We start from the raw sequence: 288358 nt of genomic DNA, 5'->3' as shown, positions 1-288358 counted from the left end.
GTCATTAATGTTTTCTAGGAGTAGATTATATGTTCAGTAAAGACAGAAAATTTTACTTCTTTTTTTCCTGTTGGATCCCTTTTATTTCTTTTTCTTGCCTAATTGCTCTGGCTAGGACTTACAGTACTATGTTGAATAAAAGCAGTGAGAGTGGGCATCCTTGGTTTGTTCCTGTTCTTCAAAGGAAATCTTCTAGCTTTTGCCCATTCCATCTGATATTGACTATGGGTTTGTCATAGATAACTCTTATTATTTTGAGGTATGTTCTTTTGATGCCTGGTTTGTTAAGGATATTTGTCACGAAGGGATTTGGGTTTTATTGAAAGTTTTTTTGGGTGTCTATTGAGATAATCATATGGTTTTTGTTTTTGATTCTACTTATATGGTGAATCACATTTGTTGATTTGCATATGTTGAACCAACCTTGCATCCCAGGAATAAAGCCTATTTGATTATATGAATTAACTTTTTGATATGCTGCTGGATTTAATTTGCTATTACTTTGTTGAGGATTTTTGTGCCTATGTTCATCAGGAATATTGGCCTGAAGTCTTCTTTTCTTGTATCTTTGCCAGGTTTTGGTATCAGAATGATGCAATGATGCTGGCTTCATAGAATGAGTGAGGGAAGATTGCCACTTCCTTGACATTTTGAAATGGTTTTGGTAGAATTTGTACCAGCTATACTTTGTACATCTGGTAGAGTTCCACTATGAATCCATCTGGTCAGGGGCATTCTTTGGTGAGTAGGAATTTTTTATTACTAATTCAATTGTAGAACTCGATATTGCTCTTTTCAGGGTTTCAATTTGTTCCTGATTCAATCTTTGGAGGTCGTATGTTTCCAGGAATTTAACCATTTTTTCTAGATTTTCTAGTTTGTGTAATAAAGGTGTTCACAATAGTGCCTGAGAACCTTTTGTACTTCCGTGAGATCAGTTGTAATGTTACCTTTGTTGTTTCTGATTGTGTTTATTTGGATCTTCTCTTTTTTCCTTTTGTTGTGTGTTGTTGTTGTTGTTGTTGTTGTTGTTAAGACACAGTCTCACTCTGCTATCCAGGCTGGAGTGCAGTGATGCAATCTTGGCTCACTGCAAACTCTGCCTACCAGGTTCAAGTGATTCTTGTGCCTCAGCCTCCAGAGTAGCTGCAACTACAGGTGCATGCCCCATTTTTAGTAGAGATGGGGTTTCACCATGTTGTCCAGGCTGGTCTTGAACTCCTGACTTAAGTGATCTGTCAGCCTCTGGCTCCCAAAGTGCTGGGATTCCAGGCGTGAGCCAACGCACCCAGCCTTTTTTCTTTGTTAATCTAGGTAGTGGTCTATCAACCTTGTTTATCCTTTTAATACCAACTTTTGGTTTTGTTGACTTTTTGTATGGATTTTTTGGTTTCAATTTCATTCTGTTCTGTTCTGATTTTAGCTATTTCTTTTCTTCTTCTAGCTTTAGGGTTAGTTCTTGTTTTTCTAGTTCCTGTTGGTGTGATGTTAGATTGTTAATTTGAGAGCTTTCTAATTTTTTCATGTAGGTGTTTAATGCTATACACTTTCCTCTTAACCCTACTCTTGCTCCATCCCAGAGATTTTGGTATGTCGCGTCTCTGTTTTTAATTATTTCAAAGGTTTTTTTTTCTGCCTTTATTGTTTATCCAAAAGTGAATCAGGAGCCAGTTGTTTAATTTTCATGTAATTGTTTGGTTTTGAGACATCTTTTTGGCATTGATTTCCATTTTTATTCCACTGTGGTCTGACAGTACAGTTCGTATGATTTCAATTTTTCTGAATTTATTGAGGCTTGCTTAATGGCTGAGCATGTGGTCAATCTTAGAGTATGTTCCAAGTGCAGATGAGATGAATATATATTCTGTGGTTGCTGGGTGCAGTATTCCATAGATGTCTATTAAGTACAATTGGTCAGGTGTTGAATTTAAGCCCATAATTTCTTTGTCAGTTTTCTGCCTTGGTGATCTAATGCTTTTAGAGGGGTGTTGAAATCCCCCACTATTATTGTGACTGTCTAAGTCTTTTCATAGGTCTAAAAGTAGGTCTTTTATGAATGTGGGTGCTCCAATGTTGGGTGCATATATATTTAGGATCATTAAGTCTTCTTATTGAATTGAACCCTTTATCATTATTTAATGCCCTTCTTTGTCCTTTTTGACTCTTGTTGGTCTGATATAAAAGCGACCTCTGTTCTTGTTTGTTTTCTATTTGCATGACAGATCTTTCTAGAATGTATAGGTTTAAGGGCAGAAGGCCAAGAATTTTTGGCAGCCAAAAATGAGGATATGATACAGTCAAAGATCCATCCATTTGTTCATTGAACAAATATTTATTGAATATCTCTTATGTAGATCAGAAAGTTGCTGGATAAATAAGTAACTGAATAAATTTTGGGCCTGGAAGCGAATAACCAACTCTGGCTTCACGAGCACAATTCATATGTGAAGACCAGGAAGAGATGACCTCAGAATTTCATGAGTGGCATCCTCAAACTGACCAGGAAAATCCCAAGCAGCTAGTGTTCTGCTGCTTCCCCTTCTGCTGCACCTGTCTACTGCAATGCCTACTGTTTTGGTGGCATCTAGGGGATATCAAACCCTATCTGATAAGGATTTTAGAGAAGTCCAGGGAGTTGAAGTCTGGAGGATGCATTGAAGAAGTTTGGAGAATAGATGTGGCTTAGACCATCAAGAACTGTGGACTGTGAGTTAACCATCAGCCACTGCCCAACTTTTGTAACACTTGCCTTAACACGACAGTCTCGTTCTTGTTGCAAATGATAAGATCCATCACCATCATCACCCCCAAAACACACACTTAGACTCCAGTTCTAGATTTTAAGAAAAATAAGAATTACAAGGACAGCCATCTATTTGTGAAAAATGTTGACAAATTTTTCTCCAGGAAGGTCAAACAATTTACGTTCATATTAGCAATATACAAGAATATCTGTTTCTCTGGATCCCCATCAACATATATCCAGCTTTTTATTCATGTTAATCTGGGAGTCAAATAAAATGTATCTTACTATATTTTAGCTTGTATTTAACTTATATTTCAGTGAAAATACCAAGAGACAATATAGAGAAGTGGTGGTGTCTATGGTCAAGCTGCCTGAATTTGAATCCTCATCACACCACCAGCTGAATGTATTTGAGAAAACTTAACCTCTCCATGCTTCAGTTTCCTCACCTATAAAATGAAGATAAGAAGAGGGCCTACTTCAACAAAAGATTGTTGTGGGAATGTAAAGCACCAACCCAGGCACATATGACGTGCTTAATAAATACTACCTACTACGAGTGAAATTCATCATTTTTTAAATTTGTTTAAGGGCCATCTAATTTCCTTTTCTGTTAATTCATTTAAATTTACTCATTTTCTTCTGGGGCTATTGGCATCTTAATATGTTTAAGAAATTAGCCGTTTGTATACACTATGAATTGCAAATACATTTTCCTAGCTTGTAATCAATTTGACTTGTTTGAGTGGGTTTATTTTATGTCCTCTGGTTTTTAATTATAGTTTGAAAGTCCTACTACACTCTGAGATTATAACAAGAAATACCGTGTATTTTTCATCAGATGCATGATGATACTTGACATTCTATACTCTTTGTCTCTTCCTTTTCTTTTCTATATCCTCATCTCTGCTTGCTGCATCATGGGTCATTTTTTTTCAAAGAGCACTTCCATTAATTCTCTTTATTCATTCTTTGGAGTATGGTTTGTTCTAGTTTTTCTAGTTCCTTAAGATGCATTGTTAGGTTATTTATTTAAAATATTTCTACTTTTTTGATGTAGTTGTTTATTGCCCTCTTAATACTTAACTTCTCTCTTAATATTGCTTTTGGTATATCCCATAGGTTTTGATATAGTGTGTTTATATTATCAATGGTTTCAATCAATTTTTAAATTTTCTTCTTAATTTCTTCATTGGCTCATCAGCCATTCAGGAGCATCTTGTTTAATTTCCAGGTGTTCGTGCAGTTTTGAAATTTCCTCTTGTTATTGATTTCTGGTTTTATTCCGTTGTGCTGAGAAAAGAAACTTGATATGATTTCAATTCTTTTAAATTTGTTGAGATTTGTTTTATGACCTAACATATGGTCGATCCTGGAGAACGTTCCATGTGTTAAAGAAAAAATGTGTATTCTTCAGCTGTTGGATAAAATATTCTGTAAATGTCTGTTAGATTCATTTGGTCTCAAGTGCAGTTTAAATCCAATGTTTCATTACGGATTTTCTGTGTAGACGATCTGTTCAGTGCTGAGAGTGGAGTATTGAAGTCCCCAACTGTTACTGTACTAGATTCTATCTCTTCCTTTCAGATCTAATATTATTTGTTTTATATATTTAGGTGTCCCGGTGTTGCATGCATATATACTTATAATTGTTATATCATCTTGCTGAATTCATCCCTTTATCATTATTAATGATTTTGTTTCTTTTTACAGTTTTGGACAGTTTTAGAGTCTGTTTTATCTACTGTCTTGCTCACTTTTGCTTTCTGTTTACAGAGAATATCTTTTTCCATCATTTTACTCTCAGTCTTTATGTGTCTTAACAGATGAAGTATTATGTTGTAGGAGCATATACTAGATTGTTTTCAAAAATCCATTCAGCCAGTCTGTTTTTTCTAAGTGGGGAGTTTAAGCCATTTATATATTTAAGGTTATAACTGATTGGTAAGACCTACTGTCATTTTGTTAATTGTTTTCTAGTTGTTTTGTATATCTGTTGTCCCTTTCTTCCTCTCTTATTGTTTAATCATTGCAGTTTGGTAGTTTTCTGTAGTAATAAGGCCTATTTCTTCTCTGTTTTTCTTTTTTCTTTTCTTTTTTTTTTTTTGAGATGGAGTCTTGCTCTGTCGTCCAGGCTGGAGTGCAGTGGTGCAATCTCGGCTCACTGCAAGCTCCACCTCCCGGGTTCACACCATTCTCCTGCCTCAGCCTCTCCGAGTAGCTGGGACTGCAGGCGCCCGCCACCACACCCAGCTAATTTTTTGTATTTTTAGTAGAGATGGGGTTTCACCGTGGTCTCGATCTCCTGAACTTGTGATCCACCCGCCTCAGCCTCCCAAAGTGCTGGGATTACAAGCGTGAGCCACTGCGCCCGGCCTCTTCTCTGTTTTTCATTTGTGTGTCTATTAGTGATTTTATACTTTTGCATGTCTTCGTAATGATGATTATCATTTTTCACTTCCAGATATAGGAGTCCCTTGAGTATGACTCACAAGATCAGTCTGGTGGTAATGAATTTCCTTTGTTTTTGCTTGTCTGGGAAAGACTTTATTTCTTTTTCCCTTTTTTTCTTTTTTTGAGATGAGGTCTCGCTATGTTGTTTAGGCTGATCTGAACGCCTAGGCTCACACAATCTTCCCGACTCAGCCTCCTGAGTAGTTGGGACTGCAAGCATGTGTCACCAAACCTGGCTCTCCCTTATTTCTGAAGAATAGCTTTACTGGGTATAGTATTCTTGGCTGCCTTTTTTTCTTCTTTCAGTACTTTGAATATGTCATTCCATTCTCTCCTGGCCTGTAAGGTTTCTGAGGATAAATCTGCTGTTAGTCTAATGGGGATTCTTTATACGTGACTTGATGTTTTCTTTCGTTATTTTTAGAATTCTTTCTTTGTGGGTGCTTGAAGTCCTCCTACTTTCAATTTTCCAACAGAGTCTCATGAACTTATTGTGGCACCTGGGTCTTGAGGTGCAGGTTCACTGTTTATGGCAGGGTTGGACGTAATTTGCCTGCAGAGCCAGGATCTCTCACTCTGAGGAAACCCTAGAAGCTTGGACCCAGAGAGTTTGGTTTTAGCTGTGATTCTACCCCTGTGTGGAGGGTATATCCAACTCCAGGGAAGAAAAGGAGCTCTGGAGTTTAGGGTACAGAGAGCAAGGTATATCTGCAATTTGGGAACCTGGTCCAATAGAGCTCACTGGAAACTTGGGTCCCTGGGGATGAGAAAACATGTAGTGGTGGCTCCGGGATGGCGGACTCAGTAGTATCCCAGCCTCTGTGAGGCTAGGTGCAGCAGCAAGTTTTCATAGTGGCCAGGCACATCTGTCGTTTGGGCCCTGGAGGTCAGGGGAGCAGCACAGTGAAGATTGCACTCCCTGGTGAGAGGGCTTTCTTGGCAGCTCAGACTCCAAGAGACTAGTCTAATGCCAGGAAAGCAAGGTATTAGAGTAGTTTAGCCTGTAGGGTAGAGTGTCTCAGCTCAGCCACTGCCACGTTTCCCTGGAACATGCGGTACTACATCAGCTCAGCTCTGAGCTGCTCAGGTTCCAGGGCACCAATTCCCCAGGGGTTTGTGTGCCACTTCAGCTCAGGCTCAGACATAGAGGGTGGCTGTTCTGGGCTGCCAGGCACTATTTCCCCGAGATGTGGGGCTCTGCCAAGGCACTGTTTCCTCAAGAGGCAGTACATAGTTTCATTTCAGGACCTTAGCGGCAGGGCACAGCCATAACTGAGAGAAGTAGATGGGGCTATTCTGCTAAAGCACTGTTTTCTCAGGAGGAAGTGTGCAGCTTCAGCTCCAGCTGAAGGGGGAGAGAGGAGGTGTAGGTGGTGCTGTTCGGTGGTTTAGCCTCAGGGATGGGCAAGAGCCATGGCTACTCTTCCTTGGAGCAAGACACTCCAGCAGTAGTTCCAGTTCCGAAATGGGGTAAGACAGTAGCTGTGCAGGCCACAGAGGGTGGGGCCTAGTGGCAGCTCCTTCTCTGGGGGGAACACAAATTTGCAGACTCCAGGCAGCTCCCTCAGCTGGACTTAGTGCATGTGAGGACTTCAGGGGGACCCCAGTGATGAGAAGTGTAGGTGTCCAGAGAGTTGATGGCGATTACTGGGATCCTCTTGTCTACCTTTGCACCATAAAAAGAGGTTCCTCCTGGTTTCTAGCTGATTCTGGTTGGGAGGTGGGGTGGTGAAGACCAGGTGTTTCCTTTTGCTCTCTGTGTGGTCAACCTCAGTTTCCGTGTTCACCGGGGTTTCCATGACTCCTTTGCCATACTCAGCCACTCTCCTTTAGTTATTTTTATTAAAACGTGATTGTTTATGTGTTATTTGGCTATCTTTATTGGAAAAATGAGCACTAGAAGCTTTTAGTTGGCCATCCTGCTGACATCATTCTCCTCCAGTTCTCTCTTGATCAGTCTACAAACCCATCTATTAAATTCTAAATTCAATTAGCCATATTTTTCATTTCTAAAATTTAGATTTGTTTCTTTTTCGATTTACTGACTCCTTTCCTACAATGTCCTCCTCTTGCTTTGTGAAGTTACCCTTCTCTTTCTCTTTGAGCTTATCTAACTTAAAGACTCTCCTTTTTTATTTTCTACTAACTGCAGCTGTTTGTGTGCGCACTCTACCACTCCCTCTCTAATCAGTTTGTTTCCTTATGTGACTTGCAATATTTTTAAATCATGAGCTCCTCTTGAAAGAGAGTTGTTTTCCATGGAAGACCCTCAGGTCCTGGTACCTGGGAACAATCTTGTGGGGCAGTTTCAAATTCCTTCTCTGTGATTCTGTGAATTTCACTGGTTGCAGAGGAGTTTTGTAATATATCTTGACTCTAGATTTCTATACTCATGTGGTGTGCAATTTAGAGATCATGTATGCTGAACCAGCTTGAGGGGTTAATTTCCTTGCATTAATTTTTTCTATCTTCTCATGAGCCTATCAAGCTGCCTTGTGGTATCTCTGAGCTGTGAAACAGAGGCATTTCATTGCTTCCTTCATAAACCGGTAACTTCCAACTGTATATGGCTGGTTCATTTCCAGCTCCTTAACAGGCAAAGGCCCTGGGTCTCATCAATCATCTCTCTGTTGCCATTAAAATCTCATTACCCTGACACTGAGTACCCTGAATGTACTCAGCTTTGGCTCTATGCTCCCTTCTTAAGTTTTGTAATCCTTCTTTATTTCTGGCACCTGGGAATGTTGCCTTCTTTCTTTACACAAGGCTCATATTTTAGGTAAAATTTTATTTTTAATTACTTTATCTGTTTTGTGAAAAGGAAATTATACATGTCAATGCAAATCACTCTGTTGTACACAAATTCCAGAAATACCTTTACAAAATGCAAAACTTATCATATTGTTCTCCTACTTAACATTCTCAATGTTGTTTCATTGGCCTTAAGATAAAGTCCAGGCCGGGCGCGGTGGCTCACGCTTGTAATCCCAGCACTTTGGGAGGCCGAGGCGGGCGGATCACAAGGTCAGGAGATCGAGACCACGGTGAGACCACGGTGAAACCCCGTCTCTACTAAAAATACAAAAAAAATTATCCGGGCGTGGTGGCGGGCGCCTGTAGTCCCAGCTACTCGGAGAGGCTGAGGCAGGAGAATGGCGTGAACCCGGGAGGCGGAGCTTGCAGTGAGCCGAGATCGCGCCACTGCACTCCATCCTGGGTGACAGAACGAGACTCTGTCTTAAAAAAAAAAAAAAAAAAAAAAAAAAAGATAAAGTCCAAAGTCCCTTACCTAGGAAGTAGTAGAGCAGAGCAGCTTAGAGCATGGCTTCAAGAGTTAGAATGATCTCAGTTTGTATCCATGTATGATTTCTCAACTATGTGACTTTGGACCAGTTAACATCTTAGCCAGTTTTGTCATCTGTAAAACAGAGATAATTCTAGCACCTACTTCATACAATCACTGTAAACTCTAAATGAGACAAGGTTGTGATCAGTCTGCAAGAGTGGAATGAACTTCCACTCCAAATTTGGTTCAGATTGATGATGCCAAACATGCACCAAAGGGTACAAAATGGTCCATGACTCATATAATAAGGCTTTCTGGGGAGAGCAGAGCAGGTCCAAGCAGGCCCAAAAATGGCTTGAGAAAGCAGGAAAAAGATACGTGGCTTGGCTTTATTGTGGTTTGGTGTGAGGGTACAGACTTGTAATTAAAGACAACACACGTAAAACACACAGCATGGTGCCCACCATCATAGGCAATAAATGTTGGTTATCACAATAATATTGTTATCATGATTTGGAAGAATTTTCATGACCTTTGTAATGTCATTTTTCCCTATTACCCTCCTCATTCTACCCTCCAGCCATACTTCAGTTTTCTTGGATTCTTAAAGATAACATGGTCTCAGTGTATATCATCTTGGTTTCTTTATCTGCAAGAACTTCCATTCCACCCTTTTACTTAGCTAGTTCTCAATCTCTCTTTAGGTTTTAACTTAAGTAGAATTTCTTTCAAGAGGTCTTTCCTGACTCCTCAACAAGTTTACACTCCCACCTCTGCTCTTACACACACACACATACACACACACACACATTGTAATTCATTTATTTGTACTTTTTCCAACTGTTTTGAAGGCTTTATGGTGACTGAATCTCTCAAACCTGGCACAGTGTCCAGCACATAGTAGATGCTCAATAAACATTTGTTGACTGATGCAGTATCTCATTTAATCCTCTTAATGCTGTAAGTCAGGCATTATTCACTTTGCCAATGGAAAAATATAAGCTCAGAGAAGTTAAATAATAACTGAGTTGCACATAGATATTAAATAATATATCAAAACTTAAAGCCCAGATTTTCTAACCCTTCCCTTCATTAAACAGCATGCTTTCCATCTCTCTTTGTTGTTACTGTTGTTTGCCTGGTTTGTTTATTTGTTTGTTTGTTTTGAGACTGGGTCTTACTCTGTCACCCACACTGGAGTGCAGTGGCATGATCACAACTCTCTGCAGCCTCAGCCTCCCAGGCATAAGCTATTCTCCCACCTTAGCCTCCTGAGTAGCTGGGACTATAGGTGCATGTCACCTAGCCCAGCCAATTTTTTAAATTTTTTGTAGAGATGGGGTCTCTCTTCTGTCTCTTACTGGATCCATTATAATTAAGGTAGATGAAGTAGAAATAAAGTGGATTCCCACCTAAATAGTAGGATTTGAGAGATACAGGAAGCTTTCTTATCAACTTGCTCCCTCATCAAGAACTGATACCAACATTTTAGCTTACAAGTTTATCTGTTAGTTTACATTAACCTACATGAATGACCCTTGGTAAGGAGAATACAAAGATTACGCCCAATTTTCAAAGCTTCCAAATTTTATTTATTCACCTGTTCAGATTGACTCCCCAAACCCTGCACACTCTTGCTCCAACCCACCTGTTCAGTTGTCCCCAGCCAGTCTACCCCTTGTCCTGCATTGCTCACTGCCCCTTCACACTTCTGTGCATTTGTCCTTACCCATCACTCTGCCTAGTGGGTTTTTTTATTTTTATTTTTTTGATGGAGTCTCACTCTGTCACACCAGGCTGGCATGATCTCAGCTCACTGCAACCTCCGCCTCCCAGGTTCAAGCTATTCTTATGTCTCAGTCTCCCAAGTAACTGGGACTACAGGCACAAGCCACCACACCTGGCTAATATTTTTGTATTTTTAGTGGAGGCGGGGTTTCGCCATGTTGGCCAGGCTGGTCTCAAACTCCTGACCTCAGGTGATCCACCCACTTCAGCCTCCCAAAGTGCTGGGATTACAGGTGTGAGCCACTGTGCCTGGCTTTGCCTGGTATTTTTTTCTGCTTTCTTCATCTGGATAAGTGACTCATGATTCAAGAAGACAGCCTCTATTTAACCTCTATTAAATCGCCACAAAAATAATGCATCCCCATGAACCTGAGACCTCTACAAAACAAGGCAATGACACTCAGCATCATGGTTACTGCCCAGTTAGGGCTGCTCCTTTCAAAACCATGGATGGATTCCACCACTTACTTTGTAGCCTGAATTTAACAACCAAAAAACCCCAGAACTCCCCGTCCCAGGCTCTGAATCTCTTACACAGCCAGTTTCCTTTCCTCTGTGTCACCTAGAAGAATATCTTAGCCATTCACAGAGAAGGCAGCAATGAATGGACACACCAAGGCAATAATAAAAATGGACTTGTAACCAACACAGTTTTCTTCCTGGAGAATCATCCTCATCGTGTGTCACAGCTGGATAACTTGTGCTTAGGAAGGGGTTCTTCCCTGGAAAAAGGAAGAAGTTGCAAATCCTAAGAGCAACTGGGATCCCATCTTTGTGTTGATCACCAGTCTTTCACTCTCAGGTTTTTACCTGTGATGATCAAAAGGGAAAAGCTCCTGCACTTCCCTGTATACACCACATGAGGGCCACAGAGTCAAATCAGACCAAGAAGCAGCAGCAGGGAAAAGGAGGCAAGAGATGAAGGTGAACCCTGCTTGAGGCTGGTAGTTCTGTAGTCTCATTCACATTGCTCTATTCTTTCCTTATCTTCCAGGACTTGGGCAATGTGTCCTCCGCACTGAGTCTGGGCTAGAAATACACCTCTCCAGGTTGAGATTTTCCCATAAAATAATGAGGTATTGTCTAGCTGCTCCTACAAGGTTTTCTAGGAGAAAAGCAGAAAAGGCCTAACTTCCCTCTAAAATTGTCTAGAGTAATAGGTCTAGATATGTGTATGCTCTCCAGTCTCCTTTCTGACTCTAACAAAGGCTCTGGCAGCATGGCAGAGTAGTCAGGAGCCCAGGTCAGGAGCCGGATACCCTGGGTTCAAATTCCAGCTCTGACCTTGGGAGAGTTACTTAACCCATCTATGCCTCAGTTTCTTCTGCGAAGTGGCTGTGATAGTAGTACTTACCTCATAAGGGAGCTCTGAGGTCTAAAGGCACTCAGCTCAATAGTTGGTAAGGACACAAAAGTTGTCTGCATGATTATGACTTTCTCCCCCCAAAAAGTACTTCAAATATCAGAATCCTATCAATGGTCCCTTGGTGGAGAACTGCTGGTCCAGGACAGGCATCCTGAGGATTTTTTTTATTCCTCTTCTCTTATTCCTTCTCTTCCTTCTGACCCAGAAAAAAGCCATAACATGGAGGTTAAGAAACTGGACATTGAAGACAAGCACACATTATCTGAAGTAAAATACTTGTTCCATTCTCGGTGTGACCTGGAAAAGCAATTTAATCTTTAGTGCCTCAATTTCTTTGTCTGTGAAATGGGGAGAGTATGGTAACAATTACGCCTCATAGGTATATTGTGACTATTACATAAGATAGTGCATGGAAAGCTCTGATAAGAGTGCTTGGCATATTGTAATTGCTCATTAAATGTTAGCTATTATTGCTATTCATCCTACATTCCACAAGCATTTACTATGCACCAACCAAGCACGAAGCACTCTTAGACACTGGTCACTATTAAAACAATCCCTATTCTTAAGGAGGTTAAGAGCTTCCAAGTTAAGATTTGCCAAGCCTTCATTCACCTTGTGGAAGCCACAGTTACTATGACCTTGTTTGGAGAGACAGGCACTCAGACAGGCCCATCTCAGACGATCCTTTCCTTGCAGAATCTGTTTCAGAAAGGCCACTCCGCCTTGGACCTCTTCCTTTGTGGGATCCAGGAATCCTATGGTTTCCTCAGGCAGTTCTGGCCTCTAACTCTAATTACGTCTCTGCACTCAGGCTCTCTGACTCTACTGATCTACTATTTTGTGTCAGGAAAAATAGTAGAAACAGGATAGGAGAGTAGTTTTGAGATGTTCTAGCCAAACGCTAGATCTTCTGCTTCTATCTGAAAAGCTATTTAACCTCTCTGAGCCTGTTTCCTCATCAGTAAAATGGAGTAGAACATTACCTACCTCACAAGGCCACTGTAAGCATTAAATGAGTAAGCACATGACAGTAGGTTAGAGTATTGCCTGGCATGAAGAAAGCACACAGAAGAATTTGCTATTATGGATACATTTTTTCAATTGACTAGTAAAAATTATATATATTTGTTATGTGCAATGTATCTTGATATATGAATACATTGTGTAATGGCTAAATCAAGCCATTTAACATGTCCATTGTCTCACATACTTATTTTTATGCAATGAAAACACTTCAAATCTACTCTCTCAGCAATTTTTAAGTATACAAAATATTATTATTAACTTCGGTCACTGTGATGTACAATAGATCTCTTAAACTTGTTCCTTCTAACTACAGCTTTGTGTTTGTTGACCAAAATCTCCTGTAATAATAGTTATGGTTATTAACTTCAAAGCGAGTCAACATAGCGTGGACTCTACCTAACCTACCTGCAGAAGTCCTCCCACAAGTGTGGCTAATGATCCTGTTCTTTCAATTCACCAGTACTCTTCTCTGACACAGTTTGACAAGGCCTAGTCCTAGGGGACAGCAGAAGAGAAATATCGAGGACCAAGGGGCTGGAGGAAGGTAGAAAGAAGTGGCCACATAAACTCCATTAGCAGAAACATTCACCTCTCTCCAGCCCTGTGGGACCTCAGGAGCTAGATGGAACCATTTCTTTAGGGAAAGCTGGCAGTTGTTTATACAACCGCAAGCTGAGCGTCCAGGTGACCAGTCCAGCGTTTTCTCCCCACCACCTCCGTGCACACTTCTGTTTTTCCTCTTTGCAGAAGTCAGTGGGAACAAGACCCTTTCCTAGAGGATTTCAAGAGCCCAGCTCAGGTTTGGGACTTACGTCTCTGATGCTCTTGGAACCAGGCCAAGAAGACGTGGTCATTTCTACCTCCTACCACTAGAGGGCAGCGCTTCACCACAGAGACCCTTGAGCAGCCAAACACCTCACCGTGTGCGTGGAGAATCCTCCCCAAGGCCTGGACGCAGTTCTTCCAATTCCGTTTCCTCAAGGTTTGGCCTAGGATCTTGGACAGCACTTTATAATTACAGACATTCTGCCTGCTCAGGCCTCTCACCCCAGGCTGTGCCCCCGCAGGTATTCAGACATTTCTGTTGCCTGATGAGGAGAAAATGGGCTGAGGGAAGGGGGCAGAGGGACAGCGCCATCGGCCTGGCAGGACCCAGGATGGACTCACTCCCGTCGCCCCTGCGAATTGGGCGTGAGCATTTGATACAAAGGACGGGAAAGGAAAGCGACCCAAGGTGAGGGGCTGCTCCTCTCTGCAGCGCTAGAGCTTCACGTTTTAGACTTCCTCAAACCCTGTGCTCAAGCTGAGGGCCTGCTTCACAGAGGATTTCGTTGTAGAGTTTGGGGCAGTCCTTCATTCGCTGGCATAAAGTGGCATAATTCCTAAAATCGCATCCCCATGTCCCCAGTCCTCCTCATGTAGTGTAGCTTTTAAGTCATGTTGAACATGGGAACAAAGATCAGAGTGGAGTTTGGGATGGAAGGTCAAGGAGTCTTTGTATTCCAGGGCCTCTGAAGGGGTTTCCTAGGTGGGGTTGTCTATGGCGGTGCAGAAAAGGCCCAGAGTGGTCCCCGCACAGCTGACATCACTTTCTGGCCTCATCACTGTTACTACAGACCTTGTAAGACAACACCATTACCCCGGCAGGTGCAGGGTGAAGAGTGTCGGGCTAGGACACAGGAGCCTAGGTTCTAGCTCCAGAGCTGCCCTTGCCTGGCAGCGCTATTCTGGGGACCTTACAAAGCTAGTCTGGGCTTTGGTTTCTCAGATTCGAAAATAATGGCTCCTGTCAAACGGCAGCCCCTAATGGGAAGGGTTTAAAAAAAAACAAAAAACCTGGAATTTGTACCATTTCTAAATGCTAGCTGCTCAAGCCTTAGGAAGGTATATGAATGAAGAGTGGGGAACAGAGATTGGCTGAAGGGAAGCCATCTGCCAAGGTCATGGAAAGAGTGTGAAATGTCAGATTAGTCCGACTCTGCTCTCCGCTCTCAGACACACACACACTTCCCATTCACAGAGTTTAATTAATTTCTTCTGGCACAGAAATGTAGCACATCTGGAATGTTGTAGACTGCTCTGCAGATACTGTGCGTTTAGTATATTATTAACCTGCTATGCAACCACTCTTGTGATCACCTTCAGCAAGGTAGGAAATCTCTGGCAGCCACTCTCAAGGGCAGTGACTTCAACACATTCATGCATACCCCACCCTCAACACATTTTTGGGTCATTTGTTTCCCCACACGGCCATGGGCAAATCTCTTACCCTCTGTGGCCATCATGTGTAAAGATTTTTTTTTTTTTTTAGACAGAGTCTTGCTCTGTCACCCAGGCTGGAGTGCAGTGGTGTGATCTTAGCTCACTGCAACCTCTGCCTCCTGGGCTCAAACAATTCTGCCTCAGCCTCCCAAGTAGCTGGGACTACAGGCACCCGCCACCACTCCCAGCTAATTTTTGTATTTTTAGTAGAGATGGGGTTTCACCGTTTTGGCCAGGCTGGTCTTGAGCTCCTGACCTTGTGATCCGCCCCCCTCGGCCTCCCAAAGTGCTGGGATTACAGGCGTGAGGCACCGCACCCAGCCTGTTTAAAGCATTTTTACATTGGGAACTGGAATAAAGTTCTGTTCTTCTCCCTTATATTCAGGGAGCACTTCTCCCTTGCTTCTTCTCTTGCTACTCTCTCCCTTCTCCTTTTTCCTTCGTTCCACATCCCCAGAAGCATGATTCTATACTCCAGCCATTCTGAACTTCTTGTTTTCCCTAGCATAGCCAGTCTTCCTTGCCCTCAGTACATACAGTACCCTCTGCTTTGAATTCCTTTTCTTAAAACCTGTATTTTCCAACTAACTCCTACTCATCTTTCAGGACTCAGCTCTGACATCACCTTCTCTAGGAGGCTTCCCTTCCCTCTCTCAACCTTACTTCCCAGTTGTGATATTTCTTCTCAGTGCACCCAAAGCAACTGTACTTCTCTATCATAGACTGTGATGGTCTAACCAAGTTCTCTCTCTCTTTGGACCGTCGGCCTTTTATTCATTTGTGCACCTCCAGTGCCAAGCACAGGGCTCTGGTCTCCATCACACTGTCTTTCCTGCTGGGTTCGTGTTTTAGTATCGAATTACATGCTCCTCACCCAAAGCTTGCTCTTGATGTCAAGTAGAAAGTCATGGCTGTGCTCTTAGATACCCCAGCTTCTGTGGCAAGACTATGCTCCTGAGAAGCAAGGTTTTTAGTCTCCATCCCAAAAGCTGGAGGTATTTGTAAATCAGTTCTGTGAGCACCAGAAATTTCCCAAGAAGAGGAAAACCACATCCATGTTATAGGACTAGATAGTGTACAGGGAGATTTCCTGTGCCCTTTAACACACCAGACTAGCCTCAGATAAGATTATCTTTATTGATAGATTAGGAAATTGAGGCCCTGAGAGGGACTGACTCAGGGTTTCAGAGACAAGAAGTAGCAAAACTGTGACTAGAAATCAGGCAGCTTTGGTTCCTGGCCTTCAAGCCAGGGAGAATATTGCTTTCTCACTTTCCCCCCCACCTCCTGCCTACCTCTCCAGATGACAGTGTCCACGTTGTGCCTACTGAAGCCCCAGGAAGAGTCACAAAGCAGACAGCTCTGCAAGGGCCTGCCCTCCGTGGACTCAGGGAAGAACACTGTGTACTCTTCCCCTCTCCATCTCAGCAATGCATCAACCCCAGACTTGGAAAAATCAATGTTGGCGAGGACAGGAGAAAGATATGCTCAGATACATTTGTCATTTGAGGTGCCTTCAGACATACTCACCCAGCAGCAGCCCTTCAGCCTCTGTTCCCCATCAGAGCCACGTACTCAAACCAGAGCAACTGCTATGAGCAGGGCTGAATGTGGACATTGGAATGGTAGAATGCCAGGGTCAGAGGGATCTTAGAGGATCCATCCAACTCTCCACTGCACAGTTGAGGAGTCTGAGGCCAGGAGGTGAGTAACCTGCTCAAGATTACACAGCTGGGTGGTGACAGGGCCAGAACATGAATTCAGGTCATGGGATGCCATTCCCATCCCCTCAACTCTGGCTCACATTATGCAGGTATAACTCAGTGCCAGGAGGACTCCTTTCTTTCCCCTACACCATCGTGCCCAGCACACCTCTATCAGAGTTCAGTGCTTTCAGGGAAGAAGTGAAGAATAGTGGTTTAGAACACACGCTTAGGGTCAGGTGGATCTGAAAGTGTGAACTGTTCTTACAAGAAAATTCCTTGTCTGTTTGCAGTTTATCTGTAAAAAATCACACCATGTGCCAAGGACTGTTTTAATTACATGCATTAACATCTAAAATCATTAAAACTCATGCCACTGGTGCTATTGCCTATAGTTACTTTAGGCACAGAGAGATTCAGAAACTCGCCCAAGGTCACACACTCAGGAAGGGGCAGCAGTGGGCAGTGAACCCAGGTGATGCAGCTCTAGAGCCCGTGCTTTAACTACTGTGCTGTTGTGTGCACACCAAGATCCCTGCACTCCTACTTACCCAATCTGGCAAACACAAGTGCCTGCTTGCAGATGACAACACACCCAGATCATCATGTCTACTCAGCTGCTTGCCAGACAGTTGGTCAGGGTCTCCCACTGCTGGTCAGTGGGTAGAGAGAAAAGGAAAGCCATGAGTCAACTTGGCTTCTTTAAGGTGCCACAGACTGTGTTGCTGTGTTCCTCCATAAATGTAAATTTACAACACATCCTTTTATCACAGTCTGGTTTGCTTTAGGCTGCCTTATTTCTGAAGCTGAAGGACACAGTGGTATTTGGACACATCCAGGAAAAGCCTGGCAAATGGTGACTGCTTTTGACCCCAAAGAATCCCACAGTAATTTGGCTCCACAGTGGAAAGAGGCCCAGGCTGGGTACTCTCAAATGTCCCTCCCCCCAGCATATTAATTATTCATAATGTCCTTAAATACTCTTCTGTGATGAAATGTTAAGTGACACATTAAATATTCATCATGATGCATCTAACACAGGGCCAAGGGTAGAATTAAGCAGAACAAATGTGATTTCTGATTATATCTCTTTAATTCTAGGCACTGAACACCCCCAGGCAGCTAGGACTTCCATCCTATTCTGAAAGGAAGCCAAGAAAGTAGATTCCACAACATCCCTTTATGTGCTACCAAACTGTCTTTAAAATCTTGGCAAGAAGTCCTTTTCTTTATTTTTTTAGCTTTTAAAAATTAAAGTATAATTTATATGCATATACATATGCACCCACATAACCAACACCTAGATCAAGATATAGAACATTTCTAGCAGCCCAGAAGTTTCCCTCATGCTTCTTCGCAGTCAATACCCACCTCCCTGCGTGCACACGCGCGTGCACACACACACACATCACTATTTGACAGGAAGTTGCTTTTAAATCTAACTTAGATCCTTCCTTGTGATTGCTGTTCACTTCCTATCATTTTAACTTTGAAGGCAAAGGCCAGGTAGGCCACTGATTTGAAGCTTACTAAAGTGGAAGGATGGAGTATAGGGATGGAGTATAGGGATGGAGTATAGGAGGCTTTTGGAGGAGTCCAGGGAGTCCAGGGAGAGACGATGGCTTGGTCTGGAGCCACTGGGGTGAAGCTGAAAAGAAGGAGAGACTTGTTGGGGATGTATTTGAGAGGTAGAGGTAACAGGATTCAAAATGTGACATGAGGGGATGTATTTGAGAGGTAGAGGTAACAGGATTCAAAATGTGACATGGAGGAAAGGATGGAATCAGGCATGACCTGTAGGTTTTAACTTGAATGTCTTGATGTAAGGCTTGCCATTTGTTGGGAAAGGGAAGATGGTGGAGGAGCAGGTTTGAAGGCAGGGTGAGATCAAGAGTTATGTTCGGACTTGTGGACTTGAAATAACTGCTAGGCATCCAAGTGTAGAGTCTAAGTCATGCAGAGATCAAGGAGATAGCAGGCCTGGTGAGAGATGTATATTTGGGAATCATCTGCCTATAGATGGATTTTAACGCCTGGAAATGGCATGGAATCTCCCAGGACATACAGAGCAGAGAACAAGATCCAAGACAGTCCTGTGCAGACCCACTGCTGAAGCAGTCTGCCTCAATCCTCAAGCCAAAGGGGTAATTCCACAATCAAACTAGAGGCAGGTGCCTAGGGTAAGAATTGAAGCCATGCTTTCAACATTTTAAAAGTCTTGTTTTGTTAATAAAAACAATCAAGCAGACATGTGGATATTTTACTCTAGCTGGAGTTAGCTACCTATATAATTTTTAAATATCTGTACATGCATCTCCGTTTTTCTTCTATTTTCTTTCAAATATTTTGGTGTTTACAACCAGGCCCACTTTCTCATCTCAACATGGATTATGGCAGGTGCTTGAGAAGTTTCCGGAGGAGATGTCCAACACAGAAATGAGTTTCATTTTTTTTTTTTTTTTTGAGACAGAGTCTCACTCTTTGGCCCAGGCTGGAGTGCAGTGGTGGGATCTCGGCTCATTGCAAGCTCCACCTCCCGCGTTCACGCCATTGTCCTGCCTCAGCCTCCCGAGTAGCTGGGACTACAGGCGCCCGCCACCGCGCCCGGCTAATTTTTGTATTTTTTAGTAGAGACGGGGTTTCACTGTGTTAGCCAGGATGGTCTCAATCTCCTGACCTCGTGATCCACCCGCCTTGGCCTCCCAAAGTGATGGGATTACAGGCGTGAGCCACCGCGCCGGCGGAGTTTCATTTTTATAGAATTAGTAGAAACATAAGATACGGAAAATTGTGCTGTTCACAGAATTTGATTGGAATGGCTATCTGATCGAGGGCAATTTACTTAACTCTCTAAGCCATCGTGGCCCAATAGAGCTTTCTGAAAATGTTCTAGATCTGCACTGTCCAATGTGGCAGCCAGTAGTCATGAGTCTATTGATAACTTGAAATGTGACTGTGACTCAGAAATTTTTTTTATTTATTTTTTATTTTTATTTATTTAATTTTTTTGAGATGGAGCCTTGCTCTGTCACCGAGGCTGGAGTGCAATGGCGCAATCTCGGCTCACTGCAACCTCCACCTCCCAGGTTCAAGCGATTCTTCTGCCTCAACCTCCCTAGTAGCTGGGATTACAGGTACCCGCCACAGTTTCCGGCTAATTTTTGTGTTTTTTAGTAGAGATGTAGTTTCACCATGTTGGTCAGGCTGGTCTGGAACTCCTGACCTCAGGTGATCCACCCACCTCTGCCTCCCAAAGTGCTGGGATTACAGGCATGAGCCACCACACCTGGCCACTTTTTAATTTTAATTAAATCAAATTTAAATAGCAGCATGTGGCCAGTAGCTATTGTATTGAATAGAGCAATTCTAGGTCTTTATGCTCAACTATAAAATAAAGTGTTTATGCTAGAATCAATCTCTAAGCTTCCTGACATAGTTCCCAGCACATTGGCACATATTTGGCACTCAATAAATATTTGTTGAATAGATGTTTGTAGAATGAAAGTTAGCCAAATGAATAAAGATACGAACAAATGATTAATGTGTCGTCAGGGAATATCATAAATAGAATTAATTTAAGATAACTTCTTGGAAAACCAAGAGTTTTGGAGGCTGAAAAGAAACTCTGGCACTGGCTGCAAGTGGGTGGGGAACTCTTGGCAGTCATTCATGTGGGAACAGAACCAGGTAGAATCCAGATCACACTTGCCTTTCCACTTCCTCTATACTTGGAAAAGCAGCTTCCTCTTTGGGAGTATTTTCATAACCCAAGTCTCCCAGTGAGAAGGACTCTCAGTGCTGGAACTACAGGCTGGAAAGAATTTCAGGAAAGAGGGAACAATTATTAGGAAGCCATAGTGATGGCTGCCAACACTTGCATTCCTATGTGCAGGAAAGACTTCCTTCAGACACAGCTCAAAATAGCCACTGCCCCCAAATTTGCTGGTTAAAATAAGTAGGTAAGTCACAACCACCCATCTTGGCTTTGACTCTCTCTTCATTTCTGTCCTGAGGAGTCTCTCCCTTGTCAACGTGGATTGTGGCAGGTGCCTGAAAAGTTTCCAGAGGGGTTGACCAACACAGGAGGCAGGGTCCCTGTAACTAGAAGACCGAGCTGAAAATTTTGCCTTCGACAGAAACATGAACATGATAGGCGGGTGAGAGTAGGGTCATCGTGTATTGGTCTCTGCCTCCTCCATGAAGGAGCACTGCATCTCCACCACACACTGTTCTGCTCAGAACCAAAGCTGGCAAGCTTAGCTAGGCTTTCTCTCTCTCTCTCTCTCTCTCTCTCCTCTCTCCTCTCTCTCTCTCTCTCTCCTCTCTCTCCTCTGTCTCCTCTCTCCTCTCTCTCCTCTCTCCTCTCTCTCCTCTCTCCTCTCTCTCCTCTCTCTCCTCTCTCCTCTCTCTCTCTTCTCTCTCCTCTCTCTCTTCTCTCTCACCTCTCTCTCTTCTCTCCTCTCTCTCTCTCTCTTCCTCTAATCTATGAACTTTTGGCTTTTTTTGGTGGGGGGGTGATTCTTTATTGTGGTAAAGTGTACATAGCAAAATTTACCATTTTAATAATTTTTGAGGGTACAATTCCATAGCATTACCTACATTTACAATGTTGTACAAGCATCACCACTATCCATCTCCAGAACTTTTTCATGGTTCCAAGCTGAAACTGTGTACACATGAAACACTAACTCACCGTTGCCCACTCCCCCAGCCCCTGGTAACCACCATTCTATTTTCTGTCTCTGTAAATTTCATTAGTCTAGGTACCTCATATACATGGAATCATAAAATACTTGTCTTTTTATGACTGGCTTATTTCACTTAGCGTGATGTCTCTAAGCATCATCCATGTTGTAGCATATGTCAGAATTTTCTTCATTTTAAGGCTGAATAATATATTCTATTGTATGTATATGCCACATTTTGCTTATCCACATTTGGGTTGCTTCCACTTTTTAGCTATTGTGAATAATGCTGCCATGAACATGGGTGTACAAGTATCTGTTTGAGTTCCTGCTTTTAATTCTTTGGGGTATAGGCATAGAAGTGAAATTGCTGGATCATATGGTAATTCTATGTTTAACCATTTGAGGGAATGCTTTTATTTTTAAAGCCATTCCTAAATTCGTTTTTTATCCTTTAGTTCTTGAATTTTATTTGTAATTCTCAACTCCTATCTATGTGTATGTTTTCAGCATTTCATATCCTAGGTCTTACCTTGTCATCTAAAAGCTCAATTTCTTATTTCTTTTTACTTTTTAAAACAACTAATGGGTACTAGGCTTAATACCTGGGTGATGAAATAATCTGTACAACAAACCCCCATGACGCAAGCTTACCTCTGTAACAAACATGAACTTGTACCCCTGAACTTAAAATAGAAGTTAAAAAAAAAACTGTAGCTGCTAGTCTTTTATTTTAAAACTCATCTATATTACCTAATCTCATATGTGTTTCTTTAATCTATAAGCTTTTTGCTTCATTTTTAAACCATCTCCAACTAGTCCTTTTTATTTCAGTAGTTTATTTTTTTAACCTAGACATTGACATAGTTGGCTTCTTGTATCTGTGATGTGTCTCCCACAAATCTGTCACATTTCTGAGAGTTATAAATGTTTCTCTTCCAGAGTGCTGTATAAGGGGCGTTGGGAAGGTTATACTGAATGGAGGAGGAGGAAGACAGCGTGATGGGGGTTTGTCATGGATCAGGTTCCCTGGGAAACAGACTCTGAGACAGATTTGCATTCAGAAGGTTTTTGGGGGAGGGCACTCAGAACACTTGCAAGGAAGTGAGAGAAGCAGGACAGGGTGGAGGGAGAAGTCAACTGGGATGCAGTTGAAACAAAAGCCTAGTCCCCCAGGGAGCTCTGAAACTGGGATGGCCTTTCAGAGATATCCCAAATTGAGGCTGGGGGCTGGGCCTTTATTCATTAGGAACTTACATGTACCAGGCAGCTTAATCTTGGGTAAGGAAGTTCCTTCCCTGCAGGGCAATGCTGGGGATGGACTCTGTGTACACTGTCACCAGGTGAAGCTTCTCGGGTGGAGCTGGGCGAGCTTAGGGAGCACCACAGAATCCACTGCAGGTTCTCAAAAGAAAACTTTTGCTGTATTCCAGGGAGGTAGGGTCCCATACTCCAACTCAGTGAGGGCCCATCAGTCTGGGGGAGTGTATTAAAATTATCTAGGGAGAAAATTTGGTAAGGCCTCTCCCTGCCAAGTGTGCATAGTTTGAAGAAGTAAATCTGATCTTTCTACCCCAGCACCCTTTCCCAAAGTGGAGAACCACTAGCCTGGGCCAAAATGACAATACCTCAACTTCTTACAAATGGCTTCTGCAAGGGTTGAGTCTGTTTACAGGCTTGGCCCCACTCCTTTGGCCCAAGGTACAGTATGTCCACCCAGTTCCTGGAAATGGGATCTCTTCAGAGTAGCCACGTGAGGAAATACGGCCAACTGAAGTACTGCCAAAAAAAAAAAAAAGTGCTTTTTCCCTATGACAAGTCCCATGTAGGAGTGCATCCAGGTTTTGAAAGGCCTCAAGATGTAGAAGACCCTTTAATAAAAATAATACAAAATTATGAATATGAAATTGGCAGGCATTGCCCAGGGCCTTGGAAGGAGCCTGTGCAAGAGAAGGTCCTCACAGTCTCAGGGATGGACATTTGGCTGGGAGGGAGAATTTGACCTGGAGCTTACAATCACCATCTGTTAAACTACCCTCTCATTTCAGAGTCTAAGGAATTCTTCCTTGGCTAAGTCACCAGTAAGTCTTGCCTCAAGGCAGGTGACCTCACCTGGACACTGTACAGATACCTCATTTCCAGAAACTGGTTGGACATACTCTACTTAGACCAAAAGAATGAGGCCAGGCAGGTCTGGGACATGATTTCTAACTGGGTGCAAGGGATAAGTTATATAATGATAAAATTAGTAATAATAATAATAGGTAACAATTATTAAACATTTAGCATGCACCAGCCTGGGTTCCGAGCACTTTATATGAATGGCCACATGCAATCCTCATAAGCACACGTCAGTATAATGATAATTTTATTGCCATTTTACAGATGAGGGAATTAGGGTACAGATAATTTAAATAACCTGCCTGGAGTGTCACAACTACGAAGCAGGGAAGGCAAGATGCAAACACAGGCTCTGACTCCAGAGTGTTTGCCCTGTGAATCCCTGTGTTATGCAGCTCTACCTGAAGGCCAGGGCAATGTTTGTCCTCACTTGAAACAGGGCCAACTGAGGCTCTACAAGAGGGATGTTATCATTAGATTTTCTGAGGGTTTTAAGGTTCATTGCTGAAGGATTTTAAATGCTCAAGTCAAGAAAAGCAACTGAAACCACTCAAGGGCTACTTAAAAAGGCAGAATCTGTACTGTTAGTGTATGAACTCCTCCAGTTGGATCTAGAATATAATCTAAAGCATGCTTAAAAATAAAGAGTTGAAAAGGTCAGCCTGTTGTTCTTCTCAGACTAACATGCCTGTGGACACCCTTCACTTTAGAACTTTCTTTTTTTATTTTATTTTATTATTATTATACTTTAAGTTTTAGGCTACATGTGCACAACGTGCAGGTTTGTTACATATGTATACATGTGCCCTGTTGGTGTGCTGTTAGAACTTTCTTTTATCACAGGTTTAGACCATTTATTTTTTGGCTGTCAAGAAAAAAAAAAATGTATTAACAGTGGATGAGCCCCCCTTATCTCAGCCGGCTTCTGCTCACAGCATGGGGAACTGTTCTTCTGGCCTTGACTGATTTTCCTGACAGCATGAAGACTCTGTTTCACCATTCACACTACTCTCTCTGCTCAGGAACACAAGGTTTGATGACAATCAGGATTTATTTTCCAGGTTCAAATAACATCGCTGGAGATCTAAACGCTAGGATTGGCAGGAATTCCATGAGCTCTTGTTTCAAGCTTTTAGAGAATGAGTGGATTCCCATAGACAATTCTTTCAGAGATAGATTGATTAACCTAAATGGAAAAGAAGATATTGCCAGCCTTACTTTCCTCAGAATACAGGGGTAATAAACAACAGTACATGAAATAAATCTCAGGAGAACTTGACTTGCGTTTCTACCTAAATTGTCTACTTTATACTCTGGTTAGCCACTTTTGCCATGGTCTGAGCAAAAAGTTTACATTTTCTCCATTACTTATCTTTGCATAGCTTCTCTGGAGCCCTTTTGGCCTTATGATTATGCTGAGGAAGTTAAGGGACTGATAACAAATATGCCAGTTTTTCTTTTTTTAGCTCTATTTGAGCTGTTACTATCAAAGATCCTTTGAAACCTTGAATGCCTCAAAGGACAGGTTTGTCCTCTTATCTCCTCTGAATGAATTGCCATTACCTTAAAATGATTTTATTCACACGCTGTTCTAGCAAATATAGGATTTACCCTTCTGGTGCCTTGCTTGACAGGAAGAAACGTGTAAAGCAGAAACAAGAAGAGGCCATGCAGGAATTTTCAAATGCATTTATCACAGACTTCTGATTGCCGCCCCCCCACCACACACACACACACACAAAACCTCTGAAAGCCATAGGAGAGAATCAAGTGTGCCTGTGTATACTCTATGGATAGGAATTGGTGATGAGGAAAGTTATATAATCTTGATATTGACCTCGATTGTTGATGCTTGTGCAGAACACATCTTTGACCAAAGAATTGAGAAGCTGGAATGTAATTTTGACGATTCTGTTAGCACAATCCAAGTCAGGCAAGATAAACAGGGATGTGTTTAGAACTTTATTAAAAATTGTAAATGACTTGACAACCCCGGTGTAACACACACATTCCCATTACAACAATGAGCATGCAAAGCATTCTCTTATGTTTAAATGGTGAAAAGATGCTCAACATCACTAATCATTACAAAAATGCAAATCAAAGCCACAATGAGATACCACATCACAACCACTGGGATAGTTACTATCAAAATTAAAACAAAGCAGAAAATAACAAGTGTCGACGAGGATGGGAAGAAGTTGGAACCCTTGTTCTCTGTTGGTGGGAATGTAAAATGGTGAGTGTTCTATGGAAAACAGTATGACGGTTCCTCAAAATATAAAAAATAGAAATACCTATGATCCAGCAATTCCACTTCTGTGTATATATATCTAGAAGCATCAAAATCAGAGACCCAAACAGAAATGCGTACATCCAGGTTCACAGCAATGTTATACACAGTTGTCAAAAGGTGGAAGCAATCCAAGTGTCCATTGATGGATGAATGAATAAACAAAATGTAGTATATAGCTACAATGGAATATTATTCAGCTTTAAAAAGGAAGAAAATCCTGACATATGCTACAACATGGATGAATGTTGAAGACATGCTAAGTGAAATAAGGCAGTCACAAAAAGACAAAAGCTGTATGATTCCACTTATATGAGGTACTTCAACTTATATGAGGTACTTATAGTCAAGTTCACAGAGACAAAAAGTAGAAAAATAGTTGCCGGGGGTAGGAGAAATGGGAATTGAGAGTTATTGCTGAATGGGCACAGAGTTTCAGTTTTGCAAGATGGAGAGTTCTGAAGAGGGTGATGATTGCACAACAATGTGAATGTACTTAATACTCCTAAACTATACACTTAAAGATGCTTAAGATTGTAAATTTTGTGTTACATGTATTTTACCACAAGTGACAATTTTTAAATGGCATTACTGTCCTGAATTAGAAATAGCCTTAAAAGATTATCGTTCCCATTATCTAATTATAGATATAATTATAGACTTACAAAAGAGATGTAGCTCACCTGTTCTGTAACAAAAGTCACTGGTTTTGACAGAAATCCTCTAACATTTAACTGCATCTGATTAACCATATGTGGCAAGTTAATTCTTCCATTACTGATGCATATATGCAATAATCAGTTAACCCTGAAGGACGCACCAAAAAAGGGTCAATTGCTCAAGGTTAAGTGTTGTGTGAATGTCCTACTGAGAATTGTTAGGGCTGAGGTTAGAGTTTTACCTGCTTTGTTTTTCTCCTGCTAAATTTATTGTGGCCACGCTCAATGGCATTGAGTCTTTGATCGCCAATCAGTGGTCCAATTGGAACCCTAACTGCTTCTTGTTAGGAGTGTGGGGGTGCTGTGGCTATCCCACAAATGTTCCCTTGGCTCATTTTCTAGCTAATGTAGAGCAGCCTTCTTTTGACATACACATCTGGGAAGGCTACTCACTTTCACGATAAGATGCCACTGCTGCCTCCAGCATGGTTTACTGTCTAACTGGTCCAGAAGACACTTCTCAGAGAAAGTGATATTTAAGCTGAACCTTGAAGAAAGGACAGAAGTTTGCCAAGAAAACCAAAGGAAAAGGGCACTTCAGGCAAAAAGGAAGAAATTGACAGAAGACATTGAATGTTGAAAGTGCTTCAAATCTTTAAAAAGACCAAGTGATCCACTGTGGTTGAACAAAAAAAAGAGGTCAGTTTGGCCATTACAGATTCAGTCTGTATAAAAGTTCTTGAGGAGTACACCATCCCTAAGAGCTTCACTCTGCTTCATTCCTTCACTGGCCCCTATGTACCTCCCTTAGTCTGAGAGAGAGAGAGATTGTGTATATGGACTTCTGAGGGCTGGAAGGCTTTTAGAGAGAAATGTCATGGTCTTCAGGTGATATATAAAGAAAGCGATCCTTACTCCATCCAGGTCTGTCCACAGACATGGGCGGAAGTGAACATAGAAAGCCTGCTGTTCTATTTTTAGTCCAGATGGGACTCCAAAGATCACCTAGTCCACCAACTCCTTACTCAAGCATTAAGCTCCCTGGGGTCTGGGTGAAATAGAACTGAGAGGGCTGGGCTCAAGCAAGTGGGTAGGTGCAGGTGTGGTATGACATGTTTGATCCTGAAATGCTCCCTTTCCCAAAAAACCCTATCCTCAGCCTGCCAGAGCATATGCCACTCTTTTTGGCATATGAGAAGCTCATTGTAGCAGGCACTCCCGGAATGTGGTAAGAATAGTGGAGGTGATGTTCGGCATCATAAAGAACTCTGAAAGCCAAGGTAAGAAGTCTGGATACTCTCTCTATGCTAAAATTTGGTGGAACTAACTGCAGGTTTTTGAGGAGGGGAGAAACTTCTACCTCTCAGATGGATGCTGAGGATCTTAAAGACATGGTAGAGATGCCAGTGTTCAGGGACCTCCTTTAATGTTTGGACTATCTCTAATATTAGCAAGTTGTTTAGCCCCTTTGGGCCTCATTTTTCTCATCTGCACAAAAGTTAACATAAGTAAAGTGCTAAGAACAGTACCTGGCACATAGTACGCTCTGTAAAATGGTCATTCTTGTCATTACTGTTAAACCGATGCTGGGAGATATCAGAACAAAGGCAACTCAACAGCCCTCATGGTTTTATGGGGACTTGTCACTGTACGGAGACCTCTTCCTTTAGCGAGAAGAGGACAGGGATTTTGGTGGCGTTGGAACAGCACTCTACTCCAGATTTTTTCTCCTCTCAGAGACTCTTCAGTTTTTTTCTTGGGCTCAGGCTCTAGGTTAGATGCCTCTGGGCTTAAGATCCAGTGTGTCTTCTCTGAAAGTCAGGCCTGGGCTGAGTTGAGACAGCATCACTTTAATGTCTCTGTTATGTGTCCACTCACTGGAGAAGGGAAGCTCATCTTGCAGCGTGAGTCCTGTGGCAGGAAAGAGATTATTTCACCTATCCAGCAAGAGGCAGATATTTCTCAAGGAAAAAGAATTTCCATGGGATTCTCCAAGAGCCTCCAGAATCTCAACTGCACCCCTCTGTTTCAAGGAACTGAAGCCTAATCTCAGCCAAATTAAAAAGAGAAAACATCTTTCCCAGGATCTTGGAAGTAAGTTATATAATTTTGATAATAAAATGAATTTTCAGTAACATAACCCTTTCCCTAAACAATACTTAGTTTGAGGAAAGTATAGTCAAGATGCAAAACTGGGTGCTGAAAAGAATGTCTTACTGTGGCAACTTGGTCACTCTTTCATCTCATAAAAGCAGCAATAAAAGGGCATTGTGAAGTTGATATCATTACACCATTGTTTAGATGAGGAAACAACAGTTCAGCGTGGTGGAGATGAGATCCAGTGCCTGAATAATTTCCGACTTACCAGCATGTGGCGCTGTTGCCATTACCTCCTTCTGGAAGATCTCTTTTTTACTTCTATGATACTTTCTCCGTTTTTCGTTTTTGTTTTTGTTTTTGTTGTTTTTCTCTTCTCAAATTAACTGATTATTCTCAGCTCTCTGCATTGTCTTGTTTTCAACTGCCGAATCCCAAGGGGTCTATCTCAGATGTCTAAAATTCATCTTCTCCCTTTTCTACTTTAGATTTTTAAAAAATCAAACACACAATTTTAAAAGACAAATAGTGCTATAATGTTTACAACTGAATAGAGCCGTCCCAGTCTCACATCAACCTGTCCCAACACTAGTCCTTGCCCCCAAGAGGCAGAGCTGCTGTGTAAGGCTAGGCAGGTTGTGCAAAGCTCAACTTTGGTTGGGGAGGCACCATTCAAATACTCTATAATGAGAATACTGCCCTGTGGGGTTGTGCATTGCACAACCCTCACCATCATATTTAGTAACCTAGCCAAGTTGTCACCACTTTCAATTATCTTCTCTATTTGGTCTAGTATTTATCTTCATGATTCTAAATAATAAGCTTGTGCAGCTTTCTCTTGATTCCCCGATATCAGTTAGGTATTGACTTCCTAATGGATGATTACTTAGCTCTCTCAAACTCGCTCCAATCCCTTCTTGTGACTTCTCTTTTATCCTCTCTAAATAGTAATATCACAATTTTGTTTGATCAATACTTAAAGTTTACTTTATTAAGACCATGTAGACACTATTTATTGCTGAATCAAGTAGTATGCTATTTTTTAATATGTTGTCTATTTTATTTCTCCCATCCCTATATCTTTTTTTATTTGTACAAATTTAGTGGGTACAGTGCAGTTTTGTTACATGGATATTTTGCATAGTGGTGAAGACTAAGCTTTTAATGTAAACACTATTATTATGGCTGCCTTCTTGTTCAGCTTTAGTTTTTTCGTATGGTTAATACTTGCTTTCCTTTTTTTTTCACTTCCTTAATACTTTTAGTTAAGATTAGCCTAAAGCTGCCTCCTTGTAAATTTGGCCTAAAGGTTTCTTCGTACTTAGTAAACTGTAACCTAACTGGATGTGTGAACAGGCTATAAACTATATTTGTAACCAATCACCAAGTTTCAGCCAATCACAGATGGTCAACCATTCAAATGCTGTTCAAATAAGATAAATGCTGAGCTGTAACCAGTCCTACTGTTACTGTACCTCACTTCCATTCTCGATATGTTTGTTACTTTCCCTTTTCTGTCCAACCTCAGGACAGTGCCAGAGCATGTATAGACCTATTTGGGAGGCTGCCAGCTTCACAAATTACCCTCGGCTCAGGTAAACTCTATTAAATTTAATTTGTCTAAAATTTTTTTTTTTTTTTTTTTTTTTTTTTTTTTTTTTTGAGATGGAGTCTCGCTCTGTCACCCAGGCTGGAGTGCAGTGGCACGATCTCGGCTCACTGCAAGCCCCGCCTCCCGGGTTCACGCCATTCTCCTGGCTCAGCCTCCTGAGTAGCTGGGACTACAGGCGCCCGCCACCACACCCGGCTAATTTTTTGTATTTTTAGTAGAGACGGGGTTTCACCGTGGTCTCGATCTCCTGACCTTGTGATCCGCCCGCTTCAGCCTCCCAAAGTGCTGGGATTACAAGCGTGAGCCGCCGCGCCTGGCCTAATTTGTCTAAATTTTTTTAACAGTAGTCTGTGTACCAGTGCCTGGCTCAGACTTCTCTTTTCCTCTAACAGCTTCTCAAACACAGTCTCCTATATATCACATTTATTTTTCCTAGAGACTTCTCTCCTGAGCCTTTCATCTTCCTGCTCTGTGGACCAGTTACTCTCCAGGCCAATGGAGAATCCCCTTTGCCACCTGCCTGGGCGTTCCCTTCACCTCTCTCCTGTGTTGGAGCTGTTTCTTCCTGGCGTTCATGCGCTCTTTCCTGGTGTGGTGGAGCATATTGTCGAGTAGCTTCTTAAGACATGATACTTGGAAGTAAGTTTGTTGAAATTTTTGTACATCTGAAATATATTTATCCTGGTTGGTCCAAATGCAGTGGTTACAACTAACTGATCACAACCAGTTACAGATTTCTTTGTTTCTTCTCCACTCCTACTGCTTCACTTGACTAGCCTGGAAAAAAAAAACAACAACAACTTTTCAAAGTTTTTTAATAAAAAAGAAGAAAAGAAAAAATAATAAATATATGTATCTTATCACTACACATCTTGATAGTTTAGCTAATTGTCTATTCCTAGACTGGAAATACTATTTCTTCATAATCCTGAATGTAGTTCTCCACTGTCTTCTGTCTTCCAGGGTAGTTGCTAATTACTAAACCTTTGTATGTGACCTTTTTTTACTCTCTGGAAGATCTTTATATTACTTCTTTATTCCTGGTGTACTGAATTTCCTAAGGATGTATCTTGGTACAGTTTATTTTAGGGGAACATTTTTTGGGCTTTTACTCTAAATGCTTATGTAGTTTGGTTTTCCAAAATGTTATAAAATTATTCATTTGATAATTTTGATTTATTCATTTTTCTCTGTTATATCTTTCTACAACCTCTATTAGTTTGATATTAGAATTCTCCATTTTCCTTATGTTTTTTCTCTTCTTATTCATATCTTTGTGTTTTACTTTCAGTGAGACTTCATCAATTTCATGTTCCAATTCTTTTAAATTTTTAATTTTTGCTATATTGTGAATGTATAGGAGCTTTTTCTTATTCTCTTCAAATTCCTTTTTTATAGCATCCTTGACTGTCTGGGGATATTAATTATTGCTTTAAGGTAAGTTTTCTTCTGTTCTTTCCTTGTTTTTTTATTCTTTTTTTGGAGAGCTTTTCTTTTCTCTCTGCTTTTTCTGCGATAGACCTTTCTAAAAAATCCAGACTCTGCTTTTCATTCATTTCTAAGAGTGATACACTGAAACCCTGTGTGACTGAGTGAGGCTTGATACTGCTGAAATCCAACCCATAGATGTTTTCCTTGGGAAAATGCATGTGTGTGTGCATGCACTTGTATTCCCTTTCCTCTTTCTCCCTGGCCATTGTGATCCCCAGAGGAGGAGGCACCAGTCTTTTCCATTGAGGTTTAAGTGTAGTAGATGGCCTTTGCTAGGGTAGGGAAAGGGAGCTGAGTGCCTTATCATTCAGGATGCAGCCTTTCAAGTAACACCTCTCTTTTAAGTTGGTTACCTCATCCAAGCTCTCTGCCATACCTTGTATCTCTGAATTCAGAAGCCCTCTGATTCAGCTGCTTCATAGAATAAATCTCTCCTCTCCTGCCAAAGTAAGAGAGGGACAGTTACCTGGATGTCCAGGGTGGAGGCCTGGAGGTCGAACTGACTGTTTTGTAGACTTTCACCCAATTCCTCTGTTTTCAACTATACCACACTTCCACCTTTGTTATAGACTGAATGTGTGTGTCTGCTCCCTCAAAATTTATTTGTTGAAATGCTAACCCCTAGTATCGATGGTATTAACATGTAAGGACTTTGAGAGGTAACTAGGTAATGAGTGTTGAACCCTAATGAATGAATGGGATTAATGCCCTTATAATGGGGACCTTAGAGAGTTTCCTCATTCCCTTCACACCATATCAGGATACAGGAGAAGTTGGCAGTCTGCAACCTGGAAGAAGGCCCTCACCAGAACCCAACCATGCTGACACCCTAATCTCAGACTTCCAGGCTTCAGGACTGTGGGAAATAAATTTCTGTTGTTTATAAGACACCCAGTCCATGGAACTTCATTAGAGCAGCCCAAACTGACTGAGACAACCTTCCACAGCACCTGGTGTCCTTAGTTTTTTGGTCTGTCTGTGGCTCTTCAGAATGAATAAAGTTGTTTTTCACTGGTATACTATCCACAAACACTTAGCTTTCATCTTTTTAGGCTTTCTGTGATCTGCTAAATCAATTCTCAACATCTTGTATAGTTTTGTCTGTATATATTGTGGTTTGGGGTTACATATGTTTTCCTAGTTTCACCAGTGTTGGAATGTATGTCCTGTTCTAGTTCTCCTTATTGCTTTGGGGTGATTTTTTTTTTGAGTTGGGTCTCGCTCTATTGCCCAGGCTGGAGTGCAGTGGCACAATCTCGGCTCACTGCAAGCTCTGCCTCCTGGGTTCACACCATTCTCCTGCCTCAGCCTCCTGAGTAGCTGGGACTACAGGCACCAGCTGCCACGCCAGGCTACTTTTTTGTATTTTTAGTAGAGACGGGGTTTCACCGTGTTAGCCAGGATGGTCTCGATCTCCTGACCTCGTGATCCACCCGCCTCGGCCTCCCAAAGTGTTGGGATTACAGGCATGAGCCACCACGCCTGGCCTGCTTTGGGGTGATTTTTAAAGAGATGTAGGAGAAACGTCAACTCAAACCAGAAGTTCCTCATCCGTTCTTTGCCCCTTCCACTTCTATTACTTAATTCACATCCTTATTGACTCTCACCTGTACCTTTAAAGTATCATCTAGCTGTTTGTCTTATCTCTAGTTATTTCTCCTACAATCCATCCTTTACATATAACCAGATCTGATTGCACTCCTCCCTAACTCAAGAACTTTCAATGACCACCTACAATAAACAGAACTATGTTCTTTCCAATTTGGTTTCAACCATCTTTTCCAGTCTTATTTACTTCTATACTCATAAACTTTAGTCTCCAACAAGCATCTATTGGAAAATTGCCATATATCAGGGTCATGCTAGGCATTCATGGATACAACTATTAAAATACAGTCTGTACATTTGGAAACCTCAGAGTCCTTCATTAAAGTCTGCAGGATGAATGGATGGATAGATAATAAATTTAAAAACAAGTAAAGGAAGACAGCTTTTTTCTCTCCCTGGTATCTGCTTCCCATCCTCATAGATGTCTGTTAAAATTCTACCCATTCAAAGTCAACCCAAGCTTTAAGCCTCCTTTATTTCTGTGTTGGAATTAATCTCTTTCATCCCTCCTACTCCACTGAGCACTGTCTCTGTACTGCTATTAGAACACTGAATCCAGGTAACCTTGAATGTGCTTATGGATATGTCTGTCTCCCTCACCTGATGGAGAACTCCTGAGTTGTAGGGACCACAAAGATCTTATAATATCAGGAAAGTGTTTTGCATAAAGCAGAAATTAAATAAAAATTCATTGAAAATATCACTTTTTCCTATTGCTAAATTCAAGGAAGAAATGTTCAGTTGGTGTATAAACATTTAAACATTTATTAATCTACTCTGGGCCAAGCCTTGTGCCATACACTGTAGTTACAAAAATGAAAAAGACACAGTCATCCCCTGAAGTGCTGCCTTGTCCAACAAGGAGACATAAGTGCAAACAATTATAAAAACATGTGATAGGTGCAAAGCCAGAGGTGGGAGCAGGGTGGGAAGAACTTAGAACCCTGCCTAAGGAAGAAAGTAAAGTGGGGTAGGGGTCAGAGGGGTGGACCAAAAAGAAGGTGATATCCAGCTAAGACATGAAGGATGAAGAGCAGTTCCCTAGAAGGAGAAGGAATAAAAAGCAAATTCTAATGGTTGTTATTTTTACTTATGGCTGTATCAAAGGAAGAAAAATCATGAGTCTATTCAAGCAGATTCATTCCTTCAATATTCAAACACTTATTAAGAACCTACCATGGGCCAGGCCCCATGTTAGGCAGATATTTTTAATGCAGATTGTCTAAAAAGTATGTAAAGAAGCAACACATGTCAATTCAACAAAGGATTTTATACAGAATGGCAATAATATAGTCCAGGCAAGTTTTCCTCATGATTTCTTAATTCAAATAAAAAGCCTAGAAAAATAATGCATGCAGATAACAAATTCATTAGGCAGTTTCTCTCAAATATCAACTGTCCCAGCAAGCATTTGGCAAGAGCTTCATCACAATCAATTCCTGGTTGAATTCTCTGATGAGGGTTGGAAATGCCATTATTCTGAGTTGTTGATTAAAGAGAGATTCACATGCTTTACGCATACCAGATGTGCAGGAGGTGGAGCCCACTGCCTCTGCTGAATAATTAGGAGCCTGATTTACATTCTCTGTCAGAGGCAGGGCCCGTATACTTCTCATTGCAGCTGAGGAAGACTGTGTGTGTGTGCATGTTTAAGTGTTTAGTGCTAACCTCATGCCAGGCACTGTGCTAGACAATTTACATTATCTCCTTTAATTTTTACTGTGATCTTTTTGCGACACATGTGTTATAGAGATGCCTGTGGAAACAGAAGGCATTTATTTTCTTCTATATATTATTATTTATTGTATCAGGGATGTTGCCAGTCAATTCTAGTATAGACACAGAGAATCGCCTTGAAACATTTTTCTGTTCAGGGAAGTTACTTGAGTAGCCTCTCAAGACAGGTAGGTGCTCTGTGCCCCAGGAAGGTTATAACAGCACCTGTTTTGTGCTAGACCATGCTGTTCCTTCTTAATTTCTCTGAATCTGTGGGGTTTATAGGTAGAAAGGGACTGTTCACATTTCAACAGGGTGAAGAAGCTCCAGGAAGCTAAGAAATGGAGATACAAGGGTTCCTTTTGAAATTCATTATTACTAGAATCTCTTTGAATGAATGTTCTCCCAACTTAAATGTCAGCTCTGCAAGAGCAAGGTTCTCTGTATCTAAAAGACTCAGATGGTGGCTCGCACATAGTAAGTGCTCAATAAATATTTGTTGAGTGACACTTATCCCCCAATTCTTTACCCCATACACCTGCCCCCAAGTTTTCCAGATTAAATTTTAACTTTTCCTTTCTTATTAATTCTCCACTAATCTTCCTGAAATAACCAAAAGTTTCAGCAGCTTTTAAAGCCTCTTTATATTCACATCCAATTGAAAATTATAAAAATATGTCCTCAAATAAAAGATAATGTCTGTCCTCCTGTTTGTTATAACCAGAGAATGTGCAATCAGATTATCTAATAATATTTATGTCAAGTTGTTTAAATAAATAAGCTAAAAAAGAGGTGGTAGTTAATAAGAGCATACTTTAAACCATTTAATATGGAATTATATACATTATTAGGCAGGTACTACTTCTGATTTTGCAACAATGTTTCTTCACTGGAATCTATGATAAATTCATTGTTTGAGATGGCATCTTTGTGAGGCTATCTAAACTTAAGCTTTTGGATGGATTTAGCTAAATTTCATTCAAAGTGTTTTAAAATAAATTTACCATCATTTTGATGTTTTTAGAAATCTTTATAAAATCAACAGATAAAAGATTTAGAAGAATTTGATTTTAGCCTGTCAATAATCTATTAATCTATTATTTGAGAGGAAATCTATGTCATTTCAATTCAATTCAATAAACACACATCGAAAACCAACTCTATGCCAGGCATTAGGATATGAACAAAAGACATAAAGATGTGAAACATGATGCCTGCCCTTGAGAAGCTTGTAGTCTAGTGGGGAGAAACAAATGACCAAGGAAAGGGATATAATGCAGAAAAGAAGTGGAATAAGATCTGAGGGGCTGATTTTTTATAGGATAAAGGTAATGTCTGTACACTTTGAAAGGAAGGAAGATAGAGTACGAATTTACAGATATTGGTAGTTTCTGTTTTGAATTATAGAGAGGTTCATTCCATATTAATCTTCTTTATCCACTTAATCCCTTTATTACTCTTATATGTACAGTCAGATTTAGGGCAATAATATTTAGGTTTAGAATAAGCTTAAAGATGAAATGCTGACCTTCAGTCTTGTCTAGAATATTTTTCTGAAGAATTGAAATAAACAATGAAGGGTGGACAATTAAATGACCAGTAATGCTGGCTCCTTGGTTGAGGAGTGCATGAAATTTACTCTCAAATTATTCTACAAGCTATCATAAATATTTTTGAATTGCTATAATAAAAGATCCTAGGTATGTTTCCATCTCTTGGTCACCTTTGAAAAGAGGCCAAGGAAGGACAATCCTCAGATCAGTTATTCCAAAAATCACTGCTATTCTGGAAGGCAACTCCTCTACACTATTGTCAAGCAAAAGATGTCTGAAAACAATATAAAATTCAGGAAGGTGTCTGCATTTTCCCTGATATTATTCCTTTTCAAATATATTCCAGTGGCACTACACTAAGCATTTTACCTACATTATCCCAATTAAGCTCCCCACAATCCTATAAAGAAGTCATAAAACCACTGAATGTAAAGTTCATGTGAGCAGAGACTGCAGTTTCTTTCATTACCAGCTGTCTCCCCAGAGCCTAGAACAAAGCCTGGAATTACACAGATGCTTGTAAATATTTTTGGAATGAATGAAAGGATGGCTGACTACATGTTAAAGAACTTTCTCAAGGTCACATAGCTAGTAAAGAGTAGAGTCAGGACTCCAACTCGGATCTGTCCGATTGTAAAGCTTCTGCTTCTAACCCCTATGCTCTATTATCTTCCCTGGCTTGAAACTACATTTTCCATCAATTCCAGACAGCTGAAAAATCAGGATGTCCAATATTTCCAGAGGCACCAACTGGAAAACTGCCCTAGTTAGTCTTGACAAGAAACTAGAGTGGGGATTAAGACAGCAGTCCTTGTTTTAAGGAGACTCAGAGGTGGGACAGTGATGGCTAATTCACCTCAAGATACCATCAAAGTTAGCATCTTTGAAGATATGTTGTGAGGCTTAAATAATATTCTATATGTAATAGACTTAGCCTGGTACTTAAGACTTAGTAACAATCAATAGCTGCAAGAACAAAGACAGTAACTGTAAATTTTATAGAACATATGATGCTGTTATCCTAAAATGTTGAAAGTAAATGACAGTAGAGCTTTAGAGTGACTTTAGATGGTAAGACTGATGTCCAGCACAGTTGCCTGACTCATGTAATAATCATTTGAATGACTTAATGAGCCTCCTATTTGCCTTCCTATTTTACTATAACAAGAGTACTGAGAAATATATTTTTAAATTATATTCTGAGCACTTTACAAATCCCGACTCCTTTAACCCTCATAACAACCTTTGAGGTAGGTATCATCATTACCATCCCCACTTTACACATTATTTTACTTAACAGATTTGAATTCAGCCTGTCAGTAATCTGTTAATCTATGATTTGAGAGGAAATGGAGTCACAAAGAGGCTAAGCAATTTGACAAGATCATGTAGCTGGTGAGTGCGGAGGTGGGATTAAACCCAGACAGCATGGCTTCAGGTCTATGTTTTTAACCAGTATACTCTAGAAAAGAGCAGTGTAGTCAGTTCTAACTCCTATGGCCTGCTGGCACCCTGAAGCTGGCTGCCTATATGACCCTACAGCAGAGACTATGTAACAAACAAACAACAAAATACAAATTTTTAATACTTCAGAAATTTGTGGTTGTAGATATCTTTATCAGAAGAAGAAGAAAGACATAAAATCAGTGATCTAAGCTTACTTCCATCTTAAAAGCTGGAAAAGGAAGAGCAAATTAAATCTAAAGTAAGTAGAAGAAAATAAGTAACAAAAATAAGGACAGAAATCAATTAAATAAAAAATGGACAAACAGATAAAATCAGTGCAAACATTTATTATTAGAAAAGATGAATAAAATTGGTAACCCCCACCTAGACTGCTATGAAGATTATAAAATGTGATTTAAAATTTTTGATGCTCTTTTCATCAAGAAATGGACTCTATATTTCTTCCTCTTAATTTGGGCTGGCCTCAGTGACTTGCTTGTAACCAGTAAAATTTGGTGAACATGGCAATGTTTTACTTTCAATCTATGTAGGGAAAAGCCAAACAACTTCCAACTGGTTCTCTTGGGATGCTTGCTCTGGAAGAAGACAGCTGCTAAGCTGGAGAGGCCACAGGTAAACACTCCATCAACAGCCCCAGCTGAGCTCCCAGCCAACAGCAGGCACCAGCTGCCAGCCATGTGAGGAAGCCATCTTGGACATCCTGCCTAGTTGAGTCTCACATGACTGGAGCCCCAACTGACAACTGAATTCAATGACATTAAAGGCTCCACGTGAGAACTGTTCAGCTGAGCTTTTCTCAAATTTCAGCCCCACAAAACCATGAGTAAATTAAATTTGTGGTCTTAAGCTGCTAATGCTAGGGATAATTTGTTAAGCAGCAGTTGTAATCCAAACACTTATCAAGAATAAAAAGAAAATATAAATTTTTGGTATCAGAAATGAAGGAGACAACACTATAGATACTATACACATTAAAAAGAAAATAAAGCCATATGATGAACAACTTCATGTTAGTATATTTGATAATTTAGATTAAATGGACAAATTCCTCAAAAGACACAAATTACCAAAACTGCAACAAGACATAGAAAACCTTAATAGCCATAAATATATATGATAAAAAAAGAAATTAAGTTTATATTCAAAAATATTCCCACAAAGGAAACTTTAGCCCCAGATAGTTCAACAGTAAATTTAATCAAATATTTAGGGAAGAAATAATACTAATGTTACATAAACTCAGAAAATATAGGAGCCAGGAATACTTCCAAACTCATTTTAGAAAGCCAGCACAATCTTGACATCAAAATCTGACAAAGACATTACAAGAAAACAAAACTTCAGACCATGAGTCCCTTGTGAATACAGATATGAATATCACTAACAAAGTGTTAGGAAATAATATCCACATATCTATAACACAATCTAAGTGAGTTCATACCAGGAATGCAAAGTTGGTTCAACATTCAAATATAAATGGACTTCTATATGTGAAAATCAATTGAATTTCTACATAGTAGTCACAAACAAGTAAAAAAAATTAAAACAATTATTCATAATAGTATCAAAAAGATTTAATATCTAGAGGTCTAATGAAAGGTACAAAAGATGCCTACACTGACAACCACAAACATTGCTAAGATAAGTTAGAGACTTAAATAAACAAACATGTCCGTGAATTACAAGACTCGATATTGTTAAGATAGCCATTCTTTCACATTAACCTATGGATTCAATTTTTTAAAAAACAGTCAAAATGCCACAGGCTTTTAAAAAGAAATATGACAAGCTAATTCTATGATTTTCATGGAAATGTAAAGGGTTTAGAATAGCTAAACTTTAAAAAGTTGAGGGAAGTTGGAAGACTTACACTACTTGATATCAAGAATTTCATTAAAATGCAGTTATTAAACTGTGTGGCACTGGAATAAGGATAGACAGATCAATCCAATGGAACAGAACACATAGTCCAAAAATAGTTCCCCACACAAAGTTAACTGGCTTTTAGCCAAAGCCCAAGGTGTTTTATTCCATACAGAACTTTGTATGGAATAAAACAAACCTCAACCTCTGTTTTACACTTTACACAAAAACTAATTTGGGACGGATCACAGACCAAAATGTAAAAGCTAGAACCACAAAATTTCAAAAAGAAAGCATAGAAGAATACCTCTGTGACCTTGAGGAAGGCAAGATTTCTGTGGACACAAAAAGCACTGACTAATAAGAAAAAATGATACATTGTACTTCATAAATATTAAAAAATCATTGTACTTCATAAATATTAAAATATTTCTGCTAATCAAAAATCACTATGAAGAAAATGAATAGGGAACCCAAAGTCTGGGGAAAAAAATTGCAATGCATACATCTGACAAGGATGTATATCCAAAATGTGTAAACGATTCCTACAAATCAACAATAAAAGGTAACAACGTTTTTAAAAAGAGGCAATAGATTTGCACAGACATTTCACAAAAAGAGATATATAAATGGACAATATACACATGAAAAAGGCTCAACATTATGAGTCATCAGGGAAATGTAAATTGAAATCACAATGAAACCATTTAATACCCACTAGAATGGCTAAAAATCACGAAGATCGGTAACACCAACCGTTGGGGCAAAGACATGGACCAGCTAGAACTCCCTATGGGAATAAAAACCAGAACCCTTTGCCTCCAAGTGGGTGAAGAGACAGAAGGATTGATTGTAAAGAGACAAATAGAAACTCTCTGGAATAATGAAAATATCTAGTTTGGTTGGCATATACATGGGTGTGTGCATACAATTGTCAAAACTCATCAAACTGAGCACTTATCTGTGCATTTTATTATGTGTAAATTATATCTCAAAGACCTGAATGCATGCACACAGACACATACACACATGAGTGTACTGTGTTTCCCACAGAGAGGCTTCCAAACCAAGTCCCTACATTTGGTAGGGGAAATTCAGTTTAAGACTCCAGTTAAATGAAGACAAGAGAATTCATCGTAAAACAGAACTAGATCACACTGACACCCCACCTCCATGACCACCCCTGGGGCAAAGTCCTGGGTATCCTGCTACCATGGTGAATGACAGGGCAGGTCTGGGCGGGTACACCATAGGAGATCTGAAGGCGCAGGGCCAGGAGAGCAGCCAACACGCCTCCAAGCTCTGTTAGGTTCCTGTCTCATTGTGCTGGGTGGGTACGCTGCTTTGGTCTGAGCTCACACATTGATGTTTTTTCTGTCAACTCCCTGAGTGAGTCTGCAGCTAAATAAAAGTCCTTCCTCCCTTTCTCCCACCACCTCACCATAGCACTTTCTAGTTATTTGCATGAGAAAATGTATTCCATTTCACTGTATCCTGGTGGGCAGAATATCTTTTAAACATCCTCTGCATCTTTTCTTCCCCACTTCTCCTTTTACTCTCACAAACGTTTTTGAAACTACTCTATGCTCGTGCTTCTCAAATTTTAATATGCATGTGAATCACCGGTAGATCTTATTAAAAGCCAGATTCCGATTCAGTAAATCTAGGATGGGAACTTAAGATTCTGCATCTTTAAGAAGTTCCTAGCCGGGCGCAGTGGCTCGCGCCTGTAATCCCAGCACTTTGGGAGGCCGAGGAGGGCGGATCACGAGGTCAAGAGATTGAGACCATCCTGGCCAACATGGTGAAACCCTGTCTCTACTAAAAATACAAAAATTAGCTGGGCGTGGTGGCGCGTTCCTGTAGTCCCAGCTACTAGCGAGGCTGAGCCAGGAGAATCGCTTGAACTCGGAAGGCGGAGGTTGTAGTGAAGATCGCACCACTGCACTGCGGCCTGGTGACAGAGGCTGGTGCAGGCACTTGCATGCAGGAGGCGGAAGTTGCAGTGAGCCGAGATAGCTCCAGGTGGTGTCAATGTTGTTGGTCTGAGGATCCCACTTTAAATAAAGGTCTCCCGTAATGTGCTATCAGTGCAGTAAATGCTAGTCTCTCCTCCTATGTGCCCGTTAGGATAATTCCATGTGGAGTAGGCATCAGAGTAAAATGAAGAAAAAAAGACGCAATTCTGATTCTCTCTTTCACTCTCTTTTCTCCCTCAAGCCCTGCCCTTAGTGCCTGTCACTACATGTGACAAATGGCTCTGTTTTTCTGAGCTATACACACCCACCTCCAGTGACATCTGCCTTCTTCCGAAGATATCAGAGGAGAGAAGGCAGGATTACTCATGATAGTCAGGATTTGCTCTGCCCCACAGTGCAGATGGAAAAACTGAGGCATGAAGAGGCCGCTTCATAAACTATGTTGAACTATAAATGAATACAGCATGAAGCATCACCATTTACCACCAGGATAGTATGACATTAGAATCTAGGTATGTTGGCCAGGGTATTTTTTAGTGGCTTATGCATTGGAATTAGGATGAAGCTGGAAACCATCATTCTGAGCAAACTATCGCAAGGACAGAAAACCAAACACCGCATGTTCTCACTCATAGGTGGGAATTGAACAATGATAACACTTGGACACAGGGTGGGGAACATCACACACTAGGGCCTGTTATGGGGTGGGGGAAGGCGAGAGGGATAGCATTAGGAGAAATACCTAATGTAAATGGCAAGTTAAAGGGGGCAGCACACCAACATGGCACATGTATACATATGTAACAAACCTGCACTTTGTGCTCATGTACCCTAGAACTTAAAGTATAATAAAAATAAATAAAATTTAAAAAAGGAAACTGAAAAAAAAAAAGAAAAGCTCCTTCCATACTGTTCTTAGATTAAACATTAGATCAATATAGCATTCCAGGAGGGCTCTGTGTAACAAAGCAAATAATTTCTTTTCACCTAACCTCTTTCAGGTCACCTTTTCTAACTGATACTTATGTTTCCATTCAACAGCCATTTATTGAGCACCTACTAGTTGGCTTTACGTACTCATTGAGAATACCAAGAAGAATAAGCTCATTTCTTATGCTGAAGAGGAGACAGACATGCAAATCAAGAAATGGTGAGCTGAAGGAAGAGAATATTTGTCAGGCAACGGAATGAGAATATTTATCAGGCCTACAACATACCAGAGACTATGCAGCCTTTTTCAAGTGGCCTTAGTAGCAGTGGGCACAGAATGCTTAGTTCTGCCAGGGAAAATGAAATGACTCTAGCATTTTCATTTGAATTCAGCCTTGAGAAATGAGGGGGAATTCACAGGGGGAGAAAGCAGAGAGGGCATTCTGGACAGCGGGAGGGCAGCAAGAGCAATGTTATGAGATGACAGGGCATGCTGTCCCCAGCATATGAGCCACGGGGGGATTCGGAGCTAGCCCTTCCGCTGTGGTCCTTACAGTCTTTGCAGTGTCTTCGTGTGCATTATCTTACTTGATCTGAGAAGCGTGCATCTTTCTCCCAAGCCAGAGCACTAATTACCTGTCAGCTAGAATGAGGGAGGCTTAGGACACACCTAGGAAGGGCTAAAGAGAATGTTAATCAAAGCCATTCTGAGAAAGTGATTAAAATTTCCAATGTGTTCTACAAGTCTTCTGCTCCTCCGTAATTTTCAATGCAATTATTATCTCATTCTTTGGGAGCAAGCAGCTCTCCAGAGAGGCTTCCTCAGCAGCCCTGACATTTCTGAATCAGAGCCTCCACTCCCAGCTGTCTGAGATGGCCTGACAGCCTGCTCTGCATCTCCAGCAGCGACCTAGCTGCCCCGCCTGAGGAGGCCTTTGTTTTGAACCTGAGTCCCCAGCACTCCTCCACTGGAGTTCTCAAATACCTTTGCTGTGGTACACACCCATGCTCAACTGGATGTCCCTGGGCCCCTCTAATGCCTGAGGAAAGCAGAATTTTCAAGAACAAATGCAAATAAAGAAAAAAAGGATAAAGATAAATACAGCAGCTCCAATACAATGATTCTCAAACTTCCATGTGCATTTCATGCCCTCAAAGGGCTCATTAAAAATGCCTGTGGCCTGTTCTCAACCTGGAGAATCAGATTCAGGGACTCTAAAGTCAACTCTGAAAATTTACTTAAAAAAAAAAAAAAGAAACCAATCTAGGTGATTGGGATATAGACCAAAGTTTGAGAATATCAGCATTTGGGTTTGGAAATCTCTATAATCAGAGCATATTGACTTCCTCTGTCCACTCCGTGGGTTTCCCCGTTCACAGGTCTGGGTTCAGTAGCTGATAGTTTCTGATATGAGACAAAAGGTGAAGTTGGAGGTCATAGATTAAACTTCATAAAGTTTCCCAGCCCACACCACCCTACACAGATGGAAGAGAGAATAATCTTTGCTATTATTTCTCCAACCCCACTTGCATGTCATAACCTTCTTTTCTTGCCCTGTCTTTCTTAGGACACATTACAAAATGACCCAGGAGACACTGAGGGCCTCTGCTCCATCCCTTGCCAATTCTGAGAACAGTGCAGCCACAAGGAGGATTGTTCTGAGGCTTCCCACAGGGCACAAAACCCCCAAGCACTGTCCTCTGGCCACCTACAGCCTCTCTGACTCTGCATTGCCTCTGGCCCTGCACTGCCTGCTTGAGCAAAGCAATCTTTGAAAACCATTTCCAGCCTGGCTAATGATGCAGTGCTTTGAAAAGTGCCACCAGGATGAAAAACAGCTCACAAAAGGGGACTCCTCGTTATTTTACCAGCACAGCCGGCAAGAAGCTCCTGCCAAGCAAGATCAAACTTCTCAGGAATGTTTTGAAAAGCTGGTGGAAACAAGGGCCTCTGTCACACTTCTGTCACATCTCACCCCAGCATGTGGGGAAAGCGCTCTTGGAACGGATGTTAGTCTGTCTCAGAAACACAAAAAATTGATGTCTCCAGCAGCATTGCCATTTCCACTGCAGACTTAAAGCTACATCTTTCTGGATTCTAATGCAGAAAGGGAACAGTTAGAGAAACCATCCAGGCTTTTTCTAAAATGAGAGCAGGTTAAAGATGCAGTTTAAAAAGGCGCCTCTCAAGGCTTCCCTCCTGACCTTCCATACCAAAAGCCTGAGCTTAATTACCTACATAATTTTCCTGGCTCTGTGCTGTGGTGCAGGGACCCTCTCTGTTCACCGGAAGCTGAGCCATCTGTCAGACACCTCTCTCTGGACTCCCCAGGGTCCCCTCTCACCTACACATCTCGATTAGCAGATGACAGTTCTGCTATAATGTTTATTTTACCTCTAACAGATTTTCAGCTAAGTAGGTGAAGGGGTGGAGGTTCCCTGCCCAGAGCCAGTTCTGGGCTTCCTTTGGCTCCTCCTTCCAGTCTGCTAGGAAAAGGAACGTGGAGGCCTTTAGGAGAGAGGAGAGATCACATTTTCTTTGCCACTGAGTAGTGAAGGTCAGGCCCTCCTTGCCAGCCACAAAGCAGAGAATTGTTTGTTTATTTCTCCGAGTAGCACTGTTCTCTCTGTGAGCAGCAGACAAAACCAGAAAAGGGAATTCATTCTGTGGAGCAGACCAAAGGCAGGGGAAAACTTGTACTTTGGAAAGAAAAAAACAAATTCAGTGAAGTGATCATCTTAAATCTTCTAGTTATTCTTCCTCTCCACCACCTTTCACCCCCAATCTGAGTTTTCCTGGGATTTAGGTAAGATCCCACGAGAAAAATGAGATATGGCAGATAGAGTTGAGAGCAGCAATAGGAACTTGGGGTGGAAAGGTGCGCATTCATCTACAGATCACTCAGCCAAATAAGCCACTTAGAGAGTCCATGCCCACATTAATTCCTTTGATGACTCAGTGACAAGCAGAATGCAATTGCAATACAGTAAGGCCAGAAACCTGGAAGAAGCATCCTCTACTCCTCCCTCTCTCTTATCCTCCACATCTAAGCCATGATCAATCTTACAGAGTCTGACTCCTAAATATCTGTCAAACTCACCCTCTTCTCTCCATTTTCATGTCTACTGCTGTAATTCAGCACTATCATTTCCTGCCCAAATGATTGACACAGCTTTATAATTAGGCTATTTGCCCCTTCCAATCTAATCCCCACATAGCACCCAGAGAAACCTTTCATAGGTGCAAGTCTTATGCTATTTTCTGGATAAAACCCTTCAAGATCTTATTTCCTCCTCTCTTCTCCAGGCCCTAGTTTTATTCTGAAAGCCCAAAGTCCTGCATAATTTGGTCCCTGCTTATTTCTTCAGCCTTAACCTTACAGCTTCCTGCTTCAAACAGTAGGCTCTAGCAAACTAAGCTTTTCTTTTGCAAAATAGACCAAATGCACTTTCACTTTTGTGCCATCATGCGTGCTGTTTTCTCTGCTTGGAACAATCTTTTTGATACTCCCAGCCTCCCTTAATTAGCTATTTCCTACCGAACTTTAGGTCTCAACTAAAATGTCACCTCCTCTAGAAAGACTTTACTAGCCCTCAAGGCAGTTGAGCTAGAAGTTTCCTCTGTGCTCCCATAGCAACTTATGGATTCACATTGCCCATTTGTAAGAGCCAAGAGAGCAAGAGCCACAGCTATGAGGGCCGCCTTTGTATTCCTGGCCCTGGAGAAGAAAACAAAATAGGCTCAATAAAAAATTTTAAAATAAATAAATGGTATCTCTAATTTTTTCCTACTTAATGTTCAAGAGACTACAACTATAGTTTACTTCTGCCTCATAATCATAACCATAACATTTTTCCTTTTACTTCCCGAGATTCAGGATAAGCTAGCGTCTTTCCATCTTTCTTCTTCTTTTCCTCAAAGCCTGTCAAGGGGATTGCCCTTATTGTATTTTGGTGGAAATTTTTGTTAGTGCCTTGCTTATACCTATTTACCCCTTGGTATTGGACTGTACCCAGTCCAATTCAATCTCCTGAAATCAATATATAATATCTCAAAACCATGGAATCTTTGTCTGCACCACTTATTTGGCAATCAGTCAAGTGCTGTCTTGCGATAGCTCTCGTACTTTTGTCTTAAACTATTATTATGACTAAGCACTTCACAGATTTATAGCATGTCTCCCAACAATACTCTAAGTCCTTCTAGGATTTCATCATTTTGGGCTCCCTTTATAGCTTTCCCACAGGAAAGCAAATAACTAAGAAGGTAAAAAAAAAAAAATCATTAAAAATTGAATGCATAAATGTGTGTTAGGCATTCAATACAGATTAGATCTGTTTAATTTTTGGCCAGTGTTGAAAGAGTCCATAGCATTTTGCCTGAATTTAAGAATAACCAAGGCAAATAAATAAAATTTTAAAAGAAATTATTTAAGGCAGGGGCAAGACTTATCTGGAGTATCAATAAATTTAAGGCAGGGAGCAAGACTTATCTGGAGTAAATTAAGATCACCAAATAGAATAAAGGCACATACAGATAATTTGGCTGTTTCTGTTGGCACCTGTGAAAAGAAGAGCACTTATATAATTGGGAGAAAATGATTTCTATCAAGACACTGCCCTGAAAGTGTCTCAAAAACCCAAAGATTCTACGAGCACTGCTAAGTGGAGCAGATAAGATTCTGAGGCCTTTGTCTTAATTTTACCTTGACCTCTATAGAGCAATGAAATGAGCTCTGGATCAGAGATCAAGAGACCTTGATTTTCTTTTCAAGACCAGTTATAACTTACATGTTTTTCTTGGCCAAGACACTAAAGTCTCTGAACCTTAGTTTTTCTCATATAATTGAGATTCTACTTCTTAATTCACCTACCTCATATGCATGTTGTGGTAATCAAATTGAGTTGTACATGATGACACTTCAGAAGAGTTTAAAGAAAAACACACATGTGAAATATTAACATTATTATCTCAGGCTGTTTGGCTAATTTTCTTGAGAACTGGCTTTTCATCTCATTGGCTATCCTCAATCTGATGATAGGGCAGTGATTGGTTGAGCATTTAATAAAACTTTGATGTTACTTACCATTGTAAAATCATGTCATTTCTTGCTGAGAAAAGGCAGTGTAGAGAAAAATGGAATTCTACCCAGTCAATCATTTTTCTCTCCAAATCTATTCCAAAGATAATCAAGTGTTAGCTTCTTATTTTTATTTCCAAAAAAGTTAAGTATCCACCATGCACCAATATTGTACTAGGTATTGAGATAAGATGAATAAATGTATTATGTTTTAGGAAAGATCCATAAACACGTCAACCTAATTCCTTAAAATGTAAATCATGGTCAAAACAGCAAGGCAGCTGCAAGATGCAAGCAAGAGAGAACAGAACACAGCTTTGAAGTCAGGCCTGATATTTACAGTCCCAATACTATGCGATAAGAACCATTCTTCAGATATGCATATGCAGTGTCAGCAGCATAAAGGAGGATGGAGAGCTGAGGCTGTCTTCCCACACCAATCTCAGACATCCATGTCAACCAGGCACACATCTGGGACATTTTAGTATTGAACACCACCACCTCCTCCCCCATAAAAGTGGGGTGGAGGGCTATATCCCATCACACCCCCAACCACGACAACATCTCAGGAAAACCGGCACTTCAAGGGCAAGGGCCAACGCGATGGGCTTTGTTTCAGCACCAAGGACAGAGACACGCAGCAGCGGCTTCTCTGGTTCTAGAAGTTGACCACTGCTTGGGGATGGAGTTTAAGATTGCATCAGTGAGTTTAACCTAAAGTTTATTTTACTGGTGTTTGTTCCTCACTATGACGAATAGTCATGTACCTTAAGCAGTGTGTCTCACGCTGACATTCTGCGGTCCTGCTGACCTGGATCTTGAGATGCAGGAACCACGTGCTTAGTGGCCATTGCCCATGTTAGGACTGACATTCTTGTTCATCTACAGCCCAGTTGCCTGGCTGTATGCCTACTGTTTAAAACCCATCTGTCTGCATCAAAAATTGCCTCTCCATGTCATGGTTTATTACTTTCTCTTCCACTTACAAATCACATTTACAGGGGTTAATCCAGATGAATCCTATCAATATTGTAGAACTCAATTAATCCCTGAGGCCAGGGGATAGATTAGATACCTGGATTATGGTTTACACTGGCCTGACTAGGCAAGGATTAATTAAATCAGCAGAGAAAGATGAGAGAGGGCACAGGGTTGGTGAGCACTCTTCCATGAGAGGTTTTTTTTATAGACAGTGAATTCCTTGAGGACATGGACTAAATATTTTTATTATTCTGTTTCAAGTATCTGGCACATTGTATCACCATTTAAGTGCCTGTTAAATAAATGAATAGTTATAACATGTACCTCAGAACCTCCATATAATTTTTTTTTTTTTTTTGAGACGGAGTCTTGCTCTGTCGCCCAGGCTGGAGTGCAGTGGCACGATCTCGGCTCACTGCAACCTCTGCCTCCCAGGTTCAAGCAATTCTCCTGCCTCAGCCTCCAGAGTAGCTGGGAATACAGGCATGCACCACCATTCCCGGCTATTTTTTTTTTTTTTTGTATTTTTAGCAAAGATGGGGTTTCACCATGTTGGCCAGGCTGGTATTGACCCCATATAGTTTTGATCTTATTTGAATCAGATGTGGCCCTACCATCAAGGAACTCACAATCTAACAAGATAAACAGAGTCATAATTACATAAGTATAAAACAAGATGGTTGTAAAATACAGAGCTATGCACAGACTGTATGGAGTACAGTATACACCCAGAATGGGGGTACCAGACAAAGCAGAATTTAAATTAAGTGGGAAAAACACTGACTTTGAAATCAGGCAAAATTCCTACCTATGTGACTTAAAAAAAGTAAATTAATTTCTGGTCTCTATCATATTCAAGATGGTCATTTACCATCATCTTGATGGTCAAACCATTTCCTAATCCCTGCGTTCCCAAAGGAATCAGATAACTTCATTCTCTTCAAACCAATAAAACTGACAAGTGTTTTCTGGATCCCAGCTTATATCTGCCCTGGGTCACTGGGATTTAACCAGATGAAGAAGAGTCTCTAACTCAGCTTCTTCATCATGCCCCATAACTGCTGTTTTGATTGTTGACTCTGCTTCCTGGTGTGGTCCAGGAGTCAGGAAACTTGCATTCTGCTTCTGGTTCTACCAGTGCTTGCTGTGCACCCTTGGACAATGCAGTCTCCACTCCACTTTCCTGCCTATTCCCCATTACTCCATAGGTGATCTGGGAGCCATACAAACCAGACCAGCTATTCTTTGTTCATGCCCCATGCTTTCTCACCTTTGTGTCCTACTCATGTGGTTCTTCCCAACTGTGGAAGACTTCCCCATCCCAAGCCCCACATGTGGGAATCCAAACCATTCTTCAAAACTCATTGAAAACAGCCTTAAATTTTCGTCACTCACCTCCCTTGGCCCTTACTCTTTGCTCCTCTCTGCTCCATAACACAGTGATTCTCAATCCTGTCTGCCCATCAGAATTTCATGAGGGAATTACAAAAACACCAGTGCCTGGATCTCATCTCATACTAGTTAAATCTGCACCTCTGGTGGTGGGATCAGTATTTCGCTGAAGCTTCCCAAGGTGATTCTAATGGGCAGCCAGGGCTGAAGACTTTGCTGCACTTCTTACTATAGCTGCATTGCTCCTATAGTGTTTGACAGCAAATCATACGCTCCTTCATGACAGAGACCTCTCACTCATTTCCTGATTCTAGAACCGCACCTTGCCCAGAGTGAGTGCTTAATAAGTAATTGTTGAATTGAATTGTACTGGGGTGAGTTGATCACCATTGGAATAAAAACATTTCAGCACTGGACCCAAATGAGCAACTAATCAGTAAGACAGATATGGACAACCCACTTCTTTCATCCTTATGGCAAGGAGGAGAACACTTGGCTGTCTTTCCCCACAACCACTGTTCTCTCTTCCTCTCTGCTCACCTATACTCCTTGCTTCTCTCCAAAAGGAGGGAAAGCTGTTATCCTAATCCATCAAGTAGAATGCATTTTCCCATGGGCAGAGACACTGTGTGTTTAAAGGCCAAACCCCATGTTCTGCTCCCCTTTTGCTAGCCTTTCCTTCATGCACCTAGGAGACATGTTGCAGCCAGATCTGGCATCTTAGGCAGGTCAGATGTCCTCTCTCTTTCTTTCTTTCTCTCTCTCTCTCTCTCTTTCTCTCTCCACCTTCTGAAATTTCTTTCTTTAAAGAGCTGGCCAGAGGGTAGAGCTATCCTAAGGTTTAGATTCACAGTTTAAGAAGATATTGGAGGCTCATTTGATGAAAAAGTCACATTCTCAAGTTCAGATTTACAAGAAAGACCCATACTGACTCTAACCATCTTGTGACACTTTGAGTCCTATATAGCTACTATTTCTTGGGTGTTTCTCCCTGCATACTGTCAGAGGGAAAGATGACTGGAAAAACTCACCTATTCCTAAGTCCCAACCCACAATGTCATTGAAACTCCATCCTCACTTATAGGTCTATCTTCTCTTTGCAAAATGAGTGTGTTTACCTAGATTGCCAGGGCGTCATTCAACACTAGGATTCAAGAATTATAACTGTATAAGAGAAGAATAAGCCTTGGGATCAACTGGCAGGAGGGGAAAGAGATGATTCTTTCTTCTTCTTCCAAGAAACTCCTCACCCTCATCTTATTCCTACACCATGTACCATACACAGCCCAGAACTCCAGCACCTTCCCTGATGGTGGGAGGTGTGAAAGGAGCTTGAACTTCAGCAGAGCTATTTTGGTGCTACCCAGAAGGCACGTGAATTTGAAAACAAAGTAGGTGGGGGAGAAACTCAAGCCCTATGCTGCCTCTGTCCTGAAACCTGAACAGAATCAAGCAGAACTCCTTTTTCTCCCACCAATTGCATCACCTATCAGAGTTTTGACATCAATTATTATGACCTCCTTTCTCTTATTTTAAGCTATATCTATCCTCTAAAGAGAAATGCAGTATTGTAGCAATATGCCAATTAAAGGCTAAAGAAGCCTCAACTGTCCTCAAGAGGAAAAATGCTTAATATGTTTGCTTTTGTTCTGGTTTTATCTTTTCATTATGCATACGCTTACTTGTCTATGTATTTTATCACTTTATTGTGGTCAGGTTTGCACCTTATTGCAAATTGTCTTATCCTCCAAAAAATGTTTCCCAGTTCCACAATGGTAGGGGTTGTTTGATCCTTTTTTTCTGTTCACATACCATATATATGTATTTTTTCTGTTTGCCACAACGCTCAGCACAAGAATGCTTACATATTACTATGATGTGTTAATTTCCTAGGGCTACCATAAGAAAGTACCACAAACTGGGTGCCTTAGAACAGCATGAATCTATTGTCTCATAGTTCTGAGGCTAGAAGTCTGAAATCAATGTGTTGACAGAGCCATGCTCTCTTTGAAGGTGCTAGGGAGGGCTCTGTATCAGGCTTCTGTCTTAGCTTCTGGTAGCCTCGGGCATTCCTTGGCTTGTAAATACATCACTCTGGTTCTCCTCAATCTGCACTTGGTGTGCTCCCTTTGTCTTCACATCCCCTTCCTTCTGTGCATGTCTCTCTCTGTCCAAATCTCTCATTTTCATAAAATGTCACTCATGGTGGACTAGGATCCACTATCATAACCTCATTTTAACTTGATTGCCTCTGTTAAGATCCTGTTAACAAATAAGATCACAATCTGAGGAAGGTACTGGGATATTTTTTGTGGAGGAACACAATTCCACCCATAACAAAGGTCAATTCCCCACTTCCTTGTGTTAGTACAGGAATGACCAAAATACCTTTAGTAATTGGCTGAAGAATGATTTCAAAGTTCTTTCCTTCTATGCATTTGTGTCATTGTTAGTAAACATGCATTTGCTTCTTTCTCTTATATCCATCCATAGTGTTCCTGAATATCAAAATCTCAGGGTTCCTCAGAGACCATCTGTCCCAACCACCTATCCCTGGCTGGTTTATCTCCCTCATGACATCCAAGGCCTGTAGCCAGGCTCTGCTCATACACTCCCATACCAGGAAACTTGATGAGGCCTATTCTTTCTATAATCAGTTCTGCCTGTGAAAAAGTTCTCCAAATACTGAATCAAATTCTCCCAAGTTTTCCCCCAAAGACTCAGGTGGACCTAGTATTGGGTTACACAGAAGGCCTTCAGGTATTTCAAGGGCAGGAGTGTGGCCACATGTCCTATATGTTCTCTACCTAGTTTCCTCTGCACATCCCAGCACATGAGACCTGAAACATGACCTGTACATCGTGGAGTGGAACTGAAACCGCATTTACAGAATTATAACTGAGGAAATTATGACAGTGAAAGAAATCAGACCTAACAGGCTCTATCTTCTAACCGTTAAGTTGTCCTTGCTCATTCCTGGGTGTAGACTGAACTAACTTTGGGGATGGATTCAGTTCACAGCTTGATTCAGAAACAACATTGATAACAGCCCTTTCCTAAAAAGGCCACCTTCTTGCCTCAGGACCAGTCTGCCTTTGCAGGACTAACAAATTAGCTACAAGATTAGAAATTACAGTTTACGGGTTGTGCAGCCTCTGGCTCCAAGACTGTGAACCTCCCCAAATTGCTTTTGGGAATAACATCACTATTGTAAAACCTAAGATCAGTGCTTGAGATATTTTACAGACCCTGCACTCATGGATCAGTTAACACCACCCAGAACGGTAATCTGGCTCAACCAGTTCTGCCAACCCACTCAGGAACAGAAGACACCAAGAAAACCTCACTTCAGCCCTCTATGATTCCATCTCCAACCTGACCAATAAGCACTCCCCACTTCCCAAGCCCCTGCCCGCCAAATTATCTTTAAAAACTCTGATCCCCAAATGCTCAGGGAGACTGATTTGAGTAATAATAAAATTCGCATCTCTCACACAGCCGGTTCTGCATGAATTACTCCTTCTTCATTGCAATTCCCCTGTCTTAATAAATTGGTTCTGTCTAGGTAGCTGGCAAGGTGAACCCATTGGGCGGTTACAGAACAGTAACATCATATCAACAAGTTCCTGTGAACATAATCTGAGATTATATTACTCTCAATTGCCTAGTCTGACTTTTCTTCTGCACAGTTATCTTCTCTTTGTGTTTGAGTACACTTGATTAATTATGTATCATGATTAATTCATGTACTTAACATTTACTGATCTCAATAAGAACTTTTTAAGGTGCTTTTATTATCTTAATACTCACAGAAAGTCTGGGAGGTAGACTCATTTTTTGGTCCTATTTTACTTTACTGATCAGAAAACTGAGGTATAGGGAGACTGGTCACAGAGCTGTGGGCAGCAGAGCCCAGCTTTGAGCCTATGTCTTTTGATTCCAAGCCAAGTGCACTTTTCATTACATTGTGCCACTACATCAAAATTACTCTTTATAAACCCTCAGTTTGTTATGTCAATGAATTGGGCGCAGTACAAAGCAAGCAGCCATCCTTATTACACCTTTGGCTATGTCTACAATGCATAAGTGAGAAATGCAGTCAACACTTGGACACAGGAAGGGGAACATCACACACCAGGGCCTGTCATGGGGTGGGGGGAGGGGAGAGGGATAGCATTAGGAGATATACCTAATATAAATGATGAGTTAATGGGTGCAGCACACCAACATGGCACATGTATACATATGTAACAAATCTGCACGTTATGCACACGTACCCTAGAACTTAAAGTATAATTTTTAAAAAAGATTCAGGGCCCAAGTGATTTTTACCTTTCAACTATAACTTGTCCATCGTTTAGACTCAGTGAATAGTGTTCACATCTGGAAACTTAAGATGCTAGGCCACTTTGCAGTGATATGAGCATTTACAGGTCATCCATTCCTTCTATGTTTGTGTTTCATTTGTGTACTTAACTCCATGAGTTGGTAGGATGTGTGAATTTTAAGCCCTTGGGATGCAGATACAAGACATAAATGATATGTTACTACCATTAATTGTTTAAAATATGGCGGGCACTATACTCAATCCTTTTCAATTAAAAACTTATTTAATCCAGCCAGGCATGGTGGCTCATGCCTGTAATCCCAGCACTTTGGGAGGCCGAGGTGGGCGGATCACCTGAGGTCGGGAGTTCGAGACCAGCCTGACCCACATGGAGAAACCTCATCTCTACTAAAAATACAAAATTAGCCGAGTTTGGTGGCACATGCCTATAATCCCAGCTACTTGGGAAGGCTGAGGCAGGAGAATTGCTTAAATCTGGGAGGCAGAGATTGTGGTGAGCTGAGATCGTGCCGTGCAATCCAGCCTGGGCAACAAGAGCAAAACTCCGTCTCAAAAAAAATAAATAAATAAAATAAACAAAACAAACAAACAAACAAAAAAAAAAAACTTATTTAATCCTTACAACAACCCTACGAAGTAGGTACTATTAATATTCTTATTGAAACTATGAGGAAACTGGGACTTAATGGGGCTAAACAAATGTCCTAAACTGATTAAATTATGGCACAGCAGTATCCCATATGCTAGTTAAAAAGAAAAAATATCTTCATGTACTGACACTGAAAGATATATAGGATATAGTAACAGGAGAAAGCAAGTTCAGTAATAATAGTAATAGTAATAATAGACAGCATATGACCACTTGAGAAAAATGTTTTTTATTTTACAATGTTTGTTTTTTAAAATACTGGAAGAATATATATATCAAGTCATCAACAGTGGCTATCCTAGGATGAGAATAGAAATTTTAGGTAGGGAACTTTTTAACTTTTATGCTAAATATTTTTATAATTTTTTAATATTTTCATTCTAAGGTGTGTTACATTTTTAGTCAAAAAAGGAGTTTTAAATTTATTTTTTTAATTTACCTAAAAAAATTTTAATTGACACATTGTAATTGTGCATATTTATGGGGTACAATTTTATGTTTTTATATTATACGTTATATATGTTGTATGATGATCAAATTAGGGTATTTAGCATGATAAATCACATATTTATCATTTCTTTGTGGTAAGGATATTCAAAAGCGGGTCTTCTAACTATTTGTAATATATCATGTCTCACTGTTAATCATTGTCACCCTACTATGCACTAGAACCTCAGAACTTATTCCTCCTATCTAATTGTGACTTTGTACCTGTTGATCAATCTTTCCCTATGTACTCCTCTTTTATCCCCTCCCCAGTCTCTGGTAACCACTGTTCTACTCTCAGTCAGAGAAAATGTGGTCTATATAAGTTGCCCGCACAGCTAGCTAAGTGGCACGGTGAAACTTAGGGAAACTTAGGTTTGACTATCTTTAAAATCTGAACTCTTAATCATAATGCTGCATTGATAAATGACATTAAATAACAGCATTAATGCCCCATTTTTCTGAGTTGCGTCAACTTCCCCCTGGAAAAGAACAAGATGTCATGGATTAATTCCTCTCCATGATGATCTATTTAGGACAAGCAGGCCTGGGACAGGGCAATGTGGAAGTCTTCTGGAAGTGTGTGCAGGTGTCTGGGTTCAGGGGACAGTCGTAATCAGGGTTCTAGATCCTCACACAGACTGTAATCTTTCATTCTTCCCTCTGCTCCCAATACTGGGAAAGATCCAAGAAAAAAAATTAATGAAAGCAGGTCAGGTTCCTTTGGGTCATTTAACATAAATCAGCCTCAAGGAAGAACTTTCCCAGACCGAAGAAAAAATATAAATGCCACTGAAAAATTTATAGGTCAAAATTTCCATCTTCATTGAGTCTCCCCCAGGCCTTTTGTGATAAAAATAAGTGCAACTAGTTCCCTTTAACCCAGAGAGTCCTATGCTTCTGTGGATGCCTGTAGTACCCTCTGCAGGGAAATGGCTCTTCTGGGGTCCTCTCCACAAAAGTCTAATAGTCTTCAGCTGGCTGAACCTTCCCATGCCTCACTACTCAAAGTGAGGACCATGAGCCAGCAATGTCCACATCATCTAGAATGAGTTCAGAGCCAAATCCAGCCTGCCATAGCCACTGCCCATTTTTTCCAGTAAAGTTTTATTGGAACGCAGCCACATCCATTGGTTTATGAATTGTCAAGAGCTGCTTTTGCCCCAGCGTAACAGAGTTCAGTGGTTGCAACAGGGACCATATGACCTACAAAGCTGAAAATATTTGCTATTTGGCCCTTTACAGAAATTATTTTTTTGCCAACTTCTGGCTAGGAGCTTATTAAAAGTGCAGAGTCTCAGAACCCACTCAGATCCCTAAGGAATCCCTACACACATGGAAGTTTGAAAAGCAATAGCACGGCCAGGCTCAGCGGCTCACGCCTGTAAACCCAGCACTTTAGGAGGCTGAGGCGGGCAGATCACGAGTTCAGGAGATCGAGACCATCCTGGCTAACATGGTGAAACCCCATCTCTATTAAAAATAAAAAAAAATTAGCCAGGGGTGGTGGTGGGCGCCTGTAGTCCCAGCTACTCAGGAGGCTGAGGCCAGAGAATGGCGTGAACCCGGGAGGTGGAGCTTGCAGTAAGCCAAGATTGCGCCACTGCACTCCAGCCTGGGTGACAGAGCGAGATTCCATCTCAAAAAAACAGAAGAAAAAAGAAAAGAAAAGAAAAGCAATGTCACTGCTCTAGCAGGCATTAGGCCATTGCTCTGTTTCTATGTCATCCTTAGGTGGAGACAGGCCTGAAAATGATGTTCTGAGAGTTTAGAGGTCTCACAGCACCCTGAAGCCAGAAGACAAGGAAACATATATATCAATAAAAATTGGGTGGTGAGAACAGACCAAAGGCTCCAAAGGCTGCAGAGTTGAGCTGACCTTTAAGAATGATTAAGATCCTCAAAAACCAAAAGGACTTGGACAATGAAGAACCCATCCCAATTCCCCCACACCCCCACCCCCACCCTGCAACCCCTCACCCCCGTAACTGACCTCACAGCTTCTGCTTTTTTCCAATCTGGTTACAATTGTTCTCTGGGAAGAAAACTTGCCTTAGAAAGAGGCTTTATGTCACCCTTCAGAGGCTGCTAGGTACCCTCTGGGCAGGATGAGGCGAGCCCAACCCTAAGAGAGCACAAACAGGCTTCCAACAGCATCCTTAGAGATAAGGGAGTTGGGTTTGGAGTCAGTTCCATGCAGTGACTCAGCGTCCAGGGGTAGAAACATGCTTGGGGTCAAAGAGGCCCATTGCATTCTCTCTTCCACTTAGCTCCTTTCTGCCCACTGGCATCTGGCCCTGTGGGGAAACTGCAGAGCAGAGGTAAAGACAAGGCCTCACCAGCAGGAGATGGGAGGGAGGCTCTGCTGGGGAATGTGTCCCAGGATCCCCTGGCCAAGCTTCTCTAAGCAGCGCCCACTTGGACGGCCATGCTGTCAGTGACCCCTCTTGGGTGAACTTTCCTTGTCCTGTTCAGAGAACTCTTAGGAGCCTTTATCGAAGGCAGGTTTTCTTCCTCCAAAACAATCATATCATATTGAAAAATATTAGGAGTTGTATGGTCAGTTAAAAGGCAGTTTCCTAAGATCTTCAGACTCTGCCTGTGGCCAATATTCCCATTCCTAGACAGAGCCCCAGCTAACCAGACCCCATGTGCACATCTCCAACCCCCTCACTATTTGCCTCTGCACTCCTTGGATATCCAATTCTGGCCTAGCTTTACCCTTCAGTTCAGATGTGCCCCAATGCCTGCCTGGACATGAGGTGCTGTTTCTGACAATGATGTTGCCTCCTGCCCTGGCAATGCACCCTCACTGGGCCTAGGGAAATTCCCCTGTTGGCTAGGCAGTCCCCAAAGAACCCCTCACTTCACCATCTGGTACCAGCTTCCCAACATTCCCACCACCCCTAGAAGACAGAGAAACATGGTTGGAGGTATTTTCAGGTAGTTGTCAACAAGGCACAATCTCTATCTCCATTTCTCATCTTCAAAACCAGACCATCTTGTTCTGTATCCTCTCTTCTCCCCTGTGGAATTTCCCAATGCTGGCCCAGCCAGGGGGTATGTAAGAAAGAGTGTGAGTCTCTTCCCAGGAACCTGGATGACCTTTAAAGGCATCAGAGAGACATGTGCAGAACTCCAGGGAGGGTTTATCATGAAGTGGCAAAATTTTCCTGTTCTTTCAGATATTAGAGAAATGAATGGCCTCTTAGCCAGGACCTCCTCATGACACCAAGGCTCTGGCATCTGCTGGTCATTTTCTGGGTTGGGAGCAGGGCATTTCCTTTAATTTGGCCATTTCTGCTTTTCTCTGGCCTCTCACCAATTATCCTAACTCTAGAAAATTGCACTCCTGGTCAGCTTTTATGTGTGCTCATCTGTGTGCATCCTGCTAATCACCTGCAGCAAATGCTCTTGTGTAAGCATTTTGGCCAGCTGTCTGCCATATCGTTGGCCTTCTGCCTACTTTTGAGTAGTTTTTAAATCTTGTATTCTTGCAGTAACTATTCTCACACGTCTTTCTATTCTCACCCATCCCTTTTAAGACCCTCAGATGGAGTCCAGGAGCCTGGCGTGAGCCTGACCCGATGCTGAGATTCCAGTGGAAAGCCAAGCATAGTGAGGAATGCAGGGCAGCGGGTCAAGGAGAGAATGGGCCAGCACCTCTTCTCTTAGCTCTAAGCACCTCTTCTCTTAGCTCTAAGCATCCCTGATTTATCGATAACAAAAACCACCAGAGGTAAAGAGCTGGCTTTGCACTTAACTCTTTGTCTGATTCTGGGGGTGTTAATTACCCTCTCCATTACCCTCTGGAAAATGGCAAGAATAGCATCCACCTTGTAGGATTGCTGTGAGAATTGAGTAAAGATGCATGTCAAGACAAGGATGAGAATGAGGAGGGTGAGACTTCTTTTGTCCTGGGGATTGTCTACTTTTCTCCAGTGCTTTTCCAGCATTTAGTCTTCCCAAAGAACAAAATAGTTGAATCTATTTATACCAGGGCCCTCACTCTCTTCCCAGATTAACTCCTGGGTCAGTTAAGGCATGGGAAGCAAGGAAGGTTTGAGGAGCAGGAAGTGCTTGGAAGTGAGTAATGCTAAGAGCAATCATTTGTTGATGCCTATTATTTATCCTCAAAGAAACCCCAACAGTAAAAATGTTGAGGATGTTGAGCTTCTGCCAAGTGAGTAACTTGTCCCAAATCACACAGCCTGACCCCAAAGCCCATGTTTGTTAAAATTATATCTTGGTGCATCATAAGAGGATGGGGAAAGAAGTTAGAAAGGGGCTTGGAAGGATATGGGGGTGTGCATGGGGAAAAAAATAGAATGAGTAAGGTAGAAAAGTTCAGGAAGAGCTTTAGGGAGGAGAGAGAATGGGGAATGAGGCTCTGAAGCTATAGGGAAGCAGGGAGGCCAGTGCACATGTGCACCCTCACACATAGGTTCAGTGCACCCTCAGGTTCCCCAGCATGGCTGCAGCAACATTGCCTATGGCTGCTGTTAATGCAGCAGTCCAGGACTCTCAGTGCCCTGCAGCTACGAGGAACCGAGTGGGTCGACAGAAAGCAATAAGTGACTCCTCTTTATTCCCTGTCAGAAGCAGGTGGAAGAAACAGGGACAAACCATTGTGGAGGGTGGGGGCAGGGAGAGGGCACACCCAATCCAACAGGACTGTGGGATGGAGGAATCAGATTTGAAGACTTTTCTTTTATCTCTGCTTTGCTTTAAGTTTTGAATCTAGCAAGAGGTCCTCTTTTCTTTCCTGCTTTTCTTCTCACACTGCTACTTAAGAACTGTTCTGGCCACACAGGAGCTTTCCTGACTAAAGCCAGAAAAGGGAAGGGTAGCTGTGCAGAGTCAGCTTTCCACAGCCAGCCTAGACCACTGCTCCCTGCCTGTCATCCTCAGTTGAAGCCAATGAACATCCTTTGTGACCCAGCTCTGCAGTGACCCCTCTCCAAAGTCCCTCCTCAGCCAAGGACAGAGTTGGGGCCCCACTGTGCTTCGTTTGCATTACAATCTCTCAGCTGCACTGTTTGCTTTTGTTCTCATGTTTGTGCCCCCCTGGTACTCTGGGCATCTTGAGGGCAGAGAATGGGGTTCCATTTATGCCTGAACTCCCAGCACCCAACACTGTCAGTCTCAGAGCAGAAGCTTGGTGAATGTAGAAATGGGATTTACTGACCACCTTTTTAGGATTAGGCACTGAGGACACGGAGATGGAGACCACATCCTGATTTCAAGTTGTTAATGGTCCAGTGAAGAGTTGTTTTAAAGTATACAGTAGGTATACATATGATAGGCCCCTGGAAGGAAGATTTTGTTATCATCATTATCATCACCGTCATCAGCAGCAATGTCTGCTTAGCCCTCGAGAAGTCCTCCAGGATGTTTTCAAGAGACTTCAGCTCCTTCTCCTGGAGATAGTACCCAGCTACTTCCTACTTTAAATGCTAACAGTTCTGCAGCCCCTCGCACCAATAACACCTTGCTTGTCAAAGTACCCTGGAACACATGCCCATACATGCCCCACACCCTCTGAAAATGGTTCCTGATCTCCCATTGCCACCCCACCCACTTTCCCTTTGTTAAACCAGAGGACAAACCATCATTTTGCCTGGTCAATAACTGCCCTTCTGTTTCCTTCCCACCAGAGAAGGGGCCATCTTACCATCTCTGCAGCCCTCAGCTGCAAACAAACATTACCTGGGAGCAGGACTTGACTAAGGAAAACAAGGTGCTAAGGACAGCTGGAAGGAGGGCTGCAGGGTCCTGTGCAGGGAATGCTAGGTCACAGCACAGAAATGTGGAACTTACGAAGAGCATTAAAACATTATTCATGGGAAGGAGGAGATGGAGGATGGACCAGGGACTCGGTCTAGCTGTGCAGGGGACTGGAACATCACTCCCCCAGAGCCACTGTTTTCAGCAGCCTAAAGCCAATTGCTTGGCACTGCCCACCCACTCAGTGTCCTCCTCTGCTCCTTTTGGATATGACCTCGGGTGGCGAGATGAAGGATGATCAAGTGACTGTGTATTTCTACTCTTTTCCGTAGTCATGGAAATGGATGAGGAGAACTAGCAGAGAGAGGGATGGGAGGTAACTTTGGCCCTGAGCCAATTCTTCCCTGAAAAGGCTTGGCAGGGCATTCCCACTCTGACTTACATCATGGAGCTCCAGGCCGCCTCACAGGCATAGAGGGCTCTGGCTCCCACAGCTCCAGCCTACAAATCTAGCTTTGATTTTAGAACTGACTGACCCTTTCCCTACAGGATAGTGGCTTCCCATAGGGGCATCCCTCAGGGCTACTGCTGTATCAGTCACAAGCCCAGCTGTCAGCTCTTTAGCCTGAGCCCTTATTTCTCTCAACATCCCTGATTCTTCCTGTGCCTCTGCGCATGGCCAGACCAGCCCTAGAGAATCAGGGTCCAGTAACCTAGTCCTTCTCCTCTCCACCTCCCCATCCATGCCCAATAGTGATGCTCTCAAAAGGGAATAGCCAGGCCAAAAAAAAAAAAAAAAGAGGGGGGTGGTGGGGACAGAATCAGGATTTTAAGGGTAGAGGTCATGTTTATAAACATAACATCCTTTCTAGACCCACTGGGGTTCATGAGCCAAAGATGAGCTAACTATTTTTCTGGTATCTGGGATGTATCTACCTTGGGAGGAAAAGGAAAGAAAGGAGGTCAAACTCTTGCTGGAAGTCATAACTCTCCTCTTAAAAGCCCTCACACATGTTTATATAAAGATCTACAGAAGAATTATTTTGAAGCTTTGTCTCCATTACCTTTCAAAGAGAGACTGTTCTGGGCATGGAAGTAGAAGCTGCCAGAGAGGCCAGAGAGATGCCATGAAGGGTCTCACTCTATGAGGTAGCCCAGCGGCTCGATAAAATACTTGGAAAGAACAATTTGGGGTTAGAAAAGAGACTGAAGCAAAATTAACTATCTCTCCCTATTCTACCTTTCTCTTTGACTTATGCAAGTGATTCCAAGATCCTGGGAAGATGAAGCAATGACAGCTCTTGCTCTGCATTTATTCATCAGGCTGGAAAGAGAAAAGGGGAAGGAGATGTCTAGAGAATAACTGAGGAAAGAACTGGAAGAACTTCATGAAGTAGAGCCTTGTAGAGAGGTGTGGATTCAAATCCTGGTTATGCTACATATGAATTATGTGACCTTAGGAACATTAACCTCTGTAAGCTTCTACTTCCTCAACTGTAAAATGGATTATCTACTTTGTAGAATGCCTTGAGAGTCAGCTGAGATAATATACTTAAGACAGTTAGCACATGCCAACAATGAGTATTTTTTATTATTATCTGAGATAGTATGCCTGCTCTAGATGAGATTCTAGATGAGAGGGCATCAATAGGTTTACTGGGAAGCTGGGCCAGGTGTGACAGGCACTCTAGGGCGCTATGCAAGGATTCCCTGCTTTCCCAGCTGCCAATTCTGCTGTCACTTTGGAAGCCTTAAGGAAGCAAGAAAAGTCTTCTCTTCGGGCTATGGCTTGGGGTCATAGCTCAAACTCCAGACCATCACAAATAAACTCACATAAACCTTTCAGTAAAGAGGATCTTCTAAAGATGGCTTCTGTCTCCAGCTAAATAGAGAAGATGCTATCTATGCATTCAGTTGTATGCAAAATGTAAGAGAACTTTCCTGGCAAGGGGCATAGAGGACAACTGTATGAAGGAAGAGTTGATATGGAAGAGAAGTTTGATGACAGAAGGACAGGGGTAGCTTGTCTGGAGTGCTTAACCGCTAGGGAGTACAGTGCTCAAACCTGTTACTGAGAAGAGTCAGAGTGGTTTGAGACTTTGCCTGCTCTCTTTCTTCTTACTCCTCAAAACTTGCTTCAATGACAATTGTTGACACTTAAGTCAGAATTTAAGCTAATATGTTATTGGCCTCAGGTCACTTGCATATGAACTCCTTGGTGTTTTGTTTTGATTTTGGTTTTTCCATGCAAATTGGTCAACTATTAAAAGCAGATTAAGGTAGCAAGTGGGGAAAGTATTTAAAGACAGGAAGTGTTCCCTCATTGAATCATACTCTATGGTGATAGGGTGTATATGATCTGAGACCAAAGGAAGGTAGATCCAGATGCCTAAAATCAGAGGAGGCCCTTCCGTTACCTCATCAAAGGCTATAAAGAGAGGAAATAGTGAGGTGGCTCTGGGGTAAGATTGGAGAATTCAGGCAGTCTCCATCCCCATTCCTAATCATCACTGCTCTCTTAACCTAGCATATTCTCTCTTTCTTTGTGCTTCTTACCCAATTTTCTAATAACTAGCTTTAAAGTTACCTTATAAATACAGTTGTCTCTAGGTATCCATTGGGGATTGTTTCCAGGACCCCAAACCCCACCATAAGACACCAAAATCCTCAGATTTTAAGTCCTTGATATAAAATGGTATAGCATTTTCATATTATTGATGCACATCCACCCATTTACTTTAAATCATCTCTAGATTACTTATAATAACTAATGCAATGTAAATGATGTAAATAGTCGTTATGCTGTATTGTTTAGACAACAATGACAAGGAAAACAGTCTGTACATGTTCAGATGAAATTTTTAAAAAAATATTTCTGACCCATGGCTGATTGAATCCACAGATGCAGAACCTGTGTATACAAAGAGCCGGCTGTATTTTTCAAAGCTCATTAGGCAGCAGAACATTCTCCCTATCCACTGAAAGAACATCATGCTGACATTTTTCAGCGCTTCCGCACTCGCTGCAGTGCCCACCTCCACCCTCCTCATCCCTAAGCTCAGAACAGGCATCTATCTCAGCAAGCATGGAGCTGGCCTCTGCAGACTCAGATCTGCAGGGCAGCCCAATGTGAGACAAAAAGAAAGAAGAAACAGAGCCTGCTAGATTTCTTTTGGAGCTTCCCATCTAATTAATGAACTCTACAGGTAGCCTAGAGAAGAGGGGAATTGAAAGAAAAATAATCGTAGGAAAGAAAAAACACCACTTTGTGTTTATATAGCGCTTTATATTTCCCACATTTCTTTTCTTGTTTTTATATCTGTATTGATTCCCTAAAGCTGCTGTAACAAAGTACCACAAACTGGGTGGCTTAAAACAACAGGAATTTATTCTCTTACAATTCTGGAGGCTAGAAATCCAAGGTCAAGGTGTTAGCAGAGCCATGCTCCCTTTAAGGACTCCAGGGAAGAAATCTTCCTAGCTTCTTCCTAGTTTCTGGTGGCTCCCAGCAATCTTTAGCACTCCTCTGCTTGCAGCTGCATCACTCCAGTCTCTGACTCTGTTATCATATGGCTTTCTTCACTGTGTGAAATTCTGTGTGTTCAACTCTTCTTATAAAGCCACCGGACATTGAATTTAGGGCCTACCGTAATCCAATATGACTTCACTTTAACTAATTACATGTGTAAATACTCTATTTCCAAATAAGGTTACATTCTGACGTTCAGGGTAATCATATATGTTAAAGAACATTTATCAACCCACTACAATATTACTGCCAGCAGTCTTGTCTTCTAAGTAGCCCTTCTTAGGCAGGTATTCAGCTGTGATCATAAAGGTTTACCAACCATTCATCTCCCTTCTCCCACCTCTCCTGCCAACTGCTCAATGGTAGAAATTTCCTCCCATTCTTGCTGATCCTGTTTAATTATACTTACTATAGATTGTGTCTTTTAAGCTAAGCTTTCCTGAAAGCAGACCCTAAAACAAAGATTCAACTACAAGTAGTTTATTTGGAAGGAGATCTCAGGAAGCACCAACAGGACTGAGGAATGGAGGACAGGAAGTCAACATAGGTTTGCTGTGGGAAACTGGGGCTCAGTTCCAGTTGGATCCTCTGGGAGACTGTGCAAAACAGCTTCAGAGTTGTTCCAGTGCGGGGGTAAGGAAGTCAGGGTATTTATCCCCCAACTCCCATCTTTCATTAGTTGAAGACTTCTCCCAGGAGCATCAACTCCCTGCACTTCAAACCTGAACTGTGCACAGGCTGAGCATGCTCCTGCCTCCAAAGAAATCCACAAGACAAAGAGAGCCACAGATGCTTCTGAAACAGGAAATTTTCCTTGACCCCTTTACAGGCCCCCCAGCAGGGGTGCCTCACTTACTCAGCCCACAGCTCTCAACCCCTCACGGGATGGGGAGCACACAGGTGAGCGGGTACAGGAGCCAAAGCAAGTGCTTTTGGGTGCTGGCAGAAGCAAAACTCCATGCTGCCCCACAGCCACGTCTAGGAGGTGCTTGCAACCCCTGAAGCCCCAGAAGGTATGTGTTACAGTGCTCTTTTAGCTTTCCTGTCCATGGACAGATTAAATGTTTAACAGCTCAGTGGACCCTCCACCTTTTCACAGGGGCAGAGGGTCAGTGTAACAGCTTTCTGTACCCTGAGCTCTTGTCTGGCATCTGGGAAAAATCAGATGACACAAACCAATTGAAGGATAGTAAATGTAGGGGATTTTATTGCTAATGGAAGTGGCTCTCAGTGGGAGGGAGAGTGGGAAAGGGGATGCAGTGGGAAGGTATTCTTCCCCTGAAGTCTGGCCATCTGCAGCTGGACTCCTCCAAAGTCCCGCAGTCAAGCCATCCCTCTGAAGTCAAGCTGCTTCCATCTGACGTCAAACTGCAGTCTCCAGCATCCAGCTGCTTCTCCTCTTCTCCTCTTGTCTGCTCTTTTCCAGTGGAGGCTGGGGTTTTTATGGGTACAGGATGGGGGGCAGGATGGGCCATGGGTGGTTTTGGAAAAGGCAACATTCAAGCAGGAAAACAGGAATGCATGTTCTCACTTTGGGCCGCAGTTCTAGGCTTAAGGGTGGGGATTCACCATGGACCCCATCCTTTTCTGCCTAGAATTTCTCTGCCTCCTGTCCCTATCACTTTTAGTGAGTAGCTAGCAGCTTACATCATGAGTGTCAAGGGAATATGGACACAGGCGAAACCGCCATTGCAAAATTGTAACTAAGACAGTGACAGAGATCTGACCTAACCAACTCCATCTTGCTTCTAACCTCCTAGCTATTCTTGTTCATTCCTGGGTGTAGGCTGAACTAACTATAGGAGGAAAGTTTATAGTTAAAACAAAGATGATAACAGGGCTTTCCCAAAGCAAACTCTCTCTCTTTTTTTTTTTTTTTTTTTTTTTTTTTTTGTGAGACAGAGCCTTACTCTGTCACCCAGGCTCGAGTGCAGTGGTGTGATCTCAGCTCACTGAAACCACTGCCTCACGCATTCAAGCAATTCTCCTGACTCAGCCTCCTAAGTAGCTGGGACTACAGGTGTGTACCACTGTGCCTGGCTACTTTTTGTATTTTTAGTAGAGATGGGGTTTCACTATGTTGGCCAAGCTGGTCTCAAGCTTCTGACCTCACGTGATCTGCCTGCCTCAGCCTCCCAAAGTGCTGGGATTACAGATGTGAGCCACCACCACTGGCCAAATCCCCTTCTTGCCTGGGGACTAGATTGCCTTTGTAGGACTAACGAATTAGCCAAAAGATTAGAAATTATGGTTTAGGAATCATACAGCTGGAGGCTACAAGATTCTGACCACTCTCAAATTTCTCCTGGGGATAATATCACTATTGTAAGTCTAAGATCAGTGCTTGAGACCCTGCACTTGATCGATCAGCTGGCACCACCCAGATCGATAAACTGGCTCATCCGATCTTGTGGCCCCCACCCAGGAACTGACTCAGCACAAGAAGAGAGTTTTGACTCCCTATGATTTCATCTTTGACCTGACCAATCAGCACTCCTGACTCATTGGCTGCCCGCCACCCACCACGTTATCCTTAAAAATTCTGATCCCCGAATGCTCAGGGAGACTGATTTGAATAATAATAAAACTCCAGTCTCCCACACAGCCAGCTCTGCGTGAATTACTATTTCTCTGTCGCAATTCTCCTGTCTTAATAAATGGGCTCTGTCTAGGCAGCAGGCAAGGTGAACCCATCGGGTGGTTACACAGGCACTGACAATATCTGCTACAACTAAGATGACACTTGCCTCCCTAGGGCTTACTAGGTTCTTCTTATATAGTAGGTGCTCAATAAATATTTGTTGAATTGAATTGGCATAGGTCACTTGAATAAAGGAATAAGAAACAAAGATTATTTATTCACTCATTTAACAAAGATTTATTCAGCATTTACCAAATCCATGCACAGTGCAAGACCTTGAAGATGCCAGCCCTGTATAATTTTGGGCTTGGTACAAAATTATTACCCTTAACAACTAATCAACCAATCCTGGCCTTTACCCATTACACCATTACAGTCAGCCAATAACCCTGAGGTCTTCCCAAGAACTGACTTTGGCTGAATTAGCAAGTACAAACCTCTGTGTGATTCTGATTGTGAGCATTTATTGCAGTACTTGGGGATAAGATTAACCTCCTATGCACCCTTATTAAGCTCTTATTCTTCCAAGTTCTCAGATTATAGAGAAGATAAGTCCCTTATAGGGTCATCTGGACCAGCTGAAGCAAACAATTCCCAAATGTTTGCTGGTCTTTGCTCTGGGTTTTCACCACTTTATGAAATTAACTTGGAGAATCAGAGCCTCATTACTGAATAGAGACTAAAGAAAATATTGGTACTCTTGATATTGAGACCGTTTCCTTCCATCTTTCCTACACCCAAACCATCTCAGACCAGTGGGACTTACTGCTCTTTTTAAATGAGATGTCCCATTACAGAAAGTCTTCCCCCTCACTTTGGTTTCTACATCATAATAAATTATTCTCTCAAGGTCTCAGAAATAGTTTCTTTCTTTCTGTTGTCATTCTAGAGTCAGCCAAGCTCACAGTGCAGACAATTCCAGAAACACCCCTTTCCCTATACCAGAGCAACTCTAGTGAGCAACATTTCCCAAGGGCAGGCTTGTCAGAGACCGGAGCAGACTCCAGGGCAACGGTTCCTGTCTCACATCAAACTCCTGCTTCTGTCCCTGCATACTGAAGAGCTCCCTGTCTCCCTGACTGGCTCAGTCCCTTGATGTGCGCTTTTAATATTCATCTCCTTCTCCCTCTCTTGATGTGAATTAAAAGAGCAACTTGCAAGGCAAACAAGAGGAAAATAACAGATTGCTGCTGCTCATTAAAGCTTCAGCTCAATACAGTCTGATAAGAGCTATAAGACTGGCTCCCCCTCCCAGTCAAGGGTGGGGGAGTTGGGGGCATGATAATCATAGTACCTTGGGTATGCCCTGGGCTCAAGGGATTTTACAGATGGAAATGCATTTTTCTTCCTGAATCTTTACTGTCTGTTGGAACCCCAGAGTTTAAGCTTATCGCTCTCATTTTCCTGACATACAATCTTAGAGAATTCACTTCATTGTTTTGGGTTTCATTTAGTTTTTCTGCCTGAAAAAGGAAAAAAGATTAATAGCCTCCTAAGTGAACTGTGTAATGCTAAACAAATGAATAAATATGAAAGCATTTTGGAAGAATTATCTTCTCTCTCTCTCTCTTTCACTTTCTCCTTCTTCCCATCAATATTTCAATCTGCTTGAACAGCTTTTCTAAATCTTAAAATAATGAAGTCTTCCTCCAATCACAGGTCTTACTTTAGCTACCGCACTATTTCTTTTCTCCCCTTTGAAGTGAAACCTCATAAAATGTGTCATTTCCTCCTTCCACCCCGACTCTTCAACCCACTACAATCTGGCTTCCACCCCATCACTCCCCTGAAACTCTTCTCACTATGACCACCAATGACCCTGTTGTCAAATTCAAGTAATATCATTTTAGTTATTATCTAACTTGACCCTTTTTTCCCCAGCTGGTGATTCTTTCCTCCTGTATCTACACAATTCTCTTTCCTTGGTACCCAAATATTACTATCTCTAGGTTATTCTCCTACCTCTCTGGCTAATCCTTCTCAGGCAACTTCCTCTGTTTCTCATTAAATGTCAGTGTTTCCAGCCACTCTTCTCATTATAGATTTCTTTAGGGATTTGATTTATGCCCCAAACTTCATCTCCCATCTGTGTATAAATAACTCCCAAGTCTATATCTCCAGTTTAAATCTGTTTCCAGAAGTACAGACCTAGCTGTTTACATTCAACCCCACAAATAATGACACCCCCTTTTTCAAAGAATTCACCAGCTCCCCTTAACCATCAGGATAAAGTTTAAACTCATGAGCATGGTATCCAAGGCCTTTCTCACTCTTATCTCTGCACTTCACCCCTCCAACTCCATGCTCCACCCACTCTGCACCTGCAGTCCCCACACAGAGTTTTGCCTCCGAGTCATTGCACATGTTCTTCCCTCTCCAAGGAATGTTTTTTTCTCTACCCCTTATTTTCATGGCCTGACAAACTATGACCTGCCCTGGAAGACTCAGCATAGATATCACCTTTTCTGCGAATTCTTCACAGTTGGGTTTGGTCCCCCCACCTTGAATGCTCTTCAGCATCCTGTGGGTCGCACCTCCTAATATTTTTCACATGGCACTGTGGTAACCAATTTACTTTTCTTACCCCCAAATGAAGTCACTTTTGCTGTTTCTTCTTATTAAAAATAATGCATGCTCAATATAAAAATAAAAAGACAAGCAAAAAGAGTATTAAAAAGTCTGATAATCCTGCCCACCTATTTACTGCCAGCCACAAGATGTTGCTCTAGGTGCTGCAAGGAATGAAGGCCTGAATAAGGCATGGTGCCCAACCATGGCAGAAGGAGAAAAGTGTTGGGGGGCAGCTTTTATTGAGTGCTGGGACATGCCAGACAGCACCCAGGGCCTTTGCCTGTGCTATTTCTCATGTGTGTCCCCCACCAGACTGAAAACTCACTGAGGGCAGTAACTGTATCCTTGTCTTTAGTGCCAACTTCAGCGTCTGGCATGAAATAAATCCTTAATAAACACCCAAATAAAGAGTGTGCAGTATGCTGATGAATGACAATTATCGCTATATAAAAAATAGGTAAAGACTCATTTTTTTCCTGTTTGGATGAAAGAAAGATTATGGCACTAGAAATTTAAAAAGCATTTCCAGCAACACTCCCACCCTACTGAATCTAAGTAGACACCAGACACCAGTGGTTATTTTCACAGTCACAGAGCACAGGCCTGCTGAATTTTTTCTGTTCTAAAGCCCACATCCCTCTCTTAATATGCTATTTCCACCTTCCTCCCCCAGCAAAATATTATACATGCATGTATACATGCACACCCATAGATATAATAGCTGCATTGCATTGAAAAGCTAATGGAGAGATGTTAATACTAGCTATGTCTGCATGGGTAGGATCATCAGACTTTTTAATACTCTTTTTGCTTGTATTTTTATTTATACATTGAGCATGCATTATTTTTAATAAGAAGAAACAGCAAAAGTGACTTAATTTGGGGGTCACAATTTGCAGTAACATGAAGTAGAACTTATAAACATAAGCTGAGCAATGATACTTTTTTTTTTTGAGATGGAGTCTCACTCTGTCACCCAAGCTGGAGTGCAGTGGCGTGATCTCGGCTTACTGCAAGCTCCGCCTCCCAGGTTCATGCCATTCTCCTGCCTCAGCCTCCCGAGTAGCTGGGACTACAGGTGTCCGCCACCACGCCCAGCTATTTCTTTTTTTTTTTTGTATTTTTAGTAGAGATGGGGTTTCACCGTGTTAGCCAGGATGGTCTCCATCTCCTGACCTCAGGATCCGCCCGCCTCAGCCTCCCTAAGTGCTGGGATTACAGTTGTGAGCCACCGTGCCCAGCCAAGCAATGATATTTTTAAGAGGAGATTACAACTGGGGACATGAAGAGAACAGTGTAACACAAGGAAAGTTTTAATTTAATTCAATCCACAGGCATTGATCACCTGCCAGCCACAACCCCTAGATGCTGCAAGAAATAAAGGCATGAATAAGGCATGGTGCCCAACCCCAGCAGGGGGAGAAAAGTGTTGGGGGAGTTTTACTAAGTGCTAGGACATGCCAGGCAGCACCTAGGGGCTTTGCCTGTGCTATTTCTCATAATCCTCACAATGATCCTATGAGGTAAGTATCACAATCCTGTTTTTGTAGATGGGGAAATTGAGGCACAGAGAGGTTTATTGACAGACTCAAAAATCACAGTTAGTAAACAGGATTTAAACCTATGTTATGTCTGATTTCATCCCCTTTGCACCGCACAAAACTGGGTTTGTGAAGTATCTCTTAAGGAAGGTGTGAGTATAGTAGGGCTTCTATTAGTGGTTCGGGGAAGGCTTTCTGGAAACCCCAGGTGGGCTAGGCTTCAAGACGGGGGTGTGAATATGGGAGAAGAGCTATACCATGAGCCTCAAGGAGGGGCAGCATCCTTTGGGAAGATGGTGCTGGCACATACCACAGCCTGGATGGGGTCCAGAAGTCAAGTGGGGGTGGCAGGTCTCCCAACCCTATCACAGGAGGTGGGAGCAGAGCAGTGGGCCCAGTAAGACTGGAAACCAGGAGTTACCAGGCTGAGAAAGGAGTGGAAAACAGGAGCCAGAGACAAGCACTCCAAGAGTGCAGTCACTGATGAAGGACACGACAGGACAAGCAGGAAGTAGCTCGGACACCAGCAGTGATCTGCTGTGGTGAGGGCCTTTTGGAAGGTCCATGTTCCCACCAGCCTGCTCTCACCAAGACTTGGAGCCTGGCATCTGATGGGAAGAACATTCCAATCAGAAGAAAGACAGTGAGAAAGGGTATGACAACTTGAAGAAGTTCATGGTTTGTTAACAAAAGCAGAGATATTGGGTGTGGTGAGATGTTGAGGAGTTATCAGCAGAAAAACCATAGTTTTCTGGGAGTTATCATTTTCTTAACTCTCCACCCACGGCCATTGTTACCAATGTTGAGGGGCCAGTGAGTGTGTGTGGGTAATGATGAAGACTTGTGTTCATCAATTTATTGGTGAATCTTCCCCGCTTCTGTGGTTCCAAGACTGTTTTTCGACCCTGGTCATACAAATATAAACAACCATCCCACCCAGGGCCAGTAACATAATTTGCAGGGCCCAGTGCAAAATGAAAACATCGAGCTCCTTGTTCAAAAACCAGAGGGAAATAAGGCCATTAAGGGTCACCAAAGCATACAACTTTTTCTTTCTTCCATAATTTTTCTTTTTTTTTACTAGTCATGATGTTTTTAATTTGATATTTAATGTCATTTTAAGTAAAGAAAAATTTAAAATTTAATTATTAGTATGAATTTTACTATTCTTTATGTCGGGTAGTGTTAGTTGTAAATGAAAATAAGTGCATTTGACTCATACGTGGAATCACTGAAATTACACAGTTCATATTTCCTAGCTCTTACTTGCGTATATATTTTGTCCTTACCAGAGCAGCGGGAACACTGCACAAAACTAACTCAACTGTTTTAATTTTACTTCTTGATAACGTGCATGTTCTATCAATACTCTTGACCTTCAGCTTACTGATGCGTAAGGAAGGGCTGAAAGGAAAAGGAACTATGGGTTGTCCTGTCTTTCCCTTTCTTCTGTGTCATCATTTTCAGCATAAGTGGTTGGTTAATAGAGGGAAGAAATGAGTAAGAAGGATATGATAGGGTTCCTCACTTGTCCACGTTTCTTAGAAAGCCATTGTTTTCTTTCTACGTGGAGCAAGCTCTGGTTCGAATGGAAGGCATGGCCCGTCGGGCTGTCAGCACCCCGATTACTCAATTACATATGTAACACACTTAACCTTGCACCACTTTCAGTCTCCTGGAACTTCCACGCACTGTGGTTCCACCAGAATTCTGCATCTGTGGGACATGGCAAATGCTATATGCAAACAGGGCATCAAGGAACAACTGCATGAGTCCATCTGTTCCAGTCTGGTGTCCCCTTGCTCCGGGGCGTGTCCCTCTTCCTGCAGCATGTTGTTGGTTCTCATCTCTGGCTCCCTCCTCAACCTCTGCCTCACAGGACCCATCAGCTGGGTCAGCCTTCCGCTCACCTCAGACACACTACCTCCCAGGCAGGGCAGGAGAGCTCAGGCACCAGTGCTCAGCATTCAGTCAGAATATACACACACACCCCACATGCACACCGCAACCTACACACACCCCATACACATCGCACTCTACACACACGTCTCACTCTCCACACACACCGCATCCTACATACACACACACCCTGCACCCCCCACACCACACACACATACACACATACCACAACACCGCACCCTACACACACATCACAAACACACACACACGGAGCTCACACACCTCATACCCTACACACACACATCTCAATCTCTACACACATCTCATCCTAAACATACACATGCACATGCATCTCATGCTACACTCTCCACACATACATCCCCACACACACACACCACAACCTCCACACACACACACACACCACGTGCCATCTGATTGTCCTCCCACTCTTATCACTTTACTGAAACCACTTTTAAAGATCATATTATAAATCCAACAATTGTTTACATCTTATTGCTTGATCACCTTGACGCAATTGCTACTGTTGGCTAGTCTTTTGTTCCTCAAAACCCTCTCCTTTGGCTTCCATTATACTGAACAATCCTTGTTCTCCCATGTCTGTAGGAGCATTTCTGAATAACTCTTAACCCTCTGCTCCTGGCTATGGGTTTCCCTCAAGACTCAGGCCTTAGCCATCAGTTCTCTTCCCACCTTCTTAATTCACATCCTTCTCAGCCCTTGGCTGACAGCCCCCAGATCTGTGTCTTCCAGCTCAACTGCCTTCCAAAATCAGTCTATTAGCATCAGCCTGAAGCACTGTGCCTCTCTGGGTCTAGTTTCCTAACTGTGAAATGAAAGTTTGAACTGAATGGTCTCATGCTAGACCCCAAAATTAAACTCTTCCTTCTGATTGTCCTAATTCATTGGAACCTCAAGCTGAAAACACCAATATTCACTCAGTTCACTTTCATAGCTCTTGCTGTCCAGGAAAATTAAGTTGAGGCAGGCTTCTTTTACATTAGGATCTGGGCCCACAGTCTTCTATCTTGGGTCCTTGGCGAATTTTTTACTGTTTCTCCTCTTTAGAACAAAGAACACCTAACAATGAAAGGAAACCTCAGGTCACAACACACATTCTAGTAGGCAAATTACAGGTCTGTAGCTTAACCAATTTGTCTTGACTACAGCTTAAACAATGAGTCTATGTTTATATAGTTGTTTGTTACTATTCTCATATATTTGTTCCCCAAGGATTAGCTGATTTACTCAGCCCCAGTCTTCAAAAGACTTAATTCTTCCCTGATGAGCACCACACTTCAGCTCAGTAGGTCCTTTCTGCAGCCACCTCTCCCCTAGCCTGGGAATTCTCTGGCTTCTCCCCTCCCCCGTCCAATTTCCCCAAAAGTCTGTTTTCCAGAACTTTTTTGTGGTTCACTACATTTTCCTAAACCTGAATTAACCACCCACTTTTTATCCGTCAGAACCTACAACAATCCAAACAGCTTTCCTGGTTTGCGGAGTTGTCAACAGACTGACAAACCATCCAGATCATAAAACCAACAAGTAGGAATCTCAGCTTTTTATTTAATCACCACAAAATGTTTTTTAATCTAGAGGAAAGGCGGGGGCAATGTGTTTGACATTTAGTTCTAAATTGGGGAGGGTAGGTTTTTTTTATTTTTCAAAATTATAGTCAGGTTCAAATTATGAATCATCAAGGGCTAATTAATTATTTCAATCCTCTCTTTTATCTTCTGTATCCAGTTGGCCACACAGGCCTGCCTGGTGACCCTCACTTCAAACTGTCTCTCATATATGCCTCTTCCTTTCCATTCTCAGAGCATCCCACTGGGTCGCTGTCACAGTCCCCTGACTGGTCTCCTGTCTCTGTCCCTCCTGTGACTCACGGTGCAGACCCCTGCCAGACAATTTTCTTCAGACATTGCTTGCCTGGGGTCCCATCCCCATTCCAGCATCCTCACTGGTTGACTCCCCAGGTGTCCAGAACTGAGTCCAGTCTCTGTCACTGGCCATAGTAGGGACAGAGTGAAGTGGCGAGGAAAGCATGAGTTTGGCAATTCTCAAGCTCCCACCTGCCAGTTGTGTGACTTTGGAATACTTCAACTCTTGGAGTCTGTTTTCTAAATGAGAATCATGATATATAACCCCTAGGATTGGGGGAGTCATTACACGGGATAATATACATAGAGTGTGTATATACATTAGTGCACAGTGCTTCTAAAGTGTTTAGTTGGAGTTCCACCAGTGTAAGTTCTTCCCGTTGTCTGCCCTCTACAAGCTCTCATCCTGATGCCAGACAGTGATTTGCCTTGTATGGCTCTTAAAATCTTTCATATAGATGCACCTCATCTTTGCAGCCAGGATGGACTTTTGAAAGTTGGGGCCATGATTCATAGTTCTTTGAAGTCCCTGTTAAAGTACACACCAGAAGTCCAACAAATAATCATGTAACCAAAACAAAGGCTGCAGTTGTGGTATCATTGCGTTGAGGCATGAGGGTTTGTCTGGGGAGCTTCCCTCTTTGGAAAATGTTTTTCTGAGGCTGATGTTAGAATGAGTTTCCACTTCCTAAGTACTTTCTGACCAGCACTGGGTGGCAGAAGCATGGGATGGGGCTGTGAGGAGGGAATGTGAGCCAGGGATGAAACACTAGTTATTTACTACATCCTCTGTTGTCTTTCTCTTGATTTCAGGGCCCTTGTCTGATTGGGAGCTCCCAAACTGAGCCACATCTCTTTTTTGCTCCCTCCTCTCTGTTCCTCACCAACACCCTGGAAGCACTTTGGCCGTGCATTGTTTGGGAAGAAGAGACTATGCTGTATAACATGATATATGTTTAACAGGAACCCTGGAGTAATAGTAACCCTCCCATTCATAACCCACATACATGCCTATCTTTCAGAAGGTGGTGTGGAATGGTGGAAGGATACTGACTACTAGTCAGGGCAACAGTTCTAATGCCCACTTTCACTGCATGGCTGGCTTCAAGTTTGATTCCACTTAGCTATTGTGTCAGGCCACTATTTAAGAGATAAGATCCAATCAGTAAAAAACAGCATCCATGCCACAAGGTTCAAAAGAGGCAACTTATAGAGGAGTCAATATCACCGGTTATAGAAGATCTGAAAGAGCAAATGGGAGGGTGAAGCCACTCCAAGACTAGCAACTCCAGGAAGTTGCTCCTAACTCTAGAGCTGGAGATAGAGGGAAGGGTGGTGTTTCTTTAGCCCTGGGCAATGCCACACAAGGGGAGCTGGAACCAAGGAAAAGACTGCCCAGCGTGGGCTGGGGCCACAGAAGAGATGCTCTTAAGATGCTGCTCCCTGGCTTCCCCAATTCTCTTCATCTCCACTCTTCTGCCACTGCCTCTCATTCACTTAGAAGCCAGGGGAAAAGGGAGCCTGAGAAATGTCATCTTCAGGGACTGATCCTTGGGATACAGAGCAAAGCAGGGGAAGGGCATTGAAAGATAAATACCAATGATTTGTACAGATGTACAAATCATTGGTGCTTGCTCACATCCCACCCCATTATTTCCAGTAGCCCCTACAAGCCACCCTGATAAGTAATCTAACTTTAAAAAATGCTCTCTGCTCAAGTTTATCGTTAAAACAAGTCTGCTAACTCCTTTTTTCAATCAAAGCATCACCCTTAAGTTCCTCCATAGAAATTCTTGAGCTGGTGCCATCGCTGCCATCTCCAGCCTCACTCTACTCTCTATAAAATAAGGAGGGCGGTGATGCCTTGGGATTGTGATTTGACCTCCTCCCCAGACTTCTGCTGGCTTAGCTGTCACAGCCTGGCTCTGACAAAGCCTCAGAACTCAATTGCCATGTGAAGCTGGACTTGGCCAGTCAATCATTTTTCATGCAACTCTTGAAGGTCACAGAAGTTGGAGGTTTTCAATTACGAGCAGGCTGGGTGTGAGGATATGGGGGAGCTGCCAGGAAATGACAAGTGGTTGGCACAGCCTTTCCAGGCTGGGGCATGTCCCAGTTGCAGTGATAAATGCACTCAGCCTCTTTGGTTGGCACCAACGTGTCAGCCCTTGATAAAGAGCTCACCAAACATTTTGCTAATATGAACAAGGATAAACAGGATAGGATTTCAACTCCATTTAAAACACATGCCTGGGAGTAATCTGAACAGACAAGGTGAGGAGGGAGGCCCTGAAGGACACGCATCGCCCATGTGTCCTTCCTGCTGTCTTCATTTGAGTTTCCCTCCTGTTCACTCAATTTCTCTAAAGTAATCAGTCCTATTTGTCTCAGCTAGAAGGGATTCCATAGGGAATGAATGACAGGGAGAAGATTGATGAATTTATTGTCCTCAAACCCAGAACAGACGCAAGGGAGTGATTCAGCTGGAAACAGACTGTGGTAGTTTTGAAAGCCATTTGGAGAATTTGGGGCAAGTTTCTGAGAACAGAGGAGGCATTGGGTGCTTTTAAAGAGGGGAGTCACCTAATAATAGTAGTAGTATATTAAGAAGAGAAACCCTGTGGCACTGTGTTACTGGGTAGACTTGAGGTACTGGAGGTAGAGAGGGCAGAGGCAGAAGGACCCTCAGGAAGGCACTTTGGAAATCCGTCCAGGTGGTGAGGAAGCACGGGATAGTGACAGGGTGGGGAGAAAATGTCTGATGGGAGGACTTGGTTGGTTTAGATTGATCATAAGCTCTTAGGAGATGCTCACACAAGCCACTAGACTAGAGTAAGAAGACTGTACTAAAGCAAGCCTTACTAGTCTCAAAAGGGACAGCTGATGTGATTAGCTTCTTAATGAAGGGATAATAGAGATATTAACCTGGTCCAGGACTCAGCAAGAGAGTAGGAAGTATTCCCATGCTCTGTAGTTCCCATGTTGATAACTTCAAGTTCTAAACGATCTCTAAAGATCATTTTCACCCCCAGTCTCTTCCGCTTTGCCATTCACCTAAAGATTTGAGCCAAACCAATACTTGGGACTGGCATTTTTGTTTATGGGGAGAGATACTGGACAGAGTGAGATACTCTACTTGCTTCTCACAGGATTAAGAAGGGGATTCTCCTTGCAGCAGTCCACCTAACTGGCCAAGTGATTGAAGGAAGTAGGAAAGCCAGTTTCCTGAGAAGCCACAAAGTAGAATGGACACCCATGAGGGTGACTTGCCCTCATGGCATTTCTCTGAGGGGAGAGGGAGGTGCTGTGCAGATGCTAACAGCCACCAGGGCGATGGCCACCAGGGCAACAACCTGCATCCTCCCTTTTCCCAGCTGAAATGTTGTGAGTCACTGATCACATCTCTGAGTAATCTGAGATTTTAAGAATAAGAGAGAGAGAATTGTAATCTTATGGGAAAAGAAAAAAATCAAACAGATTAAAACCCAAATCCCTCCAGAGGGAACAGCACATAAAGGGATCAAACAGCACTTGAGACTCAAGGCTGCTACAGCTCTTGGGCAGGGGAAAGGACCCACTCAAAACATTGGGTTTCATATTTCTACTTAGGGTGGTTTTTCATGTTATCACTGAGTGGATCACAGTGTGGATTTAGAGTATACAGGAACAGGAGGCCTTGCCAGGATTTTGCAGAAGAAAGGAGACCAGTGCTGATCTACTGGTACAGATGAGTGCTGCCCACACTAAGCAATCTGCAGACACCCCTGCCTGATCTGGCCTCTCTGTTTTTCTAGAATATCTTTCCCCTTCATTCTTTTTTCTCATGGGCCAATTCCCATTCATCATTCAGTATCCCTTTCTGGAGTCAGAATGCCTAATTTCAAACCTAAGCTCCATTTGTTTACATGTCTTGACTCCCAAGCCAGACTTCAAGCCCCTTAAAAGGAGAGAACTATATCATGTTCTTTAAATCCCTGTACCCAGCACAGGCCTGACACCGAGGACTTTCTCAGGGAACACCTGACAAATATGTAACTAGGAAGCTAAGAACATTAATTCTGCAACTGAGCTGTCCTGATCCTATCACATACTGACTGTGTGACCTTGGGCAACTTTCTTAACTTCTTTGTGCCTCAATTTCTTCATCTTGAAAAAGGGGATAATAACAACATGTCACATGGTTGATGTGAGGATGAAAGAAGTTCACATATATGTAATGTTTACAACATTACACATTGGCACAGATATAGTACTCATTAAAAGTTAGCTATTATTATTATTATCGGCACTGTCACTGGCACCTCAGATGAATTATTAGCCATCTTTTTTTAAAGAGCTACACATTAAACATAATGGGTTGGTTAATAATTCCTCTTCAGTGCTACGACTTGTGAAGAATGTGTGATTAAATGAATTAATGATAACACAAACAATTATAATTCAGGATTTCCTGCACTAATTTGGCCTAGACATAAGATGAACCCTAGAGAGCCAAATTGGCTCATTTATCTCTGCTCTAAGAAGGCCCCATAGTGAAGGGGAATCATTCACCAAGAAGTGCCATCAACAATGGAATTTGTTTTTGAACAACAATGATTGGGCTATTTTTCAACCTCAGCTTCAGGTGATACGTTTTTATTTTGTCTCAGTCTGAAGAAAAGAAAGATTTTAGAAAAAAAATCATGCAGGAAGTGGCAGAAAACAAACGTTACAGGATATATGGAAAGTCAGTGCCCACTGGAACAGAGGGGTAAAGCACCAGACCTAGTTTATGGCCAAGTCACCACAACTAACAGCCTTTTGTTCTGGGAGTTTAGAGCCAAGGTTTCAAGGAAACCTCACTTACTCCAGAATAAGATAACCTGACCTATGCCAAGCTTCCAACTATGCACATGTATAAAAAGCATTTCAAGGTCAGGGAGTGGGATTTTAACTTCTCTGTGTCTTCTGTTGAAATAATAATAATAACTACCATTTATAGAGTGTTTAGGACATGCCAAACATTATGTTAAGCACTGAACATTGATTGCCTGATTTTCTCCTCACAAAAAACATATAAGAAAGATTCCAAGCTCTGTTTTACAGATGAGCCAACAGATGCACGTGACTTACCCTTGGACACACCGCCAATGAGGCTCTGAACTCAGAGAGTATAGCCTACAGAATAGTAGGCATGCTTACATCTTATATTTGATACCTTCTATAAAACATACTATATAAGCAACAGCCACTTGCAAATTGCTCTGCTGGCTGGCTGGGTGAGTGGGTGGGTGGATGGATGGATGGATGGATGGATGGATGGATGGATGGACAAGTCTTCTATAGAAGAAAATCTAGAATTTATCCCTAGAATCTTTCCTCACTTGTATCTGGACTCCATGAAAAGCCACCTATAGTGAGATAAGTCTCTGCCTTTTCTAAGTCTTATTTTAGATGACTAAAACAGGACTTCAGCTTACAGAATCCTTAGGCCTGCCCTGGAATCTACCCCTGGGTTCACTAGCACAGGGATGGGGCACCCAGAAAGCCAGGTAAAAGCTGCTCGCCTGTCATCCAGAGTTTTTACAGTAACACCAGCTTTAGACTGTAAATCCATCTAGCAGTCATGGAGTCATTCAAATTACAGGCTCCTGAGTCTCTTTTCTCATTGTTAATGCAGCTGTCATGTTTAAGAAAGCCACAGAACCTTTAGCTAGCTCTGAGAAGCTATGTTTTTCCTTTGCTTGCTGGGAACAAAAACAATGACTTTCAAATTCTTTCAAGCTAATCTTTAAAGACAGAATCATAGACAGAGTCTGAGGGGACCAAATAGAAAGTGGGTCATTAGGACCCAGAAGCCTTGGCTGGAGCTGGCTGCACTGACAGATAACCTAATGAGCAAAAGCCATAGGATTCCTGATGAAAAATGAGGACTCACTCCAGTTCTCCTGCCTCCTGCATCATCAGCTGCTGCCAATGGCCCTGTGTGAGGGATGTCCCGCTCCCTTCCCCCTACTCATGGTGAATAAGCATTTGGTCCATCCACCGTATTGGAGAGGTGTGGGCAAGCCCCCATCTTGCACTGGAAATTCACCAGCTGAAGAATCACAGCTTTGTATCAGCCACATCTTCCAGCACTGTGCAGATCTGTTCCTGATTAGATTCCAGCATCTGGGCACAATCTCTTTCCTCAACACTGAAAATGATTTTGGGGGAGTGTGGGGGGAATAAACAATGGAATTTGCCATGTTAATATTCTCTGCAGCCTGCCAGGCGTGGGATGCATACTCCTCACTGTGGAAAGCTCATCCACCCACAATCAGGAGGTAAACTTAGGCTCCAAAGGGTGAGCGTGAGCTGGTCTAAAAGAGAAAGCCCCTCAGCTTACAGTCACTGAGTCTCCTCCTTCCACTCTGGTTTCTGAAGCTGGCCTGAGAGGAGGAACATGTCTTTCCAGCTGGGGTTGGGTAGTGACTGAGCCCCAAACCTCAGACTGGGGTATAAGGCAACAGACTAGTGTCACAGAGGAAGGAGGCCATTTTGGGCTTATTGAACAGTTTAGTAGTATTAACATTGGCTGTTTATTAAATACCTACTGTGGATCAGGGACTGTATTAAATCCTTCACAAATATTGTTTAATTTTAAATTTACACTGATTACAAAATAAATCCATGCTCATTATCTTAAAAGTAATATACATGAGAACAAAATGAAAAAATAAATCCTCTGTAATCCTATCTCCCAAAGATAATCACCATTAACATTTTCGCATGTATATTATACAATACTCCCATGAAGTATAGATATTCTTGCTCATTTTATGGCTCGGGAAATTCAGGCCTACAGAGGTCAAGCATCTAGATAAAAACCACTGAACTAGTAGAATCAGGATTTGAACTCTGGTTCTTTCATTTGATGACTGTTTATTGAGAATGTAATAGATGTTAAGCGTTGTTCTGAGAAATGGGATGGCAGATCCTAAAGGAATAAGACAGATAAGATTTTTGTCGCCATGAACCTTCAGCCTAGTGAGAAAGCTGATCAATACATAGGTAAGTGATCTCTGAAAGTGACAAGAGCCATATAGAAAATAAAAATAAGTAAATGGTCTCCAAAAATGAAAAGAACTATGTAGAAAATAAAAATAAGGCACTTGCATGTTAAGTGGCTGTCATTGGGGAAGGTAGTAACTTGGAATTGGTCAGAGAAGGGTTATTTGAGGAAATAACATTTTCATTTCTTAAACACTTAAGTGGTGTTTACTGTATGCTGATCACTATTTTTTTAAACAACTGTTAATGTATTTAAACCTCAAAAAACCCTATGATGTAGGGATTATCACCATTCTTATTACAGATGAGGAAACTGGGACTGAGTAACTTTTCTAAGAAGTGGTGAGGTGGTGAAACCCAAGATTTAGATCCAAGGCAGTTTGGCTCCCAAAGACGTGCTTGTGGCCATTACTCTCCACTGCCTCTGTTTGGGCTGAGATCTGAATGTGCCATCCATGTAAAGATCTGCAGAGAAGGCTCAAACAGAAGGGACAGCAGGGGCAAAAACTCGAGTTTGCTCAGCATGCCTGAGGATCAGAAGGAATGCCATTGGCCCTTCGAGCCAGCTTGGAGAGGGCCTTTGGATTTTATCTTAAGTGTAGTAGGAAGAAATTGGAGGTTTTCATCAGAAAGGTAACTCAATCAAATTTGCATTTTAAAGTGATTCCTTTGCCTATTGAATAGAGAATAGATTTTAGGGGCACAAGTCAGAAAGGATCCATGGACCAGATAGGGGTTCAGATTGATGATGAAGGTGATTTGTGTTAGGACAGTAGCCAAGGAGATGGAAAGAAATGGAAAATAAAATTGATCTAAAGTTACACTTGTTCCATTTAAAGCTCACTGCCTTAGAGAAAAGCATTTTGGTAAAAATTCTTTGCTAAGCAAGGCAAGATCACCTTGTGGGGTTGGGTGGGAGGCATAAAATGGATAGGGCTGGTCTTTTACAAGTCATGAGCTAGAATCAGTGAGAGAGTTTATCACAAAGGCACAGAAAGTAATAACATCAAATACTGAGTGAATAGCTAAGGTTTCCCTGCCTCTCTTCTAAGCTCTTTGCATATACTAACTTTTGGAGTCCTCAAACAGTCCTATGAGTAAGGGGTTTTCATTAATCTCACTTTACAGACAGGTTGAGTAGTCAAGGCCATAAAGCTGGTAAGGGGAAGAGCTAAGCCTTCAACCCAGGCAGCCTGGCTCAAAACCATGGCTGTTAGCCACTATGCTGACCTGCTTTTGAGAGATGTCTACCAATCCAACCAACAGTCTAGACAGAAACCAGGTGGCAGGTAAATACATACCCAGCAATGGCAGCAAGGGCCTTTTATTGTTTTCTAACAAGAGTAATTTTTGCTTTAAAAAGAACAATAGGGTACAAACTGCCCTTCTTTCAGAGCTGCATTTCACATACACACAAAAAAAGTCCCATTTGTGAAGCCACAGCTCACCTCATCAGTTCTACACCCATTTCAACAATAAGCAGGGGATATCAGCTACATATCAAGGCTTCAAGGTTGTGTACCATGCCTAGGTAGTTTGGACAGTTGGTCAACTTAAAATTTTTTAAAAACCTCCAGAAAACTCAATCTATGATTGCAGATGATGAAAATTATAACCCAACACATCCTAAAGAATTACCTCCTCAAAGGTAACATATTAATTGCATTCTGATGGAGAAGACATTTCTATCAGCAGATAAGAATTGAAAGTGAAAGCAAGCATTTAGTGAATAATAAGAAATACCCACAAGAAACACATTTTGGAGCAAGTATACTTAACAACAGCCATCTTCTTATTTACATACTTGCTTTAGTTGCCAATGAAAATTTTCATATCAGTGAGCTACTAGATTTCATGTTCATAACATAACATATATTTAATGTGTATATATTATGCCAGCCTATACTAGGGAAATGATATAGAGAAGATACAAGGATATTTAATTCTTTCCCCCCAGAAGTCTATACTCTAACCATAAAAACAAACCATGTACATTTACCTGTACAATTCGAGGGACTTTAATTCATGCTATAAATGTTAAAGAAAGGCCAAGGAGGGACTTGTCATGCCTGCTGGGCTGATCAGGCAAAGCTTCTCAGAAGAAATGGCATTCTCGTTGGGCCTTGAAGGATACGTGGGAATTTGATAAGGAGAGAGGAAGAGACTTTCTGGCTTCAAAAACACTAGGAATGTTCGTGGAATGATGGCAGAACAGCCCAACTAGAGCAAGAAAATGGGTATTATGGGCTGAACTATGTCCCCCAAAATTCATAAGTTGAAGCCCTAACCCCAAAAACTTCAACATGTACATTTGGAGACAGGGGCTTTAAAGTGATGTTTAAGTTAAAATAAGGCCATTACAGTGGACCCTAATCTAATCTAACTGGTGTTCTTATAAAGAAGAGAACACAGAGACACCAGGGATGTGTGCACACAGAGGAAAGACCATGTGAAGATTTAGTGAGAAGGCAGTCATATTCAAGCCACAGAGAGAGGCCTCAGCCTTGCTGACACCTTGATCTTCAAATTCTAGCCTCCATAAACTTCTGTGTTTAAGCTACCCACTCTATGGTGCTTTATTACGGCAATCATAGCAGACTAATACATGGGTATAAGAAGGCAGAGGGAGGGGCCAGGCACGGTGGCTCACGCCTGTAATCCCAGCACTTTGGGAGGTTGAGGTGGGCGGATCACGAGGTCAGGGGATTGAGACCATCCTGGCTAACACAGTGAAACCCCGTCTCTACTAAAAATATAAAAAAATTAGCCGGGCGTGGTGGCAGGTGCCCGCAGTCCCAGCTACTCGGGAGGCTGAGGCAGGAGAATGGCGTGAACTCAGGAGGCAAAGCTTGCAGTGAGCCGAGATCATGCCACTGCACTCCAGCCTGGACGACAGAGGGAGATCCCGTCTCAAAAAAACAAACAAACAAACAAACAAAAAAAAAACGGCAGAGGGAGAAAAAACTGGGTTTGGGGTTTGGTGATTTGGGCAAGGTTGATGGCCACCATTTCACCTTGCTCTTCACCCCAACTACATCGATGTCCCACCTAGGTGTGCTGCTGGTCACAAGATGGCACGTCAGAAGATGTGAGTGAATCAATATGATAATAAACTGGCAGGTATTCTACTGACTGCCCAGACTCTAGCATGTGGGAGTAGCTCTGTAAATGTTGATTGAAGTAATGAATAAATGCATGAAGTAGACTCCAGTCAAAAATGCAGATGGAAAGTGATATTTGACAAAGGCAGCCAGGGAACACGTTAACCCCTTGTTCCTCTAGATTCACTGTTTTATCCATTTACTCTGCTTTAGTTTTTTTTAATGTCCCTTATTATACTTAATTTTAGTAAATGTATTTGTCTTCCCCTACTAGAATTAAAGCTTGATTAGAATGGGCCTGGGCTTTCTTTTTCTTTTTTTCCACTCAGCACCTATAACAATGACATAGAGGATCTTCAGTAAACATTTGTTGATTGAATTAGTAAAGGTATCATTTTCCTTTCATATTGAGTGTTTAAAACTTTATGAACTTGGATTGAATTAACTCAGCACTCAGATTTCAGTAATATAAGAATATATGTTTTATAACTTATAATGAGTTTTTAAACGTATCATCTCATTTGCTTCTCACAACAAGTTTGTAAGGTTCAAAAGGTTTAAGTGTTCTTAAGCTCACATGGGTACAATTGGGACTCGAACTCAGTTTTCTAAGAACTTATCTAATGCTCATTTCACTAAACTATGTTGTTTCCTTAATGGCTTTACTGAGTTATTATTTAATAATTCTATTGTGAATCAATAAAAGAAATAACAAAGATTATCTCTGTATTACCTGCTGAATTGCTGTTGAGGACATTATATACTAATAATCAGGATTCCTTATCTTAGGAAACAATAGGAATTTAGTGCTAGGAACAAGTCTAGGTCTCCTGAAAATTGATGTTTCCACTTACCAGACAAAACCTGATAAATTATGGAATTTCATTTTTTGTCTTGCCTGTTAGGAAGCACAGAAGTTAAATTAGTGCCTACTTGCAGTAATAATCTAATTTATTGTCCAATTATAATCTTCCCCTCCTACACATGATTTCTGATCTTTGTTTTCATTTTAACCAATTATTTATATGGATACACAGTTTTTGTTGTTATCTGTAGTAAACCATTCTCAGAAGTAGCTAGAGTAGAAAAGATAGAAAATAGGCAGTAACTAGCACTAGTCAAATGCTTATCATAGGCCAGGGGCCATATTTGTACCTTATATATTACTTTATTTCATCATCAGAAAACCAAAATTGCATGTTACCTGAGAAACCAAATGTTACAATACAGCATGATGAAATTAATGTTCTGAATTATGAAAGCACATGACATGTGCCTTCTCCCTACTTCCTCAGCTATCTCCCCAGTAGGAGCCTCCTTCACCTCTCACCTCCACTATTTCAATACTCTCCTAATTAGACTTTCTGCTTCCACCCTTGCCCTTTTAGTCCATTCCCCAGAGAGCAGCTAGACTTAGCCTGTTAAAACAGGAGATACACCTAATGCTAAATGACGAGTTAATGGGTGCAGGAAATCAACATGGCGCATGGATACATATGTAACAAACCTGCACATTGTGCACATGTACCCTAAAACCCTAAAGTATAAAAAAAAAAAAAAAAAAAAAAAACAAGAGCCAGATCGTGTCACCCCTCTACTCAAACCTCTCCAATGACTTCTTATCTCACTGTGAGTAAAAGCCAAAGTCCTTCCAAAAAGCCACAAGGCCCTGCAAGATATGGCCCCTGCTGTGTCTTTGGCCTAATCTCCTCAGGCTGTCTCCCTCCTTCACTCTGCTCCTTGGCCACACTGACCTCTTGCTGTTCCCTGAATATTCCATTCACCTGTATACCTCATGGTCTTTACATTTGCTGTTCCCCAAAGCTGGAATATTCTTGCTTTAGATATGGCATGCTCTCTCATCACCTTCAAGGGTCAAATGTCACTTTCTCAGTGAGGGCTTCTTTGCTCTCCTTGCCAGCTCCTCCCTCAACACTCCCTGTCCTCTTTCTTAGTTTATTTCACCTGAGCACATTTAACTAACATACTATTTATTTATGTATAGTTTATTTATATTGACTGTGTCTTACCCCACAATAAAGACTGCAAAGGCAGGCATTTTCTGTCCATCTTGTTCTTTGCTATATCCCAATCAACTGGAGAAGTTTTTTGGGCCAGGTGTGGTGGCTTGCACCTGTAATCCCAGCACTTTGTGAGGCCAAGGCAGGCAGATCACCTGAGGTCAGCAGTTTGAGGCCAGCCTGGCCAACATGGTGAAACCCCATCTTTACTATAAGCACAAAAATTAGCCAAGTGTGGTTGCACATGCCTGTAATCCCAGCTATTTGGGAGGCTGAGGCATGATAATAGCTTAAACCTGGAAGGCAGAGGTTGCAGTGAGCTGAGATTGTGCCACTGCACTCCAGCCTGGGCAACAGAGCAAGATTCTGTCTCCAAAAAAAAAAAAAAAAATAGAAAAGTGTTTGGCATGAAAATATTTATTGGGCATAAAGTAGGTGCCCAATAAATATTTTCTGAATTAATGAGGCAATGTGGGGGGAGGAGAAAAACATACCACATTTTGCAAATATACAAATGTTCAAAATGCCTTTGTATATTTGCAGATACACAAAATGTACAAAACTAACATATTTACTGTATTATTAAACTGGTCTTCCAAATGCCTTCCTTCTACCACATATTAAAACTATCAGGTAAATGAACTTGTGACTGGCTGCATAGAAAGTAATTATCTATGCAATTTTGGTATATGGATTTTTCAGATGTACAGGGCGTCCTTGGCTAGGCGAGCTGAAGCCCCCAACATGCTACTATGGATAGTTCATTTCTTCCCAACACCCCATTCACAACTCTTTTCCATTTATCAATATCCATGGGAACTTTTGTTTTATAACTAGAGAAGGTGAAATAATTGGGTTTGGAGGGATGAGAGCTAGAAGCAGAGAAGGGAAAAGGAGGCAGGGATCATTTCTATGTGTTCATTACTGCATCTCAGCTTCTGGAAAAGTACCAGGCACATACTAGGCAATCAACAAAGATTTGTTGATTGAATTATTCATAAGGTCCTTTGGTCTGAATGTTTGTGGTTGGAAAGATGAAGACCAGAGGTCAGAACCTTTTTTTAGGAGACTTTTGAGACACTGAGTAACACATTCTCCTCACCTTTGCCTAGAGGCCTGGCAGCTTTGGAAGCTTTGGGAGGTAGCACCCCTGGAGGGACACTGGCATGCCAGATGTGAGCAGCCCCAGCAGTGGTGCCTCTTCAAGGGGCTCTTGGGCATGAGAAATGGGAAGTCGAAGTCTCCTCACATTGGCTGTAGCTGAATGACTGGGCTGGGGACACACATGAGACACCCATTTGGGAACTCCCAGAAATAAATAACAAGGATTTTGAGGATACAGGGTGTGTGACTCTATCAGCTGGTGATGTAGGTTTGAGTTTCATGTGACATCACAATTTAGATTTCAAAGGAGCTTTAGAATCATCTCAACTAACTAGATGTTTTATCCAGAAGTTTCTTTTGTCTTCATGGAAGAACAAACACATATAAGTATGTTATCATTTAGTCTTCCCTTTCTCTTATATGTGTGTCTTTGAGTTTATTGAGATTATTGTAAATCCATCTCACTCTCCACCCCACAGCTATCCATGTTGAGAACTGCTACCTGTCAAACTTTCTTGCTCTTGCTGGAGATAAGAGCATTTGTTCCTCTCCACTTCGTGTGTGCCTCACTGTTGAAACTCCTGCCAAGTTATCTTCTTGCAGTTTTAATTGCTAGTCTTAGTATGGGGCGGCTGTCCTTTTCCTTTAGAAGAAAAAAAGCATTCATTTAATTTCTAACCCAATTAAACCATGAGCTCATGAGCTCATGCTCTGTGGGCCACAGTGATGGGCTCTGGAGACATGAGCAGAATAGAAATTGCCAACATCAACATGTCGGCCTTCCCAGGGACACATTCCCCATCCAAGAATGACTAACACAGGGTGAGATTATGTTTGTGCTCCAGTAGCTTTCTTCAATTAATTAATCAGCAGGTATACATTCAAAAACAAGCTTCTGAAAGTGTTGAGGACTTGCTGGCATTCTTGGGAATGCCAGGGCAATAACCCAGGAGTTTCAGAGGAGCTTAGTACTAACAGCCTAATGATTCTTAGGCTGACCCCTCCCAACTCCCTGCCTTTAGAGGGAATTTTATTCCACTTCTAAGAGAGTTACATGGATAATAAACTGGGCCTGGGAGTCGGATCAGAGTAGAAAATTCCTGTGTGATCTGCTCCTGCTAGAAATGGAAGAAGAACTCTTCCTAAGCCTGCCCAGGTTTGGGGGAAAAAATGGCCAGTGGCTACAGGGGCAGCTATGAGTGGCAGAGGAACACTGGGCCAGGAGCCAAGAGATGGGGGCTATTTAAGTGCTTGTCGCCTCTCAATTCTATGCTCTTCAGGTTCCTTTTCTATAAGACAAGATGGCTATGCCAGAGGATCTCAGAGGTCCTAGTGGTCTTGCTTCTCTCTGAATGTGGGTATCAAACAATGGCACTTAGACACTTGCTGGGTGCTTGGCCTTTCTCTTTCTTTAATCTGCCTCCTACCACCATTTTATGCCAACATGGAACATTAATATTATGAATACATTTCTTTGAGTATGGCAGCTTATTGAAGCTTCTTAAGTCCAAGAGAAGGGACTAGGGATAGAGAAACAGATATGCAATATGGTGCAAGCAGGAAGAGAGAAGGGTGATGTGGGGGGAGTGAGGCAAGAGAACCAGAGACATCTAGACTTGGTGGAATGGGCAAAATTGTATGACTGGAGGAAAATTTATCTCCCAAGCTGATCAAAGCTGGATTCTGTAACTACACTCCACATTCCCTGTAAGGAAAGGAACTAAAAGAAAAAACAATAACCCAACTGATAATGGTTTGGCTCTGTGTCCCCATCCAAATCTCATCTTGAATTGCACTCCCATAATTCCCATGTGTTGAGGAAGAGACCCTCTGGGAGATAACTGAATCATGAGGGTGGTTCCCCCATAATGTTCTCATGGTAGTGAATAAGTCTCACAAGATCTGATGGTTTTATCAGGTGTTTCCACTTTTGCAGCTTTCTCATTCTCTCTTTGCCTGCTGCCATTCATGTAAGACAGGACATGCTCCTCCTTGCCTTCCACCATGATTGTGAGGCTTCCCAAGCCACGTAGAACTGTAAATCCAATTAAACCTCTTTCTTTTGTAAATTGCCCAGACTCGGGTATGTCTTTATCAGCACAGCGGAAACAGACTAATACATCAACCTTCAATAAGAAGGTGAAAATAGCATGGGATGCCAAAATATCCTTGGCCACAAGAATCAGGGCCCAGAAGATGGGCCACTGACTAAACAAAGAGATTGACCCCTGGAAAGAACTGTCTAGTGCTGCAAACCTGTGACCAGATCCTTGTGTAATGTGAAGGCTTGTTTGTGACTTTCCACAACTGATTGCAGGGATCTCTTAAATCTCAGTCTCTCTCATACTCTCTCTCCCCTACCCCCACCTCCCCCTATGCATTCCCACACAGCACAAATGAGATGTGTCCTTGAACCAATAACTACATGTACAGTTTTACAGTGGATAATATGAGATGTGCTGATGGAGAAGGAAAAATGTGAGAGTGTATTGTTTAATGGTAAAATCTCTCCACATTTTATAATTGGCTGTTAAGAATAATAACCAAAGCAATAGTAGAACACATTGTAGAAATTCAATATGTATTTGAATAACAAAGAGGAGATTTTCATTCACTAATTAATTCAATTAATGAGAGAACTTAAAACTCACCTATTTTCACAGGCCCTGTCCTATGGTGGGACAGGTTCCCTGTTCTTTGATAGCATATCTTACTATTTTTTTTCTGGGACATCTCTACAAATTCATTCCTTTTTGAATAAATCAAATAAATGCCTCTCTAACATTTAGACCTTCATATGAAGGCCTCCTTATTTAGACCTCCTTATGAAGTCCTTCCACCTAGGCCTTCATAAGGAGGAGGAAGGCTTGGAAAAGTACTGTGTGAAGGCTATTTCACTCTGTATTGCCACCAGCCAGCCTAAAATGCTGAGAAACAAATGTTCTCAATCATTTGTATAGTTTGGTCGGCTTATTTTCTCACAGCTGTGTGAGATAAAAACAAGTCGCTGATTTTTTCCTGAGTAAACCAAATTCTAATTGGAGAGTCTATATCAGAAAAGAATCTACTTAAATGCACATATTCTTGTTTAGTATTCTTTGACTTGCACGAATGAAAGACAATATTCGGTTATTTTGTCTTGCTTTCTCTCCTAGTAACCATGACAGAAAGCTATCATGGTGTGTGTGAACAACGCCCATATAAAATTATGACAATGTATTGCTGAGCAAGGTTCTTTGAGTAAGTCAAGAAATGCAAAAATCAAAGTTCTCATAAGTACATTAACTTTTTGCATAAACATTTCCCACTCTAAACCTCATCATTGCAGGTTCCTGTATCTCATTTCCTGGATATCCAGGGATGATTCTCTGGGCTGAGAACAGGGTATCTTGAAGGACTATAGAAACGGTAGTTGTGCTCTCCTGAAAATACAGAATTTAGAAGGTTAGAAGGAAATAGATCACGTCAAAGCAGCCTCTCTCTGTAGATTACACACATCAGGTCAGAGGGATTAGACATACCCCAAATGAAAGGAGACAATGGGTGTCCACTCCCAGACCATTGCAGTAATGCATCTAGGTGTCTCAAGCTCTTCCATAGAGAGAACATACTTGGAGCATCAAACAATAATAAACATCAAAATATCCTTAGCAAGGCAGTAAAATGGGGGAAATTTTCTTTCCAGAATTATAATATTCTGTAAACTTCCTTGGGGATAAGGGAATGAGTCTCTCAAGACTGCTAATTGCCTTCTAAGTGATGGGTCCATTTAACTGCAGGCATTTTGCTTTGCAAGAACAACGGGCCCATTTGGGACAGGGCTAAATTTGTTTGGGAGAATTGAAAATGTGTGCTATCTGCCACCAGCTGTTTTATTTCTTTGCCTTTTTCCATGGAGCATCCATCCTCTCCTCTAAATAAATGATGAGCAAATATTTAATAAATACAGGTTTGAAGAACAGCCAGATTATTAGTCTGCAGCCTGGCTGACCCTGGTAGGCCACTAAGTGAAAAATCTTTTTGGTTTACTCTCCTCTATCTCACACTACCACACCTTTCTCTACAGTAGATTCCTGTGGTTCCAGATTTCATAACTGTTTACAGACATCCCTTCCTCTCAATTTGGTAATCTTTGTCCAGACAACCTATGAAAAAAAAATTAGAAAATCCTATAAGAAGCCATAGCATGGCCCAAATCTTTGGTTCCAAGACCCCTGGCTCCCAAAATACTCTGGGTTGATCCCTAAACACCACATTCCATCTCAACAGTAAAATTAGACAGCAGAGTTCACAGCAGAGAATTAAATGCTGGAAATCAGAAGACTCAATTTCTAGTTCTAGTTAAGCCGCTAACTAGCTAAGTGACCCTAGTCACCAGGTCAGAGATAGTGCTCACCAAAAACTCATGTGTTCCTCTACCTTCCCCAGCCCCCCTGCAGTTGGGTTGGGATACAGTGACTAGAGTTTGCTGATGAAATGTGAACAGAAGTCATCTGTGTCACCTTCAGAACAAGGCAGTGAGGAGCCAGTGTGCCTCCTCAGTCTGTCTCTTGCCCTCCTCTGTGACCTTGGAGGCCTCATGTTCCAGATGGCATAGCTACAAGATGGAGAAAGACCACTGAGTCGCATCTAACTGTGACGTGAAAAATATCCTTTTATTGTGTTAAGTCATTGATATATTGTGGTTTGTCTGGTGCAGCAAGCATTAAGTCACTAATACAGTCACTTAGCCTTTCTGTGACCCAGATTTTTTATCCAGTCCCAATATATTGAACCACATTGAAAGAAGATGAAATGAAACCCCAGAGATAAAATTGCTTCAAAATAATAAGTTATTATTGCATAAATGACCTCGTCATCTCTTGGGTGCAAGAGCCACTCAATTGAAATGGCTTCTATTAAATGTGAAATATGCTTACCATTGTGAAAGAGTCTCTAATGCCATGGCGATGGGGGCTTTAAGGGGGTCTTCTCTCTTTGTGAACCCACATTTTCTGCAGAGTCTGGCCATGTGGGACACAACAGATATTGCTAAGTAACCAAATGGGGCTACCAGAGGTAAAAACTGGGTCTCGCCAGAGCACGCCATCTTTCTGTGACTGGTCACCAAAAAGCTGACCAACAGATTCAGAGCAGTCCTGATGGAGAGTTTCCTTGTCAACCAATGGATGGTGACATTTTCAAATTGCCCTAAAGAAGCTGTTTGAAAATATATAACCATGAGATTTGGGGTTAGAAGAGTTTTTAGAGGCCATCAAATTGAGTTAAAATATACAGCAAGTTTTTTTTTTTTTTACCAACAGATATAGATAATTTTATGGATGTATATTTGGCAATTAAAAATTGTATATATTTAAGGTGTGTAGTTTGATAATTTTACATGTATATAAGCTGATTAACATGATGTCACCTCAGATAATTACCATTTTCTTTTTGGGGGAAATGAGGTGCAAGAACACTTCAGATCTATCCTCTTAGCAAATTTCAAGTATACAATAAAGTATTGTTAACTATAGTCCCTTTGTTGTATGTTAGATCTGAACTTATTCATCCTGCATAACTGAAACTTTTGACCAACATCTCCTCATTTCCTCTTCCCTCAGTCCCTGTGAGTTTGTCTTTCTGTGTCTGGCCTATTTTATTTTGAATAATGTCCTCCAGGGTCATCCATGTTTTCACAAATGGCAGAATTTTCTTCTTTTGGGGCTAAATAATATTCCATTATATATATAATACACCACATTTTCTTTAACTTTTCATCCACTGATGGGCATTTAGGTTGTTTACATATCTTGACTATTATGAATAATTCTGAAATGAACATGGGAAAGCAGGTATCTCTTTGAAATCCTGATTTCATTTCCTTTGGATATACACCCAAAAGTGGGATTGCTGGATCATAACGTATTATTGTTTTAACTTTTTGTGGAACCTCCATACTGTTTTTGCATAATGACTGTAACCATTTACAATCCCACCAACTATGTACATGGGTTCCCTTCTCTCAGCATTCTTGCCAACACTGTTATCTCTTCTGTTAACAGGCATTCCAGCAGGTGAAAGGAGTGGTTTTGATATGCATTTTCCTGATGACTAGTGATGCTGAGGATCTTTTCATATATCTGTTGAGTATTTATATGTCTTGTTTTGAGAAATGTTGATTCAGGTCTTTTGCCCATTTTTCCATCAGGTTTTTGGTGAGTTTTGCTACTGAGTTGCACAAACTCCTCACGTATTTTGAATATTAACCCCTTCTCTCATCTATGGTTTGCAAATATTTTCTCCCACTCTGTTTCACCCTGTTGATTGTTTCCTTTGCTTTGCAGAAGGTTTTTAGTTCAGTGCAAATCCCATTTGTCCATTTTTGCTTTCGTTGTCTGTGATTTTAGTGTCAAATCCAAAAAATCATTGCCCAGACCAATATAAAGATTTTTCCCAATGATTTCTTCTAGTAGTCTTATATTTAAGTCTTTAATCCATTTTGAGTTGACTTTTGTATAAGGTGTGAGATAAAGGTTCCATTTTGTTCTTCTGCATATGAATATCCAGTTTTCCTAACATCATTTATTAAAGAGACTATTTTTCCCCATTTTATGTTCTTGGCACTGTTGTTGTAAATCAGTTGGCCATGAATGCATGGTTTTATTTCTGGGCTCTACAGTCTGTTCCATTGGTCTATATGTCTGCTTTTATGCCAGTACTGTACTGTTTTGATTACTGTAGCTTGGTAATATATTTTGAAATCAGAAAATGTGAGGCCTCCAGCTTTGTTCTTGCTCAAGTTTGCTTTGGCTATTTGGGGTCTTTTGTGGTTTCATATGAATTATAAGATTGTTTTTCTATTTTTGTAAAAAATTATATAGAAAGTTTAACTCTTCCAATGATGAAGGACTCATTTTCCTAATAGAAATTCCATTCCATTAGTGCAGCTATTTTATAAATCTCTTCTTTTATTTTACTTAAATAATTATCCTGCACCTTCAATCTACTGTTCAGGTGTTTGATGTTTAGAGCAATACAAATAAGTCTATTTTCTTTGCAACATGACAATTTTTCAAATACTTGAGAATAATTTTAATTCCATTTTTAGGCTTCTATTTTGCATGTTAAATTTGTTTAATTTATTTTACTAGTTTGCTCATTACATTTTATTTTACTTTATTCCCTGAAATTATTTGTGCTGAATCTCTTTCCAAAGAAGTTTTAAGGTGACAAACAAAAGCATAAAGCAAATATACCAATTCAAGGGCTAATGCAGTTGCTGAATTTGAATTTCAAATATGACACTGAGTTTCCTGGCAGCAAAAATAATAAGGAAAATAGAATGAGTTTACATAGCTCTGGGTACCAGGAAGAGGAAGCACCACAAAAATTATTTCTACTCTGTCATCCTTGACATCTTTCTCTAAAAGCCTTTAGCTTATCAGTGTCTTTCCTAAACTGCCATAAACAGAAATGAACACAATCCTTCAGATATCATTTGCCCAGAACAAGCTTCTGAAAGTAAATTAAAAGCTATTTCCTCTTTTTTTTTTTTTTGGCAGGGTCTTACTCTGTCTCCCAGGCTGGAGTGCAGAGGCATGATCTCGGCTCACTGCACCCACCCTGTCCAGGATTCAAGCAATTCTCCCACTTCAGCCTCCCAAGTATCTGGGACTACAGGCATGCACACCACACCTGGCTAAATTTTGTATTTTTTGGTAGAGACAGGGTTTCCCTATGTTGGCCAGGCTGGTCTTGAACTCCTGACCTCAAGTGATCCACTCGCCTTGGCCTCCCAGAGTGGTGCTGGGATTACAGGCATGAGCCACCGCACCTAGCCCTAACTATTTTTGTAGACCAAGAATGTACAAGATGCTTAACATATATGATCTGTAATTCTCATATTAGCCTTTCAAAATAGATATGAATACCTCCATTTCACAAATAAGTAAAACAAGAAATTAAGTAACTTACCCAAAGACACACAATTATTACAGATTCGGGTCTGTATGAATTCAGATCTTGTATTCTTCTTATTATTCAATGACGAATTCTCAACCAAAAGGATTATATGATTTCTAAAGGTGTCTCACTAAAAACTACAGGCATGTTGAGTCAGAGGGAAAATATGGTTGAATGTTTTGGATCTGACATTTTCTTAAAAGCCAACACTGGTAACTGTTTTCATCTTCTTCCGGCATCTTAAGGAATCACAGAAACACATGTGAGTCGGGGGTGGTTTTGTTTTGTATACTGCAGCCATTACTCATTTTTTGGGACATACTCAATGCAAACTGGATTTGGATCCACTGGGCTTTGTCAAACACAGGTGCTCATGCGTTGATTCAAATTTGGGTTGGCAGAGTAAATATTCAATATGGAGGTTCACATCTCTAAAAGAGTATGGAAAGTATATTAAGAACTACAATACATAAGAGGGGAATGGGGAAATCTTCTCCCTGTTAACTAGAGGCCTCTCAGATCAAGCCTTTTTTCTCCATTTCCAGGGTCACTGACTCAGGCCAGGCCCTTATTATCTCTCATCTTTAATGCTACAATAAGCTTCCCAACTATCTGCTGTGCCTCAAGCCTCTACCCTAATCTATTCCATTTTCCACATCCTCCCCAGGGTTATGTCCTTAAAAATAGTTCTGTCACGTCTTTTTCCTGTTTATAAACTACTGCCAATTTCCATTGCTCAAAAGATCAAATTAAAATCCTGTCACATGGCATACAAAACACTTTACTATCTGGTATTAATTTCTCATTCTAGTCTCATCTCCTTTCCTTTCTCCGTAATACCCCAAGCGCCAGCCCCACCAAACTTCTCAACATGCCACACAATGCCTTTTCACTACTCTGTGTCTTTGCATGAGTTGTTTGCTCTTCCTAGAAATGCTCTCCCACCTTCCCTCACCTGGAAAACTTCTACTCATTTAAGATTCAGCTTAAAAGTTGCCTCCTCTATTAAGACTTATTTTCCCAGTCAAAATTAGTCACTCCCTCTTCTAGGATCTCATAGTCCTATTTCTAATAAATTATTTATTATTTGTTTTACATTTCTTTATATCCCCACCTGACTCCTTTACAGCAGTAATATATATTGTTCAAATATACACCCTTAAAGTCTACAAGAGAAAGTCTGCAATAAATGTTTGTTGAGTGAATATCTCCATCACAGTGGTTAAATTGTGTATGCACCACCAGAAGTTGAACAGACTCCAAAACTGAATTCAGATGACTTCTGTGAATGAAGGTAGTCTAGATAAAGGGGTAAGGGATGACAACCATCATTCACAGAAATAACACAAACTCAAAACTACATTTGAAGGTCACCCAAAATATATTAATAGTCATGATGACTCACATATAATGTCAGGAAGAAAAATCTGAATTATGACTTTTATAATAATGCTTATTTGGCTTTTTCTTATGATAAAATTTATATATAATTATTACAATAGGGCTGGGCGCGGTGGCTCATGCCTGTAATCCCAGCACTTTGGGAGGCCAAGGCGGGCGGATCACGAGGTCAGGAGATCGAGACCATCTTGGCTAACACGGTGAAACCCCGTCTCCACTACAAAAAAATATATAAAAAAATTAGCCGGGCGAGGTGGCGGGCGCCTGTAGTCCCAGCCACGCGGGAGGCTGAGGCAGGAGAATGGCGTGAACCCCAGGGGGGCGGAGCCTGCAATGAGCCAAGATCGCGCCACTGCACTCCAGCCTGGGGGAAAGAGCGAGACTCCGCCTCAAAAAAAAAAAAAAAAATTATTATGATAAAATTAAAGTAGATATGTAGATAAATAAAAACACTCATAATTAAACCATCCAGGGAAAATTACCATTAACATTTTGGTGTACCTCTTTTCACACATACAAAAATTTGTATGTGCTTTATCACATAACAATATATCATGAGTATTTTCCATTTAATTACATTTTATTCTAAACTATGACTATATATCAGCCCATTTTGTGTGTGCATATACAATAATGAATTTATCTACTTCTATTCTTGGACGTAAAGTTTGCTTCCAACTTTTCAGTATTGTTAATAGTGCCAAAAATTATCCCTGTAGCTACCAATACTTCATATCAAAAGATTGTGCTAATTTCCCAGTAACAAGTCAAGTATAAGAGTGCCTGTTTATCTAAAACTCTTGCTAACTATGAGCATTTAGGCTGTGATCTTTAACTAGAAAACAGCAAATCTAATCAACTATACTGTATTTTGTATCTAATAAAAATAATTATTTTCAGAATGGGGATAGGGAATAAGGCACCCGTAAACAGGATGGTCAAAGATAAAATCTGGTGATGCATCTAAGCCCATGAACACAAGTATTCTGTTTGCACAGCAGGAACCTTCTGAGCAAGACGAATGCCTCAGGGTCACCATGTTTGATGGTCCTGCCTCTCATGATCATCCACTTTCTCCACCTTTGGTCTCTGCTCACCTGGCTACATGCAGCCTCGAGGAAAAGCATAACCTTCCACCAACAAGAGCCTGATGGTCTTGTTAGGCTAACAACAAGATAGTTCTCACTATCAGTTTTCACTCTGATCCATGTATCAGTCACATGTCATAATTGTGTTAATGTGAGTCCATCTCCAGAAGACTTATTACCTCTGGCAAGGAATTTTCAGGACCAAAATTAGAGGTAAAACCTTAGATCGTTTCCAAAGTTGCTGCCCAACAGTATCACTCAACCAAGGATATTTTGTTTTTTCATTTTTTTTTTTTTAATGTTGACTTCCAAGACCTGTCCCTGGAGATTCTAATTTGGGAGGTATGGGATAAGACCTAGGAATCTCTATTTTTTAAAGCTCCACAGCTGATTCTGATGTAAGCCAAAGACTGAGAACTATGGACTTAGACTGTGATGGCCTAACCAGGGTCCTTATCCTTCAAAGCTGGTCTAAGAGAGCAGCCAGCTTTCTCTAAGTAATAGCTTTTGTCTCTCTCTATGCCATTCTCAAATAGCAACAGATTAAACCTAGGATAATAACGCCTAACGTGTCTTGTTCTTACTGTGTTCCTTACAATATTTCTGAGTCCTAAGGCTCAGTTTCCTCATCTGTAAAATGCAGTAACAACTTACATGTCAACACTTACGAAACAAAATAACTACTATGACAAGAAATATTATTTTAGTCAGAGCTTTCCTTTCATCACAACTCTAAGCCTGGCTCTAAGCCTGAAACACAACATAAACAGAAAGTAGTAGTAAGTGAACTTTTTTTTCAATGGGCCAAACTCAAATGTTGAGTTTGCAAAGCAGTTGTATGAGCTGTAGCAACTTTTGGAAAATGTAGTCTAAAACTCCTGTTGAAAATGGAGAAAATCTCACCTCTCCAGGACCTTTTCCTTTACTTTGCTTTGTCCCTGTAGGTTTCCTAGGGATTCTGCAAAAGCTGCTGTGGCTGTAACTCCCTGCTGCTTCTCTAATGGCGAGAGCATGGCAACCTCTCTGAGGGTGGGACTTGGTTGGAGAATCTCCAAACCAGGCCAAAGCCAGCTGGGCTCTGCCGAAAACGAGGAAAGCCCAGTCAAGGCCTAATACCCAGCTACCACTCCAACTCCAAGCCCAAGTGCTCACAGCATCAGAAATAAAGAGAAAATTCAAAATAAATTCCTGCATGTTCTCCTAACCAGAAAAGGGGTCCTTATGCCCTTGAAAAGATGGGGAGTTCATAGAGAAAAGGGGGTGCTAGACAGCAATTCGGCAAGTAGAGAAAAGCAATGCATATGACTTTAGTTCTACAGAGTGGACCTATCTTCAATCTACTTTGTTGTTATAACTCAAATAACAAAAAGATGGTCTGATCATCTTATGATGGCCATCATTAGGCCATGTGTTGGGACCCATTGCTCTTGCCTATACGATGGCAAGATCTTCTTTCACATTAGGGTGGAACCAGGACCACTTCATACATTCTAAAAGGCAGGTAGAGGATCCTAGGGACCAACCCAGTGCATACCCATATGCCAAAGAAACCAGAGCACCCAAAGGCTCGAGATGGGGAGAACCAACCTACCATCCTGCACAACATGCTCATCCCCAGGACCAGACCAGGACTGGAGCAGGCCTGGCACCTGATCTCCTTCAGCTTTGCTCTTACCTCAGGCCTCACTCTGAAAGGTCTTAGCAGCAAAGGAGTTTCTAAGACTAAGAGCTGGGCACTGGAAGGCCCAGCACAAGTTCATGAAAAATACAACTCAAGCCTGAGGGAGAAGCCCTGCCTGCAGAGAGCACAGTTATGCTGCATCTCACAGCTACCCAAGTACTGGCCCTCCTATAATGATCCCATAGCAGTGGGTATCAGAAGGCTGCCTTTTCTTAGGGTCCTGGGTTCCTCCTTTGTCTTCCCACATCAGCCCCAGGAAGCCTGGGAATGCATGGGGATTAGAGTAGAGTCTGAAGAAGGAGAAGGGTGGGGAACCAATACTCAGCTGGTGAGAGACAAACTTTTACAGGTGAGCAAAAAATTGTCAGTGAAATATCTGCTCTCAGTGGGCCAAGGTGAGCAGATTGCTGAGCTCTGTCTGTGACTAAAGATGGCTGGAAACATAAAATCCAGATAATTTTGAGTTTGTTTTTCTATTTCAATAAAGAAAAATATATATTTGGACTTTTTTTTCTCCCTCTCTCTTTCTGGATGTAGCATTAGCTGGCTTCCTCCACAATAAGCCCCCAAATAGAACACATGCGTGAGAGGTGGGAGCATTGAGGACAGCCCAAAGACAAAATTAGAACCAAGTCCTAGGAGACAGCAGAATCCTAGACTTTTCACAAAATCTGCTTTCCAAATCCGGCTCCAGTAACACTGCTCTTTTGCAAAACTGGCAACGGTTGCCACTGAGAATCTCAACAATATATCATACTTGTCAATCTGGGTTCCTTGGCAATGATTCAACCTGTTGTGAAACCGGTATTTGCTTCTCTCCTCACCCCCACGTTAGCCATCTCCCCTAGATCTCTTTGATTTCTTGTTTACTTCTCTCTTCTTCTGTTTGTCACATTGATAGGAGGCCACAGCCAAGTAACAGGAAAAGAAGGCAAGGCAGATGCTGCTTTTATTTTGCAGCTATTGATTATGTGAAACACACCATCTCTGGGAAAAAATGGGGCTAAATAACTGAAATAGGCAATTTGTAGAGACTAACCCTATGTGGGCAGGGATACATTAGTTGAGCTCTAGTGTGCTCAGATCTCATTTCTGTGCTCAGTGATTCTCTTCATCTGGTTTGCTGATAAGTGAATCTCATCTTTCAAGACAGGCTGTAAGTGTCAAATTATTTTTCTCTTCTTCTCCTGATAGGATACTTATCAGCAGCCAGAATCCTGTATGTGAAGGTGACCTCAGATGGGATGAAAAGTTTTCCCTGTCAGTTCCAGCCCTGTAGATGGATCTTCATCCTAGGTGGAACTGGGTGTGAATGAACTTGTTTAGCTCAGCAAATCCAGGAAACTCAGCAGGTAGGAATGCTGCTATGGAAATTAACACAGTATAAGAATCTTAGTAGTGGACAAAGTGCTGTATGGGCACTTATTCATCGACTCAAATAAAAATAAACAGACCCAGAGCCAATCATTAATATATGGATGTCTCTGTCCAATGGCTATTTCTTCCATTCAAGTGAGAGGTGATGTTGAGCACCAATTTTTTACTTCCAGCAAACCTGGGCAAACACTTTTAGATTATGTCAAATTAAATATGTACTAAGCACTGCTAAGTATTCAAAGTATTTTATTTCATTTAATCCTCAGTCACCCTGTAAACTAATTATTGTCATCCACTTACCATAGATGAGGAAACTGAAGGCTCAGAGAGATTTAGGAACCCAGGGACCTAGAATTCAAACCTATGTCTCCAGACAGAGTCTTGAGTTCTTCCTATTACCCCAAAGCTCCTCCAGACTTTGACCTGCACATACACTGGGTGAATTTCAGACTATAAAAGCTCGGAATTAGAGGGCAATCCAATGAAATAATCTGTAAACAAGTCAGTGGCAAAGACATAAGCATTAACTAAGAGAACATACAATATTTTTCTGAAACATCATATTAGGCAAACTTGTGAATATGAAATTCTGTATGTTTTGTTTTAACCAATTTATGTTACTAAGTAAAACTAAAGAGTACGTTATGGGAATTAACGATGTACATTTTAGAGACTTTTTTTATAGTCTCAGTATTTTTAAAAATAAAATTAAAAAACCTTTATAAGAGGAAGACAATTTTAAAGAGGAGACTTCAAAAAATTCATAGAAAAACTGAATTAAAAGATAAAAATTAAACATATAAACTTTGTTTCTCAACATAAGCTCTGTCAAGTTCAAGACACTTTTGTTAAGTGATGATATCAGCCATTTAGTCCATCCCTAAAGAACTGAAGATCATGGGTATTTGACCATCCCAGTGCAGTCTTTTTTACATCATTTACTGAAGAAAAATAGGTGCCCTTTAAAGATTTTTTCAGATAAGGAAACAAAAGAAGTCAGAAGGAGCCAAATCAGAACTATAAGGTGGATGCCTAATGATTTTCCACTGACACTCATAAAATTGCACTTCTTTGTTGAGAAGAATGAGCAGGAGCATTGTCAGAGTGGAGAAGGACTCTCTGGTGAAGCTTTCCTGGGTGTTTTTCTGCTAAAGTATTGGCTTTCTCAAAACACTCTCATAATAAGCAGATGTTACCACTTTTTGGTGCTCCAGAAAATCAACAAGCAAAATGACTGGAGCATTCCAAAAAACTATTGCCGTGACCTTTGCTCTTGGTCAGTCCGCTTTTGCTTTGACTGAACCTCTTGGTAGTCATTGCTTTGACTGTGTTTTGTCTTCAGGATCATACTGGTAAAGCCATGTTTCATCTCCTGTTACAGTTCTTTGAAGAAATGCTTCAGGATCTTGATCTCACTTTTTTAAAATTTACATTGAAAGCTCTGCTCTTGTCTGGAGCTGATTTGGGTGCAACAGTTTTGGCACCCAGAATGGAAAGTTGCTCAACTTTAATTTTTCAGTCAGAATTGTGTAAGCTGAGCCAATTGAGACATCTATGGTATTGGGTATTATTTCTGCTGTAATCATCTACACTCTTCAATTAGTGCATGAACAAGATTAATTTTTTCCTCACAAATTAATGTGGATGGTCTGGTACCATGGGCTTTATTTTCAACACCGTTTCATCACTTCTTAAAACAAGCTATCCATTTGTAAACTGATTTCTTTGCGGCCTTGTGTCCATACACTTTTCATAAAGTATCAATGACTTCACCATTCTTCCACCCAGGCTTCACCGTAAACTTGGTATTTGTTCTTGCTTCAATATTAGCAGAATTTATGTTGCTCTGATAGGGGCTCTTTTCAAATTGATGTCTTATCTTTCTTAGTGCCTCAAACTAGATCCTGTTCAGATATGTTATAACAAGTTAACACCAGGGTTTTTTTGTGCAGCAAAATTTTGAAATCCATGTATAGTGTTTTCAATTTTCATGAACTTTTTGAAGTCCCATGATCTATAATTGGGAGTGATGATGTTGTTGCTAAGACAGTTAAAATATAAGAATATTTTAGAAGGTACCCCTGAAGAAATGTACTGGAGCATATGCAGATGTGTCCATTAGTCTAGACCATGCCACTTGATTCAAAAAAAATTGTGAAATGGAGTTTATTACACAGGAATTCTCCAGAGTAGAAATGTCACAAACACATATGCAGAAAAATAATTGTGGTTCTCTGGCAGAGGGGATATATCAAACATGAAAACTAAGAAACATCAAAGTAAAACCAGTTGTCTCTAGAACAGAGGTGGTTGACATACCCTTTTCAGTGCTTGGCAACCAAGGCTCTGCACTGCTCTGGGATCAGTTCAGAAGGTCAAACACTCTTCATATCATTAGGAAAGGTTTATGCTAAAAATAGAATACTATAAATGTATTTGGCTAACAGGAATCTTGAAACAAAATGATTTAAGAGCGCCAGAAAACTATAATTATTACTATTATTAGTAATCATCTTTTTTAAAGGCTCAAATATATACACATGCATATATTATATATAATTATATAGACACATTGGTAATCATCTTTTTAAAAGAGCCAATATTGTATAAAATACTTTACTGCTTTATATATGTTATCTCCAGTCCTTCACATTTAAACAACTGTTTAAGAATTTTATTAAGCCAACTTCACTCCAAAAGTAGTTCTAATGTTCAGGTCAGTTTTCCAATTTATAGGATAGAACCTCAATCTGTCTAAAAAAGTGAGTATCCTCATAAGCCATTACCACAACTTTTAAATGAAAAAAATATATAAAAACATAAAATGTACTTTTATGTTTTTATACATTTTATATGACATACAATGTACAATTAGTACTTTTTGCTAATTGCCCAATTTTCAAGAGGTATAACGAATAATACATTTTAAACAATCATTAATTAATTTAATTCAGTTATTTACTTACTTATGGTATTGATTTTTGCTTTTTTAACAAATTACCTATTCTCACATTCTATTTTGATACATTATGCTAAATATTTGGTAGGTGCATAATAGACACATAAATTGATCCCCATATAGCTGGCCAAAATTATTTCTGACATCTCTTATACATAGCAGAACTCTCCAATAATATGTGTTTGGAGTAGGAGACAACATTCAAGAAAATAAATCAGATAAATATTGCAATTTACAATGGTTCAGCATATTTACTGTGGACGTTGCTATTCTTAGCATTGATCACATTAACACTTTTAGGCTGTATTAATTTATATTAGTAAGAACTGGAAATATTTAATCAGGGATTTTTAAATCTCTTGTGCATCTTTAAAACATCATGCAGAAATGTGATGATAATGAGCTTAAAAAATACTGTCAGCAATGAGGATTATTATAATATTAATTGAAGTTCCATTCCTGCAATTTAATGCAGTCCTAGAAGAAAAAACAAATGACCAAAGTCAAACCACAAGAAGAAAAGAAATCACTACTTGGTAATATTATTTCATTAGCCAGATAAAGATAGGCTAAAAGAGCACATTTACCTCCTGCCAGAGGCAGCCTGTTTGGCCTGTTCACATTCTGATCTAAATTCTGTCTTTGACTGTATATGAAGGTTCCCATTAAGGGTCAGGTGATTCACATACACCAATTGATGATGTAGCTGAGGACAAAATCAGCCCCATAATAGGTTTGTGTGCTACTAGTCTCTGGTTGATAAAGTGCAGTGACCCACAGGAGTTGCAGAGTCGTGCATCATCATCCCTCATGCTTTTCCTATGTCTGCTTATCGCTCAAGCAGAAGTGGCAGATAATGTTTTTCTAGCTGGTGTCACAGGTCCAGAAACCTCAGAATATTGCATCTTCAATGGGCAGTACACCAGGGACAGTATTGCAAATCAATTAGATATATTTCATATTTGAAATTAAGTTGTCTGATTCCCAATATGCCTTCTATCTTCAAAGAATGATGTATTTGTATTTATCTTCTTGCTTATTTGGCAGAAATTGGGCTGACTGGAGTTAAAGACTGTTTTCTGACTCTAAAGAATTAATCTATCTCAGCAACTGAAACTACTTTATATTCCAGCCTCAGAGCAGAAGGATCCTGCTTGTCTCTGCCCTATATTATACAGGAGTGTTATGAATTTTATTGCATTTACACAAATCCGATACTATGTGAAAGATGCAACTAAATTAATAAATATCTTGCTAAAGCTGCTATGAGGCTTTGGGGAAAGATGGGTGGGGATAAAGCTGTAGGGAAAATGATTTAAAATATATATCAATCTGGCTTTATATAGTTGTCACATTGAAATATAAGTTTGAAATCCATGACTTTATTCTCATGAGGGTTATATTTGTGTGCAAAAGAAGCATTAACTTTGCACTTTATACTCTGCCTCAGAAATTTCATAGACCTGGGACATAATACAAATTACAAAAATGTTAAAATGGGAGGAAATGGCATAAATGATTGCAAACTATGACCAAGACTGCATGCAGGCAGCAAAAAGTTATGTTAAAATTTATCAGTGCAATGGCTTCTTTGGTCATTATAGAAAATGAATAATTCATGAAATGCTCAATTGATAACTATAGAGGCCTACTATGTACAAAGCACTATACAAGGCACTGAGGAAGGTAATCATGAAAAAAATATAGCCCTGTTCTCATCATCTAAACAAAGAGATAATAAAACCAATCTATTTTGGAGTTTCCTAAACACGTTGCTTTATTAAACCAAGAGATCATCATTCATCAGGTAATTTAAAAAAAAACTGGCAAACTGAATGTTCTACATTTCATTCTCATGCAGTCAATTTTCTGTTGTTATGTTTATTATTTTAGGAAAATGATCTCAGAAAACCCCAGTTATAATAGATTTTATGTGGCATATAGTTGAAGTTTTTTTTTTTTTTTGACCTCCAAAGTCTATTGGGATTTAGTAACATCTAACCACAAAGGAGTATTCCAGTATTCTAATCATCCTCAACATTTCCTCTGACTCAGGCACACAGCATTATAAAAAGTAAGAGCTGTTTGCTTATTAGTGTCTCAATATCCGGGGTTGATAATGTAGCTCAACCACTTATGAAGCACTAAAGTACTCAGATGCACTTAAAACACTCTCAGATTACATATTTCAATGTGAGTATCTGGAATATTCTCTTTAGTTGGCACCTTTGATTCCATTCTTCATGCTGAGGTGGGCCCAGAGCCCTTGTGTTTTAGAATTAGAACTAATTAAGTTTCAGCCCATTTGTTTAGAAATCAACCTTGCAATGGGTGTCAGGAGTACTTAGCGATGCATTATCTCCCAAAGCTATGCAGCCCGTGTTATCTGGGCACAAAAGGGCACTTATCTCCATTAATAATACGTATTACCACAAAACAGTCAGTTCCTACATCTCGTGGATATTGACATTTAGGGATTGAATTTCTCCTTCCAGATTTTGCCATTTTGTTCTACTCCATGCAGGAAAGTGATGTTCCCTGTACCCATCTCTGAAGCCAGTAGTCTTGCTTCAAAGGGCATCTTCTCAACATGATAGCAGAGGAGGGGAGGTCAGCTACATCCATAGTGGGAAGAATGCCCACTCCCATCCATACTGGGGTTGGTATAGCAGTAGAAATCAGGAAGCTTGACATTGGGTAGGCAATGGATCCCTGGTTTCAGGACTGTTGCCCTTGAAGAGCAGGATATAGACAGGAGTTGGTGACACAAGGAGTAGGGCTGGTCTCCCAAGGAAGATCCCGATAGGAGCTGGCAGGGAGGTAGTCCAGTTTAAACAAAAGGAAAATGAGGCAGAACTCGTCTTAAGAACTAGTGGAGTAGGACAAGAGGTGGGGTAGAAAATAACTTGCTAGACATGCAAATACTTTCATGCTTACATTGGCATATCGAAATTAAGACCTACTCCAGGTCTCATTAAGCTGGTGTGGCTGAGGCTTCTGCCGCAATTAGAGTAATTTTGAGAATCACATACCATTGATCTTGTCAAGTGCAGACTCCACATGCAGAGGTTGAGGAAGGCAGTGGTGACATGCACTCTCCAGCAGGGGGCCACCTGCAGAGCCACCAAAAGGACAGAATTTCAAGCTGTGCCTAAGACCTCCCACTGCACCAGGACACCACAGTAGGGTTTAGGGACCCAAAGGAGAGGAGGTCTAGGTAGGAAATCCTGATTTATGGGCAGAGGATGACTAATAAATCAAGAGGTTGAAAAATGCTTGTAAGGGTAAAAAGGCTAGAAGAAAAGGAAGGCAACCATATATCTTGGCAGAGAAGTTAGCCAGTGCAGTCAGGTAGCCATAAGCAGGCAGGACTGGGGTGGGTTCAGAGAGGTCAGCTGAGGCAGGATGTCTCAGGCATGTATAAAAGTAGGAAACGTGTCTTGCTCATTTTAGATTCCCAGTATGTAGCCAGCATAGGTATTGTGGAAAGGAAAGCAAGGAGAAATGGAGAGAGGGACAGAGAAAGGGCACCACATTATGAGTGAAAAAGAAAAGAAAAATGTAGAAATAGAAGTCAATTTAACTTGGCTGGAAATTAGTAACATTAGGTTCTATCCTGACTCTGCTACTGACTAAATGCTGGACTTTGGATATAAGTGACTTAATATTTTGAGACCGTACTTACGCCATCTGCAAAATGAATGCATAGACTAGAAACCTAAAAGTAAAGTTGACTGCAACAAATGTTTTTTGAATGCCTACTAACTGCTACATACAAGGTTTGAAGAAACTGAGATAACAGGAGTAATAGGGCCAGGCCTGGTGGCTCACCCCTGTAATCCCAGCACTTTGGGAGGCCAAGGTGGGCAAATTGCCTGGGGTCAGGAGTTCGAAGACAGCCTGGCTAACATGGCGAAATCCCATCTCTTTTAAAGTTAAAAAAAAATTAGCCAGGCATGGTGGTGGACACCTATAATCTTAGCTACTTGGGAGGCTGAGGCAGGAGAATCGCTGGAACCAGAGAGGCAGAGGTTGCAGTGAGCCAAGACTGCGCCATTACACTCCAGCCTAGGTGACAAAACTCCATCCAAAAAAAAATAGGAGTAATAATCAGGAAAGGCCAGAGTTCTGATTCTAAAGCATGTACTTTGTTTTCTGACTAATTTTGTAAGCCCTGCTAAGTGTGGGTGCTTTTGGACTACGTATTAATTAAAGCCATAAAGTTGTGTCCCTCTTCGAGACACCACAAAGATGAAGGATTTGCACTGCATATGGCCTTTTGCAATCAGAAGTATGAACGTCCTAATGCATCTTACCCTCCCTGCATTATGCATCTATGTTGTATAGAAAATATAAGTGAGCAAGCAATTATTGAGCACCTATTGTATCTAAGGCAAGGAGTTGAATACTTCCACCTCTATAATCTCATTCAACACTCGTAGCATGTGGCTTAGAAATTATTTTCTTCATTTTACATGTGAGAAATTAAGACAGAGAGAGGTAAAATGAATTTCTCAAGGGCATTTTTAACTCCAGAAACAGTAGTCTCCCTTATCTGTGATCTTGCTTTCCATAATTTCAGTTACTCTCAGTCAATTGTGGTCTGAAAATATTAAATGAAAATTTATAGAAATAAACAATTCATAAGTTTTAAATTGCATTCTGTTCTGAGTAGCATGATGAAATCTCTTGCCCTCCCACTCCATCCCTCTTGGAAGGTGAATCCTCCCTTTGTCCTGTGTATCTACACTGTATATGCTATCCACTCCAGTCACTTAGCCCATGAGTCGCTTAGTAGCCACTTGGTTATCAGGTCTACTGTTGTGGTATCACAGTGCTTGTGTTCAAGTAACACTTATTTTACTTAATAATGGCCTCAAAGTGCAAGAGTAGTGTTGCTGGAAATTTGGATATGCCAAAGAAAAGCTATAAAGTGCTTCCTTTAAAAGTGAAAAGGTGAAAGTCCTCAACTTAATAAGGAAAAAACATCTTATACTGAGTAAGAGCAAATCTTCTGTGTGTGAAATTGTGAAGAGGGAAAAAGAAATTTGCACTAGTTTTGCTGTCATACCTCAAACTGCAAGAGTTATAGCCACAGTGCATGACAAGTGCTTAGTTAAGATGGAAAGGCATTAAATTTGTGGGTGGAAGACATGAACAGAAACATGTTATGATTGACAGCAATTATATTCAGTACCATCAGTGGTTTCAGACACCCACTGGAGGTCTTAGAACATATTCCCCATAGATAAAAGGCAGAGGACTATAATTTGAATCCGAGGCTAGAACCCTCCTAGTACACTACAGCACATCTTTACATTAGCTTGTTCTGAATAACATAATGGATAAATATGTTCATACTGCAGGCTTTTCCTGAAAGCTAATCTTCAACATAAAAGCATTTGGCAGAAAGTTCTGTTCACATGCATGCTAAGGCTGGCATGCTACAGGTGGATTCCTAAGTTTGATGGGGGTGGGAAATCAAGACAATTTATCCTTACAACTGATCTATATCTCCATTTATTCATTATATAATTCACTTAAATGACTATATAAACAATGAACCTAAGTGTAAGTTGGTTTACTGTTTCTAACTGTGCATGCCTATATACATAACTCAGTCGTGAGGCATGCTAGGACTTCAATAGGTTGGGAATGGTGAGATTTCACGCTAGGAGAATAAATTCAGCTTTAGGACAGGTCCCCAAGAAGGGTGGCCAGCTTCTCAAACTGTAAAATCCTAGAGGGAAGGATAAAATTCAGATGCAAGTTGGGAAAGCCTCATCACTCATAAGGTCCAAACCAGTGGAGGATGCAAGCCACAGAATGGCCATGGCAATGGCAATACTGGTAATCAGGTGGGTGGTGGAAGCTGTGTAGCTTCAAGACATTCACCCGGCATAAATAAGGACTCTAGGTCATGGCAAGGTTCAGCCTTTGAGAGCCTATTAAGGGCTAAAAATAAAAATGGAATCTCAAACAAGACAGTTGAGGTTTCAGGATAGGGCTTCAGTATCAACGGAGAAACTAAGGAGAACAGTAACAAGCTAAGGCAGAGTCATGGTCCTATTGTCATGCAAAAGATGGTGAAAGCTCAGAACCAGTATGAACGTTTATAGGCAATAAGGGGCCCACTTCAGACACACTGAGCTTAGAGCAGCAAGAAAGATTCTAGATCTTCCACCACGGATTGGGGTGAAGATCAGATTTTCTGATATATTCCCATAAGTTTGTTTAAAATTGGCTCTAGAATTAAATTGTCCTGAGCCTATAAATGAAAGCTTTCAATACTTGCAGCTATGCCTGGGTCAGGCAAGGACGGATGTATCATAACACGTTGAATTTTATTTGCATCCATTTTATAACCAAGTAATGTATCCATTGCATCATATCTCAGGTATGATGAAATCCCCAAAGAATTATATTCATATTCTTTTGTTATTATAATACTCAGTGTTAACTGGATCATTATGGGCCCTCATATACTTTCATTAACATTACTATCATTGTAATGAAAACTCAATAAAATTGTAATGCTATTCTACAGACATGTTCTTGAATTGCTTTAGCAACATAATTACAAAACCTAATGACAAAGTAATAACACTGTAATATGATGCCTGCAGATTAATAAGTTTTGGGTTTCACCAGATAGTCATACAAAAACCTCAATCAAAATGTATCCTTGACCTTACAGCGTTTCAATAATTTCCCATGGGTGTTTGCTTACAATGTCAATTTATGTTCAACAGTTCACATTAATGTCAACTCAATCATATAACTGAAATAATCCATTTTAGTTCTTGAAATTAATTTTATTGTGACTTACCACAGCCTCACAACAAAGTACCTCACAGAAGGAACATGAGGTAATAAATTAATTTTCTAGACATTTTAAAACATTCTTGGCCAAATCCACTTTGAGAAAAATCATAGTGAAAGTATTACTTGTAGTGTACATCTTGCTAAAAGAGAGGTAATATGTTTGCTAGTACTCTAAAGCCATTCACTTGTTTCTACAAATGTTGAGAAGATTCCCATCTGCAAATAAATAACTGGCATACATGGGCTTTACAGCTTATCTCATCATTAACTGTATGTCTTATCTATGATAGAGGTGTGACTGTGCCTGCTTTTTCAATAAATTAACTACAACCCGAAAAGGCTATGCAAGTGGCTCAGTGTCTGATTGCTGTCTCTCACATATAGAGGCTCAAGGAGAAAGAATCGGGCTTGTGTAAATGCTCAGTCACACAGTACTTTTAACTCTTTGGTTGGCATACTTGCTGATAAGAGTTCCAATCTTCCCTGACTAAAAATGTTTTTCTTTTTATTTTATTTTATTTTATTTTTATTTTATTTTATTTTAGAGACAGAGTTTCGCTCTGTCACCCAGGCTGAAGTGCAGTGGCTCAATCTCAGCTCACTGCAACCTCCACCTCCCAGGTTCAAGTGATTCTCCTGCCTCAGCCTCTGGAGTAGCTGGGATTATAGGCACACACCACCATGCCCAGCTAATTTTTTGTATTTTTCATGGATACAGGACTTCCCTGTGTTGGCCAGGCTGGTCTCAAACTCCTGTCCTCAAGTGATCTGCCTGCCTTGGCTTCCCAAAGTGCTGGGATTACAGGCATGAGCCAATGCGCTCGGCTTAGAAATGTTTTTCTCAAAATCACTCTGCCACGTGAGAACAAGGACTTAGACTGCTGGGTCTTTCTGAGGATACGGCAATACTGGAGAGCCATGTTAGTCCCAGTCAGGACCTATATCTACATCTACTTCTGGAATAACTTTCTCTTTATACCTTGCATCTTTCTTACTTCTTAAAAAAAATGGTACAGATTCAGGAAAGCCCATGTATAGCCCTTGTATTGAGGAACAGGACTAATTCTTTCATCGTGGTCTATCAGTTTTTTAGCAAATAGCTAGTATGCTTCATAATCATTTTTCTTCTCTTATACTATATGAAAAGCATTTATCATATAGCAACACAATACTAGAGACTGGAAATACAAAGATGAATAAGATAAGGCCTCTAATCACCACAGAGGTAGCCTACAGTAGGGCTTAAGGATGTGAACCTCTTGGTTTGAATCCTAGTTCTACCATTTTCTAGTTGTATAACCTTGCACAAGTGAATTCACCACCCTGCATTCAGTTTCTTTATCTGTGAAATATTACTACTACTATTATAGTAGTAATATTATCTGCCTTACAGGGCTGTTGGAGGTTACTGCATATAAAGTGGTTAGCACCATGCCTGGCTTAGCATAGTGTATTCACTGCTCAGTATGTTAGCTATTAGTATTATGGAGCTCACATTCTTATAGGGAGACAGATCATATCAAACACACCTAAATATAGTACAATAAAGCCCTCTAATGGAGCTTTAAACAAAATGCCATAAGAGCTCTGAAGAGAAAGAGTATCACTGAATTCATTTATCAGTTACACGGAATCTTCTTTGAAGTGGTAATCATGACTGACAAGAAGGTGCGGCTCTCAAAAGAAGTGGTCTCTAAGCTGGGACTTGAAGATTGAATTCACCAGTGGGAAAAAGGTGAAAGGAGTATCCAGCAAGCTAGAGCATAAGCAGCTAGCATGAGCAATGGCTCAGCAGTGTGTAAGTGGATGATCTGTCCAAGGACCAGCAAGTAGTGTGAAGATGTGGCCAGAATGACAGGTCAGCGTTTGGCTATCATGGCAGCAGTGGAGAGCAATGTGATCCAACCTATGTTTTACAAAAATAACTCAGCTATATCCTGGAGGATAAAATACATAAAAGAGAGACTGCAAGCAGGGAGCCTGTTATGAAACTGTCATGGCAGCCTGAACTGGGACAGTGGCAGTGAGAATGGAGAGGTACGGACAGAATTGAGAAGGGCTTGGAGGGGGAATGGAAAGCCCTTAGTGACCGAATAGATGTGGAAGCGGAGGAAGGATGCAGGGATGACTCCGTATTCTAGCACAAAATAAAAAATAAAAAAAACAGGAAGAGAAGCAAGTTTGGGGGAGAAGATAATGAGTTCAGTGTTATAAATATTAAGTTTGGGGAACTGCAGGAAGAATATCAAGTGGGGGAGTTTAAAGTATAATTCTGGAGTGCAGGACAGACTCCTTCAGGATGGTGGGAAGGGAAGGAGAAAAAAAAAAGGGAGGAAGTGGCACTTAAAAAACAATCCTTGTATGTATATGTGTATAGCCTAACTGGTTCTATGAACCAGAACTAGACAGATACTTCTTCAAAATAAACACTCGGCACACACACACACACACACACACAATACTGTCACATGTCTGTATGTTCATTCCGTACCTTTTCTTTCTTCCATTAAGCATCTACTTTGTGCCTGGTACTCTTCTAGATCTGGAGCATACAGAGGTCAAAAAGCCCCAACTCTGCCATCAAGGAGTTTATTTTTTAGTGCAGGAGACACACAATAAGAAAGTAACAAAATAAATATAAAATATAATGTCAAGTAAATAAACGCAATGAAGAAAAATAAAGGAAGTAAGAGACTAGAGAGTTACCAAACAGAGGTGGGGAAGGATTGCTATTTGAAATAGTGTGGTTGTGGTCAGGGAAGGCAACTTCCCTGAAGTTGACAGTTTTAATGGAGACCTAAAGTGACAGAGAGAGCCAAAAACAACAACAACAACAAAAAAAAAAAAACTGGAGGAACAGCATTTCAGGCAGAGGGAAGAGCAAGTATGAAGACCCTGAGAAAGGAACTCATTTAGTATAACTGAGAAACAGCCAGGCATCCAGCTTGGCTAGAATAGACAAAATAATCACAAGTAACATTTCTAGTACTCTTGTCACGTATTGTTAATAAATAGCATTGTAAAAATTTTCATGGATTTATATCCTATCTTTTCAACTGCATGTAAGTCCAATGAGGGCATGATCTATGTTTAAACTTCATATCCCCACCGTATCTAGAGCAATGCTGTGCACATACTAGGTGTTCTTTTTTTATTATATTATACTTTAAGTTCTAGGATACATGTGCAGAACATGCAGGTTTGTTACATAGGTATACACGTGCCATGGTGGTTTGCTGCACCCATCAACCCATCATCTACATTACGTATTTCTCCTAATACTATCCCTCCCCTAGCCCCCCATCCCCCAACAGGCCCTAGTGTATGATGTTCCCCTCCTTGTGTCCATGTGTTCTCATTGTTCAACTCCCACTTATGAGAACATGTGGTGTTTGGTTTTCTGTCCCTGTGTTAGTTTGCTGAGAATGATGGTTTCTAGCTTCATCCTTGTCCCTGCAAAGGACATTAACTCATTATTTTTTATGGCTGCATAGTATTCTATGGTGTATATGTGCCACATTTTCTTTATCCAGTCTATCATTGATGGGCATTTGGGTTGGTTCCAAGTCTTTGCTATTGTAAATAGTGCTGCAATAAACATACGTGTGCATGTGTCTTTATAGTAGAATGATTTATAATCCATTGGGTATATACCCAGTAATGGTATTGCTAAGTCAAATGGTATTTCTGGTTCTAGATCCTTGAGGAATCGCCACACTGTCGTCCATAATGGTTGAACTAATTTGCATTCCATGCTCATGGATAGGAAGAATCAATATCGTGAAAATGGCCATACTACCCAAAGTAATTTATAGATTCAGTGCTATCTCCATCAAGCTACCATTGACTTTCTTCACAGAATTAGAAAAAACTACTTTAAATTTCATATGGAACCAAAAAAGAGCCCATATAGCCAAGACAATCCTAAGCAAAAGAACAAAGCTGGAGGCATCACACTACCTGACCTCAAACTATACTACAAGGCTACAGTAACCAAAAGAGCATGGTACTGGTACCAAAATAGATATATAGACCAATGGAACGGAACAGAACAGAGGCCTCAGAAATAACACCACACATCTACAACCATCTGATCTTTGACAAACCTGACAAAAGCAATAAGGAAAGACTCTGCTATTTAATAAATGGGAAAACTGGCTAGCCATATGCAGAAAACTGAAACTGGACCCCTTCCTTATACGGTATACAAAAATTAACTCAAGATGGATTAAAGACTTAAATGCAAAACCTAAAACCATAAAAAGCCTAGAAGAAAACCTAGGCAATACCATTTAGGACACAGACATGGGCAAAGACTGCATGAGTAAAAGCAATGAGAACAAAGGCCAAAATTGACAAATGGGGTCTAATTAAACTAAAGAGCTTCTGCACAGCAAAAGAAACTATCATCAGAGTGAACTGATAACCTACAGAATGGGAGAAAATTTTTGCCATATATCCATCTGACAAAGGGTTAATATCCAGAATCTACAAGGAACTTAAACAAATTTACAAGAAAAAAAACAACCCCATCAAAAAATGGGTGAAGGATATGAACAGACACTTCTCAAAAGAAGACATTTATGCAGCCAACAAACATGAAAAAAAGTTCATCATCACTGGTCATTAGAGAAATGCACACCAAAACCACAATGAGATACCATCTTACGCCAGTTAGAATGGCGATCATTAAAAAGTCAGAAAACAACAGATGCCGGAGAGGATGTGGAGAAATAGGAACGCTTTTACACTGTTACTAGGTGCTGTTTCTCTATTCATTTATCTATAATTGTGGATCAGGATCTCTAGCCCTGCCTTGTCCCACTCTCAAACACTTCTGAGCTAATCCTAAATGCTGCTTACCATCTGGCAAACAACTGCTGAACTATTTCTAGGATTGATGTGGTCAGTAGGAAACACAAACTATGCCTAGAGCAACACAGAAAGGCCAAACACCAAGATTTATTCACCCTTGCTGTTTGCAAACCTGATGGTTTTAGTCAGGCTCTAGTATTACAGACTGAAATATGAGGAAATCCTGCACGTGCTCACAGAAGCTGTTGGCTTTGCCACAGTTCTACGCCTAAACATTATAATAATATTATTATTATCCCACAGGGGTGTCATGAGGATTAATGAGACATTTTCAAATCACTTTGAGCTACTCCGTTGGGGGTACTAAATAAATAGTATGTTTTCCTCTTGAAATGCCATTTTTGGCATTGATTTGTTGCGATGGGTTCGGCTGTCCAACAGGGCTAGAATGAGCCCACCAACTCATTTTCTATAGACAACAGACGAGCCGTCAGAAGGAGTGGTTTTCAGTTAAGATAAATATGAATTGAAGTGAACTAGTCGGCAATCAGAAGCAAATAGGCTGCTGTTAGAAATCTAGTCTATTAAGTACTCACAGTGATCAACATAAGCGTTGCACAGTGTGATACAGTAAAGCAAACACTGGATTTGGAAATGGTCCAAGATTTTAGGCCCAGCTCTGCTGCTAACTAGCTATGTGAGCTTAAACAAATTGCTAAACTTCTCTGGGCCCCAAAAACAAAGTAAGGGCTTTATATATGTCCTAAGAAGCACATAATCAAAGTCTTCCAGACAAGGCAAATACATGAAAGGGAATGGAAATAGTCACTTATGAAGGAAAGATATTTCACAGCTGGGAGAAGCTTGTGACCATTTGTCACAGGACTATCCTCTGCTCTGGTCTTCCTTGCCATTGATTAATATTAATTTCAGTACTAATTCCTGCAAAAGAAGGAATAAATCACTTTCTAAGTCAGACATAGAAGTACATGAAACATCTGGTCTTTAAAAATAGGGTCTTTGCCTTTCCATGAGCTATCATTGCAGCAAGCCGTCTGTCTCATTCTAAGATTTAAATACATGAATGATTGATTATACTGCTACTCTAATCACCAGCTCAAAATATATATGCAAAATAATGAGGTGGCTGTCACATTCCAGTGTTCTGGAGTTTTGTAAGAGAGAGAATTTTACGTGGTTGCCCAGTTTTGCCATCTCACAACATAAGTGACTGCCTGCATTGCCTGGCACTGACCAGGAGATGAAACGGAAGATGAAGGGACAGTAAAGGACATGGGTGCCTGTTGTGCCCAGGAGAGCCAGAGGTGGAAATCCTATGGAATAAATGAGCAGTGTTTTCTATGGTGAGCTCAGTTTTTCCTCACTCCTCATCTTAGGAATCACAGCAGCATCTTGGGCTCAAAAAGAAGAAATGTTGAAACTCCAGAGCAGATAGCAATGCAAAGAGATGCTTCTTGGGGAATTCAATTTGACAAATATGTACCAAGTCCCCACCATTTACAAGGCACTTTGGTAGTTGCTAGAAATATAAATTGGCTAGGACCTACTCTGTGCCCTAGAGAACCCCACGGTTGGGAGTGGTGGTAGGAAGTATTGACCACAAATCACTTACTTAAAATTGAATTGTCAGCTAACTTTGGGTGGGTGAGGAGCTGTCTAGACAATAGTTCCTCTTCTGTAAATGATTTGAATGATAGAATAAAAAACAGACTTTTTAAAGCCTAGGGTTGAGTTATATTAGATTGCTAAAATTTCTGGAAACAAACTGTGTTCAAAGTAACCACAACAATTTGGAAAAATAAGTTTAAAGATACATGTAAAGTTATCTCTGGGCCCAGATCAAGCAAGAGGTACAAGTTGCAGAATGAATGTCCTTCCAGTTTACAACTAGAACGCTGCAAATTCCCTACCACAAGGGCAGTGCCAAAATATTAAGTCAAAAGTCTAGGTACAGGTCCTGCTCTCATCCCTTCCACGACGGACTTGAGTCATAAAGTCGGACTTTCCAACCACACAACTTAGACTTCGTGAATTTCCTTTCCCATTTTTCCTCTTATTTCCCCGCCGATAGGAAATCTGTGTAGTGGATAAAGACCAGGCTGTCACTGCTAATCCCAATCAGAAACTTGGTCCTTGATTCTTCCCAGTGGCCAAAATCTCCGCTGCGAAAACGGGTGTGAACTATTCACTAAAGCAGCAGGGCCCGAACGCCTTTAACAACCCATTTCCTTCGGACTCCGTTTGCGAAGCCCATCAGCACCCATTACTCCCTTCGGCTTCGCATCCTAGCAGAAGCTAAATTGTTTAAACCCCCGCTCCTCCCCAGGGTCTGGCGGTCCTCGACCCTCAAGGGAACCTGGGATGCCGGCGCCAGGCTTGCCTCTGGCCCAGGGCGCCCGCCTGGCCTGCACTCCCTCCCTGGACACTGGGCCCGCCTGCCCTCCCCGGGCTGTCCCAAGGAGTGTGGAGGCCAGGGGGCCGGCGCCCGCGGGGCCGTGGCGCGGACTCTCCCGGCCCACGGGCCGAAAACCCTGGCGACTGGGACGCTGCCAGGCGGGCCGGGGGCGAGGGGCGCTGACCAGAAGCAGACGGAGCCTAGGGGCCCGGGCCGGCAGCCTGACTCCCCGTGGGCCGGCTCTGCTTGGTGGGCATTCCCGCGGGGCGCCGAGGGACAATATGAGGGCTCTTCGCTGACACCGAGGGGCCATGAGGGCTGCAAGAAACGCAGGCCCGGCGGTTGCCCCCGGGAGCGGAGCGCGCGCCCGCGCGGTGGGCGGGAATCCTAAGGGGACGCGGAGGCGGGCGCGCGCCCCGCAGGGGAGGGGGCGGAGAGCGCGAGGAGGAGGGAGGAGGCGTCTCCGTGCGGGAGCCCGGCTGACCGCGCCAGACCCAGACAGAGCCTCGCGGCTGTGGCTGCAACAGGCGGCGGGCTCGGCTCGGGGGCGGAGGCAGCGAAAGGGCGGGGAGCGCGAGGAGGAGCGACCCGGCCCCACCGCTGCCGCCTCTTCCCCGCCGCATGGACGAGCACCTCAGCCTTCTGCGCTCGCCGCCGCCGCCCTCAGCCCGCCACCGCGCCCACCCTCCCCAGCGCCCAGCGAGCAGCGGCGGTGCCCACACGCTGGTGAACCCCGGCTACGCGGAGCCCGCCGCAGGCCCCGAGCTGCCGCCCGACATGACCGTGGTGCCCGGGGACCACCTGCTGGAGCCGGAGGTGGCCGATGGTGGAGGGGCCCCGCCTCAAGGCGGCTGTGGCGGCGGCGGCGGCGGCTGCGACCGCTACGAGCCGCTGCCGCCCTCACTGCCGGCCGCGGGCGAGCAGGACTGCTGCGGGGAGCGCGTGGTCATCAACATCTCCGGGCTGCGCTTCGAGACGCAGCTGAAGACCCTCTGCCAGTTCCCCGAGACGCTGCTGGGCGACCCCAAGCGGCGCATGAGGTACTTCGACCCGCTCCGCAACGAGTACTTCTTCGACCGCAACCGGCCCAGCTTCGACGCCATCCTCTACTACTATCAGTCCGGGGGGCGCATCCGCCGGCCGGTCAACGTGCCCATCGACATTTTCTCCGAGGAGATCCGCTTCTACCAGCTGGGCGAGGAGGCCATGGAGAAGTTCCGCGAGGACGAGGGCTTCCTGCGGGAGGAGGAGCGGCCCTTGCCCCGCCGCGACTTCCAGCGCCAGGTGTGGCTGCTCTTCGAGTACCCCGAGAGCTCCGGGCCTGCCCGGGGCATCGCCATCGTGTCCGTGCTGGTCATCCTCATCTCCATTGTCATCTTCTGCCTGGAGACGCTGCCGGAGTTCCGCGACGAGAAGGACTACCCCGCCTCGACGTCGCAGGACTCATTCGAAGCAGCCGGTAACAGCACGTCGGGGGCCCCCGCAGGAGCCTCCAGCTTCTCCGATCCCTTCTTCGTGGTGGAGACGCTGTGCATCATCTGGTTCTCCTTCGAGCTGCTGGTGCGGTTCTTCGCTTGTCCTAGCAAAGCCACCTTCTCGCGAAACATCATGAACCTGATCGACATTGTGGCCATCATCCCTTATTTTATCACTCTGGGTACCGAGCTGGCCGAACGACAGGGCAATGGACAGCAGGCCATGTCTCTGGCCATCCTGAGGGTCATCCGCCTGGTGAGGGTCTTCCGCATCTTCAAGCTCTCGCGCCACTCCAAGGGGCTGCAGATCCTCGGGCAAACGCTGAAGGCGTCCATGCGGGAGTTGGGGTTGCTCATCTTCTTCCTCTTTATTGGGGTCATCCTTTTCTCCAGCGCGGTCTACTTTGCCGAGGCAGACGACCCCACTTCAGGTTTCAGCAGCATCCCGGATGCCTTCTGGTGGGCAGTGGTAACCATGACAACAGTGGGTTACGGCGATATGCACCCAGTGACCATAGGGGGCAAGATTGTGGGATCTCTCTGTGCCATCGCCGGTGTCTTGACCATCGCATTGCCAGTTCCTGTGATTGTTTCCAACTTCAATTACTTCTACCACCGGGAGACAGAAGGGGAAGAGCAAGCCCAGTACATGCACGTGGGAAGTTGCCAGCACCTCTCCTCTTCAGCCGAGGAGCTCCGAAAAGCAAGAAGTAACTCGACTCTGAGTAAGTCGGAGTATATGGTGATCGAAGAGGGGGGTATGAACCATAGCGCTTTCCCCCAGACCCCTTTCAAAACGGGCAATTCCACTGCCACCTGCACCACGAACAATAATCCCAACTCTTGTGTCAACATCAAAAAGATATTCACCGATGTTTAATATGTGATACAAGTGACATGCTGTGCTCAGTATTGTGTGGAACGTGCCCCCTTGGTCTGCCTATGCCCTTGTTTTATACATTTCCAGACCATTCATCAAGGAAAGGACCTGAAGAAGTGGAAAGCACACTTCATTCTCCCTCTCCCTGCTGCTTCATACTGAAACAGGTGCCTGTTTTGCAAGTGGGCTGCATTCTCTCAGCTCTCGTTTTCCTCCTTACCCTCTCTCTCTTAACATTGTAAACAACAGACTTACATTAAACTTCATTTCTAGTACACGCCCTATTTTAAAAAGAGCAGTACATCCTGGGAGGAAATGAAACTAAAGAACAGTTAGAGTAACTAACCTCAGAATTTTAAAGGCAGTTGTTTCTTTCCTAAGCACATCAATTCGTAGTAAATGATGCTTCAGTTTGATGGACCTTTCAACATTATTTATTGAATATGTATTTTGGTTGCCTACCCTGTAGATATGTGGATGAAGAGTCTAACTAGAATAATGACTTGTAAACCCACCATGAGTTATTTGGTTTTTGACTGAAATTCCTATTTGAATCCCCTTTCCCGGAATTTAAGGGTCTCTACAACTTTGAATAAAGGGAAATGCCCAAGATGTTCTGATCTGACTAATTAGTTTAATTCTTTCGGGCTTGCTAAGCATTTTTAAAGCATTAGACTAACAGATTCCTGTGAAGTTCTGTGCATATGTCCCAGCCCCAACATCTATCAAAGTCTAGAACAGATGTTTTCAGTGTTGCTGAGAGAAACAAAAAATTTCCTAATGCATCTGAGAGATAAGCTTCGGCAGTATCACAAGAAGATTAAAGTGGCAGACACCCCTTCCAGCGGAAGTTACTAATTCGGACCTGACTGATGCAGTTTCCATAGCAACCCATGTTTCCTGGGAAACCCGAAAAAGGTTGTCATGGCATCTCTTGCTCTCTAGCCCCACCTCCCAGCCACTGCAGTTTCCACAGTAACCTTTCCAGATGGTTCCTACTTAAATGATTTCATAAGGAAAACCACTGTTTGAATAAGCCGCACAAAAAATAAAGTTAAGTCTGAGACGCTAAGGAGGTGAAATGAATCCCAAATGCATTTTTTAACTATGAAAATCATGTCATTCCATAATGACTGAATCAAGAAGGAAAATATGGTGTTTGGAATGTTAGATATTAACCACAATAAGGCATGATCTGGATTAAATGTCATTTATTAGGCAATAATTTTTAAAGATGCTTCTCTACAGTTTTCTTTCTCCAAGAACTTTCAAGCCAACAAATGAAATTTAAAAGCAAATGTAAAAGTGTTCTGTACATAAGCAAATGAGAGATTCGATCAGTGTGCCTGAAACCTTACTACAAGGGACCTTCAGGCTTTCTCTTTAAAAAAAAAAAAAAAAATACAGATCCCACAACAGCTCTGTCATCATCACAGCACTTGACAAGCTAAATAAACTTCAAATAAATAAAGGATGCACGTTTAAAACTGAGTGAATTGCAGACAATCAATTAAAAGGAGGGACAGGAAATAAACAGATCTTGGGAGAACACCTGCAAGTTTCAGCCATATGCCAAGGGTTGCTAGAAGACAGACAGAATCAGGTGAGCACTCCGTGATCTACTGGGAGCAGTCCCTTTTGTTATCCAGAGCCAGGGAACTGTCATTCATATATAGACTGATGGTATTTGCCAAACCAACAGTTTTATCTTTTTATCTTAGTTACATGCTTGGTGTCTTTTTAAAAACAATTTACACCTTTCTCATTTGATTTCCATGTTGCTAACTGTCGTTTAGTTTCCATGGTTTATTACAAAAGGATGAAAAAACAGTCATTGCTCTTCAGAATAACCTTCACCCAAGCCGACCTGAAAATTATTCCATTCCTTTTACTAACCCACTTGGCCTCCAAGCAACCTGTGTCCCCTTTAAAAAGGATAAATGGCAGAATCTACTGCTGTTAGATTATTGGTCCAATTTTAATTTACATAATTATTTAATAGTATGCAGTGGTACAGTTCTTTGAAACAAAAAATGGTTAAAAATAAAATAAGAGTAACATTTTATTCAAACAATCATTCTGTTTCATAAACATTATATAAATTATACATTATCTACAATTGTTTTTTTGGTTTTGATAGCATTTAACTATTCTATCCTTCCAGAGTAAATGAGAGTAACCCTATTTTTAAAGCCCATAAAGTATTTTCAGTTAGGAGCATATTTATGATGCATGCATTGAAGAGAGTGGAAAATAATGATTGAGACTATAAGAGAGAGCTGAGGAAGGAAAAGACCAAACAGAGGCAAGAAATCTAAATATACCTGGTCATAGATTTGTTGTTTGTTTTTATCATTGATTTGTTTTTATCTATGTATATCTAACTAGGACTTCATTATCTAGTTTTCTTTGCTTTTTGTTTGAGTTAACCTTTGACATTGATCTACCTCTTGACCAAACTTTTGGTACCCTTAATGACCAGAAATTATTTTTATGACACATTTTGATAATATGTTAGATACATTGTAACAATTACATTAAAATAGTTTTTGTATCCGTTCTTATCATAGAGATGGACGAAGTGCAATGACAATTTTATTCACATTTATTCAGGAGATGTAGAAAGCTTGATTTGTTCTATAAGTAAATTATGGTTGTGCCATAATTCTTATGGTTATTAAATGGCAGTAATTTAAAGGGGACCTTTGTTCTTTAATCCAGAGAAATATCCTGGCTTTTGACTCATAACTTTGAGGTAATATGATTGCTTGTAGTCACCACATTGTAAGTTCCCTAAAGGATATAAGCTCTGTGTCTTGAAGGTTTTGGGTACTAGTGCCTAGCACAGAATATGGCATCTTTTATATTTGTTGAGTGAATGGCTGTTATCTTACATAAATGTTATTTCTAGGCTTTTAATAAAGTGGTTAAAAGCATAAGCTCTGCAGTCATATTTCCAGGATTTGAATCCTGACTCTGCTATATGATCTTGAACAAATTACTTAACCTCTCTGTGCCTCAGTTTCTTTGTTTGTAAAATGAGGGTAATAAACAGTACCTCACAGGTTTATTGTGAATAGTAAATGTCAATACAGGTAGAACACTTAGAAAAAATAATTCCATGACACGGCATCAGAGATTTTGCTAAGAGATTATATTGTGATCATCACTCACAAGCATTGTATAATTAATACAATGCTTTGTGAATATGAAATACACAAGTAATCAGTGTCTTCCTATTTCCTTTCTATTATAAGAATAATAATTACCATTTATTAAGAGTCAACCATGTCCTGGACACTTGTCAACTCCGCAAGATCAGTGCTATTAACCTCATTTTAGGAGGGCATAAAATAGATGCTTAAAGTTAAGTGATTTCCCTAAGACTTCACAGCTAGCAGGAGACTCAGCAATGATTTAAAGCCAGGTTATTCTGGCTCTGAAACCAGAGCCATGCTACTTTTATTAGGTGACTTGAAAGACAAAATAAATCTCTTATGCTTTTAGACTTGACTTCAGCCCGTCACTAATTAATGAGTTCATGTAGATAACATATCTCCAGAAACCTATTTCATTTCAGTATACTGAAAATTAACCTATTTAAAATAATCAGATATTTTAACCAAATATAAGGATCAAATATAAGTTATTTAAATAAGATGAAGAGATTGACTTTTCTAATAACAAGATTATTTTCTTATGGTAGGTTTATCCAGATTTAATCTTAGAAAGTATAACCAGTCATAGTAGTGTTTAGTGATAACTGCTATGACAATGGATATTTTTCAGTTTTAAGATTTTCTGTTTTCATGTGTTTTAATCAACAATAGATGATAGCATTATGCAAATTATTTTTCTATCTCCTTATACTTTGCTTAATTTACTGAAGAACCATACCAGAGAGTCATGTAAATATTTTGACTCTCCCTTATTAAGAGGGAAGAAATTATTCAGAACAGAAGTATTAAAAGCAGAATGAGATTGCCAGTTCACTGAAACTTGTGACATTATTGCCTTACCTGACCACTCCATGGATCTTTAAGGGCATCTGCACTCTAAAAAAATTAAAATATAATTTTTCCTACATAATAGCTGCAGACCCTTCTCTAAGTTCTTAAATCATTTATGAAATGAAAATGGATAATGATTTGGGCTTAGAGCAAAATTCTAATGAGCCTGTGTTTGCACATGCCAGCTGGCTTTGCCAAACTGCAGCCTTCACTGTTGAGCTCAGTTGCATGTCTTAGGTGTTGAAGAAATATACAGATGTCTGTGTATAGCAAGAGACTCATGTGAGGAGGTGTGACTGGATCAGTGTACACCCATCAACACCCTGGGGAAAAATGTATATGCCTTACAGCTGATGAATCCAGATAGAAACATGGAAGTTAACATTGTTATTGTTTTATTTCTTTTATGATGTTTTAAAATGACATGATGCACCAACTGTGGTGACATAACCACAGACACCTACACATAGGAGGAAGCATTATGTCAGTTATTTCTAAACTTTGAAATAAAATTTCAGTATTGAAATTTAAATGCACAGTATGAAGACATTTAAAGTTATGGTTTGTTGGCATAAAACTTGTTATTTACCTTTTTGGCATATAATATACTCAAGTATTTCTTTTGCTATAGTATGTAAATACAATGTATATAATATATACTAGTAGTCTATTCGTTTGAGAACCATAACTATAACTTATTGACTTCTATACATTTAAAATTTCAACATTTTCTACAGCAGTTCCAAGTCCTTCCCACCTCTCAGCTGTGAATAGAAGTGCCAACCCTTCCCACTAAGAAATGCAAAGAAGCACACGTGCCCCATAATCTGAAGACTTATGGAAACACTGTGAGATAGAGGTGAGGAGCATAAGAATGTGGAAGAGAATATTAAGGGCTGCATTTTTATGGTGGGAGCTTTTTCTTTGTGTTTTGTATTAGGCCTTTTAAACTAAGAAGGATACAATTATTGGTTTTTGTACTATTCCGTATGGGTTTGGGGGCAATTCTATATATATTAATGAAATCACTTGTTTTTTATATACCTTTAGGAAGTGGTTGATAACCTTTGAAAGAAAGTAAATCAAAGGAGGCAGGAAAAAGGGAGCAGAAGCCAATCAGAGCCCAGACCTTACTGTTGTGACTCAGCTCTTAACCTTCTGCCAGAAAATGGCCATTGCCATATAGCATATGATAATAGTATTCTTTATGTACTCATACTCAGTTTGCAAGTATAATTTAAATGATTCAGACTGGTTAGAAAGCTTTCAGATGTTTGTCTTGATTTTTAATGATGTCGTGAGGTAATTTTCAAAATTGTGAAGAAAAATACATTCTAAAAGAAACATTTTCATGATTTTACTGGGTTCTTTTGTACCAGATGTGTTTTTTCTTCTGTTTTAAAATTTGCACCATTAGCCATCAAATGCATATTAAGAAGAGATCTGGGAAGGAGCCTCCATCATTTTCTTGGGAGCCATGTTGTTATTGTTGTAACCTAAATAGAGTGGAATAGGAACTCTGCCCTAAAAATAAAGCCTGGAATTCTGGTTGCTAGCAATACAGCACTTAAATGGAGAAAAAAATGATATTTCATCATATCTAAAGAATGTTATGAATAAATTTGTTCATGCAAGACTCTGACTTTGCAGATACAGGGGTCATACCTTCCAGTATGGTGATAGTGACTGGGGAGAAGCTTTTTCTCTTACAGTGAGCTTCCAACCTCACACCCACTCCTAATATCACAGCACAAAGGCTCTTGGGAATCTCTGTGGAGGCCCCCAGCAACTTTTTAGAATGAAAGTTAGCATCATGTCTACATGTTTTATATCAGACAGCACTGTTATTTCATTTGTCTTCCATTACATTTATTTTAAACTTCTGTTCATTATGGAAGTCCCTCTGAATCCTAAGGTTCTTATTTTTATACATTTAAACATGTTCTTTAAATTAAAACATAATTAATTTGGAAGAGAAGCAGTGGGGACAATTTATTACACACACACACACACCCCTCATCTGTTCATAGATTACTTCCTATCCTGCAGTACATTTACTTTCTGTCTATAGATCTAAATGGTCTCATTTTTTTTCTGAAAATTAGTGAATTTACAAAATACTGGTTTTCATTCTGTATGTGCAGCATAAATATTTACAAATCATTTTTCTTTTTTTCCAGCCTTACTTAAAATGCAGGTTTATTGCCTAGTGTTCTCAATGTATTTATTAATGAAATAATATTCACTGAAATAGTAAATATACTCAACCTATCACCAAATTTTGTCACTTAGCCTCCCAAATATCTCTAAAAACAGCCCACTTTACTGTGGCACTGCCAGGCCACTCTAATCCACACTGTCATCTTTATCCTACATAAATGTGAAGGTCTCTTAATGGCATCCTCACATTTCTTGTGGCCAGTCTGACCCTTTCTCTTCCTGGTAGCCAGAATGATCTTTTTGAGACCAAAATCTGATTATATAACCCACCCCTACTTAAAATTCTTGCAGGGTCTTCCTGTTTTTAGGATAGAGACTCAAAGGCTTAGCATAACTTTTATGGCCCCACATGACCTCATATCCAGCCTTACCTCCTCTTTGCTTATGTTTCTCCCCTTCTTCTTTTGTGCTCCAGTCACCCTGGTCTTCTTTCAGATACAGGATAAGCTCCCTTTCCACCTTAAGCTAATGGGGATCTTTGCAAATATTTCACTGCCAGCCTCCTCTTTCTCTCCTCACCTCTTGACTTCTATTTTTACTTCAATACTCCTCCAAGGCATCTTTCATGACTCTGGTTTTTTCAATTCTCCTATTACAGTATAGTAGTCCATTAAATTTAAGATGCCCTTGATTATAAGAAATACTATTATTTATGTGCTGTTTTTTAAAAGATTTCCAATTGTAAGGATAAAGTACCAGTGATTTTAAGGTGCATCCCAATTTCATAGATGCTCAAATCTAAAAATGTAGGTCTTAGAATGCATTAAATATAGTATGTTATCTTGACATAGCTGTAATTTTATATTTATTTGTGTTATATGATTAATTTCTGTTTCTTCCATGAGAGTGGGGACTATCTCTCTCTTTGTTCACCACTGAATCCCTTCCCACTCTCTCCTGAGTCTGCTCCAAAAGGCTCTCACCCCCCTATCACTCCACCAAAAGTGTATTTGGCAAGGTCACTGGTAACCTCATATAACGATACCCAGTGGTCATTTCTCAGTTCTCATTTCAATTTGACCTATCAGAAGCATTTGGCATGGTCAGCTACCTCTTCCTAAGAAGACTGTCTTCATTTGACTTCCAAGATACCACACTGTGGATTTTCTTCCTACCTCTCTGGCCCCTCCTTCTTAATCTTATTTACTGGTTCTTTCTCATCTCGTCGTTCTTCATTCTGCCTTCTTCTCATAGCTTTAAACTATCTGTGTATGTAAATTTGTGTCTCCCACCTAGATCTCTCCCCTGAGCTCCTGATTGAATTTCCACCTGCCTACGTGACGTCTCCACTTGGATATCTAATAGACATCTCAAACTTAATATATCCAAAACTGAGCTTCCCTCTTTCTCCCCTCTCTAGCCCATCAAGCCTGTACTTCCTGCCCTCTTCCCCACCCCCACTACTGGCAGCTTCAATTTTCCAGTTGCTCAAAGTAAAATCCTTGGAATTATCCTTGATTCTTCTTTTTCTCTTACACCGCTTATTTAATCCACTGTGTTGACACTTTTAAAATGTTTCAAATGCCTTACCACTTGATACCACTTCTACTGCTACCACTTGATCTAAACGTTTCATCATTATCTTCACCTGGATTTTTACAGTAGCCTCCCGATTGGTCCTCCAGTTTCCATCTTTCCTCTTATTTGAGTCTATTCTCAACATAACCAGAGCGATTCTTTAAAAATATTTATCAAGGTATATTACGTCTTTGTGTCAAGACCACCATTTGGCACCCCATTTCACACAGAGTACTGACTAAAGGCCTTTTTACAATGGCCTGCAAGGCCCTGTCTCGTTTTGCCGTCCTTACCCTTTTGACCTAATTTCCAACTCCTCTCCCACTTGATCCTGTGCTGCAGCCACACTGGCCACCTTGATCTTCTTCAAATACACCAGGCATGCTCCGCCTTGGGGTCTTTGTATTTATTGTTCTCCCTGCCTGGAATGTTCTAGCATCTGATAGCTGCATGGCTGCCTCCATCACCTCCTTCAGGTGTCACTTGTCACATTGAAGCCTTCCCTAGCCACACTATTTAAAATTGCAACCTCACAACACTCTCTATATCCTTTCTCTTCTTATTTTTCCCTCTAATGTTTTAGGTATTTTATTTATTTTGTTTATTGTATGTTTTCCATTCCCTTCCATGAGGACAAGGAGTTTGTCTGCTCAGTGTGCTGTATCACCCAAGACCTGGCATAGTACCTGAAATACAGTTGGTGCCCGATAAATATCTATTGGAAGGAGAGATGAGAGGAAGGAAATTGCCTTCCAATTTGAGGTGTTTTAACCTATAAACAAAATTTTCATGTCACGCATCTATGCTTCATTTAATCACCATGTGGCTTACGCTCCTCATCATGCTCTGAAGGACAAAATTCCTTGTAATCAATTCACTGGAGAAGACTTGCATTTGCTAAAACGTGCTCCAGCAAGTTTTCCACAAGAAGTATTACACCACCCAATTATGGGGACGGAATCCCTTAATGTAAGTAACTTAACTGTTACCTTATATGAGATATCATTGAGGGTACTTAGTCACTAAGGATACCTGGAAATTAGAATGCTTCACAAAGACCATGTTTTTTCATACATAATAGCTAATAGAGTGCTTTTAATCAATGATAACATAAACATGTTGACTAATTGACCAGGACGGTACAGCAAAATCAGAAAAAACAAGTGATATCTACAAAGGGCTAATCTATCTAGCAGACATTCTAAGAAACTTCCCTATAAGTTCAGTCTCAGTTTCAGTTAATAATGAGTCCTAAAAATCCATGGAGTCTTCATTACTATGGAAGCTGATTGAATCAAACATTAGATTTCACTAGTGAATGACATTACAGAATTACAGAATTACATCACTGTAGATATGGCCTTACTGGGTATCTTTTGCAAAATGTAATTATCATTACATTTTAAAATTATGACATTTAAAAATTAGCTATTTTTTTAATAATAAAAATTAGCTATTTTTTGAAGTAATTGTTCATACATGAAAGGAGATGGGGACATTTAAATCAGTTAATGAAAAGTAAGAGCAGATTTATAGAGTGACATTTATAAAATGGTCAAACTTAAACTACTTCTAAATAATAAAATGGAAGGTGAAGGCAATCCAGTAGCATTTGGTTCTTAGTATTGGGAGATTCCTAGCGGCGTTGAAATACCAACACATATAGTATGGAATGACTGAAACTAACTAAAGCATTGACATGACCACTGCAGATAGTGCCATGATTTTATGTAATATTGTAACCAAGGCACTTTCCCCTGCAGTAGGAAATGAGGCTTCTCCTAATAAGAATAGAGAGGAACTTTCTCCACACCCCTTTTGAATTTTCTCCTTTCCCTGCATTTTCAGGCAAACCAGACCAGAGAATGACCTGACTGTTGCCTCTGCATATCGAAGTGGCACAATTTCCTTACCAAATGTGTCAACAAATTTGAAACTAACATATGTGCCTGAGTTTACATATGTAGACCAGCAGAAATTAGAAACTCTTTTCTCCTTACATCACTTTTTGCAGTTAAGCTCACACAGGATAAAGATCATTTTCCTCTTCTGAGAAAAATGTTGTTAGGGATTTTTAAAGAAATGACACAAAATATAGGATTGAAGTCTATAGTTTTATTTTTTTCTGGTTTGGGGTGAAGGGTTGTGACATTGTTTATTTTTATGATTTAACTCACTATGGGTTTTACTGGATTTTCTATTATAACTTTGTTTAGTCAAGGTACTAGACATTTAAGAGGCAGCCTTATGTGCCATTACATTTTGTATTTACCTCATTTCTGACTACAGGACAATAAAATATCAGATAGTCATGAATACATTTCTTCTATAAGAAATTATTATTAAATTATTGTTAAACAAGAGTGACTATGTGTCAGACTTCTAAAGAGCAAAATTTACTGGGTAACCAAAAAGTACAGACAGAAATAATTTCTCCAAGCAAGAACTGTTTGAATTGCTTTATACCTAGCATCTGTAGATCTTTTCCCTGCAGACCTTTTAACTGATTTCAAAAGAGCATTTTATTGTGTGACCATATAAATTGAAGATGTTTATTATTAGTAGACCTAAATACGGCTCAAAGTAGTATCGATTATACCTCACAGCTCATTTTCCCATGACTTTCTAGATTTTTTAAGAGCTCACATCTTAACATATTACTGACTTTAATTACTGAGTGAGATTAAAGGTTTTTGCTTGCTAAGAGTACATAATTTTCAAGACCTCAATCAGAGAATTGTATATAATCGAGTAAGAAATCTTTCTAGTCCTTGAGCTTATTCATTACCATTTACTTGGTAGAACTGGTAAAACTTATTGGTGTGCAGCTAACTCTAAGTAATTTAATAGATGTCAAAGTATATAGATACATGAAAACAAAGTTCCCGTATAACTACATGCTATAGAATGACTTCAACTCTTTTCTCATCAAATATAAGTTGATGAGACTAACAGTTAGGTAAGCTAGGTTTCTGTACTTCTTTCATTTAGGCCTTTTGGAGGTATTAATTACTTCTTCATAAATTTGATAATTATTGAAATTTGACTATTCTTATTCTCTTTTCTTGTTCTATATGTTGGAACATTTATTTGGTAAATTATCTTCAATTATAGGTCACTGTTTTCTATTGTACTTCCTTTCTCTCTTTTTATAGAATTGATTTTGGGTCCATTCTTCTAAGCCTTTCAACCCACATCTTAACCACTAATATAGACATTCTGATTTTTTTTTTTTTTTTTTTTTTTGAGATGGAGTCTCGCTGTGTCACCCAGGCTGGAGTGCAGTGGCACTATCTCGGCTCACTGCAAGTTTTGCCTCCCAGGTTCACACCACTCTCCTGCCTCAGCCTCCCGAGTAGCTGGGACTACAGGCGCCCGCCACCACTCCCGGCTAATTTTTTTTTGTATTTTTAGTAGAGACGGGGTTTCACCCTATTAGCCAAGATGGTCTTGATCTCCTGACCTCGTGATCCGCCCTCCTCGGCCTCCCAAAGTGCTGGGATTATAGGCGTGAGCCACCGTGCCCGGCCGACATTATGATTATTATCCTGATAACACTTATTTTTGTTTCTGTTGAATTACAACCCTCTCCACCCCTACACTTTATTAGGATGCCATGCTGTACCATTCTTATTTAATAATCTCAAGAGCCTTGAGAGGCAGGTATTAATACATGAGGTTGCTTTTTAAGGCCCAACATTTTATATAAAAAGAATGTAACAGCAGCAAGACAAGAATAGCTTAATGCAGACTTCTCAAGGTAAGCAAAGCTGCAGTAGCATTGAGCAGAGCCTAGGCACTTAGGAAATAAAATGGATGCTAGGTCATTCATGTTACTTGTGATTTCTTATGATTAGTAGTCATTAATAACTATTAGGCCATTATAACTTTAAAACTCTGGTAGTGAAAATTAAGCATACTGTGAACATACCCTTTCTTTTTGCCTAAAATCAGTGTTAAGACTTTTAAAATCACTGATGAGCAGTGATCTGTCTGTGAGATCGAGGTGACCGAGTATATAATCCAGGCCAATAAGAAAAAAATTTCAATAGATAGATAATTGATTGCCCAGCACACAGTAGGCATACAGTATTTAATTTAGCAAGTGAATGATTCTTCCATCAAAAGCACACTCAAATTCCGGATCACCATCTTTGGGCATTTACCACTGGTTTTGGGCACCTGCTAAAACCAGGAGTATATACAGGAAATAGTCTTCTCTACATATTGTGGTGGATGATATTCGCATATTCAAATCCAGAGCTGGGTTTATAGCATCTTTTATTTTTGTCTTTATAATTTCTGTCTTTATATTATATAGTTAGTACATTTCTAGAATATATAAATCTAATTTTTATATATCCATTTATGTATTCAACATGTATTTACTGAGTACCTCCTATGTGTCAGACACTACCCAGGGTGATAAAGATTTATTCATTAATTCAGCATATAAAGTGTCTACTATATGCCAAACAATATTCTAGATTCTGGATGTAGGAAGTGAATAAGACTATTGCATTGCTTTATCCTCTTTTTAAGAAATATTTTGCTATCAGAATTTCTCAATAATTATTTTGGCAATTAGGGAAGGGAAGCACCAAACCTTTAACCTTTATTTCTTGATTTTCCACAGACCCTAGTCAAGTGGTTATTATTGTCTTAATTTGGGAAATTTTAAAGTGGTACATAACTGTGCAGAGTTCATATTTTAAAGAATCAACAGACTTAAAAGTTATTTATAATGAAGAGATAAATGATAGGAATGTCATCCTATTAGCACATAGAACATGGTTTTCTCAGCACTCATTTGGTGTCTTATCTCTCTCTCTCTCTCTCTTTTTCTCTCCATGACACTTAGCATTGGATTTTTATTCACTTCTAAGAGTTCTCATCATAGATTACCACAGTAAGATGGACAGCCAGGAAAAAAATCCTTGGAAATACACTGATAAAATTAATACATACATTTTTCTAAAAATCAATAGGCACTCAGAACCTTTGGATGATTCTAAGGCTGAAGATAAATTTTTTGTCCAAAAGCAAACTATCACAGTGGTTTGGACTAAATTTCAAGATCATTATTAGTAGAAAAATGTCTATAATTTCAGCATACTCCAAAACATTTTCTAACTTACAAATTAAAAGAAATATATAGTTAATACATTTAGACAATTAAATTGCTTGAGCTTTTCAGGGTAACAGTTTTTAAAAAGCAACATTTAAAAAATATATAATGAATGGAACATTTTCTGTTTTTTAAAAAAATTATACTTTAAGTTCTAGGTTACATGTGCACAATGTGCAGGTTTGATACATAGGTATACATGTGTCATGTTGGTTTGCTGCACCCATCAACTTGTCATTTACATTAGGTATTTCTCCTAACGCTATCCCTCCCCCAGCCACCCACACCCCAACAGGCGGATGTTCTCCGCCTTGTGTCCAAGTGATTTCATTGTATGAGTGAGAACATGCAATGTTTGATTTTCTGTCCTTGTGATAGTTTGCTGAGAATGATGGTTTCCAGCTTTATCCATGTCCCTCCAAAGGACATGAACTCATCCTTTTTTATGGCTGCATAGTATTCCATGGTGTATATATGCCACATTTTCTTAATCCAGTCTATCATTGATAGACATTTGGGTTGGTTCATGAATGGAACATTTTCTATTGACATAAAGTCTATAGTTTTTTAAAAGTTAAATATACCAGTAAATTATTGTGTTTACTCTGTCTGACAGATCCCTGAAGAGTCCCCCACATAAAGAACTGTAGAGCTGCACTGACCAGTAGGATGCTCCATTTTAAATTGCCTGGATCAAGAATGCAGTAGCAGTTATATCACTGATGGGCAGTGATCCATCTGCCAGCACATATTTTTATTTCAGTTGACATTAAATAATATGTCTCTAACAAATGCTTTATATAAAGGGAACAACTCTAAAGTTGGAAGATTTGCTTCATAATGCGTTCATATAAAAGACATTTCATCAAGAGATGAAGAATGCTAAAAATATTAAGGTATCGTTGCAACCTTTTGACATTTTGATGAAATCTAATCATCCAAAAACTATAATCAGTGCTGCAGATAAAGAAAGCCTAAAATTTGTTTCTAACAAGCCAACTATTACTGTTTTTTTTTTCAATTAAGTAGTGGACTGTATTTAATCATAAGATATAGTCATGTTATATTCCATGTTCTGGGTTATGTGCAACTTTATTTGTGAAGGTGTGTTTTGTACCAAAGGCTCTCATACATAGATTAACCCATTTACATATAAATAAGTGAAGTCTACACTGTGCCCAGATGAATGGTATTAAAGACAGACTTGCCTAAAAGAAATGTGCCTTGCTTGATTAAACATTCTTTTATTTTTTAATTCAAAATGATAAATTTGCAAATTAGCCTTATAGGTTTTAGCTGAGCTGAACTTGACAAAAATATATTAGTACTTATTACATGTTTTAGTATTCTATCTTAATTAAAATTGTAACATTTAGTTATACTTTCAACAGTTCATATATAATGTATTCATTTAATTTTGTTTTCATGGGATGTTTGGTGTGGTGAGACAAAGCACATTCTTAAAGATATATATAATATTTCATCTAATGTTTATAGCTTTTCCTTCAAAATTATATATGTAAAAGTTTCCTTAACTCATTTTCTATTTTTATATTCTTTTAGAAATGGAACTCTTTTTCAATTAAAAAAAAAAGTTTTAGTTGGAAAAGAGATTTAGGAGGTCATGAAGATGGCTTCCCATTTGGGGACATTTCACTTCTGTGCCATTAATGTATTTACTGTGACATTTCAGCAGAATGGTAGCTATTTGTATATTATTTCATAAGCCTTATGGAAAGTCAAACTGTGAAAATTTATTATATAGAACCCTTTTTTATTTCCATATATTAGTTTCCAAATATACCTGAACAAATGCATAAATAACCAATCCTCTGTTATTTAAATGTATAACCATGCTATAATAAGAGCACTTGTAGAATTTTAGTAACTATAAAAATATTTCAGTAGCAAAGCCAAGATTAGAAATGTTTTGATCCCCTACAGAATGGAATACAAGTGATGAATTGCATTGTATGAGAATCAGTAACTAAAACAATCTTATACCTGCAGCCAAACAGATAGATAAATAAGAGATACAATCTAGGTAACTTTCTTTGAGGCAAAGTCTACAATGAATTCCTCACAATCTGCTGGTAATTTCTTTGTGTCAAAACTTTGAGACCAGATCACTGCAGGAGAAAATGAAAGTCTGACAGCTATCTCAGATTTGAGCTATATGAACTTTTAGTCAAGATGATTTGTGATCAAAGTGAAAATATAGCCACTGCCTTGTCTTTGCTCTATGTTAACCCATTTAGTAGAGATATGGGCCTGGAGAATAGTCAGTCCATTGCAGCAAACATAATCCTTATAACTAATTATCACAGCCTGGGTAGCAGTAAAGTCATGCACATTAGCTACTAGGATGATTGAAACAAACTGATCAACTGTGTTACAGGAGGTCTTAGACATTCAGATGTTTTAGTAAGGATCAGTAGGTGTTACAAAAATAGACACAAAAACTACCTTTATAAAACACCAATGAAACAACTGTATGCATTATAGTATATTTAATATCTGAATTATTACAGGTTACAGTTTCAAATAAAGACAAAACCTGGATTTTTGTGGTAAAAGCACAGGATGGTGTCAAATGAGTAAACTGTCATACTGAATATGATTCACAGAAAGGATAGTAAAAATGCTACTGGTTTAGATAACAGTAGACCAGAATTTTTATCCACTTTCTACCTGTGGGACCTTAGGTAAATCAGTTACATTACTAGGCTTCAGTTTGCAGGCTTGAATTGCAAGATGGGTGTGCTGGATTCAGTGATCTCCAAACCCCTTACCAGTTCCCAAATTCTCATTATACGCATTTGAGAAATGCTTTGAAGAAAACTTAGGACCGCGTATGGTGGCTCACGCCTGTAATCCTAGCACTTTCGGAGGCCAAGGCAGGTGGATCACAAGGTCAGGAGTTCGAGACCAGCCTGGCCAACATAGTGAAACCCCAACTCCACTAAAAATACAAAAATTAGCTGGGCATGGTGGTACATGCCTGTAGTCCCAGCTACTCATGAGGCTGAGGCAGGAGAACCGCTTGAACCCAGGAGTTGGAGGTTGCAGTGAGCCAAGATCATGCCACTGCACTCCAGCCTGGGCAACAGAGTGAGACTTCATCTCAAAAAAAAAAAAAAAAAAAAAAAAAAAAGACAACTTAAGTACCCAGATTTTCTTATGCAGGAAAGAATACATGAAGTAAGATTTAAGCCTTGAAAGTATCATAAATATATCATTCTTCAAATTGATTGTGATGAAAGGAAATAGGATTCTTTCTCTTTAGAATTTTCACTGATCTATAATAGGATCAAAAAAGTAGAAAAATCAGTCTGCAGAATGAAAACAGATTAATGAAATAGCTAGAAAGGAGGGGAGAGCATTTGTTTAGTTAAATGTTAAGGTAACTTGAAAGTTGTCTATGAAATGCTAAAACTGTACCAGAGCCTTATTGCACACTCAACATTTTAAGCCTGGGATCAGGGGAAGGTGGGAGAAGGTTGGAGTGATAGAAGTGTTTGCCTTATGATCTCTTGACTCCTTTTACACAAGAAGCAGATTGGTAGAGCTTAAGCAGGTGTCTGTGCTGTGGTGCTGGCTCTGCCAAAAACTCTCATATGCCCTAGGAAAGTTCCTTTAACTTCTCTGAGCCCGAGTTTATCTGTAAAGTGAAGACTTTTTAAATTTAGTAATCTGTATGTCTCTTCATCTCTGAGAATTCTATAATGTTTTCAGATTGTTATATGTGTACATGTACGTGTTGCTCCCCTCTAGTCACTAAGATGCCACATATTTCTAGTTGAGTGACTGAACAGATTGCAAGTCCAAATGTTCTTGTTTCTAATATTAATAATTGACCTCAGCAAGACATAAAAAAAGTAAAAAAAAAAGTAATCTTACCTTTTATTTTGACCTTGGCTTTAAATTATTATGATTTATCATTTCATCTTTGAATGCTGAGTGAATTACCTAAACAGAATGTGTGTTCCAGTTAATCTTCTCTTTAAATTTTTGTAGTTTAATAAACGTAGCAAATCAGAAGCAAGTATATCATGCTTATCGATGAACTGTAGCAGATTGTAATGGTGCATTTTTGTCACATTAAAAAGTTAATGTCCTTTTGGTCCCAGAAGCAATTACTATAATTTAAAATAATATTCACAAAATTTTGTGAATGTTTTTGAATACAAAGGAGGCCTAATAGAGCCATATTGTAGTTCATTTTGCTCAGGAGTGAGAAACAAAATTCAGGGATAACCCAAACATGTCTGTTTGGCAATAGTGGATAGTTAGGTAAAGAAGGGTTATAGCTTTTGCACATCACAGATAAGAGGCGACTATACCTATTGAAAAACAGCAGTATATTCTGGTTCCTGGTTTTATGATGGAAAGATATTAGAATGATACTAAAATTTGGATGCTCGGGAAATTGAATAATACAGAAATATTTTGTCATACTGAGATTATTTGTCCAGAAGTTTAGTCTTATATCCCTTCCATTCAGAAAAGGGGGCAGTTTTTAAAGGCCTCTGTCATAATAAGAAATGTATATTTTGACTAGTGGAGCAATTAGTTAAAACATTTAATCTGATCATTTTGGTTTTATGAATCTGAATTTTCACTTTAGGTGTAATTGAGTCACTTATGTATTACTGTGATCTTTGTGAGAAGTGATTTTGTCCATTTTTTTAAATTTGATGAAACTTGATAAATGGTGATTCTAGCATATTGTGTTAATACTGTATCTTACAACAATTTGTGAACTGGCCATCATAAACAAATCATAGTAGCATCTCTTCTGGTAAGTTGTTTCTATGTGTGATCTCTTAATGCTGGGTTTGGGGGTGGGGATGGGGTTAAGTATTTAGTTTACTTTAAACTGTCAAAGTGTTTTTCTTAAATGCCATAAAATTGTATGACTATAAGCCAAATAAGAATATTCTCTTTTTTCACTTTTAAGGGCACTGTATAGACCATTTTTGAAACTATCCCACAGAATGGTATAATTTAAGTTTAACAACTCTTACACACATACACACACACAAATATAAATATATATATATACACATTCAAGGGAAAGCAAACAGTGTATGTAGTGTTTCTACGTGACATGCTACATGTTATAAGAATCTATTTTTGAAATCTTATACAGATTATGCAGAAGTCAGAATAACAAATACAACACCTCAATTTTTTTATAGAATCTAGCGTTAGTTTACTTATAAGATTTGCTTACACCATACTTTGCAAAGATCATTCACATAATTTATTTAATGTTGGAAAATATTTATATGAAGTACTAATGTCATCTGAAGTTTAGAGATTAAACAACCAAGGTTTAGAAAGATCAAATGACTAGTCCAAGATAATATGGCCAATAAATGGCTCTAAACCTCCTATGTTCTTTATACTATTCACCTTTTGTCTTGTTATTTTTATCCTGTCACTGCCATTATCTTTAAAACTTTGACAAAAATTTAATTTTAAAAGTTACATTGGGAATTTTCAGATTTTAGTGCAAAGACATTGTTGCTGTTCTTGTCAGACCTTTTTAGATACTTCCAGACTATAGCCCTTCCACAGGGTGATATTCAAACACTTTCCACCTAAAATATATAAGTTTGCACACCCTGACCACAGACACTGAATTCACTTGATGTCAGAATGCTAGACTAAAAGTTGATCTTCTTGACTGACATTTCTAATCTCCCTTTTTCAAAATCCATCATAAGGAATGACTTCTGAACAGTTGAATAAAGCAGTAATCAAGAAACTGCATCCATTCTGATTCAGAGGAAAAAAAATCCAACCTAGTGACCATTTTTCAGCATATTGTAATCTGTGATTAGTGGAGCACATTTATTCTGTGATTAGTGGAGGACAGACAAGAGGGACTGGGGAGAAAAACTGTCTTTATTTTAAGAAAGCTCATTTCCTGTAACGATTCAAAAAGAATTGATTATCAAGTGTTAGATAACAATATTATTAACATTTATCATAGTTCAAATATTTAGTAAAATTTCTCCACATATTTAAAATTTTACTTAAGAATTTTCCCAGTTAAAATATAATGACTGCTTAGTTTGAATAAGAAAGACATTCGTTTCAATTCATGACACAATATTACATTTTTATTCTTTTCTCAGACAACAGAGAGACACTGTTACTGCTTTCCCTTGTAAGTCAACAGTCTGTGATACATGCTGTACTTTTACTGATTAGCAATGCAGTGTTACTGTGAATATTTAACTAGAACTTATTATATTGGAATTTAAAATTTTCTAACATTGAATTTAGTTCTCTTCATCAAATAAATAAGCAAGCATTATTTTTATGAAATGAAATAATCATTCTTAAGCAGTGATAATAATGGAATTCTGAATAAGATGTAAAATCAAACATTCTATTTTTTCTGTTTATCCTTTGACATTGAGTTGTTTTATTACATATGATTGTTAAGTTGAAATAAGCTTTATACCATGTTCTCTGATGTTCTTGTCATAATAATTTTGGGCCTTTTGTTAAGTAAATATCAGAAAATATCTGTGAGTTTTGATTATGTGGTATTTTCATCTGATTGATTTTTAAAATTTCTCATTGGATTTAAAGTGTTTTCTTTGCTAATGTTATATACAGAATTCAATAAAAGACCCAAAAAAAATCCTGTTGCGCATATTACTAATTACTTCCAAATGACTTCCTTCCCCTTCTTTCCTTTCTTCCTTCCTCCCTTCCTTTCTTTCCTTGTTTTCTTTTTGCAAAAGAGAAAACATCAAAAGCTGGGCTGTTGTCAGTTGCTCAAGCATCAGCTGCCTTTGAGACCAGCTCTGCAGGCTCTTGTGTATTCTCCCACATGACTATAGTGAAGACTTCTGTGTATTACACTTAGCAAGCCTTTTGAATGCCAACATTCCCTAGGTTTCTTCCATTGCTCCCTATCTTACACTGTTGGAGGCCCAGTAAAGTCTCAAGGAAGAAAAAACTTATTCACAATAGTCTGTGCCTTTATGCTTTGTGCTAGTTATATGAGTAAATTATGGCACAGCAAGTGTACATTATTTCATTCACAAGTATTGGACATCCATTGTGTGCATGACGCTGTTCGCAGCACTGTCAGGGGGGTATGAATGTTAATATGTAGGTGACCCTGCTCTCAGATACATGCGCGTGCATATACATATATGTGTATATATATAAAGTATATATATACACATATATGTATATAGATACACATATATGTATATATACACATGTGTATCTATATACATATATGTGTATACACATGTGTATCTATATACATATATGTGTATATATATACAGTATATACACGCACACACACACACACACACACATATTCCCAAGCTAGTAGGTTAGGATCCTCTTTAGATCCAGAATGGTCAAATATTAAGAACATTTTGTTTTCAATATTTATTCTCTATGTATGCCCAGTGTTTTTGTACGATAAGAGAATAATTTCTAGCAATCACCTTTTACATACCAATTGTTCTCATTTTGTGCTTAGCAATATTGATCCTTACTCTTTTTCTTTTTCCTAATAACAGCTAGTTACTCAAATGTGGTTTTACTTTTGGAATGTCAACAAATGATACATCACCAAAACAAAGGCCCTCTCTCTTGTTTCCATCTGGAATTTTACTTCGTCTAAAAAAAGTAAGTGCAGATTTAGATGGCTTTACACATGTGGTGTTAGCTATTAGAGATAAGAACAAAACATATTTTTCTAATCCTCCAATTGATATGAGAAATGACTTTTTAAGCTTCATTGTCATAGAATTTTGGTGGTGAACTCCATTAGTGACTATTTGTAAAGTTTTTTGTTGTTGTTTTCTTTTCTTTTCTTTTCTTTTCTTTTCTTTTCTTTTCTTTTCTTTTCTTTTCTTTTCTTTTCGAGATGGAGTCTTGCTCTGTTGCCCAAGCTGGAGTGCAGTGGCATGATCTTGGCTCACTGCAACCTCTGTCTCCCATGTTCAAGTGATTTGCCTGCCTCAGCCTCCGAGTAGCTGGGACTACAGGCATGTGCCACCACACCCAGCTAATTTGTGTATATTTAGTAGAGATGGGGTTTTACCATGTTGGCCAGGCTGGTCTCAATCTTCTGACCTCAGGCGATCTGCCCACCTGAGCCTCCCAAAGTGCTGGGATTACAGGCATGAGCCACCATGCCAGGCCTAAAGTATTTCATTTTAAGGGACCAAATCTTTAAGTCTTTTGGAAACAATCACAGAGTAAATTAAGAGATGCAGGTTGTTTCCGAGGGATTATCTATAACCTCTTTGAACCATGCCTCTATCCAAAAGAATTCACACTTTTCTGCTGGATTTCAACAGAGACAAATTAGTACATAATTACTGCTGCACACCTCCTATGAGTTAGGACCCACTCAATCGTCCATTCACTTTTCTGTACTTTGCACCAAAACCCTTATCAATCTTGTGACTTTCTCTCCCTTAGATCTACTGTTTGTATGTTTCATTAATCACAACCAAATATGTTATTTTGTTTCAAAAAATCCTTTTTACATTCGGTGATATCTGGTAACTTGAGTCATAGAGGAGGAGACTATATCATTGAATTAGAAAAGCCAAATGAGGAGCTAAAATTCCAGAGACAATGCTGTCTTAAAATGTAAGGTCAGTGAAGTAATTTTTTTGGAAATGGAGCCACAAGAGAAGGAACAAATAGAAATCTGATTTCAAAACACATAATTGACAGGGAAATGAATAAATGCGGCACAGTCCCTCACCCATGCCTGGTCTGATTTGGCGTAATAAATGCTTCTAAATGAAGGTGAAGAACACAAATGGATTCATAGGCACTATTCATTAATCTTTACAATGTAGATGCCAGGTATTACTAGTTTATACCCATTAGGCCAGCCATGAAAACAGACAGTTGTTTCCATATAACCTGAATCTAAAAGTAATCAGAGACAGCATGATGTAAGTTAGTCAGAGGGCCTAATAGGAATCTGGAATCCGGAATAATCGATGATAAATATATCTTAATTCTAGTTTTCATTTACCTCTATAGAGAAGCTGAGGAATTCTGCAGAGGAAAAAGCTTGTGTTGTGTCTTAATTTGTGGCAATAGAGATGGAAATAAGAGAGAGGAAAGTGACATTCATAAATGTGGATGAAAATTTTTGAGGTAAAGTTCATTTTTGCCTTTATTCCTGGAGGCAATTTATAAGGCTATTTTAACTTTGTATGTCCTAGTCTCGAGAAAGTATTGAATTTGTGATTTTAATATGCTGCTCCCTGCAGGCACTTTCCATGCCGGTAGGAATCGCTGCACTATCAGGCCAAGCTCTCAGCATATGTAGTAGCCAAGAAAAAACCTAGCAAACAGAACTCTAGGAGCATGCCATACATGTATGTATAGTTAGACAAGATTAGACAGCTCTACAGGGCACCCCTCAGAGGCAACCCACATTCTCAGAATGTCTGGAATATACATTAATGGGGCATTATATCTGTACTGTGCTTTCTAATATTTATAATATTTTATGTATATATAGTTCAAAGCAACTCTATATACTTAAATATATAAAGTCTATATATTCTCTGAAATAGGCAGAGAAGGTAGTATCACACGCTTTTTATAAAAGAAGAAACTGGATGCACAGTTATGCAATTTACTTAAGGTCATGTGGTCAGTAAATGTCAGAAAGTGACTAGAATACAAGGTTTTCTGCCTCCTCATCCGCAGTTCTTTTTGTATAGCCACATTTCTGCCCCTCCAACACCCCCTTTATCTCAAATTCTGACTTCCCTACGAAGTGAAGAAACGGAGAGCATTATTATCAGAAAATCTTAAAGAAGAGCAGAAGAAAGCCCTTGCCGTTGTATTTGTCTTACACTATGTTCACATTGGCGAGGCTAGTCCTGCCTCAGCAAGCCTCAAGATCCAATCCCCTTACCTTAAAGTGAGACACCAAGATAAATAAAAATCCAAGCTCTTCAAACTGAGTCAACCATCATTCCCTTCGTCTGTTCATTTATTCTTTCAAAAATATTCGAGTATCTCTTATATGCAATTTCTCCTTCTCACTTCAGTGGAAAAGTTTTCCCAATCTCTGGAGCTCTAGTCCATCCTGTTCAACCTCCTCCAGAGCTTGACTGTATTAAATAACGTCTGCCTTTTCCTTATTCTCAGTATGTCCCCACCTCAGAATCTATGATCGGTGGATATGTTTCCTTGACCACTGTTAGCTCTATTTGCCCCCTTCCACTCAAAGCCAAACTTCTTAATAAGAAGTTGTCTCTACTTCCTGACCCCTCATTTATTTGACATTCGGCTACAGTGTTATTCCTCTGTAATCTGGCTTTGGTCTCCACTTCTACACTGAATATTTCCTTAATACTAGTTTCTTTTTCATACATCAATTGTCAACCTCCCCAACTCTGTAGAATTTGACACTGTTGATCCCTCCCTCCTTCTTGGCTTTTGTGACATTTTCTCTCAGTTACCTTCACTGACTTGTCTTTCTCTTATCACTATTTAAATACTGCTGCTCCCCAAGATTCTGATCTCAAGCCTCACTTTTTCTGAGTCAACGCTTTCCCTAGGTAATCTCATGCAATATCCTAGTTTTAACTACTTCCACAAATTTTTATCTCCAGCCCAGAGCTACAACCTGAGTGCTAGTCTTACCATATTCCAGGTACCAGTCACCTTCTCAGCCAATCATTTCTGCCCTGTTTACCTTTGAACCTGCCAACCCACAGTCTAGAAGGGACAATCCTAAAACCCACATCAGCCCATTCTCTGTCCACAGGTGGTCACCTAACTCAACCGGGCCAGGTGATTCTCTCTCCTTGGAATTTCGATTGAAACTTGAAGAGTTAGAAGTAGAAACAATTAGGCAAAGAGCTATGAAGTTTTAGCAAGTTGAGCCAAAGTCAGCATCATAACAACCCTAAGTCCATGTAATTTATATTCTGGTGAAGTAGTAACTAAGCCTAGAAGAGAAGCAAGGAGAAGAATGAAACACAAAGCAAAACAATCACACTGCCCCAGTGAAAGATCGAAAGTAGCTACAGACAATTTTCCAACACATGGGAGGCCCAACTCTACTCTCTGTCACTGGGTTCTATGAGATTCTTCTAAACCCTCCAACAAGCCATGATTGCATTAGCCAGCTTGATGGAGTCTTCTGACCCACACAGACAACTTATCTTTTGTGTACCAATCTGTTTGCCATAAATATCCTTTTGGATGGTCTCGAAACTATCCGTGAAACCTCAAACCCAACATGTCCAAGACAGAACAACTCATTTCCCACACTCAGCAATGTCATCCCAACTGTATTTCTTGTCTTGGGTAATCAAACCGCCTCTCCTTAATGCTACTGTTTGGAAATCTGGGGACCAACTAATCTCAAACTTCTCCCTCACTCTTCACAGCTATTAAATTCTTGATGCAACTTTAGCTGCCTTCTTCACCTCTGAATTATTTTTGTATCTTATGATTTCTTGCCTATGTTACTAGAGTAGTCTTGTGAATTTTTCATACTGCAGACAAAGTGATCTCTGAGTCACAAATATGCTAATAACTCTCCCGGCTAAAATTCTTCAATGACCTCCTTTATCCTTTTAGAATAAAACCCAAACCTTTTAGTATGACATCCAAGGACCTTCACGGTCCAGCTTCTGTCGACCTTTCTAATTTCATCAATTATCACTCTCCAGTATGTCCTCCTGCTCCAGTCACCCTGAATTACTGTGAATCCCTTATATACAGTATGCCCTCCCATATACTTCACATTTGCTGATCTCTCTGCCCAGAAATATCTTCAAATCTTTATTTTTCTTCCCCACTTCACTCACCCACATTGTTCTTCTACTCAGTTGGATGATAGCTACTTATCTTCCAAGTCTTATGTTTTCTCCAGGAAGATTTCAGTTAAGTATCTATGTGATATTTTATATCAAGAGCCCTCCATCAAAGAACTTGACACAAAATATAACCGTCTACTCTTTTGTTTCTTTTTTTTTTTTTGAGACGGAGTCTCGCTCTGTCGCCCAGGCTGGAGTGCAGTGGCACAATCTCGGCTCACTGCAAGCTCCGCCTCCTGGGTTCACGCCATTCTCCTGCCTCAGCCTCTCCGAGTAGCTGGGACTACAGGCGCCCGCCACCACGCCCGGCTAATTTTTTTGTATTTTTAGTAGAGACGGGGTTTCACCGTGGTCTCGATCTCCTGACCTCGTGATCCGCCCGCCTCGGCCTCCCAAAGTGCTGGGATTACAAGCGTGAGCCACCGCGCCCGGCCTCTTTTGTTTCTTTTATAAAACTGAGAGTAACTTGAGAGCTGCCTCTGTGTCCTTGTCATCTTTGTATTCACAGTGCCTGGTATATAGCGGATGCTCAATAAACATTTGTTGAATAAATAAGACACTGAGAAGATGTAACTTCTATCCTCAAATATCTCATAGAAATAGTGGGAAATGAGAACACCTATGATTATGGAATAGTGGCAAGTTCTATACCAGGTAGGCTCAGGGAACTATGAGAAAGAAGGAAGAGAAAATTAACTTAGCTCAGGGGCCTTCAGGAAATAAGAGAGGGATTTAGGCTTGATGACTAAGTAGGAAGGATTAAGTGAGGCCAATGAGATGGGGAAGGGTTTCTAGCTCCTTGTAGCCAGTGCCAGTCTACTTATCTTTTATAAGTTGCAAGAAATGTCGCACATTGATATACCACTGTTAAGAGGCTCTCAACATTAGGCTGGTAAAACAAATGCAATCTGAGGAAACTAGCTAATTGTCTTAGCAGTGGAAAACCTTTAAAAACATTTCAAACCATTACAGCACTTAAAACTATTTTGGGTTCAACATGACCTCAAATATGTCTCTCTCTTGGAAATTTTCCCTCTTAATTTTGAAACATGAGTAGTGTTGAGAAAATTAATTTGTACTTTCTAGTCAACCACACTTACCTCATCCAGTTGCCGTTTTAGAAGAGTTGTTTATTATTCCAGGAAACTTCAAGGTCCTTATTGTAAGCTTTTTGACTTAGAAACAGGAAATCAGATTTTATCTCAAGTGTAATTTTAAACCACAGTATTTAAACATTTCCAGTAGTTTCTAGACTTCATCAGAGGGCTACTTCAATCTCCAACCCTTTGAAGTATTCCATTCAGATAAGAACTCCTGTGTTTAAACTGTACTGGATTTGCCCATTTATATCTCTGTAGATCCCAGTCAGAATGTCTTCCAGTTCAAAAACATACACACATTCTCTCATTCTTATGGAATCTACTGGAAATTAACCTACACAAGGCTGTGGGCATCAAACTTTAGATCATTATAATCACCAAGAACAATTGACTAACTTAGAGTAAGATTTTAGTTGCTGATAATTCTAGGCAAAATTCTTGTCAAAACTGAAAACATGAATTTTCCTAACTGAAATAATAGATAAAAATGTCAATTATTGGAAAGCAAACCACTAACTCCAAAGGTTGCAAATGGTCTCAATCCTTACTCATCACAATTCCTTTAGGTCTATTAAGGAGAAATTTAGGGAGCTAAAGAGTAAGATATAATTAATGTAACTTGGTGTTGGTGATTTATTCAGTGACAAATTATAAGGCTGCTACTATAACAGGCCCCCACAAGCTTAAAAGGAACAAAGCTCTTCTGTTTTAAGGATAGGTTATGATAGCCATTCTCAGATAATTCTCATTTCATCTTTTCCCACTGGTTATTTGTCAACGGAGGAGCCTTTAATCTGGAATCCTATTGTGTGGTTGCTATTTGAAAAGTCTTTTAACATCTCCGTGACCCCTAATGCTGCAGAAAAGCTTTGCATTTTGAAAGTGTATTCTTGTCCATCTTAGCCGTACTCTCCCATCTCCCATCTGAGTTGTTACTGGTTGATTGAATTGGCATCTGCAAAGACTGAAAGTGCCACTAAAAGGGCAATTCCCCCTCCACTGATGTCAACATACCTTGATCTGTGGGTCTTTTTGAGAGATGATACAGACCTTGCTTAATAATCTAATAGAAATGACAATTTTTCTGTACTAGCCTAGAGATAATCCTGCCTGCAAAAAGAAGATGGATTACACGGATAGAAGTCTAAATCCGATTGTGATGGCCTTTCTAATAAAATGAGCATATACAGATGTCCTACCATGCTCTTTGAGTCATGGCTAATCTAGAATTTAAAGAGGAAGTCTACTTTACGTTTCTCTCTCTAATTTCACATATTTCTTCACAGTTTGCCCAGTCCTCCAAAGAGAAACTCACAGTCACTGAGATTTTTAAATCACATGACTCGTAATTGTGAGTCACTGGCTGATTAATCCTATAAAGTAGCTAAACCTCTCATCTTCTAACATGAGCCTTTAATTCCTCCATTCAGAAGTGAGACTGCAGCTGTTGTATATCACCATTATTGTTAGTTCTTAAAAACATGTCAAAGGTTTTGTTTTGCTTTGTTTAAAAAAAAAAAGACTTAAATAAGATATTGACAGACATTTAGATAGGAAAGCAATGCTTTCAAACAGGAGTTAAAATTTCAAGTTAATGTTTTAATAATTATGTCTTCTTTTGGCTCAGTTTCACTTGTATCTTAGTCCAACAATCATGTCTTCAAATATTCTGAATAAATCACCACCACAAAAAAAAAGCCTTAACTCTCATTCAGGAAAATGATGAGTTTTACTGCGTTCTAAAAACGCTTCAAGAACAAAATTAAGTGAGTAATCACATTTGACTTATAAAGCAAGAGAAGAGCCTGAATACAATGCAGTCAGGCACCTCTGAGCTTTCTGGCCAAAATAATAAAAATAAAAAAAGTATATAGCCTTCCCTGACTTCTCTTGTTAAAATCTCAGAGAAAGAGAAGTCTTCTGGCTTCCACTGTTGACTCTTAACCTCATTTTCTCATGATGGCCCAGTTCTATTAATACTGGGTAATTCCAATTGGGTAATAACTAAGAAATTGGGGAGCCCCTTCCACTCAACCCACACCTTTGTTTAAAAAGTGTCTTTAGGAAGAGCTGGCCCCAAAAACCTTAAAGGTTGCTACTCAATGGTCCTCAGGGACCAGCAGCAGCAGCATCATCTAAGATCTTGATAGAAATGTAGAATCTCAGGCTCCACCCCAAACTCACTGAATTAGAATCTGAATTGTAATAAACTTCCCAGGTGATTTATATGCACATGAAAGTTTAAGTAGCACTACTACCAGATCATTACTGTGTAACCTCACTCAGAGATTTTCCACCTGTGAGTCCTTTGAATGAATAAACAATGTAAGTTCAAATTAAGCTAAAACAATCTGCCTTGCTCCTATATAAAATTTGTTTTTATAAAGTTCCAAAACATGATAAAGAATGAATATTTTCATTATTGAACACTAAGAATTTAAAAGCTACTCCTTCATTCTGCTCTTCAATGTAGTCTAAATGTTTCATTCCATACAAAATAACCCCTCCTAACCCCTCCACCAGGCCTATCCCTCAACAGCTATAAAACCTTGGTAAAACCTCACATTTGGAATAGTCTTCATGGATGTTAATAAGCTACTAAAATAATAATTCAAATGCCTATAACAAATGACAACAGACCCTCTTTTAAGTCCTTGTCTATATTAATTTATTGGATCCTTGAAACAACCCTAAAAGATCAGTTCTATGTTTGTTTGTTTGTTTTTGTTTTGTTTTGTTTTTTTGAGACAGTCTTGCTCTGTCACCCAGGCTCTTACTCTATCACCCAGGCTGGAGTGCAATTGTGCAATCTCAACTCACTGCAATCTCCGCCTCCCAGGCTCAAGCAATTCTCCTGCCTCAGCCTCCCAAGCAGCTGGGATTACAGGGACGTGCCACTGCACCCAGCTAAATTTTTTTGTATTTTTAGTAGAGACGGGGTTTCACCATGTTGCCCAGGGTGGTCTTGAACTCCTGACCTCAAGTGATCCACCCGCCTCAGCCTCCCAAAGTGCTGGGAATGCCATATTCAACATTTGTATGGTATATTTTACAAGGATGGGGTTTCAGCCCTGTCAACTGAGGTTCTTCATATATGCAGGCCAAGCCCTGCATACATGCTTAAACAATATCCTAAAGAACACATATATCTCCCAAAGTGATTGCTCTGGAGGGCTTCCTCACTTCCTCACTGGAAAGCCATGTTTTAGTCATTAGTATTCTGGCCAGACAGAAAACCTCCCTTGCAGAGCTGCAGTGGAGGGGAATGCAGCTTTGTGCACTATAAATAGTGATTTTATTAAAATGTAGAAAAATTGTTGAGAAAGGAAAAAGAGGTGGGGGCAGAGGGTTGCCATGGCAACTCAACCATTCCCTCAGTTTTGAAAGCGTGGGGAAGACTACAGAATAGTAAATAAAGAAGAGGAAATAGAGGAAGTCGGAATGGCACATGACCACAAAAGGAACGAGACAGCTCAGACAGCCTAGTTTCAAACTGAGTGATGAGCTGAGAGGCAGAGGATGGGCCTCCCAAGGGAAGAGGAGATGCCTTTCTTCAGAGAGCAAGAAGACTGGCAGAGTGGAATCTTTGTCATCAGCTTTACCTCATGGCTCAGCCACAGAGGCCACCAAACAACACAGCCCCCAACAAATGATTTATGGATGAATGAATATGGAAGCAAGAATCCTCATGGTAGCCTCCCAAGAACTCCCTCCCTGCCCCCACCTCCATACGTATTTTTAGATATTGGTTCTAGAATCTCCATTCTTCATCCCACTCCTCACTCCTGGATGTTGACTGACTCCAGGCAGATCGAGAAAGATCAGGGCACACCAGAACTCCACCCATTTACAAGACATTAGATTAATTCACATGTTAAAAATCCAAAATATATTATTAAAGGAAACTAGGATAAAAGGATAACCTTAGTTCAGCACTTTACAGGTTACTGATCATTGCACATTATCCCATGGGATGCATGGAACAGCCTCAGCAATCTGGGATTACTCTACCTTACAGTAGCCCAGTTAACTCTGTGCGCAATTCAGACTGAAACATAGCAACTACTATCTCCTGCATGCAAGAATTTTCCATCTCTCCTGGAGAATGGAATTACTATTGAAGGTTTAGAGGACTTTCAGTCTGTCTTGATCACACATTGTGACAGCTTAAACAATGCACTATCCACATTAACACTTCAGTATTTGGGGGTGGGGGGTGAGGTGGGGTGGGAGGTGAGGGAGGAGGTAAGAGAGATCCATGTAAATACACATAAGCAGTTCTACGTCATTTCTATTAATGGAGGGTAGATAAAGAAACGATCATCCAGGAATCATGTTTAAGGACTTTGTAATGCATCAAATATATTGGATTGTGTGGAGGCTACTAGCAGACATTTGGGATGATTTTTAAAGCTTTAAAGGGATAGGAAGAGAAGCTAGTTAAAGAGAAAGCAGGCTGGGATTTAAAAATGTCCCATAGAACCCACAGATTACCATGCCAGAGCAGCAACCATATTGCCTACATCTGGGTTACAGTGTTGACTCTAGCTCCCTCCCCCAGCTGGACAAACCTCAAGCACAGGGCAGAGCTCATGAACCCTCACATCATGGCTGACAGGATGGGCATCACCAGAGAGAGAGCAGCTTCACCGGGCAGAGTCAGGGCCTCCTCAGACTGGAAGAAAATGAAAAATGAGAGCAAAGGTTCTGGGTGAGGTTCTGGTGATCCACTTGATCACCAGATCCAGGAATGTTGTTCCTGAAGAGCATTCCCTGAAGCTGAACACTTGGGAAGTAAATTTAAAATGAATGAAAGGAGCTAAGTAGTCAGCATATGAAGTTTATTGCCCAAAATGTGTTACAGATTACAATATAAACAGGTTCAAATCAACTTCAGATGTATTCACATAGAACAAATCCAAAATAAAATATTAAAGAAAACTAGTATAAAAAGATAACCTCTGGCCGGGCACCCTGGCTCACACCTGTAATCCCAGCACTTTGGGAGGCCAAGGCAAATGAATCACCTGAGGTCAGGAGTTTAAGACCAGCTTGGTCATGGTGAAACCCCATCTCTACAAAAATACAAAATTAGCCAGGCATGATGGTGGGTGCCTATAATCCCAGCTACTTTGGAGGCTGAGGCAGGAGAATTGCTTGAACCTGGGAGGTGGAGGTTGCAGTGAGCCAACATAGTGCCATTACACTCCAGCCTGGGTGACAGAGCGAGACTGCACCTCAAAAAAAAAGATAACCTCTATTTAGCACATTCCAGGTTACCAAGTACTTAAACACATCTCCATAGGCATTCAAAATGTAGACATTAGGCGATCATCACAGAGAAGAAAATTGAGACTTGGAGAAGACACAACATGAATCCGAACTGTACACCAAATATTTTGGTCTGATATTCTCAGTATTCTTTGGGTTTACTGAGTTTGGGTGTGGGTAGAATAGAGAGTCCCTGATTAGGATGACTTAGCTACAAAGTCAAAATTAAAGAAATCTGTGGTTCTGGACGGTATATTTGCAGTTTTGACTGAAGGGTTTGATAAAGAGCACCAATGTTCACAACTGAGAATTGTGAAACCACAAGTTGCAGGGTTTCCTGTATTTAAGTCGACCATGCAGTGGTACCATGGAACCCATTTCTGCCAGTCATGAAATGTTGCCTTTCTCCTAGCATTATTACCATCTTCTCTCCCTACACACACACACACACACACACACACACACTCACAAATGCACTAAACCTCTCCTTTCTCTTCCCTTTTCTCTTTTGTTTAGTCACACACAATCTTTCGCTTCTACTTCAGTTGCATTTATCCACTCAATGCAAGTATTTGAGCATCCAATCAGCTAAATTTCAGGGCCCGGAATGCCAAACTGTTCCCTCCGAGACTGCACTACCGACAGCCGAGAAAAGCTAATAGTGATGATAGTTAATACTTACTCAGCACCTACTCACCATGCACAGGCACTGGGATAATAACTCCTTTGCATTCAGATTCCTCAATAGTTCACTCAGTCCTTACAACAACGCAAAAACCTTGAAAAGTGTTACTATCCCCATTATACAGATGAGAATGTGAAGCAGAGGGGTCATAACTCACAGGAAGTCGTGTGGCTAGTGATGGTGCAGTTGGAGAAGTGCATGCTTCTCCTCCTTCATAACCATTGCCTACCCAACATTTTAAATGTATTTGATATTGTCTAAATTGTTTTCCTTAAGAATAAATGTTGTATATTGACATATTTTAACTGACTCGTATTTGGTTCATAATCAGGCAATTCTATTTTATAAATAATCTCAATCTTTGTTTTCTTATTGATCCATTTATATACACCCTCTCACACTCTGCGTTTCTGCTACTAATACCAATTTCTTTTTTTCTTTTTTCTTTCTTTCTTTTTTTTTTTTTTTTTTTTTTTTTTTTGAGATACTATCTCGCCCTGTCACCCAGGCTGGAATGCAATGGCGCCATCTTGGCTCACTCCAGCCTCCACCTCCCAGCTTCAAATGATTCTCCTGCCTCAACCTCACGAGTAACTGGGATTACAGGAGCCCGCCACCACACCCAGCTAATTTTTGTATTTTTAGTAGAGACAGAGTTTCACCATGTTAGCCAGGCTGGTCTCCAACTCGTGAGTTTGTGATCCGCCCTCCTCAGCCTCCCAGAGTGCTGGGATTACAGGCGTGAGCCACCTTGCCTGGCCCAATTTCTTAATATTCTGGCTTCTGGCAGCCATCCAGCCTCTTTCTCAGTTCTCTTTTCTGTTCTTAATTTATGCATTAGGAAGATAGGCAGGACTGAATGCGCGTAGTATCTCATCTCTTCCCTTAATTCTACAAAGCCTCTCAGGTCTTCCCACAACCCTTTGCTCTACCATGCTCTCTCACTCTGCGCATCCCAGAACTCTATGCAGATGGCTCTTCCAGGTCACCAGCAGCCCAAAAGTAGCCTTTCCTTGGGTCTTACCTCCTTGACTTCTCCATATTTTGGCATCCATCACACTGAACTGCCTTGCTTCTCCTCAGTAGCAATTATTCCTCCAGTCTTCTTCAAGGCTCCTCTCAGCTCCCTTTCCCCTCCATGTCCTGTCTCCCAGGCTCATCCCTTAGTCCTTCTTACTTCTCCTATAATTTCTTCTCAGGCCATCATATACATTCTCATAGTTTAATTCTATTTGCCACTAACTCCCAAATCCATATCTCTATTCTTAGCCTCTCTCGCTTTAGCTCCTCCATTTCCAACAATCTGCCAGTCATTGCCACCAGGATGACTCACTGGAACTTCCCATCCAGACTGTACAAGCAAAGCATTTTCTTTCTCCAGTGATTTGGCCCTTTCTTCTGACTTCCCTATCTCTAGCAGATACCATCATGCGGATAGTCACCCAGGCAAAACAAACAAACAAATGAACAAAAGTTGTCATCTTTCATCCCTCCATCTTCCTCACTTACTATAGTCTGCTAGTTTTAAAATATAAAAAGATTCTACTCCTGCTCAGAAAGCCTTCAGTGGCCTTCCATTACCTGTTGATGAAGTGCCAACTTACCCTCCCTTTGCATCCCACACTCTCCATTGATAGCCCAACACCCTTTCTCACCCAAGCTTGCTCCAACCAAAATAGACTCTGTCCTGTTCTCAAATATATGCCAAGCTTTTCTGCCTTCCTGTTCTGATGTATGCTGTCCCTGATATCTTCTTCTCCAACACTCAAGAGGGCTTTCCCCCCTTCTCACAACTTAGGGTCTTCCTGAGTGTTTGTGATATTTATCATGTTCTACTTTTTGTCTTTATCTGTCTGTTCCACCTCCTGAGGTAGAGGATGGGCTCCATAGTTGAAGCACCTGTTTCCCCACAACACTTGTATACCTTGTGCACAGCAGATCCTCATTATACTTTTGATGAATTGAATTCAGTTGGGGCTCAGCAGCTGTGTAAGAAGCACCAAGTTTCCAGGACCCTCTCCTCTCCTGAAACCAGGCAGATATTCTATTATTTGTCCCACTTTCTCATCTTAAAAATGGGCCTCTGTTTTTCCCTTATGGTCTGAACATCTACCGTTTACCTCTGCAAGCAGTGAAAAGTGGTCAGATCTTTGGAACAATAGTCATAGTTACTGAGCACTGCCCATGTGCCAGACACTGTTTGAAGCACATACATGTTTTAACTTCTTTAAACCTCTCAGCAAACTTGTGAAATAGACACTGAAATTCCCATTTTACAGATGAGGAGACTGAAGCACGGACAGGTTAAGTGGCATGTCTAAGCACAAACAGCTAGTATGGAGGGAGCCAGATTCTTAGGCAGGCCTTCTGGCTCTAGGGCCTGTGCTCCCACCACTTTGCTATAAGGAAATACAGATTTGAGAAGAGGAGATTTTACTTGTAGGTCTTGATGACCCCAATCCCAAAACCCAGAGCCTGGCTTGGTCTTTACAGGTTTGACCAAATGCGTACATATGTGTATCTGATTGTGAGTGTATGTGCAGTGGAATAGGGGAGAGCCACCTGTCTTTGCACTCTGCTCTTTAGCTGGTGGTGTTGTGTTTGCTGTTATTTCCCCAACACAAGCTTCCTGAAAGAAGACAGTATCTTCCATGATTTTACTCTCCCACTGGAGTCTGATCTAGCACTTGTCATCTAGCAAGCGGCCCACAAGTTTAAGACTGAATCACATTTTCATATATAAAGTCAGTGCCCAAGCCATGTCTCTCATTTGAAGCTTCTGTTGTCTGCCCCCACTTCTCCCAGCCTCCTGACACACACCCACTCTCTCACAGAGCAGGTGCACTTCAGCAGAATGTAAGCAAATCAGTGCTGAATGTCAAAACGGATTTTACTCAATTATTAAATTGCGAGAACCAGGAGAAGAGCAAATAAATATCCCAACAAAGTTATGCTATGAAATACATGAAACCCACCCAGATCTAATATTTAATTTAGACTCAACTGTCTCAACAGCTTTCTACCAACCCAGATTCCAGCCAAAGGCCATCAGACATGGCTTGGGGTGAAAACTCAGTAGCTATACAGGCCTAATGAAAAGACCAAGGCTGAATGATGGGCCACCCCTCAGGGACAGGTGCCCACAGGCCAGAGGCTGAAAAGCTTCTCCAAAGATGCCAATTAGCTCAAGCACAAGAACCAAAGCCTGAGCTCCGACATCTGCATAAGTCTGGCTGCCGGGAGCTTTGCCTAATGATTCTGCAAGAAGAGGGGCTCTGGACCAGCATCTGCCTCCTGCTGCCCAGCTTCCTCAGCCAGCCAGAAGGGAGATACAAGCACCACCTAGTGCTGAGGCAAGCAAACCGGTCATTGACAGCTGCTCACTGGCTGTGATGATATTTTAGGTATCAAGGCTACAGTGAAAGCCGAAGAGGAGAGGGGAGGGAGAATAGAGGAGTGGAGAAACAGTGGGGGAAATAGATTCAGAGCATGAATTCCCAGCTCATTCAACTCACCCCACTGCACCCACCAGTCCTCAGCACTGGTGTCATAGCACCATCCTCAGAGACCAGGAGGCTGGCTTCCTGCAGCCTCCAGGCCTGGTGAGCCCTCCCTCTTCCCCAAGCTTTTTCCTAGCCTGTCTGGCAGACATGCGGCATGTACTGCTGTGCTCACGGCCAGTAGACCCCTGCTTCCTCTCCTGTAGTGGCTCTCTGAGAATAAGGATGTGTCTGCCCTTGGCTCAGCATCTCAAGCACATAAAGCAGATTCTGCTTCCAGAACCAGAAAATACATGACTGCTTAAGACACAGAACTGACTCAGCCACTCCATGCCACTCCAGCAGAGGGCTTCTCAGGGGCCAATGGAAACCAGCCACCAAAGGCTGTCTCATCAGGCTGAGTCTAGACCACCTGAAGGGAACCCATACCACCCAGGCCCCACCCAGGGGCAGACCCAGGACCCAGGCAGGTCCTGAAGTGCTGGACCACTCTACCACAGAGCCAAAGTATGGGAATGGGTTTAGCTGTCTTCCATGGCTGCTCAGCCTGCAGAGCCTACTGAAGGGCCTATCCAGCCACCAAGGGAGGACATGCTGCCAGTGAGCTCCAAGGAACCCTGCAGCACAGCAGGAAGGGGCAGGGGAATGCTCCCACCCACCATCAGCTGGGGCTGGAACTCCAACTCACTCTGAGCACACTGCAGCCTCCCAAGTGGATGTAGGTTACTCCAGGTGACACATTCTTTTCTACAAAATTTCTTTCCAGGTCAAATATAATTTTATTTTATTTTTATTTTATTTTACTTATTTTTGAGACAGGTTCTCACTCTGTTGCCCATACTGGAGTGCAGAGGTGCAATCACGGTTCACTGCAGTCTCGACCTCCCTGGGCTCAGGTAATCCTCCCATCTCAGCCTTCCAAGAAGCTGGGAATACAGGCATGGACCACCATGCCCGGCTAATTTTGGGTTTGTTTGTTTTTTTTTTTTGTGGAGACAGAGTTTTGCCATGTTGCATAAGCTGGTCTCAAACTCCTGGACTCAAGCAATCTGCCTGCCTTGGTTTCCCAAAGTGCTAGGATTACAGGTGGGAGCTACGACACCTGGCCTCAAATTTGATTTTAGTGAGCATCAAGAGAAGCTCTACACCAACACCTTTGACTTGGCCATTGGGAAGAGCCCAAGGAATACTGCTGCATGGCCCACTTATTTCAGAGTTCTTGGTGGCTGTCCCTCCTCTGTAGTCCTGGCTACTGCCAGGTCATGCAGCCCCTCTGCAGGCCCAGCATTGGTGACTGAGCTCCCAAGGCTACCTCCTCCACTGTTGGACAGCATTTCACCAGCTAAGAGTTGGTGAGTGCTCATGGTGTGCTTCACTCCTTGCCAGTCATTTTCCAGGAGTTCTTTAACTCATGGTAAGTATTATTATTATTCTCATATTCAGATAAGGAAACTGTGGCTTAGAGAAATTGACTCCTTTCTTTAAGGTCACAATAACTTAAAATTGGCAAAGCCAGGATACAAACCCTGGGTTCTTAACTAGAACAGGGTTGCAAACTACAATACCTACAGACACCTGGGAATCAGTGAAACTGTGCAAATGTAAGAAAGGTGGAGGAAGTAGCACTTGTGAAAAACCACAGTGCAATTGCTTTATTCAGAAGAGGCAGCTGCCACCCACATCCCATTTATTGTTACATGAGAGAGTAGGAACTTGGGTGATCAGATCCTCAGATTTTTAAAAAGAGGCTATCCATATAGATTTGTAAGCATAATCTCCCAATTTGTGCTGATGACTGATGCAAGTTTTTTAAATCCCAGGGCAGGGCAGGCCAACACCAAGTGGGTTGCAGACCCACGTCTGTGAGCAGGATTCAGGGTGGTGCCCATTGTGACGCTACTCTAGAGTCTAAGATCTTAACCATTAGACTTTACTGTCTTAAAATGTCAGCTAGCTTTCTTTCCGGTGAGTCACAATTTTTCTTCCTGTTATCTCCATCTATTGGCCTCAGTTCTGTCATCTGGAGCAACAGGGATTCCAAAAACACTAGCCTCCTGTGTCCTTTTCTAGGCTAAACATCCCCAGCCCCACAAGCATCCCCATTTTGGCTTGGTTGCAGGACCTTTACCATGAAGGCCCCATGATTCTAGGTACATTCCAGACACACTCCCACCTGCTCACAGGACTCCCCACATCCACTGTGGAACTAAGTCCTACCCATCATGTCTGGTTTGTGTCAAGCAGAGCAACGCAGGCTTCTAGCCCACTAGGACTCATCTGAGACTAGAACCCAAAGTCATCTGGCCTCTTTGGCAGCTAAGAATTTGCCTTAGTTTAATTGAAGAGATACTGACCCCCCAAACCCAGTGGGAGGCTTCTTGGCCTCTGCAGTGATTGCCACTTTGTGGGAAGTGACATCCTAAACACCAGCACTTTCCGATCATGGTCCTAATGGTCCATCCCTATCCTTGCAGGGACTGTTTCAGGGTCAGCCCTTTAACACCTATGGCTTTTAGGCCCACATCTGACCAATCTTCTCTTTTGAGAAGACAGCCATGACACCAAGAATCCCTCTTGTTATAAAACAAATCTCATCTTCCTTCCAGTATCTCTGTCTCAATATTGAGAGATTTTCCCATGATTCATCAGAATCACTTTAAGATTCACCCCCATTTCCTGATTCTCACTGTCCAGAAAATGCCATGTGCCAGACTATGAGCCTGGCTGTAGCCTCCTGTGGACCAGAAAAAAAAAAAAAAAAAATGAAAAAAAGGCTGATGAGTCAAAGTAAGGATCCAGAGGGTCAGAGAAGTATCTCTTGTGGCTTAGCCAAAACCTCCATACCCAACAGCTATGGGCTTCACCATCTGAGTACCTCTTTTGATTCCAGTCCCACTCTCAACTTCCCTCATGAAATGAAGAACTGCAAATATGGTAACCTGCTATGGAAACTGAGAAAAGCAAAGCAGCCTATCTTTTATTATCACTCTGCCTTCTGGTCCTTTCCCGAGGCCACTGGGGCTGGGGCTGAGCTGAGCAGCTGGGTTTTCCCCTGAGCAGTGACTCACAGATGTAGTTTCTCTGGAACAAATCTTCAGAACAGTCCCAGCTGGGAAGTCTTTCTGGTGGCCAAGTGATCCCTCACAGCTGCCAGCCTGGCAACAAGGAACCCCAGCTGGTGCTAGGTGATGAAGAACAGGTCTGGGCTTTGTTCCTCAGCTAAAGAACCTGTCTGTTCCACTCGCTGGATCCCAGATGTAATTCATCATCAAGGTCACTGAGGAGCACCCAAGCCCTTGGCCCATCAAAACCACTTCAGTAAAGTCAGATTTCTGAGAGGCATCACAACTACCACTAAAGAGCATCAGCTCATTGCCAAGTGCATTACAGAGGTCCTGGCACTACCCATGTTCCTGCCAAGCGCTTAGGCATTAAAATTGACAGGGGCAAGCAGCAGGGACACACTGCCAAGGATACACCCTCCAGTACAGGAAGGCAACAGGCTCACGTAGTGTCAGGGCTAGGCAAGATCATGATTTTTCACAGTTTTAGGCAGCAGAATCCTCTTTCCAAACAAAATCTCATGCAGAAGTCTAGAATTCTGGCAGATTCAAGGGTAGCTACTCAGCTGGAGACCAAGGTGGGGCGAGGAACTGATCCCCCGCAGATTCCCTGTAATCTCCCCACCCTCCAGCTCTGCAACACCACCCAGGTACCTTTAGCCTCTTTCACTGAATCGCTGGGGTCCACCTGACAAGGCTGAAAACTTGCTGCTCTGGTCAGACCCTTGGCATTCAGAGGGGGAAACTGAGGCTGGTAGAATATGACATGCATTTCCCAAGGTCACATGGTGAATAGGTACTACAAATTCAGGAAAATAAAAAGTCTTGTCAACCAAGCTTTTAGTGAACCAAAACATCTGTACAGACCGGCAGTCCATGAGGGTTGGAAGAGTAAGTGATTATAGACATAAAGTTAATTTTTATTTTGTCTCAGCCACTTTCTTGCTGCCTGTCCTCAGGCAAGTCACCCAAGTCTAGCTGGCCTAGGGCTGGATTACATCCAGTGGCCCTTTGAGGCATCCCCTGCTCATCTTTCAGTATCCAGAACATGACAAGACTCCCTCTCAGAGCTGCCCACCCATTCCCTCCTCAGCCGTCAAAGGCCTTGGCACCTGGCTCACAGGCTTCCCCTCAAATTCAGTCCTCACCCTGACATCCAGAATCCTGGGGACCAAAACCTTTGACCTTTTCCTCTGCAGGCTCCTACACCCTGACTCTGCTTGGGGACCCCACTCAAGGCCACATCCTGAACTTTGATGGGACTTGTACTCCTTGGGAATTTTAAACTCAAACATCCCACTCTCACCTCTCTGCCTTCAGAAGCTTTCTTGCTTCTGAATCCCATATGCATGGTCTCTGGCATGTTTTTGATACCTTCCACCCTTGAGCACTGTCTTCTCTCCCAGCCTATCAGTGTCCTACTGTCAGCAGTCCCACCAGTCCAGTAGCCCAGAACCCTTGGGCATTGCTTTAAGTACTTTCTTACAAGATTTCCAACTCCAGTAACCCCTTTCCTGCACCCTCACCAGCACGGTCCCACCCTGCATCAATAACATGGTGGCCTTCTCACTCCTTTACCCAGTCTAGGGGTCCCAATGGGGAAAATCCCATAGCCACAAGGAGAGGAAGTACTGCCACGTCCTTCCTTTTCACCAGGATCTGGGCAGAGTTTGGTCTGTCTTAGCGAAGACCTTTCAGTTCCAGGCGCCTGAGGACCCTAACCTCAGCCAGCCCCTGTACTCTCAGCCAAAGCCAATCCCAATCCATTCTCACCTCCTATCATCAAAGAAGTGTCCCAGGTCTGGGCCAGGCGAGGTGGCTGACCCCTGTAATCCCAGCACTTTGGAAGGCTGAGGCAGGTGGCTCACCTGAGGTCAGGAGTCCAAGACCAGCCCAGCCAACATGGTGAAACCCCATCTCTACTAAAAATACAAAAATTAGTCGGGCGTGGTGGTGAGATCCTGTAATCCCAGCTATTTGGGAGGCTGAGATAGGAGAATTGCTTGAGCCTGGAAGGTGGAGGTTGCAGCGAGCCAAGATTGCACCACTGCGCTCCAGCCTGGGCAACAAGAGCAAAACTCCATCTCAAAAAATAAAATAAAAATAAAGAAGCGTCCCAGGTCTTACCTGAGCATGGCCCCTCCACCTGTGCTCTGAATCTCTTCTTACTTCTCTCCTCCAGGAATTCTCTCTTCTTATTTTCCTGCATCTTCAACTACTCATTTTGTATCTATTTCTCTCCATAAGTTTCTTCCATGTTAAAACAAATGAAAAACCTTAAACAAATAAAACCTTGTTTAATCCTACATTCCCTTCACCTACCACCTAATTTCATCATTTTATTTACAATCAAATGTCTTCAAAGAGTACCTATAAGCCCGTTCCTACCTCCTCATTGCTCACTCACTCAACCCATGGAGCTCCGCCTCTGCCCAACATGGCTCCACTGAGACTGTGACCTCCGTGTTGCTGCCTCCAAATGACACATTCAGTCTCTTCTTGCCTGACCTCTCAGCTGCCTTTGAGCCAGCCTTCATCCGTGGCTTCCAAGACATCACTCTCCCCTGATTCCACCTCTGTCTATGGCTGTACCTTCTCCATTTCCTTTTCTGGCTCCTCCTTGTCTTTAGGCTTTTAAATGTTCCCACTTTCCTCTCTTCTCTTCTACGTGCACCCCCACCCCCTGCATAATCTCATCCATGTCAGAGGCCTCATCCGTACAGACTTCTAGATCCAGCCCAGGCCTATCTCCCAAGCTCCAGGCAGGAATATCCAAATCCCACTGCACTCCCCACTCAGGTATCCCATGGACCCCTCAGACTCAACAGGTCTACAGGGCTTGTTTAGCCTACTGACTCCATCCTTGCAGTATCTCTTTTCAGTTCATACCCACATCTTCTCTGTCTGGACCACTGCAACAGCTTCCTGGCAGGTGGTCTCCCTACCCCCTGCAGTCATTGCCCTCTCAGCAGTCCATCCCCCACAGCAGCCAGAGTGATCTTCCTTAATAGAAAAATCCAGTCATGTCACCCCTCTGGCTTAAAATCCTTAAGACTCCCCTACCTCCAAAGTAAAGTCCAAATAATGTTGGCAGAGCCTTCTAGACCTTGTAAGATCTGGTCCCTGCTACCCTCTCCATACACTTCTCTTTTATTGCTTGCACACTGAGCTCCAGTCATAATGAATTACTTATACACAACTCCCTTCGCCTTCCCTGTTGTTTCCTGCCATGTTTTCCAAGTGCTGATTGCTCTTCCTAACCCTACATGGCTAATCCACCCCTGCTAGTCTGCCAGTGCTCAGTTTCTGTTTTAAGAGAAAAACCCGTTCTTGCACTCCCTGGCTGGGGTGACAGGAAACACCTGAAGATTGTTGATGAAGCATCATGCAACCAGGTCACCTCGAACCTGAAACCCTTTGAGCACTTACCAAGAAAGGAAGTGGTGATGGGGCACATAGAAGAGTGAGCCATCATCTGGTTTCCAGCGCGAAGACTTCTGCAGGAGAGCCTCCGCTGGGCTTTCAAGTTGGTGAGAGAAGAGGAGGGGCAGCAAGGGTGAGTATGCATGTGTGGACATAATAGGCAGGGAATGATGTGAGCAAAGACAGAGAACAGGAGGTGACTGGTAGGCCACTGCTGGGGTGCAGCAAGAAGTGAGGCGAGCTGCAATGGGGAGACACCTCAAGGGCCAGACAAGGGATTTGACACCTTCATGAAAATCAACATGGGGATCAGTAAGGGAATGGAGGCAAAAGGAAGGCACTCCAGGTACTCTGCGAAGGATTGTGAATGAGGACCCTGCAGGTATGAGGTGACTCCAGGATGAGGGGATGGGGTCTGAGGCTTGGAAGTGGAGAGGAAGGCACCAACCCCAAAGCATTAAGTGTAACTCCCGAACAGCCGACCAAGGCCGGACCTGTCCTTGAGACAGCAGCCCTCGTGCACGGGGCGTTGTCCATCCGTGGGCTTTGTGCTGCCATCTGGTGGTGGTGGAAAGGAAGACCAGGCTTAGTGGTTCCGGGGCTGGCTGCCTGGGGTGTGGCCAGGTAGATAGATGATTGTGAGTGAATAATGGAGTTTGCTGAGGCTCTTTGGGGAGTGAGCAGGGGGAGGCAGTGACAATGGGGTCCTCATATCCATACAACTTTTAAAAGATGCAATTTCTTGGCACTTTTGATTGTTCCTTTTTGCACAGCACTTAGCATAAGGTCTGTTTCAAAGTAGATGCTTAGTGTCTATTGTTTTTCTCAATTATAATAATGACTTGACAATTACTGAATGCCTACCATGCGCCCAGTGCTTATATATTTTATCTAAGTTATTCCTCATAACAACTCTGAGATGAAGATGACATGATGATTTTGAGTAATAGGAGAAAGAACTGAAACCATGAATCCATTGAACAGCTTGGTAAATATTTACTGAGCACCCATTCTGTGTCATGCTGTGCTGGGCACTGGGGACACGGAGGTGAGTGCCACAAGTAGGTTCTGCCTTTCTAGAACTTGGAAGAGAAAACGGATGTTATGCAAATAATACATAGTAACTCATTTATTTTCATTGTAACTAAATATCCTAAAAAGGAGAAAAAGTACAGAGCACTGGCCGGGTGTGGTGGCTCACACCTGTAATCCCAGCACTTTGGGAGGCCGAGGTGGGCGGATCACCTGAGGTCGGGAGTTCAAGACCAGCCTGACCAACATGGAGAAACCCCGTCTTCACTAAAAAAAAAATTACAAAAATTAGCCGGGCGTGGTGGCGCATGCCTGTAATCCCAGCTACTTGGGAGGCTGAGGCAGGAGAATCGCTTGAACCTGGGAGATAGAGGTTGCAGTGAGCCAAGATGGCACCATTGCACTCCAGCCTGGACAACGAGCGCAAAACTCCAACTCAAAAAAAAAAAAAAAAAGTACAGAGCACTTAGAGATGTTAACTCACTTTTGAGTTCATTTGATTTAAAAAAAATGCTTCTTCCAGTCAAACCTACCCACCACTGCATTACATGAATTCAAATGATAAATGAATACCCTTTTCTTTCTTTTATTCTTCAGCTTTTACTTCCCTGTGTTTAATTCGGTCTCCTCGTTTTTCTGTCGTCTTAATTAACTCCTGTTCTCTGCCAATAGCATACATTTCTGTCTGTTACTATCATCATTTGTTGAATGAGTATATAAATGAATGAGTGAATTCACTGACACATTTATGCCACAAACAGGTGTCTGTCATCCACCGAGGGTCAGACACCAGATGCTCAGTGTGTGCTTATAGATACACAGTTCCTGCCCTCAAGTTGCTCACAACTAGTGAGGAGAAAAACATAGCAACAAATAAAGTACTGAATAAACACACAGGGGAAGGAGAGAGTAACTGTGCTGAGGAAGAGGTGCCTCACTGAGCTACTTCTCAGGATAGTCTACAAACGTTAACAGCATCTGGACAAATTCCAGCTATCACACCAGATCCTTTGATGAATGTTCTACAGTGGCACCTCCATTTATGTTTTGTCAGGGACATAGGTCTCATTATTAATTTTCTGATATATTGAGACTTACTCAATTTCTATAATAAAAATGAATTTCCAAAACCAGTAGTTCCCAAACTTTCATATCCATTGGGGATTGTCTGGAATGATGATCTTGGGGCCATTGGTGGGGTCCTTAAAAATCACTCACTGATTGGGGATCATTTGGTGATTTGGTGGTAATTGGGGATCACTAACAGCCACTAAACTCAGGCTCTCACCCCAAGACATTCTGATTTAATTTAACCAAAATGTGACCTGAGCACTAGAATTTAAAAGCTTCCCCAGGCAATTCTAATATGCAGCCAATATTTGGGAGCCATTCTTGAAGATCCTCAGGGATCTAGCCTGGGAGATGAATGATATCAAATACAAATTTGAGGAGAACACATCAGGTCTTGCTGCCAAGAAAGAGATAAAACCAGGCATGGTGCAGCACCACCATGATTCCCAGGGGAATCAGCTCTGCTGAGCTCTAAAGCAATCTACATGATTATGAAGTTGTGTCCATGTATTCAATAAACAATCATTTAGGACCTACTTTTAGCACAAGTCAGTCCGTCTCTGCTTTGAAGGATCTGGTTGGGGGAGAGAGGACTAAAATATACAGACGAATTCTGTGAGATTGGTGATAATGTGTGGGAAGTCCAGGGTGTCAAAGAAGCACTGCAGTGGGGCATCTGATCTGACCTCCTGCATTCTTTTTTTTTTTTTTTTTTTTTTTTTTTTTTGAGACGGAGTCTGGCTCTGTTGCCCAGGCTGGAGTGCAGTGGCGCAATCTCGGCTCACTGCAAGCTCCGCCTCCCGGGTTCACGTCATTCTCCTGCCTCAGCCTCTCCGAGTAGCTGGGACTACAGGCGCCCGCCACCACGCCCGGCTAATTTTTTTTTTGTATTTTTAGTAGAGACGGGGTTTCACCGTGATCTCGATCTCCTGACCTCGTGATCCGCCCGCCTCGGCCTCCCAAAGTGCTGGGATTACAAGCGTGAGCCACCGCGCCCGGCCGACCTCCTGCATTCTTTCAAGTCATCACCTCTCGTCCAGTCCTCTACAGAGATGCCTCAACCAACAAATATTTATGGGGCACCTGTTTAAGTCAGGCACCAGATGCTGGACACTGGGCAAGGCCCCCATCAGGCAGTACAGAGATGGACACAATGGGTCTCTGCTCTTAAGGAGTTCCCAGTCTGGGGTGAGGAAGTTTTGCTCTCTCATTTCTCTTATGCAAAATAGCTTTGTGTGAGTACTGTCACCAAGTGGAAACCAGTGGAATATGGAGGATGGTCAGGCCCATTCTAACACCCAGGAGGCTTCTTCACAGTGAACCTAACAAGATGAATGGGGTTTCAGAGGGCGAAGGGGAGAGCATTTCATTCTCCACCCACTTTGCTAGACTCTCCCACTGCTCCCTCTTTTTATAAAGTCCATGGATCAAAACTAGTTGCAAACTCCCAATCAAGACATACCCAGTGTGGAGGACAGAATGGAGAACTGCTTCCTGGCCTTTACAGTACCCAGGCCCACTAATGCTCGGGGCTACATACTGTCTTTTCCCCCATCAGGGCACAAGAACAACTTGTGATCAGTTAAAAGCCCTTCAACCATCACCATCATCTCCAAACAATAAGACTAACTTGGGAGTTAGCGGTGGCCTTTTAATCATCCATATCTTAGTGAATTCAAGAAATGAGGAAATTCAGTGTTGCCCAAGAGTAGTCCCTCTAAATATGTTTCCCTCATTGCATTGCACTACTTTCAGTACCCTCTTTTCCCACTTCCTATTCTTGCTATTTCACTTCCTGTCCACCTTATAGGAGTTTCTCCCTCTTCACTTTCTCCCCATCAATCATGGCCTTTTTTTTTTTTTTTTTTTTGAGACAGGGTCTCACTGTTTTTCCAGGCTAGAGTGCAGTGGTGGGATCGTGGCTCACTGCAATCTCGAACTTCTGGGCTCAAGGGTTGTATTAACATTTTTTATAATTATGTTAGTCCCTAAATGTCTCTTGTTTTATTTTAGATTCCTTCTTCCTTTTTGTTTTCCTTTCCTACCCACTTTCTTCAGACAAAATCAATAAACATTTATTGAGCGTCTACTAAGTGCTGGGTCCAATGAGGGAGCACAGAGAGAAACCCAGGAGCTAGTCCTAGCCCTGGAAACCGTTATGATCTAACTGATGAAATAAAGACAAATGGAGATAGAGAAAGAGAACATAGCATTGGCTGGCATGGTGTTGTCCATATAAACAAGAGGCTTGGGTGGTTAGGACTTCACACTTCAAGGGAGGGAGACTTCAACATGGGCAGTGGATAAAATCTGGCACTATAAGGACTTTGTGACTAGCCAATAATTGAACACTTACTATGTGCCAAGCGGTGTGCTGAGTGTTTTCTTTCCAGCATTTCATTAATCCTGAACAACTCTATGAAATAAGCATTTTAATTATTCCCACTTACTGATGATTAACTTAAAGCTTCCATAGATTATGTCACTTTCCAAGGTTACCGAGCCAGAAAGGAGCTGAGTTGGGAGTCTAGGCCAAGCGTGTCTGACTCCAGACACGAAGGTTTGGGTTGTGGTGCTGCACCATGTCTGGTTTTACCTCTTCTGTTTTCAGTTTCCTGTGTGTGTGAAACAGAGATAGCAATTCCTCCTTCACATGGTTGATGGTAAGATTAAATGAGATGCAATAAAGCACTTAGTGCAATGCCTAGCAAAATAGGTGCCCCGTAAACAGTGGTGTCATCATCATCATCATCATCATCATCATCATCACATTCTTCTTATACTAAGACTTCACTGGAGATGCAGGAAGAGGGCCTTGAAAGTTATTAACTGGTAGGGGTGGGAATTCCATGCAGGAAGGTGGAAAAAACAAAGACTCAGGTCCCAGAGCACATGATGTTCTCACGGAACCAGAACCAGTCTGGTCTGGCTGGTGCCTGAGGCTTGTGTAGAGGTGAGGGCTGAGATAAAGCTGGGAAATTGAGACTCTTGAGGACAGGTGTAGGAGTTTATACTTGATTGTATGGACTGTGGCAACAACATTTCAACATGGTTGTGTATATATGTTTTCTAACATGCTTTAATAGTGAACTTTAAGAGATTTTTACTTTTTGTTTTGAATAGTAATATTTCACATAAATCAAAAAACCAAAATAATAAATTATAAAAGATACACACTGAGATGTCTCATTCTCACTCTGCCCTGTCCACTCCGTTCCATAATCCCTGTAGATAACCACCGAGATTCATTTCCTGTGTATCATTCTAGTATTTTTTGTGCAGATATGAACAAATACAAATATATCTTTCCCTTCCTCTGATTTTTGTACTCAAAAGTAGCATACTAAATACACTGCTTTATCTTGCTTTTTTTCACTTTATAATATATCCAGAGCTTTTTTCTGTATCAAAACATAGAAATACTTCTGCTTCATTTTTATAGTAGCATAGTATTCCATGTATGGCTATAACACAGTTTATTTTACCAGTCCCCTAGTGATAGACACTTGGGCTGTTTCCAGTCTTTTACTATTACAGATCACGCAGCAATGAATGACCTTGTGTATATGTCATTTTAATATACTCAGGTGTATTCATAGAATAAATTCCCGGAAATGTGATTTCTGGGTCAAAGGGTAAATGTATTTGTAGTTTTGAAAACTGTTGCCAAATTGGCCTCCATGGGGCTGAACCAATTAACACTGCCACCAACAATATATGAATGAGAGGGCTTGTTTCTTGAGAGCACAGAAAATAAATATATGATTAAACTTTTGAATTTTTGCCAAATCAATAGGTCAAAAAATATGATGTCTCAGTGTAGCCTTAATATGTATTTCTGTTAATTATGAGTGAAGGAGTGTATCTTTTCACATATTAAGGAGCACATGCACTTCTTTGTCTGTGGACTGATTGTTCATTGCCATTTCCCACTCTTCTATTGTATTGCTTACCTTATATCTTATTGACTTCTTTCAGCTCTTTATATATGAAGGAGATTAGCCATTTGTCTGGATAATGAGTTACAGATATTTTTCCCACTTTATCATTTTTCTTTGAATTGTCTTACCATATTTTTTACCGTGCAAAAGTTTTGTTGTTGTTGTAACTGAATTTATCAATTTTTTATTGTATAGCTTTAGTTTTGTGAGTCATATATTGACAGATATTCTTTATGATTAGAAACTATTTCCCTGAGATTTCTCCAGTAATAGAATTTTACTTTTACATTTGAATATTCAGTCTATTTAGACTTTATACTGGTGGAGGGGGTGGGATGGCTACTCAGTAGTCATTATACCATTTATTAAAAAGCCATCCCTACTCTCACTGTTATATGAAATGTCACCTTTATATATACAAATTTATATATGTACTCAGGCTATGTCTGACCTTCCCATTCAATTCCATTGGTCTGTATATTCATGTACTGGGACCACCACACTCTTCTGATTATTGAGGTTTTACAGTACGGAATAAGTAGTGGGGCATTTCCCTACCCATTACAAATAATGTATTTACATTGCTCTGGGAAGATTGAAGGGGAAGCTGACTGAAGGTAGCAGACCTGTTAGAATGCTTCTGCAGTGGGCCAAGGGCTGAGTGAGGGCTGTGTGGCCAGAATGGGTAGAAAGAAACCGAAGTATCCCTACTCTAAAGGAAGAATTGCCAAGACTTGGAGATGAAGTCTTAAAAATGAAGGAGGAAGAAGTCAGGATGATGCCAAGGTTTTTTTATTGGCAGCCCCAGCCTTATTGATTTTATTACTTCTAAATGGCTGTAGGACCTACAAAGAACCTTCAAAATAAGAATGCCTTTCCAATCAGACTTTTCACCGATATCAATCTCCATCTCCAAGACTTGCCACTATTTATGGTCTTACAAAATAGTCCTGAATTCACTTTTGTTTAAATTATTATATTTTTCATGATAAATGTAGTGCAGATTATTGAAAATGTAAGAAATATAGAAAAAAATCCACTCGCAACACAATCTCAACATAACCATTTTTGGTATGTTGGCACATTTTTCCCATCATTTTTCCCGGCATGTGTAGTAGTTGTTGTTATTGTGTAGTTTTAACAGCTTTATCAAGGTATAACTTATACACTATAAAATGCATTCATTTTTAGACTAAGTATTAATGTTTTGGTAAATTTATAGATGTATATATCCATCACCCCCAAAAGTTCACTCCTGTCAGTTTTCAGTCAATCCCTACTCCCGCCCCAAGCCCCAGGCTACCACTGTTCTGCTTTATTTCTCTATAGATGTGCCATTTCTGGAAATTTCACAGGAGTGGAGTCATATGATATGTGTTTCTTATGTCTGTCTTCTTTCACCTAGCATGTTTGAGTTGCATCCATGTTATAGCATATACCAGTAGTCTATTTCTTTTTTATTGCTGAATAGCATTCCATTGTATGGATATAGCACATTGTGTTAATCCAGCAGTTGGTGGACATTTGGATTCCTTTCTGTTTCTAGCTATATTGACTATTCCTGCTATAAGTACTCTCATATAAGTCTTTGTGTGGACATATATTTTTATTTCTCTTGGATGGATACCTATAAATAAATTGCTAATATAGTAGGTATATGCTTAACTTTGTAAAGAAACTACAAATTATTTACCAAAGTAGATTAACCATTTTACATTTTCACCAACAATGAATGAGTGTTTCAATTTCTCCCTATTCTCACCAACAGATGTTATCCTCAGTCTTTTATATTACAGTTTTGTAGTGTGTTGTGATCTCTTCTTGTCCTTCTCTTTTTCTTTTTTGGCTTCACTATTCTGATCATTGTGCTTTTAATTTGTATTTCATAATGACTAATGATGGGAATATCTTTTCATGTGCTTATTATCCATTAGTATATGTTCTTTGGTGAAATATCTATTCAATTATCTTGCCCATTTTTAAATTTGTTTTTGTTTTTTACTGAGTTATAGAAATTCTTCATATATTCTGCATGTGAGTTCCTTGTTAGACGGAGTGAGAAGAGCAGAGAGGGGCCAGGTGTGGTGGCTCATGCCTGTAATCGCAGCATTTTGGGAGGCCAAAGCAGGAGGATTGCTTGAGGCCAGGAGTTTGAAACCAGCTTGTGCAACATGGTGAGACCTTGTCTCTACAAAAAATAATTTTTTGTAGGATTTGCTAATATGTTTTCCTAGCTTGGATCTTTGTTTTCATTTTCTTAATGGTGGCTTTGAAATGCAAACGTTTTTAATTCAGTGAGGTTTAATTTATCAATTTGTTCTTTTATACATCATGCTTCTTTAGCGTCATATCTAAGAAATCTTTGAGTAACCGAAGGTCACAAGGTCAAAACATTTTCTGTTTTTTCTAGAAATTATACGGTTTTAGCTCTTTCGGTTAGGTCTAATGATCCATTTTGAGCTGATTTTTGTTTATTACATTAGGAAAAGGTCTATATACATGTGTTCGTGTTGCATATAGCTGTTCAGTTGTTCCAGCGCTATTTGTTGAAAGACTTCTTTCTACCTTTGCATCTTTATCAAAAATCAATTGTCCGTATATGTGTGAATCAATTTCTGGACTTTCTTTACTACTCCATTGATCTATTTGTCTATCTGGACACCAATACCACATTGTTTTTATTACTGCAGCCTTGTAGTAAGTCTTGAAATTACATAGTTTGAGCCCTCTAACCTTGTTCTTTCTCAAAATTGCTTTGGTTATTCTAGGTTCTTTGCAGTGATGTATCGCTCAATTTGTCAATTTCTGTTAAAAATTCTGCCAACATTTTTATTGAGATTCTATTGAATATGTTGATTGATTTGAGAAGAAGCAATGTCTTGACAATATTATCTTCTGACCTTGGAATGCAGTCTATTTTTCCAATTATTTAGGTCTTTCATTTCTACCATTAATGTTTCAGAATTTTCAGTGTATAGGTCTTTCAAATCCTTTCTCAGATTTGTCCCTAAGTATTTTATATTTTAATGCTATTGTAAATGGGGTTTTTAAATCTCAATTTATAATTGTTTGTTGTTAGTATTTAGAAAAATGATTGATTTTTGTACATTGATCTTGTATTCTGACATCTTTCTAAACTCACTTTATGAATTCTAGCAGCTCTTTTGGTAGATTCCGTTGGATTTTCTACATAAATAACCATGCCACCTGTGAATAAAGAAAATTTTGCTTCTTCCTTTCCAATCTAGATGCCACTTATTTCTTTTCCTTACCTTATTGTACTGGGTACAAGCTCCAATAGAATCTTAAATAGAAATGGTGAAAGCAGAAATCCTTGTCTTCTTGATGTTAGAAGGAAAGCATTCCGTCGTTCATCATTAAATATAATGTTAGCTACAGGTTTTTTATAGATGCATTTTATTAGGTCAAAAAAACTCCCTTTATTCCTAGTTTGCTGAAAGATGTTATCACAAGTGAATATTGAATATTGTCAAACATTTTTCTCTGTCTATTAAGATGATCATGTGGTTTTGCTTTTTTATATTTTTCATATAGTGAATTACATTGATTTCTTAAAGTTAAACCAACCTTGAATTTCTATGATAAACTCCATTTGGTCATGATGTATTATTCTTTTCTTATTATTTTGTATTTGATTTCATACGTTTTTATTCGGTTTGTACGTCTATGTTCATGAAGCATATTGTAGTTTTCTTTACTGGTGATGTTTTTCTCTGGTTTCGGTATAAGTGTAATGCCAGCCTCACATAATGGATTGAAAAGTATTATCTTTTCCATTTTCTAAAAGAATTTGTGTAGAATTATTTCTTCCTTAAACATTTGGTAGCATTAGTCAGTTTAGCATCTGAACCTGGAATTTTCTTTGTTTTTGACTAAGAAAATTAGTTAAAACTAAGCAGGTTTTAAACTACGTATTTATTTTTTAAATAACTATGGGGTACTGGGTTATTTGTTTCCTTTGTGTGAGGTTTGGTAGTTTATGTCTCTCACGGAATTTCTCCATTCCAACTAAGTTGTCCAATTTATTGGCATAAAGTTGTTTAGAATTTCCCTCGTTGTCCTTTTGAGGTCCGTAGAATTAACAGTAATGTCATCTCTCTCATTTCTGATATTGGTTATTTTTCTTTTTTTCTGGTTAGACTGGCTAGATACTTATCTATTTTATTAATCTTCTTAAAGTACCAGTTTTGATTTCATTGATTTTATCTATTGTTCTCGGTTTTATCAATTTCCATTCTAATCTTTATTATTTCCTTCCTTCTGCTCATTTTGGGTTTCACTTGCTCTCCTTTTTCTAGTTTCTTAAGTTGGAAACGAGGTCATTGATGTAAGATCTTCTTTTCTAATATAACCATATAATTTTATCTTCACTCTGCCATGGCTAGAAATCCTACCCCTTGTTGTTGCTTTTTAATGAAGTTATAATCAGGCTGTATATACAATTTTATGTATTTTATTGGGCTAACGCATTATGCCATGTGAAGCTATGGTTAAAATTAGCTCACTAATCCATTTTTTATGGAAACCATTAAAAAAATTAGCTAATGAACACTTACCCACCCAGAAAACAAGGAGTGGGACTCTGCAGGACAGAGCAAGTCAGACACCAAAGCCAGTATCCGCACCCAGGAATCCCCAGAGATTGCTTGTCCAAGAGGGTCATATGGAGGCGCTTCAGTTATTTTAGAATTTCAAGAAGCCTGAGAGAAAGTCACACTATTACATGTGACAAGCCTGCCCAGGCAAAACAGAATGTCAAGTGACTCTACTTGGGACTGAATTCTCACACTTTAGTGAGAGTGAGGCAGTCCACAGCTTCTCGCACCAGCCAGAAGCTATGTTAGTTGTTACAAATGTTCAGGTTGTTAACGGTGGATAGACGCACTCACTCATCATTATATAATAAGAGCAGTTTGTTTTGCAGGCAATATGATCCAACACACGGGGCTCCTGGGAGTGTGTGGGGAAGATATTTTAAAAGGAGCTTTCAGTGCTAATGAACAAAACTCAGGAGCTATGTGGAAGACAGGAGCACCTAGGAGACCGACTTTACCCACTTCAAATGCTACCTTGACCCTAGCCCTCGCTCCACCCTGCATCCTCACCTCAGACCATCTGTTGGTTAGGCCAACAGCTCACCATTCATTCATGCCCTGCCTAGACCAACAGCTCACTGTTCATGCCCTACCCTGCCCTGCCCAGCCCTCCTCTCTGGCCTTCTGCCAAGTGAGGTTCTTAGCAGCACACCCTTCACCTCTGAGAAGGCGCAATGGGAAAGACAGGTGAGACGATGGGCAGCCATGCCTAGGAGACAGAGTTTGCTGGCTATGGTGGGCAGACGTTCCCACCAATCACAGTAGACCACAAAACAACAGGAGGACCTGGGCTGTGGATGGGGCGGTGATCAGTGAGTTCCTGGAACCTGTGTTTGCCGGGTGCACCCAAGAACAATGAGGGGATCTCTAAGACACTGTCCACACTGACAGCCTCCAAGGCTAACCTGCCTGACATGGTTCACACAGAGGGAAAGGAGAAGAGAGGGTCTGAAAGGAGAGGCCTGGATGTGTGAGGACTGGGGTATGTTAGGGATATCCAATTTGGTCTGGGGGCTGAGAAGTCTAATAGGAGCCTCCTTGCCCTGCATACCCACCAAATTTCTCTCTCTCTCTCTCTCTCTCTCTCTCTCATTAACCTGCTCTCAGGAAGCTCACACAATCGCAGTTCACAGCAGCATTTGCTACAGGGCACGTGAACAGGGAGAGGTGGTCTCCTAGGACATTAAGTCGGCTTGGAGAGACTGGGAGCTGTCCAGGGGAGGGCTGAGGGGTTTGTCAGGCAGAGAGTGTATGTTACTTAACCACACTAAAGCTTTTGTTTCTGGGTTTTGTGTTTTTAGAATGCGGAAGGGGAGGTGTTGTCAGAGATGTGACCTCAGGTGACTGAAAGTGCTGGGGTTTAAGGGCTTAACAAATAGGTGGCGAAAAAAACCAAACCCTCAAAATCTCCCCTGACCTTTTATTTAAGAGCCCTTAGGACCCGGGATACGGGATGTGCAGGGAGCCAGGCGCGGCTGGTTAAGAAGCCCTGCCTGCGGCTGTCCAGTCCCAGTCTCTCCCTGTTGCGTGGGCGTTGACGGCTGCAGCCCTCCCAGATTGCTGCATCGCCGCCCGAGCCGCAGTGCGCAGATGTCGCTGCATGCGGCGCCCTCTGGCGGCCAGTGGCAACTCGTGCGTCTGTCTTTTCTGCAGAGCTGATTTCCACCTTGTATGTGTAGGTGGGGCCTCCTTTACAAAGAACCAGCCATACCCTTGGGAGTGGGAGCAGATTTCATAGCCGAGAGAAGAGGGCTTGTAAGAGCTTCCTATGTGCCAGGCACAAGGTTAAAACCGGTATTATCATACATGCATTCATTCGTTTTCCCAATGTGTGCCAGGCATCTCCTAGGAAGTAATGTGTAAGCAGAGGCCCCATAAAGGAAGGGAGCAAGTTATGAGCATGTTTGGGGGTAGAGTCTCCCAGGGAGTGGGGACAGCCAGGCCACAGGGATGCATTCTCTGGGTGTGGAGACCAGCAAAGAGGCAGCTGCAGGGGGTGGTTGGAAATGAAATCAGAAAGGTGTCCAGGGGACAGACGGTACAGAGCCTTCTGGGCCATAGGACTTCAGGCTTAGTTCTGAGAGCAGTGAACAACTATTGGACTTTGAACAAAGGCATAAAACAACTCGATTTATGTTGTTTATAAAATCACTCTGGCTTCTGCGAGGGCATGAATAGGAACAGGGAGGCCTGTGAGGAGCCCAGGTGAGAGGAGAGCATCTGGGGCCAGGTTTGCTTCGCCTGCCGGAGGAGATAAGACATCTGGTTCAGAAGATGGTTTGAAGGCAGAGGCCACAGGAATCCCTGCTGGATTAGCCAAAGGCTGTGTCCCGGGGTTTGGGTCTGAGCAACTGGATGAGGGAGGAGTGGTGCTACTCAGAGGGATGGGGGTTCAGGTGTGGGGGCATGGGAAGGAAGCAAGAATTTGGTTTGGGATTTGCCACGTTTGAGCTGCCAATTAGACTGTAAGTCATGAGGTTCAGTGCACCTGAGCAGGGCTCTCTACCCTCTCCAACCTCTCCTTATGTTCCTTTTGTGGCTCTCCTGGGTCTTTTTCTCATCTGAGGGCCACCCAGGCCTCCCCATCCTACCTCCGAAAGGAAAGGAAGCCCACACAGAGCAGCAATTCCACAGGGAAAGAATGGAGAGAAGGCAGTCATATTCCAGGGCCACACCCCAACTGGATGGCAAGGTCAGAGGCAGTCAGGGTTTTAGGCTCCACTCTCCAGAGAGGAATTAAAAGAGGATAAAATTCCTTTTCTCACACACTGACAGGTCACTCACATGTCAGCCAAGAGTTCAGTGGCGCAATCATAGCTCACTGTAACCTCGAACTCTTGGACTCAAGTGATCCTCCCACCTCAGGCTCCCAAGTAGCTAGGACTACAGGTGCGTGCCATCATACCCAGATAATTTTTTAAAATTATTTTTTGTAGAGACAGAGTCTCACTATGTTGCACAAGCTGGTTTCAAACTCCTGGCCTCAAGCAATCCTCCTGCTTTGGCCTCCCCAAATGCTGGGATTACAGGCATGAGCCGCCGCACCCAGGCCCTCTCTGCTCTTCTCACTTCATCTACATTCTCATCCTGGGGGATCTCATTCTCGCCCTTGGCTTCAATGACCCCTCCATGATGATGACTCTCAACTCTCCATTCCCTACCCTCTACCTCTCTCCTGAGCATCAGGCCAGCATTGCCATCTGCCCTGTTGACAAGGAACAGGCCCGTCAGAGCAGCCCCACAAACCCCCATGTATGCCAGAACTGCCCACCATGTAAGCTCCATCCCTTGACACATGCATGAGTGCACACACACAGGTGCACATGCACTGCGCACACCACCCCTCTGAAGCCCTGCGAAGGCCCCTCCACACTCTCTGTCCCTCTCCCATCTTGCTGATCACTGAATCCTACACCCCCTGTAATGTCTCCCTTTTGGTGCTTTTCTCTTCATCACTGCCTTCATCCCTTCTACCGTTCACCTATTGAACAAATGGCCTGAGTCCAGACCCTTGACATCTCTGAGGGGAAGCAACCTCCTCCTTACCCATTTCCTGCCTCTGCTCTTAGACCCATCCTTTCCACTATACTCTACATTTCCCAAGTTATCTTTCTGAAACATAGATTGGATCCTGTCTCTCCCACTTAGAACTCTCAATGGCTCCCTATCACCTACAGGACAACCTGAACTCCTCAGCATGACTTCAAGGCCTTTCTCAGTCTTCCCCCATCGACCTCTCATCTTACCATGTCCTCCCACACTGCTCACTCCTGGCACTCCATCTGGCCCAGAGTCCCTGGCACAGGTGAGGCTGCTTCTCTGGTCTGTCCCTGTTGTGCCTTTTTCCTGGAATCCACTCACCCATTTGGGTATTTAGCTCACAAATATGTATTGAGCTCCCAGAGTGCTCCAGGAACTGGGGGTACAGGAGAGAACAAAATCCTCAAAATCCCTCCTCACACAGTGTGAGATAGGCTGTTCCAGAGAGCCCTTCTCCAGGGAGTGAATGAATGAAGCGGGCAGCGAGGCATGCAGATTGCCCATGCAGAATGCCCAAACCTCACTTCAATACCTCTTTCGGGGTCTTTGGACATTCTGCTCCTCCGTAAAGACATCTCTCAATGTCTATCCTTGGTGAAGGCTTTCCTCTTCTTACGTGCTTTTGTACTTTATTCTTCAATTTAAGCCAATTCATTCTGCCTTGGGTTAGAGTCAATTGTTGACAATTCTGCTTCCTTATCCATCCTTCTAGGGAAGGAACTAGTATTTATCAAGCACCTCCTCTGTGCCACGCTCTGTGTGTCCCCCACAGTGCTTGGCTCGATGCCTGGTTTAGAGCTGGGGCTAGTGGAGAGACCATGACTCAGCTCCTGCCTTTTGCACCCAGCTGCTGGCTATGTGGCTATGGGCAAGCCACTCAGTCTCACCAAGCTTGTTTCTGTAACTGTTGAATGGGAGTGAACATAGCACCTGCCTCTGTTAGGAATTATCCTTCTCACATAGCCTGGAGAGTTTCAGTTAGACCCTTGTTCCCAGGCTCTGTTGTTTTTTCCTTAGGAACCATGCTGGCTTCTTTATGATCTAACTCTGGGGTCCCGTGTTTCTTAAAGAAAGAACTTTTTCTTATTTCCTGAAAGCTCCTGGACTTCGGAGAGGTGCAGCTGGAAGAGAAGGGAAGTGGTATGCAGCCCCCTACGAAGTCACTCCACCTTCTGACTTCCACCCTCTCCACTGCTGTCCCACAGAGCTGACTGGACAACTGCCACAGCCCCTGACCCTGACTAGATGAACCTGGGTGGTGGGGGTGGGGGTGGGGCTGCATTCCCAGCCCCTCATCATCTCAGGAAGTGAAGCCTGGGCCAGGGGCTACAGATGCCCCGTCTTTCCAGGCTGACTTGGGGATCTGCAGGTTACGGAATCCCTGGTTTAACCCAGCAGATTCTAATGGCCAGAGTTCAGAGAAGACAGGAATTCCTTTGGGGCATGCAGAACCCTTAAAGCATGGCTCTGCCCAGGTCCAAAGACCCCCGGGGAGCCCTATACCACATCCTCCAGGCAGAAAGAAACTCAGTTTTCTCTTTTTCTGAGCTGGTGAGGCTCTTTTCTCCTCCCATCTGGTTTCCACTTCCTTAGGCACGTCCCTGCACCCATGTGGCCACTGGGTGGCACTGTTGGATGATCCTAGAATTTCAGGTGCCAAGCAAGCATCCCAAGACTACTGGTCGCGAGTGTGAGACGGACAGGAAACCACAGAGGTTCCCCACCCCAAGCGCCCCTGACCGTCTGTCCCTCCTCCTAGCTGTCGTTTGTGCCCCAGGCTCTTTTCCACTCCTAAGTCATCTTCCCTGTACTCTTCCAGATACACGTTGGTTCTGCAACACCAGGAATGCCAGGATGCTTCACCCACCTCCTGAGTCCTCTACCTTTCCCTCCCCTGCTTCAAAGACTTGGGTCGATCGAAGCACCAAAGCATCACTGTTGCTGACACTAACAAGTAGTGCCAAGGGATCGCCTTTAAGGAAGATCAGGAGCGGAACATCTGGTGGCAAAGAAAATCTTTCTGATAGCCCCATTCTAGTGACCAACTTCAACCTCCTCATAGCAGGAGAGTTCGGAGTGTTTTGTTCTTTTAATAAATTCAGAAAATATGTATGTTTGAAATAAAAATAAAAATACTTGAGCCAGAGAGGCTGAGTCACTCCAGAGCCTCAGATTTGAGTTCCCAGGGCAAGCCCCACTGCCTGTCCACGCAAGAGTTTACTCCATTCAGCAAACACATTTTTTGATCCAACTGTTTTCTACCTAGTCTTTCATGCCCCTATTTCTACTTCCTTAGCACTCAGGTAAGGCCCTAGGTAAGTGGTGTGTGGCAGGCAGGCCCTGCTGTGTTCTTACAGGTCGCCTTTGGGTGCCTTAGGCCATCAGACTTCCAATAGGGCCAGTCATTTTCCTCAGGTTGAACTTCAGGAAACTCCTCACTACAATTTCAGCCCCTTTCTGCAAGGCCTCAGAGTCAAAGATTCCCTGTGTTCCCTTTGTAATGACCCTTCTTGGACTCAGAGAACATCATTAAGATGCACTGAGCATCAGGTTTGCACTGTTTGGAATGTTTGCAGGATTCGTTTTCAAAATGATTTGGCATCTTCGAAAGTCCTTTCTCCCTTTTAAACAGGCAGTGACATGTGTTGGGGGAACTGTTGATGTAGGGATCAGCAAAGTCTGGGCTGGAATCCCAGCTCTGCCACTTACTAGAGCCATGCGACCTTGAGCAGGTCCTATGACCTCTGAGCCTTGATGTCCTCTCAGCAAAATAGTGACAGTAGGAGGACCCACGGTACCAGTGGAGATAAGGGAGATATATGCATTCATCTGCTTAAGGCTCCCTTTCCTCAGCCAGGTAAAGTTGAAGAACGAATCATAGAATAAGAAGTAGCCCAGCTTTCCCATTTTACAGATGAAGAAACTGGGGCCCAAAGAGGGGAAGTGACTTACCAGGTCACCTGGTAATAGAGTCGGGACAGGAACTGGCAGGCCAAGGGCCTTTCCATGATATCAACTTGCTTCTTGTTTTTCTGTTCTATTCCTCTTCTCTATTGACCAAAGGCCATAAAAGGGAGAGAAGAAGGACGTGGGGCTTAGAGTAACCTTCAGGCCCAGCTAATTCAGCCACATAACGCAGACACTAGGGAGTCAACCTGTGTTAGGCTACTTTTATGAAGCAAAAGCAGTGATACTGTCTGCACTTCTGTGCTAACTGGGCCACACTAGGGTCAAAGTGTTCTTCTCTGGAGGCTTTGATACATGGCCCACTTTGAAGTTAGAAAACTTCAGAGGATGGCCAGGGTGGTGCAAGACCTCAAGCCACAGCATATAAGGAAGAGTTGAGGACCTGGGAATAATGACCTCAAAGAAGAGAAGCCACGGAGCTCCTGGCCACTGTTTTCAACTTTGTAAAGTGCTGATGTCTGCAAGGTGCAGGGGAGGGGAGGAAGAATTGCTCTTTGTGGCCACAGGTGGACTAGAGACACCTGAGTGAAAGCTTCAAGAAGGATAATTCCAGGTCCACAAAAGGCAATTGAAAAGTTAGCTCAGTCCAAAGTTGGAATGACCCTTGGTAGGAGGCAATAAGCACATGTGGGCAGAAGCTGGAAGACCATGGGTCCTTAGGAGAGCTTAAAGCACAGAGTGACTAGTGGACAGGACGAGGTCCAGCCCACAGTATACCCAAACACTCTATGAGAACAGCACAGCAGGATGGATAGGAGCATGAATTCTGGAGCCACAGTGCCTGAGTTCAAACCATGGCTCTTGCTTGGACTGGCTGGGTGACCCTGAACAAGATACTTAAGCTCTCTATAAAATAGAGAGGGAGCCACCAGCTCTGGGAAACCCTCCTCCCTCCCTGCTATCCTCTGATACAGGGGCTGCCTGGTGCATCCTCCTCCTGGCAGTAGTGACTGGTGCAAGGCTGGTCTTCCCTCTTGACCCCTCTCAGCCTCTTGGGCAAGAGTCAGAAATAGCCCCTGGCTGGCCCTGTGGCAACTCAAGTTTCTTCAGAAGTGAGGGCCCTCTAAGGACACCAAGTCTAGGGGCTGAAAGGCAAGGAGAGGCAGTTAAGCTGTGGGCACCACAGAGGCCGTGCATCTGCTGGTGTTTGCTGGTTCACAAACACTGCCAGGGCAGCTTCTCTGTGCCCAGCCTGGAGCAGACACCAGTATGCAAGGGCAGAAGAGACATGGCCCTGCCCTCAGGGTGCTTCCACCTAGTGGAAGACCACGTGCGGATGGACACAGGCCCCTCAGGACCTGGTGTGACAGGTCTGTGTCCGGAGCATATTGTTGGTGGGTGGAGACGAGGAAGAGGGTTAAGAAAGGCTTCGTGGAGGATGTGACATGAGTTGAGTGTCAGGAGAAGTCACTGAAGTGACAGGGAAGGAGGAAGGCAGGGCATTCTGGCCAGGGGGCTGCTGGAGTCAAAGCAGAAACACCTGGAGCCATCTGGAAGCTCACGTTTCTTGACACCTTCCTGGAAGTTACTGAGATAAACACCTTGTGCACACTATCTCATTTAATTCTCAGAGCAAGCATTGGGCATTATTAATCCCATTTTACAGATTGGAACCTGAGACTCAGAGAGGAAGAACACCACACCTAAGCTCATGTGAATGGCAAGCAGCGGAGGAGGGGCTCCACCCCAGGCCTGTCTGACTTCAAGTCTTAACCTGACCTGTCTGTTTTAAGCCAGTTAGAGCCTTCGAGGCAGTTTAATGTGATGCCAGTGTGGACTTCCAGGATGGAGGTTTAGAGGGAAGACAGGGGAACATCAGATCATGAAAGGCTTTTCTCGCTTTTTAGGAAATGCAGGTTGATCCCAGCAATAGGGCGCCAATGAGGAGTTGAAGAGGTGATAGATCCTACCTGCACTTTAGCAGGGTCTCTATAGCAACTATGGGGAGAAGAGACCAGAGGGGAACAAGTCTGAAAACAGGACCAACAGGGGTTGCAGTGGCCCAGACTGTGCCTGCTGGTGGCTTGAACCAGGGTGGCGTGGGGAGGGAGAGGGAATCAGAGAGAAGCAAACAGACACCAAGGCCAAGTGATTGGCTGCATGTGGAGTGTGTCGGGTGAAGGAGGAAGAAGAGAGTTGATAAGGACATCCAGGCTTCTGGTTTGGGCAACTGGGTGAATGTTGTTACCACTGTGTTACAATCACCTACACTATTCAGCACAGTAACATGCTGTACAGGTTTGTAGCCTAGGGCAAAAGGCTCTACCATACAGCCTGGGTGTGTGGCAGGCTATACTATCTAGGTTTGTGTAAGTACACTCTACGTTTGCACAACGATGAGATCACCTGACACATTTCTCAGGATGTATCTCCATCGTTAAGTGACGCGTGACTGTACTTCCACTACTTTGCTATTCTGCCTTTGAGTATTAGCAGCAGAGGGCCTCATGGTAAGACAACCAGCACACTGCTTGAACCAGAGCAGCAGCTCTAAACCATGAGGGAGGGACTACCCTCATTAGCCATTCCTTAACATGTTCTTTTAGTTTATTTATTTATTTATTTGAGACAGGTTCTCACCCTGTCACCCAGGCTGTCATGCAGTGGTGCAATCTCAGCTCACTGCAACCTCCACCGCCCTGGGGCTCAGCTGATCCTCCTACCTCAGCCTCCCGAGTAGTTGGGTCTACAGGCATGCACCACCGTGCTGGCTAATTTTTGTATTTTTTGTAGAAATGGGGTTTCACCGTGTTGCCCAGGCTGGTCTCAAATTCCTGGGCTCAAACAATCCGCCTGCCTCAGCCTCCCAAAGTGTTAGAATTACAGGCATGAACCACTACACCCAGCCTTTTTTTTTTTTTTTTTCACGACAGGATCTTGCTCTCTCTGCCAGGCTGGAGTGCAGTGGCACAATCATGGCTCACTGCAGCCTCAAATTCCTGGGCTCAAATGATTCTCTCACCTCAGCCTCCTGAGTAGATGGAACTACAGGGACATGCTATTATGCCTAGCTAATTAAAAAAAAATTTTTTAGAGGTGGAGCCTTATGTTGCCTATGTTGCCTAGGCTGAAATTGAATTCCTGGCCTCAAGCAATCCTCCCACCTCAGCCTTCCAAGTTACTGGGATTATAGACATGAGCCACCCTGTAATAAAAGAACATATTCTTTTATTTAGCCAATATTGCAGTGGGATGAGTGTGTAGCAGCTCATTCAAGACAGGAGCCAAGGCCCAGGCCTCCATGAAGGGGCCCCTTAGAGGCAGCTGAAGTTAATCTGAGAAGCTTCCTGCAGGAGGCTGACCTTGACTTTGGAGGTAAGTAGTGGGCTGGAGTGGAGGCCCATGCCACTTCCAAGGGAAGTTCTCAAACGTCAGGCAGATGCGCAACCACGACATCAGCAACAACAGTGACATTAACAGAGTCCTGTTCCACACTGACCAGGCCTTGCTTCTCCATGCACCTGCATGGGTATTATCCTCTGTAGTCTAACCAATGAGACGTTAATACACACTAACAGTGAAGGTCCCTTTCCTTCCTTCCTTCCTTCCTTCCTTCCTTCCTTCCTTCCTTCCTTCCTTCCTTCCTCATTCTGTCTTTAAGCCCTATGAAGCAAGGGGGTAGGGGGGCCTAGTGTCCTACCTATTTTATAAGTAAACTGCTACACAGAAAGGTCAAGTGAGTGAGCTTGGGTCACACAGACCGAAGCCCTGGTCAGATGCCTTGCCTTGTCCTCCCCTTTGGGAGCCTTTGGGTCCTGACTCTTGCACCACCACTGCCTCAAGTCCCTCAGTTAAGGTATGAACAGTTAATCACCAGCACAAACTCCCTTCTAAACCAGATTGCCTGTGAGGTCGGCTTGCCTCCAGGAGAGATGACCCCTGGGGAATCTCTGTTCCTGAGACCAGAAATTGAGCCCAGAGGCCTGGCACTGAGCTAACAGTAAAAGTGGGCAGTAGAATGGCATGGTGACTTATAAAGTCCACAATCTTGAGTTCTGTTCCAGCCTCACTACTAGCCAGCTAAATTACCCTGGTCTTCTCTGAGCTTCAGTATCTTCATCTGTAAAATAGAGACAATGATATCTTTCCCACTGGCTGGTTGCAAGGATTAAATCAAATGATATCTGGAGGGCTGTCAGCCCAGTGTCCTCCTGCCCTGCCTATCTGTGAGTGAGTGGGGACTGTGCCAGCACATGGGTGGGTGGGCTGGTGGGGAGCATCAAGCAGAGGCAGCAGTCATGCCAGGAAGGGGAGCTGATTCCCTGGGAGTGACACCTTAGAAGATTCACAAATGGGAAGAACTAAGAGATTCTCCCTCCAGTCCCTCTGTGTGGGTGTGGGTGTGTATGCATACACAGTCATAAACTCTTCTTTTAGATGACTGTAGTCACCAGTCACTCACTGTGACAGCCACCACAGCCCTTCCCTCTGCTGAAGACAGGGCCTGGCTCTCAAGCAAGAAACCAAACCAAAGGGAAGGGAGTGGTCTTTGGGGATTTTCACCCAGGGAAAGGATCAAAGGACACTCTGGCTGCTATTGTGTGGCCAAAAATAAGAAATGGAGCCCACCATAGAACTGGAAAGGGGGCTCAGTTAAGTTAGCTGGCTGTCCATTCTTTATAGCTAATTTTGTCCTTACTACCCTGTAAAGTAGCTTTGCTCTCCCATTCGACCAACTAGGAAACAAACAGTAAGAGGCTCAGAGAGTGTCAGTAACTTGCTCAAGTTCATCCAGCTAGCAAGCGTCAGTGCTGGGAATAGGGCCTGTGTTCTTTTCCTATACAGCACTGCCAAACCAAGGTACTGACAGATACTTTTCAGGGCAGAAGCCCTGAAATGTGCCTAAACAATTGTTATGATGGTTCTTTTTTTTTTTTTTCCTTCTTTAGTTAATTTCTTTTTTTGTTGTTGTTCACATGTAAGTTTAAAGGATAGAGACAGGACAACATACCCCTGAGGCCAAGTCACAAAATAGAAGCAGAGGTCAGAGGAAGATCTCAAAGAGGGAAATGAAATTCAAGAGCTGCTCATTCCACCTGCACAGTGTGGTATGGGGGCTAAGGGCACATGTCCTGGAATCACAAAGACCTAATTCCAGTCCTAGAGTCACCACTTATTAACCTCGGGCAGGTGATTTCACCTCTCACTGCCTCCATTTCCTTTCCAATGAAATGGTACTAATGTATACACTAACTTCTAGGGCTGTGAGAATTAAATGTTGCCCTGGGTTAGAAGTGCTTAGCACAGGGTCTGACACATGGTAAGCCCATGTCACCAATTATGATGATTGATTTTCCTTCAAGGGCTTTTCTCTGTCCACAGCTTCTGTTTTCAAGAAGGAAGGCAAAGGAAATGTATACATATGATCAGATGCATAGAGTATCTGACTTGGGCCACACAGGATTATCTGACTTTAAATGACATGAGAACCCAGTGTGCCAAGTAGGAGAAACAGAGCCCCTTGGTGCTGGTCAGGGGAAGCTTTCAGAAGGAGTATATAGGGAAGGGAACTGGAGGTCAATTTGGTAGAGGGGTGGGAATGGTGGGATCTCAGGGAAAGTAAAGGGTGGGGCAATCTGGGAAGCAGAGGGAATGGGGCAACAAGGACCTGGTGATTGGGAGCCTGGAGAAACACCCCAGAGCTAAGCTGGAAGCTGAGAGCTACGAGGAGAGTTTCACAAGGAAGCAGAGCAGCGAAATCGTCATGTAGTCAGTGTCTGCTGGATGCTAAACTCATTCAACAATTATAACCTCACCACACCCTTAGGGGCATCCTGATTTTTCAGAGGAGGACACTGGTGCCCAGAGAAGTGAAATAACTTATCTAGTAACTGTTAGGGATTTATGTTTCCATCTGACTGCCTCCAAAACACCCAAGCCGTTCACTGACTGGGACACTCACAGGCCAGGTTCAAGGTGCTCTAAACCATACCAGCCCTTCTCTATAGTCATCTGTCATCCTTCGGGCTCACGGAGGTCACTGCCCTCCCAGACCACTCCCTGCAGCTCTAGGCAGCCTCCCAGTCTTCAACCACACCTCACAGACTACCACGATGAAACGCCAGAATCCGGAGTCCCGCCTCATGGGCTTTCAGGGCTCTCCCCACGAGGTACAGGCATAGAGAGGAGGGTTTCCTGACGGGAGGGTCGGGGGGAGGGCCCAGCGGGGACTTCCTGGTGCTAGAGCCCCTCTGAATCCAGAGCTCCGTGTCTACCGCAGTCTTATCTGAAGGAACCACCACTGTTTGGCACACCTGTCTAGGTGACCCTGACAGGGACCTGGAGAACAGAACTAGCAGGGGCTTGAGGCTGTCGTGTGCCTCCCAAAAGCACCCTGGACCTTCTCGGATGCCCTATCTAGGCAGAAAGCAGGCTGGGCCTCCCACACACATTTCCCGAAAGCAAAGGGCATCCTCGTCTGCCCACCTAGGGTGCTGTAAGCTGCACTCCTAAGTTCAGAGCCTTGTGGGCCAGCTGGCTTTGCAAGTTCTGCCAGAGGGCCCGTTGTGTGAGTAGCTGACCATTCCCAAGGGCAGCGGCGTGTCCCCCAGCCTTCCCTGCCCGGGCCCTGGGGGAGGGAGTCGGGGAGTGGAGAGGGCCAGCCCTGCAGTGCTGCCTGTTCCTGCGGCTCCTCTCGGTGGGGGAGAACACAGCAGAAGAGTTCTGCCACACTGCGGACCGCACCTGCTGCATTTCCCTGCGAAGCCAAATCTTTGCTGGGTAACAGGGAGGTGGGAAGCCGATCTGGAGAAGGGGTCGCGCTGGCGGGAGAAAAGGCAAGAAAGGGGTCTGCAGATCCTGTCTGGCGGCACCACAATAATAGCAACACGTCTCCCCCGCAGGGCTGGATCCCGCCGTGGACCTGGGATAGCTGCTATTGATTATCTCCTCCTTGCCTACTTGATTACGTTGGCAGGAGCCTCTCACCAGCGCCCCTCAACTTCTGCCCTCCCCCATCTCCCCGGCCCGGCAGCACCCAGCTGAGCTCTCCCGGAGGTTCTGGTTAGTAAGCCGGGCTCCGCCAAAGAATGTTTTCCTCGCGGGGCGGGGGCCGAGGCCCGGGGGCCCAACGAGGTGACAAGTTCGGTGGCGGCAGCGGGCAGCTTGCCGCCCCGGCTCCGGCCCCGGCCCCCGCCGGCCCCTTTAATTCGAGTTCGCCGTCGAGCCAGGTGCGGCGCTGCGTGGCGCGGTGCCGCTGCGGGCGGCGGTCGGGAGCTCCGTACGCGCCGCCCGCGGGACTGCAGAGCCGGCTCCCGGCTGGCCGCCCGCACTCCGCCGCCGCCCGCCGCCGCCCGCTGCCGGGGTTCTGCCGGCGCTGGCCGTAACCCAGGAACATGGAGGCCCCAGTGCCCATCCGGAAGGGTAAATCCGTGTCGGGGCGTTGCGCGGCGCGTGCTGCCTTCCCTGCCCGGCTGCGGCGCCCGGAGGGGCTGCGGGGCACCCGGCGGCGCAGCCTGCAGCGCAGCAGGCTCGGGCTGAGTCCGCGGAGGCAAGCCCTTGCCGACCACTGCCGTCTGCTCGGCAGGTGCCAGACCGGGGAGATCAAGGGGAACTTGCACCCTGCTCAAGAAGAGTGCACAGAATGGGCTTGGGACCCTCTGGGGTTTGCGTGGCGCGGGGCGGAGGGCACGGAGAGGAGCTGGTGGGTGGTGGGAAGTGCAGCTGGCAGCATAACCATGTCTGGTAAATAGCGCGGGTTGGTAGGACCAGAACCACTTGGGACGGCCTGGCTGCATTCGCCTCTTCGGCACAGAATAACAAACGGCTTTGCTGCAGAGAGGGCTTTCCCCTTTGCTGGGGCCGTGGGCTGCCGCCGAGCCCCCGCGCTTAAAAGGAAGCTGAGATCTGGGGCAGCAGCCTGGCGCAGGCTACTCCCCACCCCCAGAGATCAGGTTCCGGGATTTTGGGGTGGAGACTGAGACTCGGCGGTCCCTCGGCTGGACCCCCGGGGCTTAGCAGAGCTGCGCTCGGGCCCCGCAGCAGGAGCCGACCGCGCGGGCAGGAGGGGGTTAAGGTGGCGCTAGCGGCCACGGCCAGCGGGAGGGTCTGGTCCTCTGCGCGGAGGCGAGCGTTGAGCGCGCCGGCCGGAATCCCGGCCGGAGCCCGGGGCGATGGGGAGAGGGCCCAGACCCCTCCCCGCCCTGGGGCCGGCGGGATTGGGTCGGCAGGGGGCCAGTCCGGAAGCCGGCTTCCTCCAGGCTCCCCCTCTCGCTGCTGCCAAGCCGCCTCGCAGCTAGGCAGGCTGAGCGTTTGTTCTGTGCTCCCTGCCGAGGAGATGTGAGGGATTTTCTCTTGGGGGAGAAATCAGTGGTCGAGCGCCTGCCCAGCTCAAATGCCACCCGGCTCAGAGGGAGGCCTGCGGCCCAGGGATCCCGGAGGGAGAGTAAGTTCATCCAGCTTTCGTACAGTGGCGACTTTGTTGTGTGGGGTCTCCCTAGATGCGCTCTGAAGGAGTCTGTGTGTGCTGGGGGGTGGGGTGCTTCTTTTCCAGGACTGGCTGAGGTCAGAGCTTGTAGACAGGCTGCAGTGAGCTAAGCCCTCCTCTTGGGAGCTGCTGTGTCCTGACATGTGGGGGTAGGAGTGCTTCTTCCAGAGTCCTTGCTGAGAGCAGCTGGGGACTAGGGACCTGAATCAACCCAGAGAGGCCCCTGGAGAAGGCAGGCCCAGCTAAGCCCGAGTCTTGCTCCCTGGGAGAAAGTGCCTCAAGCTGATGGGAAGCCTGCCCAGAAGAGGCAGAGAGGCTGAGAGATAGTCCTCAGGCCTGGCATCAGAATGGAGGGTGGGCATGGGGGCCTGTCACCTCCCATGAGGGAAGCTGCCAGACCCTCCTAAATCTTGGCACCAGCTGGTTCAAATGCCCTGGTTCCACCTTGCTGCTGTTTTTTTTTCCAGGCAACGTCACACCTCCTGAGGACAGCCAGGACTCCAGCTTTTGCTGAGCTTTGCATCTTGCCTCTCCTTCAAAAGGCTCCAGGCCCATGCTCGGCTGTCTTCAAGTCCCGCATGCCCCTGGCCAGGCACCTCACCGCCCCTCCAGCCCAGCCCAGTCCTAGAGCTCACGTCCAGGACCCAGAGTCTGCCCTCCTGCCCAGAATGACTCACCATTATTTCTAGCTCGAGTGAGAAGACGTGATGAGGAGTTGGGCTGCCTGTTTGTGCATCTAAGATTCCTGCAGCATCTGATCAGCTCTGCAAGGAAGAGAGCTTCAGGTCTCTGGTCAGGTAAATCAATCTGTCATTTAATAACAGCCTTGTGCAAAATCACTGGGGTGGAGGCCAATGAGAAAGACCCAGGCCCAAGATCCCCAAACATGAATACCTCCCTGGGTACGAGTATCTGAGACATTAGTGCAGCACCTGGGAGAGGGTCCACTTTTATCCTATTAGCATGGGGTTATGCTCCATGAAGCCTGTGTGGTACAAGCGGGCCTGTACCAGCCACCTTCCCCCAGTGCAGGGCATTCCAGAGGTTCCTGGAGAGATTGCTACCTGCTCCCCCTGATCCCCAGACAAGTTACAAGGTGAAAGTAAATTTTGCTTTGTTGTGGTGGTGGTGGTGATCATGTGTCTGAACTCTTGGCTGAGAGATGGGAGACAAAAAGTGGCAACCCAGGTCGGGCTGCCAATGCTGAGTAGCCTCATGTCAATAACTGCCTCTGTCTTTCAGCCAAGCGAGGCTGTCTCTCCAGCTCTCAGAGAGCTCTCGGGGCTCTCCTGCAGGAGACCAGGCCAATGCTCCTGTGCTTCCTGGGGCCAGTAGCAGCACCCTGAGCTCCCTGCCACCAGGCAGCTGAAAGGCATAGCGTGAGGTGCTTCTCTCAGTCCCAATTATGACAGTGGCCACCGGAGACCCAGCAGACGAGGCTGCTGCCCTCCCTGGGCACCCACAGGACACCTATGACCCAGAGGCAGACCACGAGTGCTGTGAGAGGGTGGTGATCAACATCTCAGGGCTGCGGTTTGAGACCCAGCTAAAGACCTTAGCCCAGTTTCCAGAGACCCTCTTAGGGGACCCAAAGAAACGAATGAGGTACTTTGACCCCCTCCGAAATGAGTACTTTTTCGATCGGAACCGCCCTAGCTTTGACGCCATTTTGTACTACTACCAGTCGGGGGGCCGATTGAGGCGACCTGTGAATGTGCCCTTAGATATATTCTCTGAAGAAATTCGGTTTTATGAGCTGGGAGAAGAAGCGATGGAGATGTTTCGGGAAGATGAAGGCTACATCAAGGAGGAAGAGCGTCCTCTGCCTGAAAATGAGTTTCAGAGACAAGTGTGGCTTCTCTTTGAATACCCAGAGAGCTCAGGGCCTGCCAGGATTATAGCTATTGTGTCTGTCATGGTGATTCTGATCTCAATTGTCAGCTTCTGTCTGGAAACATTGCCCATCTTCCGGGATGAGAATGAAGACATGCATGGTAGTGGGGTGACCTTCCACACCTATTCCAACAGCACCATCGGGTACCAGCAGTCCACTTCCTTCACAGACCCTTTCTTCATTGTAGAGACACTCTGCATCATCTGGTTCTCCTTTGAATTCTTGGTGAGGTTCTTTGCCTGTCCCAGCAAAGCCGGCTTCTTCACCAACATCATGAACATCATTGACATTGTGGCCATCATCCCCTACTTCATCACCCTGGGGACAGAGTTGGCTGAGAAGCCAGAGGACGCTCAGCAAGGCCAGCAGGCCATGTCACTGGCCATCCTCCGTGTCATCCGGTTGGTAAGAGTCTTCAGGATTTTCAAGTTGTCCAGACACTCCAAAGGTCTCCAGATTCTAGGTCAGACCCTCAAAGCCAGCATGAGAGAACTGGGCCTCCTGATATTCTTTCTCTTCATAGGGGTCATCCTTTTCTCTAGTGCTGTGTATTTTGCAGAGGCCGATGAGCGAGAGTCCCAGTTCCCCAGCATCCCAGATGCCTTCTGGTGGGCAGTCGTCTCCATGACAACTGTAGGCTATGGAGACATGGTTCCGACTACCATTGGGGGAAAGATAGTGGGTTCCCTATGTGCGATTGCAGGTGTGTTAACTATTGCCTTACCGGTCCCTGTCATTGTGTCCAATTTCAACTACTTCTACCACCGGGAGACAGAGGGAGAGGAACAGGCCCAATACTTGCAAGTGACAAGCTGTCCAAAGATCCCATCCTCCCCTGACCTAAAGAAAAGTAGAAGTGCCTCTACCATTAGTAAGTCTGATTACATGGAGATCCAGGAGGGGGTAAACAACAGTAGTGAGGACTTTAGAGAGGAAAACTTGAAAACAGCCAACTGTACCTTGGCTAACACAAACTATGTGAATATTACCAAAATGTTAACTGATGTCTGATTGAAACCTATTACCATACTCACAGCTCAATGGAACTAATGCAGATGTTGCATAATAGCCTGCATTGTAGTCAGTGTGTTCTACAGTGTGTATCTGGTTCTGCATGGAAAGCAATAGTTGTGCAAGTGACTTTTGATCTTTTGACTTTTGATTTAGAACACAGAATATCTATCATGGCTTTCGTGCACATCCTTATCACCGGCTTATGAATTTCCAAAGACGGGAGTCACCTATCAAGCTAGGATTTCAGATAGACACGTTGAGGCCACCTCATATCCAATACACAGTGCACCATATCAGTGCCATCATTCCTTCCTAATGAAATGCACACAACATCCAGGAGATGCACTCCCCTCCCCACCATCCCACCACCTCATTTGAGCCCACCTGCCCTTTCACAGAGGAACACAATCATGGCTTAGCTTTAAATAGCTGGTGTTTGTTCAAAAGGTCATTCTCATTTTTGCGTTGAAAAGAACACACAGTCCTGTGTGTTGGAATTACTTTCTGTGTCACAGGCTGGAGTTTGTGAATTGCAGTTGCCAAGTAGATGCTCTGGAGGCTTGTGTTTCATAACGGAAAATGCTGCATTCTGCTTTTTCTCTGCAGTGTCGATGTGAGGGAAGCCCGGGGGAGGGACAGTTAGTATGACCGAATATGAGTTGTCAAGTTTCACATTTGTTCCCTTAGGCCTATGGGGAGAAGCTAACAAACCAACGGACCTCTAAGCCTCTGATTTCACCATTTTTGCAGGCTCCAGGGTCACAAAAACATGTGTGGTTTCTTACTGGAGTTTGCAGACATCTGCTTTCCTAACTGATGTGGCCCAGCTACACTGACACTGCAGTGAAATTTACCAGTGATGCAATAGAGCTGCATGGGTGTTTGTTGCATGAATCTCAATATTTAAAACACAGGAGATAACCTATTTTCCTAGTAGCCTACACAGTATTAATATTTAGAGTATTAATAGGCTTGGAATGGTCTTGAACTAGGGTTTTTTTTTCCCATCAGAAGGCAAAATCCCTCCATCAGGGGAAAAAAATAGACCATTTGGAATGGAACTAAAACTTCTGGCCCCCCAGTCTACCTATCCCTGTTCTTCTAAACAGGAACGCAGACCTCTGCAAAGCCAGGAGAGTAAGCAGGGAAGGCAGCATCTGAACACCTCACATGACTGCACCTTAGGAATTAACCCAGTCACGGGCATGACTGTACAGTGGACCAGGGCATCTGGTCCTGACGACAGGCAGGTCTGTGGATCCAATGTATATAAATATATATCGAGTATCTCTCTTTCACACGTTCCTCTACCTAGCTAGTGATAGAAAAAAAATTGCATTTGAACATTGTACAAGCTTATGCAATATTTTTGACACAGGGCAATTTATGCATGTGTTTGACTATGTGCACTAGGGTGTATATATATACATACATATGTGTGTATATGTATATACACACACACACACACACACACATATATATATATATTCATTTTCTGGAGTTCAGGTTCAGGAGCAAATCCACTGCTTGGTGGGTTGGCTGTCTAAGAGGCCTAACGGGTTAATTTGTCTCATTGGTAACCCCACCGGGCCTGGGTTTGCTGCCATTGCCTCAGACACTCCGGTATCCATGGATTCCTAGATGTTAGAATTGTCTTTCTGCCCTCCATGTGCTGCAGCTTCAGTTCCCATGGCTGAAGCTTGTCTTACTGAGTGCACAAGGGCCCCATGGCCCTCACAGTTCCAGCTGTCCTGGGCCAGACCCACCCCGGGCCTCCTCTCTACAGTTCATCCTGTTCATCATCTCCATTTTCACCTTTTCCCATGCCACTTGGATCTTATTATCATTTGGCTCTGCATCTGTCACTTTCCTGAACCTTTCCCTAAAGAGCCAGAATGGATCCCCTGCTTTGAAACCAAGGACACCAAGGAGTAGGACTCCCTGGGACCAAATTCCACTGATCTGGACCTAAAGGGAGCCTCCTCTATGTGGAAATGTCTGAAGTCCGGGACTAAGGGATGGAGTCCCTAGATGATCCAAAGGCATCATTTTGATCTCCAGACCCAAACTCTCTCCCCATTAAACTGGCAACCAGAGCTGCTTTTTAAAAAGAACCAAAGGATGGGTAAAGAATCCTTTCCCACTCCCCAGAACAAGTACAGTGCAAATGAGCACTGCACAGCCTAAAGGTAGACAGTAGGTTGACCCTGAAATGGCTTCAGGTAGGGGACTTTTAACTCACCAGACTGGACTTCTTTGCCTTTTGACAGGGTGGCTTAATTTTCCCAAACAATGAATTGCAGGGGTCGGGCTATGCAGGGATGGCTCCAGCCCAGGCCTCACTGCTGCCTAGTTAACACCTACAGTTGTCTTGGGGCATGGGGCACCAGCTCAGGGTGCTAGGCCCAGGGTGCTCATTAGTGCCTGGTCACCCACATCCCCAGGTATCTGCAGGGCATCCCATGCCCAGCACAAAGCCTCTGTGCTTCTCTTCCTCTCCTTCATGGGAGGTGGTGCTGAATTTCCAAGGCATGGGGTGGGAGGGACACAGACCTTTGGAAAATAGAAGGTAAAGCAACCCATATCTGAGGCCTAGGCCAGGGATAGATATCTTATCACAGTGTCCTTGGCCCAGGACTCTAAAATGTTCACATACAGTCATGCACATTCACCACAAAATAGGTACACTGTTGTCACACACAAAAGACAAACATACACCACATACAAATATACAACCTGCAACTCAGATGCAAAATACATAAAAAACTACATGGACAAAATGCATATGCATATAAGATACACAAAGGCTACTTTACCATTGTTTCTACACATGAAATACACACAAACTCAGTATATACACACAATGCATTTACTTATAATAGGCATACAAGATACATAGCACACATGCCCCAAAACATCACACAATACACATGAAATGCGGACATATGCTCAGACCCATTGCCCTGCCCCCAGAGCTATGAATTAACAGGCACAAACAAAAGATCAGATGTAATCACCTTTCCCTGGCCTGTGTCTGTATCCCTCAGTATCCTTCAAGGAATCTCTTTCTCTAGTCTTTTCTCTCACCACCAGATTTCAGTCCTGAGAAGTAACTCCTAGGTTTCAAGCATGAGGATGGGCCACCACATCAAGCAGATATCTGACTAAGACCAGGAATTGCATGGGGTCTCTACCAATTCACCTTCCTCTGACCAGAAATCTGGGTGCAGGGTGTGGAAGTACCTGGGACAGCTGGTAGCATAATATAGGCCTCCTTTCCATGACCCTTCCTTCCTTCCAGCAAATCCACACAGACAACGCAATAGCCCAGGCTCCCCTTCTCCCAGCACCTGGGATCTCCAGATTCAGCCCTATTCTCTTAAAAGCAGTAATGGCTCAAGAAACTGCAGGATCTTGAGCCCAGGACCAGGGTGAAGATGTCCCCAACATTCTCTAAGCCCAGAGATCTTATTGCCCTTCCATCCTTTGCAGCTTTGTTGGGGGCAAGGTCAGGAAGTTGAGACCCTATAGAGAGACCTGTCTCTTAAAATGAGCCACCTTTACTTGCTTGTGGCATTTCACTTGCTCTTGTGCATAAGCCCAAAGGGGCCAACTCCTGATTCCCCTCTGGGGGTGTTCAATCCCGGGCACACTCTTCCTTTCCCTCTTGTTGGGCTCCCCTGGATGCCGTGCCTCCCATCCAATTGCTATGCAACCCGGTTCAGCTTAAGTAAAAAGTGATTAAGAACATACATCTAAGGCTAAACAAGCTAACACTTTTTAGAGGGCCTGACTTTATCCTGTATTCTAAGGCCATATTTAAATACTTTCTAAGATTACCCACCATTTTGGATTATTCTTGGAGCAGGTTCTTCCCCTAAGTAGGACTAGCTGAGAGCTGAGTGCATTTTAGCAAAGGCTTCACCTACATTGGAAGTTAGGAGTTGCAGTCAAGCTTTGGATCAGGCCTCACTCCTGATTTCTGCTCCTGCAGCCATCCCGTTGTGTCTCACCCTCCCTTCCAGTGATGGTTGCAGCTCCCAATCTCTACAGAAAAGGCAACAACAGTAGGGAATGGACATGTGGGTCCAAAACTTGTGCATTGCTGGAAACTTGTGTTTCCAAGTCAAGGTACCATTCCTATTGGCTTCATCAAGTGTCTCTGTGGACTCATTTTCAAGAAAGTTGGAGTTCTCAGGGGACCGAAAAGGAAGAGGCCCAGGAAAGGTGGAGAGATTGTCAGGAAGAGAGAGTAGATGAGCGAGTCAAATTTCAGAGTAAACTTTTTAGGAGCCGGCATTTAATTAAGAAAATAATTAAGGCTCTGTGCTTCCTGAAACTTCAGTGATACTTGACATGCTCTCTTCCTTCTTCTCTGCTTGCCTCTGTCCCTCTCACCTCTGCTTCTGAGGCTAATGTTGGCATGTCACCAGGAGGTTAGCCTTTTAAAGGGGGCCCCACGGGAGTGTGCCTCTAGATTGCGTTAGCCTAGTATGGAAAGGGCACCCATGGAAGCTATGATGGCCTGAGACCCCAGCCTGGGTGTTCATGTTGCTGCTCCGTGTTGGGAGGGCCCAGGACTAGCTTGTCCTACCTGTTCTTTCTGGATCTCTCACTATATTGTAGTGAGGACTCTATCGTATCAACCCATGTGGAGAGAGGACAGCACCCTCTGAAGCTCCTCAGGCTGCGGATTCAGCACTGCCCACAGTAGTAGAGTCGTAGAGGCTGACTCCCCCCAAAAGAAACTATAGAACAGTGTGCAAATTGCATATGAAGGTGGCACCACTACCCCTATGTCAGGCAGGGGATCACAGTGTTTTGACTTGTTTACTCAAGAGAGGGGATGATGGTGCTGAGCTCTGCTCCCCAGAGCTTTCCTGGGGCCCATTGTCATAATAACGTATGTGGGTGATGGCTGCCTGGTCTGCGAGGGCTATAATGTCCATGGTGCTCCTTGGTTACACAATGGAGGTTCCCCTAGCCTTGGCAAGGTATCCATTGCCAGGTTTGAACTCATGACCTTAACCTCATTAACATCATCAGTCACCTGAGCCAACCCGCAGAGAGGGGGATGCTGGGAGCTCTCTCAGTAGCTATTGTGACCATCATCTATATCTTCAGACTTGGCCCTTGTTGAGTCCAATCCTGTTCCCCTATCAAAGCAACCAGCAGGGACAGATGGAGGTAGGGGCTTCCCTACATGCAGGAAGGTTCTCTTCCTCAAACTAACCTAGTTTACTTTTCCTTTCTTTCTGCTTCCCTTCCCACCAAATCTCAGCTTCATCTCTCATAGTTTGTGTTTGAATATTTTTAAAGAGGAAAAGTGCAATAAAATAAATAGTGACTGTTTTCTTTAGCAATAGCTCTTTCAAAATCTTGCTCTCAGGACTGAAAAGTGATAGATAGTACCTGGATTATCAGATATTGCCCTCGACTTCTGGGGGCTCATTCACAGTCTCTGTAGTTTCTTCTTCTTCCCACGTGTTCACATGACTCCTGTCCTCTTGAGATCTGACCTCCTTCTGGAATGGATACCTATGCTAAGATGCAGTATATGCACAAGGAAGGCCTGTGAGAGGGCTTTGTCACTCTGTCTCCTTCCTGTGTGCACCTCTCTGTCTCCATGTGTGTCTCTGTCCCCTCTCCCTCTGTCTCCCCATTTCTGTCTGCTGTCATACAGCATCCTTACAACCTCTAGGCATGAAAATCCTGTTTGTGTGACCTTTCAAGCCCATTTTGTTGACTTTCCCTCAGTCTGGCAGATGTAATGGAAGCCTACAGGAAAGCACTTCCCAATAGATAAGAATAAAGCATCCTGAGCCATTACAGAAGATCATTTCCATGCACTAAAAGCCATTACTTGATCCTTTTGCTGCCCTTTCTCCCTTCCCCAGGGAGATGGATGCTGAGGGAATGTGGCCTGGAGGTTTGCACTTGGGATCAGTAGCCTGGGCAGATTTGGGAATTGCCCTCTAACTCTCCTTCAAAATAAGCTGACTTGCTCAACCAAAGGGACTCCATGAGAGCTGCAGAAGGAAGCAGGTTCTTGTGGGTTTCAGTAGAAGTCTACAGGGATAGAAGTTTGGGTGGTTAGGGCATGACATTAGTGAAATAAAGACTCTACCACCCGCTAGAGTGTGCAGCTGCACAAATATTTGCACACATAGCCAGGGGCTTCAGAAGAGTCCCCTTTCCTAACATCTGTGAGGTTAAATGTTCAGACTGGACAATCAGGGAAGGCTGGCAACCCCAGGGTCCCATTCCATTCTTTTTTGATCTACCTTGCTCTATACACATGTGTACAGCAAAACCTCAGTTAAGTGATGGGGAAACCTCAGGGACAGGAACATCCTGGTTGCTTTGCAATTCTGGTTATTTGAGTGGGAATGGGAAAGCATGTCTGGTTCAACCTTTGTTATTGAGAAAAATATTTCCTAAGTAGGTTAACATAAACTTTCCTGCCTTAGTTAAGTAGAGTGTTTGAAGATAACAGGGACCTTGCCTTGCTCAGGGTCAACATTGTAAACCTCAGTGCTTATTGTACAGTAGTGGAGATAGATGGAGAAGACCAAAGAGACAGGCTGAATGGCTGCTGGCTACAAGATAGGCCTGGAAATGGGCCACTGGGGCACATCCTGGCTCATCAGATAGAGCCCTTGCTGTCATTTGCCTCTTTCTACTGAAAAGATAGTAAGAAAACATAATTCTTGTCAATCAAGGTTTTGGTTAATTGGTCCTGAGTTTTTAGAGGTTTTCCATATATACATATATTTATGTGTATATATATAGTATATGTATATATGTATACTATTTTTAAAATTATAGAATTATACATTGACCAGTCTCCTTAGTTTCACTCATGTGGAATAAATTTGGCAATCCAAGGAATAAACTGCATTTATGTGCATTTTTTGAATGACCTCCTTTGCATTCTTTTCACCTCTCCAGTTCCACTCTTTTTTTTTTTTCTGCTTAGGGACCTCTCTAGAAGGCAGATCTTTCATAAAAAAAAGAACAGGCTACAGGATCACCTCTTTCCTTTCCCTCCCAGGTGGCTGCCTGACTCAGGGATAAAAGGGAAGTCTGATCTAACAGCCAGGTGCTTTAGCCTTTCTTCTGTCTGCCCTGGTTGGCTATAACCTCATCACTGAGGATCAGAAAAGTTATTCCAAACTTTGTACTCGAGGGGAGTGGAAAGCTTGAAGACCTGGCAAAGGATTTATCTATTTAGCGTTCTCTTTGTCACTGATGGTGCCCTAGGTTTGAGGTTTGTGAGATCTGAAAGTAACATTCCAATGAAGAACTAAAGCACATCTCTGCCACACAGAAGGTGAGGTTTGTGGCAATCAATGGAACTAACAAATCCATTCTGTTTTTTATTATGACTAAACCTAAGTTGAGGGTATGGGTATTAGAGCAGCCGAAATTCAGTTGCCTCTTTGGGGGTAAGCTGTACACATCACTCAAGAAACAGCTGGATGCAAGCTAAAACCTGCTCTCATTCTCCCTCTTGCCTGCTAGTGTGTTAGATCCATGGAAGACAGTTTCTCTCAGCCTCACCTCTTGCATTTGACTGTGTGCTTTCTACCTGGATGGGAGTGGGAGGGATTTTTCACTGCATCTGGAGCAATTGAAGTGGTGCAGGGGTGTCTGCCATCTCCCCACACCCACAGAAGCCCTCCAGTCTGGCTATGTTAGTTGTGATCAGGCAACAGAAGCCCATAAACCAGACTTGGCATGACCAGCTGGTGCATTGAGGCAGTTGAGGTGGCCTGTCTGGATGGCTACTTCTTGTACTTCATGAACCTCAGCATGGAAATGCATATAACTTTCTGTGCTCCTCTGCACTCCTAAAATAGTCAAATATGTTCCAGATGAGTTTGCAGCTGAGAACTCCCTGCATCATTCCACTGATGGATGCACAGGGCATGATTATGTAATAATGTGGACAGCTACTGCAATATCTAGATCATTGAGGGCAATGTAGATGTGGCTGTGTGCTAGGACCCTTGGTAGCTATCCAGAGGACTCAGTCCAGTGTCTTTCTGAGTCTCTGTGAGAGGGCTCTAAGCCCTGCTTCTCCTTGAAAATGATTCCCTAGACACCGAATGCCTTGTTTGTATGAGTGAATAAATGCTCTGGGCTGCTAGAAAAAGCAACAGGAGGGGCTGGGAGGAAGAGAATATTCAGGGGCGCACTTTGCTACCAAACAATTTCCATGTCAGCTGCTAACATTACTGCCTTTTTAGCCTATGAAGTGTAGGGCAAGTACTTTGACCTGCCAGGTGGGGATGGAAAGGAGCACATCAGCTCCAGGCTAAGAAATGGAATAGAAAAGCAAGAAGAGAGGCCTGGCTGGCTTTGGCGGGGGTGAGTCTCAGCTCCTGAGGGTTTGAACATGCTCTGTGCTTGCCCCAGTTCTGCCTTCACGTGGGATCCAGCGACCCAGTTTCCTTTTGTTGTCGTGCTTGGATGGTTCCTTCATTTGAAGGGCCCCAGGAAGCTGGAAAGTCCCATGATCAAGCTCTAGCCTGCTGAGCAAACAATACCCCAGCCAAATTGGCCTCTTCCTGGTTTTCTGCATCCCTGAACCCCTCTCTCCACTAAGGATAATCTTGGAACAGTTGAGATTAATGGTGCCAGCAATCAAGGAAGATTCTCTAGTTTTCATCAGGGACATAGCTGTAAAGCTCATGAGTGGAGGATGCTATTTCCTTTTCCAGACCTGTGCGCTTATGTGCTTATAATATAGGCTGTCTCTGGAGACTTTATATTGTGTGATATATATATATATATATATATAGAGAGAGAGAGAGAGAGAGAGGAAATGGCCGCCGCTCACTTAGGCTCATGCAGCACAGACTCCAATTAGAGTTTGCACTGGCTTCCTTGCTGCTTGTGCATGAATATTCAGCTGCCCTCCCATGTCCTGTCTCTAATAATTGCTGAAAACTCAAAGAGGTAGATAAATAAGCCTCCTTGGGATCAATAGCAGAAGGAACTCCAAGGCTGATGGTAAAGCTTCGTAAAGATGATGCCGAAAGGGAACTGGGGTCTCCATGGTGATAAGAGGCTGGGGACCAATGAGAGATGAAGGCGGAGCAGGACTTGTGGGGAAGACTCATGGGAGTTGGGAGTCATTTAACTATTTGTTTGCTTCGTGAAAATTTAGACACCAGCTGTAACTACATTGCACAGGATGTATTGATATTATCATTCTTGCTGACATATTCTGGAAGCTTTCAGCCCCACCAACACTGCCCCGCCCAGGACTTCTGCAGCTGAGAGTTCCTGTGTCAGTAGGGTCTGATATTTGTACATAGGTTATACATATATGTGTACATATGTGCCTCAATGAACATTGCCTGTCCACCTGATCATGGGTGTACATAGACTTCATAGAGCTCCACAGTCTTTTGTAAATATTGACACAAGTAAATAAGTATATAAATATATATTACTGAGGATTTATTTTAACATCATTCTGTGTGATATGAAAAAAATAAAATTTTTGACAGACACTGATGATTTTCACTTCTTTCTTGCCTGCTGGGATTATCGTCCCTACAACATGCAAGTGTGCTTGCCTCACTCTCAGCCTAGTTTCTGTGGCCATGAGGGTCCAGGCAGAGACCAGGCAGGATGGGAGAGGGTCCTCCTGGATGCATTGGGAATCATCTTGGTGTGTGCCCGCCTGCCGTTGACTGGGAGCCCTGCGCAGACAAGGCAGAGTATGTGGATGGGAGGGTGGGTGGGTGCGTTTGAGATCTCCCCAATTACATCAACACTTCCTGTATCTTCCATGGAGCTGGAGGATGTGTGGGGGCGGGGTACGCAGTTTGAAGACCAAACACAGTCTGGGAATCATTTAAATGCGGCTGCACCCACATTTGCAGGCCTTGTCCTCAAACCCACCCCCACCTCTGCCCATTACTGCTGGCCCAGGGGTCTGGACCAACCATGCTTTCCACTCTCAAGTGAGGAGAATGTCTATCTTGGCCTCCTGAGATGGAGACACAGCAGCACCTTCGTGGAGAAGGTCCTAACACACACACACACACACACACACACACACACTGCTGAGGCACATCTATGTGATTTCCCTCTGTCTGAGGGAATTTCCCTCTCTCTGAGGGCTAATCTAGTCCTGAACTCCCCCAGATTTAGAAGGCTCAAAAGAGGCCATGGTGTGGAGTATGACCACAGGGAAGTCGGTGCCTCAGCCCCTAGCAGGCACATCCCACCCCTGACCACCCGCCTACTCCTCCAAACACGCAAATACCCAGGTCCCTTACTAAAGATCTTTAGTTTTACCCCTTCACAATCTACCATGCTCTGCCCCTAGGAAAACTGACCAGCCAAAGCAGCTGGGCTCCCCACCCTCACCTCACCTTCAGAAGGATGTGTTTCTGGGTGCAGATATTGAGGTGACAAGGGAGAGGGTGGCAAAGAGACAAGAACCATTTGGGACAGCTGCTGCTACGGGCACCTTCATATTGGGCATTTCCCCCACCATAGTGGAGCTCTAGACCTCTGCGGAACAGCCTCAGGCTGACTAATGGAGTGGGGCTCCCTACTCCAAAGAAATGGGAAACTGAGTCAGGCTCCCAGGCCTGGTCCCTCCTGCTGGGACTGCACAAGCAACTCCTGCCTCCAAGAAGCTGGGATGCTGGGAAGATGGGAGCTAGGAAGAATTTTGTCTAAACAGTCCCTGACTGTTTAGATCTTGTTAGGTAAACTGTTAACTTAGCTCTTGTTAGGTAAAAGTAAGGAGGAAAGGGAGGGAAAGGGAGTAGGGATGTGTGGAAGCTACAGCATCAAGGTCCCCATTCTTCTCTCCACTTTGGTGAGGAGAGCTCAGCTAGTTCAAGTGTAGTCCACCCATGCCACTATGCACACCAAACCCTCCCCACTTGGCCTGAGGCACCTGCCCTGTACACACTCGACCACCCTGGGCTCACCCCAACCAGTAGCTCCCGCTTAAGAGGGGCACTTGATGGGGTGAGGTACAAGTGGGGAGCTGTCCTAGTCCAGGGGTCCAATGTGGTGGACAGGGGGAGCAAAGCTGATTGGCACAACTGAGAAACAACATTAACCCTGGAGAAAGAGAACAGCTCTGGAGCCAAAGGCTTGGGTTTTGAATCCCAGCTCTGTCACTCACCGGCTCTGTAACCCTGGGGCACACTCTCTTTGAGCCTCAGTTTCCTCACTTCTATAAATGGAATCATGACTCCTGCCTTATCTTGTGAAGATCAAATGAGCATCTGGTGCATAGTGGGAGCCCATAGAAATACATGAGTGTGCCCTTTCTCTTGGATTCCCATGTCCTAAAGATACTCAGAAATCTGAAAGTTGAAGGATTTTCAACCTTTTCTGGCCCAAGGGTTTCTAATCTGGAACAAGGGGTACAACGATCAACCCAAAGGGTCTAAAAGCCCCTGAAATGATGTATGACATGTTGTAGTATGGTTATTTTTCTTGACGTGTCCACAGCCCCCAAAATTTAAAACTATTGGTCAAAAGTAGACACCTTATCTTCTCCTCCATATCCAGGAAGGAACAGTGATTTGTCCACAGTGATTTTCATTTATTTAAAAACATTCATTTATTCAAAAAATGTTTTTGCATTTGATGCTTGTGGGCTTTCCAGACAGGAGAAGAAGATGGGAATTTACCCGCACCTGAGTAAGTGGCCGGCACAGAGCTAGACCCGGCTCCTGCTCCAGGACTTCTCTTTCTATTAATCTATGCCATGTGCAGTAGCTGTGCCTGAGTCTCAGGCCCTGGAGTCAAGACCTGAAATATCCCCAGGCTGGTTTAGCACAGCAGTGGGGGAAGAACCACATATTTTGAAGTGATTAATGCTATTTAAATGACATGCAAATGAGGCAGGTCTGCATCTTTTTAATCCATCAACTGGGACATTTCTTAATCTATCAGCTCTGGTTATCCTCTCCTTTTGTTTTCTTAGGTTACCTCCTCACACAGACTCACACACCCTCACTTAGGTCAGTAAACAACACACTCACAAATCCCTGGCTTATCAAGAAATGGTCAAGGCTCTTTGGCCTTGTACCTATTCCAACCTGAACACTAGCCAGGACTCGCAGTCACAATGGTGCCCAAAATATCTATGTCTTGGAAAAGCAGAGAAATGGCCTTGTTCTAGGACCCCTCACCCTATATTTTTCTCTGGCCCTAGAAGAGACCTCTCATCTCAACTTCTCGGGTCAGACTGGCCTTTAGGTGCAGCCACTGCAAGTCACCTGAGTTAAATGGCCTGTGGGCAAGGTGCCACACATCTCCTAATGCCCTGTCCCACAGGTCCCATCAAGATTGCCCTCCGGAGCCTGCCCAACACCACATCAGCCCTAGGACCAAACCCCTCCTCAATTCCAAGAGACTAGAGCTCCAAAGAGTTCCTACAGGCTTCCCAAATTCTAAGGATGGTGAGACTTGTTGCCTTAGGAAATGCTGGGCCTTGGAGTCAGGGTTGGGTTCCATTTCTGGCTCTACGGTATAGGCTATTATCTATGTGAACCTAACAAGGGAGTTAACATTTCTAAACTTCAGTTTTCGTGTCTCAACTAAAGATTAAAATGCCTACCTTACAGGGTCAGCATGAAGATTTTAAAAGGCATTAATATCTATATAAATACAAAGTACCGTACGTGTTATAAGAGCTTACTTTGTGCCAGACTGCAAAGTATATGACATGCGTCATGCCATTTGGTTATCACAACAGTCCCATCAAGTAGGTGTTATCATTTGGTTATTTGTCCCCACCCAAATCTCATGTTAAAATGTGATCCCCAATGTTAGAGGTGGGGCCCGGTGGGAGGTGTTTGAGTCATACGGAAAGATCCCTCATGAATGTCTTGGGTCATCCCCTTGGCAATAAGTGAGTTCTCACTCTTAAGTTCACATGAGATTCTGGTCATTTAAAAGTGTGAAGCACCCACCCCCCTCCCTCTTGCTCCTGCTCTTGCCATGTGAAGTGCCTGCACCAGGCACCATGAGTAAAAGTTCTCTGAGGCCTCCCCAGAAGCAGATCCAGGTGTTATGCTTCTGGTACAGCCCACAGAACCATGAGCCAATTAAGCCTCTTTTCTATACAAATTACCCAGTCCTGGCTACTTATAGCAATGCAAGAATGGCCTAATACAGTAGGTGTTATATCTATATTTTAATCAGATTAAGAAACTGAACCTCAAAGAGGTTGCATAGGTAGCCCAAGGTCACACAGCTAAATAACTGGTACAGCCTTTGTGAGGTCTAAGCCTATACTCTTTATGAGTATTACAATCAATAGATATTAGTCCTTCCGTCATCATTGGCTTCTTCCCCTAGGTGATTGAGGGTACATAGATATGTCTTTTTTTTTTTTTTTTTTGAGGCAGAGTTTCGCTCTTTTTGCCCAGGCTGGAGTGCAATGGCGCAATCTCGGCTCACTGCAACCTCCGCCTCCTGGGTTCAAGCAATTCTCCTGCCTCAGCCTCCTGAGTAGCTGGGATTACAGGTGCCCACCACCACGCCCGGCTAATTTCTTGTATTTTTAGTAGAGACAGGGTTTCACCATATTGGCCAGGCTGGTCGCAAACATAGATATGTCTTAAAAGAAGGCAAGCAAAAGAACCTCATCTGCCCTAACGAGGCTTAATATAATCAAAATAGTCCACCTAGCCTAGGTGAACTAGGCTGGGAATGGCTTCGATCTTGGCTCTAAGCTCCACCTTGCTAAGCCCTGGTAAGTGGCATCTGAGATCTGTGGGTTGGAGAAAGGCGCCAACCCAGGGAAGAACTGTCTCACTCTTCTTGTAGTGGAGGAAGCCAGGCCAAGCAGAAAGCCGCTGTTCTAACCCCAACCCCAGAGGTGTTAAGCGAGTAGCCTCCTCCCACGTGCTGGCAGACCCCAGCCAAGCCCCACCCTGTTCCTAGGGCCAATGCCCCATTTCTACCTCTAGTCACCTAAGTGTCCAAGGTAACAGTTATCAGGCACCTTGCCAACTCATTCCACAACCCATCCATCTAGACCTTGGTGTGCCCAGCATCTTTGCTCCAGGTGGGACCATACCTTTTAGCAACTCTGTCCCACCTCTCTGCACACCCCTCCACTAGCTCCTAGTGCCCCTTCACACCCAAGGTGATTCAGATGGTGGCTGTGGCTGAATGGAGTTCTCCTCCTCCTCCCTCAGAGAGTAAAGGGGGAATAGACCTACCTTGGGAAAGACACACACACACACAAGCACTGTCAGAGAAATATAAAGTCCCAGGACCTGATTTCATCATTCTTAGCCTAACCTTGCAAGCTACTAAATCAAAAGTAAGATATTTCGTATACAAAGTAGGTATTCAGTAAATACAATGGCTAAAAAAATGATTCAAATTCAACTAAGAGGTAAGGACCATAAACCATGTGCAGGCATTGCACTGGGCAGTTTGCCTGTATTATCTCTCTTAACTCTTGCAACAACTCCATGATATCATTGTCATTATCTCAATTTTCAGATGAGAAAATTGAGGCTCAGGGAGGCAAAGTAATTGCCCATCCTCAAACAGCTAATAAGAAGCAAATCTAGGACTGAGCTCCAAGACAGCACGAAGCCATCTGTGATGGTTGCTATTAAGTGTCAACTTGACTGGATTGAGGGATGCCTTGATGGCTAGTGAAGCACTTTTTCTGGGTAGTCTGTGAGCATCTGTCAGTTTCCAGAAAAGACTGATGTGTGTCAGCGGACTGAGAGAGGAAGACCTGACCTCAGTGTGGGCAGGCACCATCCGGTGGGATGGTGGCCTAGCTAGGACAAAGAGGGCAGAAGAAGGGGCTATGCTTGGGTCTTCCTCCCCCTTTTCTCCCATCCCACTCTCTCTCTGCCTCTTTCGCTCTTGCTCTCGCTCTCTCTCTCTTCTGGAGTAAGTGGCCTTTGTTTCCTCTTGCCTTTGGACATCAGACTCCAGATTCTTGGGCTTTTGGATTCGGGACTTGCACCGAGGCCTCCCAGGGGCTTTCAGGCCTTTGGCCTCAGACTGGGGGCTACACTCTTGGCTCTCCTTGTTCTGAGGCTTTCAGAGTTGAACTGAGACATGCTGCCAGCCTCTCTGGGAGCCACATTACTGGCTTCTGTCATCTTCCAGCCTGCAGAAAACCTATCTTGGGACTTCACCTTAGCAACTATGTGGGCCAATTCCCCCTAATAAATTCCCTTTCATATTTATCCCAGTGTTCTACCCCTCTGGAGAGCCCTGACTAATACACCGTCAAAGCCTTTGGTATGAAACCAGAGCCACCACCCTGGTGGGGTCAACACTCAGCTGAGCCTTACAGGGACACTTCAGCAAAAATCACCAAGGACTCTGACTCTGTTTCCCCAACCTCTTACCCCTGAGACTCCAGGAAAATATAGGAACAAAGCATTCTGAGGAAGATAGAAGTCTAGGGATTATGAGGTACAATGGAATGGGATCACCCTCCTTGGGTAATTTTGTCAATGGGATTCATGAGGCTGCAAGGTGTGAATGAGCAATGGCTATATTAAAAGTTCCTGAAAAATCTGTCTTCCCTTGGGCGTCAGCTCCTGAGAGAGAGAAAGCCTGCGGCGGGGGGGGGGGTCTGAACCTCTTCTCCAGCCCCCTTCTTCATTCCTCCCTATCAGAAAGGAAGGGTGTAGAAAAAAATTATTGGGAGAGGGGAGGAAATGAACCCTGAACCAATAGTAGCCCATAAATAGGCAGGAGCCTTTAATAAATGATTGCAAAATAAATGAGTAATTCTAGGAATGAATAATAAAAGAAAATGCTTATATATGGCACATACTCTATGCCAGGCCATGTTCTAAATATGTTTATCAATCCTTACAACCATCCTATGTCTGAGGCCCTAATTAGCCCCACATTATACTCAGGAGAACAGAGGCACAGAGAGGCTTACCTGACTTGCGAGGAAGTTGTACATAACTTCCAAAGGCAGGATTTGAACCCAGGTCATCTGGCCACAAAGCCCATGCTACTAACTCTCCCTCTTATTCATGACCCAGACTCCAAAGCAGTTTCGTATCCACTGACCTTCACAGTATATCTGTGTGGCAGCCGTCGGGTCAGGCATTACCATACTCAGTTTATAGACAAGAAAACCAAGGTGCTGAGAGGATGGGAACTTACCAAGGACACGTAGCTGGAAATGAAGAAGAGAACTCGGGTCTCTTGTCACCTGGTCCATGCTTCCTTATGTGACATTGGCTCCCAAGAATAAGGCAAGGGGTGAGGAAGTTGGGGGCAATAGAATCCTGGCTAGTCCTGTCTGGAAAGGGTCTTGGAGATCAACTAAACCAATTACCTTATTTTGTAGGTGAGAAGATTGAGGTCCAGAGGAGGCCAGCAGCTTGCTTAAGGCCACAAGTAAATTGGCAACTAAAATGCCAGTCTGCCAACTGCCAATCAAGCCAATTGCACCATGCTCTTTTTCCAAAGAAGCCAAGGGTCACAGCATTTGGCAAGGGAGAGATGCACTAAGTCAGGCACCATGAATTAAGCTCCTATTATGTTCCAGCGCCTTATGCAAATGCATGGAATGCAAAGAATTGTATCCCCTTCCTTGCTATTGGGGAATATCTGTAAACAAAAACAGTCAGAGCTCTTGCTTTCACGGACTTGACTTTCCGGTGGGAGATAAGTGAGAAAGAAAATACTATTAATAAAATCAAAGCAAGATTGGGAGATGAAGAGTGATGATAGGCGGTGCACTTTTATGCAGGGTGGGCAGGGAAGGTCTCTTGGATAAGGTGACATCTAAGCAGAGACCTTTAGGAAGTCAGAGAGTTGACCATACAGATTCATGTGAGAAGATCATTCCATGCTCAGGGAGTGCAAGGGCACAGTCAGTGAGGCGAAGTGGAAGAGGGCATGCATTGAGGCCAGTGCTGCAGGAGCAGAAGAAGCAAGGGGGAAGACAATGGGAAATTAAAGAGTAAGGTTGGGAAGGGGACTTGCAGATTGTATAGGACCTTGTAGGACTCTGGACTCTGCTCTGGGTAAGGTGGGAAGCCATAGGAGCCTTTTCAGCATAGGAGAAACTTAACTGGACATATTGTTTTCAGATCACCTCAGTTGCTGTTTTGAACAGACTCTAGGGGGCAAGGATAGAGTCTGGGGCCCAGTGAGAAGGTGACTGCAATCATTCAAGCAAGGAGCACGGAGGCTGGGTTGGTTGCAGCAGAGAAGTTGGGGAGAAGCAGTTGGATACACACTAAAGGCGGAGGCAATGGGATTTGCTGGTGAACTGAGTATGCAATGTAAGAAAGACGAAGGCATCCAGCATAACTCCAAGTTTTAGGTCTGAGCCCCACCCAAGCATAAACCCTCTGCCCTCAGCAACAAACCCTGGCCCGTCCTGGGAGCCAAGGGCAAGAGCCCAAGTAGGCAGGCCTGGCCCTGACTTAATTACAAGATCAATCCAACCAGCTGCCCTGCCAGCAGGAGTGCCCCTGGGCCTCAGCTTGGCCAGCCCCTGGGGTGTATCTCCTGGGCTTGTCAGAGGGAGTTAGTATCACACCATGCCCTGGGTCCCATCCAGCAGGCCTGGCTGGCCCTGCCACTGGGTACCTGGAGCCCAAGAAAAGTCCAGTCCAGACTAGGCCTAGGCTATAAGATTTGGGGCATTGAGCCTACTGGAACTTGAATATCTAGGGCTCCTGGGAAGGGAGAAGAACTGTGAATAGCTGACCTGACTCTTGAGAAGCTGACCGAGCTGCTGGGCTGGGGTGGGGGAACACTGAGTGCTGATCCATAGACTCAAGCCGATGCTCATTACCCAAACTAGAGAAACATGGTGGGCACTCCAGAGAAGGCTGATTCCAGAATGCCCAGGCTCATTCCCAGCATGATAGACTGGAAACACTGCTCAGGGACTAGGTTGGGTCAAGCCTGCAGAGTGCAGAACCTCAGCACTCCCCACAAGCATCAGGGTAGAAGAGGAGGGGACCAATGACTGCGGTTTGCATGATGAGGCGCCTGCCTTGAGTTCCTCCCCGAGCTCCCCGCTGCTATTGTCCAGATGAGCTTACTGGGACATGGCGTCTTTCCCCAGATCTAAAATGGGGCCATATGTGGTTCACAGGGCCTTCCCAGGGTTAGATGTCATGTAGATTTTCCAGGCAGAGCCTCTCCACTAGGCCCACAGCTGCCTCCCTCCAGAACTCCCCCAAAGATAATTCACATCCCCTGTGTCTCCCCAGTTGTAAAACTGCTTCGGGGCTTAGGTGAGCTCTTGGGGCTTAGGTGAGTTGGCCCAGCTGAAGAAATAGAACATCAGGAGCAGGTAGGGACCTTAGAAAGCATCTGATGCATTATACAGATGGGAAGGCTGAGGCCCAAAATGGAAAGGAATTTGTCCAAGTGCACAGAGTAAGTAGGTGATAAAGCCAAAAGCCCAGGGACTGGACTCCCAGTCCAGGGCTGTCTCCATGATCAGTCATTCATCACCAGAGCCATGTGACCTCCCCTCACCTCCAACATTTCTCCCAATTCCGATAGCCTTATGGAGCTGAGGAGCTTCTCAGTGCTACCTGCCTGCCAGCAGTTCCCTCAAGCTTCCCACGATCTTCTGAAATGGAGCCATCCCATTTACAAAACAGTGTGGGGATTTGCCTACACACAGCAGGGACCCTGAGAGTATGATCGCCCCATGTTCTTTCCAGTCCTACAGACACAGGTAGGAACCCGAGTTCAGGTTGCCTCAGGATAAATGATCCAGACATGGACTTCAGCAAGAGTCATTTGGCTCCACTGAGTGCACCTTTGGAGAAGCAGCTCGAGAGGTCCCCACCCTCACCTTGGGAATGGCGCCAGTCTTAGCCCATGGCCAGCGTGTCTTCACTCTGGGCCCCGGTATTCCCCACTGGTTCTCAGAAAACAAGCCGCTTTGGAATACCTCTCCTCTGCCGGCTGGTGGGAGGTGGGGATGAGGGCCATCCCTGGCCCAGGAACACAACCTTCATTTCTGCCCCCACCTTGCAGCACTTGGTGTACTCCCACATTCTAAATCTCATCTGAACCTACAATGACAGAGAGGTACGTATTGTTGCTCCCTCTTGGCAGATGATGAAACTGGGCCCAGAGACACAAAAAGACTTGCTGGGGCCACGCAGCTGGTTGGACAGAGAATTGGGTCTAAGCAGAGTTACGGAAAGCAGTTTTTTATGCCCTGATGTGTCACAGCCATCCTGGAAGACAGAATGACCAAGTGGTAGGGAATCACCAAGAACCCTTATATTCCCTGACCTGCCAAGGTCACTGAGCATGAGGTAGCAGGGAGAAGATTGGAACCAGGACCCTGGTTCCCAGCCTGGTACCTGCTCTATCTTACCAGCCTTGGTGATCTTTGGGGTTAGCCGCAGAGGATCGTATCTATCATGCAGCCTCATTATGAAAAGTAATGTAGGCCCTGGGCCTGGATCAGAAAACACAGTGACAATAACCATAACAGAGGACATCTCTTACCTGCCAGGCTTTGCACTGGATACTTTGTATGCCCTGTTAATCCTCGCACCACCCTCTCAAGGGAGATATTATTAGCTTCATTGCACAGATGAGAAGACCACAGCTCAGAAAGAATTAGTGACTTGCTCAAGGTGATACAGCTAACAGGTGCTGGGTCCAGGACCCAGAGCTGCTGGCCCAACCTTCGTCACTGACAGCATTCTGTTCTCAGCTTAGACATCACCATCTCAGGGGGGTCTTACCTAAACAGCTCCCATCTAAGTCGCATCTGCCCTCTCTTCGTTTTCTTCAGAGCATGTATCGCAACCTGCAGAAGATCCAGAGTCAATAGCATTGCTCTTTGTGGAGAAGGGAACAGATAACAGGATAGAATTTACTAATTCACCTGTTTATCTTCCGTCTCTCCCACTAGAATGTAAGCCCCAAGAGGACCAAGACCATGTCTGTCTTGATTACTGCACAATCCCTAGAACAAAACCTAGCACACCATAGCACTCACCAGGTATTTACTGAATGAACAAACGAAGACTCTCAACATTGGCCAACAAGAGCATGCCCAAAGAGCAGTGAGTCTGGCAGCGCCTGGGTGTGTAGAGGAAACTGCAGGCCTAGTGGTGGAGACAGCATGAATTTTGAAGTCAGCCTAACCTCAACATTTACTGGTTGTGTGGCCTTGGGCAAACTCGAGGCCTCGGTTTTCTCATTGGTTAAAAAGCAACAGTAATACTTGCTTTCAAGGACTGCTGTGAGGATTAAATAAGATAATAGAAAGCAAGCACCCAGAAAGGATCCTGACATATCCAGACTCTAGTACAGAGCAGCTCTCATCCCCTTCCCTGCTAATGAATCTCAGGACTCCAAGCTGAGAAAGGTCTGGGACCCCACTTGCATTAGAGGCCGTGGCTGCTGGCCCAGCCCCAGAGCCTGTCAGTGCTCCCCCACCCTGTGCATGCAGCAGCCAATTTCAAACTATGTAAATATGCCAGGCTGCCTCCTCAGCAAGGGAACAGCTATACTTAGTGCAATTTGCATGTATTTTAAGCTGACTTGTTCCAGGCAAAGAAGCCGATTCATGAATTTAATAACATTCACAGAGTCCCAGAATGTCAGCACTGGAAGAGACGTCAGAGACCATCTAGCCCAGCCCCTCCTTTGGCAGAAGAGGATGCTGAGGGCAGTGGCATGGTCCAAGGTCATACAGCTGGCAGGGAACAGGGCCAGCATCAGACCCTTGGCTTCTGATTCCATGTCCAGGGTTCTTCTCAGGGCCATCTGTATTTTGCTCTATCCCCTCCCAGCACTCATTTAAGCAAGGAATGAATGTTCAGCCCTCAGATCCTCATGCTTCCTGGACCACCTTAGCTCAAGGGGAGAAGTCTGGCCTCCAAGGCTACCTTGAAGGTGGGGGTGAGACTGTGGGTGTGGTCTGGAGGCAAGCTGGGGACTGGCCATGTGCAAAGGACAAAACAGATCAATGGAGATCCAGTTCACGAATCCTTCCCTGGCTGGGCAGTGAGTGACCGACAGAATGAAATCTTGCAAGCATCCTCACTCCCCACAACAGCCCATTAAGATGATGCGTTAGGTCATCCAGGGATTTACTTAGAGCATATTTTTAACTCTAGTTGACAGCTATTGCAATCTGCCTGCCCAGCGAGCCTTCTCTCTTCTTCTGGTAACAGCGCCCTTCTTTGTTTTATGGGAACAGTCCCCCTGCATTGATTCCAATGGAGCTGTCAATCAAAGGGCCCTAAGACCCAGCCGCAGGGCTGGGCATGTGACCTGCATGGAATCTGGTTGGAGGTTCAGGGGTAGTCATGTCATCAGGAGAGTGAGATGCATGCCCAGGGGGAAAGGGTGTTGCTCTTTTCTCTGAAGCAGCTGTGGAATGATGCAAGCCGGTGTGGACAGTGGCTAGCTTTGCCACCACGAGGAGAAAGACTGGCTGAGAAAGAAGTTGGCACAATGGAAAAGAGAGCTCGACATGAAGAGACCGTGTACTAATGCCATTATTGAAACGTCTGGATCCAATCGTGCCTGAAGCCCATCTGAACTCCCTTAGGTTTCCCTATTTTCTCAAGCTGGTCTAGGTTGGATTTATTCCCTTGCAACTGAAATACTCCTGGGGAAGGCACTAATCAAGATCATCTCCTGAGGTGATCCATCCCATGAAGTGGCTCCCTGCCACAAAAATCATACTTCTTTGCAGGAAGGGTCCTAAGCTGTCCTTCTTAAGCTTTATAGGAGTCTCCTCATTCTAATTAAGTGTATTTGGGGCCTACGCTGTGCCAGGTGCTAAATGTTTAGTTACCCCACCAATCTTCTGACAAATATTGTTATTGACCCTATTTTAGAGGTTAGGAAACTGATGCTCATAATGGTCAAATAACCTCACCAAGGTCACATAATAACTACATGTTTGAAGTAGTCTCAAATCTAAGTATTTTGATTCCCAGTGCATTAATTAAAGTATCAAACAATGAGGATGATGATGATGATGATGATGATGAAGCTCATTGCTACAATTATTGAGCACTTATTGTGTGCCAGACAGTATGTTAAACACTTCTCATATGTCAACCACTTCTCCCAAAAACCTTGAAACTTTACAGCAGAGGAAACTGAGGCTTGGAGTGTTTATGTAACTTGCCCAGCTAATAAAGGGGAGCTGGGGCTGGTCCTCACCACAGCCCTACTGCCTCTCATTGCAGGATCCTAGAGGATAACCTCAGGGCCAAGCGTGTTCATGCTGCTCAGACCCTTCCTGAATTCACTGACTGGTTTCTCACTTCCTCTCCCCTCAGCTTCTGTCTTTTTAGGCTAAGGAGAGACCCTATTGTTGTAGGGATGGCTGCAGTTCCTCTGTGTTGTCCGGCATTCCCCCAAGTCAGGCCTGGGCTGGCCAGGCTCCCTGAGACACTGTCACCTGGATCCTCACACTCAGGAGCCGAGGCCAAGCCAAGGGCACATTTATAGCCCCTCTTTTTATTGCTGCTCTCAGGGAAGGGTGGACAAAGGACTGAACAAGGGTGGCAGAACCCTTGCCAGAGGCTACCTGAGGTTGGTATGAGTAGCCTGCAGGTTCTCCGCCTCTCTGGCCCTTGGGGCTCTGCTTCCACCTCTCCGGGAGCCCCGCTTGGAAGCATACTGGACTGCTGGTCCCCTGGGGGCAGAGGCAGTGGCTCCACTGCATTTATTTACAGAGCAAAAATGGTGCCTGCCTGGAACTCTGGCACATTGCCTACCTTCCATGAATAGCTCTGTGACCTAGGCCAAAGAGTCCCCTTATTTGGGAGATGGAAAAAGATCTTTACACAGAACAGCAGAATGGCACAGAATTGTTATCTTTTGTCAAGACCACCTCTCCCAGACTCTAGGCCCCATTCTCTTAGGACAGGCACTTCCCGCCCGCCTGCCAGACCCTGTAGATATTCCTCAGTGTGACAGATAGTCAATGATGGGTGGGGCTTCTGTGGGCTGTGCCCTGCCTGAGACGCCAAGGGGAGACATGGGTACCCGCCTAGGTGGGAAGGAACTTGTCTGTTGGTCACCTAGTCAGCCAGATAGCTTCTCAGGCTGGGACTGGCCTAAAAATGCCAAGTCAGCCTTGGGAGGAAACACCTAGGACAGCAGGCACACATGGCTCCACAAGGCTGTATCCCTGAGGTTCTCCTTCAGTGTCCACTGGGGCCATTTTGTCCAGTCCTCTGCTCTTGCTTCTTCCGTAAGTGAGAAGTTACATACACTGTTTCATAAAGCATCACAGGGAGAACAATTCCAGGGATTCTCCCAGCCCCTCATCCAAGAGGTGATTGTCCTTTGGCCTCATAGGAGCCTGTCTTTGAGCAAACTTCAGCCTTCCTCCCTCCTTGCCCTTTTCCCACCTCCACCCAGTGTCCCCTGAGCCCTGAGTCATGCAGGGCAGCTGTTGGAGTAGACAGAGAACCAGCTTTAGCTTCCAGCCTGGGTTTAAATCACGGCCTCCCAATCAATAGCTGTGTGGCCTTGAACAGACAACTTCTCTGAACTTTGGTTCCCACATTTGTACAAAAGGGATAACTCTCTCCTTGCCAGGTGCCTGTAAGGCTTAGAAAGTATGTATATAAAGTTGCTGTCCTAACTGTTTAGTAAAAGATAGCCCCTATTGTTTTTGCTATTATTTTCAATAGCTTATCCCTCTAAAATCCCAGGTCTGTGGGTGTGAGATCCCATCAGATCTCACACCCACAGCTGCTTTCCTGGACAAACACTCCTTGATACTCTGTTCTTATGCCCACCCCAAGCTCTCACTTTGCTGAGGCTTTCTGGAGACAGTGTTCCACTCCCAGGTGTCATGTCCAATAGTGAGAGAGTTAGAGCCACGCATACCCCTCAGGGTGTCTGGCATGGAGATCTGATTTCTTCTCTCTGTCCTCCTTAGACCCCTAGAAAAAGCCCCATGTGGCCAGGGAAGGCCTACAACCTAGTCTCAAGCAAACCCCCTCAGAACACTCATGAACCCTCACAATGAATACAAAATTTAACTCAAAATGTATCATAGTCCTTAAGGTAAAACATAAAACTTCTAAAAGAAAACTGGGGAGAAAAATCATTATGACCTTGGGTAAAGAGTTCTTAGAGATGACACAAAAGCACAATCCACTTTTTTAAAATGATAAATGGAACTTTGTCCAAATTAAGAACTTTTGCTCTGCAAAAGGGACTGTTAAGAGAATGAAAAGACAAATCACATACTGGAAGAAAAATATCAGGTTGGTACAAAAGTAACTACGGTTTTTGCCTTTGAAAGTAATGGCAACTTAATATTGTAAATTACGTATCTGACAAAGGACTTGTATTCAGTATATATAAAGAACAACACTCAACACTAAGAAAACAAACAACTTTTTCCCAAAATGGGCAAAATATTTGAACAGACACTTTATCGAAAAAGACATATGGGTGGAAAATAGGGACGTTAAAGAAAGGCAAATTAAAACCATAATGAGGACCACTAAACACCTATTAAAATGGTTAAAATAAAAACTCCAGACAATAGCAAGTACTAGTGAGAATGCAGAGCTACTGGCCTCAAATTTCTACAGCCACTGTGGAAAACTATTTAATAGTTGCTTATAAAGGGAAACATATATGTAGTATATAACCTAGTAATTCTACTCTTAGATAATTATCCAAGAGAAACAAAAACTTGTGTTCACAAAAGAAAACATTACATGAATGTTTATAGCAGCTTTACCATAATCACTAAAAACTGGAAACAATGCAGATGTCCTTGAGTAACTTAGTCACTGGATAAACAAACTGGAACACCCAAACAATAGAGTACCATTCAGCAATAAAATGTAATGAACGATGTATACACACAATGACATGGATGAATCTCAAGTGCATTTTGCTAAATGAAGGAAGCCAGATCCAAAATATATCCTTATATTTATAGAAGCATATAATATATCCTTTTATTTATAGAAGTTTCTGGAAAAGGCAAAATTATGGGGTTAGAGAACAGATCAGTGGTTTCCAGGGATTACAGATAGCAGTAGGGGAGGAATCAGCTACAAAAGGATCACAAAAGGGATTATTCAGGGTGATGGAACTATTCTGCATCTGGACCGTTGTGGTAGGTATACAACTCTATGCATTTGCCAAGATTCATAGATCTGTAATCCACAGAGAGTGAATTTTACTGCATGTCAATTTAGAAAACTAAATCTAATAAAATGCTTTTAAAAACAAAAAGAAGAGACTATAAGTAATAAAAGGAAAAATAAGCTAGCAGAGTTCAGGAAACAAGTGAAAGAAAAATAAAAATATTGTAAAGGTGAAAAACATAGAATACACATAACTAAAATGCTGTCAACAACATGGTAGACAGGATAGAAGAAATTATAAAACAATAAAGAAAAGAATAAAGATATGAAAATATTGCACAAAACATTAAAAATGCAAATGACAAAGAAGATCCGGAGTCAATAGCATTGCTGTTTGTGGAGAAGGGAACAGATAACAGGATAGATTAAGTATTCGAAGACACTCTAAAGTAAAAGAAAACATTCCTGAAAAGCCTGCATGTCAAAAAGGGTACACAGTGCTTTAGGAAACAAAAAATCTGTGAAGAACAATCTATATCAAAATGTTTTGCTGAAAGTATTCAACTTCAAGGATAAAGAAAGAATCACAGGGACATTAGAAAAGAAAAAAGGTTAAATATAATGTGAAAAATATTATTTTGTTAGTTAACTCATTAGTTTAACCAATACATATGGTGCACCTACAATGTGCCAGGCACTGTGTTAGGTGCCAGAGTGATAAATAAAGCAAAGTCCCTAATTTCATGGAGCTTAAATTCTGGCAAAAGGACAGTCAATAAAAAACATTTATCAGTTATGGTATGAGTTATGAAGAATGATAAGCCAGGATGTGGGGATTAAGACTGGTAAAGACATTTTATTTTTATAGGTGGTCAGAAAAGATCTCCCTGATAAAGTCGCTTTAAACAGAGGTCCGAAGATGTGAAGAAGGAGCCATAAGGATATCTGAAAGGTAGAGCACCCCAGAAAAAAAAAAAATCAAGTGCAAAGATCCTGAGGTGGGAATCTTCATAAAGGCTGAAGAACAACAAGAAGACTGTGGCTAGAACACAGTGAGTGAGTGAGTGAGTGAGTGAGTGAGTGAGTGAGTGAGTGAGTGGTAGAAATGATGTCAGAGAAGTCATCTGGGCAAGATCTTGTAAAGTCTTCTAGGATATAAACGCTAAATGTGATAGAAAACCATTACAGGGCTGAGAACTGGGGAGTGGCATGATGTAATTTTAAAAGAATAACTTGGTATTGTATGAATTACCTGTAGAATAAAATTCAATAGGATGGATGTGGTGGGATGGGATGAGACGGGACGGGACGGGACGGGACGGGACGGGACAGGACAGGACAGGACAGGACAGGACAGGACAGGACAGGACAGGATAGGATAGGATAGGATAGGATAGAACAGAATTGGATGAAACAGAAGCAAGAAGTCTGTTAGGAAGTAATTACAACAGTGCAAGAGAGAAGTGTGATGGCTCATGCTAGGGTGGAATCAGTGGAGGAAATGTGAAGTGGTGAGAATCTAGATATATTTTGAAGATAGAGTCACCCTTTTTGCTGAAGGACTGAAAGTAAGATATGAGAGAAAGGATAATTCTAAGGGTTTGGCCTGGACAACTGGGTGAATGGTGGTGCCATTTGTTGTATTGGGAAATGATGGAGGAATCGTTTTGGGGAGTTGAGCTTTGGTCATGTGTACTGTGCCCAGCCCATTAGCTATCTCAGAGGAAATGCCTCAGACTTTCCCTTAACAACACAGTCCCAAAGACAGGGAAATGATGCCTACAACATTCCAAGAGAAGAAAAGCATAGCTTAAACAGGCATGTCACCTTCAAGTGTAAAGCCAGTGGACAGATATCATCACACGTGCAAAATAAGAAGACTCCTAGAAAAAATTATTTGACTATAAATCTAGCCAACCAAATAGTAAATCAAAATAACTTGAAGATCAAATTTGTGGTTTACAAAAACCAACAACAACTAGTATTAAGCATTCCATAGTCCACAGTCCATAAAGATTTACATAGAACAGAAAGTAAATGTTATTACTTTGGACAATGTGAAAGTAATGCATTTAATAAATATTTTGTGTTGTGGAGGAGGAGAGGGGAAAGAGCAACATGCTAATTTACTCACTTTCATAGCAGAGAGTCATTAGATAGTGTCTACAATTTGAAATTTCACTGAAAATTTATTCTACTCTCTTAATGCTTATTTTCTCTTAACTCTGAAGGCTATTTTAGGAACTAATATTTCTTGTGAAAAAAACATTTATCTGATGTTCAGAAATTCCATGTCAATTCCTTGAGTTTCCTATTATCCTAGTAAAGCTTTCAGTTAAATTAAATTCACTACGTTTTAGTTAAAATGCTACATATGGTGTGATTCCATCCTGGTGATATTATTTCTCTCTCTATCTCTTTGTGCCCATCCATCTACTCCTCTCTATGCATATACACATAAAGACATGACCAAAATAGTCACCATAGATTTTTAATGATGATTCCTTTCAGGTAATATGAATAGGGTGATTTTTTTCTCAATCAAATATTTTATTTTACAAGCTGGGGGCAGTGGTGCAGGCCTGTAATCCCAGCTACTTGGGAGGCTGAGGCTGGAGAATCGTTTGAGCCCAGGACTCCAAGACCAGCATAGCCAACATACCAAGACTCCATCTCAAAAGGAAATCTTTTAAAACTAGCTATTTACATGTAAATACAAAAGGTAATTAATTTTTAAAACTGAATAGCAAGCACAAACTCAGCTGAGTAAGTAAAGAACAATATGTGATGTCTCTAGGAAAAGGTAAATGGAATAGTCCCGTGGTCACTATCTGGTTCCAGCTTCCCTAAGGATTTGCACGAGCCCATCTGGGGAGGTCAGTGGTCAAGGTCATGACTGAGTCTTGGAGAACCTGGGGCTTCCCATACTAGGGGGATCTGGTGACACTGAAGTTTGGGCCAAGGACAAGCATGTAGCCAGGACACTGCATGGTGCAGAGTCAGGGAAGGAAGGGAGGGCGGTCTATTTTGTTTCTGAACTCGCTATGGACGATTTCCAGTTCATGTCCTCAGCTACTATGCATGTGGGCTTTCAGAACAGTAAGAAGCATCTACTAGAAACCAAATAGGGTCTCAGAAAACAACACTGCCTAACTACCAAGGTTATCTTGTGATGGGCCAGAAGAATCAGTATGTTCTGATATCAGGAAGGCATGCAGCAGAGCTTCTCTCACAGACCTGTGGACAACTTCAAGAACTCTCAATGAAGGGTGGTCAGGGAGGCTGCAATAGCACCCAGTGTTGACGCTGTCCTGATCAGCATTCCCACTGACGATTTGGATCAGGACATGGACAGCATGCTGATCAAACCTGAGAGGGCATGACCCAGAACAGATGTCACAGTCCATCTTAAGAGATTCTTCAGGCAAAGACTTTGGAGTTTTAGTTGGCTTGTCTCCATATTAACCAATCGTGTGATATTGCTCCAACAAGTCATTACTCAGAGATCTCCACATTGTCTTTGCTTGGGCTTTGTAGAACATGTTTTCTTCTGCCTAGCTATCCTTCACCTTCTTTATTAAGACATGGCTTTCTCAAAACTCAGCTGCCAGTCCTCGATGCCAGAAAAGCTGCCCCTTCCTCAGCTACACCTCTGTGCTTTCTAAACCATTAATTCAAACCTACCATAGCTTTTACCAAAGTGCCCTGTAAACATGTATCTTCTTTACCTGTCTTTGCAACTAAACCCTAAGCTCCTGTTCTGAGCCCTCTGTAGCCTCATCAGTGAGAAGACTGCCCAGTACATAAATGTTTGATAAATAGATAGAAGAATGGATGAAGTACAATTGACTCTCCAGCTAGAGCAGCAAAACCTAGGGACAAATAAATGGACAAAGATCTGTGACTACATCCTATCTAGATCCAACCTCTGAATGTTCAGTAACCTCAGCACTAATTCCAAGCTTGGAGAACTCAGGATTGTAGATGCTTCTGAGTTTTCTAAGCAGAACTCAAGCTCATAAGCTCAGTTTGCTCACTGGTGAAGTGGGCAGATTGGACTGACAGCTCTAGCTAGGGCTTGGATGTACAGAGCAGTTGCACAGGGCCTCATGGTCAGAAGGGCCCACTCTTGGCTTACAGCTCTGCAATTGCCATCTTGAAATTATTAGTTTTTGAAAAAGGAGCACTACATGGTCCTTTTGCACTGGGGCCTGCAAATTTTGTAGCTAGTTCTGTTCATCTATGAGTATAAAAGAATCCATTTTATTATTATAAGCAAAAAACATTTGATAAATATTCAAACCTACGGCAACTTGCATCTCATCTTCATCAATTCATTGAACAAATATAGGTCTATGTTTTGCATAGTTGTCATCAGAAAATACATACTACTTAGCCCCTTTGCCACTTATTGTTTTATATGTACACATTTGTCCATGCCTTGACATAGTTCCCATATTTGTCATTCTTAATAGCTCTATCATGTTCTAGAATCCAAATAGACTGTGAGTTTCAAACCAAACCCCAATGGTTGAGCAGTTGGGTTGCTTCCAATTTTTAAAAATAGCATTTCTAAGAACAAGTAAATACAAAATTACTTTCTTTTTTCTCTTTTGGGGTATTTCCTTGGAGTATATTCTCAGAAGTGGAATTCTCAGGTCAAAAGGTAGGAATAACTTTATAGCTCTTAAATATTACTGGATTGCTCTCTTGAAAAACTGAACCAATTTATGGAGCCCTCATCAACAGATACATGTAACTGCTTCTAAAGTTCTGAAATAATTATGTTTTACTAGTTTAATATGCACATAATGATATCTTAACATTGAAAATAGCCTAAATGTTCAACAGTAAGGGATTGAGTTTTAAAAGCTTGGTAAGTTTGTACATTTTTTCTATATGATCAGTACAAATCAATTTTTAAAAGCACCCAAGTCCCCTGGCCTGGCTCATGGTCAGTCCTCGCTCTCAGCCTTGGCCACTCTGTGCTCAACAAGGTGACCTTAAGTATGGATCTCCCACTGGGCAGAAGGCTTTTGCCCAGATCTGTGCTACAGAGGCAGAGAGAACAAACTGGGTCCTGGTGCCACCACTTCAAGAAGTGCACCTCCATGAACCTCTGGCTTTTACCTGGGAGCTAGGGGTGATAACCAAGTGCCTTGCAGGGTTGAGGAAGGATTTCATAAAATAATGTAGGAAGCAGGCTCCCTGGAAGCCTCCAAGTTAGTTGCTGTCATTATTTTCTGAGAAAGTTGGCTGTGCAGAGCAACTAATCAACACTGTCTCGCCCTGTGGAATCTCAGCCATCCTCAGAGAGGAAGAAACAACTGTGAACCCCTATTACATCTACAAGCTGTGCACCTTCCAGGTGGGAGGATCACAATCTGGTACCCACTCCCACCTGCCCCAAACTTAACAATAATACATATTTATTTAGCAAACATTTAGAAAGCACTTACCATGTGGCAGTTACCCTTCCAAGTGTTTCACCAAATTAACCCACTTAATCATCCTAACAATGTAGTAAGGTAGGAACTGGCCCCATTGTACAGGTGAGAAAATAGAGGCAGAAGAGGCTGAGTGACTCACTCTCACCAAGTCATACAGACGGCTAGTGACGGAACCAGGATTCAAGCCAGGCCGTCTAGCTCTAGTTCTTCCTCTAGAGTCCACAGGCTTGTCCTCTAAGCTATACTGTCTCTAAGTGAATCAAGGGACACCAGAACCAAAATAGACCCTGGAGTCTATTTGAAATAAACTCTAGAGTCTATTTGATGATTCTACTCCAACCCCTTCACTTTTAAGATAAGGAAACTGAGGGCTTATCAGAGATGATGACCCACCCAAAAGCACACAGTGTGCAGTGGCCAAGCTGGATGGAAACCCAGGCCTCCTTATCCTTGGGGCAGCTCTTCCACATCTCTTTGCAGCCCATCTGCTGCCTTGGATCAGTGACTGGGCAGATCCGTTTCTATGGGATAACCCTTGCAGCCCTCTTCTCTGAGGGCCCAACCCAGAGGACTGAACAGTTTCAATGCTGTTAAAAAAGCAGACTGGACAGGTCAGCCCTGGAAAAATCAAGCTGAGACCAGTGCTTTCTAAAGAAACACCAAACCCATCCTTTGTTCTGGCCAACAGAGCAGTTTTTTCAGGTTGTTTCTGTCCAGTGGAGTCAAGGGCTGGGCAAGAGAAGCAGCTAAATCACATTTCTTTTAAAGAACATAATACAGAGGGACAGAGGAAGAAGGATTCTCCATCGATCCAGGAGAAGCACTTTCTGCCAGGACGGGTGCCAGGAGGGGCCCTCCCCGGCCCCCTCCCCCCAGTTTTATCCACCCTCTCCCCTCCCGATCCCCATGCCCAGTCACCCCCACCCCCACATCAGAACTCCACTTGACTCCTTCTGAGATGAGTTCTGTTGCTTCCTCTCCCTCCTCCACCTCTGCTGATGTGCACCTTCTTTGAGCTTCTATGGTTATAAATAAATGATGTCTGGATTGATTAGAGGATCAGCTTTCCCTCTAGCAACAACCCTGAACTCTCATTTCTGAAATCTTTCTGCCCACTAGCATCACTCAAGTTTCGTTTTGCATTGGGACTTCAGTGGAAAGAGTTCTTACCTGGGAATGCAAGACGATCACTAAACCTGGAGTCAGGAAATGCGAGTTTGAATCCTGGTCCTGCCACTGACTCTCTACGTCCTTGGGCAGATCACTCAATGATCTGCAACTCAGTTAGCGCCATTAAAGGGGATGGTGATTTCTGGCCACGTTCCTTACAGAATTATTGAAAGAAGTGAATAAGTGTGAAAATACAGTAAACTATAATGCCCAATGCAAATGTCAGTGGTACAGCCGCTCCGCCTTGCAGCTAGCTAGCTCCATGACCCTGGCACAGCTCTATTTTATTGCTTTACTCTTCACTTTTCACCTCCACATTAGGAATAGTCACACCTACTCTTCCCCAATGCCTCCTAACATTGTTCTGGGGACAAAAATGACATACACAGGCAAAGATACTTTTAAACAATAAAATGTTTCTTGTCTGATATTAGTGACCTTAAATGATGTTTATGGAGAGTTTTAAGTGAAAAATTCAGGATACAAAATTGTGTATATAGTAAAAAAAAAAAAAAAAAAGCAAATCCAGAGAAGAGACTAAAAGAAAAGATAACAAAAAGCTAACAGTAGATGTCTCAGATTTATTAGAATTCTTTATCTGCTTTATGAATTTTGTTTTTCCCTACAATGAGCATGTTTAATAATTAACAGAGAATTTTTAAATCAGGCTTTTTTTAAAAGTTGAAAAGTCTTGTTCTCGAGTTGCTCACACAGAGACACACCAAGAGCAGCCAGATGGATGTTGTAAAGCAATTATGCCCAGTGGGTTAGAAAGGGTGTGGGAGAGGGGCCACCTGCTGGGGGGGGAGGGGAGGCCACCAGATAAACAGCCAGCCGGGCACCACAGAAGCACCTACCTGTGACTCACATGGGCCATGTGAGTCAGCAGAACAGCAGAGCTGGAAGGCAGCTCAGAAATCTTTAGTCATCCACAATTCCCCAGCCCCATTTTCCAGATCAAAATTCCAAGGCCAAGACAGGGACAGCGACTTGTCTAAGATGCCAAGTCTCCCATCCCCTAGTAGTACAGCCCTTCTGTGCCATCTCTGGGGGACTGTGAACTGTTTGCCTGCCAGGCTGGTGCTTTTGTTTCTTTAGCTGATACTCACCCCCACTTCCCAGTTCACTGGTTGCCATATTCACCAGGGAATCAGAATCACTAATACGGTTGGGCACCATATAATTCAAGATGTGAATCTGCCATACTTCTGTTCAGAAAGGAAGACCATTAAAGATACAATGGCTGAATAACAAAAACCATAGAATTTAGGGATTTTAGAGCACTGTTACATTACATTGCAGGCGGGGAGGCTGAAGCACAGAGACTTTAACAGCATCCACAAGGTTACACAGCTAGTTTGTGGATGTACCAAGTCACACACCCAGCTCTTTTTACTCCTGATTCAGTGCTCTTTTCCATTCTATTGTGCAGCTCCTCAAAAATAAATGAATGAAAGAAACCCAAAAGATGATCATCAGTGTTATAATTTAATAGCCAATCATTACAGACTGGAATTTCCAAATTATTTGGAACTTATATAACAGTCAAAGAGTTACTGTCCTAATGTGCAAACAACGCCATCAAATAAGTTTTTTTTAAGTGACAGCTCGATTTTTAAAATGGATAAAGGGTACAGAGGTAATTTATAGAAAAAGAAATACAAGGCCGGGTGCGGTGGCTCAGGCCTGTAATCCCAGCACTTTGGGAGGCCGAAGTGGGTGGATCACAAGGTCAGGAGTTTGAGACCAGCTTGGCTAATATGGCGAAACCCCATCTCTACTAAAAAAAAAATACAAAAATTATCTGGGCATGGTGGCGTGTGCCTGTAGCCCCAGCTACTCGGGAAACTGAGGCAGAAGAATCACTAGAACTCGGGAGGTAGAGGTTGCAGTGAGCCGAGATCGCGCCAGTGCACGCCAGCCTGGGTGACAGAGTGAGAAAGAAAAAGAAAAGGCAATACAAATAGCCAACAAATATATGTTCTACATTTATAAAACATGTTTGTCATAAGAAATTCAATTCAATCGAAGTAGGATTAGAAAAGGAAGCTTGAGGAACTTTCATTTTTTACATCCTATATTTCTTCATTGTTTAAATGTTGACATTTTTAACATTTTTACATTTTGACATTTTTAAAAACTAGCCCTCTAAAATATAAAACGCTATAATCACATGATTTCAATGGTAAACATTTTTTGATGTTTGGAATTATCTTTACCAGTATTTGCCTTTGTCTACCTGCGGCACTGACATGCCCCAACAACAATTAAAGAATAGATTCACACCATTGATCAGATATGTAAAAAAGCCAAAAGTGAAAACAACTTGAAAATATTACATAAAAACATGGGAGAATGTTGTTTTTAGCCTTGGACTGAGAGAGGCCTTGCTAAATAAAACATGATACCTGAAAGCCATAAGGAAAATAGTTGACAGATTTGACTACTTACAAATGAAAACTTTTACACAACAAAATATTTACAAATAAAGTTAAAAGGCAAATGAAGAATATGGAAGAAAATATTTGTAATGTATTTAACACAAAAGGATTAATATTGGACCTTATGTAATAACTTCAAATCAATTATAAAAGAACAAACATCCAATGTACATTAAAATGGACGGAAATTATAAAGAGGCAATTCAGTTTTAAAAATGAAAAAATAAAATTTAAATGGCTAACAAACCATTTTTAAGATGCTCCACTTCACTTGTAATCAGAATACCCATAAAAAGTTGTTTAATGAGAATACATGGACACAGGAAGCGGAACATCACACACCGGGGCCTGTTGTGGGGTAGGGGGATGGGGGAGGGATAGCATTGGGAGATATACCTAATGTTTAATGACGAGTTAATGGGTGCAGCACACCAACATGGCACATGTATACATATGTAACTAACCTGCACGTTGTGCACATGTACCCTAAAACTTAAAGTATAATAAATAGATTTTGAAAAATGTTGTTTAAAATTATAATCCATTTATATTATATAATACTATGGAGGCATTATTTTTTAAATTAAGGTCTATTTGTATGTACATACATGGAAAGATCTCCAAATGCATTTCTTGGAAAAACATGCTACAAAATAATGGAAATAGTATGATCCCATTCATGTCTAAAAGCTTTGTATCAGCCAAGCATGGTGGCTTACGTCTGTAATCCCAACACTTTAGGAAGCCAAGGAGGGCAGATTGCTTGACCTCAGGAGTTTGTGACCAGCCTGAGCAACATGACAAAAGCCTGCCTCTAGTAAAAATACAAAAATTAGCCAAGCATGGTGGCGCATGCCTGTGATCCCAGCTACTCAGGAGGCTGAGGTGGAAGGACTGCTTGAGCCCAGGAGGTCAAAGCTGCAGTAAGCCATGATCATGCTACCGCACCCCAGACTAGGCAACAGAGCCAGACTCTGTCTCAAATAAATAAATAAAGCTTTGTATCTGTTTTCATTTATGTACATATACCTGTAAATGCATGGGCAAAATCCTGAAAGAGTACACATCAAACTGTTAAGAGTGATGTCCCTCTGGAAGGAAGTGAGAATGAAAGAGATAGCTTTGGAACCAAGGGGACTTTCACCATTTACTTTATTTGCTAATGTGTGCATTGTTTGAATCTTTTGTAAAACAATATTCTTGTATTCCTGTATTTTAGAAAACAATAAAATAAAATAATAGAGACGTCATCATGGCTACGATTTCTATGAACCAAACTAGCAGGAGTTGTCTAAATTTTAGAAATAATTTCCTGAGACAGAAATGAGAGAGCCAACTTTATAGAAGCATCAGGAAGTTTCTTCTAAGTCTATCCTCAGCTTTCTTGGTGCATAGTCTTGTTTCCACTTGTTCTATCCTCAGGGTGCACTTAGAAATCAAGTCCACTGATGGCAAGAGAAACCTTCAGGCTCTGATAGAGAAATGTCCCCACCTCTACCTGTTCCCACTTTTACCGCTCCACCACAGCCCCAAGCCAGAGCAAATCTCTGCCTCTAACCAGTCTCCCTGCCCCTGGAACCCTCCAGTCAGAAGGACAGCTTCAGGTCCTTGGCAGCAAAGTCCAGTACAAAGTGAACTTGTGCAACCCCAAAGAGAAGGTCTCCCAGAACCCCTGGTCAATTTCCACTACCCTCACCCAAGGGATGAGAATTTCTCCACCACAAGATGTTAAAAGATGTCAGGCTCAGAAAGTCATGGACTCACCAGAGTATGTGAGCACCTACTTACATGCCAGATATTATACAGGGTCTTTCATTTCTAGTGCTTATTTCTTTCAGGCCATACTGTAATCCCAGGGTGGGCACTATTGCTTGTGCACATTTTATCAATGAGAAAACCAGGATCCAAAAGGTGACATCACCACCGGTCAGTTCAGTTCCACGAACATACATTAATCAGTTGCTCCAGGCACAGCCCAAGGTGTTTGGTATTTATAGAAAAAACAATTGTGCTCCCTACCCTTGAGACTCTCAACAACAATGAAGAAATATTGAGGCAAAGATAATATCCTACAGAGAGGCCAGTGTTAGGCACAGCAACTTCCTAATGAAAACCAGCTTGACAGTTTGCCTCAGAAGTATGTAATTTCATCATATTGTACTGTGTGCAGTTCAGAGATGGAGATAAGCATTTGGTACCATGGAAATACAGGTAACCTAGCCTCAGGGTTCAGCAAAGGCTTCCCCAAAATGGCAAGCTGGGATTTGGACCCAGGTCTGTGTGACTCCAAGCCTCATGCCCTTTCCACTATGCCACAGTGCATGGTGAAGAAATCTCAGAGTGCAGATATACTCAACAAGAGAGGTCAGTCAGACCAACATATCATAGTGAAGACCAACTGGACACAGTCTAACTCAAAATTAGGCCCTGTAATGGGGTACCACAAGAAGACCAGCTTTCTCCTTTAGCTTTGAGCTTAGGAAGCTCAGCCCTTCTTCACTGTACCTCAAGTGCACTCTTGCATTCTGGGGGCTAACACTGCTGTCTCCATGGCTTCCAGAACCCCCCAAGTTCCATGGTGCCATCTCCCCTTCCCGGACCACTTACAGGCATCTTCCTTCACTCCTGTGTCTCTGCTTGCAACTTTTGAGCTGGTCCTAATGGCTACTTCTTGCAACCTCAATTCGTTTATCAAGTAGTCTGATCTAATTTCTCCACTCTTCATCCCTGCCTCTGGGACTTCTCCCAGAGTCCACACAACTAGCAGCCCTCCCCACATCCTGGCCTCCCCCTCTGATATTGGTTGGGCCTGTCATGTAATTCTCACTCAGTAGACACATTAGCCCAGCCAAGGTGCCTCAGCAGGGGCCGCCATGCCTCCAGTATCCATGAGTTAACTCATCACTAGTTACTTTCACTACAAAACAAATTTCTGGTTTCCCCCTGCCTCAGAGCAGGCTTGCTTCTCTTCCCGGGTCAGGCTAAGTGCACCAGCCACATAGTGGGCACTTTAAATACCAGAAAGGGAGGAAGTTTTCCTCCAATCACAGGCTAATCAGGAGTGGGTCCAGACTACTCTGGGTACTTACAGGATACTCCCTGCTGTCCCTCTTCCTTTGCATACCCCTCAGCACACACACAAAGCACACGCCTGCCACACAGACACAGCTCTAAACAGAGAGGGGCATTGTCCTTTGAAACAGTGGAAGCCAGACCTGGCCACGGAGGCTCTTTCTCCAACAAATGCAGATGCTAGAGATGCAGCCACTTGGCCGCCTGCCTAGGAAGCTCCCCATCCTCTCCATACCCTGCCCACTTGGGTCCTCCAGGAAGCAATAGCCTGAAAAAAAGACAATAGCCACAGGCCACCCCACATCCCCCTCCCCAGCCCAGAAAATCCCATTCGAAGCAGACAGGGCTTTTTAACAAACAATTAGCTTAAATTTTTCATTAGCTGCTGCTTCCTCTGCAGTTCCTGCCTCCACCCCTTTCAAATCTCCAAGCTACATATATAGCTGGGGAGGCCCCAGCCAGAGGAGAGTCTAGCGGATGTTCAGGTTGAGGCTCCCAAGAACCCACCTCCGAAGTGGACCTAATGAAGCTGATTGTGAATTAAATCAATTACCTCCACACAGCCCATGTGTGGCCTACTTCAGACAGGCATTTCCCAGCACAGCCGCGAAGCCTATCCTGCCGTGAGAACTCCTGCTCTTCCCTGCTAATGAGGATGACCATGGTAATGAGATGAAGATGAAGAGGATGAAACTGGTGAAGATAAGGTACATGCCTTACATCTGTGTCTTCTATCATTTGCAATGCCTTTCCACAGGCAGACTCTCATTTTAACCTCGGAACAACTCCATGAGTTCCGTGCAATCCTTATCAGCCTCTGGTTTTTAGAAGAGGCAAGTGAGCTTCAGAAGTGAAGTGACTTTATCTAATGACACAAAACAATCATAAGGCTGGGGCTCGATTGAGGATGTCTTCCGATGGCAATTCCAAGCTGGAATTTCAGAAAAAGGAGTCCAATTAGTTGCCTTTTCTCACTGGGGTCCAGATCTGGGAAACTGTCTAGATGCGTGGATGAATGGATTCTCAAGTACCTTTACTCTGACCGGTTATTTTGGAGATGGTTGAGAGGTGAGGTGAGAAAACAACCTCTCTCTACTGTTGCATCATGAGATCCTATTAAAAAAAAAAAAAAATCCTTTCTTTGGTTCTAAATTTATATGCAGACCATGGGGAAGGAGCTCTCACACATACATATACATTCCATATGCTGACCTGTGGAAAGCAGGTGTCTGGCCTCCTATTCTTGTCTCCATCATCACTGCTAAGGCTGTCTACCCATTATCCCAAAGACAGGACTCTCCCAGGTATACTGCTTGCCCATGTGAAAGGAAAATAAATCTTGGGACCCCAAAATTACTAAGCTAAAATGAAAAAATCAAGCTGAGAACTGCTTAGGGCAAACTTATGCCCCATTCTATTCAAAGTCATCCCCCTGCTCACTGAGATAAATGCATATCTGATTGCTTCCTTTGAAAAGGCTGATCAGAAACTCAAAAGAATGCAACGGTTTGTCTCTTATCTACCTATGACCTGGAAGCCCCCTCTCTGCTTCAAGTTGTCCCGCCTTTCCGGACCGAACCAATGTACATCTTACATATATTGGTTGATGTCTCATGTCACCCTAAAATGTATAAAACCAAGCTGTGCCCCTACCACCTTGGGCACATGTCATCAGGACCTCCTGAGGCTGTGTCACAGGTGCGTCCTTAACCTTGGCAAAATCAACTTTCTAAATTGACTGGGACCTGTCTCAGACATTTGGGGTTCACACCCTTTAGGACCAGCAGGAAGGCAGACTGTCCTGGAAGGAGGAAGAAAGGCCACCTCTCTAGCCCTGCTCCCCACACACTAAAGAGAGGGCCACCTTCCCACCTGTCACCCCCCTGTCAGATCTGCCTCATGCCTGAGTTGGTTCCAAGTCACCTCTGGGCCCAGGGTAGGAGCAGAAGAGCTAGTCATCTTCAGATTCACCTGTTTCTTCCTTGGCACCTAGTGGATGCTTGATAAGTGATCATTTATAAAAGAAGGGGGCTGGCTGCGGTGGCTCACGCCTGTAATCCCAGCACTTGGGAGGCCGAGGAGGGCCGGTTGGGAGTTTGAGCCCAGGCTGGCCAACAGAGCGAAACCCTGTCTCTACTGAAAATACAAAAAATTAGCTGGGCATGGTGGCGGGCGCCTGTAATCTCAGCTACTTGGGAGGCTGAGGCAGGAGAATTGCTTGAACTCAGGAGGCAGAAGTTGCAGTGAGCCAAGATCACGCCACTGCAATCCAGCCCAGGCGACAGTGCAAGACTCCATCTCAAAAAAAAAAAAAGAAGAAGGAAGGAAGCGAGGGAGGGAGGGAGGGAGGGAAGGTATGTAAGTAGGGTAGGTAGCTCGGTCAGTCAGGGAGGAAGTCACAGCTCCCACTCCCACCACACAGTCTCCTCCTCCATGAGCCTCAGCCTTAGTCTCATGTACATTCCCTGCTCTTTTGCTCTTCTCTTCTCTTCTGTCTCCCGGCCACGCTCCAAGTGGCTTTGAACTTGCCTAAGTAATTCCTCAAAAAAGTCTTTCTGTGCAACTGTGGATACAACTGGGAACTTGCTCAGCACACGTGCCTGTGTAATCCATAAGTTCAGGAAACCAATACCTTGGTGGTAACCCTCAACCAATGGGGTGGAGATGCCAATGCAGAAATCCTCCTTTAGGCTGATGCTCAGATGGACCATTGTGAGATGCAGTCTATGTTCTCCCCAGACCGTCTTGGTGGGATCTAGCTCCCATTCCCCACAGCAGTGTCCTCCATAATGCGCCCTTATAATGGATGTTCCTCTTTCTCTCACTTTCCCTGGGGCCTCTCAGGTCTACTACTTACACTACTTACCAGAAGACCTCTCTGAAGGTTCCCGGTACCCCTCTGCTGTTTTATTTCTTCCTGTTCTACATAATAATCTCAGTTTCTACCTCCTTGAAGGAAATTCCACAGCCCAAAATCCACAGAGGGCATAACAACAATAGCAGCTGGCATGGCTGGGGCACTTATTCTGCATTGTGGACTGGGCTCTGTACTTTATAGGCCTTACTTCCAAGCCTCACAACTCCCCTCTGAGGTAAGAATTACTATTCCCACTTTACAGATATGCATACCAAGGTACAGAAGAATATGACACCGGTCACAATGACAGATAAGCAATTAGTAGAGCTGGAAACTGGACCCAAATCTGTCAAGTGTCTCACCTTGACATTCTATAGGCCTGATGCCAAGGCAGCTGAGTGACCCCTAGAACCGCTTAGAGATGCATACAGCCCTGAGATTGGTGTCCCCACCACCCCCTGGCAGAGGTGCAACTAAAACAGAGGCTGGAAGGTGGGAGAGAGCTTAGGGGTGCAGAGAACAATGATCTGACTGCAGCACTGGGGAGCAGACCGCAGGGGCTGGGAAATGAGGCTAAAAGGCCCGGGGACCACGTTATACAAAGCCCTGTGCACTGGCATGAGGCAAGTGGATCTTCCCCTGAAGGTAACCTGGAGCTTGTGGAGGCTCTGAAACAAAGGAGTAGCCGGGCCAGATTTGTTTTAGAAAGATTCCTTAGGCTGTGTGGAGTCACAGAGTGGCTGGGCCAATTGTCCAGGAAGATGATCAAGGCCTGAACCAAGGCAGGTGACATGGAGAGGGCAGATTGAGGAGAAGATAAACCCAAGACATAGTGTGGGAGGTGAGGAAAAGAGTGGAGTTGACAACAACCTCCAGGGCTGGCTGCAGGCAGCTGCACTCCTTCCATTTCTCGGGATCCACTACACCAGCCACTTAAACCAGCCAGTCTGCAGAGCATGTGGCCCAGCACCCAAATCCTCACCAGAGGCTGCAAGGCCATCCCAGTCAGTAGTAGCTCTGGACAACCCACCACTCCCCAAGCCTGGGGCTGGGCTGCTTTCCTGCCAGGGGAATGGTTGGGGGCCTCTGAGAAAGGGCGAGGCCTCCTCGAGCCCTATTCTGGGAGTCTCTGCTGGGCCATCTCTGCCCCCTAAAGCCCGTGAAATATTTACAACCAGCCAAGCAAGGGAAGTGAGGGGGAGCTGGAGCATGAATTATTGACGGCTTCACTTTCATCCTGGCCCAGGCTGCTGGGCCAAGCAGAGACCCAGGGGAGCCCCCAAGGCAATCCATGGGCATTAAGCAGAGTTCTTGAGGAAGCCAGGGGTACAGGATCCTCACTCTCAGGAGGACCACAGGTGACCTGAGCACCGCACCCGATTCTGACTCCTTGGGGTGCCCAGTGCTGGTGAGGGGGATGTGAGCAGAGTGATTGGAGAGAAGCCCAGTGGCCCCAGACCCTCTTCAGCAAGCCCAGCTGAGCCCTCTTCTCCCTCATTGGCTGCCTCCAAGACACCCCGGGACTGGGCCTGCCAGGGCTTCGCTAAGTTCCTGCAAGCTGCTCAGCTACCTGCCATTGGCATAGGTCTCTGCTTCTTCTGAGAAGATTCTGGGATATTGTCTCTAGTCCTGCAGGGTGCCAGTCCTGAATTGGTCCTGATGGGCAGGCCTCTTCCACACAAACCTCCACAAACATTCCCAAGGAAAAGTCTTCTGGGTCAGCTTCTCCCTCCTCACAGATGAGCAGCACCAGCTCCTGCCTGCAAGGAAGGAGCTGGATGGTGCTGCAGAGGAGAGAGCACTGGACAAGGAGTCAGAAGACTTGGGTCTGAGCCACAGTACCACCAGCCAGGCACGGACCAGAGCCTTCATTTTCTTGTTTGAAAATGAATCATGAGGGTGGCACCTCCCCAGCCTACCCCAAGGGGCTGGAGGGCACCCCAAGAAATCGCACAAAAATGAGCTCTCCAGACAGAAGTGTCATTTTTGCCAAATCCAGTTCTCCCCCAGCCCTGGCTGCAGCCAGTACCTCAATCTTCTTAGATACCGACAACTCGACAGCCAAGGTGACGGGCCATCCAGCCATGTGATCCATGTGATCCGGCCCCAAGACAAGAGGCTTTTTATATTTTTACATTTGTCCTTCCAGGACATGTGGTGTTGGGAGCAGCAGCCTCTGCAGGGCTCCCTCACCACCTGCCTGCCTGCACATGACAGCTCTGTCCTGAGGTGAGGGAAGGAACCAAGATGGGGGTGGGAATGGGAGAATCTGGAAGCCCTCGCTGGACCCAGGCAGCACCTGGGGAGCCGCCCCCCTCATCGCCGAGCTGGGAGCCTCACCCAGCACGAGCAGGCTCCTGATGTTCTGCTGGGAGGTTCCCAAGGTCCTGAGTGATGGGCACATAGGAAGCTTCTCCCCCATGCGCCCTCCAGAAGCCCACCTCCTTCAGCCCTGGGGTCCAACCTCTCACTGCAGAAGGGAGCCAGACCCACAGGCAGACGGTGTTGCCATTTCTCACTTGCCACCTTCCTCCCCATGAGAGAGCTCATGGCCCTCCACGAACTTTCAAAGTTGGCAACTCTAGTGTCTTCCAGAGGAGAGGAGAGGGAAAGGAGAGAGGACAGACCTAGAGGTCTGAGTGTGTGGAGGAGAGCAAGGCTGGAGACCTTGCAAATCATTAGCAGACGATGTTCCCTTTGAGTAAGCACTGCATTTCTCAAAGGTGCGCTGCTTGCCTCTGCAGTGAAATGACTCTTGGCTGTGCAGGACTGGCCTTCCTGCAGGACACTTGGCTTCCCTGGTCCCAGGCCTTTTATGCAGCTCTGCCCCTCCCCCATTCCCTCCCTGCTGTACTATTACAACCACCACTTCCTACCCAAATTTCCAATTGTCTCCAAGGGTGCAGTACCGACCCCTGAAGAACCAACCAGTGGAGCCTCCCCAAGCCTTGGGACCCTGCCTTGCTCTTTAGCACTCATCTCATCAACCAAGTGCACTCAGAACACACCCCTACCCACCATCCAGCTGACTGACCCAACTGTCTGACCCCAGTGACTGTCGACAAACCTCTGCCTATCAGCCAGGCTTTTTTTTTTAGAATTTTTTTGAAATGGAGTCTTGCTCTGTCACCCAGGCTGGAGTGCAGTGGCATGATCTTGGCTCACTGCAACCTCCAGCCTCCCAGGTTCAAGCGATTCTCCTGCCTCAGCATCTTGAGTAGCTGGGACTACAGGCATGTGCCACCACGCCCGGCTAATTTTTGTATTTTTAGTAGAGATGGGGTTTCACCATGTTAACCAGGCTGGTCTCGAACTCCTGACTTCAGGTGATCCTCCCACCTTGGCCTCCCAAAGTGCTGGGATTACATGCATGAGCCACCACGCCCCACACCTATCAGCCAGATTTTAACTGACCAAGTACCTGCTTACCTGACTGGCAGAAAAAGGCCAGATTTTCCCAGAACAAGAGTTCCCTAAACCTGATGCAGATCTGCACTCAGCCATGCGCTCTGGGGTGACAGACCCTCCACCCTCTCACAAGGTGATCTCACGCGCCCTGATTCCCCTTGGGAGTTCTCTGCCAACCTCCTTCAGGAACAGAGATCATTGCCTCTGACTCCAAGTCCCCAGGCTTTCTCCAGTAAAGCCCCACTCGCCAACAGCCCATCTCCTCCCCTGACTCAGCACCCTGCAGCACGTCCATTCTGCTCCCTCTATACTGACCTCACGGATGTGTCAGAATGAGTAATGGTCCCCAGCACCTCCCCTGCAGGTACGAACATGCAGGAGCAGCATTTCCTAGGGCCTCACTGGGCAAGATGGGAGGGGCTTTCTTCAGGTGCCCTTCCCCAATTCAAGCCCAGTTGGCTTGGCCTTTGTGAAATGTAAAAGCCCTCTCCTATCTACCTTCCCTCCTGCCCAGACCCTGGCAAGTCCTGGCCTTCTTCCACACATGGCAATGTTCATCCATCAATCCCTTTCTCCACTCATCTGTCTGCCTATCTGCCTGTCCCATCAACAATCCAACCATCTCTCCATGTATCAATTCATTCACCCAATATTCGGTATATTTTGTGCAACAATGATGCCACACCTGGCCATTGTCAGTGAATCTCACTCAACTAGTCCCTTATTAAAAAACTTTAAAATACATTTTGTCAAAATGTATCCCTAGACACCTATTTCTCCCACTCATTCCACACATATTTATTAAGCTCCTACCGTGTGCCAGGCACTGTACTAGATGCTATGGGTACAAAAATAAAGGAACATGGTACCTGCTTGCCAAGAACTTACAGATTGCTGAGAACATAAACAAGTAAACAAGCCATTGAAACAAAGCATGATCCATTTTAGGATCATGCACAGCACAGTGTGCCAAAGAATGGAGTCACAGGGAGAGCTAACACCTACCTAGAGCTCCCCACGTGCCTGGCACTGTTGTGAGCACTGTACATGCATTAACTCATTTAATCAGAAGAGGGGTACCTATTCCAGGAGGTGGGGAGAAGTGATAACTGAACTGGATCCAGAAGGACAAGCAGCAGCAAGTAAGGGGAAGGAAGGGGACGGGGGAGTAGCAGACAGAGGGAACAGCCTGTGCAAAGGCAAGGACGTCACAGTAACTGCAGCATAGAAAACAACTGCGGGAGTGGCAAGAGATGAGGCTGAGGACAAGGGCGAAGGTCACATTCATTCTTTCCCCAAACATTCCTTCACCACTGTGCAGGACAGAGAGAACCCCAAACTCAAGGAGCTTACAGTTTAGTCTTAGTGGAATGGCAGAGGTCAGTGCGCATCAGAAGCTCCTGTGAGTGGTTTGAAAAAGCACTGGATGATTCTGAGATGTATCCTTCTCCCAGGCTGAGGATGACTGTATTAAATGGTCTCAAAACTCACTTCTACCTCTAACTTTCTTTAAAAGGGTATATTAGAGAGAGGGATCAAATCATCTTGCCCTAGAAGAATCTGAGGGGCCAGAATTGGTCTCAGAGTTTGGCAAGGTGCATCAGACACTGCTGGGGGCCCTTCCCTGCCTCCGTCATGGGCACATCACCCAGACCTCCCCTTCAAAATAAAGGCACGCACTCCCACAGCTGCTGGGAGTGTTCGCTGCCGACAACTCACAGCTGAGTCCCTCTCTAGGCACTGCTCTCCACTGAAGGGAGCAGCGTCCCCTAAGGTTATACCTCAAGGGCAGCCCACATCCAGTAACTGATCAATGAGAGGACATAAAGGCCTTGGCTTCCCAGCCTTAAGGGCCATCCCAGCTCCAAAGCTCCTTGTGAGATCAACTGAGGCCTCTGCTGCAAATGCATCACTGTACAACCTCCCACTCTGCCCCATCCCACAGATGATGACACCAAGCGCCCTCCCCTACAAACCTCCTGCATGCAAATCTCTGTCTCAGAGCCTGTTTCCCTGGAAAACTGACCTATGACCAGGGGCCATACTGAGCTGGGTCCTATGCTGATGCAGCCTTGACAAGCCTGTTTGTTTACCCTCCCATCTAAACTTCAGTTCTGACTTGACAGCCCCGGGAAGGAGACCTGCTCACTATTTCTTACACATCACTTATTCTTTCAGGATCTCTATATACCAAGAGCTACCACCAAATCTCTCCTGCTTTCCACTGGTTATAAATTTGGCTGTCATGGTCTGAAGTTCCATCATCATCACCATCACCTTAAACCTCTTTCCTTAAAAAAAAAAAAAAGCTGATTCTTCTTCAGGAAACCTTCCTAGACTACCTTCTCCTAAATTTGAGGAATTCAGAATCCTGGAGGACTTGAACTCCCAGCTGTTGTTTTGAAACATTTATGTGTTTATAGATGGATATTTAAGCCACGCTTGTAGGTTTCTTGAAGCCTATATTTTTATATTTCTATGTCCTCAGGAATGTGTACTGTGATTCTCCAATAAAATGAGGAGGAGTGGAGATCTCCCAAGATCAAGGTCTTCCTTCATCTGTGTCTCCCCAAACCCTTCTGCTTGGCAACCACTTGGCTGCTTACAGAAGTGACCAGTGCAGCACCTGATGACAGCTCAATCACAGCAACTACAGCAACCTACGTTAGCCCTTTATTCCTATCAAAGGCTGGTATGCACAACCTCTGTAGAACCCCCGGCAGGGAGCAGGCAGGACAACTATCACGATCCCCATCTTACAAATGAAGATCCTAAGATCAGAGAGGTAAAGTGACTTGCCCAAGAACTCAGGCCTGCCGACTCCCTGCCTGGGGAGTGGGCAGCCCAGTGCTGGCGAGAATGGCAGCATGTGGAAGCTCAGGAATGTGGTCTGCAGTCACCCAAGGGCTGGGAGATGCTGGCAGGCACTTGCGGGGGCACCCCAGTGCCACTGTTTTTCCAGATGGCCATGTACAAAGAGCCCTTTCAGTAGACATAGTCACCAGGGAGGCCTGGGGAGCTACAGCTGCAGGAGGAACCTGCAGTGTCCCCTAAGGACAGCACCAGAGGCCAGGCCCATCTGCAGAAAACAGGGATGTGACCGAGTACATGGGACATCACTGCACTACTCAGCAGTCTCTGACCCTTCTTGGCCTTGTCCAGAGACTTGGGAGGACACTGAGGGGCACCAAGGGTTTACAGCATCCCTGGAAGTGAGACTCCAGAATCTTACTGAGCTACAAAGAGGGGTGGGAGAGTGCTGGGTCAGGATCATTCTCTGGCATGAGGCCCAGGAGTGGGCAGGCATTTGGCCCTGGCTTGTGGAGGAGCCATCAGAGCAGCCTCTGAGAGCTCAGGGCTCCCATCTCTACTGCAATGAGAAACACTGAAGGCTCTGTAGCCTTGTCCTGAGCTTGACTTAAGGAGCCTTACTTTGCCTTTAAGGACTTTAGATGGGACTGGAAAGACACTAAGGTTAATAACAATATAGTTAACACTTACACACAGCACTGACCCTGTGCCACGCTCTGCCCAAGGCTTTACACCCAGAGAAACTCATAAAACTCACGAAGCTTCCGGGCAACCCCATGGGGCAGGTACATACCCTCCGGTGTAGGCGAGGAACCCAAGAGGCAGGGAGGTGGGATAACTTGCCCAGCAGTGCCCAGCTACAGCGGGGAAGGGCAGGGTTCAAGCCCAGGCAGGCTGGTCTCTTCTTGTGGTCTGGGGTATGCTTGCCCTAAAACTCAGTACCTAAGCCACTCTGCCCCTCGGCTGCACATACAGGCTTTGGCGATCGGATTCGGACGGCAATGTGGATCCCCGTGTCCCAGGCAGCAGAAGCCCCCAGCTGGTAGCCTCTGGTCCGGCCCGCCCCTGCTGCCGGCGGAGTCCGTGACCAGGAAAGGGTATCCCAGGCGGGCTCCGCAGAGTGGGCGGGGCGTCCCAAGAGTGCGGTCCGCTGCGCCTTACCGCCCTGCCGCCCTCCACACCGCGGCGGCCGCCCACTGGCACCCGGGCCTCCCTTTGGTTGCAATAGCCATGACCTGCTCCAGAAGCCCAGCCCTCGGAGGACTGCGGCAGAAGGCAGGGAGCTCCGCGGGGACGCGGGGGCGGTCGCCGACTGGGCTCTGCGCGGGTCGGCGCCCCACTCTTTCCCACGCAGTGACCTCTGCTGGTCCGACTGGGCCTGTGCAGCTGGGAAGGCACCTCCAGGGCCCCCAGAGCCCCCTGCCGACCTCCTTCCCCAGGCCACGGAGCGAGGGCCCAGGTTTATTTCTACAGGGCCGCAGAAAAGTAGAGCCACGTGGAGAGACTCAGATACACCGGCTTCCGGAGCGGACAGGCCTGAGTTCTGACCGCCCCAAGCAATACAAACGCTTGTGGAAGCCTCTGAGAGCGTCGGTCCACCGATCTCTACAATGGGAATGCTGATTCCTAAGCCCAGGGTTATTCCAGAGTTGAATGTGGCGAGGTTTGTTAAGGTTCAGACTAATGTGTGGTGGTCATGGTTACAGGTCCCCATCCCAACACAGGCAAAGACCTAGCCCACCGTGCGGGGGCTGCTGATCCAGGCACATGGGGCTTCCAGCCGTGCTGCTCCTGCACAGTTCCCTCCCCCTACATAAGGGTACCCAGAAGACGGGGTCCTCATGCAGGTCCTCCCAGGAAGGTTCTCTCCGCACTGGGTCGACCAATTCTCTAGATGAACTTAGGTAAATTAAGTTCCCTCTCTGGGTTTCTCTCTCCCCATCTCTTAAATGTGGAGGATGGATTTGTGGTTCCTACGTACTAAACCATCGGTATCCAAAATGACTATAAGCTCTTTAGTAATCCAGATTCCTAGACCTCCACCTCCTGGGATTCTGATTCAGGTGATGGTTGTAGAGGCTGGGAATTTGTATTTTAACACCCTCCCCAATTTACTCGGACATCCAGCCAGATTTAAGAACCACTGATTTAGACGTTCATAAGGTCTTCTCCTGCTCCAAGATTCAATAACCTTAGACTTAAAGAAAAGGTCTGGATTAATGCCTGAGCCCCAGTCTCCAACCTAGAGCAGGCCACCCTCCTCTCAGAAGGACACCTCAAAGACATTTCTCCCTGTCTGCTTCTCCTTGGGAGGATTTTGGAAAATGACCCCTAATTGATAGACACTCAGATGCCCTCCCAAAATTCGTTTCCCTTGCCTTTCTTGGTGAGAGAATTCCAGTTTTGTTAAACTATCTCTTAATCAGAGAATGTGATATTACTTCCGATTTATCTCAGCCAGCTGTGGTAATTCCATTTCCTTGCCAGCTATTTATTCAGCAATCATGATGTGAACCAGTTTGGGCCAAGGAAACATGAAAGGAAGTTTGTGGAAAGGGGTGGGGATTCGGAAAGGTTACTTTAAAACAGATACAGGCCAGGCAAGGTAGCTCAGGCCTGTAATCTCAGCACTTTGGGAGTCCGAGGCAGGTGGATCTCTTGAGCCTATGAGTTTGAGAACAGCCTGGGCAGCATGGCGAAAACTTGTCTCTACAAAAAAAAAAATATATATATATATATATATATAAAATTAGACAGATGTGGTGGTGCATGCCTGTGGTCCCAGCTGCTTAGGAGGCTGAGGTGGTAGGATCACCTGAGCTCAAGGAGGTGAGGGCTGCAGTGAGCCATGATCGCACCACTGCACTCCAGCCTGGGCAACAGAGTGAGACTCTGTCTCAAAAAACAAAAATTGTTTTAAAGAAAAAGAAATACACTCCCTCTTATTTACTCAGATAACTCATGACTGGGCATGATGTCCAGACTTCAGCAGTTATCTTTCCAGAGTGAGGGGATAGTTTGAGGACAAAACCCCTAAGCAGAATGGAAAACTGGAAAGATCCTGTTTCTTTCATTACATTGTACGGCTACTAACTTAGCCAACATTGGAGCCATTTTTCCTCTGGGGCTGGGTTTTCTATTACAACAGAAAGCATCCTCACTGATATACTCACCCTCTCTATAAACCCTTTGCACAGTGATTGGTGGACAGGTTTTCTATACTAGGAATCATTCATCCTTCATCCAATCCATCTCATTCTCAAAGCCTATCCATTTATCTCCTAAATAATTCTCAAATTAATTCATCTTCCTACATCTCCACTGACACCATCACTATGGGAGCCATTGCATTGGCCTTACAACTGGTCACCGGTGTGCACCCTTCCCTCTTCCCAACCATTGTCCACTCCAAGTCAAAGTGTTGACCACGTCACTCTCCTGCTTCTAACCCTTGAATGGCTTCCTGTTCTTCTAGGACATAATCCATACTGTCTGCAGCCTGCAAGGGCCTGTGCCTTCTGCCTCTTCCCCACCTCTTCAGCCACACCACTCCACTGTGTATTGTTTCCCTCTCAGTCTCTGCCTTCCAGCCACACTAGCCTCCTTAGCACTTCCCAAGCCACCTTCACTGAGGAGCCCCTGATGTGATGTACCCTCCACCTGGAATTCTCTTCTCCACTCCAGTCTGCTTCACCACCCCTCTCAAACATCACTCTCTTAGGAAAGGAATCCACACTAGACCAGGGCCCCCTGTTCTCCCTGCTAAACTTTCTCTCAGCCTCCTGAGCTTTGCCTTCAAAACACTCATCCCAGTCTGAAATTATCCATCTGCAAGATTATTTGGCCAAATTCTGTGCCCTGTCTAGACTATAAACTTCACAGCTCCAAGGACCCTGCTTTTCTTCCTGGTCATTTAACCCTAGCACTTCTCCCTCTACCTAATAGCATAAAGCAAATACAGAATACATGCTTGTTGAATAAACAAACTCTCACTTTTCCAAACAAGGATGGTGCTAATTTTCAAACTCCACCCCAGAGCTTTAGGCAAATAACTCCTCTTCAGAACAACTCTGTTCTGTGAAATCAGAGAAAGTAACAAATGAGACAGAAAGGTTTTTCAGATAAGCAGACCAAGGTCTCAAATTTTTCAGATAAGCAAACCAAGTTCTTGGGCAGTCACTGGATTGTCAACTGTCCTTATGCATGCTCTTTCTGCCAGGTGCTGCTCAGAGCCAAGGGTCTATCGATAACTGGGGCACGGTCCCTGCCCTCACAGAGCTCCCGTCTGGTAGATTTTCCCAATGCTTTCCTCCCTTCCGCCCTCCCCTGACCCAGTTCTCCATCTGTCCTCAGAGGCACTAAAGGCAAGGCAAATGTGACATCAGGACATCATGGGGCCCTGTTCCCGCTTAAGGGCGACTTAGGGACCTGCTGACACTCTGGTTTGGAAGGACAGAGAGGTGTCCACTCAGTGCTGACAAGAGGCCAAAATAGGAGGCTTCTGGCCACTCCCTCTTGCCTGGTAGCCAAAGGGATAAGGCATCACAGAGTGTTTCTGATGTATAATGGATGTCTCATAATTGCCTCAGTTTCCCCAACTTTCTTCCTCAGAAGCAGGGATTTCTAGGAGACAGTAGACAGAAATTCAAGCGTCATCTCAGAAGAAGATAAAAATTCTATGGAGTGCTCCTCAGTCCCCACCTTCAGTGCCTCTGTTCTTCCATAAGTGGGGGCCAACTTCACTGGCTAGGGTGGAGCCACAAGAACCCCTCGGGCTGAGGTCAGAGCGACAGGAAGACTGAGGAGGAGCTCAGGCAATGGGTGGGGTTAAAGACAGATGCTGAGGTTGGACAGCTAGCCAGGTCCCACTCTCATGAGGGAAGTGCCGGGAAAGGGTTGAAGATGTGCAGCTGAGAGATCCCTGGGCATCTCCCAACCATAGACTCTTCAACTGGGCACAATTACCCCAGCCTGGGCACCACAGTTCAAGCTCCTGAGTCCACCAGGGCCTTTTTTTTTTTGCCCTACCTGCCTCAGATGTCCCCACAGAAGATGCCTCATCATCAAAGAAGCCTCACAGATAGGCAGACACTGAGGGCTGGAACCAAAGGGAACGTGACACTGGAGAAAACGCCAAGGGCTCCTTCTCCTGAGACCTCAGGTGATTAATCTCTGCCAGGTGAGCTGTGGGTGGCAGCCAACAGGGAGAGAAGGAAATTGGGAGAGAAAATTCTTTCAAGGAAAGAGGTGCTCTGTAATTTCCTAAATGTATTCTCTCTCCTTTCTCCCTCCTCCTCCCTCCCACTCCCTCTTCCCCACCTTTTCTCCTTGCTTCCACTCTCCCACCTTACTCTTCCCATCTCTTCCTCCTCTCTCTCTCTTCTGTCTCTTTCTGTCTCTCAGCTTTCCCTTCCAGCACAGAAAGTCTTTATACAATTAAACTAGGACAAGAATGTTTTCCAAGGCTTTAAAATATCCTTGTTAAAGAAATTCACTGGGAAGAAGAAATTGTGCTTAATTTCTTAGAAAATAAAAAGCATATGGTAGAAATTGATGTTGTTTCTTCCCCTCCTCCAGATCCCCTGCTGAGGAGAGCACATCTCAGGCTTACCTGTCAGCCACATCAGGCAGGTGGGGCCAGGGTGGTGATGGCCAGACAAAACTTTGTAGTCTCCCGTCTGCCTCCTATCCTGCAGTCTGCTTGACAGGTGAGTTTAGGGACATGGAAAATGGCTTTGAACATCTGTTTGCTAGAGAAAAAAAGGAACACCACTTCCCGTCACCTTCAGGTGGTCCTTCTTCCCTCATCCTGGGCCAGGGCTTCAATTAATCCATGTGGGCCTAATTCATCATCTGAAGGACAGGTGTTGCCACTCAAGCCCTGATCCCTAGGCCCACAGCGCAGCTGTTTGCAGGGGACAGGGCAATATCCACACTGTGTACAAGGACCCAGTGAGAGGCAGAATAATGCCACCTCCGAAGATGTCCGCATCCTGATCCTCAGAACCTGTGAATATGGTACCTTACATGGTAAAGAGGACTTTCCAGATCTTGAGATGGGAAGACTAGCCTGGATTATCCAGCTGGGCCCAATATAATTAGGAAAGTCCTTCCATGTGATAGAGGAAAGGCAGCAGAGTTGGAAAGAGTGCGAAGGTACAGTGTTGCTGGTTTTGAAGATGGAGGGAAGGGCCATGAGCAGAGGAATACTGGCAGCCTCTGGAGGCTGGAAGAGGAAAGGGAATGGGTTCCCGCCTAGGGCCGCAGAAGGAGTGCTGCCCTGCCAGCACCACGAGTTTAGCCCAGTGAAACCCAAGCCAGACTCCTGACCTCCAGAAGTATAAGAGAATAAATCTGTGTTGTTTTAAATCGCTAAGTTTGTGGTAATTTACTACAGCAACAATCGAAAACTCATGCAGCTCCTCAAGGTGCCGGACAGAGCCAGGAGTGGGAAAAGAAGGCGGTCGGCAAAAGGGGTCGCAGACGCAGGACGGGGCCAGAGCCTTCTACCAAACTGTGACAGAACATGGAGGAATCCATGGTCCTGAATTTGAATATGACCTCCCAGGTTGTTACAAAGGTATCTGTGTCAAGATAGGAAGTGAACATATTTTATGTAACAGTTTGTTAGCTTGACTTTTAAATATTTAGACATATGGTTCATAGGCCACCATGTGCTCTCTTGCCCCGGGCCCTGAAATTGTGTGCAAGAGTCCCTTTGAGGAAAGGCTGAGGATTAACTCCCTCATGGTCATTTGCATGTAGGACACCACCTTCTATTAAAAAGCAAATGCTCGGCACCAACACTGTGTCATTAGCTATCAGTGACCACATGAGAGAATGCCTTTGACACTCAGAAGGCTAAGGCTGCCTGGACATGGTATAATGTTATAGCCACCCTAAACTCTAGTCAGGCAAAATGCATATGCAATGAATTTATTACCATCTCTGGGATTCATGGTAATTAGGCACAAATGGTGGTATTTGGTTGTATTTTTCTTATATTTATATAGCCATGCCCCTTCTCATAGTTTATACCTTCTTACTTTGCTACATCTCCTTTATTTATAACTGGCATTGAAAGAGATGGTATTTTCTCATACTAAACATAATAGAATCCTCATCCTATACCGATATTCACATATATTAAATGATAATGCTCCTTTCCATTTTCACAGTTGTTAGGTAACATGGGGTAACTTAAAATGGCGCCGTACCTTAAGATGGGGCCGGTTCCGGGTTCTTCTCCCCTCCTTGACCGGGCACTGTCTGAACCCGCCAAAGGAGGGCCAATCAGAAAGAAGCATCTCCCGCCTTACCTTGGGCCCGCCCCTAGCCCAATCCACGTAGGCCCAAGGGATATAAAACCCAGCACAGCAGCAGCCCTCTCTCTCTTGTCTTCCTTCTCCTTGCGTGGTGCCGCTCGATACCTCCAATAAAGATCTCTTGACCACGACCGGTGTAGTTTGGTCTCCGCCCAGCCCCTTTCAACAGTAGCCATGATTTCCTGCATCTTTCATGCCTCCTTCCTCCCAGCCCCACCATCTGTCATGGCCAAGTCCTGATATTCCCAGGCTCTCTACCTCTCCTGCCCAGTTCTCCAGTCCCTCCATCTCCCTGGCCACCTGCTCCTGCTCCCCACCTCCCACCTTGAGGGCCTGGCTTCCAGACAACAGGAGGCAGGGTAAAGGCTAAGGCCTTCAAGGGGGTCCAGAACAGCAGCAGCAATGTAAGGACTATAGGGAGAGGTAGGGCCACTTCCCAGGATGCCTTCCCCTTCTGTTCCGTCTTCTTCTCTCTCGATGAGTTCCTTATCTGCCCAGGACCTTCTGGGTTCTCCACGGCTTTCTGCGCTTTGCCCTAAAAATGATGTCAGTTAGTATTTACTGAGCACTTTCTATATGCCAAGTAGCTTTCACATACACTGTATCTTTTCATCTTTACAGTAAGCCTATGTAGTGGGTCTTATTATGTTCGCTTCCCAGGTCTGAGGAGGATATGCCCTTCCCCACACATCTGAGCAATTGCTGTCAGATACCTATTCAGATGAATCTGCCATCCATCCAGTCAGCTCCCCACTATTTATTAACTGACCAAAGACTCATCATGAAATTTCAGGCTGCAGGTGGATAAAGCATTCCGGGGCTCAGAAAGGTCTTAGAGGCCCACTGCAAATATAGCTCCTTTCCATGCCCTGTGAATACCTACTAAGGGCAGCTTGTGCTGAAGGCTCTTGCCAAGGCTGTCCACAAGAAGCAGACCCATGCGGGCTACTGTCAGACTCCAGGTAATGTTACCAATCTCGTAAATGAAAATACAAAATGTCCAGTTACATTTGAATTTCAGATAAGCAATGAATGACTTTTTTGTACTTCTACTAAAAAATCATTCATTGCTTACCTGGACTTCAGCTGTAACTGGGCATCCTCTATTTTGTTTGGCCACCTTAGGCCCAGTCCACTCAGGTGTGGACTTCAACATGACAAGTGGAGAGAAAGTGCAGTTGCAGTTCCCTCCACTCACCACAGGTGGGCAAAGAAGGCCTGAAAAGGCCAGGAGCCTGCGCTGCTCGGGAGAGAAAACCAGAAGTCCATTTACTCAGAGCTGCCCTTCTCTCCCCTGCTGATTCCTTGTGCCCTAGGTCACCTCCTGCTCCTTCTCTCTGTCCTTCCAAGCCACCACACCCACCATTGCCCACAAAGCTGCCACAGCCCAGTGGGCTCTTCTTTGCTGACCCCAGCATGCCCAGGTCTGTGATCCAAATAATGCAGGTCAACCTGGGCCGCCTTCATCTGCGACCTGAGGGGCAGAAGTGGGAAGGTGGCCAGGTCCCCAGGCCAATGCACACTCCTTCCAATACTGGAAGATACCTCCATGGCTCGCCAGAGCCTGGCCCTGAGAAACTGAGGGCTGTCCCTTGTTGGTGGAAGGCTCTGGATCAGAAGTCAGGACAGGCAGGCCAGAGGCCCCGACCTCCCTGCTGGTCTCCCATTCTTTCCACCTTGGTCCCTGGGGAATGGAGGTTCAGGGGTGAGGGGACACAGGACATTTCCTATTTCTCAAAGGAAACTGTGAGCAGATAAAAGCAAGTATTTTTTATGTGTGTCCTCCTTGAATAAATCTTTACATTAGAGGAGGGTCCAGTTAATGGCTTAAACATTAGGTCAGCAGATGGTTGAGGGAGATAAGAAAGGTTTGCAGAGGGACTGGGGCAAATAGTGAAAGGCCAAGGGTAAGAGGATATCCAGAAGCCCCTAGAGGTGCCCACTGGAGGAAATGACCCAAGAGTACAGCCTGGCTGGGCCGAACTCCCATAGCTTCCGAGGTTATAAATCAAGGCCAGCAGCATGTCACTTGCATGGCTATGGTGAGGATCACGTGTAATAATGCGGGGGAGTGGCTAGTAGGATGTAGATGCCACAGATGTTATCATTGGAGGACAATCTCTCAGTTACCACCTGTGTGGCCTGAGGCAGGGTACCCAACCTCTCTGACCCTCTTGTAAAACTCTAATAGGTGGATCAGATTTTCTTTAGAAAGAGCAGGATCTAGCACACAGGCTTGTTGAGAGGATGGAAGAAAGTGGTACGTGGAAGGCACTTAGCCCAGTGTATGGCACATTGTAAACTGCAGTAATCAGCTGCTATCCAGCGAGAACTCTTCGTATTGTCCCAGATCAGAGTTGTGAGTACAGCAGGAGCCTCCTATCAATTGCTGTTATGAAACCATATGAACAGTTGCTGCCTGGCTGGCTCTGTAAGAAACCTCTTTCCTAGACCTCAGGCTGCTCAACCTGTGTCCGCTCAACCTGACCACAACAGCGACCAACTCCTGCTGAGTCCCTGGACCACGTGACAGCTCCCAAACACAGGGACAGAAAACCACACCCCACACCCTGACAGTGAAGCCTAGTGGTGGAGCACGTGGGCTCAGACCCCGACGGCCTGGAATTAAATTCCAGCTATGTCATTACTAGCTGTGTGAGTTTGGGTCATTTATTTAACCTATTTGTGCCTCAGTTTCTTCATGTACTAAACAGGGCTCATAAGGCTGTTGTGGGAATTTAAAAAGTTAATAGATGTAGTAATCTTCGAGCAGTTCGGTAAACAAATGTTTATCAAATGCCTACTCTGTGCCAAGTACTAGGGGTCTAGCAGACAAAACAGGGAAAAATGTCTGCCCTCATGGTATAAACAATCACAAGACAAATACAGTAGTGGTAAGTGCTAAGGGATCAATAGAGCAGCAGGAGAGAGACAGGCTAGAGTGGGGGCTGCAATTTTGAGTAAGTAGCCAGGGATGGCCCTGAGAGAAGTGGGCTAGGCAGACATCTGGAGGACAAGCATTCCAAACAGGGAAGGGCAAGTGCAAAAGCCTTGAGGTGAAAGGATGCAGCAGTATCTAAGGAACAGCAAGGAGGCCATTATGGAACAGAGTGAGCAAGGGGGAGAGTGCTGGAAAGGAGGAGTAATGGGGCTGGGAAACATAAGGCCCCAGCATCATTGAAAGGACCTTGACCTGCACTCTGAGTGATGTGGGAGCCATTGGAGAGTTTTGAGCAGAGGAGACATGAGTTCTGTTTTTACAGGATCACTTTGGCTCTTGTTTGGAGAATTTACTTCAGGGGAATTGAGAGCAAATTGCAGACAGACTAGTTAGGAAGTTACTGGAATAATTCAACTGAATGATTATAATGGTTTGAACTAAGGTGGGACAGCAGAAGTGTCAAGATGAGGACACATTCTGGCTATATTTTACAGGTCAACCAATGTGACTTGCTACAGATCAGATGTAGAAAGTGAGAGAAAGAGGATTCAAGGAGCACACCAAAAAATTTGGTCTGGGCAACTGAATAAATAGAGTTGCCGTTTACTGACATTGTGGAGATACCAAGAGAAGTGGGTTTGAAAGGGGGTATCAGAAGATTTGTTGTGGAGGCCAGCCGCGGTGGCTCTCACACCTGTAATCCCAGCACTTTGGGAGGCTGAAACAGGCAGATCATTTGAGGTCAAGAGTTGAAGATCAGCCTGGCCAACATGGTAAAACCACATCTCTACTAAAAACACAACAATTAGCCGGGCATAGTGGAGCATGCCTGTAATCCCAGCTACTTTGGAGGGTGAGGCACGAAAATCACTTGAAATCAGGAGGTGGAGGTCGTGGTGAGTGGAGATTGTGCCACTGCACTCCAGCGTGGGCATCCCTGAAGATTGTGATGGGGTATCACATAACAGCCCTATGCTAAGGTAACCCTCCAGGTACAAAGCCAACAAATCTGTCTGCACCAGGCAAGATATAGATCAAATGTCCCAAAAATCCATGTCCAATCACCTGGAAGATGACAGGATGTGACAAGATCACTAACACATCCTGGAGGGAGAGCAGAAACTGCAAGACCAAATTCAACAACCTCGTAGTCCAAGAAGACAGATGGAGTGAGACTCCGTCCAAAAAAAAAAAAAAAAAAGAGAGAGAGAGAGAAGATTTGTTGTGGAAACGAGATTTAAGATGCCTGTTAGACATCTAAGTGGAGACATGAGGTCAACTGTGAGATACTCAAGCCTGGAGTTCAGGAGAGAAGCCTGCGCTGAGATAGTTTTGAAGTTGTGAGCATGTAGAAGATATTTAAAGCTGAATGAGATAACCAAGGGAGCAAACGTAGATAGAAAAGAGGTCAAGGGCTGTGCTCTGGCCCACTCCCACATTAAATTCAGGGAAGCTGGGAGCACCCAGCAATGGAGAATGAGAAGGAGTAGCCAGCATGGTCAGCGCGATCCAGATGTCTGTAGCTGTTATTGTCTGTTGTTGTTGTTGGTATTGTCACCGACTGCATCAATGCAGCACTGGTCCTCAGGTCAGACGGATGCTGTCTAAAGCTAAAACAGGGTGGTCAAAGGATCTGAAAATCAGAAATTGTCCCAGACAAATTTTGTCTTTAGACCAGAAGACCAGAACCAAAGAAACACAAACTCAGTTATGTAGTGATAAAAGCTGGTGCAAGAAGGAGGAAGGATCTTTCCAGGGAAAAATAGAAACAGGAAGACATATTACCCATGTATAAAAGGGAAAAGAGGAAGAAGGGGGAAAGTCACACCACTTCCACCCCCTGCAGCCACCCCCTTCCATCCAGCTGACTGACAGAATAACAGGAGACAATCAGAAGGCAAGTATTTTTCAAACTGCTGTCTTCATTTTAAAAAATCAGCTATAATTATATAATTGGGTGCCTTGTTTGATGGAAGAATAAAAAGTCATATTTGACTGGGGCAAGAAATAATTAAAGAGGCCTTTTAGGAATGGTGTTTCATAACTAGCTGGCCCCTTTGACTTGTCCCCTGAAGGCACAGAGGAAATTGTGAATGTTTGCCAAAGGTGTTAGGGATTGTATTTAGATTCACAGAGGATGGAAGACATCCCAGAAGATTGTGATGGGGTACATGTTGAAACAGTCCTATGCTAAGGTAACCCTCCAGGTACAAAGCCAACAAATCTGTCTGCACCAGGCAAGATATAGATCAAATGTCCCAAAAATCCATGTGCAATCACCTGGAAGATGACAAGATGTGACAAGATCACTAACACATCCTGGAGGGGGTGCAGAAACTGCAATACCAAATTCAACAAACTCCTAGTCCAAGAAGACAGGAGGGAGACGACAGATAGCATGGATCTTAAATTACTTGATTCTTGTTCTTGAACAAGTCACATGTTGTATATATATCAGAGAGCCACCTTTTATTGAGCACTCATGGCCACTGAACTAAACTCTGCATAAACTCTCTTAGGAAGATAGTTCTAACTTAATAAGAGTATTCCAGCAACAACCTTGTGAGTGTATTTTGGCTTAGGAGGGGTCAACTGACCTGCCCAAGATAACCTAGCTATTAAGCAGCTAATTTGGGCCTTGAGCCTGGGACTGGCTGTCTGTAAAGTACATACTCATAATCTTTACAACTGCCTCCTTTCTTGGGGTTTCCAGGCAATCATCTTCCTGTTCTCTCCCAGCCATGCTCCACCACCTTCTTTATGGCCACTCCTGCCCACTGAAGCCCTCACTGCCAGTAAGCCCTCAGCTCCTACATACCTCATGATCAAGGCACAATGATAGTCACATGATAGAAGTTCAACAAACACTTCCTGAGTTAAATATCTGGGATCAACTTGAATTGGATTCTCCAACATGGAGAGTGAGGAAGTTCAATCCCAAAAGGTTGAACCAAAGCCATTGATGAGCACAGAGGAATGCTAAGGTGGGACACTTTTCCACATGGCTCTGAGGAACACTGAAATAGAGCCACGGGTTGCTCTTGGGCCATCACTGGTCTCCTGCCAGCATCGGAAGACTGATTCATTAACTGTGTGACAACCCCCATTCTGTCACCACTATTGTGTCAACACAGTGTCAAAGAAACAGGCCAAGTAAGTTTGTTGGGGTTGGGGGAATGATCACCCAGGCCCTCAGTGCTGTGGAGACAAACAAATTTCACTTGTCTTATGTTTTATCCATTTTAACTCTTCTGTGATGTTGGGCAGGCATGATCCATGCAGAAATACTTTTTTGCTTTCTTGTCCTGAATATTGGGAGCTCACATCATAACCTAGGCATGCCCTCTAGTCATGAATGTTTTTGTTTTAATGAGAAAGGAAGAATCCTGGAAAATTGTAAAGCTTCATCCAGAGGGTTTATAATCTCAACACAAGGCATATCAAACAGACTACACCTATACCAAAGCCATATTCTCACAGCCAAAACCTAGACACATGGTTGGAAAAAAAGATTTTTAACTACTTCCAAAACCAAGACACACCCTGGGGATGTAATATAAATGACAAAATATTGATGACACAATGGACATTACAGTGATTTATGGAAACATGTGATAGCATATTTGAAATTGGAACAGTACCCATAAATCCAGGATATATATGGTCATGCCATCAAAACACAGACTATTGATGAAAGACATTTTGCCAAACCATCCTGCAGGCCTGGAGTTACAGCTCAAATTTTTTAACAATAGGTTTATGAAAAATCTTCAACCCTAAGTCAATAGACTGCTTATTAGAGCAATATTTTTGGACCTAAGCCCTACAAGTTGTCCAAAAATTCAATGGCATCCCATTCTGTGACACTGATTCTTCTTTCCTGAAGCTAACCAGTGGACAATGAGGCAACACCCAACATCTCAGCACCAAGGACAGAGCTCAGTTAATCAGGAAGTGATGTCCAGTTTCTCAACTCTGCAGTCAAGAAGTTTTTGTTTTGGTTTGGTTTTTTTTTTTTTTTTTTTTTGAGACAGAGTCTCACTCTATCACCCAGGCTGGAGTGCAGTGGTGCAATCTCAGCTCACTGCAGCCTCTGCCCCCAGGGTTCTAGCAATTCTCTTGCCTCAGCCTCCCAAGTAGCTGGGATTACAGGTGTCCACCACCACACCTGGCTAATTTTTGAATTTTTAGTAAAGATGGGGTTTCGCCATATTAACCAGGCTGGTCTCGAACTCCTGACCTCCGGTTATCCACCATCTTCAGCCTCCCAAATGCTAGGATTACAGGTGTGAGCCACCACACCCAGCCATCAATAAATTTTTGTAAGTTCAAAATGAAACCACAGAATATTAGTGCTAGGGGCAAATGAATAACTCAACATTTTCATTTTACAGATAAGGAATCTGGATCCCAAAGAAATCAAATGGGCTATTTAACATCCCAGAGCCAGGGCACTAGAACTCAGGCCTTCTAGCTCCCAGCCCTGCACTGTTTCTCTGTACCATATTGAGACCTGGAATCACACTGAGATCATTCCATTGCCCCTAAAGCTTCCCAGAGCTGTCAGGATTCAGTCAACATTAGGTGCCAAGAGTAAACATATTTTGGAGGAGGGAGAGAGGTAGAAAATACAAAGGAAAGAAATCTCCATGGCTCCCCAATCAGGAAAGCTTTTCTTATTACATTCTGGGAGTGTGACCAGTTGGAAAGACAGTAGAGGTAATGAAGCACAAATAAGTGGATTTCTCCTGCCAAGATCACAGCTTGAGAGAATGGATGGCAGAAGGGAAGCCCCAACCAGCCAAACCCAGGACTGAGGAACAGGGTTTAAAGACCATTCCCCAAACCCAAATCTCAGCCAGCAGCACATGCTGAGACCCCAATGGGCATACACAGCACCAGGCTCTTGGTGCTAAGCACAGGCATGGCACCTGCCCTGAGGATGTACTGAGGCCATTGGCCATTCCACAGTGAGAATGAATCTGTGGCTCTCCTGTATGGAGGATTCAGGGGCTGTGTGAGTTTGGACAACTTATGTAAACTCTCTAAGCCTGAGTGTCCATGTCTATAAGGTAAGAAGGTTGGAGTAGATAGTCTTGAAAGACGCTTTCTGAAACAACATCCTAGTACTGTCTTTCTAAGTGAGATATAGAGGACTGGAAAGGTACCATTAGATAGCGTGTCTTTGAATATGTGGGTAAAGCTTAGTGCATCCCCCCTCCAATTTTTCTTACTAACCATGAGCAGTCACTCCCCTGATCTCACCCAAGTCTTGCATATGCCTGGATAACAACATTAACCATAGAAATGCAAAGAAAGGTGGATATTAATTCAGAGGCTACATGAGGCCAGCTGGCTGGACATCAGAAAGCAGCTTTTATTCTGATGAGTTCGTTGCCAACAAGGTTTTAGCTCTCATCCTTGCAGACTAATAAACTCAAACTCTATCAGGATCCCGAATCAAATTTGATCAGATTTAGGAATACTGATGCACACTAACAAAGCTGCGATGAAGACCAATAAATAAGACCAGAATGTCAACTAAATCACAAAGAGAAATATAACTGTCAAATGGATTGGAAACTTATTCAAGCTGATCACAATCTCTCCATGGGAGCCACATTATAGAAACATTGAAGAATTGACCAAGATGAGTTAATTAAAGTACTTGATTGCCTAATGCTATTGGGCTTTTCTAGCCTGCCACGTGCATGTTAGGCTTGCTCATCAACAGACTGGCTCCTCCTAACATTTGCCAGATTATCTCCACCCAGACAGGAGTGAGACAGGCTCAGCTGATTTTACCTGACTAATTCTCCTTTCTTCTGCTTCAATTGCCAACTAATTTCTCTTCTGACTGATACAGTATTTGTGTATATATAAACCCTCTATTCATTTACCATTGAGTGTTTTTGGTCTTGTTCACATTCGCTTTCTTTTACCTTTGTGTCTCTGCTCTGATCCATCATATATTAATCATGTAGCTTGACTATTATCTTCTTGCCCAGTTTGGGAGTTGGAGGACAGATATTATATCAGTTAGATATTGTAACATTACAGACCACCCCCAAACTCAGTGGTTAAAACCACAATCATTTATTTTTCATGCACCCATAGGTCAGCTGATGTTGGCCAGGTTTGCTCCTATATCTGAGGGTCTGCTCGGAGTCAGCTAATCTATGCTACAAGGGAGTTGAGAAATAAGGTCTTTCTTCTTGCAACTTTATGCCTAAACAAAAGTTATGGAGGTTTTTGCATTGCTTTGTCCTGTTAGATTTTTTTTTCTCAGAGACAGGGGGTCACTGTCACCAAGGCTGGATTTGAGTGCAGCAGCGCAATCATAGTTCACTGCAGCCTCAAACTCCTGGGTTCAAGCCTCCCGGGTAACCGGGACTACAGGCATGCACCACTTTGCCCAGTTATGTTTTTTTGGATTTTTGTAGAGAAGGAATCTCACTTTGTTGCCCAGGCTGGTCTCAAACTCCTGGCTTCAGGCAGTCCTCTTGCCTCAGCCTCCCAAAGTGCTGGGATTACAGGCCCAAAAATTATGTTAATAAGAAAGAAAGGAGAACCAATACTTAGGGACAGCAAGTCATATATACCATGAAGGGAATTTCAGTTTTGTCCTATAGCAGATGTTGAGTCACTGAAGAATTTTGAGGAGGGGAGTGACAGATCTGATTTGGATACTGGAATAACCCCACGGGCTGCTGTGTGGAGAAAAGATTGAAATTGATTACTAAATCTCTGGCCTCAGAAAAGACCCTAAATTAACAGTCTTTCCTACAGGGCAGGATGACCTTCTATGTAGCCATCATTCTTCTCCCCTCTCCCTTCCCCCAGACTCAAACTGTCAAAAGTGACAGTTTGAGTAAGGAATCAGTGTCCTGGCCCTGCTCAGGTGGGGCACTGCCAGTGCCGGGTTACCTAACAAAGTAAAGACAGTGACCCAAATGGATCTGGGTTCTTCTGCCTATTCACAAAGACCTTGCAGGGCCCACCCAGAACAGGCAAGCAGTTCTCATATTGAACCCGTGTCTACCAAGGGCTACCTTTGGGATGGGAAATACTGGATCAAGGGGTTTGCTTTGTGGGTCAAGGGGTGGGCAGGTGGGTGTGGGGTTGGCATCACTTGCTCACAGAATGTGGAGTGGGGACTTGTCCAACCCCCAACCCAGCCAAGTCAGCCATATTTAAAATAAATGTTAAGAAATGACTCAAGTTGTTGAGAACACTGTGGTTGTTTTTTTAATACTCTTCTTTTTTTTTTTTACCATTTTTCTATTGTGACTATGTATTTCTTTTTAGATAGGAGGAAAATAAAAAACAAAAGACCCAAAATACTGGCCTGATGCAGCTCTGATGGAAAGGTGGACCCCTGGCCAGAGAGGAAGATCTCTAAGGCTCATCAACCAACCACTGCAAGGAGCTTTCAGATTTAGAGGAGAAGCCTCACTCCTCCTACTAAACCTCTCCAATGGGAGCTGACAGTCTTTGCCATTGGGCTGTGGATGTTCCCTTCCTCCTATTGGTCAGCCTGGGCTCTGACCCACCCCACACTCCAAAATTCTGTTAATTTCATCCAGCATTGTTCAGGTGGCTCCTGTTCACCAGGTGCTGAGGATACAAAGATGACTAAGCCTTGGACGGCATCCTAGAGGAGCTCACATGGAGAGACCTATTAGGACTGGCCTGCACTGGCGGTAGGAATCTGGCTGGAGCTGAATGTTCACACTCTTTTGGCAGATGGAGATGGAGGGGTCCAGGCCAGAAGGGAACGCCTGCAGTGACAGAGCTGAGAAGGGAGCTCAGATTTTATGTGACCACCCCCACCTCCTGGGAGAAGCCAAACTACAGAAACAAAGTCCTGGCCTTGCCCTGAGGACAAAGACCCGAAATGTGCCTGTACCTAAAGCACCCTCCCCTTTCCACCATAGGACTCAAGGGCGGGAGGGAGGGAGGGGGCTGCCTCCAGCCTCACTCACTGCTCCATTGTTAGAAGAGGGATCTGCAAATGATGGAGGCGAGGGTTTGCCCTGCATGACTGCTGGACTGTGTGGGCATTTTTCATTAGTAGGCTCCTTCAGGATGCTGATGAGAATACGCCCCCATAATTACACCCCTCCCCATCTTACAGCTTCCTCAGGGATGGGTCTCCCCCTCCCCATCCTGTCACTCTTGACAGGTTGCCATGTGGTCAGTGGGTTTCTTTGTGAGGCTCAGAGAGGGACGCCTGGGCCTGCTGAGAGGACTGAGCTCCCATCTGCCTTCAACAGACTAGAAACTGAGCCATTCAAAACCTGATCCAACGTGTTTTTTTCCAACCCAGTTTGATTAAAGTCAGTATCACCTGAAACCCAAGACTAATGTGTGTCGACAAGGACTCCCAGGTGGCCCCCTCGGCCAGGACAACTCTCCCTCTCTGCAGCCCTTTGGAAACAAACTCAACAGGCAGGAGGCGCCATTACCATGGGGCCAGGAGCCGGGCCCTTGCTGAGTGAGACCGAGAGGCCACTCTGGAAAGTCTCGGGGCATCAATATTTCATGCCGCTGGAGCTGTCTTTGTTTTTATGCAAATTGCTCAGGCTGCCAGATGGGCAAAGGCTGGCAGCGTCATCCATCACCAGGCTGTTCCCTCGTCAGCAACCTCGCCGGCTGCCAGGGCCCCGCAGGCTGGCCTCAGCTGTGGCCCATCCTCTCGGTCAGTCTGCACAGCGGGACAGAGCTCCATCCTAGACACTGTGGGCAACGCAGGGGAAGCCAGAGTCCTTGCTCCAGGGAACTCACAGATGGACGACTCATAATGAGATAGGAGGCAGCTCGTCACTTCAGTGTGAAGCTGCATATCTTTCATTTTAACCCACAAACCTCCACCTGTGTGGAGGACATAGCAGGGTATGATCCCCCAGTTTACAGATGGAAAATCAAGGCTCAGAGAGGCTAAAAGGATTACCAGAGGTTACCCAGCAAGTTGAGTAGTATAGTTGGTCCAGGATGTGCTCCAGTACTCCAAGGTCTCACCTCTCACCTAATTCTGCTGTGAACTGTGATCTCTGCCCAATAGGGCCCTGCTGGACTGAATGAGTCAATCTGAGACAGAGGGGCTGGGATCAGAAGGCCCTGCCCCTTCTGTCTCAGCCTGCCAATGGTCTGCATGATTCCCAGGGTCTGTAGCTTCCTTTCCGCATAGCTGGACTGCCTGACCCTAGTAGAACCTCAGTCACGCACAACGAACCATTCCCTGGTTCCCAGGGCCTGAGCCCACATCTGGAAAGCCAGCCAGTGGCTGGTTCCTCCTGCAGGAGGCTTAAGGCTCTGCTTTGCTCTTGCCAGTGACTGCCCATCAGGATCTAGTATGAGAGATACCCCAGTGTTGATGCGTTCCATTATGCCGGACTCTATGGGGTCTCTGGGCTCTGCCCTGTGGGAATACCTCGCTACCTGTGAACAGCCTCCAGCACTGCCTTCTTAGCTGAAGCTGCACACCTTTCAGGTTCCTCAGTGTGATACTCTTCCTAAAACTACTGCCAGCCTATCCCAACCCCATCAGTGGGTTTAGTCCCACCAGCCTGTTCCAGTCTACCCCTTCTGCCCCAGTCTCCCTGACCATACAGGGACGAGGCCTCAGTCACAGCACTCAGTTCAGCCTGGTCCATCCCACATCTCCAGAATTCCAGGTTAGTAATGATGATAGGAGTGACACACAGTGGAGGACTCTCCAAGGACAAAGCCATACATCCCAGGAGTAGAGCCTGCAGGGATTGGCCAATTCCCCTGTGATGTCACTAGGCTGCAGCCAGCTAAGCCAAAGGCTGCTGTAGAACAGCCCTGCCAAGGGAAATCAGAAGACCTGCCAGTAACTGCCTTGGGTGACCTTGGGCAAATCACAGTCCTCCGTACCTGTACAAGTCAGGAGTAGGATCAGCAGCTTCTGAGGCCCTACTAAGACTCTGCATCCATGGGCCAGTGGTCACTATTCCTAATTGCTCTCTTCCCCCTTTTACCTCTCCCCTAGGACATAGTGAGAGTGGGATGCCATAAATGACTGAAGTCAAGGTTGTAATGGTCCAGCAACATTTGCACAATCCTGAAATGGTGCACAGAGGCTGGACAATCACCTGGAAGCACTGCTGTAGAGGGACTTCTGCATTGAGAGGGGACTGGACCCAACTACTCCCGACACCTCCTTTCCAGAATTCCAAGTCTCAGGTTCTGTTCCTCATAGAGGAACCAGGAGCAAAGTGCCATGGGCCATGTCCTGTGACTGCATGGGTTCATTTCACTCTTGCATCATAACAGTCTAGCAAAGAAGACAGCAAACTCCCCTTTTGAGTTGAGGAATTGAGACTCAGAAAGGTTAAGAAATGCACCAGGGCCACAGAACCTTGGTCTGTCTGAGTCTAAAGCAACTCTCCATTATACAATGTTGTGTCGAAGGGTTCCTGATGTCCTGTAGGCCAGAGCCTTCAAGCTTGGAGTTTACCAGATAAATCTGGCTGACGCTCACATCCCTGCCTTCTTTTGCATGTACCTGGAAGGCTCTTCTCCATATCCTTCTTCCACTCTACAAACAAATCTCTTCTCTGCTTTGGGAGATTCCATTTATTCTATATGACTCAGCTCCAGCTGCTCCCGAGAGATAAGATCTTCCCCTCTTCCCTTTGCTTAGCTCCATCCTCCACCCCAATTGAAGTGCACCCTCCTCTGTGATCCCATAGCAAATACTTCTATTAGTTTCCTGTTTATTTCACAGCTCTGTTTATTGAAAGCCTGCCAGGCAGTAAGCTCAGAGCTAGGTGCATATACATGCAATATTCATCCAGTCCCCTCAGCATTCTAAGAGGTGGCTCTTGATATTTCCATCTGACAGTCCTGGATCTACATGTCTTTTGCTTTTTGTTCCCCTCTCTCCCAACTACATCTCTATCTTCAACACTGAGCACAGTGCCGGAGTATACGTTAGCAATCATGTGCTTGTATAAAGAGAACCTGCTTGCACCACTAATGTCCTCAGGTGCCGGGAGACAATGTGGAGCAGGTCCACGCTGGCCTGGGGCAGTGAAAATGAATCTGTGACCTTGAGCATTCAGGCCTGATGGCAGTTTCTTCCCCGACCTTGCAGAAAACAGCTTCTTGTTCACCTGCCCCTTTTGACTCACTCTCCCACTGCCTTTGGGTGGCCTCTCTCTCTCTCCCTTCCAAGTCTAGTCCCAGCTTGTGCTGTTGGGGTGATTGAAGGGTCCCTGAGGTGTACACAGCCCTACTCATCCTTTTGCCCCAGAAACCGGAGGACAGGAGCTTGGGTCAGAAGGGCAAGCCTAGTCCGAAGCCTGAGAGGCCCCAGGATCTGATAGGGGAGTTCGTTTTTCATGACTTAGTGTCCAATTGGTCAGGTAGAGGCCCTGGGCCTTTGGCCCTGCTCCAGAGCTGATGTTGGTAAAAGACCCAGAGGTCAGAGTAGAGAGCAAGGAGATCAGTTTCTCGAGCAGGGACCAAATGGGCTGTGTCACTTGGCCTGCATGCTGGAGAGAAGGGGGCCAGAAGATACATCCAGCGGGGTCAGAGCAACTGGACCTCTACTAGGCAGCATTGGAAACATTAACAACTATAGCCACTAGGTACCAGACTGTTGTGGAGAGCTAGGGAGGTTGAAGGAGCAGGGAATAAAGGGACCTAGCAGTCAGGGTTCAGGGCCCCGCCCCACCCCTAATTCAAGCAGAGCAGCTTCTCTTTTGTTAGTTTTATTTCAGATTTCCACGCAAAATTTCCTCTGAATAAAGAATAATAATGATGATGGTGATGATGATGATGATGATAAGAACTCCCCTTGCCTTGGATTGTGAATGCCCTGGGTCTCAAACCTCAGCTCCTTTTTCATCCTTGGTCACCCAGCCTCAGGCTTAGCCAGGTGAGGAAGCTAGCAGCGGGCACCCCAGTCAGTGAACAGACCACACTATCAATCTTCACCCTGTTGTGGCCTGTATAGATGCTACCTAACCTAGAGGCCTCTCTTGCTGAGAACCTCACCCTCCAGTCACAAGAGACTCGCTCCTCTGGCCTACCTGCCATTGCACTCAAAAATCCTCCTCTCTTAAGCCTGGAAACTTGACTTTGAAAAAAAAATCTTCCTCTCCTTGAATGCCTTCATCACCTGCACCCTTTTCCTTAGGCTGGAGTACTTTTCCTTCAGCTCAAATGCCACATCCTGGAGAAGCTCTCACCGACCCTTAGGCAGGGTTAGCCCCCCACCCACTATACTCACTGCTGCCCTGCACATGGTACACACCTTTTAACACAGTTCAGATTCACATTTTGGCACTGCCATCTCAGGAGCTCCCTGACCTTGAGCAAACAAACCTTCCTGGTGACTCAGTTTCCCCATCTGTAAAATTGAGATCATCATAATACCCACTCCTATTGTTGGGGAAATTAAATGAGGTCATATAAGTAAAGCACTAGGCTCTGTACCTGGCACATTTTACGTGCTCAAAAAATGTTAGCTGCTATGAATATTGTTATTCAGTGAATTTTGGTAACCAATTTTGGGCTCTGTTTCCTGCACCTTTTCCCTGTCATGACTTTCGCACACACAGCTCAAATGCATTTGCATTTTCTTCTCAATTGACTCTTCTGACAAGAATGGCAGGTTCCTGTGGCAATAAGAGTAGAGAAGAGAAGCAACATCAGGAAGAGGAAAAGAAAGGAGAAAAGTGGGGTTTTTTTCTAACCATAGAAAGCCTTCTCACCCAGCCTTATGGCATGGTGTCATTAAGCTGCGATCCCCACCGGTGCCTGCCGTCTTTGGTCAGGGAGCACAGACCTCTCTGAGAGCACCCTAGCCATCTTCCTGCACACAGCAGGATGCAGTTAGGTCCCCCTACCCTGCGGTCCCTAGAGCTTGTCTGATCTCCTCATGGTGAGTGTGCCATTCATTGCCTTCTTGTTGGGCTGCCTTCTGGACCATAAGCATCTCAAAGGCATCTGCATTTGTTCCCCCTATAACCCAAGCACCTAGCAGTTTCTTTGCCCAAAAGTTGGTTGTTGATTAATCGGAAAATTAACCAATTAATAAGTCACTGGAGGTGCTGAGAAGCCCAGGGCCCCTACTCCTCATTTCTCTTGGATTTAGGTCTCTGGAGCTACTTCCCAGAACCTCCAATGTAAGAGCAGCTGAGCCCCAGCCAGGTTGAGCCCAGCTACCCAGATGAAAAGGAGGTACCCTGAATACCCCAGGTGAGCCACTCCTGTACCAGGACTCAGAGCTGGGAGAAAGGAAGGGTACCCAGGCACCAAACGGAATGATGTACAAAGTCTGTCAGGAGCCTGGGTTACAGTGGTGAAGACTGTTTGCTCTCTGTGTTTATTCACAGCTGGAACTGACACTACAGTGCCCACCAGTGGCGGCTCAGCTGCCCTGGCATCTGGAGCCAGGTGTGAGCCAGGTGTTCACATCTCTCCCAGGCCCAAACAAACCCCTTAGTACCCAGGAAGCTGGACAAGGCCTTTTCTCTGGCCACAGCTATGCTCCAGGATGGCAGCCTGGAGGTCAAAGCTAATGACTAGCTGATAAACCTTGATAGTTATCTTGTAAAGGACGATATACCACTGGCTCAAAGGAAAACAGTTTTTAGCTGTGGTTATTTACAAAGCACCCCCATCAATTTCTGTTTGTCTCTAGGGTTCCTGTGCATGTCCACCTGTTTTCTCCTCAACAAAATAAAACAAAAAACTTCCCAAGAACCCAAGAGCATCCTGGTGGGATTCTGGAAGACTGGGCCAATCTGAGATTCTTTGCAGATGCTGGACATTTAACTCTATCAAACTGGTAGGAGTCATTCCACTCCTACATATTTGCTCAGAGGAAATGAAAGCATAAGCCCACACAAAGACTAAGGCATGAATTTTCACGGCAACTTTCCAAAAACTGCAACCAACCCAAAAGTCCAGCAGCAAATGAAAGGATAAACAACTTGTGTTATATCCATTCAGTGGAATACTACACAACAATAAAAAGGAATGAATTATTGATACATGCAACAACATTAATGAATCATAAAATATTTCTTCTGAATGAAAGGTACCAGACAAAAAAAGAATACATGCTGTATGATTCCACTCATATAAAATCCCAGAAAATTTTATCCAATCTGTAGGAAGCAGATCTGTAGTGAACTGAGAATTGGAATGAGGGAGAAGTGACAGGCATTATAAAGGGACTTGAGGAAGCTTTTCAGGGTGATAGGGATGTCCACTGTCTTGATCGGTGTGGTGGCTTCATGGGTATATACTTATGTCAAAACTTATCAAATTGTACACTTTTAATATGTACAGTTTATTGTATCAATTTCATCTAAGTAAAGCTATTCCTACAAATCAGGTAGGAGTAACAACTGCAAAGTTATGTCCAGGGCGCAGCCTCAGTTATGCCAGTGGGTTCCACTCTGTATCCCAGCACCCAGCACGGTGCCAGGTGCACAGGGGCACAACAAATGTTGCTGAACCTAGTAAATAAATCGATATTGTCCTATTTGACTCATTTGGCCCAGGAGAAACCTTTCCTCCTGGCTTGATCACATCCACTGAGATGTCTGAAGAGCACTCACAGCTTTAGGATGATTAAACGGATCCATGTTAACTACCTAAGCGGAACTGTGAGCAGAGTGCACCTCAACCCACTGCCTCTTCCTCCCTTCTTCTGCTGGCAGCCCCTTCAGATGCTCACTCCTCAGAGAACCCCAATATTGGTCCCAAGCGAAGAGGTAACCTAGATTAGTGCCAGAACTCTCTCTCCCCTGGCACATACATGTCCCTGCTAAGAGGGGCCTCCCAGGGGCAAGGAAGACAGGCATAGTCCCTGGGCACAGCCTCCTGCCTCTGGGCAGTGGCAGTGTGCCAGGTGTTCTGGCTCCCTTACCCCTGGGATCTAGTTTCTTATCCACCCCTCATAGGACATGACCAACCAGGTAACCCTGACGGGGAAGCAACAGCAAACAGGAGTCACAGGAGGGGGAAAGAAAAAAAGAGAAAGACCAAGGGAGCTGGGAGGGCATTGCTCACAGGAAGACGGTGCACCATTTACTAATGGACTCATCAGCTATTGATAGGAAAGGCCCTTGTGCCGCCCTATTGCCTGGCCTGGGGAGCTGCGCTGTGATGGGGTCTGAGCAATCATGCTGGGCCACAAACAATTTCTGAGCCAGAACTCAGACCTCAACTCAAGGAATTGGTGGGGTGGTCACCAGGCTTTCTGGGGTACTACCCCTTCTCTAAGATGGAGGCTGCCCTGTACATAGGAAAACGGGCTGGGAACAGCAAAAGTTTCCTTCATGAGGAACAGCAAAATGTTTCTCATCCCAACATGGCCCAAAACACCTGCCATTAGAGCCCCTTCTGCAGAAAAGGCACCGTGCATCTCCAGGTTCCCGAGAAAAAACCCACAATTTCGGTGGGATCAGCCGATCCTCACCCAGCAGCTGCAGGGCCCTGGGATGCCAGACTGGATAGTTTTACAAAGGAAATAAGGGGAAGGGATGGGGCCTGATAATAGAGCATACCAGAGGAAGAGCCCAGGACTACCCAGTGAGGAGCAGGGAGCTCTTAACACACGAGGAGGCCCTGAAGGTGCAGCCTGTGCTCCCCAAAGACAGTTTTGCCTATTTTTAATAGCAACATTTGTTCCTAAATCTCTTCAGCACTTTATAATTTACGAAGCACTTTAAGTCCATTATCTAATAATGGTCTCTTGACTATGAAAGTAGACAGAGAACATATAGAGGTCATTGACTCAAAAATATGACAGCTATGTTTACCAAGTGATTTCGCCAGGCCAGGCATTGTTCCATTTTATATGTATTAATTCAGTTAAACCTCACAACAACACTTTGAGGGGTGTACTATTATTCTCATTCCCATTTTATAGATAAGAAAATGGAGGCTCAGAGAGGTTAGGTAATTTGTCCAAGGTCACACAGCTAGTAGCTGAGCCTGGATTTGGACCCAGATAATCACCTCCAGAGCCCATATGCTGAACCATTGTGCTGTATTGCCACAGAGAGATTAAGGGATGTGCTCAAGGTCACCAGCAATTAAATGCTATAAACTCAATGCCAGTTCTTCTAGCTCTCATACAGTCTTATCCCACCTCTCTGCCTCGCCATCATACTTTACCCAAATACACCCCCTCAGGATGGTAAGGTCAGAGAGCCGGGGCAGTGTCCTTCCTCTCCACCCCCAAGGATCTGGGACACAGGACTAGACAGTTTTATGAAGGAAGTAAGTGGGGAGGGGTCCTCTCCCTGAGGAGGGAGCCCTTCCCAACACTGTCTCTCCTCCAGGCCACAGCCCTCCCAGGGAACCGGAAGGGGTCTGGCTAGAGTTGGAGAAAGCTCTGTATATCAGCTCAGTCAGACCAAGGTTCCAGCCCTCAGGTCCCATGAGACTGAACCGAGCATCGTTTTTCATCCCCTACGCTGACCCTTCCCACAGCAGGTGGGCGGAGGCCCATCGTAAACTCTTCAGTGCCAGGCAGGGGCCAGTCACTGAGGAGACCAGGAAAGCAATGCCTGACTTGATCAGCCAGTCATGCAAGGTCTCCTATGAGCTGGGGTAATGATTGGGAGACACAAGCCCACCACCACCACCACCCTCTGCTGCCTGCATGTTATCACTGGCTTTAGGAAACAGCCTGAGTCGGTAGCTAACTCAAACCCTGAGTGCATCAGTATCTGATCTGTGCACCTTAAGCCCTGACATTGGAGGGTTGTACTTTCCTGAGTTCACTTTGCCCAGTTTGGCCCTGGAGCCCTGCCACCCTGTACCCTGCCCACTGACCATGACTGGATCCTCTCTCCAGCTTCCTCCAGAGACAGAGACAGCCAGGGAGATCCTGTTTCACAGAAGGATAGGATTTCTGAATCCCAGGCACCAGCTGGGCAGGCTCCTTCTTACCAATCCTCCCCTTTACCTCGAGAACAGCAGATTCCCCATGGAGAGCTGACCCAGCCAGAGCACCCAAGGCTCACTCAGGCCGAAGAAGACACACCTTCTCTTCTATTGCTCCTGCTGGTGAGTTCTTCGACACATTTTTTTTCCTTTGCCCCACACTTCAATCTCCACACCTGGATCTTAACCACCATATCTAAGGGCCCCAGATATCTTTCTCCTGGAGTTCCTGGAGCATCCTGGGGAAATTTGGTTGCATGCATGGCAACAAGCACACGCTAGCCAGATCGGCTCATCTCCCAGCATGCTCTCAGGGAGACACGTTATTCTATAGTCCACATTCCTAGTTCATTTAGTCCTGAGCCTTCTAAGAACACCAGTTTCAGTTCCCCACCTATGTCTGGACTTTGTCTTTCCACAAGAAGAAAGCAGAGCTGCCCCCACAACCGCAAGCACCGTTCCCCTTTGTGCTCCAGAAATTCTGGAGCCTTCTTGGGATTTAAGGAGGCCCCAGAGCCCCACTATCAGTCCTCTGCTCAAAGCCCCACGTAAGAGCCAATAGAAGAACAGGCCTAGAAGCCAGCAGCAGAACTTTAGCCAGGAGAATAGAGAATGGCCTCCATGGTATTTTGTCAGGCACATAGGCAGCCTCACTGCCCACCCCACCCACCACAGGCAAATGCCTGCAATTCCACCATGGGTGCTTTGTTCTGTAGCTCATGCCTTTGTGCACCAATCCATGAATTATTCAACAAATATTTTCAGAGGTTCTTCTATGTGCAAGGCAACATATTAGGTACTGGGGTGATACAAGGATATGAATCCTTCCCCCAAATCTCTCTGTACACATTATTATTTCCCCCACTTTATGGATGAGGAATTGAGACACAAAGAGGTTAAGTAACATGCTCAAGCTCATGCAGCTTAATTAATCCTGGAATGTAGCTATAGTGTAGTTCTTAAGGGAGGTAACCCCAAGAAAATGACTCCAGATTGGGGTGCTCACAATAAAGGAGAGGCTGGCATTTGGCATTTGATTGGTCAGTGTCAACACTTAGCCACAGGGCTTGCTTGCCCGGCCCTGGGCTGCCTGTTCAGGGAAAGAAAGGCAAGGAAGGAGGTATAGTGGGCAACAGCCAGGTAGAGCAGGGGCCAAGTGCACTCCCCCCTCCAGTTCACTGGTGGATGCTACGTGTGTCCACAGACGCTAAAGTTGGCTGCAGAGAGTAGATGAGGCCAGGGTCCCACCACAACCTGGGTGACAGAGGCACACACAGGATGTGTGCCAGGCTGGGTGTGGAGGGATTCACTGGAGGCCTTGTGCATTCACTCCACCCTGGCTGTGTGGAGGAGCACCCTGGTAGCCACATCGGGAGGACAAAAAGAACTGAGGAGGCCATGGCAGCAATTCAGGCAAGGAGTGACATCTGAACAATGGCTGGCAACAGGACAGAGAAAGGGGAGAGGTGGGGCAGAAATGGGACCTCATGGAGGCAGATCCCACAGGCTTTGGAAACTGATGGGTGTGAAGGTCTGGGAGAAAGAGGCCTTTACCTGAGCAGAGAACCAGACCAGAACACACTCTGGGGACAGGAGAAGACACTGTGAGCTCAGACAATCACAGGGGTGCCAAAGGAAGGCTCCAGTTATGCTTTCACAGCCTGGCCAAGGCAAGGCAGCTGTTCCCCAGGGCAGCCAGGCCTGGGCTCCTACACACACACTGTAACCACCTTTTACATCGTGCTCGCCATGTGTCTGGTGCTGTTGTGTTTTACATTCACCCCTTTAATTATCTTGACAGCCCTATGATATAGGTATTCTCATTTTACAGATGAAGAAACTGAGGCAAAAGATTAAGTGTCTTGCACAGGGCCACAGGACTAGCTGGTTATAGAGCTGAGATTGCAAACCCTGCTGTCTCCAGAGTCAATGTGTGTTAACACCGTGCTAAATAAACTGCCTCCTGGGAGGGTGAAGGGAGGATGTTGGGAAGGGATGAGGCAAGTTTAGGTAAATTTATCAGTGGTGAATTGCAGCATGTTATTGAGAAAAATCAGAGAAGCACCTTAGTTCAGAAAGGCTCCTCATCAGGTGGGCAAACCTGGCTCAGGGATGGTGAATCTATCCCCTGTGTTTTCATGAGCATTCTGACATCTGTTATCTCACATCGGCTTCAGACCTATTCATTCAACACAGATGTTTTTAAGAACCTTCCACACAGAGTATCAGGGGATAGTCTGCAGGGCAGATGTTTCCATGACTGTTTTAAAGATGAAGGAACTAAGATTTAGCAAGCTGATGTGACTCCCCTAAAGCTACACAGCTGACGAGAAGCAGAGGCAAACCTGAATTCATGTCCACAGACTCCACATCCCATGCTCTCCAGCTGATAAACTGGCTTCATGAAAATTGGTGGCTGAGGGCCAGGTGGCAAGAGTGGAGTGTTAAGTAGAAATGTCCCCTACCTTATAATTTCATCTAAAATAATTCCTTCTTATATTCCTGGGAATGGGTAAAAACAAACCCATATTTTGGGGGATGGGAAGGAGAGGTTTCACAAGAACAAAAACCCCGGCACACTACTGCTAATCTGCCCTTCCCCATCCCACACCCAACAGCTGAGCTGAGTACTGGTCAAGAAGGAAGCTTGGTGGGGCTCTGTCGAAGTCCCCTCAGGGAGCAGCAGCTGGGTATAGGTTGAGAGGCTGAAACTGGGACCTAGTTGAGGACAGGGCAAGGTGAGTGTATGGAGAGCGTTCAGCTGAGCCGCAGCTCTCTGCAGTGTCCCTCCTGGCTCCACACCTCCCCAAGGACCTGCTTAGTAAGGCCGACACCCAGAACTCTGCAGAGGGCCAGCCCAAAACTGCAATGAGCTTCCCACTTCCCAAAGTCCGAAGGGTAAATACCCATGATAGGCTTGAGTAGAAGCTGCATTGCTGAAGGTGCAGGTACTGATGGAACAAGCCCCTCAGCTACCACCATGTATAGGCAGAACCTGTAGGAAGTTCTTCAGGCTTCCAGACCTGTTACTTCTTTGTTGTCTCTCCCGGTATCCAGAAACTGCATTTATTACCATCAGAGGCAGATGCTCCCTTCTCTCCAGAGCAAACAAGAAGGCAATATGGGGACTTGACGGTGCACAAAATCAAGAGGTCCAGGAAAAAGACCCCAAGAGTCCTGCCTCCCAGTTGGCTTCCAGAGCAAAAGTATTTCAGACGGTGTTGGGAGGCAGCTGTTCCAGTCTCCATGGTTCATAGCAGTTAAATTGTAAGCTCTTATATTCCTGCAGGAATGAATTCTTCCGTGATCGTTCTTTTCAGCATCGCTGCTGCTGCTCGGGTTTTAAATGAAAGAACTCTTGCCTGCATCATTTCATCTCTTTAGGAAGATAGGTTTGTCCTTGAGCAGTCCCCGCAGGGAGAGAGACAGACTGCCACGCTGTGCCCATCGACACTCTAACAAGGAAGAGAGTCACGTGACCAGCTTTCTGCGCCCCCTCCAGCCCTCCTTGTCTTCTTTCAGTTGCTCCAAGTAACAGAACATTCTCCCGTTCTGAGAGGCAGAGAGAGAGACTAGATGGGAGAAGGGGGTGTCAGGGCACACCTGGAACAGAAACATCTGTGCAACGTGGGTGGTTCTGGGGAGTGCAAATTTGTGCATGGGAACCGTCTCATGCGTGCCCGCATATTTAGGCCAGTACATGTCTATCTCTGTCTTCAGGTATCTTGGTAATTGTATGTGCAGCATGGATATGTCCGTGGCTGTGTGAGAAGACTCACATAGCCATGCTGGTGTGTGCCTGAGTGTGTCTGTTGTGGCTATTTGTGTGTCTGTATGTTTGTGTTGCATGTGTGTGTCCATGTCTCTGTGTATGTGTGTGGGTACTGCCCCTGGCTGAATGACAGTAGGCCACATGTGGTAGTGGATCTGCTATTGTGGGACTGTGACAGAAACTTGGGTTTGAGTCACAGCTTTATAACGTAGTGACTGAAGGACTGTGGGCCAATCACACAGCTTTCTGGACCTCAGTTGTCTTATTTGCTAAATGGGGGTAATAATCACCACCTTCTTTAGGCACATCGTGAGGCTCACGTCCTGTGTGGAACTATGTGGTCAGCAGGAGTGTAAGCAACCGACCACCTCACCCCTCACAGCACGACAGGAGGAAGCAGCTTCACCACAGACAGAGGGGCTTAGAGCACGGGCAGCACAAGTTCTACCCAGCCTCTGATGGCCCAGGCACATCGGTCCCAGAGGCCTTCCCCTTACTGACCATCATGCCTGTCCCAGCAGGCTCAGCATCAGCATGGACAGCCTCTGAAAGGGCCTGGCTGCCATACTAATAAGGGTGAAACTCACCCATTTTACCGTTGGCAGGACAGGAAAAGGAGGAATGGCCATCCCCACCCCATGGTCTCTGGCCGGGCCCAACTGATAGCAGCTGCCAGCATTTGCTAAGCACCTACTGCATGCTGCGTACTTTCTATGTGACATCACTTTCTCAGCACACCCTTTCCAGAGAGGTGCTAGCGAGGCTACTGTAAAGACGAAGAACCCTAAGTGAAGGGAGCATAAGTAACTTGTTCTCTGTCACACAGACACTAAGTGGCCAAGCCAGGATTGGGAGCTGGCCCTCCTGTCTGTCCCCAGAGCCTGTGCTCCTGACCAGGATGGAGAGCCTGCCTCAGGCTAGATGAGGGGCAGCCCCCACTGAATTCAGGTCTCCTGACGGGCGCTGCTTTCGGTTTCCAGCTCTACCCTTTCCATGTCCCTAAGGCTGACATCGTCACCTCTGCTTTCCACTCAGAAAGGCTGGAGGAGCTGGGCACTCGAGGGACCAGAGGGGCTACAGTGAGCAGCAGAGCCAGCGAGTCTTGCCTAAGACCCCATCTTACCATTCCCTGTTTGGGGAAACTGAGGCTTTTGGAGAGTGAGGCAACATAATCCCGACCACGTGAGACAGAGAGGAACAGAATCCACACTCTTCCGGCCGGGCCGTGGTTCAGCATGAGCCGAAGAGATGGGGCTTGGCTCTAAGAGGGGCAGAGACCAGAAAGGGTCAGGTTTGAGAGCCACTCACTGGGGAGAATCTGCAAGACCCGAGGCCTGGCGGACCCTCAAGTGAAAGAAAAGCGGCATCAAAGTGGTAAGTAAAGGGTCCTCGGAGTGGCCCAGGGATTGCGTCCAGCAGAACAGCAGCGCCCTCTTCTGTCCAGTCACAAGCGGTGTCACGGTTTGCGTTTCACCCCCACCTTCCTTCAGTCCTTCACTCATTCGCTCAAGGACCGGAGAGCCAGGCCCACCTGCCCACCCCCTCATCCTCCTACCTGCTTCCAGCCCTGCGACATCTGAGCTCCCTGTCACCGGGCCTTGGGGTCCTGAGATGCAGTACACACTGTTGTCTTTGCATGATTACTTATTTCAACCATTCTCTAAGGAACAGCTGCTGCCTCACCTGAATGTGTAGGAGGTGTTGGAGTTGCTAGGCAACCAAAGTTGACCCATGGGGAAAGGCCATGGGATGGGTTCTGGACACTGCCTGCTTGGTATAGCTCTGTGACCTTGAAAAGCCAGGTCCACAGCCCTGACATTAGCCACAGATGTCTGCAGGTCTGTTCTGGGGGAAGCACAGGGCTGAGCCCCTCCCCATGCCCTGCCTGCAGGAAGTGCCTGGTCCAGTCAAAGAAGAGGTTACCTGAACCATAAAGCCTCATCCTCAGTCTGGCTGCCAACATGAAGAGCCACAGGGCACGGGGGGGGGCAGTTGGGATGGCTGAGGTCTGCGTCACGTGGGCAGGGAAAGCTTCCCAGAAAAGACCAGCTCCCATCTATGGGATGCCTACTGCATGCCAGGCAAAGTTCTATATACCATCTCATTCTTTCCCCCCAGAATCCAAAAGAAAGGTATGATTAGAACCAGTTAGAGGGGAAGAAAGCAGAGTTCACAGAGGTGGTGATGTGCCTAAGGTCACATACCTAGTGGGTAAAAAGATGGGATTCAAACCCAAGCCCGTCTGGCTGTTAGGGAAGGGCAATGAGCAGAGGTCAGAAGATGGGAAAGCATAGGGGTCTCCGGGATAGTGAGGGGGCCAGCCTGTTCCCACGTGCCAGATGCTGAGGGACCCAAAGATGACAAAGTTCTAGGAGATAAAACATGAATCAAATAAAATGCTGAGAAGGAAATGTAGACATCTTCCAGGGGGTGCTCAGAAGGGCAAGAGTGCCTTCACCTGGAGTCCTTAGAGAAAGCTTCACCTTCAGGTGAGGTTAGAAGTAAAGTATGCAGGTGGCAGGACCTGCCCACGTGGTGGCCTGGAGGGAGGAAAGTACAAGTATGTTCAGCAAGGAAAAGAGATCTGTTTCAACCCAGTGCACTGTTTCGACACTGTGCCAGGCAAGCACAGAGATTACATGTAGAATCGGACGTTATGGAAGACTCTTAAAAGTGATGAACATTTCAGCTATGGGTGAGAGTTCAGCCTGGTGTAATGGCAATTCCATCAAGGCCCTGGATCACTGGGCAGATCAAAAGATCTAAGACTCAAAGGGAGTCACGCAGAACAGACTCCAGGCCCCTGCCTGTTGCAATGGGAGCCAGCCCCCAAATACCCCTAGCTCTGCAGTTACAGCTTCATCAAGTGACTCACCCCACCCAAGGCATCCGTCTCCTTCCAGAGTGTGGGGCAGAGGGGACAGCCCAGACTGTGAGTCCAAGGGGCAGAAACAACTCTGATCTTGACTCTTATGAAATACTAATTATAGTACAAAAGCCTATTGAAAGAGTGAAACCCTTCCAGAGAAGCAGATATTTTCCAGCGCAAATAGAGGCTTCTCTCCCATCACTAAACAGACAAAATGCCCAGCATCAAGCTGAGAGAGCCAGCCTGCCATGGCCCGGGGCTTCCTTGACACTGTGCACATTTCTGAGAGAGAGTAAGGTACCCACAGCCTGATCTGCAGGGATACAGCACTGCTGGGTGGTCTCTGGGCACCAAGATTGGCCCTGGGCTTCAGGGTACATTCATTCTTTCTAAACAGTTTGCTGAGCTCTTGCAACATGAGCAGACATGGTGCTGGGCACCGTAGTGAGCACTATGCAAGAGTAACCCCCTCTTTCCACATGACCCATGTAGTTTACAGAGCGTCTTCATACGATCCCCTTTGGTCCTTGCCAAAATCTTGAGGAATCATTGGCAAACCATGCACTTGTATTTCTTTTGTTTGTGTGATTGCCTTTTTTTTTTTCCACAGATTTGTTGAAATACAATGATGCACACTAAACTTAGAGTGTGCTACTTGATAAGTTTTGACTAGTGTATAGACTTGTGAAACCATCACAAAATCAAGGTAAGAAGCATAAACTTCACCCCTACAATCTTGAGTCCCTTTGTAACTCTGCCCTCACCCTCTCCATCCTCATCCCCAGGCAATTGCTGATCTGCTTCCTGTCATTCTAGATTAGTTTGCATTTTCTAGAATTTCATATAAATAGAATTATTCTATATGTGTATCCTTTTTATCTAGCTCCTTTGACTCTGCACATTTTCTTATTACAGATGAAAAAAATGGAGTCTGGATGAGGTAATGCAAGCAGTCAGTAATCACAGAACTGTAGAGGCAATGCAGGTGTCCTGGCCCTGAGCCCATGCACTAACCTCCACCCCTCACTCGTTCATCACTCATTCATTCACTCACTCACCAGAGATGAATTGCACACATAGGTGGGCTAGCCAAGTGGTGCATAAAACAGACATGTTCCCTGCCTTAATGAGCTTACAGCTCTTCATTCATTCATCCATTCACCTACTTAATAAGCAAGTGCTTAACAAATAATCACTCTACATCCACAGGATACACTGTTTGAAACTGGCACTGCCCCACTACCTCCAACACCACCCTGACCCTCATCAGCCACTCTCCTATCTGCAACTTTGAGCTGAACACTGGGGCAATGCAGGTGGGATCGTAGGGGAATCCTGTCCTCCAAGACCAAGCAGGCTGATAGGAAAAGCTCTGCAAAACACAGTCATGCACCCTGAAAACTTGCAAGAGAGCTGAAGAGTGAAGGCTGACTCCATGGAAGCTGGTGCTCCAAACTGAGGAAAAAAGTGAGCATCTACACAGGCAGGCTAGCAGCACAGAGAGACTGAGGGCTCTCCCAGACACTGGCCAGGGCAGGCTCCTGGGACAAGGTAGGATCTGAATAGTCCCCAGATGGGCAAGGAGGAATAGATGGTGGGGAAAGGGAAGGGGAGTAAAAAGCTTATGAGAAGCAAGAGCAAAACAAGGATGAAGGTATGGAGTCAGGACTGGGCTGAGCAGAAGGGGAGAATAGTGAGCTGAGAATTCCTTCTGCAGTTTTTTAAGTGAAACATGCTTTCTACGAGCATGTTATATTGGGTTTATGTGTGGAGCAGAGGGGAGGAAAGCGTAAAGGGAGATTTTTGTAATTTTACAATTTACAAAATGCTTTCACTGTTATTATCTTATTTAGTTCTCAGTATAGTCTTTGAGATGGGAATTACTATTATTTTTACCCATTTTATAGATTAGAAAGCTGAGTCATAAAATCCAATGATTTGCTTTAAAATATACACTCCTAAGTGGTGGGGCAGAGCCTCACACCAGGTCCTTGTCCTCAAGACGGTTCTCTTTTCTCTTTGTTTTAATGATTAACATTTACTACTAATGGGGCAGGTGGAGCTGCCTGCACAGCACACTTCTGCAGACCACGGAATATGCTGTTTGACCTTGGCACTGTCTGCCACCTCCTTACCATCAGACCCTCATCAAACACCCTCCTATCTCTCACTTGACCTGGGGGTGGAAGTGACAAAGAGGAACCTAGGAGGCAGGGAGAAGGGAAATGGCCTGGCTCCCAGAAAAGCAAGTTAATTATTTGGCCAAAGAAGCTCTCCCTAATCCCCAAATGCTTTCTGCTGCTGGCCTCCAGAGAAGTTCCTGATAAGGGTCACTCTAGTCTTGGGTAGAACCATGGAAGTGGTTCCCAAACCTTGCCCAGAGCTCACTGATGGTACTCGTTCCTCTCAGAAAGCGGGACCGATTCACACCTGGAAGATAATCATCAGGGAGCACCACCTGCGGTCCAAGACCCCAAAGAAGAAAATGGTGCTCTGAAGACACAAGATCAGCCAGAGCTGGAGTCCCCCACCCACAGCCATCCAGCTGCCAAGCAGTTCAGGACAAGGCCCCCAAATCGTCATGCGAATCACTGTGAAGCTACATGTCTCCAGGGCTTACCATGTACAGAGCCAGGATTTGAGCTCGGGTGGACTGATTCTTATTCTCAGATCCCATCCTGCCTCCCAGCTATCCTACTGCTCATGAGCCTTGCACAGCAGGCTGGCACCTGGCATGCTTGGCAGTGGGTACATCCTTCCTCATTCCACAGCTAAGGAAGCAGCAGCTCCGTGAAATTAGGCCGTTTGCAATGGCCACATACTCCTGAGAGGTAGAATGGGTACTCTACCAGTGCTGACCAACCAGACTTGAGCTCATCATCATTCAACACATGGCACCTGAACTGAGAAAAGGGGTCATGGGTTGGAAAGAGCTCTGGGCCCCTGACAATTCTGTGACCCTAGCCTACAGCTCCCCACAAGGCTCGGCTCCTATATAGGGACTCCATGATCTAGTGGGAAAGACCCTGGGCCAGAAGGCCATGGCCAGGTTTAGGTCAGGACTCTGTAGCACTAGTTATGTGACCTTGGGAAGTCACTTTGTCCCTGTGACTTGGTTTCCCCATCTGCAAAACAGAGATAACATCTAACCTCACATGATTATTGTCATCTAGCGAGATAACTGAATGTGAAATCACTTTGAAAAAACTACAACACTACACTGCAGGATAGCCTTGTTGCCTGTAAAGGAAACCTCTCCAAGGCTATGACCACTACAGATTTTGCCTGAGGCTAAGTCCCTTACTTCTCTCCTATTCCCACCCCCAGCCTGCCTGGCTTCAGTGTTCTTAAACTGAAATTGAAGCTAGAATGAACCTGAGAAAATAAATATTAGTCTATGTGTGTAGATGTCCAAGACCACTGGGCATGATTTCCTAACCCCACCTCCAGCGCACACACACACACACATACACACACACACACACGCAGACACACACAATTATTTACTTCCTTCCCACCTAAAATGATTTCTCAAAATGAAATTACTCCCTATGGACACCTTGGACCCAGGCCAAAAAAATTCCAATTGCTGGTAGTTTCTAAAGTGCTTGTTATGTGGGAAAGTTGACAAAAAACAATAGCTATAATATAGTGATCTTTCTTTCCACCAAGCGTTCTATACATGTTATCTCATTTGAGGTACCTTCAAAACAACTCTAGGAGTTATTTGCAGGTGAGAGGTCGTTTAGAGGACACTGTCGATTGGCCAATCCAGCGTCTTGTTTTTCCTTCCCAAAAGAATCCCCATTGGGTTCATAGATCTGGTTCCACCCTTCACCACTTGGTCCAGAAGCAGGGGTGGAGGTGATGCAGAATGGTGGAATTCTAGATATATTTTGAAGACATGACCAAAACGATGGGTGAGGGACTGGCTGTTGGTGTGAAAGAGAGGCATTACAAATGAGATTGGGCATGGAGATCTGTTTGGGTAGACAGAAGGCTTCATGCAAATACAAGATCATGCTTTTTATTATTAAGGAATGTTAACTTCCTCTTTTAGCATGGCCCCTCTGCCATCACATATGGAGACCATCCTTTGCTGGGGAGAATCTCCCCCTCTTTGCCAGGATCCTTTTTTTGCAATTTCTCCTAGTTATTAGTTTATGCAAACTCAGGGGTGCAAAATGATTTCAAGGGAAGCATGTTGCCAAAATAACCATGACGTTTCTTCCCAAGCTACAAATAAGTCATTGATTAGCCCATTGGTATACCTTACCTCAATACACAAGGGCCAGTTGTATTCTGCCCTGGATCTTGTATAATGAACTTCTTCTTCTCCATAGCTCACAGCAGGCAGTGAAGGCTGAGGATCTTCATGCTTCTTCCCTGGCTCCCCTAGAATGGATGTGTGTGGCTGGAAAGAAATGGAGGTTGCGCTGGTCAATTTTGACAATTCAGATGAAATCCAAGAAGAGCCAGGCTATGCCACAGACTTTGACTCAACCAGCCCAAAAGGACAGCCTGGGGGCAGCTCCTTCTCCAACTGGAAGATCCTCATCGGCGACAGCACCAACCATGAGACGGCCTTCTCCAAGCTTCCAGAAGACTACGCCGACTCTCCAGGGCCTGAGCCAGTGGTCCTGAATGAAGGAAACCAGCGGGTGATCATCAACATTGCTGGGCTGAGATTTGAGACCCAGCTCAGAACCCTCAGTCAGTTCCCAGAGACTCTCCTGGGAGACCGGGAGAAAAGGATGCAGTTCTTTGACTCCATGAGAAATGAGTATTTCTTTGATCGGAACCGGCCCAGTTTTGATGGAATTCTATATTATTACCAATCTGGTGGGAAAATTCGGCGCCCAGCCAATGTTCCTATTGATATCTTTGCTGATGAAATCTCCTTCTATGAGCTGGGTAGTGAGGCCATGGACCAGTTCCGGGAGGATGAAGGCTTCATAAAAGACCCTGAAACACTGCTACCCACCAATGACATCCACCGTCAGTTCTGGCTCCTCTTTGAGTACCCTGAGAGTTCCAGCGCTGCCCGTGGTGTGGCCGTGGTCTCAGTGTTGGTTGTGGTCATCTCCATCACCATCTTCTGCCTGGAGACACTGCCAGAGTTCCGGGAGGATAGGGAGCTGAAGGTGGTCAGAGACCCCAATCTCAACATGAGCAAGACAGTCCTCTCCCAGACCATGTTCACTGACCCTTTCTTCATGGTGGAGTCTACCTGCATCGTGTGGTTCACCTTTGAGCTGGTGCTCCGGTTCGTGGTCTGCCCCAGCAAGACTGACTTCTTCAGGAACATCATGAACATCATTGACATCATCTCCATTATCCCCTACTTTGCAACTCTCATCACAGAGCTAGTCCAGGAGACAGAGCCGAGTGCCCAACAGAACATGTCCCTGGCCATCCTGAGGATCATCCGCCTGGTGAGGGTCTTCCGCATCTTCAAGCTCTCGCGCCACTCCAAGGGGCTGCAGATCCTTGGGCAAACACTGAAGGCGTCCATGCGGGAGTTGGGGTTGCTCATCTTCTTTCTCTTCATTGGAGTCATCCTCTTCTCCAGTGCAGTCTACTTTGCTGAGGTGGATGAGCCAGAGTCCCATTTCTCTAGCATTCCTGATGGCTTCTGGTGGGCAGTGGTCACCATGACAACTGTAGGCTATGGGGACATGTGCCCGACCACCCCAGGGGGGAAGATTGTGGGCACTCTGTGTGCAATTGCTGGGGTCCTCACCATTGCCCTCCCTGTGCCTGTCATCGTCTCCAACTTCAATTACTTCTACCACCGGGAGACTGAGAATGAGGAAAAGCAGAACATCCCAGGAGAAATTGAAAGAATCCTCAACAGTGTAGGCTCAAGAATGGGCAGCACAGACTCTCTTAATAAGACCAATGGTGGCTGTTCCATGAAGAAGTCTAGGAAGTGATCAGTCCAGGGCTTCTTGCGTCCATCCTGTCTCTCTTCTCTCTTCTCTCCTTTCTCTCTCTCTCTCACTTTCTCCCCTCTTCTCTCTCTCTTCCTTCTGCCTTCCCTTCCTCCCTTCATTCCTTCCTCTTTCCTGCTCCCTTCTCTCACTTCATCTTTCTAAAGACCAAAATGTATCTTTTGTGATCGATAACTATCTTTGACTACAAGCTATTTTAATAAGCCCATACTTCTACCGTATTTTCTAAATTGTTTCTTTTCAATACATTATAGAAATATTTGGATCTCTTTTCCTATGAAGAGATAGTTCAGGTCCCCAGACCAGAAATAGTGGTATCACCTGGGAGCATGAAAATGCAGAATCTAGGCCTACTCTGACCTACTGAATCAGAATCTGCAGTTTAACAAGATTCCAAATGATTCATTTGCACATTAAAGATCAAAAAGCACTGGTTTTGGTCTTCCTAAAAGGAAGCATATGAAAAGACCAAGGGTTGCTGTGAGCAAAGAGGAAGAGCTCAGAGTTATTTAATTACAATAATAACAATATCTTGTACTTGTGTAGCAGTGCATAACTTTTCCAAAACACTTTCACCTACATTATCTCACTGCATCTTAGAATAATCAGATTTGATTATTATTCGATTTGATTATTATTCCCACGTTACAGGTGAACAAACCAGGGGAGAGCAACTTACCTAAGGTCACCCAGAAACAGTGACATAGTCAATGCTGTCAAATCTCCTACCTACTAGCCCAGTGCCCCTTCCACTAATGAAGAAGATGTGTCAGAATTGGGGGAAGGGTGAGAGGAGTTTGAGGGGCCTTTCAGAGGGTCCAGGCAGCAAACCTCTGGGCAGAGACACCTGTCTCCAGATGCTTCAGGATCTCCTCACAGCCTGGGAAGGCAGCATCTGCCTGACTCCTTGCTCCTCAGCCCCTTGTCTGGATAGTGGACAAGCAGAAACATCCCTCGATGGTTTCACCTGGCTCATCTCCATGGAGTTACACAAAGACTGGGGATCCTGAGTGTGGGAAGTGTGGGCCCTAGAGAACTGCTCCAGGAAAGTGCACTTGTCCACCTGCCTCGAGGTTCAACTCCCATTGAGTCATCAGGAATTGGCCAATAGCCTGTGGGGCTGCCGGGGAGGGAAGAGCAGGCTTCCAAGTCATGTGCCCAGGCTCCAGGCTTACTCAGGGAGGATGGTTGTGGCAGGCTGGCCTGAGGACTGCCCTCCTGGAAGAAGAGCCTGCTCAGTCCTCCAAACTCCCAGAATGAGGGAGTAGAATTGGGATTCCCCAAAGGACAGGGAAAGAAGCCTCCACTCTGTCCCTCCCCCATCTACCCAGTCAAATAAAGAGGCCTTGTGCTGTCCTCAGTCCCAGCACCCAACATGTGGCCACTCAAAGACGTGTCAACACCAGAACAATGCTCCTGGGCCACAGGCCACTGCACAGCTCCACTTCACACAACTCCCAACACACAGTCCTGGCTATGTCTGTCAGGGTTCTCCAGAGAAACGGAACCAATAGGGTGTGTGTGTGCTTGTTTGTGTGCATGCATGTGTGTATATTTATATGTGTACCAATATACACAGACAGAGAGAGAGAGATTTCTTTTAGGGAACCGGCTCACACAATTATGAAGGCTGAAAAGTCCCATGTCCACCGGGTGAGTCAGCAAGCTGGAGATTCAGAAGCACCATGGTGCAGTTTCGGTAGGAAGGCCAGCAGGCTCAAGCCCCAGGAAGAACCGATGTTTCATTTCAAGTCAGAAGGCAAGAAAACAATGTCCCAGCTTAAAGGCAGTCAGTAAGAAGGAATGGCCCCTTGCTTGGGGTAGGGAATCAGCCTTTTTGTTCCATGCAGACCTTCAACTGATTGAATGGGGCCCACACACATTAGGAAGGGCTGTCTGCTTTACTTAGTCTACTGATTTAAAGGTTAATCTCATTCAGAAACACCCCCACAGACACACCCAGCATAATGTTTGACAAATATCTGGGCACCTTTTGGCCCAGTCAAGTTCACACATAAAATTAGTCATCACATAGACAGTCACCCAGCTCCACGCAATCCTGCAAGACACAGTGCTGCAACCACAGATGCCTCCACACAACTTCCACTTCATGATAAGCCAGCTGATGTGGGTGAAATCTGCTTCTCTTTTCTTTTGTCTTTATCTCCTAAAAAGCTGAATTTAGTAATCTTTAAATCTCCTTTCCATCCTAATAATCTCAAATTGCTTCTTGCACTTTAACCCCAAGCTTTGATTAAGCACCAGTCCTGCAAAGATCCAGCCTGGGCTTCACACAAGGCATTATTGCCCTTAGGCCTAAGGTAAGCAGGCTCCTGTCCCAGCCCATGAGCCTGAGGGTTCCAGACTTCAGAGAGTCTTCCCCACAATTTTCTAAGTTCCCTTCCCATTTCTCCCCTTCGGTGTCCTTTCAGGACACTCTCCAGTTCTCCACCCACCCCTCTTGCCCAAGTGAGCAGGGCTGACCAGATGCCCCATGGAGCTCCAGGCCTCACACCTGTGGAGTCCTCTGAGGCCTTATGGCAGGCTCTGGTTCCAGGATGGTGGTCTGGTGAGCAGATTGTCCTCACTGGTTGGTTTACAGAGTCACACAAACTTGGGTGCCAGAAAGATGATAATATTTTGATTTAGGGTGATGCAAATGTGTATGTGTACAATGCCCTTACAAAACCTACTTGCCCAAGACCTCAAGTACCTGAGGGGGCACCTTAACACAGGAGCCCATATGCCCACATTCAAGCCTCTGGCAGGCATATGCCATCACAGTCCTTTACACCAAAACCTCTCCCCTGTGAGGGCTATGTGGGGACACTATGCCCCTCACATCAGCCCTCTGAGGTAAATATTAGCACCCCCACTTTGCCATGTGAGGAACTGGTTTAGAGAGATCCAAGGGCACACGGCCAGGAAGCAAATAGAGAAGGGATTCGAATCTAGGTCTCTTTGATGCCAAAATGTGTCTCTTCATGCTTCCTAACCAGAGCGGTCTCCACTGGGGCAAGCAAGCTGCGGCTGTGGTCATGCAGACAGGCTTGGTGCACTCCTGGGATCAGGGAGGCTGCTTCTCCGGAGGCATCTGCCTTCTCCTTCCCACTGACTCTGTGTTCAGCAGCAGGGCCACATGCTGGCCCTACACCGTCGCATGTTGCAAACACAGTGGAATAATCAGACCCCAGGACAGGCTGGGCCAGTGACCCCAGAGGCCAAGACGGAGTCCCACGGCCTGCAGCCCTAGCCTTTCTCTTCCTGAGGCCCTGCCAGGAAGAGTATAGGCAGAGCAGGGCGAAGAGGAGCCACTTTTTCTTTGGCTAATCTAGTTACCCTTACGGCCTTAGAAGGCCCAGTCATAAGATTCTGATACCCAGGAAGCAGGCCCTGCCTTCAGGCTGGTGCCAGTGACTGCAGCTGCAGAGGCAAGCCCTCCATTCCCAGTGGGGCAGGTGTCACCGTCTCCGTGCACCGACACTGAGTCATCGGTTTCTTAGCCACGCAAGGCAGGAGAAGACCTATGGGAGCCCCTCCCATCATACATCTGCCCAGCCTCTTGTCTGCAGTGAGATCTGCTGTCTGTAGAGGAGCACCCAGATGACTCACTGACAGAGAAAAAGGAGAGCGGCAGGGAAGGCAGAGCGGGGCTGCAAGGGGCAGTGTGGAGCACAGAGGAAGATGTTCCCTCGACCCATGCGGAGAAAGGACTTGTCAGCAGCCAGGCTGAGGCAGCCCTGCCTTTAGGAGGAGCAGAGCAAGGCCTGAGGCCTTCATTCAGTGAGTTAAGATTTACTGAGCTCCTACTGTGCGGCAGGCACTTTATAGCCCCTGAATAAAGATGCTGGATAGAACAAAAGGGCCCTTTTTAATTTTCACAGTAAAAATAAGCAAATAACGTGAGAGAAACAAGAAGACATTTTCAAGGGGTGATACAATTAGCAAAGGGCTTTCAAAGCTTGTGTTTTCTTTTCCATCATAATATGCCAGCTGTCTTTGCAGAGAACTGTGCAATTTAGAATTAACAGTTGTGCTCTGCTCATCATTCTCTCTCTCTTTTTTTTTTTCTTTTTTTTTTGAGATGGAGTCTCGCTCTGTCTCCCAGGCTGGAGTGGAGTGGCGCGATCTTGGCTCACTGCAAGCTCCGCCTCCTGGGTTCACGCCATTCTCCTGCCTCAGCCTCCTGAGTAGCTGGGACTACAGGCGCCCGCCACCACGCCTGGCTAATTTTTTTGTATTTTTAGTAGAGACAAGATTTCACTGTGTTAGCCAGGATGGTCTCGAACTCCTGACCTCGTGATCCACCTGCCTCAGCTTCCCAAAGTTCTGGAATTATAGGTGTGAGCCACCACGCCTGGCCTCATCATTCCCTTTTCAAAAGTTTTATAAACTATAAAGCATTTTGAAACTTAAGGGTAAAACCTTCTAAACTTGGGGTCAAAGGACCCGGCTAAGTTCATATTAATTGTATGACTTGGGCATCAGTGAGCTTCAGTTTCCTTAAGTAGAAAATAGAGATTTAAAAATACCTAACCAGCAGCAAACATGGTAACATTCTCCCCACCCACTCCACCCCAGCAAGGAGCAGGCCCCGGGTCCCCGCTGTTGTCCTCCCTCACCCAACCTGGATAATAGGGATCACAGGCCCTCCACAGCCCACCAGAGTGGCTGCTCAGGACCCACCCTCTGCTGGAATTCATCTCTGATTCTCATACTCATGCTCAACCTCCTTGAGCTTACTTCCAAATCTGAAAAATGGACAAAATTATATCTGCCTCACAGGCTGATGACTCAGTGATGGAGTTTTACTAAAAGCAATTTATGGCTATAAAGCACTACACAAATGAAAGGAACTATGATTCTTTAAAAGCTTTCCTGTGGACCAATTAACACTACCCAAACAAGCATAGGGCCTCCCTTTGCAATCCGAGTCAGGGAATGACCCTAAGCAGAAGGCAGCTGATTTCAAAGACAGTATAAATATAGAATTAATAGACCGGGCACAGTGGCTCACGCCCGTAATCCCAGCACTTTGGGAGGCCGAGGCGGGCGGATCACGAGGTCAGAAGATTGAGACCTTCCTGGCTAACGCGGTGAAACCCCATCTCTACTAAAAATATAAAAAATTAGCCAGGCATGGTGGTGGGCACCTGTAGTCCCAGCTACTCGGGAGGCTCAGGCAGGAGAATGGCATGAACCCAGGAGGCGGAGCTTGCAGTGAGCCGAGATCACACCACTGCACTCCAGCCTGGGAGACAGTGGGACTCCGACTCAAAAAAAAAAAAAAAAATAGATATAGATAGATAGATGATAGATAGATAGATAGATAGATAGATAGATAGATAGATAGATAGATAGACAGATAGATATAGATAGATAGAGAGAATTAATAAACATAGGCGGGCTGGTCACGGTGGCTCACGCCTATAATCCCAGCACTTCTGAAGGCCAAGGCAGGCAGATCACTTGAGCTCAGAAGTTTGAGACCAGCCTGAGCAACATGGCAAAAACCCGTCTGTACAAAAAACACAAAAATTAGCCGGGCATGGTGGCGGGCATCTGTAGTCCCAGCTACTCGGGAAGCTGAGGTGGGAGGATTGCTTGAGCCTGGAAGCAGAGGTCGCCATGAACCAAGTTTGTGCCACTGCACTCCAGCCTAGACAACAGAATGAAACCCCTTCTCAAAAAAAAAAAAAAAGAATTAATAATGTGGGGCATAGACAGAAGTAGTGGTGAGGATAACGTCATATTTAATAAACAATTACAACATTCTAAATGCTTTACACATTTTTCATTTCATCTTAACAACCACTGTAAAGTAAGTATTATTTCCATTAGCAGATAAGAAAACTGAAGCTTCGAAAAGTTAGGTAACATTTCTTTGTGGCATATTGTGGGTGTATTAATCTGTTCTCGCACTGCCAATAAAGACATACCAGAGACTGGGTAATTTATAAAGGAAAAAGGTTTAATGAACTCACAGTTCCACATGGCTGGGGAGGCCCCACAATCATGGTGGAAGGCAAATAAGGAGCAAAGTCATGTCTTCGGTGGCAGCAGGCAAGAGAGCGGGTGCAGGAGAACTCACCTCTATAAAACCATCAGATCTCATAAGACTTATTCACTATCATGAGAACAGCATGGGAAAAACCCGCCCCCATGATTCAATACCTCCCACAGGGTCTCTCCCATGACACGTGGGAATTATGGGAGCTACAATTCAAGATGAGATTTGGGTGGGGACACAGCCAAACCATGTCAGTGGGGAAGTCATCCTAGGAACGCCAAATGGAGGGAGCACAAAACTGAGGTGATTATACACAGATGGTACCCTAATTGTCCTATGCCCCCCTTCTTGGTCAAGAACCTAACCGTTATATTGCCACCCTCAATTCACCTTCACTCACAGCCAAACCAAAGATGTTGATACCATAAAACAGGCCAGCATCATTCTCCGAGGTTCTGGGACAGCCGAGTGGCTGAGGTTTGAGCCACCCCTCACTGTATAAGCCTCTTCTGGCACACACTATGCATAGGCCACTTAGAGGAGTTAAGCCACTTGAGATGGAAGGCTCAGCAGGACCTCTGAGGCAACCTCGTGGGCACAGACCTGCCAATGCAATGTGGCCTGGAGCCTTGGCCGCCCAAAATGCTGCTCACACACAAGGTTCTCTTGCGCTGCTCTCACAGGCTGGCCAGCAGCTGGTCTGATGGGCTTGCATAGCCCTCACTCTGCTTTGCGGGAATTCCCTCCCCACACTCCCTCAGGCACTCACTGAGGATGTACACTCTGGTGCAAGAATATATTAGAGAGGATGCATTCGGTTGCAGGTCAAAGAAATCCAACTCAAACTGAAACAGAAGAGAGGACTTTATTGGCTCACATGACTGAGAAATGCAGGAGAGCCAGTCATCATTCTAGGTCCACTGAGTCTGGAGATCCAAACTCCACCTTCAGAGCTCACATCATCACCTCTGTCCATGTCCTCAGCTTGCCTCTGCTGGTTGGCCTTTGTGCCCCTGGAGGCAGGCATCCTCCATGCGACAGGTATGTATATATACACACATACACATACACACACACATTTACCGGTTGGGTATGCCTTCTCCAAAATGCTTGGGACCAGAAGTGTTTCTGATTTCAGTTTTTTGTTTGTTTGTTTGTTTCAGATTGTGGAATATTTGCATTACCCTAAGGGCATCATGCGGGCCTTTTTGACATTTTCAACAATATCTTTACACAGAGCAGAGAATAAGCAAAACAACACAGTGAGTAATGCACGTAAATCTTGGCCTCATGTGGGGCATTGTGGGGAACCTGCCATTGGCATGTCCGGCCTGCACACATGCCATTTTATTACCCTGTGGGCATCCTTGCATCTGAAAAGGGGCACAAAAGATGTGTTGCAACTTAAGGGTCTTTTTTGCTTTGAGGACACTGAATCCACTGTGTGTTGTGCACCTGCATTTTTACAGTGACCAGTCACATGGGGTCAGGTATGAAATTTTATTCTTGTGGCATAATGTTCTGAATCAAAAAGTTTAAGATTTTGGATTTCAGATTTTTAGATTTGGGATGCTCAACCCGTAGGTATATATAAACACATACACACACACACACACACACATACACATAATCACTTTTGTATCTAATTATCTATAATTTCTTATAAAAATGTTAACTCCAAAAGATAGGGATTTTTTGTCTGTTCATTGCTATGTTTCCAGAACCCGTCATAGCTCATAGTAGGTGCTCAATAAATATCTTTTGAATTAAAGAATAGTGCCTCTAAGCTCTCCCTCCCCATACCCTAAAGAGACAACATTAAGCCACCAATATGCCTAGTAAGATTTCACTCTGCCGCACCCCTAGTCTCCCATAGCTATTCCCCTTTCAAGAGAAGTGTGACTGCAATGACCCTTGGAGGCTTTATGGGCATGGGCCCTGGAGCCTGGGGCATAGCTGGGATGGGACATGGGGGAGGCCTGGCCCAGGGCCCCCATACGCTCCTGGCCCACAGTAGAAACCCAGCTCCCCTGAGCAGCGTTGCCTGCGGCTGCCCCCAGGATAAAACTCACATGTGCTTTCCAAAATTTTGAGCCAACATTTAAAAGCCTGGAGAGTTCTCATTTTTTTATTCATATTTTTTAGAGAGATAGATGAAACAAGGGCAGCAAAATCTTGATAATCATCAAATCCAGGTAGTGGGGTCTATGGGGGCTCACTTTACTATTCTCTCCACTTTTATGTATGCTTGAAATTTTTCATCACAGAAATTTTCTAAAATGTATTTCTGACTTCCGTTGGAAAATCGGAAGATTTGGCCAACCTGGATGACCACAATAGCAGAGGCTGCTCTCCAGGTCACCAACCCCTTTGCCCTCCCTCTGGTGTCCCTGACACTTGGCCTGCCAGCTCCAGAAGGCATCTGGGCTTGTGACCATTGCCCTCCTAGGGGTGACAAACCCGCGCTGAGGCCTGCCAGCCTGCCGGGAGGTCAGGGAATATATGGGGGTGGGAGGAGAATCTGATTTTGTATTAGGAGCTTTGGTTTGTTTAGTGATCTGCTGAGATCTGGTCTGTTGCCATCTTCTCCCCAATGTCCATCTGAGAAGCGAGGGGGACGGTTTTCTGACAGGGGAAGAAGCCCTCAGGGCTGTCCCTCTCCCGCTCAGGAGAAAGCTGCCTGCCTTCCTCCCTGCAGGCTGCTCTTCCTGGTGGGCAGGGTTCCCGGAGGGCAAAGAGACCCAAGACGCCTTCCTCTGGGAAACCCCAGCTCTGAAGTTCTCTCAGAAGGCCCTGTCTAGGTTCCAGTGGAGCAACTGAACCTTCAAGGCAGCTCTTCTGGACCATCAATGGGGAGGCCCCTCCCCAGCACACCCTGACTCTGCTGGGCCTCCCCACCTCAGCAGGCCCCTCCCCAAAGAGTGATGACAGAGTGGAGGCTTCCTTCTCAGTGGTTTGGGGAAGTCCTGCTCAGGCCCAGCTCCACCAGCTGCTGAGGAAGGAGTGCGGCCCCTCTGACCTGTGACAAGGCCGGCCTCCCCGACCCCGCCCAGGATCCTGAGATTTCATGCCCTCCCTCCTTACTGACTCCTGGAGGTGGGGAAAGGAAGGAGAGCCCAAGGTGCCCCCGCCCTGCTCGGCAGCTGATTCCAGCCTCCTAAAAAATGAAATACATTCTGTTCAGCCCATGGGGCGGAGCGTTCCAAAGGCCCTTTGAAGTAAGAGGAAGAAAGATGGCCTGGTCTCCCCCGGGAAAGCTATGTTTGCTCTGGCCAGCACAACCTCGAGACAGAAGAATGGTTGCCCTCAAACGCAGGGATGAAAGGGAACTGGGGGTGGTAGGGAGATGGGGAGATGGGTAAAAGGAAGATCAGACAATCTTTTGTTATCACATCTCAGGGGAAGCGGAGGTAAAAAGCTGCCTGCGAAATGTCACCAGATAATAAATGCTATTTCACTCCCATCACTGAGGTGCCAGTCAGATGCCTGGGGGGAGAATGGCTGCCATCGTTGGGAATTTTAGATGGGATTTTCTGCTCTTCTGAACTCAGGGTGTGGCTATGCCATCTCCTTCTCATCCCCCATGTCTCCCACCCCTACCTATTGTTCTATGGTTAACAGCAACAATAAATAATACCAGGCTTCCAAGATTATTGTGAGAATTAAATAAAATAACACCTGAGATGCCTTAGCAAACTGTAAAAGGTGCTACACAAAGTAGGATGCAGGTAGACAGTGGCCTGACCCTTCCACAGCAGATTTCTGCTCAGCCCACACTCTTTGAAAGGATAAAGCCAGGGTACACCCACCTGAAGGCTGTGAACCCTGACAGAGCCATGGCTGTGCCCTTTAATATTACAGTCCCAGCACAGTGTCTGGTGCTTAATAGATGCTCAACAAATGAAGGAAGAAACAGGAAAAGAGAAAGAAAGACGGACGACCCAAGGGAGAACCGAGGCCACTGGAGAGCCAAATCAGAGGCTCCCCTGACTTCCCTCATGCGCCCTAAAATGACAATAATTGTGACCTATCTACCTGGAGAGTTTGGGCTGAAGTAATTTCTCGGCACAGAATTTTCTTTGCAGGCCCTGAATCATTCTGTTTTTATCTGTGACTCCACACAGGAGGAGATAACTAACATTCACCGTGCACTGGATGATTAAGTTTCTCAGGGTATAGATGATGCTCTTGTTCTTTCCTCAACTATTCACCATGTTTCTGCTGTGGGCCAGATGCCAAAGCTGGCTCTGGGGTTACAGAGCCAACTAAGAGGGCTCTCTGCCCTTGAGGAGTGGAAATGGGCTTCTCAGATCAGCCAGAAACCCTCGCCCTCCTTGTGGGTGGGCCTGAGGCCTGTCTCAGCTTAAACCCTCCAACTCCCTGATTTCTCCTTGTGAGTTA

General features: G+C 43.8%; 3 protein-coding genes and 2 long non-coding RNA genes across 13 annotated transcripts; 4 read left to right on the top strand and 1 right to left on the bottom strand.

Moving 5' to 3' along the window:
- Nucleotides 1–16115: 16115 nt before the first annotated feature.
- Nucleotides 16116–46465, top strand: LOC134733829 (uncharacterized). Its single transcript, XR_010117383.1, has 3 exons — nucleotides 16116–16635; nucleotides 42820–42928; nucleotides 44277–46465. It is a non-coding gene; the product is annotated as an uncharacterized lncRNA (long non-coding RNA).
- A 52860-nt stretch (nucleotides 46466–99325) lies between these two features.
- Nucleotides 99326–163172, bottom strand: LOC134733828 (uncharacterized). 2 transcript variants are annotated; one of them, XR_010117382.1, is made up of 3 exons: nucleotides 162053–162175; nucleotides 108195–108275; nucleotides 99326–105639 (listed from the first exon to the last, which is right to left on the bottom strand). It is a non-coding gene; the product is annotated as an uncharacterized lncRNA (long non-coding RNA). The 2 variants fall into 2 exon arrangements; XR_010117381.1 differs by lacking the exon at nucleotides 99326–105639 and adding an exon at nucleotides 162989–163172 and having other exon boundaries at nucleotides 106247–108275; nucleotides 162053–162201.
- Nucleotides 119645–122198, top strand: KCNA3 (potassium voltage-gated channel subfamily A member 3). The gene has a single exon (XM_063624587.1). It carries the CDS (start codon nucleotides 119840–119842, stop codon nucleotides 121571–121573), a length of 1734 nt encoding a protein of 577 aa, XP_063480657.1. The 5' UTR covers nucleotides 119645–119839; the 3' UTR covers nucleotides 121574–122198.
- A 364-nt stretch (nucleotides 163173–163536) lies between the features above and the next one.
- KCNA2 (potassium voltage-gated channel subfamily A member 2) lies at nucleotides 163537–227592 on the top strand. 8 transcript variants are annotated; one of them, XM_063624599.1, is made up of 5 exons: nucleotides 188601–188898; nucleotides 189408–189737; nucleotides 190183–191239; nucleotides 192958–193098; nucleotides 201024–201372. In XM_063624599.1, the coding sequence occupies exons 3-5, from the start codon at nucleotides 190346–190348 to the stop codon at nucleotides 201057–201059; spliced, it is 1071 nt and encodes a 356-aa protein (XP_063480669.1). In that variant the 5' UTR covers nucleotides 188601–188898; nucleotides 189408–189737; nucleotides 190183–190345; the 3' UTR covers nucleotides 201060–201372. The 8 variants fall into 8 exon arrangements, 7 of the variants coding, with proteins under 7 accessions (XP_063480667.1, XP_063480666.1, XP_063480665.1 ...); XM_063624596.1 differs by lacking the exon at nucleotides 188601–188898 and adding exons at nucleotides 187189–187235; nucleotides 187358–187517 and having other exon boundaries at nucleotides 190183–201372; XM_063624597.1 differs by lacking the exon at nucleotides 188601–188898 and adding an exon at nucleotides 163537–163730 and having other exon boundaries at nucleotides 190183–201372.
- A 48413-nt stretch (nucleotides 227593–276005) lies between these two features.
- Nucleotides 276006–277964, top strand: KCNA10 (potassium voltage-gated channel subfamily A member 10). Its single transcript, XM_063628019.1, has one exon. The coding sequence runs from the start codon at nucleotides 276394–276396 to the stop codon at nucleotides 277927–277929; it is 1536 nt and encodes a 511-aa protein (XP_063484089.1). The 5' UTR covers nucleotides 276006–276393; the 3' UTR covers nucleotides 277930–277964.
- The last annotated feature ends 10394 nt before the right edge of the window (nucleotides 277965–288358 follow it).

This window comes from Symphalangus syndactylus, chromosome 12 (genome assembly GCF_028878055.3).
Source record: "Symphalangus syndactylus isolate Jambi chromosome 12, NHGRI_mSymSyn1-v2.1_pri, whole genome shotgun sequence".
NCBI lineage: Eukaryota > Metazoa > Chordata > Mammalia > Primates > Hylobatidae > Symphalangus > Symphalangus syndactylus.
Note: the sequence above shows the minus strand (reverse complement) of the source record. Positions and strands in the feature narration are given on the sequence as shown.

What these genes read in the sequence shown, in the direction of transcription:
- KCNA2 (XM_063624597.1), top strand. Translation starts at nt 190,346, where the DNA reads ATGACAGTGGCCACCGGAGACCCAGCAGACGAGGCTGCTGCCCTCCCT.
- KCNA3 (XM_063624587.1), top strand. Translation starts at nt 119,840, where the DNA reads ATGGACGAGCACCTCAGCCTTCTGCGCTCGCCGCCGCCGCCCTCAGCC.
- KCNA10 (XM_063628019.1), top strand. Translation starts at nt 276,394, where the DNA reads ATGGATGTGTGTGGCTGGAAAGAAATGGAGGTTGCGCTGGTCAATTTT.